The sequence below is a fragment of the Cygnus olor genome, chromosome 4, assembly GCF_009769625.2.
Source record: "Cygnus olor isolate bCygOlo1 chromosome 4, bCygOlo1.pri.v2, whole genome shotgun sequence".
Lineage (NCBI taxonomy): Eukaryota > Metazoa > Chordata > Aves > Anseriformes > Anatidae > Cygnus > Cygnus olor.
The window spans coordinates 11,955,832-12,202,966 of NC_049172.1; the positions used below are offsets into that span (position 1 = coordinate 11,955,832).

A 247,135-nucleotide genomic window follows, 5' to 3' on the forward strand; every position below is an offset into this window, starting at 1 on the left:
CATGCCAGTATGTCAAGGATACATATGGAGGGTCAGATCGGGACACGTTTTCCTTTGACATCAGCTTGCCCGAGGGAATTCAATCCCATGAAAGAGTCGAGTTTGCCATCTCCTTTGAGTGTAATGGAAAAGTGTACTGGGACAGCAACAGAGGCACAAACTACCGGATCATACGGTCGGAACTGAAGTCTGCCCAGGAAGCCATTTGCCCCCCGCGTGGCCCTGACTTTGGCAGTGCCTTTGACCAGTTTGGGAGCCCTCGCTGTTCCTATGGCCTGTTCCCTGAGTGGCCAAGCTATTCAGGCTACGAGAAGTTGGGGCCTTACTATTGACCTGAAGGCAAAGTTCTGACCGCTGCTGGCGTGTCTGCAGGCCTGGGAGCCCATCTGAATATGCGTTGAAAGGTGGAAGAAGTGAGGCTCCACGGAGCTCCGCGTAAGCCTCCCAGCAAAAGTGCAGTGCTCTGCTGGCGGCTGGCTTATAATCAGGGACACACCTCCGGTGTAATGGGCTGCCTTCCCTGCCTGAAGTCAGATAACTGGCTCTCCAGATGCTCAAAGGAACGGGAGACGTTGCTTGCCTGTCTGTTCAGTGCTGCTACTCCTTCCTCTTCTGTAAAGCTGCTACTCTCCAGGGAAACACTACAGTGCTTGTATTGTCTGCCTAAGCTACGTAGTGATGGCTGGCTTGTGTTGCTTGCTAGTTTTTTTTTTTCAGAATATGTTCTAGTATATATTTTTTTAAAGCGTGCTGTACTTCAGCTGCAGGGTTCTCCTTGCAAAGCTGGCCTGTGCCTGTCAGGAAATTAGGATGTGGTTGGCTTGTGGGGAACAGTCATCTTCTCATGCACTTCCTCATGCGAGGTCCTTTCTACTTGAGGCAAGAAGGGTATTTTTGGAAGTGAAAAGACAACTGATGGTAAGAGATGTAACTTGCAGCCTGCTGTATTAGGAGACATATGTGCCTGTGGGAGAGAATCTGATATGCTTAGTCACCGGTTTTATCAGCTGATCTTGAAAAGCTTTCCTCATATGCTCGATGTTACCAAAAATAGAGATTAGCTGTAGCTGTGTGGTGCTTGTAACACAGCAGTAGGTTGACAGTTTTGACTGCCTTCTTTAAAAACCTTCCCATCTTTCAATCACAAGTGACCAATGATGCTTTTTTTTCCCCTCGATGGACATCTGAAATCAGCTCCTGGCCTTGCTGGGCCCCGAGAATGCAAGTACTTCCTTCTGTGAACTGTATGGCAGAGTTTTGCTCAGCCTAGGATGGCTGGGGCCTGGGGGCTGTGCTCAGGTGCTGTGGGAGCTAAACACAGAGCGCAGCTACTCTGCCACATCCCGTTAAGAAAAAGTGACTGTAATGTGCCTACTGTGGTGGAAGTGCCTTGACTGAGAACGTGGTGGCACGCATGGTCTCAGCAAGGGTTTGAGATAAACAGGCTTTGGAGGTGATGTTGCCTCTTTTTATGATCCAGTGGTTTGTTACTCCGTGCCATGGACTACTTGGTAGCTAATGGAGTGATGGGGCTTACCCGCAAGGATGCTGTGGCTGTGCTGGAAGGACATTAACATGCTGTACTGCCCTCACTGCTCTAGTAGCTGCTGCCGTTTCAACCCATGAGTGCCCAAGCTTTGTGCTGTGCTCACCGTAAGAAGATGAGGTGGCCAGCTTGTGTGGTGCTAACAGCCTCACAAGGCTTCTTGCGTTACTAGTTGGGCAGAAAAACTTAATCCCTCATCTCAAGGGGAGGGTGCTGAATAGTTAGTAGACATAGAGGTCAAGGGAATCTTACTTTTCCTAGTGCATAAGCTTTATAAGACTTTGGGGTGTCTATAGTAGCCTCCGGATGGCTGGAGAGTGGGCTAGACTACTTGTTAACTTTCTAAACCTAGCTTTTAGTTCTGGAGACTGCTGCATAAATTACTTCAGCTGTTTTACCCTAACCTGGAAGGGATACAATGATCGCTGTCGGATGCTGGAAGGAACAAAAGAGCTTGCAGGAAGAATAGCTAGCTTTCAACTGCTGCCTTCTCAGAACCTGACATCAGTGCCTGTTATCACTCTGATCACTCATTCCAGGTGGTAAATCTGCTTGCTAGCCCAGAGCTCGTCAGGCTTGGTTCCTCTCTTCAAATAGCTTCCTGAGTCAGCTCTTCTAGCCTGTGTCTGGTGTCTCTTGGAGGGACTGTTGCCTAGCTTGGTTCGAACCTGTTTTTAAACTTAAGTCTGAGTGACACTTTTTTTTTTGACGTAGTGTACGATGTTAATGCTGTAAGACACTGTAGAGAAGTCGTGCTCTCCTGGCGTGCTCTCATGCCTACAGAGGGCAGTTTGTGGGCTGAAACAAGGCATGTATGTTTGGGTGCTGCGGATGGTGGTATCTCCTTTGGGGCCTGTGTGCTTTCAGGCTGTGGAAGCGGTGTGCTTAGGGAATAGAATGGAAGATAAGCTAGAAGAGCAATACCGTAAGTAAAAGCTAGGCTGGGAACTGACTATTTGACCAATAGTAGTTCAAAAATACTACTTGTGGCCTTTCCCCTCTTCCCTTTCTCCGTTGCCAATGTGAACATAGAGGTAAGGGGTTGCTCTCCTCACTCTATGCCTGGAAGTGCCTTGTGGGTTTTGTGCATGTTTGTTTTTAAAAGATATTTTTGTACACGACATTCAAGTGGAAAATGCACTTTATAATTGCAATGTAATGAGTCTTTTAAAACCGTGGTTCTGTTTTTATCTGATTGTTAAAATAAAGGTGAAACAATGTTAGCTGTGTGCTTTGCTGTCTTATTTAAATACCCGTGGGGCTAGGGAGGTGGTTTGGACACGAGACCAGCTTCCTGCAAGCAGCGTTGGCAGGGAGGAGCACACGTCCGCAATGGACTCAGCTGCCTGAAGCAGGACGGAGCTTGGTTATTCACACAGCCTTCCTGCCAACACAAATGCTTCCAGAGAATGCTCTGCAGCAGAGGAAAGGAGCCAAGCTTTTGTAGGGGCCGTGGCTGGAGCCCTGGCAGTGCAGTGAGTGACATGACGCTCCTTCCTGGCAGCAGTCTGCCTTGCTAGCTCAAGTGCAGGTTATGTCCCAGCTGCTAGAGGCTCGTTCCCTTCTGGAAGGGAAACTGCACTCCCAAATGTATCAGTTTAGGCTAACAGTAACAGAGATGTGAGGCTGTTTCAAGGTTCCCTCTGATCTTAGATATGCTGTGGAGTTTCCCCACTAACCAGGGTGTTCCTGAACTGCTCTTTACCCTGCTTGCAGTAGCAGGAACAGCCTTTTCAGGTTTTTCTGCATTTATTTCAGGTCAGTCTCTGCCGAAGTTCAGTCCTTCCCCCTCCACCTGTCCTGATCTGGGATTTCTCTGCCTGGCTACTGATGTGTGAGGGATGCTAGGATGTGTGTTGTGCTAGGAGGGTCGGGCTCTGTTCTTAAAGCAAGATCAGAAGGAATGTAGACCCTTCAACTCCAAACTAGTTCTGTCTGTTGTCACAGCAATGCGCTGTTATCCCGCACTGGCAGGCAATTTTCCCCCTGCAGAAAGGGAACAACTAGTGTAATGCCACACAGGGCCAGGTTTCACTCACCTGTCTTTGACCAGGTCTTGGTGACTTCCTTAAGTGTTGAATTTTAAGCAATCAACTCTGGAGCTCTGGGAGGCCTCTGCTGTTTATCTATAAGGTAAGAAAGAAAGCTGGGGGAAGGGAATAAAGCACAACACAACCTTTGTATGGGTTGGCAGATGGTATTTCCTGTCTTGTCACGAAGCCTTGCAGAGTGAGCTTAGCCCTTGCTCTGCACAGAAGTAGTCTGTGGCTATTTTGGAGCCTCCTGCTTTCACAAGAGGAACTCTCTTTCCTGGGTGCCTTGCTCTCTACAGCAGCTGGGTAAAGTAAAGCTTTCAGTTTCTCAGGTTCCTTCCCCAGTCTTGGCATCACAAAAACAACTTCTGACAAGGTGAGACGCAAGATGTTTGACCAATTTTTAAAGCTGCTCTCTGCTACAGGAGAATAAGAAACCTGCATGCACCCAGGAAGACGGGCGTAAGCCATTGGCTCAAATATCACCCTGATATTGCACACTATTTCCTGCTGGTCATGTTGCTTATTTCATCATCAAAGGTGCTTCAGGTTTTAAATATTTTTTTACTAGCACTGTCCTATTAATCAAGCACGCAGCACGGATCTCCCTTTCAAAAGACCATTTTTTTCCTGGTTTCGGGGTGGGGGGGGGGAAGCTCTTAAAAAGGTTTTTTTTTCCTGCCCCAGTGTGTCTGCAAGTGATTCAGGTCAGTGCTCCTTTCGCATTTGAACATGAACCCAGGCTTATGAGTGAGGTGACCACAGTCAGATGTTTCCTGTAAGTTTTGTGGCTGAAAACCCCATGTGACAGTTTCTGCTTGAGAGATAAGGAAGTCCGAGCTAACCCTGCTGACATCTGGGGGAGGTGAGGAGATCTTTAGCCAAAAAAGAGCTCTTGTCCAGGTGGTGTTTGCTAGAGAATGCAGACACGGGGACTGCTGCATTTATAAAGCCCTTGGTGGCAGGTGTGATTGTGCATTTGCTGTTAAAACATATGGAGAAAACATATGCAGATTTCTTAGAGTGCTTCTGGGCCTCGTCTCTCACACACACAGCCTGTCCTCTGAGGCTCCCAAACCCCTGCATCCTTGGGGTTTTCTGTGCCACCTCTTAACAGAGATAATTAAGTCATGTTGCTCTTGGCTGAGCTAGTGGCCTTGGGAAGGCCAGGTTTCCTGAATCTGTTCCCTGTGGACCAGTCTATAAAGGAGAGGTCCATATCCAGTTCCCTTTGCCAAGCACATTCTCCCCCGGCCCAGGGGAGTCCTGCTGTCCTACAGGGGAACAGCTCTGCTGAACTGCTGCCACCAGGGCAGCCCCATTTACAGGACATCAGATTGCAGCATCCAGATGTAGTTATATCAGCAGGATGTGGGATCTCTGCACCACATCCTGGCAGAATATGGTCAAAAATGTTTAAGAAGATTGTCAAAAGTAGGTCCAAGCAAAGGGCATGACTGCATTTGCTGCTCAGGGCTGGTGACAGGCTGAAAAAGCTCTTTTTGAGGCTGCTTGTGTACTGAAGAAGGTCCTTGAGTTCAGCTTTCAGCTTAGCCTGCGGACCCAGTTAATCAGAAGTTGAGGCTCTGCTGCTAACTGTGCACCAGGCATCAGTGCTGCTCTCCTCTGTTCTCCCTCACTTACTGTGGCACTCTTTCCAGAACAAGCATCCCACAGCAAGTACAAGGGTAACAGTGGTTTTACAGTGTCTTCCCCAAGCCCGAATGTGGTCTGGACTCAGGAAGGGCAATTGTGAGCAGTGAGAGGAGGTCACATTAAGGACCCAGCTCTCAGGAGCACCCTGCACCCCTGGGAATGGCGCTGAGCTTTCCCAGAAAGACAGCAGCTCAGGGCCGGGCTGTAGATCACCCAAACTGTCCCGTTGTTTCCACAGACGTGCTCTGACTGGGACATTTGGCTGGCTCTAATGCAGTAAAACCTATTTATGCCCACGTTGCTTTTTGATAGAGCTTCAGGCTGACTGCTCTGGCCAGCAAGGTTCTGCCACACTAGGAAGCTGCCCAGCCTGTCTTTGTCCTCCCCCTTGGAGGGGTAGCGTGCCAGACAGTTAGCTGTGTTTATAGACTTGTTATTGACATTTACACGACATCTAAAAAAAAGGAAAAGAGTGTCTTTGTTGGGAAATAATTGCAGCTGGCACGTTCCTTTGGTACAGTTAAGTCCGAGTACTCACCAAGGAGCAGTTAAATACTTAGACTCCTGGAACAGGGACACAGACAAGCCCTCCACTGATGCATTAGTCACAGATCTCTTTGCTCTGCTGCTGCTATGTAGTCTTTTACCTATAAAGAAAAGTACAGAGGAGGAAAGGCCCATGAGAAATATGCTCAAAAGAGCATAAGAAGACAGTGAAATATTCAGGGTATCTCTATAAATGTTTTCATAGCTCCCAGCTATTTCTGGTGTGGGGGTCTTTTTGAGACCACGGTGAAGTCTTTATGTTTAATGAATTCTGATGTGGAGAGATCTCGGGATGTCTCACAGATAGTTCAGGTTGCTGAAAGCCTCATCCATGTGGATGCTGATGACCCCAATGATGGAGATGCCACCAAATCTCTGTGCCCTGTCCCTGGCCTGCACTGCTCTCCTGGGAAAAATACACGGTCCTGACAAATCAAGGGGACTCTGGGCAACATTGCAGTCTTGTCAAAGTACCTGTTTGTTCCAGCCTCCCACCGGATTCAGGACATATGGATGTGAAAGGACAAGGCAAGTGGCCACAGAGCAAAAATATTTCAGAGCAGGAAAGTACTACCCCATAGTCTGCTCCAAGACAGAACATACAGCAAGGTCCTTACCATTTCCCAATGCATCCCGCAGCAAAGGTTAGAGCCCTGTTCCCCATACAACTGATAGAAAACCCTGCTGTCAAGCTGAAGACAATCCACCTTCCAAAGATACCCATCAGGGTCAACCTGAGCAAAGCAGAGCCCTTGGTTTCACAGGGCCGAAGCAGGATGAAGACAGCTGCCATGCACTGACCAACACCCCCCGACACCCCCTTCCCGGTGAGCACAATGTTCACAGCAATCCCCTTCGGCCCCGGTTTCCTTCCTAGCACTCAGTAACTATCAGTAGGGAGCTCATGATCTGCTGTGCTTGCCATCTTTATGGTCCCTGGCAGAACAAAGCAGTAGCATTACCAGCAGGAGTTTTATTCCTAGGTGTTTGTGCAGTGACACTCCAGTGCTATGGAGACAGCCCTTTTTGTACAAGAAGAAATATAACAGCCCTCTCCAGCCCCACTCAGGGTTTTATGACAATTCCCTTTTCCCACAGTGTTCCCGTGGACACCTGGCAGGTGTTGGTTCTGCATTTCTCTACTTGCTGTGATTAATTGGCTTCTGGGCGGCTGTCAGAAACGCAGAGTGTTTCTTCCTCCAGGAACTCAGCTGAACGTCTCCTCGATGGTATTGCAAGTACCATCAGCGTAGCTCTAGGTGATGTGGTGACAAGGACAACGAGTGGCACCTTCCATCCCTCGCTCAACAGCACACTCGGTCACTGAGGCAGGAGTTGGACAAGGTTGAAACTGGTGTCCCTCCTGGGCTGAGGACTGCCACAGGCCAGCACTGCTTTCTCCATGGAGCCATCTCCAAGCAGTTAACTCCCACCAGGAGGCAAGCTAAAAATAAATAAATCTGTTGAACCCTCCACTCCTCCGAGGTAGCTTCTGCAGGAGAACTTCGCTCCAGAGACCAAAACAATTCTCACTTGAATGCTTTATAGCCATGCAGGCAATTCAGCAGGCATGTACTAACTTTTAAGTCAACAAGATTTCTTAGACAACGAATGACTCTGCACACAAATCCTTCGGTGCTTCTAAATGTCCTGCTATAGCAGCCCAGCGCTGGTAAACAGTGAGCCACAAAGACAGCAGGGAGGCACTTGGTGGGGGTTGATACCAGGATGACTGAGCATTTTAATCGTTTTTTCCCTTTTTTAGTTCTGATAGTACTGAAAGGAAACACAGCTTTTGTTCAAGCAAGTTGTCTTCTGAGCATTATTTCTGCTTATAGGAAACTAGGAAGGAAAGCAGAGAAATGGCCCTCTGAAGACAGAGCGACATGTTAGCAAGGAAAGAAGGTCTCTGAGGGCCTCATCTTAGCCACAGTGATGCTGTAGGATGTGTTTGTGGTCTGGGTGAGGAGACCAGGAGCTTGCACTGGCCATCCTCCTGTGAGGTGGAGAAAGTGGTCTCACATTGAATGGTCTGGGGCAAGACCCTCGTGCTGTGTTACACAGCTGGGTGTCAGAAATGATATGTGAGCACTCACTCTTCTGTGCGCTCAAAGGGTTAAGTCCATAAAAACTGCAGCTGCGGTTTGTCAGCTTGAGAAAACCCTGCCTCTGGATGAAAGAGTGGCAGCCAGCCTGCACCCTGAGCCAAGCTGAGCCATGGTGGGCTCTCAGGTTCCCTCTATCTAAATGCAGCAAGGATCACACGGCATGAAAACACTGCTTGGCTGCCCAGACACTGCAGATGTACAGCCATGCTGCAGAAGGTGCAGATCCTGTGAGCATCCCTAAGCTAGCTCTCAGCTTGAGCCATGCTTTTTCTGGGGTTGGGGATGGGCTGCAGGTCAGCCCTGACTGATCCTTTGATCGGTGACTGCTGGGCTTCTCCATCTCAGTAGTCCCTTTGCTGAAATGGGGACACAAAGACCATCTGATGCAGATCATCTCGTGTCAGCCAGCTCCTTACAACAAAGCCCCACCAGAGATGACAGGCAGCTTCCCCCACCACAGGTAGGAAAAGCAAAGAGAAAGAAGGCCTCAGCTCAGCTTCCTAACAAAATGAGAGCTGCACCAGTCTGGGAAAAGCACCCATCTGGCAGGACCCCGAAGCTCCACCTTGAGGGGATTTGCATTTCTGACGCTCAGTCTGCCTGCCTAAGAGAATACCCTTGCAGGAGAGGCTGCAAGCAGAGAGACTTGTAACCCAGTCCCGTAACTTACTCTAAATAAGGCACCACCCAACTCCAGCTGTAGCCAAACCAAAGAAAGGCTCTTTTCTTCTGAAATGCACCGGAGGTCATAAGCTGGCTTGTCTGGTGTTTTTCAGCTCTTCTGCTTGTGTTCATGCTTGGCTGTGCCTCCCTTTGCAAATTCCACAAGTGGATCGCCTTTGTTTCCTTAACGATATGAAGAAGGAAGAAGTTGGGATATGGCCTTACAGGGAAAGAAAGGGAAAAAAAAGGAGATGTAATTTATTGTATCTTGCACCGACAGGGCACTGAGAACAACTGGGAGCTTCAAAACCATCCGAACCTCCATCAGCAGCTGGATTTTGCAAGGTACGGATGGCCCAGCAAGGGGAACGGTTGAAGAGTGACCAAAGAGGGTTCCCAGATGCAGTGCAGACCCCAAGATAAAGAAGACTGCTAAATCTGAAGCCCAGGGAGACACCAAGAACTCAAATATTCCCACCGATTGGAGGGAGTGATCACTTCACAGGTGGAGCCGCTCCGCGGCCTAGCAGATCAAGCTGTAACTGCAGCCCTGGGGAACCAGACTGCTCCAGACTGGTGCGGTTATTGAGTTGTGGGGATGAATAATCACCCAAACAGCTTTCTCCAGGAAATGCAGGGAAGAAATGTCACCAACCACGCGAAAATTGAGGCCATATGTTTCTAGAATGCCCTTTGAAAGGCATGTGCTTAATGAAGCTGGAGTGAGTTCAAGCACAGATCCCCAGCACAGCAGTTCCTTCTCTAGTCCGAGGGACTCTCCAAGCTCTCTTCTTCGGAAAAAGGAGAATGCTGGAAAGAACAGATGCTAGAGAACTGCCCACTCCATCTGTCTGCAAAAGCAGCTCCTCCGTGGCAGCAGCATCTCCTTCCACTTGGCAGGTGCTGACTGGACCAGAGCCATAAGACAGGCTCTATTTTCTATGGGTCAGAAGAAGCGGTCACCTGGAATTACCATGTAGCCCTTAACAGAAGACACTTTGCTATCCATTTTAGCTGCTGATCTGAGAGCACAGAGGTGCCAGCCCCTGTTCTCTGTGCTTCATTCCCCGAAGAAGCAGGGTGAGCATCACTTTTTCTTCCATGAGGCCAGATCTTCTTCCTCTGTGCAGTTTCTGGGAAATATGGGTTCTTTCACATCCCGAGAGCTAGCATTTCCCAGCCCTTGGGAGGCCTGTCCCTCGTTGTCTGTCTCTCTGTGTGCCATTAATGGAACTACATGCATTTGTGCCGGAGCCTCAGTGGTGCTTTGGCTGGTTACCCCATCCTGAACAGCCCTGGCTACAGCTCCCACTTCTCCCGAGGGCACGTACCAAAGGCTGGGAAACTGGGAGAAGGCAGAGTGAGCCCTAATCAAGCAAGACGGCTAGTTATTACCAAGCTGTTATTTCTACTGCAAGAAACCCTGGAGCTGCAAAACTGCTTGCCTCATGTATGTTCATTAGCAGCACGGATAAGAGCAGCATTGATTGCAGACTATAATTAGATCTCTGGGACCTTTCTGGGCTGCCTTTCTTTGGCATTGTGCTACTTGAAAGCACTTCCAATTTCTCATCTCATTCTTTTTTTTTTTCTTATTTTTTTTTTCTTTTTAAATTCTTTTCTGAATGATTGGGATGGCATTTCCCTATTCAGCAGACTTGCGGCAGTTTCTATTATTTTCTCCATTGTGGCTTGCAGAGCTCTCCCCAGCTTGGTGCCGCAAGACCCACACCACGGAGCAAGAAAAAGCTGCATTGTTTGACTGCCCCTGGTCCCTTGGGCTGTGGACTTGGCCAGGCTGCAGTTCTCTTCTTAGCACTGCATTGCTAACCTGCCACGCAAGCCTCCTTGCTTCAGTTAAGATGCCAGGACGCAGTTTTGTGGGCATCTTCCTCTGATGATGACTGTGATTTTCTTGGAATCGCTTTCTTAGCATATTCTGCTCAGCCAGCCTGGAGCAATCCCAGAAGAGCTGAGCGCAGTAAGCCAGCACGAAGCACATACTCTTGGCACGGTGGCCTACATGGAAATTATTACTCTTCCTTTGCAGTGCTGGAAAACAAACTCAGCATCATCTCCGTGAAAACAGGAGAGGAAGAACCAAGGGAAAGACCCGCAGCACAAAAGCCAGGTGTTCACATATCAGCACTGCTTGTGGCAAGGTGGACCCAGGGGCCTCCCTGCTTTTGGCCTCCCCTGCGCTGAAGGAGGGTATCTGAGGAAGTGTGTTTGTCCACCTGGTTTTGAACACAAGTCCAAACCGACTGAAGTTAAAGCATATTTTTTGAGAGGGGCTCTCTTTGAGGTCAGAAGCTCACTCAAGACAAAACATTTTGAGGAAGAACTATTTTTCGACTTCCTACATTCTCATCAGAATCACCGATCTCACGCTGATGTGTTACCTGAAATAGAGTTACTGAGTGCCTGCCTCTTTCCTATAACTTGAGGCAGCAATACAAACTCTAACCCCCACAGCGTAAGTAGATCAAGCTGTTTTCTGCAGTGTCAACATGTATATTATCCTGCTGTTTGTGCTTCAAAGCAACGTGAATTTTGAGAAGCAATTTTACTTCCATTCCGTAGCCTCCCTTTTGCTTCCCTTCCACTTCCCTAATCCTAGATTGCTTTTCTGCTGGTTGAAAGTTAAAGCAGTTTAAATTTAAAGCTCTGCGCTGAGAAATTACTTTGTGAAACTACACGTGCTTACACATGACATTTGTTCCCTGTGCAAGATCCAAGCCAGATCTTCAGAGGTCAGTGGCTCTCATATGGCTTTACTGGTTGTTACTCCTCTGAACACGAGAAGAACCAGTCTAGCAGAGGGAGCAGGTGTTTTATTCTGGGTGATTTTCTAATTACCTATCAGTTGTGCACATGCGAACCACAGTACCTGAAGATGCAGCAAAAGGATATCATTGGCAGCGCATGGCCTGGCTGAAGCTGGGAGGTTTGGTTATATAAGCAAGAGGTGAAAAAGAAATTACAAGCTTGAGCTTCAGAGCCCAGCACAGGTTCTGACCCACCTTGCACTGATTAGCAGACAAAAATTGGAGATCCAGATCTCCATCTGCACGTATAGCAGGAAGACCTTCTCTAAACTAAGCAATATGAGTTTAGTCTCCCCGCTGACTTTCAATATGTAGTTGATTTTTGACCCACAGTTGCCTTTTGGTACCCAACTCCTCACCTCCCTTGTAGGTCTTACACATTGTCTACAGCAGCTTGTAATAAACCAGGCATGGCAATGCCGGCAGAAGTACCTAAGCTGTAGGACGGTAACATTTCCAACTAGCACGGGTTAAAGACAGGGTCCCTCTCTCCCAAAACGACCATGGGTTTTCAGCAAATCCACTCGGAAGAAAGAAGAACCAGCCACAACCATTTCTGGCCCATGGCATTTGACAAGACACTGCACAGTTTGCACTGGAGTCAAAGTCCATTGGCGCAGCAACAAAAGCCAGCAGCTCCTGACTTTCTAATGTAACCTGATCCCACTATTTAATGTCCACGCTGTGAATTATTAACAGCGTTCCACCCAGTGCCTTATCACGGGGAGGCTGGAAACAATCACCTCCTTTCAAGGGCAAGTTCAGTTGCCTTTGTCTGACCTAGATTCTATAATTTCCCCCCTGCCCCCACCTGAGCATTATTTACATTTTCAAATCGACACGCTTAACACGTGGATTACCACCCTTCCATGAAAAGATGGACAAGGTAGTGAAGGTCACTGCTCCCTGTCTTTTGGAAAGGGACAAATTGAAAGGGAGGCAGAAAGGGTGTGCATTTTCTGTGTTGTTTTTTGATACGGTTTGGCACTGAAAATGCACATGCTGGAAAAGAAATTGAATGTTGAGAGGATACTAAGATGGAGACTAATTTGTGGGGTTGAGAAAGACAGGACATTTCAAGGGCCCCGTTGCCCTCCCAGCCTCCTGTCCACTGCCTCACTTTCCCTCTGGAAACCCACTGCTGGTAGAGGAACCCGTCACACCACCCTCACTTCTATCAGGGGCTGATCCATGCCCCAAATTTCTCCTGAGATTTCTCACGTCCAAGTGGTACCTGGGCAGCTGGATGCTCTTGCTGCTGGTGCAGGCTGAGCAGCAAGCCATGCCGTGACGTGAGAAACGTGACAGCTATGCTGCGCAAGGGCCTGGCTTCTTGCCTGACAATTGGCTCAAAGAAGAAAGAAAAAAAACGTTTGCAAGAGTATCGTGGAGAGACATCAAGACGGGGCTATTAATAACAGGCGAGACATAACCTGCAGGCCACACCAAGGACGTGTCATAGGGCCTCTTGGTGAGGCCAGCCTCTGGTATGTGCCTGAGTGGGGAGCTAAATGCAACCCTCACTCTTGTGGACCTGCAGCTACTCACCTTTACACTGAATATCGTGGCGCTTTGTGATGCTCTTGGGAAACACCCCAGGAGTGCTTCTCCCATTTACCAATGACATTCACTCTGTCCTGTGCCCATCCCTACCACTGTGAAGGATACCACAATAGGCAGGCATCACCCTTAAGCCTCACTCAGCTGAGCTGCCATACCTAGAAACAGTCTAAAATAGTCTTTAGCTCTCTCTTGGCCATTGCTAACCAAAACAACCCATTGGCAGCTCTCATGTGGCAGTGCTGAGGGTGCTACAGGAGCATACGGAGGCTCCGTGTCCAGCCAAAGTGGGCTGTAAATCCATCAGACAGCAAGCTGTGCTTGCCTCTGTGACATGTGAATCCTATCCCTGGTGATCACATACATTATGCTGGGAATGTGCCTGCCCAACCCCTGCAGCTGCTCAGTGCCATGGAAGTCCCTCCATCCACAGGACTGTCAATGCAGATATTTTTTCCCCTGAATATACTGCATTTATTTGTAGCACCTCAAGAATTTTCTTTCCTTTGTTTTCTGGCCACCTTCCTAGGTTTTTTTGCAAGGCAATTTGGGTTGTTATTTCATGCCAGGCTAAAAATCATGGAAAGTTATTGCTTGAGCTACAATGGGGTCTTCACTTGAGACAGATGTGCTGTCTAAAACTCCCCTTTATACAACCGTTATTTATATACAACCCTGTGGCATACAGACCACAGGTCATCTTTCTGAGGGATCCAATCTGCTATCACCTCACTGACCTCCAGTGATACTATACTGAGCACAAACCATTCCTCCACGGAGTCTGAGTGTCTCCCTTTCCTGCCAGCACCACGCAGAGACAATGGCGTGTTCCTACTCAGCAGTATTTTCTCTTCTATAAACCACAACTGGCTTCTAGTTTACAGCAACGAAAGCAGATCTCTTTATTTCACTGTTTTACTAGGAAATAAAATTATTTCATAGCATTTACCAAAAAAATCCTTCCCAGGTTTCTTTATGACCAGGAATGGGAGGAAGATGCTGCTCTAGTTTCACCTCCTTGAGGAACTGTTGGGAGTACAGTTAAAGAGCAGAGCCTGACACAGTTAAACGAGAACAGTGGTCAGGTTGCTTTCAAGACCAAATACATCAGCCTACAGAGCCTGCTGTGCCTCCTGGACACTAACCTCCCCAAGAATAGCTCTTGAAGCCAGCCTCTCACTTCCCATGGGGTAGCCTCCTGGGAAAGCCAAACTGCCTGCATGGGAACCATCTACTAGGCCAGTTCCCAGAGTAACTCCCTCCCCATGACCACCAGGCCTCTCAGACCAGTGGGCAGAGACCTGCAAAAGCCCCAGTCGCATGTGCAAACCAAATCCTCTCATCAGAGTGAAAGCAGGGATGGCCTCAGGTGTGAGACCACCAAATGTCACCCCAAATGCTCACTGCTGAGACAAGATGCTCCACACAGGGCAGACACCCAAGGGCACAGCTAAATACATCTCCCTTTATCGAAAGGAGATGGGAAGAGACAGGCCAATGATCTGGGAGGGCCTACAAGCCATGCAGAGTGTCAGGAAGGGCAGCCTGGGAGAGAAGGCTGACATGGAAAAGTAGATAAACCCAATCCTGTTCCTTGTCAGTGGCTTTGCTTGCCCCTCTTGCTGCTTCCAATACACAACCACCAGGCAAGTAGCTAGTCAGAGAGTGGGTCTGCCTTTGGGCTGGAGGTGGAGGAGAGAGGGATCTGGAGAAGGATGCAGAGCCCAAAGGCCAGAAATGCAGGTGATGATGTCCCAGCAACACTGAATGGGGATGATGGGAGACTGAGAGTTCCCAGCCTGAAGGAAGCCACAGTGGGGAGGCCTTTTCCATTTGTATTACATGCCCTCACAGGTCTGAGGACCTAACAGCAGGATCCTCCTGGACCACCATGGTCATCCTGCTCCACCATAGTGCTCCAAATTAGAGGAGAGCAAGGAACTAGTGAGAGCTTACTCCCCTGCCAAAGACAGGGGAGGAACCTCAAGTTGAGGCAGGATGCACATTTGTCGTCCACACAGCAAGCAGCTCTGCCCCACATGTTCCCCTGAGGAAAGGAGGAGAAAAATGTGTGTTACGCCCTGACCAGAAGCCGGCCAGCAGCTCCCAGCCAGATCGGTCATAAAACTGCAAAATAACCTTGTCATTTAGCCAAGCCATACTTTGTTCCTGTGGAAATAATTTAGTAAAGCGTATGCAACACCAATCAGAAGGCCCATGGGAAACACCCCTAAAGACAGGTATAATGTTCTGTCAAAGTTTCTTCCAGGATAGGTTAAGAACACCTTCTAAGATCATAGAACCATAGAATATCCTGAGTTGGAAGGGACCCACAAAAATCATTGAGTCCAGCTCCTGGCTCCACATAAGACCACTCAAAAATCAAACCGTATTTCTGAGAGCGTTATGATCACAAATGGCCAATCACTACAGTGAAATTTTGTAATGCAGCTATTTCTCCAGATGTCTGGATTCACTTTCACTTTTACTTTCCATACTGTTTTGAGGTAAGGAACAAATGAAAACTCTGTAGTTTTCTTGGCACAAGCAAATCGCTCCCAACACGGTATTTGAACTTACCTTGAAGGAGGTCTGAGTGCCTGCAGGGAATGTTGCCAGTAGAAGTCACAGCTATGGTTTTCACCCCACTGAAACCCAACCACTTGATTTATGCCTTCTGTTTGCTCTTCATGGAGGCTTTTAACAAAAAAGAAGGCTTGGTACAGAAAACAGCTCTACTGCACTGGAGTCAGAGGCTTCCTTGACTCACAGCATTGGCAGAGCTGGACTTCAGAGCTGGACGCAGGCCACGGAGACCTTAAAATCCCAGTGAGGTTTGAGCCATGCTGTCTGGAAAGGCTCTCCGCTGGGCTCTGAGCCTGCTGCTCATTGCTAACTCGGGACAGGGTTATTACCGTGTATTGGCTCTAAACATTTTCTCTGTTTAGAGCAGTCATATTTTCTCCAGTTGTTGCAAGAGCCTTTCCTCTGCTGTTAACCCTTCCAACAGGGACAGTCGAGAACGTGCAGGATATCTGTCCTCCCCATTGGTGTGAATCCCACATTTCCTTGGTTTCTCCCAGGAGGAGATGGAGAGAAGACAGCTCTCCTTCGTACTCGCTCTCTTGCATGGGCTAAGGAGTACACGTGCCTGTTATTCCTTCCTCTGAGATAACATGAACAGAGTCCATCAAAGATACAGGTTGCCTGCAGCAGCCACTCTGCCTTTGGCAATGTCAGGTTAGTGATGCTACTGAAGCACTGAAATCATTGCCTTGTGTGGAGGTAACTAACTCCAATCCACACCATGGCGAGGACAGATCCAAAGAAGTTATTCAGTGATCAGTGTTGAGACTGGGAGATGATAAACCTACAAGCTGGCAGTGACTCTAAGACAGAGAAGTACAGCGCCAAGTTAACACAACACCCCAGGGCTCTGCGTGTGGATGAGGAGCAGATAGGACTACATGTCCGCGGGCTCTGAAGAGACGCCAGGGACCATGGTGGCCCTCCTGGCCTCTGGCGTCGCACACACTCAGAACAGAGGCCCACCCTACAGAAGGGCCACACCAGGAGCCCTCGCACCAGGCAACCTCCACCCTGCTTTCCACCGAGCAGCCACCACCACATGTGCTGGCAGCCAGCCCCTCTGTGCTTCATTTGGATTAAACTGTTTCGGCTCATGCTCTGGGACAGCCCATGGCTATGCGTGGCCAGTACAGCAGAGAGAGGCCTCCTGGCCCCAGAGGTGAGGCAGGCCACTTACCCAAGCTGTAATGCACGGCCTACTAGGTACCACCAACATCCTGTCCGACTGACAGCTTTTACACAGCCTGGGATCGGTTATTTACTTTTGCATTTAGGGAGAAAACCTTTTAATTTCATGTCCCCACGTAACAATGAAGTACGAAGGCCCTGCTGAGAGAGAAAGCAGACCAAGGAGCTGAGGTGGTACCAGGGAAACCTAGAAAGGCAGGGGAAGTGACGTTTCCCACGAGGTGAGGAAGAAATGGCATCTCTCTTAAGCAAGGTCATGAGATTGAGAAAGCAGCCTCTGAAGGCATGAAAGGATATGTGCAGCTGGACCTTGGTGTAGAGGAGCCAATGCTCCTACAGACAGCAAAAGCCCAACACTGAAAGGAGTTGGCAAACTGGCAACCCTCTGAGGTTAGCAACCCCTATGAGCTATCCCAGAGGACCTCAAAGGATTTTGGAATGAAAAAAGTAGTTAGCAGATCAAGGGGTCTGGAAAGAGAAACAGGCAGTGCAGCCTTTTGTATGAATGGCTTCAGTGGCTGAATGCCAACAGAACAACAGAGAAACCAGTGACAGAGAAGAGGGAAATTTGGGCACCTGCCCAAGGCTACTGAGGAGCAGGTATGTGATAGAAAGATCAGTCCTACAAAGCTCTAAGGCCCAGCACTGCTTCTCTGCATTTGTTCTTTCAGTGAGGTGTATGCAGGATGGAGAAACCAGCACCTAGCCTAGCCCACACTGATGGGTCTGAATGTGACTGCAGAGGAATGTCGTAAAGCAAAAGCATGCACAAGATATTAAGGCCACGGTGGACATTTTGGTTATGATCACCAGGTTTTAAGCCTGTTGGCAAGGTTTCCAGACATTCAGTCTTCCCGTGAAGTCATCTGACAGACCAGGTCTGGAGCCAGAACCTCACCATCTTCCATATAGGGAATTAAACCTTGTGTGATTCCACTCCCCCCTCTCCCTACATTTCAAAATGCTGTTTAAAAATAGGATGTTTCTGAGTTCAGCCTAGTGAAAACCATAGGAACAGTTGCTACCCAAAACAGTGTTGCCACGAGTTGTGTATACCGAAAGACTGTAAAACGAATGCAGAAACCCAGTGACCTCAGGAGAGGTAAAAATGTCTGCAAAAGGAACCCTTTGCAATTCAAAGGATTCACTTCCTTAGCTGGTGCCTGCCAAAGGAGATGAACGCTTTATAATTATTCAGCCCCCCCCCAAAGTCATTAAGTATACTAGTAACAAGTTAGAAGAAGTCCTAACATCTTTTTTTTTTTTTTTTTTTTTTTTTTTTTTGATGCACGTACTACATTTCCTTTCAAAAATATCTTTGCCTTGCAAAAGAGCAAAAGCCAGCAGTGTTTGATTGGGTCTTCATATGTTTGGCTTATGTGCATTTTAGGAGAGAGAGAAGTATGCAAACATGGGAACAGAGCCAGCACTTGCAAAATTCTTGAGAAAAATTACAGTGTCTGCTTCTGTGGAAGCACTGGCTCTGATGCATTTATAATTACGCAACCAACCAACAGAAAATAGAAGTATGCAGGATGGCCACTTGCACATAGCTGTCTTTCCCTTCTCCCTCCAGAAGCACAGGGACATCAGGTCTGAGCAGTTTCTTGGCCTCTGATACTGTATGACCAGATCAAGACAGGTGAATAAGTCATCTGCAGTCTATCCATCAGTCAGAGCCAACTCAGTGAAAGAGAGCTCCTATGAAGGTCAGAAGTCTGCAGGACAGAGGAAACTGGTGCAGTAGGTGTTCAGTCTGCTGCAGCAGTTCAGTCTGCTGCAGCAGCAAACACCCATTGCAACTTCAACAAAGAAATTGAGGCTAAGCATGCCAATAGAGGGAGTCCTCCTCTCTGGACTTCACAGTCCACCTGATGGTGCAGGACCACTGATGATGAGAGCTTCCCTATCACTGATGGCCCCTGAGAGTGGACAAGCCAGGCAGAGAGATCTAGGACATTCATGTTGGTCCATGCCACGTGGCCAGGCAGTCCATCCCAGCAGTTTAGAGCTCATTTCCAGGACAGAGGCAGAGGAGGAAACAGGTTCTTCAGGTCCCAGTGCCAAGTCTGAGATGATGTGACCTACTGCCACAGCCCCACAGTGACTGTAGGTGAACACCAGGTAGCAACACCATATTCAAGCATACCAGTATGGGATATAGTGAGGCTGTTGTAGCCCTGCTTTGGTCCACTGTAAGGCACTAAGATCATACAACTCATCTCTTTCCCTTAGATTCTATCACGAGACCCTGCAGAATCAGCTACGCATGCAGATGATGGTATGCCCAAGGTATAAGGCCAGTGACTTGCCTCTGGTAGAACAGGCTCTCTCCACTCTCAACTCTTGACAAGTTAAGCAAAGTGGCCTTGCTGTCTTTTGTCTACCTAAAGACCTCTTCTATGTTGCTGTGAGGACAAGCAAAGTACAGATCATCTTCGAGTCAGCTACTTGGCTCCAGACAAGCCATGTAAAACTGAACCCATAACAAGAGCAACTCACCAGGAACTGGAAGACCTTCCCAAGAAGAAAAAAGGCTCTCAGAAGTGTTCAGAAATATATACAGCCTTAAAGCCTTGTGTTGTATGGCAACACAAAGAAAAGAATTTCTGTCCAGTACTAAGTTTCCTCTTCAAACACAGAAGAGCGACTGGCTCTGAATTTCTCAACAACATTGAAACTCAAAGCTTCCTTCTTGGTTGTTATTTTCTGTTAAGCACAAACCTTAAACTAGGTGTGCTTCCAGCAGTGCATGTATTAATTATTGCATCTGGCTTAAGTGATGGATAATCATTATGAAAATGCCTACAGTCATGTGAGTGTCCATTGGAACCTATTTTCTGAACATTACTGTGCTCAGCTGTGGAGGTATTAGCATTTTTCATCCTCCACTGCTAGCTGTGCTTGTCACTCCACATGAAGTTGTCTAAACTCACCTGGTCAACAGTTTGTTCCAATCCGAGCTGGAAAATAGGGCATCTGAAAATGTTCTCTGGATGATGGAGAGTTGCATCTTGAGAAAGGTCATTGTAAAATACAAACAGCAAAGAACAGGGGACTCTTGTTTGAGCATGCACAATGTGGAAATTTATCCTCAGCCAATACTTATAAAGTAAACAATTTAAAACACAATGTCTTTGCAAAACTAGTACATATCAGGGAACTGCAAATACCTGGAAATTGGAATAACATGTTGAGTAAACCCTACTTTGGTACCTTCTTATATTTTTCTGGCTAGAGAACAAAAAAACTTTCGATATAAGAATACATCAATAATTCACTGTCAGTAGTACCCAGACAGATTGAGAGTCTGTTACACCAAACATTGGCAAGTTTAGAAAAGAACCTAGGGCTAAAAAACAAACAAACAAACAAAAAAAACACTAACAACTTGGGGAAAACAACTATGGTGCTTTTTTGCTTTTTTTTAGGAGCCTCAGGAATAGCTGAAAGTTAAAACTGACATGAGCATCTCATAAGGTAGTACTTATGGCTGTGCACACCCTCCTGGGTCTATTTATTTATTTTGAGAACTGGCTTCCAGCTGGGTTTACTTGGGAAATATTTGTCCTCATCTCTGACTGCTTGTGTGGCCCTGGAAATGGAACTTGAGATCACCTTGCACCCCTAAAATGGGGTCTGGATACAGACACCAAGCAAAAGTGTTAAGTTCAGTGCTTTGCCTCGACCCTTTCCTCAGTTTTTGCTTCTCTCAGAGCATATTCAGACTCTGCCTGCCTGATGTGACATTTTCCCAGGTGTCAAGATCTCATAAGCACCTTGAGTAAAAATTTCCCCACACCCTTCCTCTCCCCTACAGTCATGGCTCAAGAGAAAGGTATGTCTCTGTCCATCATATGTACAGAAACCAACCAGTCCAAGGACTGTTCCAACCTTCCTGCTGAGGAGTGTTGGTTTTTTTGTTTGTTTGTTTGTTTGTTTTGACAATTTATTATTTTGGGGGCCTATTTGCATATAATATCTGCTCACTCCTCACTCCTGTTTTTTGACATCTTCCTTATGGAGGCCTCCAAAATGGACACAGTGCTCCTGATACAACCCTACAGACATCAAGCAGAGGGGAACCAATCATTTCCCTGCTCCCATAACCTGGGTGGAAGCTGAGAACTAAAGACACAAATCTCCATAATATCAAGGATAATTTTGGCTCATCCAAAAAATGGAGTGAAGCCAGATGAACACCATCTAGAATGTGCTTAGAGGTGAAGTTATTCTGAGAGGCCATGGACCCCTGGGATTGTGGCCTGTGCGCAGGGTTTAGTCAGTAGCAAAGGTGCATCTGGGTTTTTAGTTTTTGCTAGAATTATATTTGCATATTATCTATTCAGAAGTCCCTTGCTTTCCAATTTTGTGAAATCTTATTTTCTGAGTCCCTTCACTCCCTGGAGAGTCCCTTTCCTACTGAGACTGCCAGTGCTAGCTATTCTCCTGGGGAAACTGGATGCCTGTGGCCTGGACAGGTACACTCTTCTCTGGGTCAGGAACTGGCTGGAGGGCCGTGCCCAGCGGGTAGTGGTTAATGGAGTTAAGTTCAGCTGGCGTCCTGTTACAAGTGGTGTCCCCCAGGGGTCGGTACTGGGGTCTATCTTGTTTAATATCTTTACTGATGATTTGGATGAGGAAATTGAGTGTACCCTCAGTAAGTTTGCAGACGACACCAAGTTGGGAGGTAGTGTCGATCTGCCTGGGGGTAGGGTGGCCCTTCAGAGGGATCTGGATAGGCTGGACTGCTGGGCTGAGGCGAATAGGATGAGGTTTAACAAGGCCAAGTGCCGGGTCCTGCACTTTGGCCACAACAACCCCATGCAGCGCTATAGGCTTGGGGCAGAGTGGCTGGAAGACTGTGAAGAGGAAAGGGACCTGGGAGTGCTGGTCAATGAACATGAGCCGGCAGTGTGCCCAGATGGCCAAGAAGGCCAACGGCATCCTGGCTTGTGTCAGGAATAGTGCAGCCAGCAGGAGCAGGGAGGTGATCGTCCCCCTGTGCTCTGCTCTGGTGAGGCCGCACCTCTAGCACTGTGCTCAGCTTTGGGCCCCTCACTACAAGAAGGACATCGAGGCCCTGGAGCGTGTCCAGAGAAGGGCTACGAAGCTGGTGAAGGGCCTGAAGCACAAGTCCTGGGAGGAGCGGCTGAGGGAGCTGGTGGTGTTCAGTCTGGACGAGGCCCAGGGGACACCTTATTGCTCTCTGCAACTTCCTGAAGGGAGGTTGTGGTGAGGACAGGGTCGGCCTCTTCTCTCAAATAACTAATGATAAGACTTGAGGAAATGGCCACAAGTTGGGCCTGGGGAGATTTAGATTAGATATCAGGAAAAACTTTTTCTCTCAAAGAGTGGTCAGGCACTGGAACAGCCTGCCCAGGGAGGTGGTGGGGTCACCGTCCCTCACGGTGTTCAGGAAGCGCCTGGATGAGATGCTCCGAGATACGGTTTAGTAGCTTAGTGGGTAGTATTGGTGACAGGAGGACAGTTGGAGTAGGTGATCTTGTAGGTCCTTTCCAACCCCGTGTTTCTATGATTCTACTGTGGTTGAGATGAACTGGAATGAAACCTACAGCTCTGTGGAGAGAGGGTGTCGTACAGCCATCAGAAAAGGCAGAGGGGGAGACGTTACCCACAGAAACATCTACAGAATTCAGAGTCCAAGAACTGGCTGCCAGCCAAGCTCTCCAGGGACCCTGAATGAAAACTACTACCAATGGTAAGGTGCTGATGGGGAAAAAAAAGCGTGCTGTCATGCTGAACTTTGGGAAGGTGTCTCAGGTGGCAGCCTGAAGCCAGCACCCCACCACCAGCTCTATTTTCAGTCTCCTCTAGAATAATATTGGCTACTTTACAAGTTTGGTATTGACACAAAATTTGTTCCCGATATGCCAGGTAAATGGGGATCAGTTTGCCACGATGCTGTTACACAAGGTCAGAGTCACCTGTGAAACAGCGCAGGCCCCAGGCCAAACACAGAGACCAGGCCACAATAGCATTAGCTGCCTAACTCAGAAAGCCTTTGACTGCAGCATTATTACCTAAATTTAAGGGTAGCAGGACTGGTTGAATTATTCATTGCAAGTAAACGCTCTGGCAAACCTTAGCCTTAGTTGTGCTAGCTGTTAACAGACTGTGGGCAAACTGCCTTTTTGTTTACTGATCTGTTTGTTATGCAGAAACATACGAGCTGCTCATGCAAAACGTTTTTCATGCATAGCACAGTTCAGCCTAGGAGCTGTCTGCCAGTCCTCTACTTCCGCAGCTCCCTGCTCATGAGCTGTGCTGTGTCACAAAGACAACGTGTCCCTGCTGCCTGTAGTACCAGGACATCCCACCTGTGAGTAGAGAGTGGTGCAGCCCAGGGAGGAGGAGGATTCTGCCTGTGAATTGTGTGGGTAGATTTCACTGTCCTTTTTTTTGCAGATGCTTATGCATTTATTTCCTTGTACCCATTTTCCATGCTTGTTTGCCTCCAGAAGGTTATCCTGTTTCTCCAGTGCTTTATTTTATTATTATTTTTTTTCTTTGGCCTGTCTGGGGCAGCAGACTGTCTCCTGAGTTCACTGTTAGATGAAATTCACTGTCCTACTCACAGCCACTGCTCTGTTCCTTTCTGCCTTCAACAATCTCACAGCCAATTCCAACTCTCCTGGCTAAAAATCAAAACAAAGCACACCCAAAGCTTGTGGAGGAGGCTGATGCTGTGCTATCAGTGCTTCAGGTACATCCCTTTGGAGCCTTGTACTGCTATTTTCACAGGCAGAGCTCTGTTATCAGGGACAGCAGTTAGCACAGAAAAACTACTTGCTGGCAAGGAAAAGTAAGTCTTTTTTTTTTTTTTTTTTTTTTTTTTTATTTTTATTTTTTGAACAGAGGGACAGTTCTCTTACCAACCCCTTTCACCTACACTCAGCTGTAGCAGTGTCTTGCAAACTTGGTTCGGTATCCAGCACGCTAGCACCTACACTTGCGCATACACAGTTGGACAGAAAGCAGCTCTGTCCTGCTCTTGCAAGAAGTGCCTTTTCATATTCTACCACCAGAGGAAAGGAGACAACAGTCTCAGGCCTTGTAGCTTGTACAGAAAACCACAGAAATTTAGCAGGTTTAGCAGGTAAAAGTTGTCCTGAGGGACAACAGCACCTAACCCTGAAAGCACCAAGATGCAGAATCTGAAATTAAACATTTTGCTCTAAAAAGCTGAAGAGCTGTAACTCCTTCATTCCAGCTTCAATACTTGCACCACACCACTACAAAACAAAACCAAACCAAAAACAAACAAACAAAAAAATCACTCTTTTCTCACTTCATCAAGTGCTTCAGAGATTTTTTCCCAGCTCTGAAACTGTTCAAGACTAAACATCAAAGGCTAACCACCCTAATGTGCAATTATGTTCTTGGCAAGTAACTTATTTGCCACAAATATCAGCTCCTTCGCCACTCCTGTGCAAACAGGAAGCATAGCAGGAGGTGATCCCAACCTTAACAATGATACAGCAGCTGTCACCATTCATTTTCACTTAAGTGAATAAAAAAAGAAAGGAAAAAAAAATAGAAACACAACACAAATACAACGAGGTCTAGCTGTCTTCCTCCTGTGCTTTTTGGGAAGGCTAAGCAGCTCTGAGCGAGCAAAGCAAACTAATGTCATCATTGCTCAAAGCCTTTGGTGTTTGTGAGGTGATGCCTTGGCCTCACAATTCCAATCCTCCTCCTGGCTACTTAAAATACGCATCTCTCCAGCAAAGGGTGTTTGGAAGCTAGTATGCTGCGCTGGTGAGCAGCACAGCTTCTCCCTTGCAGCAAAGGCCAACAGGACAATTCATCCTCAGGAGGTACTTGCCTCTTCCTGTTCAGCTGATTGGACTTTGGGTTTTCTCTCAGGGCATCGTTCTAGTGCCCACACACATTTGAGCAACAGTGCTACTGGAGATATCTCGAGTCTCCAGTCTGGCCTCCAGGTGTTGGTTCAGGACACAGAAGGACTCCTGCAGGTCCCATACGGTATGTGCAGGCTTTGTGCAGACAGCTCACGTACTGTAAGGACCAGACAGCTATGTTTAGATAACTAAATCTTTCCCATAGCTGGCCCTACAGATCTCATACTTAAGGAGCATAAGATAGGGTGAATTGTATGTTGTTTGTGCTAACTTCTTCTGAGTAAGAAGAAATAAAGTGGAACTGGAGATAGGACTGGAGTGAAAACTAGATATCTACGGAAAACCCAGCAAGCAGGGAACATTTCTAATCAAAATGAATCCTTCTTTTTCTTTGACAAAACAACCTCCTACTTGATCCTCATTTGCCAACTAAGCTCTGCCCAAAAATACACAGTTCATCTTGCTTCCTTGAGAGATTCTGTAGAGTATGTCTAGAAGGAATCATGGACTCCTTTTCTATTTCAACACCTGTCATTTGAGGTTGCAGCCTGCAGAGTGGATCACCAAACCTGTTTTGTACCAGGACACCAGAGACCTCTGCAATCCTTTGAGCATGATGTTGTATTCGTAGAGCCTGGAAGGATGTCTCTTGCTGGATACTTTTCAGGCCATCTGTACATGACACTTGCCCACCAGACCTCCCTGCGATACTCACAAACCTTACCTGAGATCTAGTTTCTTCTGGATGTTCCTCAAGGAACTCTTCATTGATAGCTGAGTGCTTAAAGTTATTTGACTTCCCATAAGAGAATGACATTCTCTGAACAAAATTTAAGTTAGGCTTCTGCAAAGTCAGCTGTGCATTATGGAAAATACTCTTCTTGCTCTGCCTCTGCAAATAATCAGAAAGAGGCTTCTCTAATTCACAGCACCATCTGCCATAGGTGGTCTGGATCACCATCTCCATTCTCCATCTTAGGAATGCAGAGTTCCTTTGACTGGCATTTTCTTTAACAGCACAGAGGTTACACCAATTCATCAAAAGTGGTATCTCACAGTCCCAACAACTGGAGTTTGTCACTAGACAGGAAGCTTCCTGGCACTGAAGTGAGTCAGATCTGTTTTAAATGCATGTGAAAAAGAAAACCAGAAACGATGCTCTAGCAAGCGAGGAAATTCTCCCATCTGAGCAGGCAGGTACCTCTGTATCATCACCCTCAGCAAAGACAAGCAGTGAACTGAAAAGTGGAAGGGACATCCTGTTGTGAGCAAGAAAGGTAGGAGGGAAATAGGGAACAGCTGCAGCCCTTGAGAATCAGTGGTCAAAAAGATCATACACTGCACATACGTAATGTATCCCAGATTCCACATATCATCCTCATGGACAGGAGATGCACAGAAAAAAACAACACGTACTGGATCAGTTGCAAAGGGAGAAGCATCACTCAGTATTTATCTGAGACAGCTCACACTTCTTTAGTCTGTACAGCTTGTAGTGCTGTTTCCCTTTCCAATCTGCTCCCATCTCAGCCTTCTCTCACCTCCTCATTACCTCCAAGTCTTGACCTTTTCTGCTTGCTGCCACATCCTTGCATAAATATTTTCTATGGAAATGTTTCACAAGCAGACAGAATCAACCAAGCGCAGAGTTGTTCATTTACTCTCAGCCAAATTGCTCCATTAAACAATTAAAAAAAAATTCCCATGTCAGTGTCAATCAGTATCCACCAAAGTGGACAGGACTCTTAGTTAACAGACAGGAAGAAGGCATTTCTGTTTGCTGCCTGAAAGGGAGCTAAATCTTAAACTGTGACAATGATTCCATTTGCATCTTAAAAGAGCATCTTCTGAGGATCACTCATTTTGGAAGCCTTGATCCAACCAACACTTGGCAAGAACACCATCTCCCAGCCTAAACTATCTCAACCTGTGCCACCTTGTTCTGTGCTAATAACAGCACCATTGATGGGATTGCTCGACAAAAGCAGCTGGTGAGGCTGATATGGGTTCTCCAGAGTTCTGCTGTGCTCTCTCTGAAATACTGCAGTTACTTTGCTTTATACACGACTACCACGCCAACATCTTGCTCCTTACTCAGTCTGTCATTTATCACATGCTGCTGTACTCAGCAGCACAAAAGCACAAAAGCACACATACTCAGTACCTCAGTTTCTTCTACAGCATTTCCAGTTTTCAAATCCTCCTGAAATTATATGTGTACATCACTTCTTTCCCCAATCCTTCAAATAGCCAGCTTTCAAAATGTTTTTAAAAAGTTACAGACGATATTTTTCCCTCTTTCAAGGCCAAAGCAAGAACAGAAGTTTTCCACGCCTAAAGCCTAATGACAATCTGTCAGAAAAAAAAGGCACGTGAATGGGCTTACTCACTGAATCTTGTAAAGCATTCCTCTACTAGCCCCCACACAGCAGATCTGAAGAGCTTGAGGAGGGTCTGAAGGAGAAACATGCCAGTGTGGCCTTGGCAGATTAGCAGAGGAAACAAAGCAAATGCACAGGTGAAAGAAAATGTTTCCAATGTTCTCAGACATGCCAGCGGGCACCAAATCGATTCTCTAGGACAGAGCATAAGGTTGCTCGATTTCTTTTACAGCCACGCTCCACCCAGTATTCTCATCTCAAACAAATTCCCCTTATCTGCAGGGCTGCCTGTTTACTGAAGGCTGGCAAGTGTGGTGGGTGACCTGCGCTGGCGTTTTATTCTCAGCAGAACACAGGCTGACTTTCCAGACTAACGCATAGCAAGAAACTGTGTTAGTAGGAAAGAACAGCCCTCTATCAATATTCTCTGAAGAGTAAAGCTGGTCCAACAGCTCTGTCTGCGGCCAGAAATGCGTGGAAAATTGCTTTTAAACTAAGTTATAGTTAAGCTATAACACCCTCTTGTACGAGGCATTAGGCATCCCAAAAAGCCTGTTCTCAAAGTTCTCCCCTCTTTTTAGGTCTCTGTCATCTTCTTCCATGTCCGCATAAACGTAAATTAATACAGAATGTCCAGCAGTGTTTAAGTAAAGGTGGCTTTCTCAGTCTCAGAATGCTGGCTGCTGTGCCAGACCATAAATTCCATATAAAGTGTTTTTATCCTGATCAAAGCACGCACAGTTCAACTACTTGTCAATTTAAACTATGAAATAGTGTGAAATAAAAAAGGGACATTCCACAGCAGGGAGACTTCGAAACATACTGTTTGCAGCCATCAGTAAAAATAAGCAATGCCCAAGCACCATGTTTGCTAGACGTTTAGCTGCCTGTAAAGGTGTGTCACGCTTCTTGGCCAGGCTGCTGTCCAGAACCAGCACACCGTCCCAAAGCTGAATGTAAGCACTGATGAGGCAATCCCGGCTTATTGGGACATCTCTGGCTCTTTAAAAATCCACATAGTTGTAACAGGAAATGTAAAGGAGGTCAGAATCATCTACAAGTATTTTACCAGTGCAAGATTATTACTACCAAAATTTTTTCAAATGGAAAAAATAAAAATAATTAAAAAAATAGTAAGCACTTAGACAGGATAGTAGGCAAAAATCACTATTCATCTGTGCAACAACATTTATTCTGACAATGGGATTCCTAGGTACAGTCTGAACAAGTGCTTCCTTCTGCTAGGGTGTGCTGCGACAGGGATATTTCATTGCTGTTCAGCGACCCACACGCACAGGACAGCACAGCACAGATGGGTGCAAGGGAAGGACAAGACTGCGCAGAAGATGAAAGCCCAGTTTATGTGAACACAGGGGAGAACAGTTATCCACCCGCAGGAGTTAAGATAGCAGGAGCAGAGCAGTACTGCCCACAGGGCACCCCCGAACTAACTGGCTGCAGATTTGCTGCCTGGGCCGTGCAATCACATCTGAAACCAGAACACTCCCACAAGTCACCTCTGCCATAAAGAGGCTTCCAAGGCTCTTGTTACTCATTTGGAAAAGCCTTTCCTAAGTGCAATGCCATCACGCTCCTTTAATTTAAGGAGCACTTTCACAAAGCTAGTTCAGGCTTTTCTCCCCAAGCACAAATCCCTCGCTTAAAGAACTCCGGGGCAAAAGCAGTCAGTCAGCGTCAGAGGCTGTGAACACAGACCGAACTAGGAGGAGCCCAACAGAGAAGTAACATCTCATCCTCCAAAGTCCCGGCCATGTGTCTGTTTGCAGATCATTAACCCATGAAGCAGGAAGGTCTTCTAAAACGAAGCGCTAGCTGGCTCCCCATTACAACTCTTCAGCTAGGCCACAGCCAAGTCCAAGGCAGAGCAGAAGCAGACACTTACTGCAGCAGGATGGTGTTCTACACATCTAGCCCATTCCCAAAGGCTCCAGCTATTATCTGTGTGTCCTGACACCTGCCCCCCTCAGGTAAGACCTCCAGTTTCTTTTTAATGAGACTATTTTTCCTGTGAAACCTTTAAGCTGTGGTGAAAAAACACTGCCTCCGCACACACGCTGAACAGGCCAAGACTGCAAGGAAGTACCAGGAGTTCTTCGAGAGCACGAGAGCATCAGCTCGAGATAAGCTGAAGCTTTTACCTGTTTCCACTGCTGGGAACAGCCCTCCTCCTCACTGCTATGTTAATTTCTGACAAAATCCAGAAACAGCAATGGCTACCTTATTGTTAGACAAGCACAGACAGGAGCAGTTCCTATGGACAACTGACTTGCTGTGACTTGTCCCTGCAGCCATACCTTACCGGCAGGTTCATGGGAGATTACAAACTATTGTGACCCCTTCTTCTCCATGCAGCTAGTAATATTTACTCAGACAACGGTGATGAGACAGAGGTTATTACTCTTTAATCTTTCTGAGAAACCTTTTTTTCCCTCTAACACAACTCCAAGATTCTGTGAATCCCTCTCACATTCATACGTGTGTATTAAGAAATCTACTTAAAAGCACGTTCTTCTAGAAACGTCTGTAACAAGTTTGCCAGTCTGCAGTAGTAGTGGAGTCACTCAAGAACAGCTCCTGAAATGTGAAATTTAAACAACAACCAACCAACCAACCAACCAAACAACAAAAAAAGCCTCCTAATACCATCAGCAGGATAATGTCTGCATGCTTTGTTTTGTTTTGTTTTTCCTGCATATAAAGGAAATTGTTTCTTACAGTTGTCAATTAATTTTTCCAGCATGAGAAGACTCGTTGAAAGCAGCCCTGCAGAGAAGGACTTGGGAGTTCTGGTGGACGAAAAGCTCAACATGAGCCAGCAGCACACGCTTGCAGCCCAGAAGGCCAGCTGCATCCTGGGCTGCATCAGCAGAGAAGAGGCCAGCAGGTGGAGGGAGGGGATTGTCCTCTACTCTGTCTGCCCTTGTGAGGCCCCACCTCGAGTACTGCATCCAGGTCTGGGGCCCCCAGCACAAGAAAGATGTGGGGCTCCTAGAGTGGGTCCAGAGGAGGGCCACAAGAATAGCCAGAGGGCTGGAGCACCTCTCCTATGAAGAAAGGCTGAAAGAGCTGGGGATGTTCAGCCTGGAGAAGAGAAGGCTCCAGGGAGACCTTATAGCAGCCTTTCAATACTTAAAGGGGTCTTACAAAAAGGATAGTGAGGGACTCTTTACTCAGGTAGATAATGACAGGATACGAGAGAATGGTCTTAAACTAAAAGAGGATAGATTTAGACTAGACATTAGGAGGAAATTCCTCACTCAGAGGGTGATGAGGCACCAGCACAAGCTGCCCAGAGAAGCTGTGGATGCCCCATCCCTGGAGGTGTTCAAGGCCGGGCTGGATGGGCCTTGGGCAACCTGGCCTAGTGGGTGGCGTCCCTGCCCACGGCAGTGGGGTTGAAGTTAGATGATCTTTGGGGTCCCTTCCAACCCAAGCCATTCTGATTCTATAACTCCTCTAATAGATACAAATATTCACAACAGTAGAGATACGCTCAGCAAGGTTCTCCTCTGCACGAACAAGTGAAACCTGAAAAAGTGTTTGTCTGCAACACAAACATCACTACTAAAATCACCCTACCACTTTTTATAATTTATTTATTTATTATTATTATAATTATTTACTCAAATGTCTCCTTCACCTTTAGTATAAAAGCATCCAGGAAAACATATCCTCTGAAGTGTTGTGAACTAGGTGCATTCATGAAATTTGAGCCACCTAACCACGGTAATGTTGCTAGTACACCAGAGAAGGCTGATCACGGGCCATGCTGAGACCTCCAAGATGGTCAAAGTCATGTTTTATGGAATGAATTCAGTACCTTATGTTTTAAAATATACCAACTTATTTTAATAAAACTGTTTACATTTCAAATAAACAAACATTGATAAACTTCATTTTAAAAATCACAGAATCAAACATTCTGCAATTCTATGAAAATTTTTAATTAGTTTACAGTGAGACATTAATACAGTTTAGGTTTAAAAAATGTCTGGAATTATTCTACTGATTTCTGCAACTCTGTTAAAAAAAACTACTCCAGCAATAAATAGAAAGCAATCTAATATTTAACCCTTATTTCAAAATATCATTCTGAAGTTATTTAACAAAAATAAACAATTCTGGACTTGATGTAAAATTACAATAGCTCTTCGCTTATGAAAGCTGTAGTATAATCCGTAACAAATAATTCTTTCATTGGACTGTGAGCATGGTTACAGACCTGTAAATAAGACTAGTGATAAAGTCTGTGACACTGCCAGTCTCCTGAAGGGAGATTTGCTGAGCTAGACTCATTTTTATCATAAAAAACCTTTACCACGGAAATTCAGAGACAAAAGAAGTTACTATGTTTTTTCACAATTCCAGAAGAGAGAATATTATCTCTACAGTGAACAAATATATAATCAACAGTTTGTAGCGAATACAGGACTAGAATTAAGTGGTCAGAGTAAGCATATCAGAGATTTTATCTTTCTGAAAACACATCAAGTATTCCTACAGAAAGAGGAAAATGTGAAGTTCAACAAAAGGCTACAGGTAAAACAAATATTCACTTACAGAAAAAAAAATGAACGTCATTCTAAAGTAGCTGTCCCCAGGTGCCCACAACAGTGCCTGTAGCTATGAGTGGAAAGAAAACTGCTTTCCTCCTACAAATCATCGGAGAATTGACCAGTATTTGTCTCTCTTACATGAATTTATAACAACATTTTCAGGTTACCACTGAAACAGTTAACAGACAGAAGAACAAGGGGAACCAAGAGGAGTTTGACTGGACAAGCAGTATATGTCCTAAACAAACAAGGCTTTATTATGAATTATTAGTTCTGTTTCCTTAACATAAGCAGCAGGAAAAAAGAATGAATTATAATACAGGGATACCAAACAACCTTTTTTTTTTTTGACCAAGAGCAATCAAAATTCTGCTTTTCAGAGCAAGCCATTCTAATGCAAAGCTGATCACATTAAAGTTGTACTTTGTCATAGCCCACTTAGATAAAGTAAATGAACAGTTTGGCCACGTTTGAGTATCATGTTATCTGGGGCCTAGGAGGAAAGCAGAGGAAGTTGTTAATAATTAGATGTGACCTTCACTAATAAAACTATATATACACCTTCCAACGTTAGATTTCAGATAAAGGCATAGTTCCATGGTAGCAGAGGTAGGAGAAGGCACCAAAAATAGCTGAGCAAGTCTCTAACTATGAATTAGAAGCTTCTTGCTTTGCTTTAAATAACAACCATGTAACAGAATTTTGAACTTGGTTTGAACTTACTTTTATTTCACTTCATTTTTAAGTCAAAATAGATGACAAATGTTTAAACAGGCTGTCCTTCATTTGATTTAGCTTGAGTGTAGCAGGCATAGGAAATATGATCCTCAAAGTGAAGTCCCAAAGCAACTCCTCTTTTTAAATACGGGTTAAAAAAATTAATGCCATACTGCATGAATGAATTTTTTATTCAACACACAGCTCCTATAATTGATGTGGTCAAAAACAAGCATACCCTTAAATTAAAAAAAAAAAAAAAAAAAGAAAAAAAAAGAAAGAAACCCACACTACTTCTCTACTGCTTTAGAATTGATGAACATGCTCCCATTTCTCAAACTTTGTGACAAACAATTATCAGCAGGAATCCCAACGAGATTGCCTTATCAGCAGAGGCCAGCCCAGCCAATCTTTATTTCAGCTCTTCTAGCAACATCTTGTTTGGATGCAATGAATAGTGATATGCTAGACATCATTATAGTATGGAATAATGAATAAATACTACCCACAAGCTGGTGTGGAACAGTAGTACACAGGCCTAATCAATCTTTGCATGTGTTTAAATTCCATGTCCTTAAAAGCTTACCACTTTGCCTAGATTTTGCGTATCAGCCTTACTGCTAGAAAAGGTGCAAAAAGCAATAACAACAACAAAAAAATCATCAGTATAAAAAAAACGTAACACAGGCTTCAAAAAGCTTCCATACTCTTTTTTTGAGCAAAGACCATTAATTAAGGTGCCTTCAGGTTCTGAATTGCAGACAGATTTGCAGAGGCTGCCGCTTGATAAGCTATTAACAATCTGTAGTGGGTATCTGAGAGCAGTTCCTAATGCAGAATCCCTGAACTGTTAGTTTCTGTAACGGGGCATCTGTGGAGCAGGGGCTCCCTCTAAGGGGGCTGAAGAGGAGACTGTCATGAGCTGTCCTGCGTGCATTTTCTCATTCACTCGCAGTTCACAGCCATCCTGCAGCATCCTTATAGCTATCCTTGCAATGTTTTTAGAGTCGTCAAGTCCACTGTGAGGTCTCCCGTCATAGGTCATCCCCAGCTTTTCAAGCATGATTGTCAGCTTGGTCTGATTCCTAGGAACCTGATGGAGAAAGCGAACCACATTTAAGAATTAGGTTCTGTACCAAGTCTTTTTAATCTAACACGCTGCAAAATAAACAGATGCAGATGTTAAGTACCACACATTACTTTCATGTTGCCTGTTGTTGGATCACTAACGATTTCACTTCAAAGCACCTTGCTGAGACAGACACTCATTTTTATAGTGGAGACGTAGTCAACAGGAGCTTGTCTAGACTCAGAACCATTTCAAGAGCTTCTCGCCATGACAAGCACCAGCTCAAGATGTGCCAACACTGGCAATGGTGGAAGTCATGGTCCAGCAAGGTTTAACGAGACTTATAAAGAAGGAATTACCAAAGTGGTGTAGCAAAGGGAATCAGACTTGTTTTCTTTTGAATTCTAAGGGATTAAGAAGCATCAGGATCCTGATTCTTACTGACCCCAAATTTCTGAACAGATTGGCAACACCAATACTTGCCCGTGTCTACACAGATGAACTACATCTCTTATTAAATGCCAACCTCCTTTTTCCTGAGGTTATATTAAATATAACAAATCGCTTCAAGAGAAGATTGCCAGCCAGGTCCAAATCATATTCAGAGAAATGGTTTAGCTACACTGACTAGTAATTCACCAGAATCTCCAATAACCCACTTCATGGCAATCTGACAGTGACGGAAAGCAGCAAGAAGATCCAGCACTGAACCAGTGTTACTTTTCTCTTGACAATTTGATGCAACTGTAGATAGGTCCTAATCTCTTCCTGTCCCCATTACTCTGTGAAAAGTGGAGATATCCGTCCGTACTGATGCAACTTTGTTTTGCATTACATGAAAACAGGAAACGATAATTGCAAAATCAATACAGACTCTTTTCAGCTACTTTAAGATCCAAGAGTAGGACATTTTAGATAATCCTTCATGCAACAATGAACACATCTCCTGCTTCTTAAAAGCAAGATTAAAATTAAAATGCAGTAGATGATACCATTTTCAATTAGTAAAATGAGATGTGGGCATGAATGACATTAGAAAATTAGGCTCCAGGCAACTAGATTAAGTTACACTATTTTTATACCACACACGTAACAATCACAGGTATGACAAGACATTCAAGATAAACGAAAATTTCCTGCAGGAGAAAACAATTATCTGTACAAACCTTATAGAAGTTCCCATATGATTTGCGAATATTGATCCACTTTTTGGCAAATGAAGGGTATTTAATACGGCTAACACGGCACTGGATATTCAAAAATTTACTCATATCCCAAGATCTTAAAATATCGAAAGAAAAAAAAAAGAGAAAGACATTAATAATGAATAATTCATATACTCTCTATTCCACCTATTGCACATCTGAAACACAAAAAGATGTCTTTTCTTTGGTGTCAGTAGAAGGAAAACTGCTTAGATTAGGAAAAGCTGTCTGCAGTCATGGAAAGGAATCTTTCAGTATGAAATTCTTAGTGATAGGGAAAACAAATAGCAAAAGGAGCAACATTTTCACTAAATGGTTTCAGGCCCAGGATGGTTGAAACAAAAAATAGCATGCCAACTTCCTCAGCTACCACATTAACTCCAAGATAGCCAATATATCAGAGGCTTATACAGTCCTTGCAGAAGGAAATTACAACTTAAATTTCCCCGATCGCTCAGGTATGCATACATTTATGTCCGTAACTGATGATATTGAAACAAGACCGTAATTCATTTTAGAAGAACCAGACCTTTCTGGAAAGAAGATGAAGTTGTAACCCTACACACTTCTAGCTTTCCTTCCTGAAAGGAAGCACCCCAACAAGTTTGTAAGCTTCAATGTAGAGTAAAGCCATTTTTCCCCTCTCCTGAAGCCATCTACACAATCTCACTGCACCTATTTTCTCAAGGGGACTCCCCTTGAGAATTCCAGACACGTTCTAAACCCATTAATATAACTAGTCTTATACCAGTTTTGCCTTAATGTTGTCTTTTTAAAAATTTACTATTGCTTCCAAAGAAGCCAAAAGCGCCTGTGATTGATGGCCACTGTCCAAATCTTCAGGAATTCTGAAAAAAGAAGAGGGGCTGTGGCCAAAATAATTTTTTCACTTGGTAAATTGGATTTATTATAGGTTTTGCCATGTATCCATTCATCTCTTATGAAGACTTTTTCAAACCACTCATGTCATAGGCTAGAATATTTATCTTTGTTTTACTTGAGGAAAGTGTTACGGAGTCATAGTAAGATTCCCCATGCTCTTTTTTCATAAGCTCCAGTTTTCTTTCAGGGCTTCTCTCTCTTCAGTTCAACACAGTCATTACAGCAGTGTCTTGTTCATCCAGCCCAGCAGAAGACTTACTCCAGGCAAAGAACAGACATCTCAGTGTGAAACTGTATCATTCACCTCAACATGGCATATACACTTTGAAGCATAACCAACATCAAGCAAAGACCAACGAGGAAAAGTAGCTGTTCAAGGACTAGCCAACTCCTCACACACATAGGTTGTCAGAGCTGGAGCTGTCAGAGACACAGTCCTCTAGGTCAACACACAAAGCTTTCCGACTAGTCATTTCTCCCTGACTGATAAGCAGCATAATCCATTACTGCTCTCTGATGAAATATGCAGAACGTATTAACAGTAATACTAACGCACATAGGATACAAATCAACCACCACACCAACCTCAGCCTCTAGAGAGCATGGAAGCTGGTTAGAACCGAAATTGCAAAATGTTACTTCCAGGTATTATGCGCAATATGAAAACTAGGTGGAAACAGAGAATTGCAACAACAAGAAAGGATAAAAAGTCTACTCAATGTCATTTAGTTGCATACAGAAACCTGGAAAAGAAACAGTGCCATCTAGTGGACTTACGCTTCATTTCAAACTGCTCAGTTTAGCTTTCCTGACTTACTTGAAAGCTAAAATTGTAATATAAAAATGGCAAAAAGGCAGCATCACAATCCACTTTTAACAATAGTGTATACATAATTTTGCAGCTTTAGAGTGTGCTGAAGGTTACATAAGGACATACCCATCCGTCAACATGCAATAGCTGTACTTTGTTCCCAGTTCTCGCTGCCTCATCCACTCTATGACGTTCTGTAGAACTTGAGGAAATGCATCAGCTTTATCAATGACGTCCTAATAGAACAAAGAAAGCAAAAGCAAGGAACACTTAAAAAAAAAAACACCAACACAACAACAAAAACCCACAAAAAACAACCAACAAACCCTCACAACATGAAGAGTAAGAATTATACTGGTATATAGGCTGTATACCAGGATTATACTAAATAACTCACTAGAGTTGGCTTCACAATAATCTTAGAAACAGACTACACATTAAAATAAGTGGGTAAGGGGACAGATTCTTCTAAACTGGAAAAACAAAAGCACCACAAAAGCACCACTAAAGAGCCAGACCTCAAATGGCATCTATAAAAGTAAATATATGTCCTGATTTCAGCTAGGATAGAGTTAGTTTTCCTCCTAGCAGCTGGTATGGTGCTGTGTTTTGGATTTAGGATGAGAGTAATGCTGATAACACACTGATGTTTTAGTTGTTGCAGAGCAGTGCTTACGCTAAGCCAAGGACTTTTCAGCTTCTCACACTGCCCTGTGAGTGAGGAAGCTGGGGGTGCAACAGAAGCTGGAAGGGGACAGACCCAGGACGGCTGACCCCAACTGGCCAAAATGTATTACAAAATGAATGCTTTTCCCTACAGCTCCTAAAATGCATGAGTGACCAGCTAAGTGAAATCAATTCCAGGGTAACAGTTGGGAGAGGGCAAAAGAAACAAGGATTACGTAAATAATCTTCCAGAAAGATACAACACAAGTCTGAAAACATCAACGCACCTCTTTTTTTTCATTTCTCCCCCAAAGAAAAGAAAAAGTAGAAATTACCTGGGTGATTCCTGTCAGACCAATACAGAAATTTGAAAGTTTGGGATTGACCTCTGGCTTCACATACTGCTGAAACGTATCCTCCTGTTACAAGAGAGTCAAACGGTGAGCAGCAGCCCGCTAGGTAGCCCGCAATGCTTCTTTCCCGCAAAACTTCTTTGGCTTGCCCAGAGCTCAAAAGGCAATAGCAGCTACTTGCCCTGCTGGAGGCAAAAAGGACTGCACACCCCCCCAGCTAAAGTGAGCATCCTGACTGGCCATCGTGAGATTCCCAGTGGGATGGACGGATGGCTTGTCAACTGGGACAGCCAGTAGGCACCATTGAGCAGGGATGTGGATGCAAGAAGGGAAAAGGACAGACTTCAATAAAGAGGAGGATTTGATAAAAGGAGAGCATGAATTAAAAAAAAAAAAAAGAAAAGAAAAAAGCTGCTTCCCACTACTCTACAGGTAGCAAAACATTCTTGGTAATCTGCACATTCTTGGTAATCTGCACAATCCTCTTTCCGCAGTTAGAGTCATGCATGCAGCTACAATCTCATGTTGCATCACAATAATTACTGGAAACCCTCCTCCTCTTAAAACCTCCTGGTAAATGTACCATATATCAGAGGAATCTGCAGTTTCTCCATTTCATTGAGTCATAGTTACAGTTAAGATAGCAGGTTAGGTTTTTCCTAAAAGAAAGACGTACAGGAATAGAGCACTTATGAGGCTGCAAAATTTCTACAGAGTATTTTTAAATCTGGGTTAGGCAGCTGCCAATCTATAAGGTAGGCTGCAGGAACAGTCTAACTTGCTGAGAAGCTGAGCTCACTGAACCCTCCTTTCTAGAATTCTGCATTAGTCTCCTCATTACCCCAGAGGAGACCACAGACCGTCCTAATTCTTGTTTATGATGAATCTCCAAAGTCTTGAAAATAGCTTTGTGGATCTTAAAGAACAGAGAGGAGGAGACGAAAAAAAAAAAAAAGACACAAAAACAAAAAAAGACTGAGAAACTGAAAGTTCCCTCATATCAGTAGAGGGAACAGTAGAGGATTGATCTTTTCCAGCTTCTTTTAGAAAAGTTAGTTTTGCTTGTAAGAGGCTCAGAGGATAGGTCTTTAAGAAAAAAAGTGTTATTTTTAATGAAGCTCAAAATCTACCTAAAAACTACTCTAGACTTTCCGAAGCAAAGAAGTTACATCAAAGAACAGCATACTGACACAGTAATTAGATCACGTACTATTTCCAGGGTATGTGTGTTCAATAAGACAACAGGAAACTCAATTATTTCATGTACGAATTCAGGTGGGTTTCCTTCTTCACAGGTTGCTTCAAAGTCAACAACGCAGATATAGTCATAGTAGCTGTCTGAATTAAGAGCCTCCTTCTGCATCAGCTTCTGTTTCTTGTAATAATTCTTCAGTCTCTTCTTCAGCACATCTTTTACTCCTCTAAATAGAGGACGAGAGTAACTAAGATTAATTATGCTTTTGTTTAATCACTTATTTCACTGTTGTAGCACTGAAGCTATATTCAACATTCAAAAGCTTACTGTCTATAACTTGATTTTAAGCACCAGCGCCTATGAAGTCTGAATTCAACTTTGTCAGGCAGTTAGCACTCCGTTATCTGGGATACTGCAGATGCTGCGACATCCCAGACAACCAACAGGACTAGGTAACATCAGTATTTTGGAAGAGGCTCAGAAGCCCAGTGCAGAGACATGCAATAGCTCTGCAGAGCAACCTCCACTTCAGCAAGCCTCAGCAGTCCCTGCTTTTGCACAGCCCAGGCCTTCATAAATTGCTCAAAGATGACCTCTGACACTGGAAGCAGTGCTGCTTTCCCCATCTTTCCATTTGTCCCCTCCCTGAAGCAACTGGCACTTGAGGCATTCCGCATCAGTGGCACGGTTAATTTCAGAATCCAGCTAAAATGCCCACATTTTAAATTTGTGTCCATTTAAATTTTAAAATTGACCTTGATTGACTTGATTAAAATAAAGTACTCTAGAATCCAGTTGTCAGAAAAACTTGCTGGCTTCAAATTTGCCACTAACACTCACTGTGGCAAATGAATAAAGTTACTTACTGCTACTTTTTAACACAGACACTGCAATATACAAATACAGGTGCTAGAAATGCCACATACCAAACCAGAGCTGAACAAACCAGGTCCATTTACTCCTGAAAAAAGTTATTTTTGAAGTTTTACATTGCAAATGAAATGACAGCAGCAACATTGTAGCAAGTGATATTGTTAGAAAAGCAGTCCACTGATCCACACAGAAAAACTAGAATCAGACTATTAAACTTGAGTTTGAGAACATCAGCCTCTCCTGCAAGCACCGAACTCTGTTTTCCATTTTGGTTTGTTCTTCTAGTTTAATTCGGTAACAGTATGAAAGCTGACGGAAGTCAAAATTACTTTTTTTTCCCCATCTAACTTATAATAAAATAAGTTGAAAGAGGTGATGATCTACCAGCAAAATAACCTCAGAGGAAAGGATGATGCGTGGCCATCTGCTCAACTCTCTGCGTCAGGGGTGATGCTCCATTTGTTTACATGCAAGACGTATGCTGATCAACTTAGTTGAATGAATTGACTAAGAAACCACTAAGTCTAACTTAATAAAACAAAACAAAAAACACATTTAAATCTTCCCGCATTTACGACTGAATAAAAAACACAAATAGAAAATTAATAACCTACGAGGAAACCACAAACATGTCATTTGCTATTCAATTTCTGCTTGGTAATTTTAGATCAGAATAAATGCTGAATAGCCGTACAAATCCAGTCTGCTTCACTATAAATTTTATCACATAATGGTAAATAATTTCCTCCTGAGAAGCCAAATTCATTTAATCAAAGGAGGAATTAAAAAAAGCCATGCAGCCAGAACATTAGCAGACAGACGGGGTGGAGGTGGCAGGCTGCACTTCCCGTGCACAGCTCCTCCCCTGCCTTTTTCTTTCCAAATGAATCTCTGCTCCTTCTGTCTTTTTTGTCTGGACATTATTTCTCCTAGTTTTCATCTTCTTTGGAAAGCTCGACTTTTCCCTCCAGCCTTATTCCATTGCATCGTTTGTACTCCTCCTGCCTCTAGAGCATCCTAGCTCCAACTTCTGACTTTGCTGACTCCCCAATACCACCGCTACTCCCTTACTACCGTTGCCAACAGAAACAACACACTTTGTTTTTCCCAGCTGACTTCCTTATTTCCTATGCAGCAGGAACCACTCTCTATAAGCCTAGCCCCTTCCTCTTCCTCCTCCCTGAGCACAAGCTCAGCTTATCGTACATTCACCTACTCCCAGTATTCTCTCACACCCAGTCAGATTAACAAGCACCCCACCTAAGGCTAACTGTTCTCTGCATCGATGACATTCCCACACCTACCACGACAGAGGTTTTAGCCAATATCACAGCCGTACTGGTAAATAAGATTTTTTTTTGAAGTGGGCTTCTCACCGCTCCAGGTTTGCAGTGCCGTCCGAGAACCCATGCCGTTCTCCAGACCTGCCTTTCCCCCTTGTACAAACACGTGGCGAGGTGTGACTTAGTTACACATTCCTTCATGTCTGCATTACCAGTTGAGGCAGCGCACATTTGAGACCACGTTAAGCAGTATCACATCCACTAACCCTACAAGAAAAGCTCCATCGAGATGGCACATAGAACACCTAGGGGTTGATGGCGTGTCTCTTTTTCACTTTGTGGCGCGTGTTTAAACCTTAAAATAATCATGCTCAAGGGTAAATCAGAAGGGCTGTGACTCGGCCTGACCTGGTTTCAAGTTTGAACTCTGCAAGTTTACTTCTAAGCTCGTCTCGGGTCATTCTGTTGATGTAGCCATTGGTCATGGCGATTTCCTTGTACACTGGGTCGCTGAAGTCACTCTGACTGGAAGCTGGGCTTTTCCCCTTAGTTCCTTGATCGCTGACCCCGCTGTGCTGCTGCCGCTGTGCTTCAGCGCTGTGCCGCTGAAAGTCAAAACGGATGGTGGATTTTATGCATAGCTTTGGTATGTAAACACATTAAAACACCGCACCGTTCCACTCATGACCAAACCGAGTGCTTAACTAGCTTATAGAGAGGTAAAAAAAATATTAACATTGAGGCCTGCCTGCCGGCCAGGCGCCCGAATCACCACAACGGCAGCGCGGCGGGGCGGGCTCCGCGCACGCGCCATGTTGGGCGGCGGCAGCGGCCGCACCGCCCGCCCGCCCCCGTCCCCGTCCCCGTCCCCCCGGCCCGGGGCTCACCGGCGGGCGGGCGGCGGGCGGCGGCTGCGGGCGGGCGGGCTGCGGGCGGTTCTCCTTCTGCTCCTCCTGCTGCTCCTCCATGGCGGCGGCGGCGGCGGGGCCCGGGGAGGCGGGCGGAGCGGCGGGGCCGCCCCCGGGGCGGGGAGAGCGGGTGAGGCACGGCCCCGCTCCGGTCTGCCAGCCCCTGAGGGGAGCGGGGGCGGCCGCCGGCTGGGGGCGGCCTCAAATCCTGTCAGGCTGTGGGGTGCCGCCGGCCCTTCGCCTTGGTACTCCGAACAGTATCAACGCGGTAACAACGCGACCTGCTGGCCTCACAAACATGGCATGCCCTAAACCCGAGAGATAAAAAGCTTCCCCAGAAGTTTCTTCACAGGATTACCGAATGGTTGAGGTTAGAAGGAACCTCTGGGCGTCACCTAGCCCAACCTCCCTGCTCAAGCAGGCTCACCTCTATCAGGTTGCCCAGGACCACATCCAGGTGGCTTTTGAAGATCTCCACAGCTTCTCTGGGCAAGGTGTTGCAGTGCACCATCACCCACACGTCACAGAAATCCTTCCTGCTGTTCAGACAGAACCTCCTGTGTTCCAGTTCGTGCCCACCAGCTCTCGTCCTGGCACCACGCACCACTGAAAAGAGCCTCGCTCTGTCCTCTTTGCGCCCTCCCTTTGGGTATTTATGGTGACAAGATCCCCCCAGAGCCTCCTTTTCTCCAGGCTGAACAGCCCCAGCTCCTTCAGCCTTTCCCCACAGAAGACGTGCTCCAGTCCCTTCATCACCTTTGTGGCCCTACACCAGACTCTTTCCAGCAACCCCATATCTGTCCTGTACTGTGGGGCCCAAACTGGACTAAGCACCCCAGGTGCAGCCCCACCAACGCTCAGCAGAGTGGATACATCACCTCTCTTGACCTGCTGGCAACAGATTGCCTAATGCAGCCCAGCTTTACCATTAGCCACTTTAGTGGCACATTGCTGACTTAATGCCTTGTTTGAGTGGGCAATAGTACACAGATATTAAACCAAACAAGGGACTCCATGCTCATAGATTCATTGAAACAGGTCAGGTTGTCAGCCCAACTCCAAATCTCTTGATGATTTCATGAGTTATTTGCTAGCAATGCTTCTAAAAGCTCTGGCTCAATTCAGGAACAGGGATGTGGTGAAGAAACCCAGCAGCCCTGATGCAATGCCTGAACCTGCAGCCTGGTGCAGACAGGAGAAACTCACAAGGAGATCCAACCAGAACAGAAGCTAGGCATCAGTCTGACAGGGACTGATGTTGGCTAGACCCTGTGCATATGGCCACCCCGTAAGAGCCAACAATCCTGACGGCTACAAAAGGCTTGTCCAAACACTAGTTCACTGTCAGCTATAACGGGGAGTCCCAGAATCCTAGGGAGGGCATGTTGGCTGGCATCCCTCATCCACTCTGATCCTGGCCAGACCCTATGGGCACACAAATCTTGGTGATTACAAGAGCACGTGTGTGAGTGGAAACAACTGAAACCTGCAAAAGAATGCGAAAGAGAGTAAAATGCGCTTATCAGCCTACGGCTCTAAGGAAAGCCACCCAGATAGAAAGCCCACCCAAAAGGTTTTGCTGCATTAGCCACCAGCAGAAGTAACAAGCATCGTTTCCTGGTAGCATCAGCCAGGCCCCACCTCCAGGCAGGCCTGGGCACATTTACTGAGGAAGCCAAAAAACGTTTCTGAGCATTTGCAGTCAAACCTACTGCCAGAAGCCTGCAAGAGAGCGTAACAAAGGCTCCTGGGGGCTTGGCAGTGACACACATGCTCCAAAGTCCTTTTGAGATCCCTACTTTTTTTTTTCTTTTGGTTTTTAAAGACACTGCTTGTCTTGACCAACTAATATGTGCTTTCTGTACAACAAGGAAGAAAAGATATCCCTATTGCTCTGGTGCTTGCAACCAGCAAAGCAGGTTTGAAAGCCAGTGTTGGTGGCAGGGTGCAGGGACAACGGGACTCCACCTGGCCCCATGCCCTGGCTGCACAGGGAGCATCTCACATCAATACAGAGCTGCTCCCAGCACCACTCGCATACCCAGCGGGGATTACTGGACACCTAGGGGTGCAGGCCCAGGGCCCCACCACAGGGATCACGCAGATTCCTGTTGGCACTGCTGGCTTACCCAGTCATGCATTGTCTGGGGCATGGCTGCAGGAGAGGCACGGGAAATGTGGGCTCCTTCTGCAACGCAGTACCTCCATGCCTGATGCTGCACACATACGTGCTTGCTCTCCTCTAGATATCCCAAATCAAGCTGCCTGACCCACCAGGCACTAGGGCTCCTAATGCTTCTCATGGCTTATTCCAGCCAAGAAGCCACCTCACCTTCTATAGCCCCCAAACCTCCCTGCAGTCAGCCAGTGCTGTCAGCTCTGCCACAGAAGGGAAAGATGCTTATGGTTCTTTATTCACCACAGGGACCACAGACAATTCTGGACAGGAGTTTACAACAAATGGTTTTATGCTTCCCTCTCATTGGGCTGCAACCCTAAGACAATAATGAGAATAGCAGCTAGCTGACAGCTCCTTACTCCCTGTAAAGCCCACTCTAGCACCGATGAGTAGCTCCCTTCCACATTAAAAAATAAAAGCAAAACTACAATTAATCCCAGACCCTTCCAGAGGCAGGGCCCAACGAGGCACCGGAAGAGAAGAAAACAAATCAAACAGCTGACCTCTCCTTGCGATTTAGATCACTTTTATTTTCAGTCATTTTGGTGAGGATGTGTGGGCATGTGGGTGTGGTGCATGTACGTCTGGGCATGCATGTGTCTGTGTGCAGAGTCCTGCCCAGTTATATAAATCATATGAATACCTGCAATTATAGTTCATGAACTGAGCCATGAAGCATGTGATGAGTGCTACACTGAGGCCTGTTCGCTCGCCTCTTCTTGTGCTTATTGCAGTGCAGCATCTCCATCTCCCCCCCGTTGCCCTTCCAAGGATGGCAGCCCAAGATCCCAACCAAAGGCTGCTGGGGGAGGCGAGCTGAGCTCCAGGATTCCCTCACCTCACTTAGTGTGTCCAGAACATCATCAGTTCCCTTTAACAAAGCCAATTCTGTCCCTTTGCGGCGAGGGACCCCTACTACTCTGACAAACTTTAACCAGGTCAGAGGAACAAAGGGACGGGAACAGGACAGGGACCCCGTGTAGTGTCCAGTGCTACAGCACAGCTAAATGCTTCTCAGGATGCTGCAAGGGAGATGGCGTGTTTCCATAGCCCCCGGTCTCTTCAGTTTGATTTTAGAGACTGCAAGGTAGGTTAAATCCTGATTTGGTCTCTATTTCTGTTTTGCTTTAAAGCTGAATCCCCCAAAGTCAGAGCAGAGACAGGATGCAGAAAGGAAATTAGTCAAACCCGTCCTAGCCTTCTGGCAGGTTGGAACCAATCTTATGTCTACGACCTTTTTGCCTTTAGCACAGTTAAAGCAGAGGTAAGCCACCATCCAGGATCTTCTGCTGTTGTAAGAGGCCTCCAAGTACTCCTGCAAGCCCTAAGAAGAGCTAGATATGCAGCATCACCCTTTGGGCTCTACCTCAACGTATGTGTGCTGCTTAGGGACATGCAATTTCTCCTGTGTTACACAGACCCAGCAGAAGGCAAAGCTGCTGTTGTGGGAGTTTCACTTGGACGGATGCAGGTTTGAATCCCACATCTTGCTTCAAAAGTGTAACACGAGGCACTCCGGGACACGCTCCAGCTGCTGAAAGTCGTACAGCTCTGCTTCCAAACCTGTATGTACCAGTTTCAGTAGGAAATCAACTGGTCGGCAAGCAAGAGATCTGCAAACCAATGAGCAAAACCAGCAAGCAGTCCTCTCAAGTCAAGTGAGCATCTAGTACCAGGAGATTCCCCTCCTATTCCAAAGGGGTCAAAAGTCACTGTCAGCTCCACAGAGAGACAACTGATACCCCAAGTCCTTCCTACCCTCTTCATAATAAACTTTCAGTAAAGGCTGCAGGGTGCTCCACAACGGCCTTAGCCATTTCTAACAGTCCAGTATCTCTCCGAGCAGGGACAAGAACAGAGTAGGAATACGTGCTCTGAACTGCGTGTCTCTGCTCTTAGGGCAGCACCTTTAAGCCCTCTTTCCTTGTGGTTTGACTCATGAAAAATGACAGATCCTTCAAACATACAGGGCACTCATCCCTGGGGCTCAGGGATGTTACGTGGGGTCTAGGAGAGAGGAGCTCAGCAAAGGGACACTGTGTGCAAAGGATCCCAGGACGCATCCTTAAAAGAGAGCAAACAGCAAAACCCAAAGGGCTAGCAGCCACTTGGCACGGTTCTCCTGCACAGATCTCTTACCTGCCAGTTGCAAATGGGAGACATTTTTGAGCTGCATAGAAAATTAAATGGCTTTTGCATATTTAAAAAAATACAAACGAAAACACGGTCACACCAGTTACTGAACAGTGGGCGGATGAGCGATCACGATTTCACATTAAATAGACCCTACTAGACTGATCTCCATACTGCCGTACTCCCGGCGTCATGGCTTCAGCGCACAGCAGACCGAGTGCCTGCAAAGGCCAGGTAGTGCTGTGCTCCTGCTGAGGTGGCACTGCCCCAGCAGGAGGGCCGCAGTCCCAAGGAGTAGGCGCTACGACATCTGCTCTGTCCTCTTGCTCCTTCGACACTCGTGCACCCTGCACCAGATGGGTGCACTGGGAAACGGGCCTCCGGCTGGAAAAGGATTCCAGGTGGTGATTTCTTTGCAACGTGGATTCCATGCAACAGCACAGCAACAAATTACTATTTTCTTCCTACGGAGGACAGAAAGAGAGGTGAGTAGCGGCAAAGAGCAGAAGACGACCTCCCAGCACGGGAAGCGACAGCACAGAATGCTCTAACTGTACGGGGCTCTCCGTGTTTCACTGGCAGCAAAACAGGACCAGAGAGTTTCCTAGCATTATTCCGAGCACCGTTTGGAGAGATTTCACTCGTCTCCCATGCCATCTGGCCACCACAGGCAATTCCTAGAGGGTTTAGCTACGGCAATCAACCCATGCTTCTTGCTGACACAAAGGGTCGAATGCCCGTTGCCAGACGTGGCAGGTCAACACATCAAACCCGAGCCCAGGCTCTCTCCCTAGCTGGAACAATACCCAGAAAAGACACTAAGGTGACTGAGCTGCACACTTTTATTTGGCAGCTTTCCACCCTGAAGTTAGGAACAATGGCTTTCTTTTTTTTTTACCACCTGGCTCCTGCAGTCTCCCACTAGAACGGATTCTACCCTGCATTTCCCCATGCCCAAGGGGCTATTTGCAGCCTTGCACGCAATGCCAATATTTTAAGGACCAGAAGCCAGGGAAACGTCACCTGCGCAAGAGCAGCAGATCCCAAGGGGCTACCTGTCAGTGTCCCGCACTACTGCCAGGGACTGCCTGACGATCAGAATCAACCACCCTAGGTGTGGGAGAAAAGGCCTCTGGCCCCATACCTCCCATCACAACCCCAAGGGTGAAGAGTTGCACACTAACACAAGCATTTGTAGTTCCTCGTCTCTCAGACCTCCTCCAGCGTTTTACAGAGGGATTCTGTCTCTGGAAATGCCTGCAGGCAGCAGGACACACGCTGCGTCACTAGATCTCTGCACAAAGATGCCTGGGTGGCTTGGCTAGAAGGAGGACCTAGATCTAGGTTTCTGCTGCTCTAGCGGCCACAACGCACGGGAAGCGCCACGACTGCAACTCCAGAGCATCCAGCCACTGCAGGGCATGAACTTGAACTGCTGGGAGCTAGCGATCAGCGAAAAATGGCAGGTGACAGGAGCACGCTGCCTGCTCTTCCATCCCTGCGTCACACAGCACATCCTTACCACACCGTGGCACGGCATTTGTGAACACACACGGCAGGAAACATTTCCCAGGTTGCTTCTCCTCCCGCTCTCTGTAGGCCACTGCCCAAGCGTGCCATGTGGACGCAGCCAAGTGTTTTGCACTGAAGCAATTTTAAAGGCTTCGCCAAACCAACCCCCTCCCCCACAAAGCCTTGGCCAACTGCCACGGAACTCACTTGTCCAGGAACAAATCCAGGGAATCCTGCTACAGCTCATTTCAAGAGCCTTTCCTCCAAGCAGGTCTGAATTAAATGGTATCAAGAACATTTTTTACATTCATCATGAGATCCAAATGGGTTTTCAACACACAATCAGTGGGTCCACAGAATCCTATCCCCAGTGCTTTCCCTCGGGCCGGTGGCCCTGCCATCTGCAGCAATCCTTTTGCTTCATGTCTCATTGTCGTCCCCAGCTTCCAGGTGATTGTGTCCGCTCCAGCCACGAGGTCCCCAGCAGGGAGCTGCCCCAGCCCCGCAGCATCTCGGAGTCCAAAGTCCCATTGTTCCCCATCGGCATGCAACTCCACAACCGGAGAGATGGGAACACTGTAGAGCATCAGCCACGTTCTTCCCAGTGGAAAACCTTTGGCACCAGTACTGATGATTTATCTAGAGAAGTAAAGGACAGAGAAACAGTAATGAGGCAAGCGCAGCAGGGTTCATAATGCTTGTGACGAATAACTCGAGACACACAACTTTTTTTAGGCTTCTAAATACGGAGGGTGAGATCTTTAAAAGTAAGACGGGCCTTTTTGAGAACACGAGTTTCCTTGCCAGCAAACTGCGAAACTGGGACACAGCCGTTAGACACCGGGGAGGTCAGGATGGAGGACAGGAGGACAAGCCACAGACATGACGCTGACACGAGACTGAAACACTGCAACCTGGGGTCAGAAACATGCTGTGTCAAGCATACACACAGGAGGACCAGAAGCATAAGTGATTGCGGCCTGTGGCTTGGAAGCTGCCAGTCAAGGCAGTGACCTTCTCTCCTGACCCAAGTGGGCACTTCAGGGTCGCTGTAAGACAGAATTCAACAATCATTCCTCACCCAAGCTGCTCACAAGCACGACGAGCTTATTTTGGGGTGGGAGGGTACTGAGCAGAGAGAACAGCATCCAAAGCTACTTTCAGATACTAAAGTGAAAGTAACAGGCATCCACGTGCAGCACAGCAGCAGCAAGGTGTTCAGCTTGTTTCTTTAAGCTACCTGCCAAATTCCCTTGCGCCACTCCAAGGAGAGCAGGACTTAGCTGCAAGTCTGTTTTGCAAGAAAACCTTTGCATCAACAAGCCAGAGTACTGCCCAACTTATGAGTGTTGCTCCACATTTGTTCCCACCACAACACAGGTCTGTTTTCTGCTCTGTGAGGTGAAGGACATACCGGCTTTCTGGTACACGGGGGGACGGGGCCTCTGTCCAGAGAAACATCACAACGTTCTGAGACTGAGCCAAGAGCAGTGCTTGTTCAACAGGCAGTCTTGTTCAACAAGGACAAGTGCCTAGCCCTACATCTAGGACAGGACAACCCCACAGACCACCACGGGCTTAGGGCCGACTGGCTAGGGACCTAGTGGAGAACATGTTGAAGCTAGCAGTGCATCTTTGTGGTGGTGAAGGCCAACCTGAATTAAAGACAACTCAGACTGGACGTCAGTAAAAAAGCTCTTACCAAGGAGAACAGTTTAACTTTAGAGCCCAGAGAGGCGGGGCACTTCCATCCTTGGCAATCATCAACCCTCACCTACACAAGGTCCCAAGCAACTTGACCCAGCTGTGGGGTGGCCGTGCGTGGAGCGGGGACTGGATAGAGACCTCCAAATATTCCTTCCTACTTGTCCATGGCTGTTATCACCTCCTTATTTGTCCTGCCCACAGTGCATGTCTTGCATCTGCCACAGCACAGCTCAGGGAACACCTCAGCCCACTTTACTTTGACTGTGACCCTTTAAGCAAGCTGTCTACATCCACAAATAATTAAAACTGTCCCTGGGCTGTGGAGCTGTTACCGGAGCTGTTACCCTCCAAATAAACCCTTAGTGAGGACGTGTTTTAGGCTTTCCAGAGTGTACTGACAGGGGAATGGGGGTCTGCTTTCAAGGCTCACTTGGAACAAGGGCTGATCACAGTAGGAGTGGGGGGGTAAACCAAGGCAACATTAACTCGCTCGCTGCCGTTCTTGGGACAGATGATCTCCGTCAATCCCTCTGGTCTTGGCTGACTCAGCAGTTCTCCTGTGAACAAACGAAGAGAATGAAAACATTTAAGGACTGGCAAGGCAGTGTTTGCCAGACATCCTTTCTGCATGCCCTTCCCCTTCTCCCCACCAAATAAACGTCCGCGATCAATGCAAGTGAGCGCCGTATGAGAGTTAAGTGGTCCTGTAACCCAAGCAGGTCTCATCCACGTAACCGTGGGGAACATCCTGGTGATTACGGCCTGGAGACATGCTGCTCCACAAAAAAGGAACATCTGCCACCCTTCCTGTCTTTGCTTTGAATCGCCTCACGCAGACTGGAGAGCTCCTCGGGGATTCACAGCATCTAGACGGAGCCTAATGAGGTGGTGGTTTTTAGCAGTGGGTGTTTTAATTAGGCTTTAGGCAGATGGGATCCAGAAGCCTACCTTCAAGCTGCGTGCAAGAGAAGACACTGACCTGTAGCATCAGCAGGACAACTGGCAGGCAGATAAATCTACAGATACAAGTCTCATTGTTCAGGTCTGCGTACTACAGCCATCCACACCCACGAGGCTACCTAAAAACCAGCTGTCCTCCAGTTCGAGCAGAAGGTTGCTGCACAGACCCTGCCGCGACCACCTTTGGTACACGCCAGAAAGCACTGGCAGGTGTTATTTTTGCAACACTTTCAATGCTCTTCCTTTAAGGAAGTCTAGGGAGGACCTCAAACCAGCCACAGACAAGCATGCCTGACCTTTTAAAAACCCTCACGTTATCTCTTGTTTTAGCCCCAACCAACCCTAACCATCGTGGCTGTGTAGCTGCTGACTCCAGCGCTGCAATTTCTGAGCTGTCCCTCTTGGAGCTACTTAGGAGCTGGAGAGATCCTGCCGTCCTGCTCCAGCTGAGCAGCCGCAGCGTGTATCCTTCAGCTGCCAGAACAGTGTCTAAAAGCAGGTAAAAATATACAAGAGGATTCCCCTCTCCTCGGGCACACTTGTGACAGCTGCTGTGGGATTGCTGTTATTTCCTGTCGGGGCTCGGGGCCACCCTGTACTCTGCCGAGCGTGCAAACCCCAGCTCCCAGCCATCACCTGTAACGTTATCCCAGCTCTGAGAGTCCGTAGCAGCTGGGGGGCCCTCACAGCACACGGTCTTCCTCTGCCAACCGAGCTGCGTTGGCTGTTATTCGAGTGCCGAGTTGGCAGCTCCCCGCTGCTGGCACCCTTACAGCACGTAGCCCAGGTCGAGATGTGGGTCAGCACAGTGAGACGGGAAAGCCAGGTGCTGAGATGTACCCAGCTCCAAGAAATGCTCACATTTCCTTCCCACTTCTCGTCTGAACCGTAAGCAGGCTGCAGTCATAAGCCCACACAGGACTGTCTATACCCTTCAGCTGAGCGGCTACCACGAGCTGTCCCCACTACGGATGAAGCAGACCTGAACCTCCTTGCTTTTCAGAAAGCAGCACTTGGTATTGTCAAAGCAGAGAGGAGGGTTTGGCAGGAAACAAACACACGCACAGCTCCTCTTAAGAGAGGAGCCGCCTGGGAGGCTGACAGTTCTGGCTTACCCCCACGGTCTGCAGCCTGAATTCCCACTTGGTGTGCCTGCCTACCCTCATCTCACACCCACGCTCAAACCTGAAGCGGGAGAGCAGGTTTTAAGCCACCCAGACACGTCTCCCGAAACAGAAGAATCGTGACAGTATTTGCAATTCAAAATTAAATCTGCACGGCAGCGTCCTCAATTATGTGAGCTGTCATGCACCGTGAGCAGCGCTGGGTCCCGCCGAGCGCGGAAAGCACAGGGCTCCGTGTCCCAGTCACTGCCGGGCGTCCAACCCCAGGCTGATATCCCACATGCTGTATTACTGACATTACTAAAAACACGGGCTCCGAAAGGTGAGTCATGAAATCAGGCACCATTACATGCTTTAAAGGCAGGGCTAATACCCATTAGAGCTCACACCAGACGAGTGAAGTGAGACTGGTCTGGCTGCTTGAGCCTTCGCTCCCTTTTCCATCTCCCCATTTCAGGGATCCTTAGAGGGAGATTTCTCAAGCAGAAGAGATTACTTCAGGGTCAAACAGGTGCCTGATTTGCGGGCGAGCCCTTCCCCTCAGCTTTTCACTTAACTGTCCTTTCCTTCATGGCTTCAATTCCCCCTATAAGTAACAACTGAGGCTGCCGTGAACCTCCGTGTGCTTTGTGCTAACGCAAACTTCACCAGCCCAAGCTGTGAGGCCGAGAAACCCACCAGTGAGAAAATACAGACTCCGCTCCAAGGAGGTGGGTATGCCACGAACGCACAATTCCTTCCCCTTCCAATCCAAGGATTTTCCCTGTCCCACTGCCCACCCCCTACAGCATTCTCGTTCCCTTGTCTCGGCAGATTGTCATCTTTGCTGCGCTAGCTCATCACAGTGCTAAATCAGGCACGGCTATCTGAACTATGCTCCAGATCACTACTAAGCAAAAGTGCAGTACAAATCCCACCTCGACAGGTAATCAGCAGAGCTGCAACAAACTAGAACTGAGACTCTGCTTGGATGCAGCTCCCCAGGTCCAGAATCTTCTGGAGTTTTCAGAAATGTTCATTCCTATTCAGAAGTTACTTGAACCGGAGAAGATTAGAAATAGAAGTCTTCAGGGACGCAGCAGGGAGGAAAAGAACAAATTAAAGGAAGTACTGCACTGACACAAAAGAAAAAGCTAAGTCTTCCGCACGTGGTGCTGTTTGCTTGGTTTAACTGTAAGGTTAAGTGTAGCTGGAGCAGTCCGTGACTCCAGGGCTGCAGCACATTATGTATTTTGATTGCACATTCCTTATAAGCACGTCACTGATTTTACCGGACACCTCAGTTCTGCCTGCCCCCTCTGAAAGGCTGCCCTGCGATAGCACATTAACAAACCACGAAGCTTATTCTCATCTCACCGTGGTCTGTTTCAGTACTAATTTCCACAGAAGACGCTTCTTTGCTGCTTCTCGGTCTGCAGTGGCACATACGGCTCAGAGGAGCTGCATCTGTCCCACGGCCACCCTCCTGGTATTTTGGGACAGAAAGAGGTCTCCACAGCCGGTTGAAACATGCCGGGCAGCAAGTTAAGTGCGAGGCACAAACGTAACTTACTGTCCACACAGGACGCACGGGAGGCACTTCCGCTGTCTGTTGTCATACATGCTTTTCTGTGTTCTCGGGCATAGGCACAATTTTTGGTCAGACACAAAGTCAGGCCCATTATTCTTCCTGTCCTTGCTTGGCTGGGGTTTGGAGAGGGAAGCCTCCCTCAGAGCCCTTGCCAGCAATCAGGCCACGCATGCCGCAAAGCACACTTCGCTGGCCTTTAGGAAATACCCGTGAAATGCCAGATAGCCCTGACGAATCAGGGGGTTAGGAGGGAAGCTGACAGTAAGAAAAGCGAGTACTTGCAAGAGTGTTCAGTTACCCGGTGCTGGCAGCCAGACGAGCCAGGCTGTAAGACTACTTGGCTGCCTGACAGGCAGAAGGGTTTTGCGTACAGGGGAGGAAAATCCCACGAAGGCCATTTGCCTTCTGTTGCACTTTCCACACAGTTCCCAGTGCCACGGACACGCTAAGTGGCACAAGGTTCCCTATTCACGTGTCAGCCACCTACAGCAAGGGCACAGAGCTGAGGGAGTGCTCCAGCCTGCCAGGCCACATCCTTTCCCCCAGAGCTGCCAGAAGGACACGTTTGCACAGTACCAACCTGACGGTATTTCTCATTTTCATGGTGTCAGTCAGGATCTAGGCTCCACAGGGACAAGCCAGTAATGGATGAGCAGGATCCTGGCCCTCCCTGGCTGCGTGGTGCTGCTCACATCCTTCTTTCTCTCCAGCCTGCTTGGGACCTAGCTATATCAGCCGTGCCTCATGACAGGGGCACGAAACAGGCAAAACCAAGCTGTTCCTATATCCTGCCCTGCCTCGGCACTGTCCACCTCACTCCACTGCACGCCACAGAACTGCTACAGCCATATATCCACTCAGGGACTGCCCGATAAAAATTGCTGCTCTCTGTTGGTATGAATTTTTAACATGTGCCTCAAAGCGCCGTCTACATCTCAGGCACAAAAATATTCCCCAGACAGTCAGAACTCTACGCCGCCCTTCATTTATTGCCAGGGCCCTGAGCAGCCTCATCTACACGTCGAGTTGGCCCTGGGTTGGATGGAGACCTCCAAGAGAAGATTTCATTCTCTTCTCACTTCAGCCACGAACACAACAGGGGTTGAAAGCACAGAGATCACGGAAGGGAGAAGAGCAAAGTCCACAGTGTGAACAGAAGGCTCCACGAGCCTCACACTGCAGTCCTGTTTGTAGGAGCTTAAAACAAAACCAAAACCAATCCCAGCACGTGAAGGTGCCCCAGTAGAGATACCACTGTGGGAAAACCACGAGAGAAGAAAGCTCTGTTGTAAGCTCCGGTCACAACAGCTGGCTGGTGAGCAGAGCCACCCGTCAGGTGAAGCACACGCTCAGAAACAGTCAGCCTGGGATTAAATGTATTTAAAGGAAGAAAGGGAGGGCTGGAAAACAAAAAGCAAAGCTTGCTCTGCAAACACAGAGTAGGACAGCAGGCCTGTCACAAAGCAAAGGAGCAACACACAAAGACGTCCCCCAGCCCAGAGAAAAGGGAATGGGGAACAAGGAAGAAGGTCAAGCTTTAAAAAAATGTGCAACCATGGGCCTCTCAGCCAAAACTCTATCTCTAGACTTCACAGCTCTGGCTATGGACACATACACAGCTCACCTTGAACATTTACTGCAGCTGGCTGTGCAGGAAGGTACCTGACCAAGGCTCCTAATTCACCACCTCCGATTTTAGCCATTCAGAAAAGACAAGAGGTCAACAGACACCAGCTAGAGAGTTGGAGGCTTAAGAGGGGTAAATACCTTCCTCCTTCCCCAGCTAGTGACCGTCAGCCAGTGCTTAGCCCCCCGCTGCCACAGCAGCAGAGGATGCTGACACAACCCAGTGGTTGCAAAAGCTCTGGGGAAGCCTTTGGCACTGGACCGAGCGTCCCTTGGGTGGAGAGCTTGGGTGGAATGCGTTTCAGATGCTTCACTCAGCAGGTAAATGAAAGTCATTATTCAAAATGCCAGTTTGCATCTCATTTACATCGCAGTAGCTTCCCTGACATGAGTTATGTGAACTCATCCCCTGCTAATGCTTCCAAGCAAAGCGCAAAGTTTCCAAGTACAAAACTTAGAAAATATGTTTGTCCCAAAACATCATTTAGTAATCTTTTTCTCAGGCCCACAGAAATTAATTATAGTTAGAGCTGAAATTTAATAAAAAAATAAAACAAAAAAGAGTTCCAAACCCAGACTATTCAGTACTTCTTATCGCCATACTCTCAAACCAGAACGGAGACAGCAGCAGTAAATCATCAAAATAACTCCATCAAAATAGCCATCAGGGACAGGCAGGAAGGCATGAGCCCTTCCATCTCCTTCTGACAGTACGGAACAAGCAGCTCAGAGAAATGAAGGCTGGCTGGCACCTACCTAATTCCTGAGTCCACACGGGTAGCTGAGCTACCCGTCAGGCACAAGAAATCTCTCTGCTCTTTCTGCATCTCACAGAACACTGCACGCAGAGAGCATTTCTGCAAAGTCCCATTGTCGTCTCAGTAACAGATGGGCCGTGAGGAGAGGAGGCTGTGATTTTCGTTGTGAACATGACGTTTCTCTGCTCTGTCCCACCAATCTGTTTCAAACAGTATTTCAGCACGAGTAGCCTTCCTCGCCCAGCTTCATCCTCACCTGTCCTGTCAGGCACTCAATCCTTGCATTTGGACGCCTACCTGGGCAGCCTGCTCTAGGGAACCTGCTTTGGCAGGGGGGTTGGGCCCGATGATCTCTCGAGGTCCCTTCCAACCCCTACAATTCCGTGATTTCCCAGTGCAGTGGGGCCGGTGGTAGCCGCTAGGAAGTGGCCAGAGGTGACAAGTAAACAGGACAGCACCAAAAGCTCAGGAAAACAAGAGCAGGCACTGGGGAAAAGCTGAAACAGAAAATAAGGAATCCGCCGAATTTTGCTGCCCTTCTAATATCTGCCCTAAAAAGCATCTTGCAATCAGCAGGCTGCAACACAGCATTTTCAGATGACTGCAATATAAAGTCATGAAAAATTGATTTGCCTCATTAACATTTTAGGACCTTATTAGCTGGAACGAAATTGATTGTCAAGGCATTTTAAGGGCAAGTCACAGCACAATGAGCTCAGCATGAATTATCCTCAGCCCGGAATAGAAAGAGGTCTGTCACTGAGTAACCAAGTCCAGAATCTACCTTTTGGTTATTTTTAATTCCACCCGTCCAACCGTATCTGCCACAAACACTTCCTCGTTCTGCCAAGGCGAGGGACCGGCTGGAGAGCAAGCTGCAGACAGCCCCAGTCTGTCTGCTCTCACCCAGTAACAGCAAGGCTCTGCAGAGCATCCGCCTGGACACCAGACACCTTTTGAAATCAGTAATCCCAAAGCTATTACTCCCTATCACGGAGGAGATGCTGAACTTCCCCTCTCAACCAGACAACTAGCATGCCATAGGTACAACTCAAGGGGAAAAAAGGGGAAGAGGAAGGAGAGAAAAGAGCCTGAAAGAGCTCTCAAAGCCATTCCTATGATAAAAAATAGCTAACAGGCATGGTTCTCCAAGGTTGGTAGGGAGTTACCCACACCGGTCAGCGTTCTGCTAACTCTGGCTCTCTGTGTTTGGGTCACAAAACGTTAGAAGCTGACAATGTGAAAAGCCAGCTCCTGGAAGGGACCTGGGTGGTGGGAGGCTTACCAGGCCCAGCTCTGTGAACTGCCAGCAGCTGGTAAGGCAGAAGGAGGTCGCAGTCTGATCATCTGCTAAATTTAGAGGAGAATTAGGTGACGCCACAGGACATTTTTCCTTGCAATGCTTTGGAAATGGCACTGCACCCAGAAATGGCTGATCGTTTTTCTGCGTGCTCCAACACGAGGACTAGGAAACGTCAACTACTGTGAGGTGGACTCAGAGAAAACCAAAGGACGTGGTTCAACACCCACCGAAGCCTGCAGAGCTCCCTGCTGCGTTTTGCTGCAGATTTAGTAATCCGGGCTTACTAAAGAGGGCTCACAAGGAGAACACTTCAGACAAGTTTTCTACTCAGCTGGTTTGCTCCTTCCCCACAGGTTGCCCACACGTGCCACGGGTGAAGGTAGGATCCTGGCTGTGCAGTTTGTCTCCTGGAACAAGCGTTCAGCAAAGCCCAGCTGCTGAGTGAAACACCTACAGTTTTCCTTGGGGTAGGCTTTTACATGCCACCACAACGTGGTTTTTTCATCGTTATTACGATTTTAACATTTACCTGCCTTTTGCCAGACAAGAGCAAACCAAACACACGTGCAAGACGTGTGTAACTGTGTAGCCCAACAGTTTTTCCTGAGATTAAATAAACTTCCCCCCGATAAAAGTACTTGGCTCCATCAGTTAGCCTTGCCGTAGCGCCGTTCCAAGGCATCAGTCTGTTAGTAAGCTCAATTGGAGGGAGCTGAGTTTTCAAACCTGCGTGGCAAGTATCCTTTTCTAGATCATTTAAGGTGAGATGCATGCACGATATTCCTCTGTAAAGCTACTCTGGTCACTCTAGAGCTTTCCTTGCGTACCGTTCAGCAGGAAAATCACGGAGTCTGCTTAAGCAAAGGAATAAATTCCTTCGGCATCATTGACTGGTCTAAGGAAAAGTCTAATCACCTTAAATCCCTTTCAGGCTCAAATGTTAGATCATATACGTCTTTACTTGTTAATTGCACCAACGCAAACTCATCTTTAGATGAAGGAGGGAAGTCCCATTTTTAATCAATTAACTTGACTTTCTCTTGAAGCCACTCTACTGTGGAATTTGATCTATGGATGTACATCACAACGTTTACTCTAGACTTGTGCTCAGCTTGAACAAAATGCCTTCTTGCTGCTTCTTGTACAAAGTCACCCAATCTCTGCTAGTTATTAACTAATTAGTTATTAACTGTACGCTGACCACAGGTATGACTTAGCTGAGTAGGATCCTGCGGGATCACAGAAGCTTCCCTAATAATGAGGGCATCAGCTCTAACTTGCTTTTCTGCATATATATTTTCCCCTCTACACCAAAGTTTCTACAGTATGTCCTTAGGTCCAGTGTTTCTTCCTGGTGAGACAGACCATGGTGCAGATTTGACTGTACACTTAAAGCTACGTGGCTGAAATCAGAGCACCAAGACCAGCGGCCGGCTCTCCTTTTGGTCTTACAGGTTAGGGCTGGTGTTGGCTATAAAGCACTGCTGGCGCACGTGGCAATGCCCAAAGTAGCACTCTAAAGACATCAGAGCCTAGATTTCGCTAGGCCAATGGAAGTGGAGAATAGATCTATTAAAAAAAGTAATAAATCTTCCCCATCCATTTGATTCCAAGTATTTCTGTTATTACCAAAACTGCTGTCTTCGAAGTCTCAGTGAGCTGCTGGATTTGCACTGCTCAATGGTCAGGAACAAAGCGCTGTCTGTCTTTTTACTATTAAGAGCTTTACAAAACCTTTTTCTACTTGTCCCCTTTTCCAGAGAGAATGAGAACTGATCATTTACTTTTTTTTTTTTCCAGCTAAACCCCAGCATTTCCAATCACTTAACCACCTGAACCCTCTTGCTTCCTAACATTCAAACAGGTGACAACTAACAGTTATGTATCAAGGCAGTAACTAGCTTTTGCTTAAAAACAGATTTTCCCCATGTGAAATTGCTTATTTATGGACTTTTGCTTATTGCTTTTGCTTATTTATGGACTTAACATTACAGATTGTTTTACTACCTCTTGCTGAAAAGCAACTGCTGAAAGCAATTCTTGGTAGTTTTTATTCTGCCATTGGAACACCTTCCAAAAAGATAAATCATGCGAGTTCAGAAACACTGGCTTTGCTACTTCACTCCTGCCGCGTTCATTGCCTGCTAAATGCCGTCTGGTCTTGGGTTCTCAGTGCCCAAAAATAAACTGCAGCATCCTCCTTTGCTGCTTAAAAAATGTTTCTCCCATGGCAGTCACGTTTGCTACTGAAACAGGAAGGAGCTCTGGGGGCTGTGAAGAACTCATCGACCTCCCAGGGAAGCAACAGCATTGCCAGGAAAACATTTCACACCTCCAGAGACCTCAGAAGAAAGGACAAGCAGGACTGGAAAAGCAGAACACTTGCTCTGAAACGCCGTCCAGTGCTCAAGTTCAGGCTCTAAGCAGGCTCGCTCGGAGGGGAGGTGAAGCAGATAGAGCAGCTCAAGATAAGGCCTCTGCAGATAATCAGGCAAACCGCTGGCGCACAGGAGGAAGAGATGACAAGTTTCAGAGGTGCTCAGAAGCCATGTGTTGGCTTAGTCCACTTTCCACAGGGCAATGGCACAGCCACAGCCAAAGAAGTAAGAGCAACCACACACAAACTCACACAAAGCACTGTTATAAGAAAAGCAAAGACCACCCCTCCTTGGATTTTCTCGCAAAAGAGCGTTTAAAGGAGGGAGCACTAGCCTGACTAGGTTAGAGGCTTTCTTTCCCTCTACCACCAACGAAAGTTTGTTCCACAGGGGAAAAATGCATAGAAAAAACAGACACAGCAGCTGCTCCTATTTGCACACATGAGGATTTTTCAGGCTCGATGATAGTGGAAACATGTCCCACATTTCTGAGCTTTGCTACTACCTGTGGCAGCCAGAGGCACCCAGGACCCCTGTCAGTGACCTTGTTGTTCCCCCACATCTCTCAGCCTCCTGCATTTTTCTTAAACACACAAGCCAGGAGGACAGCCCTCCAAGCAAGGCGAAGCTTTATTAAAAATGACTGCTGATTCAAAATGAGTTTTAAATCCTTTTGTAACGATGACCGGATTAACTGCATCTCGCAGCGTTATGCAACTGGGGATAGAGCAGCACCCAGCAAGCAGCACAAAGTGGCATCCCCAACGGGGCCACAACTCTGCAGCCCCAGCATTCACCTGCAGCACTTGTAGGGACGGGGCTTGCTGCAGGCACCCCACAGGAGCAGAATCACCTGCAAGTCTTGTATGACGCAGAATAGAAGAATTTAATTCTTCTTGTATAGAAGAAGGTGTTCTTGTGACCTAGCTTTCAGCCAGGGGTGCTGTTTCAGTGTAATGCTTCAGCCACATACTATCAAAAACGCAGGTAAGGGTGACAAACTTCTGACCTGGACCCTGGCCACGGGCCTGGCAGGGAACACACAACACAGCATTGCGCCATTACCAGCAGCGAGCTGGAGGCTGGGCACGGACCAAACTCCAAGTGCCTCCACCCAAGCATCCAGCCTGCCCCCAGGGGAGGCTCACCTCCCTCCCACCAAGCACACCCAGCCACACTTGCAACTGTTGGCTTTTAAAAGGAAGCACGTTTCAGCACCTGAGAAGTGCAGTGCCAACAACCCACGTCACCTATGCAGAGCCAGACTACGTGTTACCCAAACCACAGCACCATCATGCCCACCTCAGCAAAAAGGTGGATTTTTATTTATTTTTTAAACCAGATCCCAATGCGAATCACTAACTTGAGCACTGTCTCACTTTGTTTGGCAACATTTTCCTAACATCGTGTTCTGCTTCATTGCAGGCACTCCAAAACATGCATATGTGTATGAACATCATGCGCTAGGCTCTCTGTTGCTGTAGATGAAAGATATGGTTTACTTTAAAGAAGCACAAGTAGCAAGTTAAAAATAAGAGGCAAAAAGCTTCGTAGTAGCTTTCTTGTTACAAAAAGAAGAGAAAGCTACTTTTTTCAGCTCCCAAAAGGAAGGTTCCCAAACTTCTCTTTCATCCAGAAAACTCTTTACTTTGACTAAGCCTTTGAGGGACAAAGTCACTGCTTGGGAAAAGACCCACATAAGGCTCCGTTCCTGACCATTTATTTCAGCATCTCACCCTAGGAGGTTCCAAGCTGACCACAGCAGGCATTTGCCGAGTTGAACTATTTGCCCACACAAGCATCAGTTAAGATCTTCGCCAAATCCAACAACAATCACACCAGGATCTGAAGGACTCCCTCTGGGCACACGCGTGTTCCTCTGGGAAATTACAGGCTTCTCGCTTACTGAGGTTGGCGTGAAAATGTCACCAGGGCAAGATCACAGGCTTCCCCTTCTCCAGTGCAAGTGAGACTCCCTGCCCCAAGCTCCTTGCAGCACAAATTCCAGTACAAAGACCTGACTGGACCTGTCGGTGAGGTCAAAGCACACACAGGTTTCATGCCCCATGTAGCCCTCTGGCACTGTCACAGAGTTGAGCAAAAGTATCCGGAGATGCCTGAAGTTCCAAAGTGAGGCTCCTATCAGCTCCACTTTCAGTCACATCTGTCCACTGAAAGCTTTAAAAAAAGTATGAAATAAATTCTTGCTCAGCTGAAGTCTGGGATACTGTAGCCAGAAAGTGACAGCATCTCTTACAGAATCATGGAATATCCCGAGTTGGAAGGGACCCACAAGGATCTTCGAGTCCAACTCCTGGCACCACACAGGTCTACCCAAAAATTCCAACCTATGACTAAGAGCACAGTCCAAACACTTCTTAAACTCCAACAGGCTTGGTGCCGTGACTACGTCCCTGGGGAGCCTGTTCCAGTGCGCGACAGCCCTCTCAGTGAAGAAGCTCTTCCTGATATCCAGCCTGAACCTCCCCTGTCACAGCTTGACACCGTTCCCTCGGGTCCTGTCACTGGTCACTAAAGAGAACAGATCGGCGCCTGCCCCTCCACTGCCCCTCGTGAGGAAGCTGTAGGCCGCCATGAGGTCTCCCCTCAGCCTCCTCTTTTCCAGGCTGAACAGGCCAAGTGACCTCAGCCACTCCTCGTACGTCTTCCCCTCTAGGCCCTTCACCATCTTAGTAGCCCTAGCCCTACGTTATTAGGCTTTGTGAAAGGAATTTGATTGGAGAGCTTGGAAAAGCTCAAAGGCCATAGTCTCTTCCCCACATCCCAGCCATCTGTCTTCACTCCCATCTCCACACGAAATCAGGCACGGGGTGTTCAGCAACAAGTCAGAAACCAGCTGAAGCAAAGCGGTCAGCTACACGAAAATACCAGTTTCATGTTCCACAGAGCCAGCTTTAAAAGAGAAGGAGCTGGCTTAAAAAAACAAAAGAGAGAGTTTAAAAGCTTGAATTCTTTAATCCTTATAACCTTCATGACACCGAGAGCTCCAGGTGCTCCAGCGGGGCACGATTCCAGCAGTGCATTGTCAAGCCTGGGGTGGCTCAGTCCTGTTCTGTCATGGGGGAAACTGGAAGGACATCTGTGGAGGAAACTGAGAAACCACAGGCATGCCTGAACTCCCATCGTGCATAGTCACGTCCCTGCCTTGGTGACAGGGAAACGCCATTTTCCCTATGCTGTCCTCCTAGAACGCGAGTGGGGTGGAGGAGGTGCCTTAAAATCCATCACACAGGCACCCACTAAAGCTCCAAGCTGCTGAAAAAAGTTAACTGCTATCGGAGGGAAGGGCTTTTTAGCAGAGCCCCAGAGCAAAGGGCAAGGTGGAGAGATGGGATGTGCGAGAGCTAAGCAGGACGACCACACAGCCCTGCACGGCGCTCGGTACAAGCTCAGCGTGAGCAGACCGCCCTCAGAGGCCCGGCACTGCAGCATACGTGCACCACTTTAGAGAAACCCACCCAAAATAGATTTAAGCTGTTCCGTGGTAAAAATAACGGCGACCAAGAAATGTTGTGTCAGCTGACAAGAAAGGGAAGCTCCTTTGGATAGATTTCCTAAATTTAGCCACTTTGATGGCTAAAAAACTCATTTGGACTTGAGTTTTCCATATCCAGCGTGCACATTGTTATCTTAAATAAGGACGTCAAAATCTCACTCAGACGAAGAAAGAGCCTGTTCAAAGGGAAGATGCAGAGAAACAGGGAGCTAAAAGTTCCTCCGGTTACGTAACGTGTCTATCCAGGCCTGGTGCTGGGTGCAGGCTGCCTGCTTTGGAAACCTGCCACCACACCCCCAGCAGTCCTGCTGGAAAAACCCAACTGCACCCAGCCAGAGGGCAAGAAGCACCGCTCAGACGGGAGAGGAAGCACACACACGACCCTCTGTCTCTTCCTCTCTTTGCTGCAGCACAACGTTATCTACAGGAAACTACTCCAGCGGGGATGCCCTGGCAGCCTGTTTGCTCCTCTGTGGGGACGGAGCACGCTGGCTTCCTGAAGATAAGGCCGAGAGGAGGCTTCCCCAGGAAAGCCAACCTGTCCAAAGGGCTTTTTGGGGACTACTTTGAGCCAGCACTGCCCATCCCAGTTTCGCTGCCTGCTCCTGGAGGCTGCTCGGCGATGTGGTGGTGCGGGATGTTGTCACCCATAAAGCTGAACAGCAGGATGGAGGCTTGCTGGCTCGCAGTTCACATTATTCACACCAGCATGCAGTGCTCTTCAAAACCACTTTGGGTCCGCTCCACTGAGTGATGGCTCCACGCAGCTTTTGCTCCAGTTTGGATTTACAATTCCCCATGCCCTTGGGCAACTGCTGGGTGAGTCTGCCGTCTGCAACATACCTTCCACCCTACAGACCTGCCGTGTGTTGAGCAGCTCAGCTGTCCCCTTAAAGTCTCTCCTGCTCCAGCTCCTTTGGGTACCATCATGACTAAAACTCCCTGCTAGGGAAGGGCATTGCAAAACAAATATATTGGGCATAAATACCCTGAAACATTCCCTATCATAGCCTGCAATAAGTACAGCTGCATCTCACCGTCAGTTGAGGACACAATCCTGAAGCGTGCCACGGTTAGGAATTCGACAGACAGCAAAGGCATTTTTCCCTGTAGTGTAGCAGAGAAGGAGGATGTGGATAGAGGCCAGCGAGTTCTACACACAGCATAAACACACAGGGAGAGCGTGGAGGGTGGAAAGACATCAACATCAGGATGGTCAACACAAGGTGCCTGCTTTTCAGAGTGGATCACAATTCGCAGCCATTATCCCACGTTTGGGTCCATCACTCCTGCTTGATCGTGGTTTATCTGAGAATTTTCACGACAGCAACGAAAACACAACCATTCGGATAAAGGCAACAGGAATGCTTACAGTAAAAGGCTGATGTCAGGCTGACACTCTCGGACAGAGCTCCCTGCTCCCATCCACCACGCTGCGCATTCTGTGTCTGTATATTTCAGCTCTGCACAGTGCTACCTCCTTGCTTTGTAACATCATTATTATTCAGGGAAAACTGCTTGCCGTCCATACCTGACCACTTCATCTCAATAACAGGCCACACTGAGAGGAGGAAGATATTAAATGCTCAGCAACAGGGCTCCACAACACCTCGAGATGCAACAGGATGCTGCACCATGCAACACTCACGGGCCGTTTTGAAGTCCTGCTGTGCCCACTGCACTGCTTCAGAAGCTACAAGACCGAGACGCTCGTTTCTCCTGTTGCAGGAAGCCTACTCGCCACTTGTTGACCATACTAGCTGTGAGGGTATTTGTTTTGGGGGAAGTCTGGGACAAATCAGCCTCTCCAGCAGACCTGCGCTGACAGCCTTGCACCGACACACGGGCAACAAAAGCACTGCACACGTCTTTCAATACCAAGACACAATCACTGTGCTCGCTTTCAGCGTTATTCCACCGTGTGGCTTCACACGGCAGAAACAGCAACTAGATAAATGGGAGGCAAATTAGTCAAACATCTCCGTCCCAAGCCAACCCCTGCAGATTTTGGTGCTGTAGAAACCACGCCGGATTCATTTTTCCAGGGAGCTCATCAACAACCCAACCCTCAGGGCAGAATGTGCCCCTTATCGTAGGGCACTGCTCACTCTGTAGTGCTGGACACTGTAGAGGAAAACGTGCAGAGGACACGCCCTGTGAGGAATTTAACACACAGAAATTGTACAGTCGCTACACATGGATCATTCAAGAGAGAAGTCTTGAGCAAAGTGGGCCAGGATCTTGCACTCCATTAGGACAAAACCCTACAATATTGATTTTATCATAAAAACGATTCTTCCTGGGCTATGCAAGCATCACCTCCAAGTCACCAGGCGGGAAAACCAGACAAATAGGGTCAGGGTTTGAGATCCAGCCTTGGCTTGTTCTGAAGGTTACCTGCCTTTACAATTCAGTTGAATCTGATCCTCTGATCTTCATACAGTGCTAAGTCTGACTTCCTCGCACAAGTGCCTAGCTCATCCCAAAGCTCTTGCCTGTTTCACACAGAACATGCCACGCTGAATGGTCAGTTCAAAGAAACCAACGTCACCTTGTGAAGCCTGGAGGTCCTAACCCAGTGTCATGCCCACCCCAAGGAGCCCAGGCTCCAGCTGACACTGCTAAATAGGCGCACTCCGTACGCCTTTGGGGGGGAGATGGGAGAAACACAGAGCTCTTGAAAACGATCACTGGTAGGAAGATGAAAAGGGGGGGCAAAACCAAAACCCACACGTGAAATTAGGGTTACGTACTAAACCACAAGCAGCACAAGCAGCTCAGAGCAATGATGAGCTCCATACACAGCCCACAGGCAGGCTGCCCCTAACCACAGCGCTGCGAGATGCCGCTGACCGCTCTGGCAACCCTATCAGCGCGCTCAGCACCACGCCTCAGCCAAGAAAATACCACAAGTACAACACGACTTCAGCCTGCTCGGGCACAGCCAGAAACCCTCAAAGACACTGCAGCTGAACACCTCGAGTGAAATTCAACTACTGCTTCTCCCGGGTTCTCCCAAAGCCAACCAGCCCGGGAGCACATCACGGGTCTTGCATCCGTGAAGAGCTGACCGCATCTGGCGCCAGCCAGCACTGCTCACTCCCACACCCGCCCACATCTGTAGGGCAAGTAAACGTGCCATGGCCAAGGAGAGGTAGGTTACGGGTCCAGCTCAGCTTTACCCTGATCACACAAGTGACAATGTCCAATGCCTACGCTGCAGGGAAGACTTGCCCCTCTGATTCAATTGTGCCACGCCACTCCACCGAAGCTGCACCTTCAGAGAAGCGTAACAGCCCAAATAGATGTAGCATCTACTTTGAAAATAAGGCAAAAAGAGACTCCACCCTCAAATGGGGACAAGGAAAGGCTGCCAAATGCTAACATCATGCTCTGTAACAAGGAGGTACTGCTCTACAGTTGTTGGTACAAAAGCCCAGCTGCTTATAATTTAATTAAAAGAACAATTCGACACCTGACATGAGCCTTTCATTGAGCACCTCAAATTCTGGAGCATCTTCCGAACCCTTCTGAGAAAACCAGTCCCACCTGCTCCCTCCTCGCTTTGCACAGGACTTGAGAGCATGACACATCATGCAGGCTCTGCCTTACCATCTCGTGACTCCAGCCCAGCCACCAAGGGAGCTCACGCTTGCTTTTGATCCTGCTGCAAGGACGTCAGGCATGGTTCACTCTGGGTCAACACCTGAAGGGATGGCGCAAAGAGGACAGAGCGAGGCTCTTTTCAGTGGTGCGTGGTGCCAGGACAAGAGCCGGTGGGCACGAACTGGAACACAGGAGGTTCTGTCTGAACAGCAGGAAGGATTTCTGTGACGTGTGGGTGACGGTGCACTGCAACACCTTGCCCAGAGAAGCTGTGGAGATCTTCAAAAGCCACCTGGATGTGGTCCTGGGCAACCTGATAGAGGTGAGCCTGCTTGAGCAGGGAGGTTGGGCTAGGTGACGCCCAGAGGTCCCTTCCAACCTCAACCATTCTGCAACTCTGATGTCCTCTCTGTATTGATAACTTACAACAGGGTCAGCAAGGCAGACGGCACTTCCCTCCCACAGGAGAGCTCCTGCTAAAACTCAGCTTGTCCTGCTCGTTACGGCATTTTGTCATTTTTCTGCAGCAGACACAGCCCTTGGCTTTCTTGTGCCTGTGTTCATGCAGGCAATTTCAGAGGCAGGAATAAAAAAAAGCCACTGGTCACACACGATTGCCCGCCCACCCCAAATGGACATCAGATATCAGACATGAGCACACCTTGTGCAGAACACAGCTCGGAAGAACCTGAAGCAGCCCTGACCAGCCCGGTGCAGAACAAGGTCCCCCCACCCATCTTTTTATCCAACATCACCCACCACCTCCTCACACACTCCTGGGGGACCTCTCGGAGAAGCAAATGGGCTTTTGCAAATCTCTGGCCCAACCAAGGTTAGCAGAATTCACCCCTCAACCCAAACCACCACACAGAAATTAGCTAGCTCCCTGGTAGCCAGTTGCTACGCTGCTCCTGGATCTCTTTCCACCCTGCAGTAAGCGTGCACGCGTGTTTTGTCTAACTTCACGGACAGGCTAGCTAGAAATCCACTGCTCTGCAGCCCCTTTAAAAACCTCTGCTGCAGCAGCAGCACAACAGTTAGCAGGCGCAAACAAGTCAAGCTTCGAAAGCCCACTCACGCTTTGTTCGCCCAAACAAAGCACACGTGTCTACTACTAGACAGGAGGAAACCCTCCGTCCCCACCCTAAGACACTTAATAGATTATGCGACATTAACCTAAAAACCCTTCAGTGCAGAAGCTAAAAGACCATCACATACAAAAACACAGCATTTCCCAGTTAAACCGAGGTCTCACTGTCTTGGAAACAATTCTCGTTGGTCACTCCACGCAGGGATGGGTCTTTCTTAGCCTGGAAGGCATCCTTTTATTTACATACAGTGCAAACAAAAAAAAAAAGGGCAAAAAAAGCAAAAACATTCAACACACCACTTACTGGACAAGCAGATGACTGCAGCCTCAAAGCACACAGATTCCAGCTCGGATGCCAATTCAGTTACTGATTCACTCAGCCACAAAACCGTTTCAAACAAGAAGACTTCCTTAAAAGGACCCTGTCAAGTCATTTTAAAACAAGCCTTATTTCGCATTTTTTTGCGATAAACACTCAGGAGACTGAATCCAGAATCTCAATTCTTATTCACCATCACTGTGCACACGCTACCTTGTTCTTAGAGAATTTCTGTGTGTTAAACAATGAAATCACAGAGTGTGCACACGCAGGCTCGAGAGGGCAGGGAGGCAGAGGAAAAGCAAGGATTACCCCACAACTCTTGAACACCCGAGTCCCCTCCTTGAAACGGATTCCAAGGAAAATTTTGGATGCCCAAATAACACGCCACCAGTTTCATGAAGGACGGCATGGATTGCACAACCAGACGCACAGCCAGGGTGAACTTCCATTTTTGAGCACAAATCTGGCAGCGTCTCCACAGAAATATTTCCCTTATTAAGGTCAACGGGCTGCAAAGCAGTTCCTTAACGCAGTCCTAAAAAAAGACCACGGCCCTATTTAAGAATTAGCAGCACTGCAACTACCAGGGATTTCCACTGGAAGAGCTCGGAAGGAAGCACAGGCATCTCCATCGCCACGCATTTTCATAACACGAGAACCACCCCTTTCCTACGCGCTGCCACAAGTGACACCGGCCGTGATTCACGCACAGAAGAGCAAGCTGTGCAGCACGACTTCAACTTACACACACCTTCTGTTCAACAAAACAAGGAGAAAAAACTCCTCAGCTTCACGATTCCCATTTAGAGCTCCTGGCCAGCCTTCTACTCACAGAGCAGACACAGGCACCATCGGCCAAGGGGTGTTTGGAGGCCTGGCGTGCTACCCCGCGCTCCCAGGCTGAGCGATGGACTCATCACCTGTGCCTCACCTTCCCAGCACACCAGTGCCGCCTCCCAGGGGGAAGGAGACCTTTCCCACCCCAAGGGAAGGCAGTATAACACAGCCAGATCGTCAGGAAAACACCTTTCAGTTCCAGCTCTCCCATCACACGTCCGGGCCTGCTCCGATTTTCATGGGTTGGCAAAGATGCCAACTGTCCTTGTGCACGGGCTGGCTCCCCTTCACATTCTGCTTTTAAACATCATCCATTCCATGTGGAGAGAAGCAAACAGCATCTCATTTTCACGACCCGGAGGAAAAAAAAAATAAAGAAACTCAAAACACACCCAGTTATTGACACTTGCCTACGAACCAATTTCAGCACCACTGCTTACTTGACTCAGATCACGCTCTGGTTCCCCCACAATTTCAGGATACCTGTAAATAAAGGGTGCTTCAACGTACTTCCAACGTGGGGTGGTAAGGGCTGCGTGTGTACAAAAAAATGCACGCTTGCAGAGCACTGCTTACAGCTCAGAGTAGCTGTTCATTTCACACAGCCATACACGCCAAAGCACCTTTCCCACAGCTCCAGCAAACTCCAGAGCAAACCCAGAGGGGCAGGAGGACCCAGGTTAGAAGGCATTTTTTGTTAGAAGAGAGAGGAAGGAGAAGAATTTTTAAGAAAACCAGCTGACAGATGCACAGTCCGCGAAACCTTTCTAGGTGAGGCACCGAAACCAAGATGGAGTATCCCTCTTTTCAGGGAGGAACGCCTCCTGCTAGAGTCGGGGGGCTCTCATCCAAGAGAGGGCTTTTTATCCAGGGCTATGAAGACCAACACAGCCATTGTCTACCAGCAGGAGCTTTCCTGCATTCACAGAGGCCGCACTGCAGGCCACGTTTTGGGGGTAGGAGGGAGGACACCAAGGGACTTTTAGGCATCTCTGTGTGTTTACAAATGGCTCCAAAGAAGGGGAAGCTGCAGGGTAAAGGGAGTTTGGAAAAAACGCCAAGCCACTCCAGGAAATCAAAATCAGGACAGGACAGGGCCTTCTCAACAGTGAGGTGGCCAATGCTCAGGGCCAGAACCCCAAAATCAGAGAGAAAAGACCTGGCCAAAGGGGGACGTAACACCCCCCTCATCTCAGAATAGGGTTATTTTAAGCCTGTCTCCTTGGAGCTACCCTAATATTTTCTCTTATGACTCAAGTCACCAGGAAAGGGAGCTAGAGAAGAGGAGGTTAAAAAAAAAATAAAATTAAAGCAAGCTCAGCTTAACAGCACGAAAATCCCTTGAAGAAGGTGCAAAGAACCAGAAGAGATGGCAGAAAAGAGGGGTTTCGCCTTACCTGGAAAAGTGTGTGGGTTTGGTGACCCTCTTTTAAGGCACTTTGAACAGAGGACGTGCACAGTGTAGTACAGGCCCGGCCACTCTTGGAGCAGGACATTCAGTTCTTCCACTAAGGGGGTAATAGCTTGCCAGGCCGTCCAGATATTTGGTAGGGACGCGTGGCTAGCAATAGACAGAGTATCTGGCTGTAGAGCCCCCCTGGCAGGCCGGTAGCTCACCACCACAGGCACCTTTCCCCGGTAGGCATAGATCTGGTACTTGCCATCCGACCGCTGAACCACGTGGCTGTTGATCTGAACGCTGTAGCGTGCGAACAAGCCGGGTGGGAAAATGAACGGAAAGCTGTACTCGATCTGCAGCTGCTCGACCACAAACGACTGCCCGCTCAGGTTGGCACCGTTGATCCACGCCTCTGCGTGGGGCACCTCGTTCTTCACGTAGCAGGGGAACTTGTACCAAGCAGCAGCACCGTTTAGGGGCTTGCATTTGGGTTTGTTGACACAGTAACAGAGCCCCATCTTCTCCAGCAGCTCCAGGATGAGCTGCAGATCCTCCCGGCTCTGGATGTGGGGCTTAAGGAGGAGGCGGATAACGTGGGCGGGGAGGAGGCCGTGCAGCAAGAAGCCCTCCACGTAGTGATGGAGCTGAGTGGCCCTCAGCTCATCGATGTGGGTGTCACTGAGCAGTTTCTGGAGCAGCACGGTGGCATCCTGCTGGCAGAAAACATTGAGGATGTCAATAAGCCGCGGCAGGTTGTGGAACACGTACTCCCGCAACGTGAGGTGCTCCTCAAAGTAGAGCAGCTTCCCGCTCTCGTGCAGGTAGGACAGGGCACTCTGGAGCCGATCCTCTGTCAGGCCCGCCTGCAAGCCCAACCGGGCAGAGTCCCACCAGCTAAGCCACAGCTGCTGAGCTTGCGGCTGGAAGTGCAGCTCCTCCAGCACTTGCCAGGATTTGGGCAAGACCCGGTGCAGGTTTGGGAAGATATCGCGGTGCTCGGCCACCGAGAGGAGCTTGTCCCGCAGGCGACGCACCTGGCAGCGGTCCCGGCAGCTGAAAGGCAGCACTGGGGAGAGGATCTGCGGGCGGTGGTTGAGAAGGTACTGGAACTGAGCTTTTTTTCGCCTCAAGTTCTTGTCCGAGACCCCATAAAAGGCAGTGTGAGGACTGGAGCAGCGCAGGTCAAAGTCCTGTCCCAGAGCCTCATCCACCTGCTGGACCAAGCTCTGGAGGCCCTCAGCATCCCTCTTCTCCTGCTGAGCGATCTGGTGATGGATGTCCAGGCACTTCTCCTCCAGCTCCCGCTCCGCACAGAGGTCAGCGTGGGTTCCCACCATACACACCACAGCATGGGGCACCTTGGAACCGAGCCAGTGCAAGAAATAGCCCACAGAGGGGTAGAAGCGCTGAGGGACATAGGCACTCAGATTCACCACCAGCACGTACAAGGCTCCAGGAGACAGGAAGAAAGACTGGATCACGTCATAGCTCGGGTCTCCCGCCAGCTCATACACAATGAACGTCAGGCCCCTCTCCGCATCCGCTGTCCAGTCCATCACCTCGATGCCCTTGCTGCCTGACAGTCCCAGTCCTGATGGTACTTGGGAGGCATCCAGCGACGCTGCAGGGCACGGTGTTTCTCCTTTCCCTCGGTGGGAGGGAACATGAGAAGGAACGTCCTGCTGCTCAACGGGGAAGTGCTCTGGCTGTTGCACAGCAGGCACTCGCACTGAGGAAGAGTCCTCCAGGAAGGGGCAGCACACAACTGGCACTCTCCCAACATCCTGCTGCTGCCCGGGGCAACCTCTGGGCTGGGTGTTGCCTGCATCCAGGCTCCCCAAGTCCTCCTTCTGCCCATCCTCCTCCATGAGGCATCGCCTCAGCAGGGTCTTGCCCGCATCCTTTGGGCCCATGAGGACCAGCTTGAGGCGGGGCTTGAGGGCGGGCTGGGAGTGGGCCAGCTCCTGCTGGTAGGCTGCAATGTAGGGGATGCCTTTCATACAGACCTCGTAGGGAGGCTGGATGAGGGGATTGTCTTTGATTTTCCACAGGGTGACACGGGAGAGCTGCCCAAAGCCCTCGGGCAGGATGGCAATCTGGTTGCCTTGCAGGACCAGCTCCTCCAGGCTGTGGAGGAGCACGATGGAGTCAGGCAGGTAGCGGATGCGGTTGTTGTCCAGCCAGAGGGTGCGCAGCTGGCGGAGCTGGCAGAGGTGAGAAGGCAGTACAGTGAGCTGGTTGCGGCTCAGGTAGAGCTCCTCCAGCCCCGGCAGCGCCAAGATGGCAGCAGGGAACTCCCCCAGCAGGTTGGAGGAAAGGTTCAGCATCTTGAGCCGCTGCAGGCCGCCGAAGCCAGCGGGCAGCGCCCGCAGCTGGTTGCCGTCCAGCATGAGGCTCTCGAGGGCGCCCAGCTGGCAGAGGCCCTCGGGCAGGGCCGCCAGCCCGGTGCCGCTCAGCCAGAGGATCTTGAGGCGGCGCAGGGCAGCGATGCCCTCGGGCAGGGCCCCGAGGTGGCGGTTGCCGGAGCAGTCGAGCTCCTCCAGGGCGGCGAGCTCCAGGAGCGGCGCGGGGAAGGAGGGCAGCTGGTTGTGGTCCACGTCGAGGGCGCGGAGGTGCCGCAGGCGCCCCAGGCCCTCGGGCAGGCGCCGCAGGCGGTTGAAGCTGAGGTCGAGCTCCTCGAGGCGGCCCAGCTCGGCGAGGCGGGCGGGCAGCCCGGTGCCCTCCGCTCCCAGCTCGTTGTGGCTGAGGCTGAGCTTGCGCAGGCCCCGCAGCCCCGCCAGCGCCCCGCCGTCGCCCAGGCCCCGCAGGCGGTTGTGGCTGAGGTCGAGCTCGGCCAGGCGGCCCAGGTGGCGCAGGGCGGCGGCGGGCAGGCGGCACAGCCGGTTGCGCCGCAGGCTCAGCACCCGCAGCCCGCTCAGGGCGGCGCCCACCTCCTCGGGCAGCTCCTCCAGCCCCCGCCCGCTCAGGTTCAGCGCCTCCAGCTCCCCCAGCGCGGAGGCCGGCGGCGGGCGGCGCGGCCCGGCGGCGGCGGCGGCGGCGGCGGGGGGCTGCGGGGGCCCCCCCGGCGGCCCCGCGTCCGGCTCGGGCTCGGGCTCGGGCTCGGGCTCGTCCCGCAGCTTCCGTGCGCGCAGGGCGGCCTCACGCCACAGCCGCGCCGCCTTCGGGGGCTCCGTCTGCGCCATGGCCGGGGCACCGGCACCGGGAGCGGGCCCCCGCCCGCCCTACCTGCCGCCGCCGCCGCTGCTGCTCGCCATGGGCGCGGCCCCCGCCGCCGCAGCGGGCTCGGGGCTCCTCGGGGCTCCCCGCGGCTCCGCGCCGGCACTGCCCCAGCGCCGCCCCTGCACGTAGCCGGGGCGGGGACACGGGCACGGACCGCCCCGCTGCCGGGCAGGGTGCGCTGGGGCCGGGCTGGGCCCGGAGGGGTGCGCGCCCTGGAGCCCCTGCAACGGAATCGCCGCGCCAGGGCTGCCCCGGTGTCCCTGTTGCGCTCCAGCAGTGTCGGCTCACAAAGCCTAGGTCATCCCTGGCGATTCCTTGGGGTAACAGCAAAACACCCGGTGCTGCTGGTGTCTACGTCGTTTCTGCACCAAGCGAAAGGTGTTTTTTTCATCCAGCCCTGCAAACAAACAACAACAACCAAAGTTAACCTTCCTTTTCCGTTAAAGCGTCTTTCTGTATTGGAAGCCTGTGACCCCGTAGTTATTCAGGGTAACTCTGCCATGCTCCCGTCAGGCTTTGTTTCCTTTGGTGCACGCATCTGGCCAGATCCTAAATGCTGCTCCCATATCCTCAGCTGAGCTTTGCTCCTACGGCCCAGAGAAATAGGCCCGGGAATTTCCACCATGGCTACGGGGGGAAAACAAAGGTGTTTTATAGCGGAGCAGACAGGCAGACTCGGAGGCTGTGAGCACTCAGGTCTCCTGAGCTGTGAGACCTTGCCCTTACAAGCGCCAGTGGTGCTCCATGCCCAAATGTTCCGAGGTTTTAAAACGATGCTGTCTTGGGAGGACTACAGGGATGCTGCTTGCCTTTGTAGGGACAAAATTCACTCAATTATGGCCAGCAGTGTGAGGGACAATAAAAAAGGCTTTTTAAAGTATATTAGCAGGAAAAGGAGGACCAGAGCAAACATTAGTCTGATACTTGATGAGGACCTCACAAACAGGGACACAGACAAAGCAGAGACGTGATTCTGTGATTCTGTTTAATGCGTTTTCCACCTCTGTCTTTAACACCAGTGATGGGCTCTGAGCAAGTTTGTGGACGGTACCAAACTGGGAGGAGCTGTTGACTCTGCTGAGGGTGGAAAGGCCTTGCAGAGAGATCTGGACAGACTGGAGAGCTGGGCGATCACCAACCGCGTGAAGTTTAACAGGAGCAAGTGCCGGGTCCTGCACCTGGGACGGGGCAACCCTGGCTACACGTACAGACTGGGTGACGAGACGCTGGAGAGCAGCCCCGCAGAGAGGGCTCTGGGGGCTGTGGTTGACAGCAAGCTGACCACGAGCCGGCTCTGCGCCACGGCAGCCCCCCTCGGACCACCCCCGACCCACGGCCCCGGCACCCGGCCCCGGCTCCCTTCCGCCACGGGCCCGGCGCAGGCGGAAGCCGCCGCCGTTGCCACGGTGAGGGGAGCCAGGGGCGGGGCGGAGGAGGCCGGGGCGGGGCGGAGGAGGCCGAAGATGGCGGCGCCGCCGCGGCGCTCGCAGCACCACCACCACCACCACCACCACCCGCCGCTGCCGCCGCCGCCCGGGCCGGCCTCCCCGCCGCCGCTCGCCGCCTCGCCGCCGCGCAGCCCCAGCCTGGCGCCGGCCGAGCTGGCGGCCGCCGTGCAGCGGCACAGCCTGGCGGGCCCCGAGGGCGAGGCACCGCTGGACGCCGAGCGGCCTCCGGCACCGGAGGGCCCCGAGGGAGCGGGTGTCGCCGCGCCGGGCCCGCCGGCCGGCTCGAGCAGCAGCTCGGCCTCCTCCTCCTCGTCCTCGGCCTCCTCCTCGTCCTCCTCCGTGGCGTCGAGCCCGGCGGCGGAGAGCCCCGAGGCGGCGAGCGGGGCCTTCCGCGAGCTGCTGGAGGCCTGCCGCAATGGGGACGTGACGCGCGTCAAGCGCCTGGTGGACACCGGCAACGTGAACGCCAAGGACATGGCCGGCCGCAAGTCCACGCCGCTCCACTTCGCCGCCGGTGGGTGCCCGGCGGGGCCGGGACAGCCGCTGGGGCGGGGCAGGGCAGGGCAGGGAGGGGGCCGCCGCCCGCACAGCCTCCCCGGGCACCTTCCCGGCCTCTCGGGGGGTGTGAGGGGGGTTGTGTGGGCTAAAAGCACTGATACATTCCTCTGTATTTGTCACACAGGCTCTAAACTATAGCATGTGCGCTCTGGGAGTGAGGAGCAAGCTCAGGGCACAGCTGGCTTGAAGTCAAGGATCCCATCTGTCTTCTCTGGAAAGTTAAGGACTGCTGCAATTCAGCTAGGTTTGTCAGGAATCGTAGTCCACACCTTGTAACTTCTAACTTTTCTTTTTGTTTGGGCGTCCCTGCTGGCTGATCTTGCCTGCTCTGAGCTGGGTGAGATGAAGTGGGACAGCTGAACTCGATGATAACGTTACAGATATATCCAAGGAGATACTGTGCTCCTCGGCATAGAGAAAAGGTGTCTTGTTAGAAATAGCATCGTAAAACAAGCCAGCAGTGAGGTTCAACAGTTCACCTCAACTGAAAGGAAACGTAACTTCCTAGCAAGTGTCCCTGTGATGGGTTAGTTTATAAAGAGAACATTTTGCGTAGGGACTGCTCTTCAGTGGGGGCACAGCGTGAGCTAAGTTCACGATAAAAATAAATCGGGGAAGATGTCTTAAATCATCAGTCATAACTCAGGACTTGCACAATAGCTGGGTCTGTGGTCAGACAGAAGGCTTTCTGACACGTGCCACGGTGCTACTGGACTGGAACTTACGTGGCAAGGGGCACAGAGCTTGTTTGAGGTTTTAAGTGGTGCTGTGTTATGTATGAATCAAAGTAATTAACGAGACTGTATTGAGGGGTCTGTACCTAAAAGGTGGTTTATGGCTTTAAAACACCATGTTAAAATTGTTAACAAAAATGAACGTTTTCATGCACAGCGTTACTTGGAACTCTGAATAGTGCTCTCTGAGATAATGCTCTCTGAGCTTTTGTAGGTTTCTTGTCACTTCAAAAGTACAGGTGGCATTTCATGATGCCCCTGAGGGAACTTCTGGTCCTGAGCTGTTTCCTTTTCGTTCTTCTCTAATCCCTGAGATCTACAAGTAAAGCATGACTTTATGCAAGCTGAGTTTAAAACGCAGTGATCTCCTCAAGTGTGGAAATTAATTAATTTTCATGAATGCTGGAATGTAATGCTGGTACAATGGCATGCGTGCAGATAAAGTGCCTAATGTTTTGAAGCCTCATCTTGAGTCTCTTCTCACTTTGGATTTAAGCTTAAAATTAGACGTTGATACTTCCCCTTAAACTCTGAGGTCGCAAGTTGTAGCCTCAGTGGAAGTACAGACTGTAGTGCTGGAGCTGCAGTGATAGCTTCTACTTTGAGTAGAGAAGTAGTGGACAAAACTTACTTGGGGTAATAAGGCTTTGAAAGGCGACAGTGTCCGTAAGATGTTAGTGTAGTAGTAGTAAAGATGCTTCGTTGTAACATGAGGAAAACAGTAGGTGAAGTTCTCATATCTGACAAATTTCTATTGTCTATTTATCTAGATTTAAAGACCTTCCTAAGCTGCCACACGTATTTGCTCTCAAATCACTGCATTCTGTTTGTCTACTCCAAATGGATTTGATATGTAATAGCATTCGGCTAATATCTAATTACAGAGATCCTGGGGCCCTGTAATTTGCAAAGGCATGCGAGGATGTTGTTGAATGCAGCTTGTTTCAGGCAGCGCGCATCTGCTAGCGATGTGGTGTGTTGATTTCATCTCCCTCCCTTGTGTTGGCAAAAGGAGAAACAAAATCCATTGTCTTATGAGTGCAGAGGTCTGTATGTTAAGCTATGTTGTAAATAATAGCTCCTGTTTTATGAGACATATCTAAATATGGATTTTATGGACTTCACAAGGGGAGTATGAGTAGGACAGTGCAATAAGCATTGTTTTAAATGGCTTCTTCCAAATTTCTTGAAACTAAACTCTTAAGGCAACAACAGAGAGTTCCAATTTTGTTTTATGGTTTATGGCAGAGGAATTATTTTAGTAGCTGGTAAACTTTCCTTCTTCCTATATTTGGGGCAGCTAGATTTTTTTTTTCCCGTGATCTTGACTTCTCCCTAGCTCGGTTTTGTTTTCTTGTTACTATTTTGGCAACAATTTCAGGCAGTTGTTACTTTCTCCATTTTAAGAGAAGGGCAACTTTAGTTCTAGTTTATTGTAAAAAGCATTGAGTTAAGGAAACCTGAAACTTTCTGAAGCTTCTAGTTTCAAAATTACGTTTATCTTGTTTCACATGGCGGAAGGAAGAGAAAAGAGTGACTTCTGAGAATATTCAGGATCCAGAGGATATGTATAAACTTGTGATAAGTTGAGAATTGAAATTTATGTAGCCAATTACTTTAAAAAAAAAAAAAAGGAAAGAAAAAAAGAAAAAAAAAAGCTAGTGATGGATCCAAATCTGTTTTGAGAAGTTGGAGTCATCTGTCCGTTACCTACTTGTGGATAAAATGTGCGTGGTGAAGTTGAAGCAATAGTGTTATCCAGATTTTCTTTATCTGGGATGTCTGGAGTTGTCAGTTACCCTGAATGAAGGGGAATGGGCTCTTGAACTCTGTTAAAATGCTTAGTAGCCTGCTGAATCAGTCTGACCTGCTTCGGACTTGATATGGAGGCCGTATCAGGGTGATGTACCTTCTCTTAACAGTCAGAAAGAGGTTGAAAAAAGGTTCCTTCTCCTTTCATTTTCCAATTGTCTGGAGCACAGCCTCTCCTGAGATTCCCAAATGTCCTTCAGGAGGTGTGGTGTTCTGCTTTACGTTTGCAAGCAGTTTGAGGGATTCTTCTGTAGAAGTACATGTGCTCGGAGGGAGGAAGACTCGATAATACTTGTCTGTGGTGTGGGATGCAAGGTATTTGGGTCTCTGGTGCCAGTGTGGGCTTTGGATATTGTCCACCTGCATTCAAGAGTCAGAATAATAATAAAAAATTATAAAGATTTGAAAGTGATTAAGTTACTTAAAAATATAAATAAGAAATTAAGTGGGGGTATAAATGTATTTGTGCTTCTTGCATTCTATGAAAACTACCTTGCTTATAACACTAAAAAAAATAAAAATTAAAATTAAAAAGCACCAGTGCTAGGCTAGAACAAAGCTGCATTTGGCTCAGGGTTTTATCTGTACTGGTGGCCAAAATCAGATGTCTAGGGAAGAGTTATAAGCTTGCCCTGTTTATATATGATACCTGTCTAAATGCTCGCGTGTTTATTTATATACAGCTGTAAAGTTGCTATGTTTGTGACTGTCTTTATTCGTTCGACGTGTAAGGGAAGGGGAGAAAGATTGGTTGACACCATGAGAGCAGCATACCCCTCTATTTCCAAGTTACCAAATTTGTACGATGATTCCAGTGATGTCCTTGTGATGACCTGCTCCCTTCTTCTCAGAAGTGAGGTGTATCGTGCATACGGAAACTCGTACGGAAGAATGGGGCTCACCTGCGTGGGGGCTGACGTTAAACTCGTGTAGGCTTAGTGTCGGAAGGAGAGGGTTGCTGTGGTCTGTCACCTGTCTGCCTGCATCTCTGAGTTGTAGAAGTTGGCTGAGAGCTCTGAGGCTCCCTTTATGAAAGGGAAACCTGCAAGTTACAGCTCTTCTTTTCCTTTCCTGCTTGGTAAAGAAATTGCTTCTTCCTGTTTGGAAGAAGGTTTAGCCTTCTAAGGTTGGAGCAATTCGCGCCTCTTGCCTGACCTGGTGGAGGGGAGGAGTGTAAGACTAGTGTTGTTTTTGCAAGTGTGGAATTGGGATCACAGTGTGAAGTGCTTTTTGTGACATGAGCCTGAACTCGGTTCAGAGAAACCTGTTTTAGGGAGGCCTAGATCACTTGATAAGGGGTATCATCGGTGATATTCCCTGTTTTCTTTCTGCTTCAGCCTATAGTAATGAGAAAAAGCTGTGGGGGGGGGAAAGAAGGTTTCTGTGAGCACGCTTTTGATCCCACTAGAAGAATAATAGAATAACAGAAGTCAAAGCTTTTAATGGAGGTTAACAGATGTAACTGTTCTTTGGAGAAATTCTGGAATAAACAACTAATACTGAGGATCTTATGTGGGCTGGAAACTAGTGGATGGAATTTAAGAAAGGAGGTGATCCATTTGATCTACTGAGTGTTGCTCGAGAGATGGAAAATGGCAAGAAATAGTAATTTATTAGACACCTCCACTCTATGCAGAGACACCCGAATTGCCTGCTGTACCTATGGCACAAGGTAAAAGGGAGTAGCTTAATTTGCCCTGGAAAGCCTTGATTTTGAGGTATCTTCCTAAACTCCTCTTGCTCATTTTGTTGCAGCTGCCTGGTATATACCTGCCATAGAAGAGATGTCTGACCTGACTCAAGCAGGTGTTTGTGAAGCTAAGTCACTGATTAGTTCTGCCCTGTGCAACTGAAAGTAGGGCTAATAACAGCTCTCAGCTGGATTCATACAGATAGTACTGAGCAGTAGGGATCCTGTAGCTGACTAAGAAATTTTCTGGCAGTCTTAGAGACTCGGAGCCTGCAAAATGAGGATTCATTCATTTAAAAAGATGAGTTCGTGAATTACCGGGCTTGTCTCTGGAATTCTTCCATGTTTTTGTTGCGCTTGTAGCGTGTGAACTGTGTTTGCTTATTACTTTCTAGGAAGTTTTTCTTTATGACTGGTAGCTTGTTCTCTTGAACAGTCTTACAAAACTAGAGAAATGTATTTTTTTCTCATTCCCATTTAAAATCCACTGAAAGAATTTACAAGAGGATATAAACGCAAAACGTCAGACTTCCAGTAACACTGAACCAAGTTCCCTTTTCCACAGCTTTAAGGCTCTTCGACCTACTTAGTTAAATCAGTCAGTTTAACTGTTGTCTACGTACTGAAACAAAAAGATATGAAATTGCTTAGCTTGCACTTCACTGCCCCCCCCCCCATCTGAAACTTCTGGACTGTGTGAAGCAGCCATATCATGGGCAAAGCTTGTACATTTTACCTGCATGAGATAGCCCAAACTAATAAGGGACCCTGCCCATGGGTGAATATCCAGTTTGGCAGTTAGTGCAACGCCAGTGTCAGTGTGGAGCTGAGGTAAATCTCGTCAAAACAGGCCTGCCCTCATGGGCCTTTAGATGTAATTCTCCTCCACAGCTACCTTTTTATTATGGATGTTTTCTGTAGGAACATTATATGTGATTGCCTTTTGGGGTCTCTGATTCATAGTCCTTCCTTGAGGACTTCCTTAGATTCTGTAAATCAAAATTGCACTGGAAATGCAAAAAAATTGAATTTTTGAAAACTGGATTTTTTAAAGTTATTTTCAGTGAATTACGTAGGTTTCTTCAGTTTAATCTGAATTGCTGCTTCACGTGTCACAAATGGCATGTCATGTATCTGTCTTTTTTTGTCTTAATTGCAGCTACATTGTCAGATTTGGTCACGCGATCATTTTAAAGACTTTCTGGCACTTTGTCAGTTCAAGTTTTTACAAGTTTGCTTGTGGTGTAGGTGGGGGGGGGAGCTAGTCCCATAACTGGCCACTCTTTCTTTCAAAGATGGTGTGTGGTCTGCAGAAACCTTAACCTTAGTCCTCCTTTCTTGAGGATTGAACGGAAGTTTCTCTTCACCAACAACTATAAGTGTTTGTTGCCGGCATTTTCAAAGATACCTTTGCGACAGACCCCGTGTCCAGCAATACCCTGAAGCACATGTGTGGTCCTGAAAATTGCAACACTGAACAATTTGATAAGGAATCTGGGTTTTCAGGCACTGTCGGGTTGTTTTTTCCTCTAGAGATAGAAGGAACACGTCAAACAGATGTGCGTGCCGTTTCAGCACTGTTAGTAGTCATTCAGTCTCTAAAAACTAAAGGCTGTTGTTTTGGCTGTTTAGCTGAAAGCATCCCTTTCTAATTCCCGTCTTGCTCAATTTTCTTTTGCCAGTTAGGTGAACAATAGAAATATGGGAACCTTGAGGGCTGAGGGCTTCTTGGCATTGATACCTCAGGTCTGTTAGCTTCGCTGTGGGATCAGATACCCTGTGTTTGCCACTGCATGCATGTAAGCTGTCATTTTCTATTTGAAAACTTACATGTGATGTTCCTCAACTGTTTTGTAACAGAAGCAAGCAAATAAAAGAAATTTGTGCAAGTGCTAGCACCTGCAGTGGTGTGGATGCAGTGAGTGCAGTGTGGATGGGGATCCACGGCTTCTGTGGGCAACCTGTGCCAGTGCCTCACCACCATCTATTGAAATACAGGTTCTGTCCACGGACTGCATCCTTGAGGTAACAAAAACATTCGGATTTGGAAACTTCCTACATGAGTTGTTAGCTGCACAGAGGATGCCGGCTTCTGGGAATCATGTCTGTCATTGTTTTAGCAGCATGTCACTGTAGCTGGGGGAGAACTGACGGCTTCTGTCTTGCATCTTGCAGCTTTGTGTGTTAATTTACCTTCCAGAAGATAAATCATGTCTTTGGTTATGTTTTCAATCTCTGGCCTGTGTGTGGAGTTAACACGATCTATAAGCTACCTCGTCAGGATGCAATTTCACTTGCTGCAGCATTTAATTCCCTTGCTTCATAAACTTACATGGGTTTCTTTCGACTTAAGCTGGTTGGTATCCTGTGAAGGTGTCCATGGTATCTACACTGGAAGAGACAGGAATTCTTACTGTGACAGTCTTCTAAAATCTTCTAAATACCACCCAACCTTTGAGGTGCAACCTAGTACAAAAACAAGCAGTTGTTTGAATTAATTGTCCCTTTTGAACCTGATACCTAATTTTTGTTCCTGTACTCTAAAGCAGTGGTCTCCAAAGTAGGTATGTGAGGCAATCCATTGGGGTTCAGGAAGAAAATATTTTTGTACCATTAATAATTAAAAAAAAAAAAATTTAAAAAGGTGTTTAATCTATTTTAGCTTCTTTTTAAATTTTTTTCTATAATATACATGTACTGCTGTACTAATGTATAGTTTATAAATATATGTCTATTGGGGGATGCTCAAAAAATTTCTTCCTCATAGGTGTGCCTGATCAAAGAATTTTGGAGACCACTCCTCTAAGGCATTTGGGGTGCTAGAAAGCACAGCTGGGTGCTAGGACCTTTCTGAGTTTGTCGTGGACAAACAAGCTAAAGGTTTCAGGGCCTGGCATGCTGCTGTAGGATTTTGTAGCCTGTAAGCCTAATGGTACTGCCTTTATGGAGTCTTTTCCCTGGCTATAACAGAGGCTTTGTCCCCAGGCTGGGACCTTCTTGAGGCATTATTTACCAACTGAGGTCTCAGTTCTGCACGTGTGTAACTTGCTAGCTTATCTGTCAGCTAAAAGTTTTCGGATTCTGTAGAAGAGAAGGAATGTAGTTTGATTTCAGGTAAGGTTGTTCTGCTTGAATACTAACAGTTTCTTTAAGTTTTATTAATGCGGGATCTTCTCCAAGATGGAAATGTATATTAAGAGGTAGTATGTAAGACACTTGCTTCTGGTACATACAGATTATGCTAAATTTGTAAAATTTATGAAAAGCTTACCTTGAAAAAGACTGGCAAGCCTATTGTAGAACTTGAGGTAGTGACACCAAGACTTTATTGTAATACATCAGTGTTCACCCTGTCTTAAATGTGAGTGGATCTTCCAACTGTTGCTTGAGTAGGCGAACCTAGTCTCTCCTTATGGCGAAATGAAGTAAAAGGTAGAGGAGGGACATCAGTAATATCATTTTGTGTCTGTGCACTGGAGTACGAGTGAGCAGCTAGTTTTAAATATTAAAACATATTTCTTTTTGCAAGGCAATTGAACAGAAATATGTTCTCTTACAGGATTTGGAAGGAAGGATGTCGTAGAGCACTTGCTACAGACGGGAGCCAGCGTTCATGCTCGTGATGATGGAGGGCTGATACCCCTTCACAACGCCTGCTCTTTTGGTCACGCTGAAGTGGTTAGTCTGTTGCTGTGTCAAGGGGCAGACCCAAATGCTAGAGACAATTGGAACTACACTCCTTTGCATGAAGCTGCTATCAAGGGGAAGATAGATGTGTGTATTGGTAAGTATCTGTCGCTTCTGATGTTGAAACTTCACCAGATGTGTTCTGTGCAGTTGTAATTGTTAATGTGTGGGACTCGAGAGGGAAGATACTGCTTGCTTTTAAAAGCTAGCTTAGTTTAAAGCACAAGGTGGGTATAGTGATAGTCATTTAAGATTAACTTTTTCATGATGTCTAATTCAACGTTTGTTGAACTTGTTGAAAACTTTACGTGAAGACAGTTGGTCAAGTCTCTTCATCTCCTAAGTTAGTCTTCAGAAAGCGAATGTGGAAGTCTCTCTCCCTCTCTTTCCTTACACAAGAAAACTAGCTTCACTGGGTAATGTCTTTGTTTTTCGAGCTGTTCTATGTGTCATCTTAGTGGCTAGAAAGATGGTTAATCTTTCATTCTGTACTGTATGGAGAAACAGTCCTTTGAAGCTTTCAAATACAAACTACAGGACATCATTGTTCACAGTGGTTATTTATCTTTGGTGTGTGCTGTACCCTGGAGCCAAAGCAATTTCAAATAAAATTGAATACTTCAATCATTTTAAATGTGTCTAGACCACATAAAGAGCTTTTCAGTCAGGATTTTGTTAACTTTTTGATTTTTTTCTCAGTGTAATTAATATTTTTTTTCTAAATATGAGCTTCTGTTATTTTTTTTACTCTCAGATCGGTTTCTTAAAATTATCAGTGCCGGTTCTTCTCATGCCTGCTAACATGAATACAATGGTCAGGTTGCCATGTTTGTTTTCTCAGTCATGAAAAGAAAACCTTGATTCTTAGTAATCACAGTTAAGATTATGAACATGAGATTTGTGCTACACGTTATCCAGATAACAAAATACAATTTTTAGCAATTCAGATAATGTGTATTTGCCTAAAGACTGTTTACATAAAATTCCTACAGAGAAAGCTACAAAACTTACGTGGCACGTTCTTGCATTAGTTTTATTGTAATACTTAGGTCATTACTTAAAAGGGAAAAGAAAAGGAAAAAAACAAACTGAGGAACACCAAAACAGGAACTTTCTTTTTTTTTTGAACTCTACAAGAGATGTACTGGAATTCATTCATTTGATCTTGTGTGTGAGGTATACAGTAAGATATATTCTGTGTTGAGAAATTACATGCAGAAGTTAATGAGAATAGTTGATAAGGCATCAGTAGCTCTTCTGCTGTCCACTGCAGTTGTAGGCTTCCTTTGAAGCACCGAGCAGAGCTGTGGGACTATTTGCAGCTCTCCTTACAGAGCTACATGCAGACAGATTGGAGTCGGTCGACTTCTTTTTTTACGTCCTCCTACTAAAAGCAAGCATGAAGCGGTGTTGTGCTCTGTTTAGTTACTGCTCTGTGTATGTTAGCACAGTCAGATGTTTGACCATCAGCATGAGAGTTGCTGCTGAAGGCAGTGTCACCTGTCACTAGATCTATTATTTACCGATGTTGCTTTGGAATTTAGTTGATGTCATGAAACTCGTAGGGCATGAGTATAGACAAAGAAGTCTACTATTTCTTGTTTGCAGGGGGTTTGTTTACAACTTATTTATAGCTGGCTAGATAGTTGGCATGATTCTGTTTCTCCTTAATGGCTTTATGTATAATTTTTATATTAAGATTTTCAGCCTTTGTCTTCAAAAGGCCCTGTAAAAGAACATAGTATATACAGGGATAACGGAACAAAGATTGCTTAGGGCATTCGTTCTGATTAGGAATACTCGAATAGCTTTCTGAAATATATTGTACAGTATTAGTATTTACATCTTAAGTGTAGACTGTTGCAGTAGATATGATGGATTTTAACAGGCCAATTTCTTCCCATTCTTAGCGTTCCTTTTTTCAACAAGTGAGGTATAATTTTTGAAACAATTAACTGAAGAATGGCTTCTGGAAATCCCAGCATAATGTGGAATTTACTGCTGAACTTAATCTACCTGAAAAGCAGCAGACTATGTAGGAATTATTCATCTACCCTCATTTTTGTGTCTCTCTGTTCTTAGCATCTTCCAAATGCTAAAAGTGTTACACTGTTAGTGGTCAGCTGTACAGCTGAGTTTACACTACTGCCTTCAAACACTGCCACTAGGAAGCTTATGTGAAAATAGGAACTGTCATAAATTGATGAAAACTCATCAGCGTATGTACAAACTTCTCCAAAATACGTCAAAGAGAGCAAATAACAGTGCTATGTGGTTTCTTATGCTTCTGTGACTGATTGCATATTTGAATTATAGAATCATTAAGATTGGAAAAGACTCTTAAGGTCATCAAGTCTAACCATCAAACTAATGCTGTCAAGTCCACCACTGAACCATGTCCCTAAGTGCCACGTCCGCAATCTCAGGATAGTGCAGAGACTTAAAGGGAGAGAATGCAAATATGCTGACTTTTGGAGGAATATAGGCTATCGCTGTGTGGTGGTTGCTTTTGTGTCCTGGCTCTGGAAGTATAGGATGTCTTGAAGGGTGGTAAGCAGCGCTCAGCTCATTTGCTGACAAGCACTGTATATATACGATATGTATCTAGTCAATGCAGTTTTAGTTACTGAGTACATTCTAAAACACTTTTTGCTAAATGTAATCAATTTTCAGAATAAATGTATTGAAACATTGGAAACAATTGTTAAGGTAGAAGCCATGAATACTGCAGAATGCTAGGGTTGCTTCATCTGTCAAGAATATGTATTCTCAGTGTCTGCGGACTCCTCCTAGAGCTAATGAAAAAGTGTTTTTGCTTTTCAGTGTCACATTTTCTCATGGAATAACGAATGAATGGCAAACTCTGCGAAGTACGCTTGGAGGAATACTGCAAAGTCAGGGTAGTGACTGTTCTGCAGATCAGGCTTGAGGAAGAAGGGGTCACGTATTTCTTTATCTAAAAGTCTGCTAGGAGTCAAACCACAGATTTGTGTAGCTCGCTTTCTTTGACAGTGATGTGCAGCAGATACTTAGGGAATCTGGCGTGAGTGTACACTTCTTTCTCATGGCAATTAGCAGTTTAGGAACTTAATAAAGAAGAGGCTGCATCCAGATGATGTTTGCAGACAAAATTCTGGAAAGGTGGATCTAATCTCTTCTTAAACACTGCTGTGCTTTTGGCTTGGAAGGTGTTCTGTCGCAATGGAGTTTTACAACTTAATTGTGTTGCAGAAAAAAATAAACACCTCCCTTTTCTTTGAAACATTGATTGATGTTCACTGCAAGCCATTCAAGACTTGCGAGAAATAAGGAACAGTCATTTCTATTTGCCCTCTGCATATCCTTCATGATTTTATAGGCCTTTATGTATTTTTCCCTCATGTCTCTTTTTCCAAGCTGAAAAATTTGGTCTCACTTTTTTTGGTATGGGTGGCACAGACTACAAAACTATGTGTAGTATACTTATAGGATAACTTAGTTCTTTAAGTTGGGTTTTCTGGTTGGTGCTACTTCCCATTCAGTGTTTTGCAATGCATTTCTTGAGTGGTAACAGCTCTTTTAAAACAGTGTGTGTTTGTGTAGTTAAAACAAAGTAGGCTAAAAATAACCTTAGGAAAACTGCCCGTGCAGTCTGACCAGGCTTGTCTTGCTGTCCACTGAGGTAGTTTCTGCAAGGCAGATCTCCAGTTAAATGTTGAGAACTACAGGACTGTTAGCCTAAAAGTGATCTGAAACATCATCCACCTACCTAGACTTAAAGTCATCCTTCACAAATATGCAACCCGCGAGCATCTTCTACGGTGATGCCATGATTTATGTCTCTGAACATACAGGGTACTTTGGTAATTTTAGGGGAATCAAAAATACTAGCTACTGAAAAGCTCCGTTTAACACTACAAAACTATAAAAGCTTCTTAAAATTACTTTAAGAATAGAGTAGTTCAGTTGGAGACTACCTGCAAAGATCATAGAGTCCAGCTGCCTCAGCACTTAGGGGCTAACCCAAAGTTAAAGCGTAGTATTGCGGTCATTATCCAAATGCCTCTTGAGCCTCTTCCTGTGTAAAGAAATTTTTCCTCCTGTCTGGTCTGAACCTCCCCATGTGCAGCTTTGTGCCATTCCCACACATCCCATCAATGATTATCAGGGCCGAGAGTTTTGACAGATGCGCTGTGAAGAAAATCTCCCAGCAGCATCAGGTACCCATATCTGCATGACAAAGGTCTTGGAGTATGAGGAGCCTCAAAACGAGTAGATCATGGGCAGCAAGACTGTAGTGCCCTACTACATTTTTGTGAGAGGGCCAAGCCTTCAGCTCGATTAAAGTCTAGATTAAATCCTCTTCAGAAATTTAAAATTGGCAGTATGCTTGCTAGTAGAGAGGATGACGCTTTTTTGCACAAATGAAGTGAAAGTGAGCCTTGCTTCTGATGAGGAAGACTCATTCATTATGCCAGAAAATGACTTCTTGCTTTCCTGTCTGGAACCAGTGGTGCTGAAGGCTGGTAAAACCTGTCATGTTAGTATGCTTAAGGCTATCATTTATATTATGCTGTTTGTATTACTAAAAATTATTTAAAATCAGCTTCGTGTAAACAGGTTGAGAAGGGTTGCCTGCTGTCTCGTACACTGTATATTTCGGAATGTGTCTGGCTTTCTGTTAAGTTTGAACTGTATTAGCAGCTAATGTGTTGCAACCTATCTCTTGCAACCTAACCTTACCCGTTTTTTTTTCTCTTTCCTAAAATTCATCTATCAAGCAAAATAGTCTCTTTGCCTCATTTGGCTCCTTGGTGCAGGACAAGCTACACGGAACAAGAAGAGTCTTCTATTTTGTGATGCTTCTTAACAAATGTTGATTGAATTGCAATCTGGTTACTTGCAGCAAAGGAGGCAGTACAATAATATGCAAAGCACTGCTGGAAAACTTTCTGTGACATATTTGTGGGAAGTAAGGTCTTCAAAAGTACTGATGCTAGCTATTAGCAGACAGGGAGAGTGGGAGGAAGGAAGAGGAAGCTTCATGGTATCCGGAACAGAGTACTGAAGCAGATAGTGCTCTTCCAGGCACTGAAACTGTTTGCTTTTAGGTATCTGATATCAGTTTATCGTGACTTTCTAAATGTTGTGCAGAAATACTTAGTTTTATGGGATTATCCTGCTGATTACTGTAGCAATGTCTGCTTTTAGCTTCTCGGAGGAACCACGTGTTCTTAATGCAGTTCATATGTCGTTTAAAAACAATCTATAGATAAATGTGTAGCTCTTAGGGCATAAAAATGGGGCCAATTCTAGCAGAACTCATGGCTATTTTCCTGTTTTTTCTAGTTGAAAGCATTGATCAAAGTATGACTATAGGACAGAAAAGGTTTTGCTCGTAAAATGTGCCGGCAGTTAAATACTTGTCATTTAATAAACAAAGGCAGGTGCCTCTAACGATTTCCTTTTACCACAAGATAAAGCAAGTGCAGAAAATGAACTGGGTGATTGAAGCCTACTGAAAATACGGAGTGCTTGCCTCTTGGTCTGTGTTCTTTGCATTTAGCCTTGCATGCAGCTAAGGCTCGTGATGAACGTATGATTTACTGGAGTACAGTGATCTTAATTTTCCATGCTTATACAAATGCACCATGTTTCTTGGAGAAACCTATCCCTTTGGTTGGGGCGATACAAGGATGGTGCAGGACACAGGTGCACCTGGAAGAGGATCCCACTCAGACTGGTCGATGTGCATGCTTCCATAGAGTGGGACCCACAACGGCAGCAATGCTTTAGGTGACAGATTGACAAGCAAAAGTTCCACAAAGAGCTAATGCTAAAAAGGATAACACTATTACTGTCCTGTGTCAATAGGGCAGGGTGGTAAGCAGCTCTGGGACTGGAAGACAAATGGGTATAGTTCCCTGTCCTTTAAGAATGGAAAGCAATGCAAGTTTTCTACTTAATGTGTTATAAGATAGCTGGAGGCACGAGTTTCTGAGACTGACAAGTGCAGTACTGCTAGCTAGTCACTTGCTCTGCATCAGTCTGAACTCGATGTATTCTTAGCTTCCTCAGGTTTACCTCAGAATTAGATTATGCTATTAGAAATAGTTTTTTCTGCCCTTGCTCCAACGTGGGGTCCCTCCCATGGGATGCCATCCTTCCTGAACTGATCCTGCGGGGGCTGCCCACAGGCAGCAGCTCTTCAAGGTCTGCTCCAGTATGGGTCCACCTGCTACCAAACCCTTGGCGCATAAGCCCAATGCAAGGTGCTATGATTTTACCTGGATTATGTTGCATCTGGCCAAAGTACCATCCAGTGCTGTACAAGATATTGTACTTTCTTCACTAGAAAACATACGTTGCTTAAAACCAACCATTTAAGACCATGTGTATTATAGGTATTTTAAAGCTGCAAATCTCTAGGAACTGACTTGTAGGATTACTTGGTGCTTTTTGCCTGTTGTCAGAACTGTTATTCCAGTCCATGCCCTGAGCAAGGGGAGTAGGGAAGGCAGAACGATGGGAAGTGCTTGGAGCCAGCATTGACTAACGAGGTCTTTGGCCGTTAACGTTTGATACACCGGTAACGAGAACTGTTGCCAACAGCAAAATGATTGCTGTCAGCTCCTGTCTCTGGCTTATGTCCATAGCTGCATGATGAACTGTCTGGGCAAGAGAACACTTCCTTAATCGTCCTTGTTGCCTGACCAAATGTTTGCGGCCATCCAAAGGAGGGTAGGCAGCACAGCGCTGGGGATGGCAGTTCTGCCAGCATAGGCTACGTGGAACTGTAGCCCGTGATTGTACTGTTTTGCAGAGGACTGTCTTATTATTCTACATAATCCTTCAGTAATTGGGGTGGGGATGCACACAGGAGGTGATTAAAGGCTCTCCTGCTCTCTGCCTCGGAGTGTTATCTGTTCTTATCCTACTAGAGATGTACCTTTATCCCCCTGGAGGTAAAGATATCCCCTTGACATGGGTGCCCTCCCTTTCCCCTCTCAAGCTGTTCTGCGCAGCCCCTTTGTCTCAGGGTTGTTGAGGTTAGCTGAACATCATTTCTCATCTTGGCATGGCAGAGCCCATTCCAGTCTGCCACCTGAGCACTGACACCCTTCAAAGCAGCTGTGCTCATACAGATCTTTGAAGTCTTCAGCAGTTAACTGTTTGCAAACTCCTCTGTTGCTGGAGATCCAGTCTTCTGCAGCTTTTTATTATTTCTCCTACCTGTACCCATATTGTCTATCGTATTTCTTTGTAAATTCCCTTGGAGGGTTAATTGCTCATTATATCTTTATTCTTCCTTTTTGCTTCTGCGTGCTCTGTTCTTATTAGATGAGGAAACTTTTTCTTGGTTGAAAAAAATTAATAGTTTGGATTCCAAAGTATTGTCTGCATGCCATTAGTATGTGGAGATAAATGAATCAATTTCTTGCATATAATTTGGAGACGTGTCCTGTATGGCACTAGTACTGAGATAGATCTGTGTGTTCCTGTGACCTAAGGTTAGTGAAAGGCTGACCAGCTTTGAAGATAGCTTTTTTTTTTTTTTTTTAGAGAGATGGGAGGTAGTGCATATGTTGTAAGACAAAAGGAGGACTCTTCCTTAAGCTGTTTTCTATGTACCTTGATACTTTGGGAGTAAGTAGATAAAACTACAGTAATTTGGTTTGGAAAGGACCTTTCAAGGTCTTCTACAGAAAGTGAAATTAAAAAGGAGGAAGAAAAGATACGTGTTAGAGCTGGGGTAGCTGGAAGGGACTGTGAGCACAACACAGTCTGACAAAGTGGTAAAGTAGCTGGTGGGGAGCAAAGGGACAATGTGAGCGGGAAGAAGGTTTTGTTTAGCAGTGCTATGAGGAGCTGAAGACTCTGGCAATGCAACTGAAAACACTAGGCAACTTTAAGTACAGACACTTCTGGAAGGTCTGCCTGGTTTGGGATTTTTCTACTTTCAACAGTCAAAGGTTTGGATGTCTTTTTTTACTTATGTGCATCTGATTAGAAACCAAATACGAACTTTTCCATCACCGTTTCTGTAAGTATGCTAAAGAAGCTTGTGGATGATGGCACTAAACAAACTGTAAGTCTGACCTTTGATCACGCCTGTCTTTGGATTTTTATTCCCATTCTACTCCTGTTGTGTTTGTCTCTCTACTTTCAATCAGAAATGTTTTCTTTTGGTGCACTTTTAACTGAGGCAGTATGAAGGAGGAAGGGCTAAGCACTTAGGTAATTAATGTCTTGTGTTTAGACAACCTCCCATTTCCCCTCCGCTCCCCCCCCTAAAACCCACTTCTTCCTTCTGGCTGTATAGCTATAGTGGAAGCTTTTCCCATACCTTCCTGATGAAAATAGGAGGGTTGAAACTGCCTAAAAGTAGAAATTCTTGTTGGTGGTGGTCTTATAATTTGAGAGCCAAACGAGATAGTGTTGGTTAGCTTCACAGTTCAAAATAACTCTGCCAGGAGGACTTGGGCCAAGAGTTTAATTTTAGGATTCATCCTGCTTTAGCAAGTTGGCAGTAATCTGAGGGGATTCGTGGCTGTAGTTCATGATCCATGCAATAATGTAGTTTTTTTCCCTTGGTGTGAAGACTGTCTGTTATCACTAGTACTGATCTAGTATAATAGTGTAATTAAATAAAGTATTTCAAATGGGATGGGAAGATGAGAAAATGTATTGTAGCAGTCGTAATGAGGATAAAAATAGATTGTACAAGAGCTTTGTACAGAACTGTATGTTTGTTCTATAGTTAAGCTTACAGGAATTGGTATCTGTGTACAACATGAAGATTCAGTTAAAAGAAGAGCTTCTTTACATTGTTTGTACGTGGTTTGTAGGAAATGCAAGGATAGCCAGGTACTGCTTCTAGATTATTAAGGGCTCTGCCTGCAATGCAGAGAAACAACAGCCCCAATGTCTTCACTGTCCAAAGCAAATAGATCAGCATTTCAAAATACGTTCATTAACAAGGTTCCAGGAATGAATTCGTGTGCTTGCAATCCTTATATTTGCCTGTTAACAGCAGGCTCTTGATTGAAGCTATTGCCACATCTCCTTTTAAGGCTACTCAGAAAACATCCTCTAAAATCAGCGTGCAGTGTTTGAAATCCAAAATAGATACAGTCAGCTAGAACGGCTTATTCTGTTGTGTTTCGTTATAAAGGGAATATTTTTCTCAAACAGGAGATCTGTTTTGATATTTTTATACATCCCTGGTGCACTGAAAAGGAAATTTCTAGACGCTGTCTAGATCTCGAATACCCTGTGGTTAGAAGAGACTTTGTGTGCTAAAGTGCTAAAGGTTTTGAACAAGCAGGAGAACATTCAATTAGAAGCCACCTGTGGTTTACCAGGTATTAAAGTACAGCTGCATTACACAACAGGCTAAACGTCAAATGCTGTATTTCTTTTGTTAGTTCATGTTGATGACAACATTGCTCGCTTGGATTTTTTTTGTGTGTGTGTAAGAGATTTTGGAGAAGTGTGGAAAGGATAAAATCAGCTAGTCGGTATAGGAAATGTACGAAACAAGATTGCCTTTGACCTGAATTCGCTTTCTGTATAAATAAGGGCTGAATCAGTATGCAGATTAATATAACTGATTTTTCATCTTGAGATGCCGCTTCGTACGTTTCACAGGGTAGATCTGTTGGTAGAACTGTACCCTTGGCTATTGGAGAGGTCGGAAGGGTTATGACCGCTGGGATCAGTGACCCCAGGAGAAAGAAGTCTCGTGGTTACTGCAAACGAGTTCTGACAGGTTCTTTTCTTGAACCCGGTGTGGCCACTTCAAGTGCTTGCTCCACAGGTAGTTGTTACTTCGGAGTTTCTGTAGGCATCCAGCTTAAGCACCTTTAGTCAATTTTTAATGTATTTGTCAAGGTTTTTAAAAACCTGATATGAAAATTATATGTTGTAAGCCATACCAACAATTCTGAGGGTGCTTCACCACCCTCAGAATAAAGAATTTCTTCCTTATATTTAATCTAAACCTACCTTCTTTCACTTTAAAGCCATTCCCCCTTGTCCTATCCCTACACCCCCTGACAGAGTCCCTCCCCAGCTTTCCTGTAGGCCCCCTTTAGGTACTGGCAGGCTGCTGTAAGGTCTCCCCGGAGCCTTCTCTTCTCCAGGCTGAACAACCCCAACTCCCTCAGGCTGTTTTCACAGGAAAGATGCTCTGGCCTTCCAATCATCTTTATGGCCCTCCTTTGGACTTACTCTGAGAGGTCCATGTCCTTGTTCTGGGGACCCCAGAGCCAAACATGGTACTCCAGATGTAGTCTCTATTGGGTGGAGATGATCTTCAGAGGTCCCTTCCAACCTCAGCCATTCCGTGATCCAGCCAAATCCTCACCCACCAAGTGGTCCATCCATCAAATCCATCTCTCTCCAACTTAGAGACAAGGATACCATGGGGAAACAGTGTCAGATGCTTAGCACAAGTCCAGGTAGATGATGTCGGTTGTTCTTCCCCTATCCACCAATGCTGTAATCCCATCGTAGAAGGCCACCAGATTTGTCAGGAATGATCTGCCCTTAGTGAAGCCATGTTGGCTGTCACCAGTCACCTCCTTATTTTCCATGTGCCTTAGCCTAGTTTCCAGGAGGATCTGCTCCATGATCTTGCCAGGCACAGAGGTGAGACCGACTGGCCTGTAGTTCTCCAGGTCTTGCTTTTTTCCCTTTTTAAAAATGGGGGTTATGTTTCCCTGTTTGCAGCCACTGAATTTCACTAGGCTGCCATGACTTCTCAAATGTGATGGATAGTGGCTTAGCAACACCTTGTTCGGTTCTTCTCTCGCATAACTTTTTGTCCCAGGCTCCTTTCCAAAAGAATCGTCCGCTGTTTTCTCATCCACGCTGTGTTGTTTTCATTTTTTTGTATTATTCACTCTATTAATAGACAGCTAGTTGCTGGTTTGCTCCCTTATGGTTTCACTCTTACCCTGATGCCTTTTGGGACGAATACTTTTCCTCACCTCATGATCCAAGAGAATAGAGGCAAAACATGCTGAGTATCTCTCCATACTTACTTTCTCTGTTTCACGCTGTTTAGAAAAAATCTGGAAAAGGGCCTGGTTACCACCTCCTGCTGGAGCGTGCCTGACTGGCTTGTGACACTGGCTCGGAGTCATACTTGCCTGTGAGTAAGATCTCTAAGGAGGTGGTTGCATGTATGACACAGATGGCATCTTCGAGAAGTATGGGTGCCAGGTTTTAACAATCCTCTTTAAACATGTGCTAGAACCTTTTATTTATTTATTTTTTTTATTTTTTTATTTTTGGTGCTTTCCTCTTGACATGGCAAACTTAAGAGGAAGAAAAATGAGGTAATACAAACAAACCACCATCAACAAACCACCGCTTATTTCCCTCCTTGGAAAAGCCCAATCTGCCTATTTGAATCTTCTTCCATGTTTTTGAAGGGATTGCAGCTTCTTGAGAAAGCATGAAAAAGTCAATTTAGTTCATTAAAGCACCAAACTTTTGCAAAAAATCAGCCTAAGGCAAGCATCTAGCATAAGACACATTAAACTGAAATACCTGAAATTTGGCAATGTTATAAGCATTTAAAGCCAGAATTGTATAAGAAGAGAGGTTTGACTGAAAACAATACTACTATCAGTTAAGACTTGAATTTAAGAATAAACTTACGAAAAGCCTTTTGCTGACTAAAGTGATGTATGTAACATAATTTTATTATTTACTTTTGTTCTGGATTTCTGTTGTTGTTGGAGAATCCCGTCAAGGAAGTGTTTTTGCACCCTGAGTTACAAGAAGTATTTACAAGTATTTCTTTGCCTTAATTTTTCAGTCCAGCTTTATCCAACAAACACGGTTGCACGAGCAACCATAAATGTCTGCTCATTTTTATTATTGGTGTCCTGGGCATTGAGTCTCTGCTTTTCTGCACACCGTATTGTTTACTTTGCACAAGCGTGAATAGCAAGTGTGTAACTGTCAGTCGGAACTGGTAATATGCTGTGTTTATTTTGCATGACATTTGGGGAAATAGAAAGTTGGTGCCTTGTTTGCCAGACTTCTCTTGTTGTTGTGGACTTTGTTATCAAATTCTGTAAAAAGAAGAAAAAAACCACCTTTATCTTGAGCGGCTAAATTGCGTTGTTGTTTCTGATCAGAAGAGTTTATAGTTGAAACTGTTGTTTCCATTTTTTTGGTTGAGCTTCCGTAGATGGTAATTCACTGTATTAATGCCTTCCTAGACGTATGGTTGCATACTTTTCTCCAAAAATTTTTAGGGGTTAATCAGTTTTGTGTGCGTGTGGGGAGAAACAGTGAGAATAATAGTCTCTGAACATATAGGCTGTAAGATACACATCTTAACCTTATTTGCTGTGTTTTTTGAAGGCAAGCTGTTATACCGTGGTTAAAATTCTTTTTATTAGTGGTGAGCCACTAAAAAACTGGAGCATTGCTGCTTTACAGTATGGCATGGATGGCTTTGGATATTCACCAGGAAGAGGAACAGGAGTGGTAACAAGCAGCAGTAGTGATAGTAAAAGACAGGAGCAGGTTCCATAGTTAGCAGATTTCCCAGTGTGAGTCAGTGAAGGCACAGCTTCCCAGCTAGCAGTCAGGAGGGGGACCCAAAACTGAGTATTGCAAGAGATTCAGGGTTCATGTTTATCAAGAGAAGTCATATGATCCTACTACATCTTAACTTGCCAACTTAGCTTTACTCTGGAGAAGATCCTTTGCTGCAGTGCTTAGGAGAAAAAAAAAGGGGGAAAAATAAAGAAAACTGTGCAATGTGTGTTTATGCCTACATCATGCCGAGGAAACACTTAACAGTAAATAATCTGTGTATCCCTGAGGTAAGATACTGTTTCTGCTTTCCCTGCACAGTACTGCTGCAGCACGGAGCTGATCCAAACATTCGGAACACCGATGGGAAATCTGCGCTGGATCTGGCAGACCCTTCAGCAAAAGCTGTACTCACAGGTAAGATGCATATGTCTTGCAGTGGTGTTCCCTGTACTTCATTTTGTGCGTGTAAGTTCAGCATCTTAAAAGCCTTCTGCCTTTTTGGATTTTCTTCTGTGTAAGAGAATTTAAAAACTGTGCCTTTTACCAGATTTCATTTTGTTGTAACTGTCATTAATCTTTTGATGTAACTGTCATTAATCTGCTGTGCTGCTGTAGGTTTGCTTATTCTACTTATGGCAAAGATGTAATTGTCATAACATCATTCATTATTCAATGTATTTCTGTGTTGTTGTTTTTTTAATTGCTAACCAATATGTGAATTGAATAAGAGTCCCCAGCCCTTACAAAAAAAAAAAAAAGAAAAAAAAATCAGGTCAGCTGTTTTAAGACCTTCAGTGTTGAACAAGCAAGGACGTTTGTATAACTATACAAGTACCTGTGATCTGAAAGACAACCTGCTCTACCGACTGCAGAGACTAACAGTTACCTTATATTTTGCATGCAGATCTGCGTGCTACCCTTTCCTTCTTCCTCTTCATGAGTCATTTTATGTAGAAGTCTTTGTCACCCACTGATTATTTTTTTTTCTTTTTAGGGACTACTAATTGCCAAATATTGCTTTTCATGAAAATATTCTACAGATACAACTCTGTTTTTACGCTGCTTTGTTTTTTTGTTGGTTTTGTTTGCTTGCTTGTTTTTACAAATTAACTGTTGTAGCATACCAGTAAGCATTAAAATTTTAATTTAGTAGCCTGTCAAATCAATATTGAGAAATATGTGCTCCTCTGTGCAGGTTTTGATATGTAGGAAATACTGTTTAGAACAAAGTAATCTTGGATTTTAAATCCAATACAGTTAGATTTATAGAAAGGAATTCAGCAGCTGAGCTTCATTTAAAGAAATAGCTGTTTCCCTATTCTTGTCTTTATTTCCCCTATTTTCTCTTTTTATTGACAGCCTAACTTATAGGTTACGTGCTTTACAACACCCATATTCCTTCTTCAGATGATGATCAATGCACACCAGCTCCTTTTACTTTGTCAAGAACACTTCCTCCTCTTCTCTTTCCAGTGCATTGACTGCTATACATAATTATCTACATCTCCGCAGTGATTTGAGAGTACATTTAGAACAATGCTTTTTAAATACATACGATTTAGTTTAATTACTCAGTGTCAAATTTAAACACATCTCTCCAGCGTTAACACTAACGTTAGGTGTGCTAAGCAGGTTAATACAATTTTTGGCTGATAATCTTTGCAGTTATACAGATGTTGAGGATGGAAAGGGCATAAGGGAGCCGAAGTAACCAAAGGTAAAAGGTGCTGAGGGGCAGTTAGTTGTGGGAACTTGGTATATGTACATTATGGAGGGTCCTGGCTCGGCTGTTCTCTTCAGACTGCGCTCGAAGTTTAAATTCAGGGCATAGCAAAAGACTTATGGTCTGTGGTGATGCTGTGTTGACGACTTTGCATGCCTTCCCCATTGACTTCTCTGGGCTCTGGATCAGTACCTTGTGCTTTAGGCAAAGGAGAGGGCAATGTGTCATCGCAAACCAGTGAGATGGCTTAGAAGCAGCCCTCTGGGAACGTCTGTTCGAATGCAGAAAGCACTTTGCCCCGGCCTCATCCCTAATGCCCCGTGCAAGAGCATTCACTGTCTAAGCTCCTGAAACGAATGGATGTTAACATATAAAATATAAAATGCGTGTACACAGGGACACTTACGCTATTTAGGTGTTTTATTGTTAACAAGAAGAGGTAATTTTGCGGTGTGTTTTATTCTCCCTAGCAAGAAAAATCAATTTTCAGTTTTATCAGCTTTGTCCTCAAGGTGGCTCTGGGCTACGCTGGGCTCTTTGTGCTGTGCACCCGAGCTCCAAGCTGTGTAAACAGGGTTTGAATCAGGCTTAAGCTGCAGGGTTTGAATCAGGCTTAAGCTGCTGCATGCTTCACAGTATACTGAAAAAGCTTAAATGGCACGCTGGATGCCGTTTAAATCAAAGCTTTTTTCCAGTTTAATTTTTCTGGATGCTGCCTTGCTTTCTAGTATCTCTGTTAGGCCGCTACTTTCTCATTCATTTTCCATATGCTATCATCCTCAGGTCTGCCCTCATCTCTTTGAAAGAAGGAGGCTTAGGGGATTTCTTAGGCTATATCTGGATTGTGATAATCTTTAGCTACAGCAATGCTTTTTAATTAGGCGCATCAAGACTTTAAAGGTATTACTGGATTGAGAACGAGTAGGAGATATTAACTTAATTTTCGGTATTTAGCGTTGAAAGCTGGGATTTTTAGAGCTTTTAAAAGTGAAGTACTTCTGAAAGTACAATCTGTAATTGTTACTGTCTTTAAGCAGCATATATGTCACTGCTGTTTTTTATGACGTTATTTTTGGTGCATTTTTCTATCAGGGTCCATGACAATAATACACTTTTTTCCACACTGCTGCTGTAGTGATTGTTGGACAGCAGAGTTCCTTTTATCACTATTTTTTTGGATCAAGTTCACGCATAGATGTTAATCATTTTGCAAATGGTCTATGTTAATATTCTCTCTTTGACTTACAGTTTAGAAAAAAGTGAACAGAAAACTTGCCGATAACTGATGCAGTCTTTTCAATTTGACAAAGAATTCTGCATAGGTTTTAGAAAGGATGCTCCCTCTGCATAAAGAACATTTCTAGGTGTTCTGGCAGCAAATGCTGAATCCACAATGATTTGTTCTTTTCTGTCTCCCGGTCTAGAATAATGTATAGTATCTTTTTCTCCTGAATTACAGACAGGATATGTAATGCAGTGGTTTCTGGGATGACTTCCAGCAATTTTCTTATAATGTTCTCTTCTAAAATGCGTGTTTTATAAATGTTATGCAATGCAAATGAAAGGCTAATATTTTGATGGAAATGAACTTAGAAAATTTCTTTCTAACCCGCAATGAATTTTATGGAAATCAGATGACAAGTTCCAGCTGCTAATAAAAGAAAGTTAAAAAAATAAAATAAATAAATTTATAGAAATGGAGAACCTGCATTTTACTGCTGAAATGGGAAAGCAGTCTTTTTCCCTTTCTGCAGGATAAACACCGTTTGTGTGAGCCAAGTACTTTGTGACTGAGAGGGCAATGATTTTTTTTTTTCCTCCTCTCCTAGCTCTCCTAGTATCCTTTACTGTTCTTAAATCAGGTTGTCAGAAAAGGATTATAATAATCTTTTTCTCTAAGCCAAAGTCTCCAAAAATATATCCCATCTGACAAACAGATGTGTTACATCAGATTAATATCCTAATTATTTTTTGTTAATTTAAATGTGTTTGGGATGTGTGGTTTCTGAGATGGGGACTCATCTTCGGTGCTGTACATAGCACTGTGGGACTCCCATCCAGAACAGAGCATTTGGGAGCTATTGCAGTGCAAGTCATATTCGTCTTCATTATTCTCTTGATCTGCTTATTGCCCCTTTAAACATTCATATCCCTTTGTCTTTCCTGTACAGTATATGAAGAACCAACAATGTTATTAATGTGAATGATTTATTTTTAATTTTCACACAATGATGCTTTTTGTCACTTCTGCATATTTTCTGCTATTTGGAAATGCTTTCTCTTTGTGGATGGTTTTTCTTGGTACTTGAGCAGTTTCCAAAGCTGTTAGCAGGAGCTAAGGTTGGGTAATGTATTCTAGACTGTTCCACATCACTATTTTGCGAGGTTGGTTTTTACTGGCTTCAAGCATTAAATCCTTGAGAGAGGTCAAAATGAAGGAAGTTTGGAAACTGCTGTCACTCCAGATTAAAGAAAGAATTTCTGGGGGGAGGAAATAATGTCTTTTTTGTTAAATAAAATAAAATAAAAAAATAAAATCTGAAGTTAAGACTCCGATCATCCTACTCACTGTGGAAATGTCTTTTATAAACAAATTACTTACGTCCTATTGAGCTTTCTTCACTTACGTTTTTTGGATGTGAAGGGCCGCTTGATGAGTTAAAGTACAGCTGGGCTAAGGTTATCAGAAGTGCTAATGAGGATTCGTGTTTTCATCTATTTGTCAACTTTCAAATTTAAATGGGGAGCATAGTCCATTTATTAAAGTATGTTCGCACAGATTTTTGAAGTGAACTGCCACTTACGTATGATTTGCCTGCCAGGAAGGGAAAAATCTGGTATTTCGCTACAAAGGTTTACTGATAATTTTTAGAATGGAAAATGGGCGCTAGGCACACCTAATCCATTTTAGAATTACCAGGATGAGAAGAGAGGATTTTAGCTTGGGTTAGTTTTATTTTTACTGTTTGACTGTCTTGAATCCCAAATTCCTTCCTTCGGGGTTGGTAGTATTTCCTTTCAGGTGTTCTTATGATTCTGAAAGTGTTCTGGATTGGATAGCAACTAGCACTTCCTTTTGGGTTCATGAAAGTATTTTTTCACCTGCAAACCTCCTCCACCTTTGCTTTTATTGATCTAATTCTTTTGTAGTGTACTCTGAGATCAAATCATTTAGACAACATGTAGCTTCTGTCTTTAAAAAATATCATAAGCAGCACTTACAGAAAGAGAAATGCTTGTTAAAGTAAGGAGGGCAGAAACTGCTAGAATAGTTTGGGCTCTCCATTTGCCTGGATCATCATCCTTTCTGATAGTGACCAGGGTCTGCAGCCTTAGAGAAAAGTGCAAGAAACCCATCAGCTGAGGAATGAATATCCTTGCCCTGCAGAAAACTTTCACTTTATTTTTATATAAGCTGTTGGCATACATCTTAGAAGCAAGAGGTATTAAACAAGTACTGGAAAAGGCCTTTGCTTTGAGTGTATCTTTTTGATTATATGTGTAGCCTTCAGGCAGGTCTGCTGTCTTCACTTTTACCAGGACAACCTTGGAATGAAAGATGCCATCTGCTCAAGTTCACTAGTACAGGTGTCATATCATGCTTTTATGTTTGGAGTCCTTGGTGATACTTTACATCTGCTTTCTGGAGATTTATGAGAACTATTAGCCTCCCTTCAGGAATGCAGGGGACATTGTTTATCCAGTCTTTGGAATGACCGAAGTAAAATGTAACGTAGACCTAACCTGAAGTCTATATGAGCAGCCCTCATTTAAAAGTTCTAACTGTATGGGTATATAAATCTTTGAATCAATGTGTAGTCTTCTGTTCTTAGAGATTTTTTTTTAAATTATATTTTTTATAAATATAACAAGATAGTCAAAATTAAAATAATCTCATTCAGCATATGGCTTAGTTCCCACTTTCCCCTTTGAAAGAAATACACAGGTTTTTGAGGAGGTCAGGAGGAAAATAGCTGCCTTTCTCAGTTCTGACATGGCCACATTTCAATTTCATTTTACATTTCTTTGTTTTCACCTTAAGAAGAGAGGAATGAACGTTTATCTTTCTGTTCTAGATGCCGTGCAGTACTTTGTGCACTTGTGTTTCTTCCTCCTCAAGAAGAGCTGTCCTTGTTCTTTACTGTCTACATGTAAAGTCTTATTTCAGTGGAGATAAGGTTTCACCTGTGTCAGTAACAATATCAGTGATTCTCTTAACACTTTCCAGCACTACATTATTCTTTCAAGCTAATATATCTAGATTTGAGCATTGTGTTCTGGTATAACATCCAGTTGACTTCCATAGCGATGATTTAATTCATGGAATCATAGAATATCCCGAGTTGGAAGGGACCCACAAGGATCAGCGAGCCCGATTCATGGATCCCCAAAGGACCGCCCAAAAAAGTCAAACCACGTGTCTGAGAGCATCCCTTCCCTCGACCGACTAGCAATGCTGTGCTTGATGCACCCAAGGGTATGGTTGGCCCTCCTGACCATCAAGGCACACTGCTGGCTCATGTTCAGCTTGCTGTTTCTTCTTCGTTTCTTCTAATTTCTTGTTTTATCTGGTAATTGAATAATTTAAATGTTTCCTTCAATGTGGTAGATTAACACCAATTCCAATGTGCTTTATCATAAAGCAAACAAGTTACTCCTGATTTTAATCATGCTTTGAAGTGTCTGGTTCTTGAAAGTTACTTGCTACCCGTTTCATAACTAATTTATTGAATTTCTTATTGAAGGACTTTGTGCAAGGATTTATGTGAGCCACTGTGTATATTCTGCTGCCTAAATTTTCTGTTTCCATGCCCTAATGTGCTTGGCTTTCTTTCTAGTGTATCTCTGCATGATAACTTTTATAGTACTTAGTTTTAGAATAATGACGGGTTCTCCCTTCTGTCTCTTTGTTCCCCATGTTAGAGGTGAGCACTTTCATCTTCATCTTCTGTTTAAATCTAGTTGTTTGTCTTGAAATGACTTCTTTGGAGTGTGGCTGGCTGACCGGATCAGACAACTTTTATTGTCTGTATCCTGAATTTAGATGATCAGTCGAAAGTCTGTAGAGTCTGTTGTGTAGGTGGTCAAATAAGATGCATTGCGGGATTCAGGATTTTATACTTCTATGAAAAGCATGGTTTTGATTTACACCGTTCCCTTTTCCAGACTTTTTACTCTTTCAGCTTTTTTTTCCCTTAATTTGGGATTATTTTAACAAGTGCTCTTTAAGTGGAGTTAAACTCTTCCCTTGTCAAATAAACAAATTATCCTTTCAAAGCTTTTATGAGGCACCTGAGTACAGCCTTTCAGTTAGTTACCTGATTCTTAGCTCTGCAGTTTGCATAGAGCTTTGGATGCTTTGAAAGCTTTCAGAAACCTGATGTACGCAAATGTACATGGTCCACAGTACATAGTAAATCTTAACAATATCAAACTCAAAAGAAGCTTTCCTTCCTGAAGTTTGTTGTTACTCAAATGGATAGAATGACAAATAAAATCTCTAAAACTTGTAAATAAAGAGCCCAAAATGTATTTTTCCATACCCTAGGGAAGATAATTGCAGAAATGTATAAGAAGCGTTTCTGTTTCTGTAGTGCATCAGAGCATTGTCTTGTTTTTCTTGTTTTGTTTTTGCCTTGAGCAATGACCAATCTTATACGTTAGAGAAGAAAGAAATTTCAGTAAATATTGATTGGATAATTTTGTTTGTTCAGTTTAGGTTCCTTTTTCTTCCTTCTGAGTCAGATGTTTGTTGTTTTTTAGCACAGTCAATGTTGTACATTTCTGCTTATTAGTAGTGCCTTCTAGCAATCCTGAAACCAAATAGTGCTGCTTTGTCTACTACACTTTTCCATTGTCCATGGATAACTCTTCTGGATTGTTGTACCAAAGCGGCCTTTTTACACTGTATAACATACTGTATGGGATAATATACCAGAGTGCAGTGTTAAAAAATGAATTGGTGAAGAAGGTTGTATGGTAGGACTTCTAAGTTGTCTAGTTCTGTTCATAAGCAGGATAGCCATACTGTAGTTCCAACTATTTTGATAGATTTTTTGTGTTGCCTTTGATTGCTTTAAGCAATCATGGAACTATCAGAGTGGTTTTTTTGAGCTAACTGTATTATTCCTATAAACAAATGCTCCCACTGCTTTTGTTTTTCATGCTGTAACTTCAACAGCAGTCTTGTATTTGTACTTTTTTTTCTCTGAAAGTAGAGCCACGTTAAAACTTTGAAAGTGCTGAGCATTCACAACTGCAGTCTTGGAGTCTGAATGTGTAAAACATTTAGACCATTTTTTTCTAGGCTGGACGGGTGAATCTGAAAGAATGCTAATGTTGTGTAAGGAAGATATCCTGACTAGGAAGTGGGAGAGGCAGACAATCTAATTTTACCTTTTATACACTTATTAGGACGCAGACTTTGCTTACAAGACTGCTTACTGTTCCCCGATGCCTCATTCTACAGGAAGGATAAGGATGGCTGTGCTCTGGGGAGGAATCAGGATTGCACAGAGAAGCAAAATGTTGTCCATATGGCTTCTGTTTCATTTGCTGCAGAAGTTGAAAGCAAGAGTGAATGGTGCAAGACAGAGGAAAAAATCTTGAATGTATGGTTAAAGCAGCTAAATATTTTCTTTGGAATTAAGGTTTTCTTTTTGATTGTGCTGTGAAGTTTCCTGTGTAATTTTGTGTCAGCATCGCTGACCAGTATTTCTTTGTGATCTGAAGCTTCATTCTGATGCGCTGAAGAACAAACTGTTTGCTGTTCTCATTCATCTCTTCTCAACAGATTTAAAGATTCATTTCGTCCTACTTTAAAGCATCTAAGTTTGAAGTGGATCATGTGTTGTTTAGCTGCCTTCCAGCCAAGGAGGTGCTGTTAGAAAAGGTAGAACATAGCAGTAGTGGTAGGCTTCTGCACGTTCTTTCTAAGCTTAGTGATATCTGCTTATGTGGCTGGTTCTCATAGTAGTCTTTATCTAGCTCTTTAGTCTTTATCCTATCCTAACCAACCTCTGGTACCAGTTCCAGGACCCATAGCTGTTCTCCTTAAGCTTCTTGTCTTGGTCCCCACTTCCTGCAAACACGTGCATCTCGTACTTGGGGTGTCCCTCCTTTACTATGCCTTTTACTAGGCCTGTTGTTTCTTTCCTGAATCTTCTTCTAATCCTGGTTGCCTTATACATTTTTCATGCAGAGTCTGTGTGATCTCTTCAGCTTCTCTGTCCAGCTAGCCTCCTGACTCTTTATCCCTTTCTCCTCTCTTTTCTACTCACCTACGTAGTCCCAGTTTTGGGTATGACTTCATTCTTTTCTTGAGCTAGCAAAATAACTCCTTTACAAGCATTGAATAAGTGGTGAGATACTAAAATGATTGAATACTGTATAGATATTGTTATGTTTCAGACCGCTTAGTTGTAGCTCTCCAACCTCCCTCTTCTATGCCAGTCACTTTTTAGCTTTCCATATTCCGCTTTAACAAGAGTTGTTTGAATTTGGAGGAGAATGCAAACTTAAATCCATTAAAATAGTTCCTTTCTCTTTTAATTAACCTATCTAGGCTGGCTGTGTCTTGAAAGGTCCTGTTAGAATAATCTCTGTAAGAAGCATTGTTCTGATGTCCTACTGCCAAGCCTGTAGTCAGCTGAGGTCTTCTGGTAAAAAACCTTTGTCAAACTCAAAAGTATACATTTAAGGAAGATTTGCTATGAATAGATACCTAATTTAATAATACCACTAAAAATAAATTCATAAATCGTTCTGGTTGGTAGGGATACGGTCAACCTAGACGAATGTGTTTCTTCCAGTTCTTTGAAAGTGAGAGATGAAAGTAAGTCTTTACAAAAGCTCTTGGTCCGGTCACATTGCTGCTCAGCGCTGTGGCTGTACTGGGCTCTTTTTGTACTGTTTTGGTTCTGACGAGTGTGCTTGTTCTTGCCAGCTGTGAAGTGCTCCGGCTGCCTGGCTCACAGAGCACGGGGCTGTGCTCCAGTTCCTGTCCATGGTGGGGCACCTGGCTTGCTTAGAATATTTTTTTTCTTTTAATTTTACTCTACGTATGGTAGACATGATTTAAATTCAAGGAGAAGATTTTCAAAAAGTAGTTAATGCTCCTGACATTTAAAGGGAATTGGGCTCCTGAGTTGTTTTTTTTAATGTAAAAGATCAAGTTTTTTTATTGCAAAGGAGAGAGAAAATTGCTTTTTGATTCCATTGTTTTCTTATGAGGTTTTAAATGTCTGAAATAACTTCTGTTCAAATTTATTTTAAAATGTCTTCACCTATTGCTTTTGTGACTCTTCTGTTTGCAAACTGTTGTGCTAACTCAAGTCGCCGTGGCTTCGTTAACCTAGGATTTAAGATTGCAGTTGCTCTCACATAGTAGGAAATCCATTTTTAACAATATGATTGAAAATTCTGCCTTAGATCAGACAATTTATACTTACGGCTGTGACAGTCTTCTTTAGGTTAATCTGCAGTTCTTTGAAACTTCAGTGCTCCTGCCCTTTTGCTGATGCTGCCGTTCTCCTTGCAGGGTTTGAAGCCCAGTATATACATCTGTCTCGGGTATCCCATTTCACCGTAGGGTGCTGGGTCATAAACTGAACAAGGATGTGCACTGGACTATGCTGAAGTGTTTGCTGCTTCCAACAGTTCTTATGTGCTTTCCTGTTTATACAATAAATAAAGCAGGTGTCCAGCAGTAAAATTTAGTTTGTTGCACATTTCCTCATTTGTATGCTGAACGCTGGCCATCCTTTGCAGAGTGAGTGAGTCAGGGATCTTGTAGGCAGGAAAGCGTGGTATGATCCTAGCAGAATGCATGTATGTGCAAGTTCAATTTAATGTGCACAAGAAGTCCTCCAGACATTGGAGGGGAACACGTTTTGATGTAAATAGACCCCAGCAAGTATTATCACACTTCAAACTTTGCTCAAAATTCTTCTTTAATCTTGACCATAATTTGTCTGGCTGTCTTCTCCCTTTCCCCTGACCTGCCAAATCCAATCTGCAGTTTTCAGCAGCGTACAGTTTAAACAAATGAGATTGGATTTCTCAAGTTGACCATGGTAGGCATTTCTTCTAACTTTGGATGACCCGAATGTTCTATCCTTTTTTAAGGTTCCTATTCTGAGATATCCAGATGTTAAAGTTCCTTTTCAAAGGGCTTTAAGGAAGTTCTGCATTTTGGTAAAATACAAAACGTGCATGAGTTGTGTGGACAGCACAAGCTTTCTTTGTCCTGTAGATGTGCTGCAATTCTTCTTGTGTAATTTTAAAATTTAGATTGAGATATGCAATTAGAATTTTAGCCTGAAGGTTTCAAACTTGGCAGAATTACAATGGAAACCAGTTCTTAAATCACAAATGTTAAGTAACCTTAAGTTTTCTGGCAGCTACCAGAATTGCTACAAGCTCTATCTACAATTAGTATATTGAAAAGAATCATATTTCTTGGATGCAGCTTGTTTTGCTTTCATGTGCTTCCTAGGTGAGACCACATACCTTGATATGTCTTTTTGGAATGAATGAATGAAGAGTGTAGGGGATTTTCATAACTAAAAATATCCGATGGAAATCATGTTGGTCTGATTTATTTGACGAGGTGATCTATGATACCACAGGCTCAGATGCAGATTACATTTCATGTGGCAAGGGGTTTGTTCTTGGTGTTCTACAGAACTTTCCAAAGATGACTGAGACACTGATGCTCAGTATCAGGTAACTTAAGGTATCACTTTGTCTGGCCTGTGTTAATAGACCAAAGGCAAGAGATCTGAGTGGGTCCGTCTGTGCTGCTGAGCAGAGTGCATCTTTCTTTCATGCCTTAACTCCAGCCCGGTGTGGTGTGGGGAGCATTTGAATTCTGAAGGACACACACACATTTTTATATTACATTTAAAAAAAATAATTCTTTTATGTGCTAAGTAACAACAGCATATTTTTTACGTAGCCAAGGTTTGTCAGAAGCATTTTTTTGTTAGTGTAAGAGGCGGCTTCCAGAAGGGATGCTTCTCAGCGAATGAACTTTTACTGTTTTAACTTACTGAAATAAACTAATCAAGTAGCCATTTCAGTGGTGACTAATTAGGTGTATTAAAACACTGTAGTAAGAACGTTTTAAAAGTCAACTTTGCAATACTATTCACATTGGATGCAATGTAATTAAATTGCTCAGCAATATAAGGTGTAATTGAAAGCCTCTTGTCATGTCACACAGTTGGAAGTAGTGGATTTATTGAATATTTTGTAATGGAACAATAATTTGCTTTAAAAAATGGATCGAGTAAGGAAAATTCATTTAAACTATCACAAATACCGTACCTATTTACTATGATTAACCAAGATTCAGAAGTTCTAGGTTTTAGTCTCATGAGCTTGTGTTTGTTTTGTCTTTACTTTTCCAGGGGGGAAAAAAAAAAATCTTGATATCAATTGTTTTTTTGTGTGATTTTAATTATTCATTTAAAAAAGTCATCCTTTTATCCTCCCAGAAGGCTGAAATAAAAAAGGAGAAAAACTACTCATGTAATGTTTGTCTTATTTCTTAATTTATCACTTGAAAGCAGGCTGATCTAAAGAACACCTGACGCACAAACTTGAATTTTGTAGAAAATGATATATTTTAGCTAGTCTAGGTAGAACTTAAACACCTTATTGAAGAACTCTGAAGTTACTAGGCATTTCAGTTTATTTTTCATTTGCCATGTGGTGCCAGTATGTTGATCTGTGATTGAAGAATACAGAAAATGTAGTTTAAGATGAAGAACAATTGGTCTGAACTCCTGTTTCTTTCTGAAGGTTTTTACTAGCCTGTGGAGACTGGAGAGTTGCTTACATTTTCAGTCTAAGTTGAGTTTTGTGCCTGGAAGTTGTTACTCAGTACTTGATACTCACTGGAAGATCTTTGTCTCAACTTGATGTGGCAGGATCCAATTTTTCATCGTGCAATGGTCCCATTACTCATCAAATTGTTCTGGTGACAGATAAACAAATGCTAAAATCATTTTCTGGCCTCTCAACCTCCTTTCATATCTCTTTGAAATTTTATTTAATTGTGATAGTACTCTTAAGTGCCTTTGCAATATCTAATTTGAAGTGTGTGCACGACAAGAACGTGGCAATGAAAATGGATATTTCTGCTCCGAGTACCTTTCTTTGTACTGCCATGGGTGTTCAATATGAGAGCACAAACATGGAGGAATTTTACAGAACTCACAGAATTTTGCAAGTGCTATTTGTATGTTGGTTTCGAAGCATGAGAGTTTGAAAGAAGTGGTGAATTTTATGTCAGCTGAGGGTATGAATGCCTTTCTGAGATTGTGATACACTTTCAGTTGACCATTATGGAAAAGCTTTCTTGTATTTGATTTGTGACCCAGTCAGTCTTCTAAAATCATCTGTTTTCTCAGATAGTTATGTATTCTGTGCCATTCTAACAGTGGAGGGACTACAAATTTAAGCAGTTTACTAAGGCCGTAAGTCCTCTAGGAACTTGAGGAGTTTGTCAGAGCTGCAGGTGGAGACATCTCAGCACTGGCTCAATGAAAACGAAAGGCTGATTTTTTTTTTTTTGTTGGCTTCTATTTACATTATTATGTATACTAATGTTTAGAAGTAGGCTTCTTTGGACAAAATATTCCTATGTAGTAGTGCTATGTAAACTGCTAGAGGCGTGTAGATGAAATTGCATGAATACAAGTGTCACGTTGCACTATGATTTTTTTCAAAAAAGTTTCAGAAAGTAGATCTCCTCCCTTCACCAAAGGAAAATGTTTTTGTTTTGTGTTAAGCTTTGGTACCATATTGCAGTTGTAATCATATGGCAGTACTCTGTAAACTTCAGTTAAAAATTTGTGATAACTGTCTCAGGTCCAAGAGACTCAAGTCTCAAAACCAAAGCAAGTGAGCAAGCCTTCTTGGTCTTTTAATAGCATAGAACAAAGCGTACTTCTATATGACTGAAATTCTTTACTCCAGAATTTTTCAAATCAATAAGATTATTAATTTAATAATCTTAAGCTAATAATTTTAGGGCTATGAAGTTAGCTTGTTGCTGTTCTTGTGGTTTTTTTTTTTTGTTTCTGTAATGGTCAATTATTTAAACATCTTGGTATTGTGATTCATCTTTAAGTCACTGTAAACTTCTAATTAATATAAAATTACCTGCTGCTTTCAGTCGTAATCTTCATTGGGTTAGTAAACCACTGCTTGTAGTCTTACTATTTATTAAGGGTACAGGTTCAATAAAGATGAGTACTACAGAGTAAGCCATGCAGTAGACATAACTGGCATTGTACAGATACTTTTTTCATGATAATAAGGTTTGCAGATCTCTTGTATTATGTTTGCATTGGGTTTCAAGGTTTTTTTCAGTGGAAAAAGTGTTCTTAATAGTTCTTAAATGTATGTCCATTTACTAATACGTAGTTTGTCAACTTGCTATCTTTTTCTTGAATTCCAGTGATTATAGCTTTTATTTAAATCCTGAATTAAATTAGAATAAAGAAAATCTTTTTAATTAAATAGATGTGAAATATGATATTTCGTATCTATGTAATTAATGAATATAAATATGAATTCACATAGATGTGAATCACATATGCTGTGAAAAGACCTCCTTATCATTACCTTTTCATTATGACTTTTATGTCTTGTCACCTAAAATTATCCAATATCTGAATGAATATGGTCAAGAACTCTTGTGAAAATGTCCTACTGAAGTCTGCCTTTTAAATCACAGAATCATCTAGGTTGGAAGAGACCTCCAAGATCACCGAGTCCAGCCTCTGACCTAACACTAACCAGTCCTCCACTAAACCATATCACTAAGCTCTACATCTAAACGTCTTTTAAAGACCTCCAGGGGTGGTGACTCAACCACTTCCCTGGGCAGCCCATTCCAATGCTTGACAACCCTTTCAGTAAAGAAGTTCTTCCTAATATTCTCTTTTGAGGTATGATAATTAAGCTGTATTTTCTTGAAAAATTTTAGAACATACTTTCCAAACTTAATTTAAAAATGCTAAAAAGCTCCCAAACTGATGTGTTGTATTACTCCGTAGAATAGTTTTAGTGCTTTCCACTGAGTGGAGAAAGTTCGATGTATTTTGATATAGTTCAACGTCCTTGAGTCAAGCAAATAAAGAAATTTGCAGAATATTTAAAGCTTTAAGATGAAGTAAGATTTATATTTGAGTTGGAGAGATGTTTAATGTGTCCTTTCTGGAGTAGCTGGTAAGGGCTACTGGATTGCAGACCTCTTAGGAGTCGGATGTGCAAATGAGGCTTCTAGTAGTTCTGGAAAACTTTGACTACTTGTATTTGTTGAAAATTTCAGGCTCAACAGATTTATTAGCTTCATTTCATGCTTTCTAGCTATTCGTTGTGATCATTAAATAACAATCAAGGCTGTTTCTGTGCAATGGGAAATCACTTGTTATACTTCAATTTTTCCTGTAAGAGCAAGTATTAGCATATAAATTGAAATTTCTAATTTCTCCTTGCGTATGTCCTTAGGGCTCCGTCCTGCCAGACGCTGAGCACTCCAGTTGTGGTCCAGGAAAGATCTGGGGTTGAATAGGGGTTTATTTAGGCAGTTCAAGGTTGTTTGTGGGAGCACTGCTACAGAGTTTGCCCTCTCTTGGGACAAAGCTGGGGTCATTACAATGAAGGTCTCGCGGGGTGCTGCTGTACTCTGGGGTGCTGCAGGTAACTTCTGAGGGCAGTGGCTGTCGTCTGCTTCTTGTGAGTAGACAAATAAAACCTTTTCCCAGATTTTATAAAATATGCTTTAAACACATAACTTGTTTTATGTTTATCTTGTGTTTTTTTCATAGTTCGACAGCTTTTTTCTTCTGATTTCATGGCTGCAGTTGGTTCTTCTAGGTGGTGGACTCTTTCTTCCCATGTTCTCTGTTCATCCAAAGCCCAGCTGGTGAGGCAAATTGCTGCTTGTTTTGGTCTGTTCTCTACTGCTCTTCTGAGGATAGGGGAGGAAAAGGATGCTGTGTATTAGGGCTGCTATCAAGCTCTTGTGCATTTACTGTGTTGAGACTCTTACAGAACTATGGTTCTCCCTGAAATTAGTTTGAATTTATAATTTGTACACTCCTTATCAAACTGTCATGAAAGCTCAATCTATAGTACAGCCAATATTAACTTCATATTAAGACTTAGGCTGTGTATTCATTTAGCAGGCAGTTTTAAAAGGTATGATTTCATTGGGAGGTAAGAAATCACCCATGCCTTTGAAAATGCGTTAGCTATGGTCTTTCTTTCATTACTTCTTTCATATATGAAGAAGAAGCTCCGGCAACACAGATTCATCCTTCTGTGTTTCACAGACCTGCTTGTTTTCAGTGTGCTGTAGAGATTATTTTTTGAAATTAAGGCTTACTATGTGATTTGTACCTAATGTGGTACAAATAAATAATTCTTTCTTGTAGTGCAATGGGGCTGTTACTATGCTTAAAAGAACTATATAATTAAGTGCCTTCCTTGGTGTGAGGTGTTGAACAGTTTCTAATTTTAATGTAATAGTTAATCTGTTGTTGGTCTTACAGTAGGGAAAAGAATTTTAAATTATCATATTATTAATGGAAAATTTTCATGCATCTGGCAAGACTTAAAAAATTAAGCAAAACATTTGGTACTTTGGAAATGCATTGATTAAATCATACTCAATTATGTTGCAACACTTAGAGAACTAGAATTAAAAAAAAAACCAGTAAACCATGACGTATGAATATGTTTATTTTGCTGTTGATTTCTTTGTATCAGAAACCTTTGTTTTCTGTGATGCTTTTTTATTCTTGCCCCACAAGGCTAGCTGTATTTTTGTTCAAATAGAAGAAGAGCTTTCAGTGGTAACTTAGAGCCTTGTATTTAGATGTGTAGATATAATGTGTAGTTGCTGCTGTTGTTTTAGTTTTCCCTGGAACTGCTTACAGACCCAAAATTTAGACAAAAGAGGATATATCCTCTGTGATTGACATAGTCTAATCATTTCTTTTTCTTGATAAAAGCAGGCTCTGTGCTGATAACATATTCATCTGAAATATCGTAAGAGTAGTCTCCTTTTTATGGATAATAAGCTTAGTTCTCTGCTGCTCTGCTCCAGACTCCACAGATCCTGCTACTTTGGGTAATAAAAGCACTTTCCTAATTTTAAGATCTTATTAGGGCCTATATGACTCATGTTCTTTTCATTGTTGTATGTGTTAGTCCTTTTAATTAACTTGGGGGAGGATTTGCTGCAGTGGAAATGCTGTGATAAGGTCAGCTAAGGTTGATCTTTGAGGGTTGATCACAAGAAGTTAGTTGTAGGGTGTAGATTAGCAGTGGAAAGCAAGCTATCTTAGTGGAAAAGAAAGACTGTTTCTGGTGGGTTTTGGTATTTTTTAAGATAAAACAAACCAACCAACAATCAAACAAATGATTAGACTGTTTTTAACTACCTCTTTTTAGCAGTTCACTGGGGAAATGTTTTCGTATTCCCAGGCTTATTTCTTTGGAAAAAAAAACAATTTTCTGTGTCAAAAGGCAAACTAGCTGTGGCTGAGAGATTTAGGATAATTTGGGTGCATAAAAAGGGATATCCTAAGCTTTCCAGAACATAGCACAACTAATTTGTATTAAGTCTAGACGAAGTCTTTAGAAGTAGAAATAAAATGCCATTGGGATTTAGTTAACCCATAGGTGTAATGGTCCACCTTAACAAATCAACTTATTTCCTCATTAAAACCTTAAGTCAGTTATCATCTATTATATTTTATTAATTCAATACAGTTATTTCAAACAAGTTTCTACAAAGCTCTCCTTTATCAGTAGTTACTAAAAGGTAACACCCATAGTAATTCAACTTGCCAGCATTTGTTCATAATAGCAAAGTTCAGACCTTAGAAGGCAGAGGTTGTTGGCTCTGTGTAAGTAGCAAAGCTCATGTCACCACATCTGCATCTTCCTCAGTTTCCTGCACGGCGCCTTTTATATTTTTTTTCCACAGACTTAAGTTTCTTAGAAATGGCAGGCTGTTCCCTACGTTTCTTCTTATTCCCTTTTGCATTTCTACTTGGTGCACCTCCTTTCCAGACAAGGTGCTTCCAAAAATTGGAGGCCTCACTTGCCTTCCACAGATCATTTTACTTAATAACATGTGGAGAAGGCAAGCAGATGTGGCTTTTTCTGGTGCAAGAAGAGAATCCCATTGCAGGAGACAGTGACCGGTGTATTTGCAGTTAAAATGGGAACAGTCCATGCAGTTAGCAGAGTACCACGTACCATCCTGACTGCAGAAGCAAGTTTTCCTCTGAAGTTCAGGTACGATCAAGACTATTGGACTACTGACTGCTGAAAAAGGATTCTTTTCCAGATCCAGGGTCTGAATGATGGCACAATCCATGTGGTTTATCAACCATTCCTCATGGTTTTGTATCATCTACAAACTTGCCCTTTGCCCTATTGCCCAGGTCATAAATGAAGATATTAAATAGTATTGATCCTGATACTGACTCCCAGGGTAATCCAATAGTGACTGACATGCATGTGGGTTTCAAGCTGATGATCACAGCTCTTTGAGCCCAGCATTTCATCCAATTTTCCGTCCATCTCACTGTCCACTTGTCCAGCCTGTACTTAATCGATTTGTGAGGATGTTATGGGAGACAGGGTCAGAAGCCTTACTGAAGTCAAGATAAACAGTATGCAATGCCTTCCTGTCATCCATAAAGCCAATCACCTTATTGTAAAAGGTTATCAGGTGCCTCAGGCATGATTCTCATAACTCCATGCTGACAACTCCTGACAACAACCTTCTCGTCCTTCACGTGTCTAGAAATTGCTTCCAGAGTTATTTGCTAAATACCTTTCCACAGGACGGGAGTGAGGGTCACTGGTCTACAGTTCCCTGGGTCTTCTTTCTTTCTGTTTTGAAGAGTGAGTTGATAATTGCTTTATCTACTTGACAGGAACCTCTCCCGATCACCATGACCTTTGAAAGATAATTGAGTATTCAGAGTTGTGTTCTGTAGGGTTAGTGCAGTGTCTTCACCTGCAGAGAGCTGCAGACCTGATGAGGTCTGAGCGCTGCTGCAGGGTCTGTGGTTACTGGGGTGGTAAGTACTCTGCTAGGGAGACGGCAGGAAAGAGACTGTGGCCTTCCAAAATGAGATGCTGTCCAATGGTGTCTTGTTGATGGATGCTTTGATTGTACCTTTTGTTTCTGAAGGGATTGTCCTGTTCTTAATGGCAGTCTCGTTACACAAATTAACGTTAGATCGCTGCAAAATCAAACAGTAAGAAGAAATCTGCATTTGGGGTGGAGGGGAGGTTTGTACAATGCAATTTTCTTCTGCTGATTGCGAGGTAAGGAACTCTGAAAAATGTGAAAAGATTGTTGAGGTGCACTAACATTTTTTTGAAGAAACTAAAGCAAACCTCCTGCTTGCTACAGCTTTGACGCTGTTAGCTTTAGCTCCCACTAAAATTCTCAGATTACATTCTGCTGCAGGGGGATTTTTTTCAATTTTCTTTTTTTCCCAAGTTGCAATGGAAAAGATGTAGTGAGGACAGGGTAAGAACAAGCTGTTTTCTCAGTGTCTGAAACCATGTATTTTTGTTGAATTGTTTTGGTATTATAGTTGTCACAGCAGACTGTTCAAATTTGGCACATGTTCATGCTGGATTCAGAGGTGTGCTTTCAGCTGTCCCTATGGTAGTCCACCCCAGTTGGACTAAATTGTATGTTTCTGAAAAATTTCCATTTGCAGAACCTTCAAATTGCTTCTGTTGGTTCTATTATCACTTTACTGCTGAAAATTGGCTGCTTCATTGCTGTAGGAAGTATTCGTTCCAGTGTGCTACCTTAAGGAAGCATTCTGGTTGTGCACCAGAATATGCTACCGGGCAGGGAAATAGCAGTAGATTGAGGACACCACACGAGCACATACCAACAAGCTTTAAGTCTAAATAGTATAAGTCTAAATAGTATTTAACAAAGTTTTGAAAGCAAGTTACGTTGGAATGCTTCAGCCTGGCCGTGAGTTGTTAAAGACCTGTTCAACACAAGCAGTTGCTCATTGAAAATACGGTATACAGAGTTAAGTAATCTTTAGTGAAGTGCTTTGACCAATAAAAGAATTAACAAGGGTGATTTTTAAAGAATTGCATTCAATCAAAATAAAGGAAGCAATTAACTTGAAATTACTGTTTCACGTTCTGTGTAGACTCGGGGTTTTAGTTGCATTTGCTTTGCATTTCTTTCCTCACATCAGCTAGCGGCTTTTCCCTTGAAATATTTGATCTGAGAAATTCTTGCCATTTCTTGATTTCTCCAGTCAACAAGAAAAACACCAGTTGTTGCAAATAACATTTGGTCAATCATAGGATTTAGTAACACTTATCCAAGACTGCTAGTTCTTGTTATACCTGTGCTCTGCAAAATATGTGAACAGCTAGTTAGAAAGGACGCGATTCACAATTTGCTTGTTTGCATGTACCTTTGGCTTAATTATATCAAACTGAAAATCTTAGGGAAGTGCATATGGGGATGGGGGTCATGAAATATCTGAAAGCTGAAAAGAAAGGCGTGAAAATGCTTAGAAAGGTCAGAATTGAAGCTGCCCAGGCAATGCTGTGGTTCTGTCTGTCCTAGCCAGTAACTGAGGCTCCTAATATGCCGATAGCTCCAGGTCTGAGTAGGGGTGGAACGAAGCAGGTCCAGAGTAGATCAGTGAGTGGTAAGTTGTAGGATTGATTTGCATTTTGATTTAAAATACAGCAGGAGTAGGAGGTAGGGCAGAGAGCACTAACTCTGTTTTTAAGTAACCAGGCTTTGTAAAGAAAGTATCATCAAAGGCTCTTGCAACGCTAAGACTCCTGTCTTTGTCCCAGGCTAATGCTGATTTCCAAATGTTAGTGCATTTGGAAGTATCGCTTTGTTAGTCGTTGCTCCAGGAAGCGTGTTGAACTGTATCAGAGTGGGTAGGGAAAGGCAGGTAAATATTGTCAGGCTTCTCATTCTGCTGTTCTGAGTTGGGGTGTACCATGGCAGAACTAGATGGATTAAAAATCTTTCTAAAAAACTAAGCTAACTCCAGTCTGGTCCAGTCCAGTGGACTCAACAGCCACTAGCAGCTGGAGTGTATTAAGTAAGGTGTGCAGCCTTTGAGGGGATTTTCTGAAAGAAATCCCTGTGGTGCACTCTGGGGCTGCTACAGTATATGCACAGAAGTGCCGTAAGTTAGGAGGATGAGATGACTTTGAAAGTACCCTCCAGATTTAGACTAAAATGCTTGTGTAAACACACCAAAACTTATTTGTTGATAAATATTAGCGGTATCTTTGTCAGCACCTCCTGTAAACTCTTCCACGTTGTTGAACTAACCTAGATTTTACAGTAGTTTTATGGTTGGCATTGCTTTTGACAGAGATAAGGAGAGGTTATTCTGTGCACGGTCAAAAGTGTTTTCTCAGAGGTTTAGCTTTTTTCAATTACATTCCTTTTTGTTATGTCAACATCTGATTTATTGCCTCTAATTCTTTTTATTCCCCCGTGCTATTTTTAATGTTACACTATGTTGCTGACGCAATCGAAGCTTTTTTAAGAGCTTGAGGAATTATATCAGTATTACATCAGTTCACCCATAACAATACATTTATCGGTGGCTGGTGGGTTAGTAGCATGGTACAGGGGAGTTGTAAGTGTTAGAGTGATTTGGATGTAAATTCAGTGTTTTTTAGTGTTTTGTTTTGTTTGTATCTATGATGATATTCAGTGAGATTTATTGCATACCAAAGAAATATTTGGACACCTTAATTCACCCACAGGGTTTTTAATGTCTCTCTCAATATTCAAATTATTCATTCCTGGCTGTAACCCTTCTTTCTCTTGTCCTGACTCCATCCCTGTCCTTCTCTAGCGGTCTCCAGCAGGTTGAAGCATACCTCTCCCTGGTTGGCAAACAAGGAGAGGTTAGAGGAGGTTCGAGAGGTTCAGAGTAGAACTGCCTGACAGAAGCGAATCTGCATCATGTGGAAGCTGAAAGAAGGGCTTGTCCCATCTTGCCTGACTTAAAAATGTTTTGGCACTCCAAGTAATGCAGATAGAGTACAGATTTTCATAATTCAGTATTCACGGTTGCTTGCTGTTCCTACAGAATATTGAGTGCTTTAGACAGACTAATAACTTTATTATTATTGATCTGCTTCACTGTTATACAATGCACGTGTAAACTATTTCAAGAAGGAAGATTGGCTATGATAATGGCACCAGGTAGGGCAATTGATTATGTGGCTGCAGAGGTGTGTTTTACTTGGGGTTTGTGCTGCTCGGTCAGCCTTGTTGAAGAGTCAAAATGGGCACGAGCTGAGCTTTAGATTCATGAAGCAGCACGCAGTGTTGGTTTCTGCATTCAGGAAATTGTGAATGAGTAATGCAAAAAGAGGTCTAGAGATAGATGGTACCCTCTTCCTTGAAAGCAACGATTATCTGACATTTATTGAAATAAGTGTATCTTTGCAGTGGAGCAGGGCAGCACAGTGAAGGGCAGCAGACAAGGATTCATTCCAGTGCAGTCTCGAGCTGCAGAGCCAAGAGTGTTGTTTTGCGATAAAGGAATGTGATAGCCCTTCTTCGTAGCTCTGGTTTAACAAAGCCCATTAGGTGTGAGAATATCAAGGTCAGTAGGGATGCTCGCGTGCGTGCCTAAAGTTGAGCATACTTTAGTGTTTTCTACCATACTATTCTGGGGACTCAGAATAGGTATTTTATAATCTACAGATTCTCAGTAGTAAAAGAAAAAAAAAAATTGGAAAAGTACAGGTGAAAAGGAAGAGAGCTGAATTAAGCTGTTTGGCAGCATAAAGGATCATCACACCTGACCTTCAGGATCCCTTTTATACTGCCAGAGCAAACAGATCTTTGTACATTTGAAGATCAGATCTATGAAAACCAAAGAAACGGGACAATTTTTAAAATTGACGTAGAGGAGGTTGAACCCCATAGAATCTTCGGTATCATCAGGTCTGAGACCTCTGTCATTACAGATGATCATAACATAAAATCCTTTATAATAAACTGTGTTGTACAGTGCATGTGTTTAGAGTACTGAAGATAAAAGATCTGCTGATAACCCTGTTCAGAAATCATTCTTGTGTTGGCTATGAACCTAATAATTTCCAACCTGAAGGTATGCATGGCCATTTTATAGCTATTAGTGCCAGTGCTAGAAGTGACGTTTAGCTTACAGAGATCTCCAAGTCCTCTGTTGCTCTGCATCAATTACAGGGAGTTTGAAACGTGACTGCAAAGAAAAGACAGAAAGATGGCCTTGCATCAAAGTAGAAGAGCATAGAAAACACCTCACCTTGTGGTCTAAGCTTGAATATTCGCTAAAAATCATTAAAACATATGAATGTTGCATTGTTTTTAAAGTGTGTGCAAATAACACAAAGTTAATGGCATAGTGCTGTAGCAGTGAGTTGAGCGGTTGATGTAAATTCAGTAAGGATAAAGGTAGCTCTTCAGTGTAAAAGATGTGCAAAAGATGTGAAGACTAATAAAGAAATGTGATGTGGAAAAGGCTTCTTGGCTCACTGCGCTGTTGGAAGAAAAATGAACATTAGAGTAGCAACCCCTAAAGCAGAATCCCCTAACCTGGTCTGGCCCGATTCTGTTGCCCCTACAGGGCAGACAACGTGGATGTCGATCACTCCAAATCATTTCTGCTCTGTCATATCACACTTTTGTTGTTTGGTTTCATGAGATTTTTTTTACTTCGCTATTTGCAAATCAGTGTAATGGTAGCCTTGGCACTACTATGGCTAAGGTAATCACTGTTTGAACTGAAGTTTATCCCACTGAACTGAAGGTATTAGGAATAAATCATTGAAGCCCAGAGTAAGTTGATTCCCTCCTTTGAGCCTTGTGGTTTGCCTTTCAAGGACAACTTGTTTTATTTTCCCTTCAGGCTCTTTAATGTTCCTACAACACCTGTACTGATCGCCATCTGAACTAATATTTCCCCATGTATCTCCATGGATATGGTGTTTTCCTTCTTTTAACCATCAGTAACTGCATCAAAGATTGGTTTGGGGGTAATTTACCTTTCTGATGTTGTCACCTAGTGTGTCTGTCATCTTTCCTTGAGAATTGTTTTCAACCTGCACTTGATGTTGAGGTTAAGCATGTGCATCTAAAGTCGCTTGAATCGATCTCCGCTTTCTTAAAAGGAAGTTATTTGTCTTTAGCAATGAAATGACTGCAGCACATCACAGATGAAGCATCTTTCAGAAGCAGAATTAACATTATGAGGTACCAATCTAGAGTAGATGAATGAGCCAAGGGAAGCTGAAAAAGATAACTGGTGTTTGATGACTTCCTTCTTTGGAGAAAGCTGCCATACTCCACAGAGAACAGCATTGTTTTTTCAGGTGTTGGGGGAAAAACAAGCATGGAATTTTACTTTGAGTACAAGCAGTGCTTCAAGGCTTTCTGGATGGTGGGGGGAAGAGGGACTGGTAACGGAGTGTCTCAATATTTAAGGACCATTTAAAAACATTTGCAAACCAAGGATACTCAAAAGATATGTCCAGGAGGTTGTTGTTCATAGGTACTGTTTCTTTTTGCTAGGTATCTATTCTTTGAATAGAAGTTACCTAAAACCCAGTACTGCACTGCAGTGAGAGGACAAGGTTGAAGCTATAGCAGTAGCATTTTCAAGCATACATTTTGAAATGTTTTCATCCTAATGTATTTTGAAATAGTGACCTATTCTATAAGGGCGGAGGTTTTTGAATGGCCAATTTCCTTTCTAAAGATCTGTATGTTCCTTTGGTCACTTAAGAAGTGAGCATTTACTCTTTTGAGGGCATTCCCTTCTGTTTTGAAATTAAACCTTTTTGTATTTTCTGCTGTTTCAGTAACATTTACAGCCTTTAAGTTCATTTGGGTATTTATTGGCCATAGAGCATCATGGTTCACCTCCTTCTGTGCTCTGCAAGTTTCTTTTTGCTTCTCTTTTAAGAATACAATGTTCTTACTATTTGAGCTTTATTTTGTGTAATTCCAAGAATATTTTGGCAGACATTCAGAATTCAGTTTATTTTTCTTTTCAATTTGGGCAGGGAAGCAGCTCTACCCTTACACAAGTAGCGGGCTCAGGGTGTTCTAGCATTACTAGTAGCTTTTAACTGACTGCTGTCTTCAACAAAATCATCACCTCTTTCCGTGCTTGTGTGTTTTACGTAAGCCAAGCCAGATGACATAAGTGGCTGATGAGGCTGCCAGCTGTTCTGTGAATGTGCATACTATGGCTGTAGATAGAGAAGCTTGTCAATATGACTGTTGTAAAGAGAGCAGTAAAAACCTATGATGCGTATCAGTACTTTTGAATGCCTCTTGGATCTTCATGTCTGCCACCGTCAGCCATAAAACAGCTGCTTCCATGACAAATGGCTGATTCTGTGCCAAATTCTCCAATTTCTGTGTACAGTCTGCTTTTGCTGATGGTACAGTAATGTGGGAGAGGGAATAAGTAACAAAATCCAAACATGGGATGGCATTAAATCTGGGGAAATCAGCCTATTTGCTTCTGAAAAGCTTTTTGGATGGATTTGTGCAGAGAGCTGGACTCGGTCAAACATGCACTTTGCTTTAGGAGTTCTGTTCTGCCAGCAGGAGAGAAGGGAGGCAGAGTCTTGAGACTTCCCCAGTGAACAGCTGAGAGCCGATTCTCTTTGAATCTATTATTTTTTAATAAATTCCAGCCTATAATAATATTTTTATAAAAGCTATTTCTTGATGGCCATATTACTCTTGCTACTTCATTGTAGTAATAACAGTAATTACTACTCTAATATCCTCTGCTTAGAGGATTAAGCACCATCACTCCTCCAGTTAAATATTACTTTCTTTTGCAGTCAATGACATCCCCAAAGTCATATGCAGATTGGTGTGCATTCTGCTCTTCTCCGAACTCCTCTTGCTAATTTTAGGATCTATGGTACTTTGTCCCAAATGTAAGACACTGTGTAGGCTGCACTGGTATCTCAGTTTGACATCTGCTGTTACACAGACCAGTTAGGAGCAGTCTCGTTTCAAAGCATGCCCATTTTGATTTGACCTCTTTGGGGAATGACTTCCTGCTGTGGCCAGGCTATTGCAGAAATGAGTGCAAGGAGTCAGGATTTCAACTTTCCTTTGCCTGAAGGATAAATTTCATCTGGTGAAGACAAGTCTGTGCTGAAATTGAACAGGTAATCTGGTGCTGAGAGACTGCTGCCGGTTAGCTGAACCATCCAAAAAATTGTGTGTCCATTTTGAAGTGGTAGAGAAACTTAGTTTTTCATAGTAGCTATGCATTCTGAATACTATGGCTCAAAGCAGCCCCACTGAGGAGATGGTATTTTCTCAGTGGTATACTATTTCGTATGGGCTTTACTGTTAGTCCCTTGTCATTAGAAATGAGGAGACATTTCAGAAAGAGCAGTCAGGCATTGGAACAGGCTGCCCAGGGAGGTGGTGGGGTCACCATCCCTGGGGGTGTTCAAGGAAAGATTGGACGTGGTGCTTAGGGACATGGTTTAGTGGGTGACAGTGCTAGGGGGATGGTTGGACCAGAAGGGAAAAAAAGGAAAAAACTGCTGAGCAACAGCAGTTGAGAGAGTAAGAAGTGGGAACCAGCCCTGCAGCCCCCAAGGCCAGTGCAGCAGGACGGCAGGCAGTGCTCCAGGCATGCAGCAGCAGTTCCCCTGCAGCCTGTGGAGAGGCCCCTGGTGGAGCAGGCTGTCCCCCTGCAGCCCATGGGTCCCACAGGGAGCAGATCTCCACGCTGCAGCCCGTGGAGGAGCCCCCGGTGGAGCAGGTGGATGTGGCCTGGAGGAGGCTGCGGCCCATGGAGAGCCCCGCAGGAGCAGGCCCCAGGCCGGAGCTGCAGCCCGTGGAGAGGAGCCCACGCAGGAGCAGGGGGTCTGGGGGGAGCTGCCGCCTGTGGGGGACCCGTGCTAGAGCAGTTTGCTCCTGGGGGATGGACCCTGTGGTACGGAGCCATGTGGGAGCAGTTCTTGAAGAGAACACAGCAGAAGAAATAAGCTGTTTTCATAGTAGTGATAGTAGTGCATCCTGTTCAAGAGCTAGCTCCCTCCCCTCTCCTTCCAAACAACCTCCTCAAACAGGGAAATTATTTGATCCCCCATAAGAGTCTGTAAAGAAAAATCATAGAAATGCCCGTTTACTATTGACACAAACCACGAGAGAAAACCAGCGAGAAAAATACATAACCTCAGAAAAACTATGTTGTATGAAAGCAAGCTCCAAAAATATATGTTCCACCATCCAGTCTTTCTCTGAGAAGAACGCGGCAGTGAACATGGACAGACTACATTTTGCAAACTCTCTGATTTTCCCATGGTAAATAAAACATGCCAGCAAGCTGGGGGTACAGTACCTGAAAATCTATAGATTGATTCAAAACTTGAACATTTATCTTAACAAAAAAAAATCTATGTACTCATATACAGAAAATATTATGAATTTTGTACCAACAATTTGCACAGATTTAAAGGTACTTTTTTTGCTAGTACGTTACTATGAGACATACGGCACATATGTGCCAACCTATGTTTTTATTAACTTTAAAGGTCTGAACAATACAATCATTCCTTTGTACATCTCATATCTAAACATATATGACGAGCTTGAGGAAACAAAAGCTGCCACCCCCTAAAAATGCACTTGTGTTGCCACGCTTGTCCTGTGGCATTTACTCTGGAGGGAATTTAATCCTAGTTAAATCATTTCTGTAGCTCCCAGAGAAAAACACAAAGCACTTCCAACATCTGTAGGCCACAGAGTAGCAAGCAGAAGGAAGGAAAAAGACAAGCGAGAGGAACTGTGCCACCTCTGCTGACAGCATCACCAAGGATAAGCAGCAGAGTGAATCAGCACAACCCACAACAAACCGATAACCACGATCACTCTGCTGCTTCTTCTGTGCCAGGTGCTTCTGTCAGAGACGCCTCAGCCTGGTCTCTCTCACGCATCTCTGCAGTCACCACCAAACACACTTGTGTATCTTTAACTCTCTAGAGAAATATTTCAGGGGCAACCTAGTCAAATTCTCGAAAGACAGTATTCTTCGTAAATAGAGGAAACACAAGGCAAGCCAGTCTCTCACACAGCAATGAACTCATTTATATTTTGGAAGCTAAAGAAAACTACAGCACAACGTTATCTTCATTACCAAAAGCACAGGTATCATTAAAAGGAAAAAAAAAAATTCAACTTACTTTTACGTTATACTTCAGCAAAGTACAGCAAGTAAATTCTTACCAAAAGAATGTCAAGACGGAAATAACAAGTTTGTTACAGAGAACAATTTTGTCATACCAAAACAGGAAAGTAACATGCCAACAGTTCATTTGAAATATTTTGAAAAATACGCATTTTCTCCACAATAAAAATTTTCCCTGTGTTAACACACTATTATTTCCTAATTAGAGCGAAAAGACAGTTGGAAAACAAGGGACAGACAGGTACGATTTGGAGGAGAGAGGAGAAAGCAGCACAAACACGAGAAACCTGTAATCACTGTCCAGCTGCAAAACTATGAGTTGATTGCCAATGCAGAAACTTGGTGGAATGAGTCACCCAACTGGAGCGCTGCAGCTAGTGGGTGCAAACTATTCTGGAGGGACCGGAATAGTTTTTGCAGAATAGGACCTAGTATATGGGATCGGTTGGGAAACTGCCCTCAGAGACAAAGGAGCAAATGAGAGCTAGGAGACAAAAAACATTTTTCTTAGGGCACAAGAGCTCTTAATCCTGACACACAAGAAGTTGGGCAGGGGAAGCAGAAGACCAGCTTGGCTAAGTCAAGACCTCTTAGGCAAACTAAGGCACAAAACCAAAATGCACAGGCAGTGGAGACAGGGATATTCCTCCTGAGAAGGTTATAGGGACATGGGCAATGACTGCAGGGAGGGGATCAGGAAGGCCAAGGAACAGCTGGAATTGAACTTGGCTTAAGATATATAAAAAAAAAAAAAAAGTTTTCTGTAAGTATGTAGGACGACAAAGGAACATAAAAGTACCTGTACTCCCCCAATGTATGAAAGAGGAGACCTGGCTACAACTGACATGGGAAAAGCTGAGGTACTCAGTGACTTTTTTTCCCTCAGTATTCACTAGCAAGTGCTCTAGCCATACCAGTGAAGTTGCAAAATCCGAAGGCAGGGACTAGGAGAATGAAGAACCATCCACTGTAGGAGAAGATCAGGTTTAAGACCATCTAATGAACCTGAAGGTGCACAAGTCCACAGGACATGATGAAATACATCCACAGGTCCTGAAGGAACTGGTGGATGAAGTTGCCAAGCCACCATCCATCATGTTTGAGAAGTCATGGCAGTCCAGTGAAATTTGCAGTGGCTGGAAAAGGGGAAACATAACCGCCTTTTTTAAAAGAGAAGAAGGAAGACCTAGGGAACTACAGGCCAGTCAGTCTCACCTGGCAGGATAACGGAGAAGACCCTCCTGGAAACTATGTTAAGGGACATGGAAAACAGGGAGGTGATTGGTGATGGCCAACGTTGCTTCACTTAGGGCAAATCGTGCCTCTCAAATTTGGCGGCCTTCTACGACACAGTTACAGCATGGGTGGATAGGGGAAGAGCAATCCACCAATTGCTCTTGGACTGTAAAATATATTAAAAAAAATAAAAAAACCCATGCAAGAGTTAACACAGGTTTTCTCTGTTGTGCCCTAGTGTATTTTTTCAGTATGAGCTAACTCAGCATTGCTACTCGTTCTAGAGAGCATATGCCATCAAGAAGAAATAATATTACATCTTCACCACCAACAACTTAGGTCTCTTGCTTATCTAGTAACTGAGAAATTTCCATTTTTTTCCTGTCCTCTGAGCATATCTCAGCAAAACAGAGCAAAGACAGGTTATAAAAGAACTCTGTCTATCTTCACAGGTTTCAGCAATGAAAACTGCCAGAGAAAGGTCATTGTCATTGGATCACAGCCCATGTTCAAACATAAAATCATGCCATTGCAACAGTTCTAGCATATGCTTCTAGCATAAGAGGCTTTACTATACTTGAAATGTTTCTGCATTTAGATAAAGGACACAAGGCTGAAATTGAACAGGCAAGGAAATATTCAAAGGGAGTGAGTACTAGAGGTTTTTGTTTTCCCTTCCTCTGCTTAACAGTCATTGATAGTTCTCAGCCCTGGCAGTGGACTATGTAGGAGTCATCAAACAGTGTAAAGGCAGTTTGACTTTGTTTTTGTTGATACAGTTCTTCCATTTGCCATTTTGGCCCAAATAGAAGACTATGCTTAGCTATGGAAGTACTCATCATCCCTGAATGCACACAGATGGTGCTTCACGATAAAATTCCCCTCTAAGTATCAGTGGTGTCATCTGACAACTTGAACCACACTTGAACATACGGTACTTCCAGGTTTTAGGGAGGGATGCCTGGCCAGCAGTTAAGTAGCAGGGGCTCAGCAAGTCATACCTGTCCTTTCATTCCCTTTTTTCTCACCTACAAGATACTGCTCCTAACCCTAGCAAAGAGAGAAAAAGCAAAGACAGAGTATGCTACGTGGTAAGGTAAGGCCACATATGGTAAGGAATGACAATGCGCATAATGCACATAAGCCAGAAATTATTTTTTTTCCCCGTGACCTGCTAGCTCTTCAAGAGGGAAACATTCATCTACCATCTTGCAGTTGTGGGGACAGACGAAAGTGGGAGAACTCTTGAGACGGAACTACCTTTTTCCTGCCAATGATCAGGAACAGGTTTTCCTGTAAAGCTCAACATGATTTCAAGAGAAAAAAAGATCCAGGAAAAGACAAGATTTACTGAGTAATTAGACCAACAATTTCCAGAACACTCATGAGAGTTCTCATCTAATTCCCTGAAGATACTACAACATTTGAAAACAAACTCTTAAAATAATTTTCTTTAGCATTTGCAGAGAAAACCTACAAGAAGTTGCAATGCTGTGGTGGTTTTACCCTGCTGGGCAGCTGAACTGCACCATAGCTGCTCTCTCACTCCCCCTCCTTAAAGGAAAAGAAGAAGGAAATATGATGCAAAAAGGGCTCAAGGGTTGAGTTAAGGACAGGGAGACACTTTGCCAGTACCATCACAGGCAAAACAGACTCAGCACAGGGAGATTAGTATAATTTATTGCCTATCACTAGCAGACTAGAACAGTGAGAAGCTAAAAGCAAATTAAAAACACCTTCCCCCCACCGACCCTCTTCTATATCTTCCAACCCAAGTGGCACAAGGGAACGGGGAATGGGGGCTGTGGTCAGTCTGTAGCACTTCGCCTCCACCGCTCCTTCACAGTCCCTCTCTGCCCCTGCTCCACGTGGTGTCCCTCCCACGGGATGCCATCCTTCCCAAACTGAGCCTGCGGGGGCTGCCCACAGGCAGCAGCTCTTCAAGAACTGCTCCCACACGGCTCTGTACCACGGGGTCCATCCCCCAGGAGCAAACTGCTCCAGCACGGGTCCCCCACGGGCGGCAGCTCCCCCCAGACCCCCTGCTCCTGCGTGGGCTCCTCTCCACGGGCTGCAGCTCCGGCCCGGGGCCTGCTCCTGCGGGGGCTCTCCATGGGCCGCAGCCTCCTCCAGGCCACATCCACCTGCTCCACCGGGGGCTCCTCCACGGGCTGCAGCATGGAGATCTGCTCCATGTGGGACCCATGGGCTGCAGGGGGACAGCCTGCTCCACCAGGGGCCTCTCCACAGGCCGCAGGGGAACTGCTGCTGCGTGCCTGGAGCACCTCCTGCCCTCCTGTTTCATTGAGCTTGGTGTCTGCCAGGCAGTTTCTCTCTCCTTATTCTTCCAGCTGTTGTTGTGCAGCAGTTTTTTTCTCTGTCTTAAGTATTTTCTCACAGAGGCGCAAACAACATCACTTACCGGCTCAGCTCTGGGCAGTGGCAGGTCCCTTTGGAGCCAGCTGAAACTGGCCCTTACCTAACTTGGGGCAGCTTCTGGACTCTTCTCACAGAAGCCACCCCTGCAGTCCCCTGCTACCAAAACCTTGCTAAGGAAACACAATACAGACAGTAACCCTAAACAAGTGAGAAGTAACAGAGGTTGACCAGAAGACCTCCAAAAGTCCCTTCCAATCTCAACCATTCTGTGATTCTGTAGTATTCACAAATCATCTTTATCCAGGCTGTGGCCAGTTGCACATTCATCTGTCCTAGGTCCTTTTGTCACAAGTCTCAAAGGCAGGGTGCCATTAGCTAGTGTTTTCACTGTTTATCAGTACACTGGGGATTTGTGTGCAATTGTGATTCTATATTGCATGCAAATTGTTTATCCTATCTAGTTTTTCAGTTTGATTAAAAATATTTTCATCAATTTCTCACTGTTTTTTTTGGTGTAATGTTGGATAACGATGGCTTTATTTAACGTGTGACATTAATTTTTAGGGAGTTGTCCTCACTGTGGAAAACACACAGTAGCATGATAAAGGAAAAACTGCTTTGTCCAGGTTGTTTCAGCTCCAGTTGGTTTCTGTGTTAGCTGACGTGTTGGAGGGAAGGAACAGAGAGAGCTCACTTACCTTGTTCCTTAGTGTAGATGCATTGTAAAAAACACTGTCAGTTCATGCCACTCGGATAGCTTTTTCAGTTTGCAGTAATCAGGTGAAATTGCAGCACTTCTGGCAGAGAGTTAAAGCAGAGTCTCTAGTCTGCTTCAGGACTGATTTGTTATGTTAGTCTTTTCCAGAATTTGGGATTTGCCTTTCTCAAACGCGCATATATGACTGTGATATTTCGGACTCATCTGGTAAGTTTAAAATGTAAAGGTTTCTAGTGAATTAAAGCTGGAAGTAGATTATTCCTTGTAACTCTTCAGCATTGAAGTTGTTCATGCTGTATTGAGATCGTCAGTGTGACCCAGCTGTAATGACAGCACATGATCCTGTGGCACCAGTTGCCACATGGGTAAGTAGGAAGATGTGATCTCTAAGATGGGAAGCAGGATGAGCAGGTTGGTAGTAGAGGAGAGCTCGTGGAGTCTAGCTGCAAAAGGCTGCTTGTGCTTTCCCGGCTGCAACTGTTATCATTAAGCCAAAAAACACAAAAGAAATACCTGAGGAAATATCTAAGGAGCCCATAAAGCTTTCAGCCTGTCACTGTTGATACATGCCTGTCTTTTATTCTCCTGAAAACAATGGTCTTGTATATGTGTGTTTATGTCTCCAGCCCAGTGCTGCACTCTTCCATCTTCCTTCAGTTACTTTCAGCTGCTCCCGTTGGATTCAGAGGGGCTGCTGATCAGCGTGCTGTCTCCTGTCTTCCACTGAGATCCCAGCTGAGCTTCCAGCTGCCGATCTGCTTACCCACTAAGTAGAAACAGCCCCTGATGAGTGCCTGCCATGTGGAGCAGTGGTCACTGTAGCTTGCAGCAGTTAATTGGAGGTCTTGTAGATAACTGTTTTTTCCCTCAGGAGGGAACAGAGAGCTAGTTAGCTGCATGGTGGTAGCTGCATTTTGAAAGACTTATGTATTGGGTTAATGTGGCAAGGTTTTGGTAGTAGGGGGCTGTGGGGGTGGCCTCTGTGAGAAGAGTCCAGAAGCTGCCCCATGTTAGGTAAGGGCCGGTTTCAGACTGCTCCAAAGGGATCTGCTACCGGACAGGGCTGAGCCAATAAGCAACATTGTTCTGTGAGAGTGTATTAAAGAAAGGGGAAAAAACCTGCTGTGCAACAGCAGCTGAGAGAGAGAGGAGTGGGAACCAGCCCTGCAGCCCCCAAGGTGAGTGCAGCAGGAGGGCAGGAGGTGCTCCAGGTGCCGCAGCAGCAGTTCCCCTGCGGCCTGTGGAGATGCCCCTGTTGGAGCAGGCTGTCACCCTGCAGCCCATGGTGTACCACGGTGGAGCAGACTCCAGGCCAGACCTGTAGCCTGTGGAGAGGAGCCCATGCAGGGGCAGGTGATCTGTTGGGAGCTGCCGCCCGTGGGGAACCCACATTGGAGCAGTTTGCCCCTGGGGGATGGATGGACCCCGTGGTACGGAGCCATGTGGGAGCAGTTCTTGAAGAGCTGCTGCCTGTGGGCAGCCCCCGCGGGCTCAGTTGGGGAAGGACGGCATCCCATGGCAGGAGTGAGAGAGCAGTTGTTGTGGAGCTCAGCTGCCCAGCAGAGTAAAACCACCACAACTAACTGGCTGTGGTTACCAGCGGTGGCCTCCTGGTTCCGGCATCAACAGAGCAGTGGTTTGATCTGGAGCTAGGAGCAAGCTGAAGACTTAAAGGTTTAAAGGATGCTGAGCAAGCTGTAAGTAATGAGCTTGATCAGGTGCTGTGAACACCAGACAGTGAATATTTACCAGCTTTTGCGTGACAAGATTGTTGCCCAGAGAGGTTGTGGAGTCTCCTTCTCTGGAGATATTCAAAAGCCACCTGGATGCCATCCTGAGCAATGTGGTAATCCTGCTCGGCAGGGGGGTTGGACTAGATGATCTTCACCTTCCAACCTCAGCCATTCTGTGATTCTGTGAAGATGATGAGCAGCTGTCTGCTCCCCATTTTACACCCCTTCAGAGACTGACAGACCGACCATCTGTGGGCTACCCAGCGAGAGGAGGTGAACAGGACCAGCACTGCTCTTGTGGGCTGCCAGGCTAAGAAGCCACAGCCATTCTGGCTTCTCCCGTATTGAGAGGGAAGGCAGGCCAGGCAACGTATCGCCTGCACAGCATGGCTTATTGAGTACCTGCTTGGCAGGATATGTCTGCTCTTGTGGCAGCCTGTCCTTTGGGCTTACCATGAAACAACACATAAAGGAAACACTGATTTGTGCTGTGGTAGAAGGGACAGATAGCAAATAGGTGAGAATTGTTTGCATTGTATTTGTTGAACTGCGGTTTTGGTCTTGTATGGCAGGGTCTAAACATTAACTTTCACACCTCTGGCAGACAATATTTGTGCCATCCCAAATACTGCTGCCAAAAATCCTCTGTATTAACACTGTGATTGCAGGGATGTTTTTCTTTCAATTACTCTCTCAATCAAGTTAGCAATTACTAAGAGATTTGGAAGAGGAGTTCAGGCTGTTACCTGTGCTTTGTTCTGAAGATGCCCTTTTACAAATCTACAAATCCTAACCTGCACAAAGGAGCTCAGTAAGTGATGTTATTACTTTGGTTCAAGTCAAGCAGTTTGACATTCTTTGAGCAGAAGTACTGCTTGAGGATGATAGTCTGTATTCTTGTACTTCAGCTCCAAATCTGAAATTCATCTAAGCCATAACCATGCATGGTTTGTTTTCAAATGCTTTGAAAATGAATGTTTTATTAGGTGGCTGTAGCCAAATGCTGCAGGATGGCCTTTGATAGGCTTCATCGCTGTGACTTTAGCCGTGTTGGCAGAGCCCTCTGGTGGGAGCACAGCCTGTGCCAGGAGAAGCTGGTTTTGCAGGCAGAGCCACCCACTTCTCCCAAATGCCATTAACCAGCCTTCTCTCTGCTTGGTGGCATCCCACCAACTGTTTGCAAAGTGGCCAGGGGCTTCCCCTTCATCCAGTTCCTAGCCAGGAGCTTCAGAAGAGCAGAGCCCTGTGGAGGATACTTGGGCTTTTTTATCAAATTGGTGGTACGAGCGGAGGTATGAGTGTCTGTATAATTTTAAGTATTGCTTTGCAAAATGTTGACAGCTCTTAGAGAGTTACAAAGTTAGCCAATTACAAGATAATGTTTTCCTAATCCGTATCACAATGTAGGAGAGCTGTGATGGATTTCAACATTAGTTTGTATGAATTTCAATAGTATCTGTAAATACTTTTTTCTACCTCTAAGTAAAAGTGACTGATGTACTTAGGCATGCAATGGGACGTTTTGAAGCCAAGAACCACAGCCTTCCATTTCTTTCGGTCAGTAATGCTTTCAACAAGCAGGGTCTTTGAGGAAAGAGCTTTTGTGTAACACCTTTTTGAGCAGGAAGGAAAAATGGTATTATACTTGTCTAATACAGTAGTATTCAAAAGCCTGGTTAGAACTGCTAAATGCACTGCCAAACCAGAATCTGTAAACAGGTCTTTTAATCCGATTAGGTCCCTGAAGTGTTGATATAATATAGGCCAATAACACTCCTGCAGGAAATCCAGCTGTTTAAGATTGTTGCACAAGTAATGCAGTAGTAATAAAACATCTTTTTTTTTCCCTTAGTCACATGCTGGCCAGAGCTTTTCATTCAGCTTTGATTCAAAACACTCACAACTGTGCCCAGTATTTTATCTTCATTAAAATAAAGAAGAGGAACACACATGGGGGCTCGAACAGGCAGTTACCTGTGGTGGGAAGGAACCCCCCTGAGGAAGCTGGAGAGAAGCACTAAGACTAACACCTAACACATTTTTGTGTAATTTTACCCCTTTCATCATCCAGTTTTCACTAAGAAATACATACAAATTCTTCCCAAAGCTAACCTAATCATCACGGCCTGCATTTGCAGTGCCAGTTCCAGTTTTTCACCTTCGTGATCAAGTGATGTGCTCCATTGTTGGGGTTCAGCAATATGTAACCGCTCGATTAAAAGAGTCCTCACACAAGAAGCATGGCGTGGTGGAACTCCTTGCTGCGTGTTGTCGTGAATTCCCAACGCTGAATTTGTTTCAGAAAGCAATTAAATTTTATAATTCATCGGTATTGTTGGATGCAGATACTTTGTCTGAGAATTCCTCAGGGGCAGCCAGGCAGAGGGGATGGGAGGTGCGTCACTGGGTGTACGCACCGTTTTTCCTTACCCTTGGGTGAAGGCAGGATGCTGAACGAAACGGGGGTCCTTGAGGCCCTGAGGAGGGCTGGTTTTGTTGTGGGTTTTCTCTCCTGCTGATAACTGGAGCTGTGATGGGAGGAGTCCAAGGGGGTAAGACTGGAGCTGTGATGGGGGGAGTCCCAATGAAGGAAGACTCTGACCCTCCTCCTGCACCCTACAAAGCTTCTTGATTGAGGCATATTTTATCTGCAGGGCTTTCCTGTTTACCTGGAGTCTGGTGTGGGGTCTCCCATGGCCCGACTGCCTTCCATGCCTGTAACGCATGTAACAATGGATTCTTATTACAAATACACATAAGAGATAACACAAAGGGGTTTTTTTGGTCTTTCTTACAGGGGACAGCCTTATCTTCCTGTTGTTCTTATAGCAATATGATTAGCAGCTTTAATTCTCTGGCAGGTGTTAATATGGTATATTTTTCAAGCCCTCCATGTTTTGGCTACTAGGATAGCCTCTGCTCTATGATTTTATGAAGCTACTTTTTAAGTAGCTGTTTTTCTAAATTCCAAATTTAAATTCTTAAATTTAAATTTTTATTGTGTGCCATCATATTTCAGCTTGGTAGAATACTGTATTATTTCCACAGGTTTATTTCCACATGCTCTTTTTAAACTATTTATGTTTAATAAATCTTTTTAAGATATTTAATTCTTGTTGTGGGAGCAACAACCTACCTGAGCTGTCTGTTGTAACTCAAAATTTCACACGCAAATGTTGCTTTAGTATTGCTCGTGGTTATCTCTCGTCTCAGAGTCACGTAGCAATCTCTTGGAGAGTTCATCCTCTTTTGTCTGTGCCTTTTATTTCAAATGCATATTTTCTTGGGAAGTGGCAGCTGATATGATGTTTGTGATTTTTCTGAATAATCGTTGCTCTTCTGAAGAACTTGGTGAAGTTGAATATTACCATTCGAATAGGAGGTTCGGAGATGGGTAATTTGTACCTTTTAAAAAGCCGCACTGCCTTGCTTTTGTCTCAGAATTTATTATGCTTCCCAAGTATAATGTGACATACTGAATAGGGCAGGGGGTGGGGACATTGTCTTCAGCTGACACACTGTTATCAGCGGGACTGTGTTCCTGGACGTAAGATTTTGCAGTCATTGGTTGTCCGAAGAAAGCCTTTCCATTTGAGGATTGGACAAGAAGATGCGTCAGTTTGCTGCCCGTCTCCAAGGTACTGGTGATGCTGCCTCCACAAGCTGGCTAACGTCACAGCTCCATCACCCAGCGGGGTGTGGGCTTTTTTTCTCCTCTCCTCTGTTTTAATTCTGTATTTGCTTCCTACTGCATTTCTTAATCTGTCTTCCGCCAAATGCTAACAGCATGATATTTTGCAATCATTTAGGTGAATACAAGAAGGACGAACTCCTGGAAGCTGCTAGGTGAGTGCTGCTTACAATATAGAGCATATTTTGGGGGTAGAAGCAGGAAAGGAAAAGAGATTTTTGAAACAGCGATGTTTTGTCATTGCTTTCCCATGGAATGGTGCAAATAAGCCACCTCATTAGCAGAAATCTCTTTGGACTTTATAGTCTGCTACAAATGGAAAAGCCCGTTTATGTAATTGAAATCCCCCCCCCCCCCCATGGTGGTTAAAAGGTTAATACTGAGTTTTTGCTGTAAGCTGTTTAAATACTCTTTATCATTTTGTGACTGTTCTTTTTAGGGGCAAATTAAATAAAATTAGCCATTATCTTTTCTTCTGTTTTTTTACTGCTACCTTAGGATATATTTTGAAAATATGCTTTACCAGAACAGAACATATGGAAGCCTATACAAAAGGTGTAAAGTTCAGTCTTATATTCCCAAGATGCTTTCAGGCTTCCTTCTGACAGCACAAGACCATATTTATAGGCTGTTTACCCTTCTAAAAAAAATCAGGATATTGGTTTATAGTTATTTGGAATGTTATGGGTCGCATACAATGAAAATGTATTTAATTCAGAACAAGCAGTTCAGCAAATGGCTTTCAGAGGATCTGTAAAATTAGATGTAGGAAATATAGGATGAGATTAAGGAAATAAAATGAGTTGGTTTTTTTTTTGCATCATCTATTACAATACTATTTCCTATAATTACGCTTGGTCTTGAAATGTTCAGAAAATCCATTTGACATTCTCCCTGGCAAAGTAAAGATTTCAGTATATGATACTTTGATGTCCAGATCTTTAGCAAATATTTTGCAGAACACTGTCTTTTTCACCCTTTTCTTAATTCCCTCCTCTCCATTTACAGGAGTGGTAATGAAGAAAAACTAATGGCTTTATTGACACCTTTAAATGTGAACTGCCATGCAAGTGATGGGCGCAAGGTAAGTTAATAGCTGTTTTTTATTTCAGTTTTTTGAGAAACACCAATTTAACCGTATTGGGAAACATAGATGTATAAACCCAGACTGTGTAGGTGGGTGAACCCTAAGTGATGTCTTTTCACCATGAAATTAAATGCTGTTGTACTAGACAGTGGCAGCTGCGACAAACCAACAGACAGCAGACATGGATTTTAAGTGTGTCTTTTCTTTTAAATGTCAGACCCCAGCTTACACGTAAAGTGAAACCATAGGTTCTTTTGTAACAAAACCAAAATCTACGGTTGCAGATGAATAAAATAACTAAAAGAGGGAAGTTATTTGTATTTGAATATTGTCTGGGTGAGGCGATTCTTGTTCAGCTTAGCACCTAATGTGCTGGCACATAGACTGGCAGTGTGTTGATATGATTAACACCTTCTGCATTTTCTTAAATTTTACATTATTGTTTTGACTTTCTCTGTCAGGGACATTTAAATGAGTTAAATTAAGGATTAGGCTGAAACTGGAGGAGGGAAGAACACATGCAGTATGAAGTAGATCCTATGATTTATGATGTTTGAGACATCAATATGCTGGACTGTCTAGACTGGTAAATTTACAGACGTTTTTATTTATTTATTTACTTATTTATTTCTAAGTGTGCCAGAATGTTCCTAATTGGTGTCTGTTAAAAAGGTCTCTCATGCATAACAATACATCTCACTCTTGGAGAGAAATGGCAGTGTTTTCCTGTATAGCTTTTTATTTTCTGTGAAGGGTGTTGGAGCATTGTATAAACCTCTGCCCATTTTGGAGCTGGAATAGCACAGTGCCACTGATGAGTGGAACTGAAACCAGTTGATGCTGCCTTTCCATTGAAAGACATGTTGCAGATTGTAAGGATGTATTTGTGAAAATAGTCTGACTTTTAATATGAAATGTTTTATCAAGTGTGATACCTGTAATACCTAGTATGTGGAAGAAAACCTAGTCAGTTTTTAACTTGTTTATATTTATGGCTGATCAAAAGTTTCTGAATCTTCCAGGTTTTTAAAGCAATTAATTTTATCATGTGGGGGACAATCAAATGAATAAGGGCTTTATTTAGTGTATCTGTGTTGGAGCTGATGGAATACTTCCAGTATTTTAAGGTTAAACATATTGCCTATAGTTCTTAGCTTCCTTTTTCTTTTTAAAAGAATTTTCTGTTCAAATGAGAATACATTTGGTTATTAATAGTGCACTGTACTAGAATAATTAAGCACTGTGGTATACAGCAATGCATTACTGTGTAATTGAGCCCCTATAATTTCTGATCTAAGGCCAAAGGCAGAGTTGTGATTTCTGTTGATAGGGAGAGGAAGCAGGCCTTGCAGTTATGTCATCAAGAATAATTCACTCTAAAAAGAAAACGAAAGGCCTTAAAATTCTTATTAAGCTAGGGGAAATTATTTATGTATTATTGTGGCCTCTGAATCAGTTTTAAAATTTATGCCCAAAGCTCAGCAAGCATACTGCTGTTGAAGTTAATCAATGTAGGCACTTCAATAATCTTTGTGTTTGGTTGTGCCGGTGATTTTACCCACCTGGGTAGCCAAACTCCATCACAACCACTTTCTTGCTCCCCCTCCTCAAAAGAATAGGGGGAGAAGAAAGTATGCTGGGAAGAAGAAGAAGAAGAAGAAGAAAAAAAAAACCTCATAGGTTGAGGTAAGGATAATTTAATTAAAGGGAAAAGAAAGGGGGGTGGGGGGGGGGGGGTGGCGAAACCAGCAAAGACTGCACAGAAGCACAGAGGAAAGAAAATTCTCTACTTCCCATCAATAAGTGATGTTTGGCCATGTCCTAAGAAGCAGGGCCCTTTTCAGCCTACAGCTCGACATTCTTGTCAATGAAGGTCTGCTGATGTAGCTGCCTCCAATTGACCCTGATTTGCACTTGCTGAGAATATGTCCATTTTTGGAAGCTGTTTTTTGTATTCCTTGACGTGTTTCAATATTGTTATATTTTAAACTCACATAACATGATTCTGATAGAGACACAGCCCTCCATTCCAAATGTGATTGTTTTTCTTAGTTATTTTTTGCAGATCCCTTGATTTTCAAGTCTCAGACTTACCACAGACTTAGCACAGTGTCAGGGTGAGGAAGTGCAGCCTCCATGAAGTGATCTGAGCATCTCTGCATCATGTTTACTATGCAGTGTAGACATACGCAGGAACTCCTGTTTGTTTCTTTTGCTTTTGCGTTCCTCAGGCTTGCACATATCTGAGACATCCAACACTATTTTGCTAAGGGATCACTTTAGTTTTGTAGGTGAGAAAATTAAGTTGAGTCCCAGTAGTGATTTTTTTCTGTATAACAGAATGTAGCAGCATTTTTCATACTTGAGGGCTTGAATTTCTAGAAGTTGTCATCTAACACCCATTGTGCTAAAACTCCTGACAAAATAGCAGAACAGTCAGTATATTGTTGGTCGTGGTATTGTTTACTTTATTGCTGTACACTTTTTACTTATTTTTTTTTCCTGAGGGTCTCTTCTGTGGAATTTTTAAAATGACTCATGCATGCTAATATCTGGAGTTCCTGAATTTCCTAAACACCACATCTGCTCGGATAGCGTGCTTCGTAGAACAGATAAAAGGAGTGGAAAACCAGGACTGTAGCTTGCTGGTCTGAAACCAGCTTGGGTTAAAAGTAACAAAGACTTACTGCATTGTGTGTGCTTCTTGCAGCCTTTTTGAAATGTATTGATAGGCAGAGTGATTCCTGGTGGACAGGAGTCCATGCTGCTAAAACAGTTACAGCTGGTGCTGATAGCCATTGATCCATCTGTTAATTTAGCATAGAGGTCAATACTGAATCAGGAGCGGAATCCAATGTTTCTTCTTCCCCTCCAAGGGAAAGTTTGGATGGATTACATGAGCACTGTGGAGATGTTCACATTACTGAAGCTCTTCATCTGTTGTCTGAAGAGAGAATTCACTCTGTTGCTACTCTTGCAATTATTTTCTGTAGAGAAAAATGAAGGAGGAGTGTGTGCAAAAGAAAGAACAATTTTTATGTGTCAGCTAAAACATTACTGCATATCAAGGATCTATGTAACTTATGGAGTTTTGTTTTGATTGGATGACCAAGAAAAGTGACCAATAATATCTCAAAGAAGCAATTATTTAATTGAGCTAGGAAACTGATTTTGAGTAAGTATTGGCTTGTGTACATGGTGAATGAGGGCACAAATAATGCTGCCCTATTTTGAGCTATACAGTGCAGTGTATACAAACAGAAGTGTTATGCAAGGGTGAAACGTCAAAAGAAATGTTTGTTTTCTTTCAACCAGTCCAATTTGTTTGCTTTTTAAAAAACAATGCTTGAGCTAAATTACAATAGTTATTTTAACACCATTTAGTGTTGTTTTGAGTTTTTCAAGAGGAGAGTGGAAAAAAAATGTTAGGATGTGGTGTTATGTTTAACGTAAAATTTGCATTTTACATCACTTCTATTTAGAGTGTTTTGCAAAGTATTTGCTCTGTCAAAATGGAACTTGTTTAGACAAAATTCTCATGAGCACATGCATATTCCTGATGGGTCTGAAATTTTTCTATGTCCCTCCTCTGAGCTCTGCCAAACTTTGTTTGTGTGGTATATAGATGTAAAGAATTGTAGAAGACAAACTGCAGTATTGAACTTAATGGAAAATACCTCCAAGATCATCTGGTCCAACCATCACTCCACCACCAACGTCACCCACTAAACCATGTCCCTAAGCACCACGTCCAACCTTTCCTTAAACACCCCCAGGGACGGTGACTCCACCACCTCCCTGGACAACCCGTCCCAATGCCTGACTGCTCTTTCTGAGAAGAAATTTCTCCTCATTCCCAATCTGAGCCTCCCCTGGCACAACTTGAGGCCATTCCCTCTACTCCTATCACTGGTTACCTGTGAGAAGAAGCCGACCCCCTGCTCCCCACACCTTCCTGTCAGGTAGTTGCAGAGAGCAATGAAGTCTCCCCTGAGCCTCCTCTTCTCCAGACTAAACACCCCCAGCTCCCTCAGCCGCTCCTCACAGGACTTGCGCTCCAGGCCCTTCACCAGCTTCGTTGCCCTTCTCTGGACACGCTCCAGGGCCTCGATGTCCTTCTTGTAGTGAGGGGCCCAAAGCTGAACACAGTGCTCGAGGTGCGGCCTCACCAGAGCAGAGCACAGGGGGACGATCACCTCCCTGCTCCTGCTGGCTGCACTGTTCCTGATACAAGCCAGGATGCCGTTGGCCTTCTTGGCTACCTGGGCACACTGCTGGCTCATGTTCAAGCAAGCATCGATCAACACTCCCAGGTCCCTTTCCTCTTCACAGTCTTCCAGCCACTCTGCCCCAAGCCTATAGCGCTGTATGGGGTTGTTGTGCCCAAAGTGCAGGATCAGGCACTTAGCCATGTTGAACCTCATCCCATTGGCCTCTGCCCATTGATCCAACCTTGTGGTGAATTTTCCAGAAATGTTAAATATTGAACATTTTAAAACAACAGGCTCCTACCTGCTACTGGAAGCTGAAGCTATGTTTTTTTGCCATGCAAGCAGTATTTCTTATAAGTTACAACAGTCGCAGCATACCTGAACTCATAGTTAGTGCCAAGAGAAAGGCTTAAAATGAAATGTATCGTGGTTGTTATGTTGAGTTAAGCTATCTCTCAGCCTGCTCATTTCCTTTGGGAAGCTGTTGTGAACACTTGAAAGATGTCTCATGAAGAAATTGATATTGCATCCTTCTTTTTTTTTTTTTAAATACAGAACTGTCTAAGCTAGTAAAGGCACGCTGGTTTTAGCAATTCAGATTAGAAATTTTCTCTACAATGCAGACTTCTCACATCATTTCTTAACAGCTTTCCAACATGAACTGTATCCAGCTGACATGGTAGCTATTAGTAGTGGAAGGATAGATTTATTTATTTTAAGTTGGATTTTTGCTGGAATTTAATGCCCTGCTCCTGTTCTCCATTATGCATACTGAGGTCACACTGGTACTAAAATACTTGTGTGTCAGTCACTAAGGCTTGTTTTTACAAATACGTCTGCAATTTGAATGTGTTTTTCCTGTGCCTTGGTACATTTGTGTTTTCCTCTAAGTATACTGTTGTAAGGTCAAGTAGAAAGTTTGCATGTAGAGTTTGAGGAATAAGTGCTAATGTTCCTCTCCTAGGTTTGATGTTAGTTTGTTGTGATGGTGGTTGTGATTCATGATCAAGTAGGAGCTGTCCACATGCCCTAGACGTTCTGCTTGGTTATCCATCCTCCTCCACATGGATCTGAGTATGCAGCTCTGACTAATGTTGCTTCATTGTGTATTGCTTCCTTCAGAACATGCCTCTTCATAACCTTATGCATGCTCATATAAACTCTGCCATATTTTGTAATCGAAGATGAATAAAAACTTCTTCACGTAGGGGAACCCAACTCATCTGCTCAGGAGTTGCTCTAAAAACAGTCAGTCTTGCCCTTTTTCTGAAGGCTCATCTGTTTTACAATCAGAGCATATATCTGAGATTTTATGCTCTTTTGAGCACAGGACAAATATTTTCCTGTAAAATAGGATATGTCCTTCATATTTTAAAAGTATTATTTGCATTGATCTCTGCAGCTACTTTTCGTGTTTACATTCTGTATGAACCACTTGAAAAAAAGAGACTACCATGGTGTTACGTGCAAACAGCTTGTCTCACAAACTTGTTGGGCGTGAGGCAGAAATCATTACCAAAAAGCAGCACAGAATGTAATTCCCCCCCACCTACATTGTTTTTCTTCCTGCAGCTTCTCTCTCTGACCAATTCCTTTGAAACTAGAATCTTAGAAATTTCTACAAGTGAGTAAGGGAGCCTGTGAACAACGCACTGCTATTCTTCACCAGTGCGGGCCCATCCTGCACTGCTGATGAGTCAATGATCCCATGGGGAAAAAACATCTGCATATATTTAATAGAAATTGTTTTTAAAGTGTATGTGTCCCTACTTGTTTCAGTATATTCTTCTGGCTCCTAGTGCCCTTTTCACTCTTCATTTGGTTTTCAGTCCTTACAGCTCCCAATACTAGTCTCTCAGTACTTACTATTATGCCTACCCAATACTCTTTTTTTTTTTTTTTTTTTTTTACTATGCCTTTCCAGCCCAGATGTAGGTCCAGAATGTATGGTCCAGTACACCAGTAGCAGGCCTTTGCATGAATGCTTTTCTTGCATAGAAAACGCCTTTTGCGTATGTTTGAGGCTTTAGCCCATTCCATCATGTCATAAAGGATTTCAGGTTTTGTGTGCGCTGCCTTGTCCATGTTTATGGATAAAGGGTAACAGATGTAAAAAATCCAACTGTAAGAAAGTCTGCAATGCAGGGCTGTGCACCAGCAGCCTTGGTCTGAAGCAACCCCTGCTCAAGACCTTGTGCGTGTGCATTTTAGTGGAGAGGATTGAGCACAATGCCCCCTCAGATCCTGCTGTGGGACCTCTCTAATAAGGGCTAACTTTCTGTTGGATGGAGTAACAGGTTCCTTCTCTTGCCTCCTCTGCTTCCTGCTCTGTATGTACAGTCAGCTTGATCAGCATGTAAACAAAGGACTGATTAAAAAACAGAAAATGAATTATATGAAAACTAGGTGAGTTACATCTCCTCTTACCAGAGAGTCTCCAATCTGCTGTTGGTAAGTGGATTTGCCAACCCATGTTTCAGAGGGAAACCATGTTTCAGAGAGAAACATGTTTCCTGTCCTCAACCATTTTCAGGAAAAAATCTGCAGTTCAAAAGCAAATTGGTTTGCTTTCCGATTCTGAGTCAGTCAATCTATGTTTTCTCATGCTTTTACTTTGTAGTTATTAAGCCGAGAAACTTTAACAGCAGTTGAGATTCTCTTGTAATGAAGTTGTCTCTAGGAGCCTGGGGGGTTGAAGAAAAATGCCATGTATGTCAGAAATACTGACATGCTCCTATACCCTCTTTTATGTGTGATCCCAGCTTACTTAATCAGTCAAGTATGGTCAAAGTGGATAGCACAAGAATCCCTCCCCTAAATTTGTAAAAGTATAAATGACTTGGCTTCATTTCTATCCCTGGTGCTGCTTAATACCCTGCTTAGCCTAAGATGATATCTTCTGCATAAAATGTAAAATTGATCTATCTACTCTAAGTTTCTGTTACAAGATCTTAAATATTTTCTTAGTTATTTTAAATATTTCAGTGAGTATCCCTTCCTGTGTTCTTCAGATATTATTAAAAGTATAGTCCATCATGTCCAGGAAGAGAACTTCTGCACTTGAAAACTGGAAGGAGAATACTTACTCTGTAGTCATTTTCCCTGTATTGGTCTCTGTAAACCAGGAAATTTCATTTGTTAGGTCTTAATCAATGTGCTTTTCAGGAAACCTCCAAATTTATTAAGTGTGCTCTTTCTTATTCCTGAACTATTTCCCCTTGATGATTAGCTTCCCACAAGGGACAGCTTCTTGCTTTATGCTATTATTCACCTACTGTTTAGAGAAAACAAGTCAGATAGGCAGATTTGGAAAGAGCCGTTTAATATTTTATGTACCTTAACTAAATGCTTCAATCTGGATTTGGCTCTGTCTGCTCACAAGCATCCAGAAATTGAATAGCAATCATGTTTCTTCTATTATGATTTTGAGAGTTGAGTCCTTCCCTTCCAAGAGCTTGCTGAAGTTAATGTTTGAGTTGAAATTTGGAGGTTCGGTCTGTGGACTGTATGCATTTGATTTCTGTATGTGGATGACTATAGTAAATGCTGTAGGTGCCATTTCTATTCTTGGTGTTAGTTCCCTCTCAAAGTCCTTGCATTGTGATCTTGAGAGTTACTGAGAAGTAAATGATTCTGCTTTCTCATTGTTTTTCTCTTTTGAACCTGATATTAGAATATGTTGTCTTCCTCTGTTGTCAGACTTACTACTTACTTTTATCCTCGTTTCCCATCTCTGCACGTTACCAGGCACCTGTCCCAGGACCTGTCACCATCTTCCTTAAAACCATCAGTGAGGATTGTGTTAAAAACCTGTTGAGTGCCCACGTAGGCTGTATCACTTTGTTTATCTGCATGCAGATGCTTACTGACCACTTCAGAAAACTCCAAAGAGGTTTGTCAGGTGGAACTTCCATTAACAGTATTTGTGTTGACTCTTTTTATCATGTCTATCCATCTGTCCACTAATTCTAGCTGTTACTATATTTTTTGTGGTACAGGTGCCAATGTTACAGGCTGTAGTTCCCCCAAAAAATCTTTTAATGACTGGAATCATTTTTGCAACTTTATGTACCAAGACAATCTTAAGTGAAGGTTGTGTACCACTAGTAATTCACCCATTTAATTCTTCAGTGCTCTCTTGGGTGAATGCAATCCCATCCTAGCAATTTGTTGATTTTTTTTTTCATCATGGGTATTGTTACCTCTTTTATGCTTAATTCAGTTTCACAGAAATCCTTTTCCAAGCTTCACTATGCTCCCAAATACGCACTTGCTTACTCACCAGGGCTCTGGTGTGACAATTACCTATGTTTCTTCTAAGATGTATGCCATGCAGAGTTCCTTTAGTTCCTCCACAATAACTTGCCTGTAGGATCTCTCATTTCTTACCCTAGTATCATCTTGCCCCCACCAGACTGTCTGGAGGTTTTTGTGCTTCTGGTGGGTCGGAAGAAGGTTTTTTTCGAAGAAGAATTCAAACTAATGATAGTTTGAATTCCTTTCACTAGTTGTTGCTCAAATCATCTTTGCCTGCCTAATTGTATTTTTACCTATAATCTGCTGGATTTTGTGATCCTTCTGATTTTTCTTTAGCTTCTGAATTCAGCTTTTTGAATAGTGCCTTCTTAATTCTAGTAATCGCTTTTGAGTTGCTGTTTAATCACACTGGCTTCTTTCACTTTGTCAAGCACTTCCCAACAGAAGGTGCATTAGCACTGGTTCTAGCGTGGTTTCTGTTAGTAGTCTTCTTGCTCTTTGTAAAGACTTAATTCTCTTAGTTACGGCTTTTAGTTTCTATTTACCAAACTTCCTAATTTTTCATAGCTTCCCTTTCTGAAGGTTAGTGTGGTCATGCTCCATTATTTTTATCAATCCTTTCCCCTGTAGGTGAGTTGAATGTAAGTGTGTTATAGTCAGTGTTACATAGCAACTTCTCTTGCAGGTTTTTGACCCAGCTCCTGTTCGTTAACTGGTACCAGCTCAGTGGTTGCATTTACTCAGATGGCTGTCCTAGCCATCTGAGTGAAACAGCCATCTTGGTAAAACAATCACTGATAACCTCCAAACATTTCATCTCTGTTGCGTATTTATGTGTGATACTGGCCTGGTCTATAGAATCAGAATCTCCATCCTTTACTGGATGCGGGGGGAAACTTAGTTACAAAAGATGAGGAAAAGGCTGAGGTGCTCAATGCTTTCTTTGCCTTAGTCTTTAGTGGCAAGACCGGTTGTTCTCTGGATACCTGGTACCCTGAGCTGGTGGAAGGGGATGGGGAGCAGGATGTGGCCCTCACTATCCACGAGGAAATGGTTGGCGACCTGCTACGACACTTGGATGTACGCAAGTCAATGGGGCCGGATGGGATCCACCCGAGGGTACTGAGCGAACTGGCGGAGGAGCTGGCCAAGCCGCTTTCCATTATCTATCGGCAGTCCTGGCTATCAGGGGAGGTTCCAGTTGACTGGCGGCTAGCAAACGTGACGTCCATCTACAAGAAGGGCCGGAGGCTAGACCCGGGGAACTATAGGCCTGTTAGTTTGACCTCGGTGCCAGGGAAGCTCATGGAGCAGATTATCTTGAGTGTCATCACGCGGCACTTACAGGGCAAGCAGGCGATCAGGCCCAGTCAGCATGGGTTTATGAAAGGCAGGTCCTGCTTGACGAACCTGATCTCCTTCTATGACCAAGTGACGCGCTTGGTGGATGAGGGGAAGGCTGTGGATGTGGTCTACCTTGACTTCAGTAAGGCTTTTGACACCGTTTCCCACAACATTCTCCTCGAGAAACTGGCTGCTCGTGGCTTGGACTGGCGTACGCTTTGTTGGGTTAAAAACTGGCTGGATGGCCGGGCCCAAAGAGTTGTGGTGAATGGAGCCAAATCCAGTTGGAGGCTGGTTACTAGTGGAGTCCCCCAGGGCTCAGTGCTGGGGCCGGTCCTCTTTAATATCTTTATCGATGACCTGGATGAGGGGATCGAGTGCACCCTCAGTAAGTTTGCAGATGACACCAAGTTAGGTGCGTGTGTCGATCTGCCCGAGGGAAAGAAGGCTCTGCAGGAAGATCTGGATAGGCTGGACCGATGGGCTGAGGTCAACTGTATGAAGTTCAACAAGGCCAAGTGCCGGGTCCTGCACCTGGGGCGCAACAACCCCAAGCAGCGCTACAGGCTGGGAGATGAGTGGCTGGAAAGCTGCCTGGCGGAGAAGGACCTGGGAGTATTGGTTGATAGTCGGCTGAATATGAGCCAGCAGTGTGCTCAGGTGGCCAAGAAGGCCAACAGCATCCTGGCTTGCATAAGAAGCAGTGTGGCCAGCAGGTCTAAGGAGGTGATTGTCCCCCTGTACTCGGCTCTGGTGAGGCCACACCTCGAGTACCGTGTTCAGTTTTGGGCCCCTCGCTACAAGAAGGACATGGAGGTGCTCGAGAGAGTCCAGAGAAGGGCAACGAAGCTGGTGAGGGGTCTGGAGAACAAGTCTTATGAGGAGCGGCTGAGGGAACTGGGGTTGTTTAGCCTGGAGAAGAGGAGGCTCAGGGGAGACCTCATCGCTCTCTACGGGTACCTTAAAGGAGGCTGTAGCGAGGTGGGGGTTGGTCTATTCTCCCACGTGCCTGGTGACAGGACGAGGGGGAATGGGCTAAAGTTGCGCCAGGGGAGGTTTAGGTTGGATATTAGGAAGAACTTCTTTACCGAAAGGGTTGTTAGGCATTGGAATGGGCTGCCCAGGGAGGTGGTTGAGTCGCCATCCCTGGAGGTCTTTAAAAGACGTTTAGATGTAGCCCTTAGTGATATGGTTTAGTGGAGGACTTGTTAGTGTTAGGTCAGAGGTTGGACTAGATGATCTTGGAGGTCTCTTCCAACCTAGACGATTCTGTGATTCTGTGATTCTGTGATATGGCAGTAATTGAAGTTACCCAAAGCCCTTGTGTTGCCTGCTCTTGCTGCCTCACTGTTTTCTCTCAGCACATCAGTTACCAGTTGCTAATGTAACCCCATCACTGACTTCACAGGTTATATGGATTTAGAGTGGTGGGTTCAATGCTAAATGAAAAGAACTTCAAACACGTATGTGCAAGGAGAGATGTATTTACACAATGGTTTTAGAAATGGTTATGTAAGTTGATGAAGCAGGTAGGAGATGAACAATAAAAGGGAAGAAATATGCCAAAATAAGGCATTGTAATTTATGATGAATGTGTCAGTGATAGACAAGAAAATTGAGGTTATTTGGTTAGTCTCCTCTAATTAATGTAATACACTTCTGCTTATAAAAGATACTTCTTACAGATGGAATTCTTTAGAATATTCTATTTCTAATAGCCATAACTTCTCAATTTCAAAGCGTATTAGGAAGTACAAGATATTCTCTTTTTCCTGTATTTTGGAAGGCTGTATTAGTTCTGCAAAGGAAAAATGAAATCTACTTGACTGGATTATAAATGCATTAAACTCTAAAACTTGTGAATAATCACTAATGCAAAAAAAGAACATTTTTTGTATCTAATTTTGTGAATTATTTTAGACTTCTTATTTTAATTTGATTCCAAAATGTGAGGTTTTTTTTAAACTCTGAGAAGTGGAAGTGAAATGCAATTAACTTACAAGTATTGTTCTTAACAGAGCTTGTTCTCACCCCACATTCAATAAAAATGAGCGAAGTGCTGGCTTGAATGTCATGTTAGCAGAGAGAGCAGTCAAGATAACATTCGGAGAATTTTTTCTTTCTTATTAATACGGAAAATATTCTAAACTTAAGGCTGAAATGTTTATAATCACAAGGTGGAAGAGGGTGGATGGGGGAAAGGTGTTTTTGGTTTCTTTCCTTTGTTTCTCACTTCTCTAGTTTGTTAGTAGTAGGCAATAAATTTCTCTAATCTCCCTACTCTGAGTCTGTTTTGCCCGTCACAACGATCTCCCCATCCTTATCTCACCCCTTGAGCCCTTTTCATCATATTTTCTCCCCCTTTCTCTTTGAGGAGGTGGAGCGAGAGGGCGGTTGTGGTGGAGCTTGGCTGCCCACCCAAGTAAAACCAGCGGAAGACTAAGGCTGTGAACTGTACTGACTGGCACTAAGGGACTTTCAAAAACTCTGCAGAAACTTGGCTATCCTTGCCCTGTAACGCAGGCCAGTAGTAATAGCACCTGTTCTTCCCAGTGCACTAAACTTAAATCACATCTTCCAGGGTGTGATTTACAAGAAAGTTCCAGCTGTTGACATGACAGAATTCTTCATGCCTGTGTGTTTGGTCCACCAGCCCGGATGAGTTTGTTCCCTAGCTGCTCGTTCGAGTACTAGATGTTTGAATAACCTCTAAAGACTCCAGTAAGTAACATTGCAGGGGCAGTTTCTTTTTATCTCTACCTTGGCAACAGCCAGTCATGCCTCAGCACATCACCTCAGAGTTGTCCCTTTTTGACTTACATTTCTAACAGATTCTATATGATGAAAAGAAGCAACAAAAATGGCCATCCTGGATACAATGATACTGTAAGTAATTCCCATGTAGAATTCTGCCATATCTTTTGGAGTTTACATCTCTCTTCAGAGTTAATTATCATTAGCAGTGTTCCTTTAGGAGAAGAGAGTGGTTCTTTACTGTTGTTTCATCCTTCTGTAGCTCAGCAAGCCACTATTCCCTCAGTTACCAGCATCTACCACAGAAGAAAAAAAATGTATGCTCCTCTACTTCTGTGATAATCCGTTTCAAAATCCTCTCTGCGTGTTTTGCTGTTTTTTGTCACTGGGTGCTGCCAGAGATATATTCTGAGCTTCTGAATCTGGGAAAACTGCAAATGCTGATTCACTGTAGATGCTTCTGAATTTCTTTTTCGTAATGCAGTTCCGTTCCCAGCTAAACGTTCATTTGCACGTAGAAATGGAACAGATTCACCTAAGGAACGGTTTTCTGAGAATACTGCGGGTTTATGAAGAATGTTGCTCAGCTTTTCGGACACATCCTGGTTTAGCAAATGCATGGTAGGTTCAGATACATGGAAATACAGGACAGTTTCAGGAGCTGCAGGCTTTTGCTTTTTAATTCTTATTTATGATGACATCATAAGGATCACTAGTGCACCTTTTATGGGACCTGCTGTTTGTGAAATCAGATGATCAGAGGTCGGGGTGGTAGATCCCATGCAAAGATTTAAGCGTTTTTCCCAGCCCTTTACCATCACCCTCTTGGTCTCTGCTTTTAGGTCAGATCTTTGAATGCTCACTCTGAAAGTAGTGGCACCAACTTAGTATGGAGGTGTTAGGGAAGACTCTTAATTAAACTTTGGGAAGCTGAGATCCATATCTTTATGTCTACTTTTTCTTGTGGATCTGAGTAAGCTTTTAAGTTCATTCTGAACATGATTGCTGACTTGTGTCTCATGCTATCTCATTTTCTTATGGCCTCTCATTTAGTCCTGGTATCTTTCTTGTAGGTAATGATGCTCTTTGAGGTTTGACTTTGATTCTTTTTCTCTGAAGTAATACCTTGCTTGCCTCAACTTCCAACCTTCTCTTTGGTGCTGTTTCAATGCTAGCTGGAGTTCCTTACCAGTGAAATGAAAGCATCCATTTCTTCCTTCTGTTGACCTCTAAGAGGCAGAGAAACTCGTTATTTCTTGTGTTTACCCCTGTGCAATATGACGCTTCTCATCTTTTCGGTTCTTCTCAACCCCAGGAATCTGTGATTGAAAAAGCTCTTATATATGCCCCTTACTTGTCGATACTTTTCCAAACCTGCAGTACAACAGTGCCTCCATGTTACTGCATAGAACTAATTCCAAGTCTTGTCACACAGCCACGAAGTTCAGAGATACGGACAGAACCTTGTTGTATTGTCCCTCAAAGGTCAGATCTACTACAGAAACATTTAGGAATCAGTAGTTTGGAGGTTACAGCCCTCTGAGAAGGAACATACTTAAATAGGAACATATTTAAATACTCACTAGAGATTAATAAAAAATATTTCTGTTTCACTTTGTTGTGTGTTGTTATTTCTTAATCTACTTTATCAATATTTATGCGGCCTGGAAGTCTCCAACACTAATTTGAAAATAACATTCCAGAGTATGTAGAGGAATGTTTTCTGAACCTGTGATCCACAAAGCAATGCTTTGTAGCTGATACGCATTCTAAAAGGCATGCCATTCATAATACCTGTCCTCCTCTGGGCTTTGTACCAGAGCCCAAGTGGTACATGCCTGAATACATTTCTGAAGATATTGTTTCAGAAAATAATCTCTTTATAATGTGGACGTCTTTCTTTGTTCTTCTTCTGTTGGCTCAAAACGGTGGATCACTGTTTTTCAAAGAGAAAATGATATGCCAGAAAGAGTGAGTTCTAAATCAAGATACTATGTGACTTGCAGATTCTGAACTGATGAGTCATTCAGTTCATTTTCGTGTGGTCATGTAAAATTTTCAACATAATGGTATTCTGAATTTTACTGTATTAAATCTGTTCTGTTCAACAGTCTAGTACTACTGTTTGTGTTCTGAAGATGAAGCAGTTAAATTACCACTGGAAACACAGCTGAGTGAGAAATGTCTTCCTTAATCCTTTTTTTTAAAAAACATAAAAGTAGTTTAAGTTCTTCATTTTTGTGCTTATTAATCTCCAGAGTTTAAACTTATTGTAGCTAGCTTATCTATAGTTAGCAGGCTGACATAACTTGTTTTCCTGGAGCAGCATCTATATGTATGTCCTTAAGAACTTAACTGTCAATCATGAAATTGAAGAACATGGTACCACTATAAAATGACCAGGGAAGTTGCACAATTTGACAGGTTGGATGGCTGAAGCTTACATGCCATGTGGCTGGTAAACAGAAGCACACCTCCTTCCTTGCTCAACAAGAGCATCGTTCTCTTGCTGAGGTTAAGGGCTTTTTTTCCCCATAGTACCTAGTGTGGAAGAGCATTTTAACATAAATATTAAATAATTATTTCAAAATATATGTTTCTATAAGGGAGGGACTTGTTTGTATGTGATAATAATTCCAGTTTTCATGCCACGCAAACAAATGTCAGTGAGATATTTTCCCAAGAAAGCTTACAACCAAGCCTAAAAATGAAGGTGTAAGATGGTGCATTGGGTTTATGTGGCACAATTTTGGTAGCAGGGGGGCTGCTGGGGTGGCCCCTGTGAGAAAAGCCCCGAAGCTGCCCCATGTTAGATAAGGGCCACTTTCAGCGGGCTCCAAAGGGACCCACCACTGCCCAGAGCCGAGCCAGTGAGTGGTGATGTTTGCGCCTCTGTGGGAGCAGATCTAAGAAAGAGGGGGAAAAAGCAGTTGTGGTGTAGTCCAGCTGCATAAAACTACCACAGATGGGCACGATGTTGCAATATTAAAATGGAAGACACACTTTGCAAGGGGGTATCTAAGCAGGGAAGGAAAACTCCGATCATTGCCATCCTGGAAAAGCTCAGGAATGTCTCTTCTAGACTATGATGTTGTTGCAACTTGTTTTCTCATCCCATTAATCAGATTATAAATTAGTGACAGGAGGTATTTCGCTTGCATCTGGAATATGTTCCTGATACACACTCATGATTGATGCAGTTCATTTTAGAGAAGTCTTTGAGATAGCACCATGAAGCAGATGCAGACTGTTGTGACTTTAAAGAAAGAATGCATCATAAATTCTAACCCAGTGAAGAGAGAGAGTTGTTTGCCTGCCATGAAGGTTTTTGCTTAGTATGCCTGATTCAGGTAGTCATCTTGACAGGCCTCAGGACATCTTTCAGAGCAGTCAGTTTTATGCAGACTGTGAAACAAAGGTGCATTCTGTGATTAGAAACCTTTCTACTTATCTCTCAGTTCAGAGGAGGTGAAGCACCATTTTGAGGGAGCTTGTAAGACAAACTGCAAAAGCTAAAAATGTTATTTTTATTGCTGCTGTTCTCTGCTGGCCATGCAGTCTGATTTGAATAAAGGTGTTCTGTTTGGTAGAAGTTAAATGGGGATTTGCTACATACCTGCGTTTTCCAAGTTACCAAACCTGAAGGTAGATTAGAGACAAGATAAGAAAGTCATATATAGTAAAGTGTATGGTGATCATTATTTGATTCCTCCTTCCCCCTCTTCTCTTTTTTTTTTGGATGCCTTTTGTCAAGAGTTGTCAGTAAACATATGGTTGTCCTTAGGTGTCTAATCAAAGGGTATATAATCAAAGTTGTACTTGTTTGTCTGTCAAGAACCACTCTTACTGGTGAACGTCCATTTGGGGACCTTCTGAACATGGGTATAGCCATTATATGTCAAGACCAGAGCTGGTCTTGGGGACGTCTGATAGATGGTATTGCCTTTTTATAGTGAAAATGCCTTTCTCATTGAAGATGAAATTAAGTGATGATAATTTTAAATCACTTCATCTTATTGTAAATTAGATGCAGGGCAAGACGTATATAAGAAGATTCTTGTTTGTTGATTTTAATAGCCTTCAGGATGACAACTTGTGAATGAGAGAAACACGCTAATTAAGATTGTTATCAGATAATGTAGAGATTCTAGTGGCGGAGAGCAAGAGCAGGCAAGAACAGGCGTTATTAGTTCTTACAGCAGCTCCGCTAGCTGTTATGGAACAAGCAGGTAATACATGATATAAGAACCTTACGTAAAATCCTTCAGCTTCAAGTTACCCATAAAATTGGCAATCCAAAATTACTCTGAATCTGAAAATGCATGTTTTGTTCTGAGGCTGTGGGCATGTTACCACCTCTAAGAGCTACTGAAGACTCTTTAGCATGATAGGTAGGGATATGGGTGGTGCTTAGAGCCAGCGCTCCCATGTTGCCTGCGGATGATTTGTTGAAACCAATGTTCTGATTTTAGTAGAAATAACTCAGCAGCCTGCAGATCTGACAATCCCTTGGTGCCCCTTTTGTTTGATACAGGGGGACAGCAAGTCCAAAGGTAGCTGACCTTGACCATAAGGTCCTTAAATCAGCTGTTGGTAATAAAACAGTGTGAAAACACCAAAGGCTCAATGAGAATATCAAACTATTGTATGTACGTTGCTTAAATCTAAAAATGCCTTTACAACACACGTTCAAAAAGGCTGCAGGAAAAAAAAAAAGCTTTAATATAAATTGTAGGTATACAGGCTGACTGTGTTTGCTATTTTGCGTACAGGGATCTTATTTGAAATGCACGGTACCTGCACTCAATTACAGATGCCATAAAAATTTCGAATAATGTGAGCATCTTACATGAGAGTCTTATTTTACTTACTAAAAGTAGATTTGCTCTCTTTTTAATTACAAGACAATGTGATTGGCTTGGTAATTGTGAATATGAGTCTTAGAAGGTAAATGCCCTCTAGGGATTCTTGTTAGGAAGTCTCTTGCCAAGTACTGCAAGACATGGGAGGAGGGGTTAATTGATAGCTCAATTAAATCTCTTTCCTTAATATTAAATGATTGTGTTGATATACCTTACAGGTGCAGTATACAGTAATACTGTTAGTGATAACTAGTTCCTACTTTTCTAGTGCTCTAGAAAAAGTGCACTGATTTTAAACAGCAGTCTCTTTATGAACATCATTCACTTCTGGGGTGGGGAGGACTAGTAATCCCCGTGTGATGACTAGTTCACATAGCATGACGTTATGTTTTAGGTACTTAATTCCTGTGGTTAGTGTGCAAGCTGGTAGCACTGGATTAGTATTTTAAATTAGTAAATCTATATTAAACATAATATATATTGAGTGTGATATCAATGAATGTTCTTTCTCATGAGAAAGGAAAAGTCCTTAAAAATGACTAAGGTAGGTACATCCTCCTTCCTGAAGCATATGGAAGTGCAACGTTTTTAAGAGCCTTTAAACCAACCTAAAGAGCAACTGTCGAGCAAGGCTTGTGGATTTTGATTCGCTAGACCTGACTACAGTGCTGACTTCAACAGTGTTTCATAAATTGACTGGAAGAGATTTCAGCCCCATCTCCAGTTAAGAGTGAAGAGAGGAGTGTTAGTTAGCTCTTTTTTGTAGAGGTGGCTGCAGCATGGCACACAGCTTCATTGCAGCTGCAGTGGATCAGAAGGCAAGCAAGCCAAACATCAGGTGTTTGGCTGCAGCTAAATAATTCCTGGTGTGTTGGGGGAGACATGGTTCATTCATGAGACTGTGGTGTCTGTGTGACCTTGCTCAAGGAGAAGGAAGTAGCTTGCATTTCCGAAAGGCAGGGATATAAGTTGTCAGAAGATTCGCGATGTCATTGCTTTGCTTTGCTTGCGTTGTTAGTCTTACAGCTACAAGCTAAAAATATTCTGGCTTTTTTCTCTAATGAAGTTATTTTGCAAAAGTAGGTTTAATAATCCTAGAAATACAAAATACACGGTTCCAGCTTGAGTCACGTTTTATCTTTAAATTTTAATCACTCAACAAGATTCCAGGGCTGACACATCCTTATTGAGAACATCCTTATTAATAATGCTCAATACGAGTAAAGCAGCGTCTTGTAAGTCTGCCAGCGTTGTTTTAGAAGTAGTATGCAGATCAGAATGGATGCAGCTACTTTAATCCTAGTGAGGTTAAAGGATCCTGCAGTGGTCTGCACCTCGTTCCAAGATTTAGCATTTTCTCCAGTTTCTTTTGGCGATCAGACCTTTCAAGAGACTGACTTTTCAGCAGTCCATTTCAGATCATTTTCAGATTTTCTGAGTTATTAATTCAGTTGACAAACTGGATTTAGTAGCCAAACCAAGGCAATTGTCAAAATAAATAGCACCTGAAGTATTTTTCTAATGTCAACAGTGGCGTAACCTTTATCCACATTTTCATTAGTATTTATGATGTGCAGGAGCCAGCTGTTTTATAATGGGGGCAGATTTGAAAGAACTTAATACCTTTTGGATCATCCCAAATTGTTAATTCAGTAATAGAAGCCTTTCTGGAACAGAATAATAGATCCTAACAAATACAAATTGACTTAAAGATTTGGCTAGTTTGGTTGGGGGTGGTTTTTTGAACTACGGAGACACTTTAAGGAGGTGAAGAATGTTAGAGCTGCTTATTTTGATGTCCATTTGTGGCAAACAGAGGGTGTGGGCAATTCTGAAGGTGAGTCTCATAGAAAATCGCAGAACTGCTTTCTCAAATAAGCTGCGTTACCTGGACATTTTTCTTGGAGACACCCTGTGCTGTCTTTACTGACAGTACAGTCTGTGTCATCGCTTTGCACACAGGTGCCCAAGTAGGTACTGTTTCTGAGACAAAGTAGCTCCAGACTGTAGTAATAAACTGTGTGTTGAGACTCTAGTGAAACATAATTCAGTCTATTCCTAGTTTTGGTCTTACTAAATGGGTATTAATTCCTGGAAATCTATTCCATTTATGAATATATAGCACTTGCTGCTGCTTACAGATGAGACTGTTTGTCTTGATTTTTTTTTTTAAACCTTAATAATAGCAAGAATGTGATGTCTCACCTGTAATACTGTATAATGATGTCTTAATGCCTGCAGTAAAGCTGTACTTGGCTTAATACTGTGAGATACATAAGTCTTGCTGTCTGTTCAAGTTTTTTTAGGTATGGGGTTTTACTGGGATAGAAGTGCATTGTTTGTTGTGTGTCACAAAATAAATAGCAACAAAGATCCCTTCAAACTCCTCTGCTTCTCAGCCTTGGGAGGGAGCAAACTGTCAGCCATTCGTGGAAGAAATAAGTTCCTTCAGAGTGAGACAGCACACAAAATTTGCTTCATTATAAAAAGCTTTTACAATAATTGAACTTTGAGGGGATTTTTTCTTGTCATTTTTATTACTGCTGCTAATACTAATTAGCTATGGAGAAAGGTGCTATTATTATTTTGTTACTAGGTATGCCATTAGGGCATTACTGCTGAGGATGTATTTTGCAGGAAACTGCAAACTGCATGCAGTTTGCTCTGTGTGTGTCTTATTATAGCATAGCACAGAACACCAACAAGGTACTTACACTTGTTTGGTGCAGAGCTGAAGACAAATGTTCCTGCTAGGGCATAAGTGCATTAGTTTTGTTCTGCAGTCTGATTCTTGTGCGCTTACTGCAACAAGACTTATATACAAGCAGTTTTGTAACCTGTGAGTATGCAGCCTGAACTGCATAAATTTGTTCATGAAACTGTTTGAAAAAATGTATAAATAAATTATAGCATTGAAAAATAATAAAAACCAGACACATAGGATTAAAGAAAAAAAAAAAGAGCAAGGTTGGGCTATCATTTTAAATAACTTCGTCTGATAAATTTTCTATTGCCTTAAGTGATACATAGATTCTTCCCCACCTCCAGGAAGGGGTTTGGTTTGACAACAGGAGGAGTGTGCGTGTGCTTTGTATTTCTTGACTTGGCTAATTGCAGAAGGAAAGTGTAACCTACCCTGATCAAATATGTAAGAGAAACAAAGAGTATGAAATGGTAGGAAGTGAAGTGCAGAAATATGTGTGTCTCCCATTCTTCATCTTGTTTTGTTTTCCTTTGCAGTCGACGCCTTTACACCTAGCAGCAGGCTATAACAGAGTACGAATAGTCCAACTTCTGCTTCAGCACGGTGCAGATGTTCATGCAAAGGACAAAGGGTATGTAAAATGAATTGATTTATTATCTGTTTGCAGCAGTGCTTTTCTGTTAATCAAGATGAGAAATTACTTCTTTGCTTGATGTTGCAGCATAATCTCAAATAGTTGGTTAAGAATGTGACATCTGCTTCAAAAATATGAATGTGTTTAATGATAAGTAAACTTTTGTTACAGTCCCAATAACAGATTAATCATGACTGCACTTGTTTTAAGTTTTCTTCTACACCTTTAATTTTTTCCAATCCTTATTCCTTGTGTCCATGTGTCTTCCCTGTGAAATCATGGAATTTCACCATTATTTTAGGAGAGGGGATAGGGAGAAGATGCTTGAGATTAATGAAAAAAATGTGCATTGTAAAATTTCTCTGTAATCTTGTTACCTTATTGCATGTGTATGGATGTAATTGCAAGTAACATCAGTGATACTCAGAGGCTCACAACTAGAGGCCCTTGGAGACCTGCCTTGGTTGACATAGCCAACAAAAACCAAGATATAGCAGAAGCTAAACTATTCCATTTTTTTTGCAGCCAGCACGCTAGTTAAGTAGATTACAACAAAAATTGTGCAGCATTCAGAAATCTTGAACTATGTGTTACACGTTGTTAGCTGTACATTTCTGTATTCTAAGGTGAATTCTTACAATGGTCTCATAGGAAAGCTTACTTCTAACATTATAGACATGGGGCTCCTGGTTAAAGACATGCATATCAGAGTTTATAGAGGTGAGATATTAATGAGAGTGCTCTCTAGCCATCAACATACTTGAGGCATTTCCTATACCCCTTCCTTCTCTAGTTTTAAAGGAGATTTTAAATTAAGATCTTTTTTTTTTTCTTTTTTTCCCCAAACCAGTCAGTCGTAAGCTTACTTAAACTCTGGAAGACTGAAATACTGATTGTAGCACTGTTGACTGTACATTCACCCTTAGTGACTTTTTTTGATCAGAATTGTAAAATACATCATAACACATTATGTAAGTCACAAAACCACAGCAAAGCTGCATGGAATACAATCCAAAATTGTTAAGCGAGTTTTAGGCATTTCACACGTTAAGAAATTTAAGTGTCACTTGGTAGAAAATTCCAGTGTAGATGTTTTAATGCGGTTGGAATGATCTACTTGGAAAGTATTGCTGTGTGAAAAGTAGTTAAGTAGACCTCAAGTAGGGGAGAAGAATAAAGGGAAAGAAAAGAAAAACTGTACATGTACTCTGTATTAAACATGTAAACAATTCAGACACTCTAAGGTATGTGTGACAGCTCAGTGAGCTCTCTCTTTCTCCTTTTTAGTGGCATCACATGATTTGGTGTTTTTTCTTTTTTTTGGTTGTTGGTTTGGTTTGGTTTTGCTCATTTTTTTGTTTTCAAAATTTGTAAGTAAGCAAACTAGTGTAGTACTCACTTTCCCAATGCTCTTTTTGCTAATTTTGCAATTCTGGGAAACATACACAACATTTTTCATAAATGGTGAAGGGTTAATTATTGTTTGCAGTGTATTATACATTCTGATTTGTTAAGCCGTAACTAGCCTAGCTTGTTTGGCTTAAATTAATATTATTTAGTTCTCTGTAATAATTGTCCCCTTCGCATCTCCGTTTTGAGTGTGTGGCTCTTTTATTACATATCTTGTGCTTGTAATGTCATCTTTGTCATTTTCTTCACTAGTATCATTTTTGAGTATGACCTCCTGTAGTGTAACTATAAAAAAAATACATAGATCATCTTATAATTTGACTGTAAAAAATGCAGTGAAATCAGGTCGTCCCACAGTTTGGAGCAGCAATTTGTCTGCTGTCTACGGATATTTGTACATTTTCATAATATACCCAGGAGTTAGGTTAGTACTATCTGAAGAGTTCTGACTTCCACACAGCATTTTATATAAACAGGAGCGCACATCTAGGCAGAAATAGAACACTGACTTCTACTAAGCAAATTGAATGTGGAATGGGAGTTTTTCCCCCCTTAGTGTTTTCAAGAAAGATCATTTCAAAGGCAATTAATGCTAATCTTATTGGTAGATTAAACATCTGTGGCTTGCTAGGAAAAAATGCTTTAATGTCACCCACAAATAATGTGTTGTTTGGGAATGCAAGGTTTTTCCAGTAGTTTTTGAATCTTAATTTTTAAAGATGTTAATGATTAGGTTTTATTTTGTTTTCTGTTCACCTCTCAGTAAAGAGAAAATAATACCTTCTTCAGCAATGCTGCTTGAATAAATTTGTCATTTGCCTTCTTTCATACAGTGGTCTTGTGCCTCTTCACAATGCATGTTCATATGGACACTATGAGGTTACAGAGCTGCTACTTAAGGTAAGCAGAAGGATGGAAAGTAATTACTGTAAATTTAGATGTGTTAGGTGGATTGTTCATGCCAGAGTTGAAAAGGAAGACTCTTTTTCTTTAGTATCAGATTTCAAACATCTTGTATGTAATTTCAGAAGCCTACGACTTCAGATCTATGTGTTTTTTCCCTACCTTATTTCTTTAGAGAGATAGTAGAGTTTCTTTTTTTTTTTTTTTCCCCACTCTGGAAAAATCTGCTGTACTTAAAAATTAGTTCATATAGAAATTCCCATTTTGTTGAGGATTCATGTTTTTTTTTATGTGTATAGGTATTTTTATAATTCACTTTTGTGTGTGTATTCATATATGAAAGAACAAAACTAGTTTTTGTAATGAAATGAAAATTCATGTGCTTTTTTTTTGTTGTTGAGGGTGATTTCCTACTAATAAAAGGCTTTTTTTCCTGTGCTAGCATGGTGCCTGTGTTAATGCTATGGACCTCTGGCAATTTACACCCTTGCATGAGGCTGCTTCCAAGAACCGTGTAGAAGTCTGTTCCCTCTTGCTGAGTCATGGTGCGGATCCCACATTAGTCAACTGCCATGGCAAGAGCGCAGTCGATATGGCTCCAACACCTGAACTGAGAGAGAGGCTGACCTGTAAGTGTTTTCAGACTTAAAACAGTTGTTGGTTAATATAAAGGGATGCTTTCCTTTCAAGGCAGCTTCTTCATAAAGCAAGGATAGATGCAGAGCAGCAGAAGAAATACAGACGTGCTCCTCACTTTAAGTAAGTAGATAACTCTGATAGGCCATTCATGATGATGTCTACTTTTTTTTTTCAGATTTAAAATGTGTAAGGCAAGGAGGCACTGCTGAATCAGTGACTGTGGGTGATTTTTATGCTAAAAGTCTAATCAAGTCACATAGGAGCCTCTACGTGAACAGGCTAGAGTGACTTCTAGAAGACATATAGCTTCGATGTGCAAGCTTGAAGAGATGGAAATTCCAGCACCTTTTTTTTTTTGTAGTGTTTGCAGTCCTAATGCTGTTTACAAAAAAAAAAAAAGCCTCAGCTCCAATTGAAATTTGTCTGCCTTTATTTGCCCTCTTTTGGGGGTTTGTTTTCTCGTTGTTATAAACTGTAAAGATAGTTAAATGAGACAAGTATAGAAACAAAACATAATGAAGTTGCAGAAAACATCTTCCCAAAGTATAAATTCTGAACTCGCTTATACATTGCCTCAATTGTAAGCTTTTGGTTTTGTCTGTTGAATATAGCAGAATCCCCTGGCAGACTAAGAATGTGATCTTGCACTGCTCAAAATCACAGGTTGTTGTTTGTCACTATTCTGTGAAGGTGATAACACAGAAATGAAAACATGTGCAGCAGAAAGCTTTCCTCTAGGACAAAAGAGGAGGGGGTTAATATTTTCCAGCTACTTCTCTACTCTGTTCCAGGCTGGCTTAGGACATTGTGCTTCTGGCTTTAAGCAAGTTAATTTACCATTTTTTAAACTAAAAAGCAAAAATATATTTAAACTTTGTTTTATTTCTGTATTTTTAGTTTCTGGATGGGGATGGGCTTATCCATCTTCTTGTTTCTCATTCCCAAGTTCAGACCTCATCCTTGATAGCCTATCTCACATTTGTACATTTTATGGTAAACACTTTTCATCTTTTTCAAGTTGAAAATACTTTTTAACTAAAATGGACTAGTTCCTGAAATGATCAAGGTGTGGCACAGAAAATAACAAAATTACCTCTCTGCATTTGCAAAGATATAACTACTATCAAAATCTTCGGAGCAGACTGGCTTCAAATGCTTAGCTGGCTAACTTTCTTTAACACCAATAGTTTAACGGTTGTGTTTAAACAATATGTTCAGTCTTTACCTTGAATTACTTGTAGTTGTAAATACAGTAGCATTTTGGAAAACCAACTGTAATGCTTTTTTTTTCTGCAGAAAAAAAACCTGCAGTAGCTGTGTGCTTGCTTGAACACATACATAGATAATTGAGAGGTCACATATGCATTTAATATGAAGTGGGTGGGGGATAAGACGGAGAAAAACTAAGAATTTTACTCAGGGAGTCACTGCACTGCTTCTTTGGAATACCCTTTTGGTTTCAGGAAACCATGTTCTTTTCATGTTACTATGCATACCAGGTAAGCCACTATCTGAAGATGTACAGAAATAACTCTTATTACCTCTTAACTGGTTATAGGTACCTTTCTCAAGTAACATCTGTAAAGGTAACTTGTTACTGAATATTCAATGCATCTCTTTCTCCAATAGATGAATTCAAAGGACATTCTTTACTGCAAGCAGCAAGAGAGGCAGATCTAGCCAAAGTGAAAAAGACACTTGCTTTGGAGATCATCAATTTTAAGCAGCCACAGTCACATGAGACTGCACTGGTGAGATTATAAAGTCAATCCTCGTCTTTTACAATAAATGTGATGGTAGTGCTAGTTCAGTGGGTTTATTTCTACATTATGAAAATGTATTCATCATCTGAGATAGAGGATTTGCTATCAAACACTTTATATATTAAAAATATTTCACCATTACAGAAATAACACCATATAATTTTTAGCACTTTTTTTTTCTTTTTTCCTCGTAGATCACAGAAACCTTCTGGCCAGAGCATACCTGTCCATATTTCACTTCTCTTCTGCTTTTTTCCCCCATTAGCCTATTTTATTGTTGACCAGTTAGGTTTTTGCTGGGGTTGAAAAGCTCTGTATGGAACATATTCTGATATGTTCCATATAGAGCCTTTTTTCCATATTCTTATATTCATTATATGGAACTATTCCAAGAGCTTTTTGCATATTTGTTACATAATTTGTAACTGGCTGCATAACAGACTTGCTGTTAGGTTAAGCATGTTCAGTACACACTGAAACAGAAGAAGAAACAATTTTCAAAGGCTTGATAAAATAAAGCAGTGGAATCTTAATGGAACCCTTTGGTATCCCTCTGAAGAAGGCTAAGATGTTTAAAGCCCTTTCCCTTAACCTCCTTTGGGTATTGCATGCTATACTTGTCCTGATATCTTGTTAATGCATTCGGGAATTTACTGCTTTTTCGGTGACAAATAGCAGTAAAATGAAAATTGTTTTTTTCTGATGAGAATAATTTAACATTATTCACTTGCTCGTATTTTGTTTGGTATGTTAAATGTTCAGGAAGAAATATGATATGTTTTGTTTGTAAATTCTGTAGTCTGATGTTTAGCAGAATAATTAAGAGATGAAGTCTTTGATCTCAAAGCTCTTTTTCATCTGTGTAGTTGAAATAGTACTTTATATTTACTTTTTTGCAGCACTGTGCTGTGGCTGCTGTGCATCCCAAGCGGAAGCAAGTTACAGAATTATTGCTCAGGAAAGGAGCGAATGTTAATGAGAAAAACAAAGAGTAGGTTTCTGAAATTTTCAACTTTTTTCAAAGGACTCAGTCATACCAGGAGCATAAAACTAATATCTTTTTTTTTTTTTTGTCTAGTTTCATGACACCTTTGCATGTTGCAGCTGAGAAAGCCCATAACGATGTCATGGAAGTTCTGCATAAACATGGAGCAAAGGTAAATATGCTTAAATGCATGTAATTTATGGCAGAAGGCAAGAGGGAATGTTATATTGGTTAAATACAGTTTTAGTTTTTGTGATAGTTGTTGCGTTTTCTTATGTATGTCTTGTGCTTCTCATGTTAACCATGAAGGGTGTTTATCCTAAATCATTACAGGATATTCAGGAACCCCATTTAAAAATTAAGTCTTCTCTCCAAGTAACTGAATATAGGCTTTAGGTGTTTAGATTACTCATTTTTAATGAATCTTCAAGTGCCATGACAGTATCTTTGAAGGTGGTGCTTTGTTTAAAAAAAAAAAAAAAAAATTAAGGTGGTGAACTAATGAAAAAGTGGCTTCCATCCTGTTTTGTTATATTGCTGGATGGTTGGATATATCTTACAGCCAGCTCCTTGCCTGAACTTACAGATACATGGGAAAATTAATATGTTCAGAAAGACATCGGGCTTTCTAGTGGTACAGAAAACAGGGATTAAAGTCTTCTAAACTGGAATGATTGTTGTAAAAATAAAAAATAATAAAAAAAAAGGACCTGCAAGAATGCAAGTTCACTAATATCTTGGGCAAATGTAGAAATGTCATGGATGCTATTTGGTTTATTGTATTTCTAAAAGTTACTGTTGAAACCATTCTTCTCCAAGAGAGAACAAGCTGCTTTAAAGTTATGTTTGCATGACAGAAGATAGAGTCTGTCTCTATGTTGGTAGCAGAAATGGCTTCATTCTGCTCTGCTAGAAGGATCTAGCTTTATGGATCTTTACATAATATAATTATTTCTGTGTGTTGGAGTAGCAAGTTTCAAGACCCTGACTCTGGAAATATTTGCCATCTACCTAGACCCATGCAACAGAATCAAATGTTTTTGAATAACCTCACTGTATAATATAATTGTGAACGTGCTGCTCAGGGACATAGTTTAGTGGTAGACTTGATAGTATTAATTTGATGGTTGGACCTGATGGTCTTAAGGGTCTCTTCCAACGTAAATTATTCCATGATTTCCTTCCAAGATTTCAAACTTGCTGAGGGTGCATTCAATCCCACTGTCTATGTCATTGATAAAAATATTAAACAGCACTGGTCCCAGGACAGACCTCTGATTCCCAGTCAGGGGGAAGGCCAACATGGCAGATGCCATGGTGGATGTCTGTTAGGGACTATCCAAGCAGGATGAAGAGGCAGATGAAATATTCTATAAGCAGCTGGAAGAAGTATCACAATTGCTAGATCTTGTTCTCGTGGGGGACTTCAACTTACCAGATGTCTGTTTGAAGTACAATATAGCAGAGAGGAAAATTTAGGAGGCTTCTGAAATGTGTGGAAGATAATTTCCTGACACAGCTGCTGAGTGAGCCAACTGGGGAAGGCACCTCTCTGGACCTTTTGCTTGCAAACATAGAAGGGCTTGTGTTAGATGTGAAGGTTGATGGTTGTCTTGGGCATAGTGATCACAAATTAATAAGAGTTTTTGATTCTTGGAAAAGCAAATAGGGGGGTTAGCAACAAAAGGAAAACTAAGGAAATCTCCATCCTGTATTGGATGTGAGGTGAAACATAGTGACAAAGGATGAAGAAAAGGTTGAGTTGCTTAATGCTTTCTTTGCTTCAGTCTTTAATAGTAAGACCAGTTGTTCTCTGAGCGCCCAGCCCCCTGACTTGGAATATAGGGGCAGGGAACAGAATGAAGACCCCATAATGTGAGAGGAAGTGGTTAGTGACCTGCTACACCACATAAATGAAGGCAAGTCTGTGGGACCAGATGCGATCCACACAAGGGTACAGAGGGTGCTCACCAAGACACTTTCCATCATTTACCAGCAGTCCTGGCTATATGGGGAGGTCCCAGTTGACTGGAAGCTAGCAAATGTGACACTCATCTACAAGAAGGGCCAGAAGGAGGACCCAGGGAACTAAAGGCCTGCCAGTCTGACTTTGGTGCCAGGGAAAGGTTATGGAGCAGATCATCTTGAGTGCCATCACAGGGCAGACACAGGACAACCAGGTGATCAGGCCTGGTCAGCATGGGTTTATGAAAGGCAGGTCCCGCTTAGCTAACCTGATCTCCTTATATGACAAGGTGACCCACTTAGTGGATGAGGGAGAGGCTGTGGATTTTGTCTACCTAGACTTTAGTAAAGCTTTTGACACCGTTTCCCACAGCATTCTCCTCAAGAAACTGGCTGCTCATGGCTTAGACAGACATGCGCTTTGCTGGGTGAAGAACTGTTTGAGTGGCTGGGCCCAAGGAGTTGTGGTGAACAGAGCTAAATCCAGATGGCAAACAGTCAAAAGTGGTATCCTCCAGGGCTCAGTACTGGCCCCAGTTCTATTCAGTATCTTTATTAATGATCTTGGATGAAGGGATCGAGCGCACCCTCAGTAAGTCTGCAGATGACACCAAGTTGGGTGGGAGTGCTGATCTGCTTGAGGGTAGGAAGGCTCTGCAGAGAGATCTGGATAGGTCGGATTGATGCGCCAAGGCCAACTGTATGAGGTTCAACAATGCTAATGCCAGGTCCTGCACTTGGGGCACAACAACCCAATGCAATACCACAGGCCGTGGGAAGAGTGGCTGGAAAGCTGACTAGCAGAAAAGGACCTGGGGTGTTGGTCAATAGCCAGCTGAATACGAGCCATTAGTGTGCTCAGGTGGCCAAGAAAGTCAAACAGCATCCTGGCTTGTATCAGAAATGGTGTGGCCAGCAGGACCAGGGAAGTGATTGTCCCCTTGTACTCAGCTCTGGTGAGGCCACACCTCGAGTACTGTATTCAGCTTTGGGCCCCTCACTACAAGAAGGACATCGAGGTGCTCGAGCGTGCGCAGAGAAGGGCAATGAAGCTGGTGCAGGGTCCAGAGAACAGGTCTTAGAGGAACAGCTGAGGGAACTGGGGTTGTTTAGCCTAGAGAAAAGGAGGCTTGGAGGAGACCTTTTTGTTACCTACAACTACCTCAAAGGAGGTCGTAGCAGGGTGGGGGATTGGTCTCCCGAGCACCAAGTGACAGGACAAGAGGAAATGGCCTCAAGTTGCACCAGGGAAGGTTTAGGTTTGAAATTAGAAAAAAAATAATTCTTCACTGCCAGGATTGTGAAGCATTGGAACAGGCTGCTCTGGGTTGAGTCACCATCCCTGGACGTTTTTAAAAAACGTGTAGCTGTGGTGCTTAGGGACGTGGTTTAGCGGTAGGCTTGGCAGCACTGGGTTAACGGTTGGACTTGATGATCTTAGATGTCTTCCAACCTAGCGACTGTGTGATTCTACTCTGTGAATATCGCTGTAGCTCTTTGAGACAGCAGCATTGCAGGGAGGAAAATTCTCTTCAGTGTCTCATGATACATGACCATTTTGATTTCTCGACTGAATATATATCCAGGATGAGGAAAATGAAGTAACAGAAGGGATTGTGCATGGGAAATGCCATATAGGGTGGTATCTGTCCATGAAAAGCCTTACTTTAACACACTTTTAATTTGAGAACTGTGTTCTGCTTTTATGTTTTAGTTTGAGTAATGGACTGACTGTTTATATACTAAAAGGTGAAGAAACCAGATACAGAGACGGTGTGATGTGGAATAAAAGCCGTCAAATCTGTTATTTTTAACTCCTTGCAGATTTGCCTGTAAAGTAATTAAGATCTACAACCTTTTCATTTCAGGCTGCTTATAAGGAGGACCAGTTGAATATTTCTCATTTGTTTACTTAGTGCAGCTTGAATGATTTGTCTTCTCAGCATGCAGTAAGGCAGTGCAGCTTGGATATTTGATATTTTGTCAGAATTTAAACTTTAACTTTGAATTTGAAAGGGTGTATGTTTTTAGACCTAGTATTGAACAGTTGTTAATCCAGACAGATGTCTTAACAGGTATGATTTTAAGGAGAGTTTAATCTCTATTTGTATTTCTTTCAGGAATTAGATTTATATTGGCATCTCCTGATTGTCAGGTTGTTTTAAATATTCAAATTGATTTTCATTGGAAATAAATCCTGCTGCATTCAGCCTTAGTGCAATACATTCTTGGGTTCATTTTAGACAAGTGCTGCATGATTGGTGAGAGCAGATCTGCATCAAAGTGGAGGTACTACCATTGAAATTGCCCTGCAAAGTCTAATTCTCTTTCCTGAGGGAAAGAACAACTTAGTTTGGTGTCTGCATTCCTCTTGGTCAGCTGCAGCCCTCTTTGTCCCAGAAGTGAACAGGCATGTCTTCAAGTGGCTGCAGTTTTTCTGCCCCAAGAGTTGATTGTTGGCAAAGATAGTTATTTGGAGGTGAAAGGAGACCTGCATAAGACAATATTAACATTTTCCCAGGTCACAGTTGGTATGGTGTGGGTGTCTTGCTAAGCAAAGAGTTTTTATTTAAAACAAAACTTTTAGGGGAATCCCATGAGAGTGTCATGAGCTGAGCATGGTCAGAGGAAAGCAGAACTGTTCTCCTAATCAATCTCACTGTGAGAGGGGTTTGTGATCTAAGAAATTCCTACCTCACCAGCCTGTGGAATTGTTCAGAGGTATAAAAGATTTTCAGACAATATCAAATCACAGACCACTTTATTTATGTGGTAGCTCTTTGTTATTTCCTATGGCTTGATATTGCTGTATTGCAGGTATTTATATATTTTTAACACTCTCAGGTAATAGATATTAGCTATGTAGTTGCCTCCCCCCAGATTTAATTTCATGGAAATACAGTCTTAACCAGAATGTTTTTTCACTGTCTTTCATGGAAAGGTAGTAGAATTTGCAGGCTGCATTTTAGGTGAGAAAACCTAGAAAAACCCTTGACTGCTGCCATCACAAAGATTTTGAGAAGGTAAAAGGTAAAAACGTTGTTTTTTACAGTGACAGAGTCTATTATGCATGCAGTTCACAGCCTGCAGTCTGTAAGCTTGGAAACAGATAACAGGTTCTCAGTTACTGCAGAGAATACAGAGTAGTTCTATACTTCATAGTGATTAAAAAAAAAAAAAGGAAAAAAAGCTGTTGGACATCTGCATTTAAGTTTGTCATGAATGGTTGCTAGGTACAAAGTATCTTCTTGAAAGGTTATTTTCTATATATTTTTTTCCTTCTTCTTAAAACTATTATTCTCTTCCTTTCTCTGATACTGAGCCCATGGCAATGCTGCCAGTTATTTAGATTCTCTGTTAGATCTTGATAGATAGGTTTCCATTATTATTACTCCATTTTGTCTGCTTATATACTCTTATATTGGATAGATTTCTATCCACTTTAACTTAATATTTCTGTAAAATTACAAACAACGGACTGTGTATACATCTTCTTTCACCACCCCTCTCCCCCACACCCTTAGAATTCTTAATCTGATATCTTTGTTTTAATTCTTGGTAGTGAGTGTTAATTCGTCTTCTGAGGATGACAGATGATAGTATCTTCAAAGGTGGATGATCTTTGAATTGTTTAGTTAATTATTTACCTCTTTCTCGTCTTCTGTGAGAGTTGTTTTTGCACAAGGTTAATCTTTGTCAAATTTGTCAAGAGCTTGATCGCTATTTCAAGTATGGTTTTGGGAATCCTGTGTTTTGTAATAGCCATGCAAACAAATAACCTGTTTTTTTAAAAGACAAGAAAGCATCTGCAGAAAATTATCTTTGCATTGGAGTATTTATGTTTGTCATTGTCAAATGTTTTGTAAAATGTTTTGTCATTTGGTTGCGTTTAGTTGCAGCACAGATAAACTTGTGTGCCAAGAAGTTCCTGTTACTGCTCTTCTTATTAAGGGCATGGACAGGTGCAGGCTTTTAATTCTAATAATGTTTTATATTGTTGCTGATTTTTCAGATGAATGCACTGGACACACTTGGTCAAACAGCATTGCACAGGGCTGCTTTAGCAGGTCACTTGCAAACCTGCCGGCTCCTGCTGAATTATGGCTCTGATCCCTCCATCATCTCTTTACAAGGCTTCACAGCAGCACAGATGGGAAACGAAGCAGTGCAACAGATACTAAGTGGTAGGTAAAAATTAAGGCTTGGATACTTGAACTTCAGCTTCTCCCTTTCTTTTAAAGCTGTGGATCTTATTTCTTTTTCCATGCAAGAGACTTAATATAGTTTGTTCATCCCTCCCTTCTGCCATTCTATGCACACATCTACGTTGTTCTGTGTGATGCTTTTTTAGGAAACAAACTCACAGCTGCTCAATTCAAAGATTTTGTGCAAAATGGGGATAAAATATTTTGTGGATTTATATCATGCTGTTGTATGGGAGTATTAAAGGAAGTCAGGTCATTTTTTTAATTTTTTTTAATAACAAGTTCCAAGGAAACTAAAATATTGACAAACATGAGAACCCTTTTTCCTCTCATCAGCTACCCTTTGGGTACTCCATACTTTAGCAGTCAAAAGCAGAATGTTACTTGTGTTTTCCAGAGTGGGAACAGGGTCCTGTGAGATAAAGGCACTTGCATCAGATATAAAAACAACCTAAGTATTTATGCGATCAGTAATTAGAGGGTATGATGTTTATAGTTCTCTTATAAAAGATCCCAGGGTTAACAGTTCGGGGATTTTTTCTAACAGCGTAACCACTTCCTAAAGAGAATTTCTGGTCTTTGGTTCCAGGCCCCTCACCAGCTTCGTAGCAAGTACAGAGTGCGAAGGTATTAATTCAGGTGCTGAAATGAGCACGTTTAATTCTGGGTGTGCAGTGGGGCCTCTTGCAGTTTGCTGAAGTAGATGAGAAGGTGCTTTTGAACTCCATCAAAACTTTGAATCCGTCCCAGTGAACACATCAGCTTTTTGAATGCAGAAATGTCATTCTTACCATACATGGGATTAGCAACACATTGAAATTCCATTTGACAGAATGATGTCAGCTTTAGAGCCTAAATCTGACTGGTTTACACTGAAACTAAGGCTCCTTATTCAGCTATTTAGGCAATATGAACTTGAACTTCACTACTCCTGTAGCATTTTTACAGATGCCAGCAGACGTCTTCCTAGCTTGAAAAAATTGAGCACAAGTTAATATAACTTAATAACCCTAAAACATCTTTTTCTGTATGTAGAAAGTACACCTGTGCGTACTTCTGACGTGGATTATCGGTTGTTAGAAGCATCCAAAGCTGGAGATTTGGAAACTGTGAAGGTAGGTTTGAGCAACTCCTATTAATTTTTCATTTTATTGTTGTGCAAGGCTCATGAAAGCCTCTGTGACAAGGGTTGTGGACGTCGTGCCCAGTGGATGATAAATCATAAAAAATGTGAAGGAAGATCTCTTAATATTTTTTCTGATAAGCTGGGCATTGAGATGTGCTGAGGTGTTTCTCTGAGTTGTGAATTCTCTGAGAATTATCACTCATGCAGCCATAATTCCTTGATAAGGACCCTGTGAGCCTGAGAATCACGATTTAGTAGAAACAAGCCTTAGGTGTGTGATTCAATCACAAGGCAAGCAAACAAGTTAGCAGGTAACAGACTTAATGTTTTAAGCCATCCTTATCTGAAGAAGATTAACAGTCATGCCATGGAATGCCAGCGTCACAGGAAGGTTTGATCTTATCTTTCATACTTGATCAATGGGCAAAATAGCCTGCAGATAGACCATTCTGCACACAGTCTCACCTTGAACTTCAATGCATCAATATTAATACACATTAATATCCAAACAGCACCTGTTTTGAGCACCAGCAGCTCTTTTGACTGTCAAATTCAATATTTCTAGTTTTATGAAGACAGCATGAGATGGAAATGGTGGCTTGTCTGGAGAAACTTACATGGGCTTACATGGCTTGTCTGGAGAAACTTATCTGGCACTTGATAATTCATTTTTACCCTTCTAATATGTTACGAATGTCTTCATACTGCTTCCATCATTTCAGACCTATTTGTTAGAAAAGTACTTTCAGCCATACATTTAGAGAAGCTCTATTTTTAGTTCTGTTTATATGGAAAGAAATTTCCTGAAACTTAACTTCTAAAAAATGGTATATACAGATAAATGGACCAAATTTTCTGTTAGGGTATTTGATGGGGGCTAGTTCTTTTTGTGTATTTTCTAGTTACTTTGGTTTTTTTGTGTGTTTTTTTTTGTGTTTTTGGTTTGGTGTTTTGCTTTGTTTTGTTTCTTTTTTAGTTCGGTAGTAGATGTTGGTTTCTTCTTTTGTCTTCCAGCAACTTTGCAGCCCTCAGAATGTGAATTGTAGAGATTTGGAAGGCCGTCATTCGACACCACTGCACTTTGCTGCAGGATATAACCGTGTATCAGTGGTGGAGTATCTGTTGCATCATGGGGCAGATGTGCATGCCAAAGATAAAGGGTACATTTTCATTCCATTATGTGCTCCAATGTTTTCAGTTAGTGTGAGATTTCTACCCCCTCTGTTCATTTGGGTTCAGATTTCAGCAACCATCATATTTTTTTCTCTTGAAAAGTTTTCTTTTTTTCTTCTTATTCCTCATTGTTCCTGAAGTTCGTTGTAGGGAGACTGTGGACTGTTAAAGTTACATTTAACTTTCTGGGAAAGCCACAGTCAAGCACATATCTGGCCGATGTAATCCTTGATCCTTCTCTTCCCCCTTTTGTCCATTTCAGAGACTTTTGCTGTGCTTAAAAGCATCCTCTCAGTTATTTCAGGTGATAAATTAGTTTTGAATTGCCTGAGATAAAATACCAGGGTCGTTTATCTAATTCTGTTAGTTAGCTTTTATTATTAACTAGTTATTTATTCAGTTAAACAAGATAAATCATCTACACTTTTTTCATTATTCACAAATTGATCATGTAGAATAGTGTGATTGTGTTTGATCTTTCATTCCAATATGTTGGGCTTCAGGGCAGGCTAAAACATTTCCAATACTGAATTTTTAGGCTCTCCCTTGAAAGTAATATTTGGGCATCTTTCTGTGATATCAGCTGTGCTAATATAGTACTAATAACTGTACTTCAAATCTGTTGTATAGCTGTATACTTCTTCTGAAATTTACACTCTAATATTCAAAATCAGAATGTAATGATTCTTGCAATTTAGTTTTTTTGCTGCTGTTAACAGCATTGAAGTTGCTTGTAGCGCTAGCAACATCGGTGCTTGTTAAGCATTTAGAAGTCTCCTGTATGGGATGTGAAGAAGGATGATTATGTTCATTTCATTGATATTTTAATAGCAAGGAAATAAAGCCATGAAAATTGGAGACTGAAAGATGCAGATTACTGTCCAGTGGGAGTGGGTATTTTATCTATTGAAATTTTGTATGATTGCATGTTGGATTTTATTGTCTGTAGCTATTAAAAAAACTTTCTCTTTGATTAGTGGCTTAGTACCCCTGCATAATGCCTGTTCTTATGGACACTACGAAGTGGCTGAACTCTTAGTGAGGCATGGTGCTTCTGTCAATGTAGCAGACCTGTGGAAATTCACTCCTCTACATGAAGCAGCTGCAAAAGGAAAATATGAAATCTGCAAACTGCTATTAAAAGTATGTGATCTGGAGTTCTCAAATATGTCTTTAAATGTGTGTATGTTTTGTTTTTTGCTGGAGATCAGAATCAAAGTTAATTGCATTCAGTGAGTTCTTTATGGTTCTTTCAGTATTTTCATTGTACAATTGTCAGATAGTTTGTGCAATGTCTGTTCACTTACAAAGAATCATCAGAATGGTTACTTTTTCTAGAAGGTTTATTAACTTGCTCTAGCATGGCTTGCTGCTACTATTAGCAAAGTATGACAAGACTCTCAAACTGGAAAAAAATGAATTTGTTTAAAAAAAATACACAAACCCTTACCCTATTTGTCCCTTTCTGGAACAGTTCATGCATTTAAGTGAAACTTTGTAAATAGTTATGCAAGAGTGTGTTACGTAGCAATAAATGAAGGTGGGTTTTACGTGGTGCTTGACATATAAAAGATTTTAAATTGTTAATGTATAATCTGTCAAGCTTCTGGAGGAAATGAAGATTAATGTACTGTGGATTCATTGTAATCAGCAGAAGCTGTAAAACACATGAGATAATGCGAACATGTTCCCATGAATTTGAGAGATTTTTTAACATAAGGTCGTAACCTATCTTGAGATGGTAAAAGAAGGTTCTAGAGGGGGTTTTCTTACCAATGCTCTTGCCTGGTTTAGCCCTGTGATTTCATTTCTCTCTGAAGTTCAGCATTTAAAATATGAATAAGAATATGGGTAGTCTTAAAAGGTTCTTCCCCTTGCACTGCTTTTTCTTTTACTGCTGCAGAGACCCACTATTTCTCACCCATCTCATCAATTAATTCATTTGATTACCCAAAAAACATTTGGAGGGAAAGCACATCAGTGTGAAACACATCTGCAGTGGAAACCAGAAGGTATTCAGAAATACCTATGGAGTAGGCACAGTGATGGCCCTGGTAGTACCACCTGAACACCAAAGTTAGCTCAAGCTATAGGAGCATTCATAATCTGTCAAGCATAGTGTTGCTTCATAGGCACTGGAGGTCTCTGGAGTTTTCATACCATTTCATTGGGAACATAGCCATCTTTTATGTTCACCTTGAAGGGTCTCGAATGAATGTACACAGGAAATAAAGAAATGGTGAAATACTGCTTTTAGAAATCACTCTTGCACGAGAGCTAATGTGCCCTTAAGATGACACAGTTTTGTAAAGGCTCTGGGTGTTCATGCTTACACTGCAGTTTACTCAGGGCTTTTATTGCTGTGTGTCTCATGCCAGCTGGCAGTGCTGTCGGTTCTGCTGAGCTGTGGATGTTCAGGTTGACTTCTCCTGACTTGTGCTCTTTCTGTCCTGTGTTGCTTAAAGAATGAAACAATAACATACAGACATTTCTGGACAGACTTTCTTTTTCAACACCTTGCTTTAAAATAACGCCTTCGTTTGCATCTTTGCCTTTGAAGGAGTCTGAGAAGATACTACGTCTTCACTTAGATATTTATTCTGGAAAGTATCTCAATAGTTCCATTTTTGATGTATTTAAAATTAAGGGATCTAAGCTTGAATCTGGGAGAAGTTATTGCAGTTTTTAAAAGGTTTTGTGGAAAAAAAAAGTTCTTTTCCCAAAAGCACTAGAAATGTGGAGTTCTGTGTAATCAATACTGTCCCTTTCTGTCCCTTGCTGCTTACCCTTTTCACCCTGAACATTGCTGTAATCCTTGTAAATACAAGGCAGTTGATTCCTTCTGCTCTCCTCATCCGCAGTCATTCTCTGTGGATCGTATTAGCACATCTTTGCCAGCATCACCAGTGAGAAATGGCAGGGTAGACTTGCTGCTGGTGGATAGACCACTGTGCTTGATTATTCTGAAGGAGCCAGACAGAGAACTACAACACCAGCCCCTGCCTTATCTGTATTTATTTTTCCCACTGCTGCTGGCAGTGAACAAGAACAGAGCTGTCCTCCCACAAAATTGTACATAGACATGACTCATGCCATATGCTGTACATGTTTTTTCCCCTCCTTGCCCCGTGACCCAGTACGGTGTTCTTATCAGTGACTGGTTGGCGTGTTCTACTAGTGCAGGTATACTCCAACAGTCTTCCAAATCCACTTTCTTCACTGTCCCCCCTAAATGTTCTCTTTACTGCTTTGCAGGACCTGTAAACTGCTTAAGATGGCGCTGTTACATAACAGAAAGTGTAGAAATGAGTATTTTTCTATTTACTATCTCAAACAAGTGCCTTTCGATAGCAATGTGTCACTAAATATAGTGACATGGCCTGACTTCACAAGGTGAGGATGGCATACTGAGGAAACACACGTGCAAACCAGTTTGAAGGAGTAGGGCAGGGCTGATACCAACAGGTAAAATACCAGCAGGTATTACCAGCAGGGCAAATACCAACAGGTATTTGCAGTGTGAAGCTTTTCTTTAGCATCTTTTGTGGCATTGGGATATGACTATATGCAGGGTGTGTTCTTGAAGCTACTTCAGTTGCAAGAAGGACATTGGCAGCTCTCACAGAGCACTCCCATTCCTGCCTGTGGACCTGAGATTCATACAGGTGTGCTGCAGACCAACACATTAGGCTTTAGCTCCTGAATTTATTGTATAGAACTGTATACATACGAACATAAGCAGTTGCTACTTCATAATGGCAGATTGGCAAAATCCCTCACTTCCTATCCAGTGCCACAAAATAATGATATGCTTACATGTGCTGCTCATGGTTGTGACAGTAGTATTCCACTTTGCTCTTTGCAGCATGGAGCTGATCCAACAAAAAAGAATCGAGACGGGAACACTCCTCTAGATTTGGTGAAAGAAGGAGACACAGATATCCAGGACTTACTGCGAGGAGATGCTGCTTTGCTTGACGCTGCCAAGAAAGGGTGCCTGGCACGAGTGCAGAAGCTGTGTACTCAAGAAAATATCAATTGCAGAGACACCCAGGGAAGAAATTCAACTCCGCTACATCTTGCAGGTGGGTGACTTACCAGCTTTCACAGAATCAGAGAATGATTAAGATTGGAAGGGACCTCTGGAAGTAATCTGCTCAAACCTCTCTGCTCAAGCAGGAACACCTAGAGCAGGTTGTCCAGGAGCATGTCCAGGTGGCTTTTGAAGATCTCCAAGGAGGGAGATTTTTGTTTGGTTTAGCTCTCCTAATACTCGGTTTCTTTTCTTGTGTCCTTTCTGCAGCTGGTTACAACAATTTGGAAGTCGCTGAATACCTTCTTGAGCATGGTGCTGATGTTAATGCCCAGGACAAAGGAGGATTAATACCCCTACATAATGCAGCATCCTATGGGGTAGGTACAGGTACTTTTGCTTGTGCGCAGACCAACAGAGAACTCATAAAAAAATATATTCAAAGCTGGTTATTTTGCAGTTGTCTTGCTGTGAACAAATTCAGCCTCTGATGGCATCAAATACTTGTTGGGCTAAGTTGCTATTGTGAATCCCGTTTGCAGTCCTATAGATCTAACTAGGTTACCTTCTAACAGTACAGATTCAGGTTTAGCAGTTTGGAAAGATCGCTAGAAGGTAACCTTTATGCAAACAAGCGGATGTAAAGCATTGAAAAGCGTTAAATTTGGGGTGACTGCTGAAACAGGTAAGATCTCAAGCTGGTGCTGAAAGGAAAGGGGATCATATCCAGGTGATGGCAGGGAAGTGAAAGTCTGTTACAGCTGGTCTCTGGCAGGGAGCTACTGCCAAGCAGGACAGGCTATGAGTCTACAGCATGGAAGCTGCTGTGTAGCACAACCCAGGGGTGCTATCAATCTATGATAGAAGGAGGGTCAGCTTCCAAAATAGACAATGCTGAACTGTTAAAAGGCTGCTACCAAGTTTGCAGTATGACTGTTGCCCTGGGGCACATATCTGCTACAGTGGGGCTGCAATAGGTGATTCAAACCATTATGGATGAGGCAGGCCCTCTTTCTCCATCTGTACCTGTACCACTTGCACAGGTGCCTGATAGATTGCTTGTAAACAGACGTTAACTGTGGATGAGGTGAGAAAGAAACGTCTTGCAAGCAGTTCTACAGAGATGGTGCATGAGAAGATCCCAGGAGCATGCTTATGGTTAGAGAGAGGACATGAAGCTCAAAAACCAGTGGTTTTGATGGTCTAATGATATGCTTTTCCATTTCTTCATGGCTGTGGCACAAGAAGAGCAAAATGTTGTAGAGGTGATCTTAATGGATCCACAATTCACTTTCTTTGGAGAGCCACGTGGAAAAAAGAAGTGCAGTGTTCACCTTGTTTCTAAGCAGAATGTATCGATAAAATACAGCCTGCATCATTTGCATTGATTCTCTATGTCAGTCTGGGCTTCCAGTGTCCTAAAAAGCAAAAAGTTCCAAATACTGGTTTAGAAATGCCATACAGAATGCTTTTATACTGCTGGGTCCTAATACCAAGCAATATTGTTCATCAGCATCTACCGTAAGTACTAAATGCCCAGGACATTGCTTAGATGTAGAGATATATTCTGATGTGAAGATTGTGCTCTTTTAGAGCCCAGCAAACCAAAGCACATGTTCTAAGTGAAGGTAAAATGTTCCTTACTGGCACATGGCAATATTAGATTGATTCAAGCTGACAGTCATAAAAAAAAATCATAATGCCAATCTCATTTGGTTGCCTTGCTTTTTGTAGGAGAAGTGAATGAGGCTGTTTTGATGCTCTTCTGTATGCTTTTCCTGTGGTGCCCCACACTTCTGAGCTGTCATCAGCCCACTCAGATCTCTCTAATGGGAGGTAGAGAGGAGAAGAGAACTGGTTTCAGATGTTCATTGCTGGCAGGTTTCACAGACCAAACCTTTTCCTCATAAAGTATTTTCTCTTCAGTTCTCCCACCTGGTGCTTCATTCAGCATGTCCTTCAGTAGGGTTTCATGTCATGTGGCAGAGAAGACACAGGAACAGCAATTGCTTTAAAAGTCTGGAAGACAGGAAAAATAACGTCGGCAGTCTTTTCAAACCACAGTTATTCAGAGAAGCAAGCTTTTTCCTAGAGCTGCTGAGAGGCACTTAATTGCTGTTGAGAGGGAGAATGAAATCCATTGGCAAAAGCATTTGTGCTTCTGCTTACAAGTTGCATGTTTCATGCTCCTACCTACTCACTCTGACTACCTGCTTTTTTATTTCTAAGCTATATTCCACAAGTAATTTTAGTGGTCAAAGAGAGAAAAAAAAAATATTCTCCAGTTTTCTATTTTCTTATTCCAACACAGGAAACTTCAGAGATGGATATTGATGGAAGCGTGAGGTTGTAAGATCATTACTTTTATAGCGCCTGTAAAATAGCTGTCCCCTTACAACATAGTGAGTTTTATCAATTACATTTCTCTCACAAAATATGATTGGAGAAAGAACAAGTTTGTGTTGCCTTGGATGGGTTCAAGGTCCTGCAAGAAAGACGGTTCAATAAAGCTCTGCATGCAAACATCTGCGTGGTGGCTCAGCAGTATAACACATTGGTGTTTAGAGCTTCTAGTGTTGTATCACAAATGTTGCAGCACCATAAATTTATGTTTCCAGTTCAAATCTCTACAAATGTTTTGAAAGCTAAGTCTACAGATGTTATGCTGGATAATGTATCAGGTCTGATCCTGCAGCTGGCATGTACTACTTAGCATGTACTTTGGGTGATTTGGCACAAATTTAATTCTGTGCCTTTGCTTGATCCCATATGTTTTATCAGTGTCATGTTGATTAAGGTGTTCTTGTGTTTTCTAGCATGTGGATATTGCAGCGTTATTGATCAAATACAATACATGTGTAAATGCAACAGATAAGTGGGCATTCACACCACTGCATGAAGCAGCACAAAAAGGAAGGACGCAGCTTTGTGCTCTGCTGTTAGCTCATGGAGCAGATCCAACCATGAAGAATCAAGAGGGTCAGACACCACTAGACCTGGCTACAGTAAGTTCTCGTTGGAGTGCTAGCTGCAGACTACTCTGGCAGATTTGCTCTGCATATTAAATGTATTTCTGTGCCTCCATGGCATCAGTGGTCCTCAGTTTTCACTGTGTTGAGGTAGAAGGGAATGAACATTTCCAGGATGTGTGTGTTTGTGATTTCTTTTACCCACAGGTCCAGTCTGTTTTCTTTAGCTGAGACTTTAACATGGTTTGAGATTTAAGGTTTCCCTCTGCTTTCAAATTCACTCCTGGGATCTGTCTTCTCATTGGCAGAAGTAAAGCTATCTGAAATGTCCCCAGTGATAGTCAGTCTGTGTACTGTTTGTAATTATTTCTTTGAACCCAGAAGGAAAATGAGATGAGGCAGAATGGGGTCATTTAGAGGATGGTTATGTTCAGTGCCTGCATATTACCTCAGTTCTCTTTTTTGAAGAAGTCCAAAACAACATCCTAAGATTAGTGGGTGGCTGTCAAACCTTTTCTAAAACTGGCACCTGAAAGTGGTGGCAGTGGCAGCTGGTTAGAAAGCCTAGTAAGGTTGTGTGAATATGTATGTCCCAGCTTAAACATGCTTAATGGAATTGATACTGCAACCAAACTGGATGCTGTGGCCAGTTCTGGTGCAAGAATCTTTTAAAGGATGTTGATTCACTTAGGCAGAGTTCAAGATAAATCCTCCAGAATAATCTGAGCTCTGGGAAACCTGCTTTGTGACGAGAGATACAGGAAACCTATTTGATTTCTCTGTGGGAAAGTGAAGGTATTCTTAATCATGTTCTATGAGAACCTGCAAAGAGGAAATTCTTGAAGAATGAGGGTCCAGCTTAATTTAGTCAACAAAGACATTTTGCAATCCAATTTTAGCCAGGTTTATACTTGTCCTGTAGCCCCTGTCTTTTGTTTGTTTGTTTGTTTGTTTAAACACTGTAAGAGGTTATTATAGCAAATAATGCATTGCTATAATATACTATGGGAATGGTGGAGTTTTTCCATTGAAATTTCAATCCAGTGCAAAATGCTCCACTAGTAATTGAGACCAGCAGAGAAATTGAGGTGGCATTGCATGGCCTAGGTTGCAGAGGATTTCCGATGAAGTTGCTGCATTGCTATTCCTGGCTTTAACACCTGTGAAGTCACTCTGTCAGAAGGGAAATTAGATGAACTTTCTTACAGAGATTTAGAAATGGAGAACTCAATTCACATGTCTGAGCAATGAATCAGAATGTTCTTGCAACCATGAATTCCCATGTTACAAAAATTGGCAATTTTATTTTTAACTGGGGGAACAGAGTGATCAATTTGAAAAAAAAAAAAAGAAGAAGAACAAACTCTTTGCAGAGGTCAGTGACCTGTGGTATAACAGCACCTCACGTTGAATGATTTTGTGTTTTTCAGGCTGATGATATCCGAGCTTTGCTGATAGATGCGATGCCTCCAGAAGCTTTGCCTACGTGCTTTAAGCCTCAAGCTACTGTTGTTAGTGCCTCCCTGATCTCACCGGCATCTACACCATCCTGCCTCTCTGCTGCCAGCAGTATAGATAACCTCACTGGGCCACTGGCAGAACTAGCAGTAGGAGGGACATCAAATGCTGGCGATGGAGCGGCAGGAACTGAAAGGAAGGAGGGAGAAGGTGCATTTGCTGCTGGACAACTTTGCATTGCCAGAAGTACAGTAGTTTAGATTCACAACAGCTCTTGCTCTATCTGAAAAGTATTTCTGATTGGCCAGAAAATACTTCACCGCCTGAACTGTTGTCCACGCTGTAAAATGTCTGATGCTTGTTCTGTTTTCGTGTGCTCCTTCAGGAACGTCATCTGTTTGCTGTTGGTGATTAGGTCTGAGTACAAAGGCAGATCTTATTAGGTCCCCAGATGTATGTTGTTGATTTTATCCAGAAAATCCAATGAAAATTAGTTTGATGACAGAATTACGATTGTGAAAGCTGGGGGATTTCATTAAGGCTTTTTTAAACCTTTTGATTAGTAATCTAGAATACATGATCTGGCTGATTACATATAGCAAAAATACACCCAGTCTTCCTTTCCTTCTCCTTGCAATATGTACCTCTGCCACAGATCATTTGTGCTTTTTAATATTTCATTCTGGTGGAGGGAATAGTGATGAGCTTTGCACAGAGGTTTCACACGATGGAAGTGATTTATTTCTTATTGACATAGAAAAGTTGATTGTACAAAAAATCAGACTGGAATTTTAAGAAAAAAGTGATGGTTTATTTGTTTGTTTATTTAAATTCAGACGCTTGGGCTAAAGTGACTTGTTTTTCTTATTACAGTTTCTGGTCTTGACATGAACATCACCCAGTTCCTGAAAAGCCTGGGTCTTGAACACCTTCGGGACATCTTTGAGACAGAACAGGTAAGTGGCAAGTGTTTTTTGTGTTTTAAAGATAGACTAAGCTGATAAACCTTGTCCCTAATTTAAAAAGAATGGGCAAATGCTTTTCAATGAAGTAGAGATGAAAATCTCTGAGGCTGTTTGATTCAGGTATCAGCAGTTTTCACTTTCTTAAAAAAGTGATGACTGCCAGTTTCTCAAGCTTACATTGCTTTAAGATATTTGAGGCCTATTCTTATGTACTGTTTCTTAGATTTAATGTGTTACAGTTCAGTAGATTTTTTGTGTGAACAAGATGGACGGACACTGGTGGAAGTGAAAGGTACAAGTGCAGGAGACTGGATTTGATGGTGTGTTTTTTCTCAGGCCTCTGCTGCTAATCTTTCGTGATGGGTCAGGAAACAAATATTTGAAATGTAATGTGTTACAGAAAAATCTCCAAATGTTTCCATGAAATCTTACAGAGGTATCTCCCCAAAGTGAACATGTTGTTATAATACTTTTTCTTACGTTTAAAGAAAAGGGCCTATGCTTCAGCTTGGAACTGGTTCTTTTCAGAAGCAAACCAACCTCAAAACAACCTGCATTCTGTTTGTTTTGTTATTTTTCACACCTTTCTCTTGCCATGCTGCTTTTGTCCTACTTTTGCTTCCTTTACTCCTAACCTGTTTTTAAGATCTTGCCCTGCTAATAAGATTTAACAATGTAAATCAGATTCATCATTTTGAAACTGTTTAGCTCCTCTTGTAGGTTTTTCTTTCTGGTGAAAGTAAGCTTATCATCCCAAGCACTGCACTACCTTCGTGTGCACCTCAACTTGGCTCTAGCCAAATATCCATATTGGGTCTGTGCTGGTACTGTCTAATACCTGTGTGTTTTCTGTATATTTTTTTTAATGTTGTGCATGTGATGAATGTCTTCAAAGGCTTTTCTACAGCAGTCTCATTAGAGGTGTTTCTGCTCAATTGGACAGATGCTCAGGGTAGCTGTAATTCCTTGCTTGAATTGCTTTCCTGTGGATTAGTGATACTCAGTTTGTAGTGTTGATGTCTGCAAGTCCAGTTGTGCTGACAATCTACCTGCTTTTGAACCAAGTTGTATGGGTTCCCATTATCTGCTGAGCTTCCAATCCCAGTTTAATGTGTAAATTTGGAAGCAGACTTTATACAGTTATCTCCTTCACGTTAAATCTTTGTGTTTCACAGAATCACCTTGGCACAGAATTGCTTTATAGCAATAAAAAACACGTATTACACCTAGTGATTATTTCCTGCTCTTTTTAACTTAAAAAAAAAAAGTTTATCTGACAACACATTTTATTACCTTTCTGCTTCCACCAGTAATCTCCATGACCTTGACATTTAACACCATGTGGATGTAGTTGTATATTACAACAGAATAGTCATGCCTGTCCTCACAACACTATTTCCCAGAGTAGTGGAATACTTGAGCATGACTTAGCATGGCAGACTCACTGGCTTAATGCACATGTGAATATATATACACACAGTAACAGTATACACCATAGCATACTGATGCGAAACACATTTAACATTTATTAGTAAACATATAGAATACTTGTTTCTGTATGTGTAGTGAAAATTTTGAACTACACAAGAAGGTGAGACCTTGAATGCTTCAGAAATATTCTCATGATTTGACTTGTCGTAGCACCTCCATGCATCCTGTTTCTACATAAGCAAAAATGTTTTTAACAAGCTCCTGTGAAAACCATCTCTTGTTAATTGCTGTAAGAGAAGTTAAAGTTCTACAAAAATTTGGGCTGTAGCTGCTGCGTATGGTCCTGTGATAGGGAGAGGCTTGCCAGAAGGTGGCAGCAATAAGGAGAGCAGTAAAACATAATATACATATATATATATATACATAATATATATACACTGTCTTGGTTGAAGCATGAATACACTCTGTTTTCTGAACTGATGTGTCTTTAGCCTTGGGAATCAGGCAGGTGATTTTTGTGGTCTTTCACCTTTCCAGATAACCCTGGATGTGTTGGCAGACATGGGACACGAGGAGCTTAAAGAAATAGGGATTAATGCCTATGGACACCGCCACAAATTGATAAAAGGTGTGGAGAGACTTCTAGGAGGCCAGCAAGGTAAATATGACGTTTTCACTTGTTAGTGTAATTGTAACATAGAACAGGCTTCCAGCAGTCATCTTCTGTAAATGTAGGCGTCAGTACCAGGAAGTGAAAGAATCTGGGTTTGGGAAAAATGTACTTGCTGATAAGCCTGATGGTTTGGTGGCTTGTGACAGATAAAGAGTGTATTGGGTTGATAAAGGATGGAGTGACTGCTTGCCTTCCCAGAGAATGGACACCCCTGAGGGAGCTGTGGAAGCTGTGACCATTTGCGGGGATCCTGTTTGACCGAGGAGGGAACTTTTGGGTTGAATTGCCCTACATACCTACCCCACAGGCTGGCTGTATCCTGAAGCGTGGGCTTGATGGAGTTCTTTGCTGCCCCACACTTCTCAGGTGCTTCTCTTGAAAGCACAGAGGAAAATCTAGTTATCAGACGTGCATTTTCCTTCTCTGTTTTAAGACTAGTTTTTTTTGCTGCTAGCAAAAGTGCTTTATCTTTTCAGGGTTATGTTTCTGCTTTATGCTTATTTTGCATTTCCTGCTATACTGGGGTTATATAAGCAGAAAAATGATGATGATGAATAGAAAGAAGTCTAGTATTGTTTTCTCCTGTTGATTTTTACTCTAATTTCTTCTCTTTGTAGGCACCAATCCTTATTTAACTTTCCACTGTGTGAGTCAGGGGACCATTCTCCTTGACCTTGCTCCTGACGACAAGGAGTATCAGTCCGTTGAAGAGGAGGTATTGCAAATATCTTTCTTGGTGGAATTTTTCTCTTCACCTAATCCTTAGAGCTAAAGCATGTTGAAAGTGATAAAATATGCTTTGGTGAATTGCATAGATCTGACTTGGAGTTTAGAGCATTTTTGTTTGTTTGTTTTAATTTATACTGATTATGGATTTTTTTTTGCTGTTTCTTGCCTTTTTTTTTTAATAAGCGGTGTGGTTGCTCACTTACTGCTATCATAATTTTGCTTTGTTCATGTTGTGTTTTGGGTGTCATCTCATAGCTAAGGTTTCCACAGTTTGCCAGAGAAAGGCAGGCCGTGAGTGAAGACTGTGGGAGATGAAGGCCTCACAAGCTTGTAGGAATTCTCTATGCTCAGGCTGTGTCTGCATCTGAATCAGCTTTTTTTCTCTTGTCTCAGTGGTTTACCTAATCTGTAACACAGATAAACATCTCTTGGATAATTGAGAGTTGACTATAATTTTATCTCCCCCCCCTCCCCCCCCCGCGCACTTTTATTTAAGTAAAAGCAGATACCATTTTGAAAGAAAAAGCATAACACAAAAGAGAATTTCTGAAGAGTTGTGTTTGAAGGAAACGTTTTATTGTGCATTCACTGTTTATGTGTACTGTTCCTACATTGTAGCACGGAAGAGTTTGGAGTTTTTTTAAAAAGTCTGGATACTCAGGGTTGCTGCCATCTTACCATGGAATATTTTTCATTAGTAACTCTGCAGTCTGGAGTCTGTGCAGATTTTTAGTGTAAACATGTCTGGCAGAAAGTGTCATGTGTTTACCAGAGTAAATTGGGATGTTTATTTGAGTTGTTACTAAAGGTTGTCACTGTAGCTATAAATACCTCTGGAAAAAAAAATTAAAACTGTTGAAATTCTCAGGAGCTGCTATTGACATAAGAAAATTTACACTGCAAGCCTTTTCCTACCACTAAGAAATACAGAATGTACACTAGAAACAATGTATATTAACACTAGAACATAAACAGTAGAACACTGTACAGTAGAAACATTTGGTATTACTTCAAAATGATCATCTTGTATGTGCATTACTTTTTAATTGTTTTCTAATCTAAAGGAGGTTTAGATTAGGTTTCCATTTGTATCTGATTTTGATAGGAAGTGCCAGTATTCTTCTCTTTCCTATCTAGATTACAATTATACAATCTTTTTAATAGAAACATCCAACTTCTCAGACAATATTGTGGAATTGTGTAGTGTGTTGACTGCCTGAGAAATAAGGGTGTATCTCAGTTTTAAATTGATGTCTTTTTTTGACACCTTTTAGCTCGTTTTCAACCAAGATAGTCTGTTGCTGCCAGTGACATATTAAGATACTGCATGACTATTTTGCCTTGCTAGCAAGTGTTGTGTGCCAAACATTCAGTTATGTTTATTTATGTAGATGCAAAGCACAATCCGGGAGCACAGGGATGGTGGAAATGCTGGCGGGATCTTCAACAGGTACAATGTCATCAGGGTAAGTTTCAAAGCCTCATAATTCTATTTAGTAAAATAAGTTGGAACTTATGCAGGCACACAGAATTGGGTCATCCTTTTATATTTGAAGTTCTTTGTTAATATAATATTCAGATAAAGAGTTGAAGCAAGCACCGAGTACTAAAATGACTGATTGTGTGCTTGGCACATGGAGTGAGGAAGAAGTGTCCTTGTGCTGTTAAAGGAGTCTGAGGAAATGATACTGAAGATAAAAATGCTGAAGAACCTGACTTATGTTTCACAGCCTGATTTAATTTTAGTCTATCACTTCTGTATTTGACTTTGCAGCACGGATCTTTTCCCAGGCTATCTTTTATTTCCTTTTTAAAGTATGTTTTGGGGTAGGGGGAAAGGATGAATGTGACTTTTTACTAAGAGTTCCTATCATCCTTGTGCTACTTTGGATCACAGCACATCCTTCCTTGCCCCTGCCAACTAGAAAAATACCTGTTTGCAAGCACTGATATGTCAGAAAATGGAGTGTAAGCTTTCGAAGGGGAAAGTACACTCTTGGATTCCGTTTTTCTTTTTTTTTTTTTTTTTTCTTTTTGCTGTGCTTTGGGGGGAAGTGAGGGGAAGTCAGAACAGAAAGCTCCCAAGTTCCAGGAAATCCTTGCTACATAGCTGTTTGAAAAGTGAGCTTGTACAGAGCTTTTGCAACTTAGCACAGGAGATCATACATCCTGACTTTGAAACAAGCTCTTTCCACCCTGCTCCCAGTCCTTTACAAAAACCACAGTGATATTAGAGCATGTGACTCAAACTATATTTCAAGATAAATTGAACATCTTGAAATATAGTTTCCAATATTCACACTTCTCTTTTCCTCAAGAGTTTTCATTTCATGAACATTAAACCTAAACCAGACAGCCAGCCTCAAAAAGCTATCTCAGTTCAACAGAGGCCAAAGCAGGGAGGGAAGAATCGCAGGCGTTCTGTAGTTCTTGGTGGTATTACATGCTCTGAGGGGTGAAGCCCAAAAGCCTTCCTTGAACCTGACAACTTAAGCTGCAATTCACAATAGATTGAACATCTAAGCATGCGTTGCTGACTTGGGTTTAAAATTTTAGCCTTATATGCAGAACAGATGTTGGGTTTTTTTCATACTGTTCATGTATCTTACTGAGAGTTTCCCTGTAGAATTTCTGCAAACTCTGTGAAACTGTATTTCGTTTCATTTAAATGGTATGCTTAGACCTGTTGTACCACTGCAGATCCAAAAAGTCGTGAATAAGAAGTTGCGGGAGAGATTCTGTCACAGACAGAAGGAGGTCTCAGAGGAGAATCACAACCATCACAACGAGCGCATGTTGTTTCATGGTAATGAAGTGATATCTATTTGTATGTGCTGGTATTAAAAGAAAAAAAAAAGGCAGAAACATACAAGAACCAACAGGCAATGTTAATGTGGCTGTTTACCATCCTGTACGGTAATTGTATTTCTACATTAATAATGCAAGGGTGAGGGGTGGTAGAGGTAGTCTGTGTGGTTACTGCAATCCCAAAAGGCACACTGCATACCAAAAAAAAAATATATATTTCAAAAGCAGTATCTCAGTCATTTCCATTAAAGCTGCTGGTAACTACTGGGAGGATGATACATTGCTGAGAGAAAGATGGTATCATCTAAAAGAGAGGAGCACCACACAGTAAAGAACATTTTACCCTGGCACTCCAGGCCGCTGTCTGGGAAAGGAATCAAAACCAACCATGAGTTTGAGCAACGTGTTCTCTAGAAGCATCTAGAAGTGCCTGCAAATGACAACTGCCTGAGAGTCCTCCTGCCCTAGACCCTTCTATAATTCTGTGCAGGAAACTGTTTTTGTGTATGATTGTCCTGATAAACTTGCCTCATCTTAGTGAGTACTGACTGATGGAGAAGATGTGCATTGACAAGATAAATTGTGCTAAAATTTGAAGTGGGGCGGGGAAGTCACTTAATGAGGTCTGTAAAATGAGTAAGACATGAGTCACATGTGGTATTTTGGTATATAACAGTAAATCCCACACATCACTGCATCCTGCTGGGTATCGCCTCCTTCCAGCTGACTGGGTACACCTTCCGGTATTTAATGGTCTGTTTGAGGCAGAAAAAGCTCCTCTTGACATAGAGTCCAGTATTACTACTTAACAAATATTGTGTGGTAACACATCCTTTTGTGTATTCTAGGGTCTCCTTTTATTAATGCAATAATTCATAAAGGATTTGATGAAAGACATGCATACATTGGAGGAATGTTTGGAGCTGGAATTTACTTTGCAGAGAACTCCTCAAAAAGCAACCAGTATGTGTACGGGATAGGGGGAGGCACAGGCTGTCCCACACACAAAGACAGGTCCTGTTACATCTGCCACAGGTATGTCTCCAGCAGGGTTCCCTATAGGTAACTCTGGCTGTCCGGTTTTTTATGATCCTGACACAGGATGAATTGCAGGGGAAGAATAGCCACTTGAGCTAGGTCATGGCAGGAAAAACGCAGCTTTCCATTTGTCAAGGCCGGGGAAAAAAAAAAAAAAAAAAAAAGGTGTAAATGCAGCAAGTCCCACAGAAAGGTCAAAGTGAGTGTAAATCAAAGTGAATTGCGGCTCAGGAAGGAGACTTGAAATACCAATTTTGGAAATGAAGACTCAGGCAAAAAGAGCAATTAAAGTCCAGGCACTCTCAGAAGAAAAAAGCAGTGCAAAGTGGATCAGATAATTTTGGAGGTGGTGAACAGGACTTAATCACAGCTTTGTTTTATTTTGTACTGAAGTAGGTCAATGTGCTCTTTGACACACCTGTCCTCATCCTACTGGTTTGAACACAGAATTTCAGCTTCTTGCAACAGCTATATAGAAAATGAACTAGAGCAAGCCTGCATACGACTAGACAAAGTGTGTGTTTTCCTTTCTACATGTCAAGAAATAGTTTTTATGATACAGCCTTAGAACTGGCTTCTAAAATAGTTTCTACAAAAACACTTGAGAAATTAATTGCAACAAAGTAAAAGTCTGAAATCACTCTGGAAGGATACATCTCCCAGTAAGATATTTTAATGCAGTGTTTTCTTGTTTCTTTTTAGACAAATGCTCTTCTGTAGAGTGACCCTTGGGAAATCCTTCCTTCAGTTCAGTACAATGAAAATGGCTCATGCCCCTCCAGGACACCATTCTGTTATTGGCAGGCCAAGTGTGAATGGACTTGCATATGCTGAATACGTTATCTATAGAGGAGAACAGGTAGGTGAGTTAGCAAGGACTGGGTTTGTGAAAGTGCAAAGATCTTCAAGTTGGAGAAGGGATGTGATTTATTTCTATGCTGGATGTGTTGCGTTACTTTGATTGATAGGATTTTTTCACTTAAATGCAAAAAGTAAGCAGTGAGCTGTATCAAAGCAGTTGCTACGCCTTTCCACTGAGCTGCTCTGATTTACATCAGGTAGAATGGCCTAATTCCTCCTCTGCAGCACTGATAGATTCTGCTAAGAGATATAATTTTCTCCAGTGGGCACTGAGTCTTCCATTGTATTAAACTGGCATTACTGCAGTAGCAAGAACACGTGCATTTCTGGGGCTCTTACAGATATTGAGTATTCTGGGCTTTTTACCTGTAGATCATAAGATCATAGAATCATAGAGTAGTTTGGGTTGGAAGCGACCTTAATGATCATCTAATTCCAACCCTCCTGCCATGGGCAGGGACACCTTCCACTAGATCAGGTTGCTCAAAGCCCCATCCAGCCTGACCTTAAACACTTGCAGCAATGGAGCATCCATAACTTCTCTGGGCAATCTCACCACCCTCAGAGTAAAGAATTTGTTCCTTACATCTAACCTAGATCTACCTTCTTTTAGTTTAAAGCCATTACCCCTTGTCCTATCACTCAGCTCCCTGACAAAGAGTCCCTCCCCAGCTTTCCTGTAGGTCCCCTTTAGGTACTGTCAGGCTGCTAAAAGGTCTCCCCAGAGCCTTCTCTTCTCCAGGCTGAACATCCCCAACTCCCTCAACCTGTCTTTGTAGGAGAGGTGCTCCAGACCCTTGATCATCGTAGGAGAGGTGCTCTAGCCCCTTAACCCTCCTCTGGACTCAACAGCTCCTAAAACAGCCAATCTTGCCAATACTTTTTATTTCAGAGTTTATTTCCAGCCTTTTGATCATCTTTGTGGCCCTCCTCTGGACTTGTTCTAAAGATCAATGCCATTTGTGTGCTGGGGGCCCCACAGCTGAATGCAGTACTCCAAACGGGGTGTCATGAGAACAGAGTAGAAAGGGAAAATCACCTTCCTTGACCTCCTGGTCACACTTCTGTTGATGCAGCCCAAAATGCAGTTGGCTTTCTGGGCTGCAAGCGCACATTGCTGGCTTCTTCTTTGTTGAGCTTCTCATCAACCGATACCCCCAGGTCCTTCTCCTGAGAGCTGCTCTCAATACATTCACAGCCCAGCCTGTATTTGTGCTTGGGATTGCTGTGACCCAGGTGCAGGACCTTGTATTTGGCCTTGTTGAACTTCATGAGGTTTGCATGGGCCCACCTCTCAAGCCTGTCCAGGTCCCTCTGGATGGCATCCCTTCCCTCCAGCTTGTTGACCACACCAAACAGCTTGGTGTCATCAGCAACTTGCTGAGGGTGCACTCAATCCCTCTGTCCATGTCTCCAACAAAGATATTAAACAATACCGATCCCAATACTGACCCCTGAGGAACACCACTCATCACTGATCTCTACCTGGACATTGAGCCGTTGACCTCAACTCTTTGAGTGCGACCATCCAGCCAATTCCTCACCCACGAAGTGGTCCATCCATCAAATATGTATCACTCCAATTTAGAGACAAGGATACCATGGGGGAACAGTGTCAGATGCTTTGTGCAAGTCCAGGTAGATGATGCCATTTGCTCTTCCCCTATCCACCAATGCTGTAACCCCATCATAGAAGGCCACCAGATTTGTCAGGCACGATTCACCCTTAGTGAAGCCATGTTGGCTGTCACCAGTCACCTCCTTATTTTCCATGTGCCTTAGCCTAGTTTCCAGGAGGATCTGCTCCATGATCTTGCCAGGCACAGAGGTGAGACCAACTGGCCTGTAGTTCCCCAGGTCTTCCTTTTTTCCCTTTTTAAAAAGGGGGTTATGTTTCCCCTTTTCCAGCCACTGTGAATTTCCCTGGACTGCCGTGACTTCTCAAATGTGATGAGTAGTGGCTTAGCAACTACATCTGCCAGTTCCCTCAGGACCACAGATGGATCTCACCATGTCCAATGGGCTTTATACCTTAGATGGTCTTGAACTAGATCTTCTCCTACAGTGGGTGGTTCGTCATTCTCCCAGAGCTCTTGCTAGTGAAGACTGAGGCAAAAAAAGTCATTGAGTACCTCAGCCTTCTCTTTATCCCAGGTATCCAGGTCTCCCATTTCCTTTCATAGAGGGCCCACAGTTTCCCTAGTTTTCCTTTTATCACTGATATACCTACAGAAGCCTTTCTTGTTGCCCTTGATGTGCGTGGCCAAATTTAATTCTAATAGGGCTTTAGCTTTCCTAATTTGATCCGCGGCTTCTCAGACAATGTCTCTGTATCCCTCCCAGGCTATCTGTCCTTGCTTCCACCCTCTGTAGGCCTCCTTTTTCTTCTCGAGTTTGGCCAGCAGCTCCATGTTCATCCACACAGGCCTCCTGGTATTTTTGCTTGACATCCTCTTTGTTGCAATGCATCACTCCTGAGCTTGTAGGAGGTGATCCTTGAATAGTAACCAGCTTTCTTGGGCCCCTCTTCCCTCCAGGGCTTTGTCCCATGGTACTCTACCAAGCAGATCCTTGAAGAGGCCAATGTCTGCTCTCCTGAAGTCCAGGGCAGTGAGCTGCTGTGCTCCTTCCTCACTGCCTTCAGGATCCTGCACCATTTCATAATCACTGCAGCCTTGGCTGTCTTTGAGCTTCACATTCCACACCAGCTCCTCCTTGTTGGTATGAATAAGGTCTAGCATTGCACCTCTCCTCATTGTCTCGTCTATCACTTGACGAAGGAAGTTATCATCAATTCATTCCAGGAACCTTCTGGATAGCCTATTCCCTGCTGTGCTGTCCCTCCAGCAGATACCAGGGTGGTTGAAATCCCCCATGAGGACCAGGGCTTGTGAACATGAGGCTGCTTCTAGCTGCCTATAGAGGGCCTCATCTGCATGGCCTTCTTGATCAGGTGGCCTGTAGCAGTCCTCCACAATCATAGAATTGTTAAGGTTGGAAAAGACCTCCAAGGGCATCTGGTCCAACCATAAAATGTCACATGTCCCTGCCCTCCCTGTAATCCCAACCCATAAGCTCTCTGTCAGCTCCTCATCCATCCCCAGGCAGAGCTCCATGCACTCCAGCTGCTCACTGACATAAAGGGCAATTTCCCCTCTTCTTCTCCCCTGCCTGTCCTCCCTAAGGAGCCTGTAGCCTTCCATTTCAACGCTCCAGTCATGTGAGCCATCCCACCATGTCTCTGTAATGCCAATGAGGTCATAGCCCTCAGGCTATGCACACATCTCTAACTCCTCTTGTTTATTCCCCATGCTACCTTCCAGAAAGGTTACATGGAATTAGTCGCAGAATCACAGAATCATCTAGGTTAGAAGAGACCTCCAAGATCACCTAGTTCAACCTCTGACCGAACACTAACAAGTCCTCCACTAAACCATATCACTAAGGGCTACATCTAAACATCTTTTAAAGGCCTCCAGGGATGGTTACTGAACCACTTCCCTGGGCAGCCTATTCCAATGCCTAACAACCCTTTCAGTAAAGAAGTTCTTCCTAATATCCAACCTAAACCTCCCCTGGTGCAATTTTAGCCCATTCCCCCTCGTCCTGTCACCAGGCACGTGGGAGAATAGACCAACCCCCACCTCTCTACAGCCTCCTTTAAGGTACCTATAGAGAGCGATGAGGTCTCCCCTGAGCCTCCTCTTCTCCAGGCTAAACAACCCCAGTTCCCTCAGCCGCTCCTCGTAAGACTTGTTCTCCAGACCCCTCACCAGCTTCGTTGCCCTTCTCTGGACTCTCTTGAGCACCTCCATGTCCTTCTTGTAGCGAGGGGCCCAAAGCTGAACACAGTACTCGAGGTGTGGCCTCACCAGAGCTGAGTACAGGGGGACAATCACTTCCCTAGTCCTAGTGGCCACACTGTTTCTTATGCAAGCCAGGATGCTGTTGGCCTTCTTGGCCACCTGAGCACACTGCTGGCTCATATTCAGCCGACTATCAACCAATACTCCCAGGTCCTTCTCTGCCAGGCAGCTTTCCAGCCACTCATCTCCCAGCCTGTAGCTCTGCTTGGGGTCGTTGTGCCCCAGGTACAGGACCCGGCACTTGGCCTTGTTGAACTTCATATAGTTGGCCTCAGCCCATCGGTCCAGCCTATCCAGATCCTCCTGCAGAGCCTTCCTACCCTCAAGCAGATTGACACACGCACCTAACTTGGTGTCATCTGCAAACTTACTGAGGGTGCACTCGATCCCCTCCTCCAGATCATCGATAAAGATATTAAAGAGGACTGGCCCCAGTACTGAGCCCTGGGGGACTCCACTAGTGACCAGCCTCCAACTGGATTTAACTCCATTCACCATGACTCTTTGGGCCCGGCTACCCAGCCAGTTTCTAACCCAACAAAGCGTACGCCAGTCCAAGCCACGAGCAGCCAGTTTCTTGAGGAGAATGCTGTGGAAAACAGTGTCGAAAGCCTTACTGAAGTCGAGGTAGATCACATCCACAGCCTTTCCCTCATCCACTAAGTGTGTCACTTTGTCATAGAAGGAGATCAGGTTCATCAAGCAGGACCTGCCTTTCATAAACCCATGCGGACTGGGCCTGATCGCCTGGTTGCCTTGTAAGTGCCGCGTGATGACACCCAAGATCATCTGCTCCATGAGCTTCCCTGGTACCAAAGTCAGACTGGCAGGCCTATGGTTTACCGGTTCTACCCTCTGGCCCCTCTTGTAGATGGGCGTCACATTTGCTAGCCACCAGTTGACTGGGACCTCCCCATATAGCCAGGACTGCTGATAAATGATGGAAAGGGGCTTGGTCAGCTCTTCTGCCAGTTCGCTCAGCACCCTCGGGTGGATCCCATCCGGCCCCATCGACTTGTATGCATCCAAGTGCTGTAGCAGGTCACCAACCATTTCCTCGTGGATTACAAGGGCCACATCCTGCTCCCCATCCCCTTCCACCAGCTCAGGGTACCGGGTATCTAGAGAAAAACTGGTCTTGCTGCTAAAGACTGAGGCAAAGAAGGCATTAAGCACCTCAGCCTTTTCCTCATCTCTCATCACTAAGTTTCCCGCCCGCATCCAGTAGAGGATGGAGATTCTCCTTAGTCCTCCTCCTGTTTGTGTTTATGTGTTTATAAAAACATTTTTTGTTATCTTTAACAGCAGTAAAAAAAAAAAAAAGAAAAAGTTCCGTAGTGCCGGTGGAGGGGCACGGGGCTGGCGGGGCGCGGTGAGGCGGTGGTGCTACGGCTCTGAGGGGACAGCGGGGAGGGGTGTCCTGCCGCCGGCACTGAGGTGGCGGGGAAGTGCCCTGTGAGGGGCATCCGGAGGTCCTCGGGCTCAGTTCAGCCCTCGAGCGGCTGCCATGAGGTGTGGTGCCATGCCTCAGTGACCTGCCGGTGCTCGGGGGCATGAGGAACGTCCTCCCGAGCACCCGCCAGAGGCACGGCAGCCAGGCTTCGCCTGTGCGCTTTGGCGAGGAGTGGCTGCTTGGCGGGAAAGCTGTCTGGGGGAAAAAAATAAAAACTGTTGGATCACCTAAGTGAAGAGGCAAAACAGCTGACACATCCATGTTGGCGCAGGGCAGTGGGACCCTATTCTCTTTAGTGACCAGTGACAGGACCCGAGGGAATGGTGTCAAGCTGTGACAGGGGAGGTTCAGGCTGTCTATAAGGAAGAGGTTCTCCACTGAGAGGGCTGTCGCGCACTGGAACAGGCTCCCCAGGGATACAGTCATGGCACCAAGCCTGTCGGAGTTTAAGAAGCGTTTGGACTGTGCTCTTAGTCATAGGTCTGAATTTTTGGGTAGACCTCTGTGGTGCCAGGAGTTGGACTCGATGATCCTTGTGGGTTCCTTCCAACTCGGGATATTCTATGATTCTATGACCCTCGCTGCTGCTCCATCGCTCTGAGGGGGGAAGGCGGCATGCTGGGATCACACGTGTCTTTTCATATTCATATTTCCATTTTGTCGTACACAAACCCAGTGTGGAAGGACAAGAAAATTCTCTCAGTAGGGAGAATCCTGAAGGACAAAGTTGAGGCAGTCCCAGCCCCCTCTCTGGGCTTGTGGTTTATTTTATTTGCAAGCAACTGAAGGTGCTCCCTGAGCTCAGTCCATCCCAGGTGCAAGACTTCACATTTGCCCTTGCTGCATTTCATGAAGGTTCTGAAATATTTAAATCTTTATTTCTAGTAGTACATTAACTAAGGTATTAACCGCATCAAGCAGTTCCCACTGTTCTCAGCACTAAGTGCTGTCTGGGTTTGAAATCACCTTTTTCTTTTTTGCTCTTTGAACATAGAGCTGATTCTTGCATCGTTCTTCCACGTAGGTCATTGTTTAATGAAATCCAGAATGTGAAGTTGCTGAGTGTACCCTTGCATAAACAATATTTTTTCTTGATTTATTTTCAGGCATACCCGGAATATCTTATTACGTACCAGATTGTGAAACCAGAAGCTCCCTCACAGACAGCAACAGCAGCAGAGCAAAAGACCTAGTAGCTACAGATCGGTGAAGAAGGATATGAGTTCAGTCTTGGACTGGGTGGATGTGTGTTTCACAATATCAGTATCATAAAATTCTTAACCTGCAGATAAGCTGTATGTCTTTTATAAAGCATTGCTGTCTTGATGAATATGGTATGAGTAACTCTTGCATACTCAACTGCTACTGTTCCTTTTGAGGAAGGTTTACAAGAGACTGCCTTTTAATAATATATCTCAGGCTCCTAGTCTCTGCAGTTACCATGTGTAAAATAATGTTGTTTTGATCTAGACTTTGGAAACATTGTGCAAACAGAAGTCTTTTTCACAGCCATCTCACATGTTAAAATTTCAGACACTACTGTTTTGGTTATTTTATTTGCAGATAAATTGCATTAAGCCCGTAATTTTCTTTTCAGCATGCAGCACTCATTTTATGTTTTCAAGAGATGTTAGTCAACTATTTATTTTCCTTTTGTATTCTGAAGTTGAGCCAGAACCTTCTTAAAGATATTTTGCACAAAGTCAAGTTGACTAAAACCATTAAAAATGTAATATGAATTTCATCTGAGAAGGGGCTAGGTCCAGTTCTTCAATATAGGGTTTTTTGCACATCTCTGAGCAAACAGTACTAATGAGTGAGTGGAACTTTGGAATGGAAACAAATTGTGTCAATTTGCTGCTTTGCGTAAATTTCCAGGGGTGACCCATAGGAAGTGTTTGGAAGTGTAAAAAAACAGCTCTTGTACTTGAAAGAACTTCATATAGCAGGTCAGTGCCCTCCCCTGATATCTCTAAAAGAACATTTCACAAGGCTGCTATTAAGTACGTGCGGTTCGTGAAATGTTCCCCAGTTACAGTGGCATATGGTTTTGCTGGAAGATGGGTGAAAAGTCAGAAGGTTGCATGTACAAGAATGTGTCTGGGTCTCATTCCTCTCTTTACTGAGACCTAGTAACTGGGTTTCAGACTAGTAAGGGAGAGCGTTACAGTAGTTTAGCGTCACATCTGTGTGACACCAGAGTTGAACAACTCGTGATTTACAATTTTTTTTAAAAACATGGCTTTTACATTTTGATGAGAACAAACTTGTAATAATAATCAGTTAGCAAGTGGATTTGTTTACAGGTTTATGAGAGAGCAAAGCTAGGATTTATTCATCCTAATCCCCTTCCATGCAAGTTCCCAGGTTTATTTTGTTGGGTAGGAGAAAGTTATTTTTAATCATTGCATAGCAGAGCACCAAACAACTTCATAAGTCTCCCTCATGAAGGATATGGATTTACCAAAAGTGGAGATCAATTTCTTTTTTTAAGTTGTTTTTACAACTTCAGAGAAGGTTGAAAATCAAGCCATGGTAGTTTGTTTTTTGGTTGTTTTGTTGTTGTTGTTTTAAACAACCAATGTCATGTGTTTCAGTGTTGGGCACATAATGACTGGAGATAAAATGTTCCTTTGAACAGGGTGTACATTTCCCTGTCAACCAGCACTGCTGAATAACTGATGATCCAGTTCATGCATTCAGGCTTTATCGCCCCTTAAGCAAGGAAATGACAGAATAGTGTGCTTTTAGTTTACAAAAACGTGCTCCCTGCAAGTGGGATTTGCTGATGTGTTTGGACAAAACAGACTTAAACCTGAAGAGCTTTTCACTTTCAGCTTTAAGACACAAAGTTTTCATTTTTAGCATTAAGACATTAATGTTGCAGCAGGTTATCCTCATAGAGGAATTTCACCCATTGTAAAATTAGTCATCTGATGCAGTTTGGCTACCTGCACATTGTCTGTTTGTAATATCTATAAAGAAAACCTTAGAAATAGCAATACACTAGCAGATCTTGAGCTTTGGATTTTATTTTTATTGAGCTGGCACTGGATTTATGGTTTCCACTTCATTTTGTGACCTGATGAAATATGTAGCTTTGAAGTCCAAGCCAGGCTCTAGCCTAGATGTCCTTTTAAATCAAATATCATTGATAAAATCGGATGCTTGTATTTTGGCTACTTGTTTAATAGTGTTAGGGTTGGAAAGATCACCACTAGGCTTTGAAGATTTGTATTCATCATTTAAGTTTGGGGTTTGTTTTTAATTTAGTTAATAATGGAGTGGGGGGATGTGCCTATCTACACTAGGGTTTCAGATAGTGGTGTGAGTGAGTGTTGCTCACCATCCCCATTAGACATAGTTTTAAATGGTAAAAAATTGTGCTGCTTAAGTGAGCAAAACGGTTAATGTGGGTGTGGAAGTTCAAAGCTTTACATCTTTGAAAAACAAGAACAAACCTAAAAACAAAAAACCCACCATGCTCATACCAGATTTTGTTCTTGTTTGTTGCTTCCCGTGTGCTAATTGAACTACATCTGGATTTCTTCAGGAGCCTTCAGCTTCTAGAGGATAAAAATATGTTGTTCAGTATTTTTGAACTGCCAGTGTTACGTATCTGGTGTTCTGTGCAGAGTAAAGGTGCTGCGTGAGGAAATCATTTTGCAGTGGCTTTTGTTTTGTAATGGCATGATCTCCTTTCTGTTTGTGGCCAGACACAGAGGAAAACCAGGTCTGATGAGACTGTGTGTCATAGAAGACTGCGCAGGAGCAGCGTGTGCCTCTGCTGGTGTACCTTGTTGTAGTTCCTTCTACAGTTTAAAACAAAGTGAGGATCTGCCTATTGGTATTAAAGTTCCCCATGAAAAACCTGATCGTGGTTTTGATGGTAGAGCTGCAGCTGGCAGACTTTTACAGCGCAGATGTTGCTGCTGCTGCTTTAGCCAAGGGAATTAACTTGAAGCCTCCTTCTTCTAGAGAATGGGGTGTGGCAGGTTGCCCCATCCCTTCCTGAAAAGGGCAGTCCACTGATATGGGGGTGCTCCTTTGCAGCATTGGGTCACCAGCGGAGAGTCACAGTAGGAACTGAGGATGCAAGAACACACTGGGCTGAGCCATCTCATAGGCTTGGGAGGCTGGGCACCTCCCACTGACTCCAGGAAAAGCTGTTACCCATGGGACATCATCTGGTGTATGCTGGGGAAGGAGACAGTTGCCTAGTTGATGTATCCGTGTCCTGTTGGGGAAATGCTTAGAAACATCTGTACAGTTTGTGACAGGACTTCTGTAGGCAAAACAGAAAAATACTTCACCATGTAGCGAGGACAGGAGGTTCTTGCTCTCCGTTGCTGAAACTGTTTCAATGAGGCAGAGGCATTAGGTACCTGGTGCAGTGACATTGCAGTCTGAATGCTGTCAATAAAAATGCTGTTGGAATTAAAAACAGAATACAGTCCCTTAGCAAATTGTATCTTATTTTCTCATCCTTCCATCCATAAGCCAATCTTATTGTGATCCCAGCTCCATGAAACTCCATTGTACTGGTTTCATAGTTTTGCAGCCACTATTGTTCTCTAGTCCAAGGAATGAGAATTGTTTTTTTTTTCTGACTTCTTGTGTTTTGAATGTTTGCATGTGATGTGATCAAATTCCACTCCATTATGCAGCAGGAATTTATGTTGCCTGCAAAATTCTATACTTTGATAATGGAATACCCCAAAGCAAAATTTTACACTGGAACAATAAGAAAGCCTCCCAAAATGTTCTGCGTTGCTGTCTTTGGTGGGCAGTGGGCACAGAATAGGTATTGTATATGAATCTGAATAGCTTCTTGAGAAGGGTGCTTTGGCTCTGGAAACCAGCCTGTTCTAACTGTTCGTTAAAGCCATAAGCAGAGGAGATACCTGCTCCCCATGAATGTGTGAAGTGCTGAGGGATGCTGACATGTTGTGCCACTGCACAGCCTGTCTGCTTAGATAGCACCAAATCTTCTCAGAAAGTCTCCTGCATCCCTTCTGTGAAGGAACACCTCCTGTATGCACATGCACCACCTAGAATTTCCATGAGGGACTATGAAGAGAAATTATCCAGGGACAGATTTTTCCATAAGGTGTGAAAAAAGGATGGGTCCCAACCTCAAAATAGGCCAATTAGGTTTAACATTGCTAATCATTCACAGAAGCTGAAGGTCAGGAAGCATGTGAATTTATTTTTAATGGGATTCTACGATTCTCCCTTTCCATGCTGCTCTGAAAATCTAGCTCAGATATCCAGAAGGATGTGTATCCCATGCACGTTTCGGTCATTTTAGGTTATGCTGCAACCCTCCTGGGTAAGACGTGGCAAAGCGTGGGTTCAGTTCACTCACAGGTAGCGAGTGACTTGGGAACCTTGGCAGACTTGAACCCACTGATGGTCAGAGGCGGTGCCTTTGGCATAGTTAGGAGCATGCTCTCCTGAGCTTTCAGAGCACAGAGACAGAGTGGCAGTGTCCCCACCAATCTGAACACATATTAGATACAAAACCTAGAGAATCAGAGGACAGCATATGCTGCTTGAAACTCCTGGAGGAAGGTAAATGAGCCCTTGAGTCGGTAGGAAACAAGAAACACATGCATTCCTGTTAGCGCATAAAACCTGATGGCATATTATTCGACTGGCTGTGATATATCTAGTTCTATCTTACTGAACCTCTTGGTGGCAATTTCTAGTGTTGGTTCCATTAAGTTGGTTACTAATGTAGCTTGATTAGAGATCTCTATTACAAGGTAATTTTGACACTGTTTCTTCTTAACATCTGCACTACTTGCTTCAGCTTTGGAAATTGAAGTATTTTCTTTGTTTTTCCCTTGCCACAGTCCTGTGAGCTTACGCATCTTCATCGCTCCTTCTGCCAACCCAAACAGCAGTGTACCTGGGGGTTGAGTTTTTAGACTTTTTTATATAGCTTGTCTTCATAACTAGCCTTTTTTATTTCCTCTCTTGGTTACCAATTACCTGGAGCTGGGATATCATTTATTTATTTCCTCCTTTACCCTCTCTCTAAAAAGAAGACAACGGGCAGGTTCTCAGCCTATCTACATGGTGGACCTTAGGTAACATCGTTGTAACAACTGAGTTTGAATTATAAATGTGCTTGGCTAAATGTCTGATCTGCAATACTTGTAATAGTTTAAAACTCAATAAATACATTTTTAACAGCTGCTCTGTAAAAGCTGAGTGTTTGCACAAACTGCTGTTCTGGGAAGAGGCGCTCCTAGTGGCCTTCGGACAAACCCGCTCCAGACACAACTGTTGAAAACTGTTTTATTATTATTTTCTCCAAACAATTTGTTTTCTCCCTTCCTCAGGCAATAAATAAAAAGTTGATTTCTAAAAAACAAAAATAATAATTATAAAATAAAAGGAACAAAACCATACATATGTACACCAGCCACACAGGCATCTTACGTTGGATTGGGCTGAGGGGGAAAGAGGTAAGGCTACATGTGGGTTGAAGACGAGGCATTTCCTGGGCTTGGGCCACAAGCAGAGGTGCACAGGTGACTGAGACCCTACAGTCCAGCTCAGGTGGATGAATGCTGTGCAAAGAGCCTGGCCTGTGGCATGCACTGGTCATGGAGTGGGGAAATCTTGAAAACAAGAGATGGAGGACAGCAATCAGAGTAATCAACAGCCTGGGTTGCTGCCCTTACCCCTTCTTTCTCTGCTTTAAACTACAGGAGGCTTGGCACAATTTGTATGGGAACCAGAGACCCACAGAGACACAGTGGCCAAAAAACCAAAACCAAAACAACAACAAAAACCACGCATCACTTAGCACTGCATCTCCCCTTCCATGCTCTCTTGGAAGACTCTGGACTCCTAGCCACAGAGACTGCTCTTCCCCCAGGAATGGGCTCAGACAGCGACTCGGTTTGCCTGCCAGCTCTTGCAGTGCCTCTTCCAGGCGCTGTCAGAGGTGAGGCTGACTGCAGGCACTCCTGTGTCACCGCTCGTGCTCACCCTGAAGCCCTGCCTGCAGCAGCAGCAGCGCTTGTTGCTCTAACTCAGGTAAGCAACACCTACCACATGCACCTGTGCCTCCGTGCAAGGAGAAGAGTCCTGTGCAATAGAAATAATGTATGCTCCCTTTTCAACCCAGATGGAAAACCCAAATAAGGTAGGGGTAGAAATGGGATGGAAAGGGAGGTGTGTTTTTCATACAGTAGAACAGGGATGGAAAGAGATGAAGACCAGGCACTTCAGGAAACCCAGTGTACTATTTTTTTCCTCCCCCAAAACTGCGCCTGGCCAATGTCAGGGTTTGTGGCTTTCACAACTTCCATGCTTTCAAGACATAAAAAGCAATAAAAGATGAGATGAGGTAAGAAATTTCTCTATGAAAAAGACATCGAGTCCGGGGTGAATGGCAGTGTCCAGCACTATTGCTTAACGTTGCAGGGCTCCCTGCTCGCCTGCCCTCCCCACGCCTCCCCGATCTGCCTGGCTGGCCTCGGACCCTGAGCTAACAGCTGGGTGACATCGTGATGGGGCTGTGCAGGTACGGGAGGCTGCTGGGGGTGGCGTGGACGCCGACAGAGACAGGGAAGCTGAAGACAAACTGGGAGTTGGGGGTGGAGGTGGCCTTGCCCCGCTCCCGCAATGTCCCCGAGGGGCTGGCAGCTTCCACTGCGCAGGAGGTGGCCAACACCTGTGACTCAAACTGCAGCAGCTGCCCCATGAAGCTGAAGTTGGGGGAGATGATGCTGCGGCGCTGCTTGACGAATTCGAAGGCCTCTTCCAGCTTGACGCGCTTCTTCATCATCAGGTAAGCCAAGCAGATGGTGGCCGAGCGGGAGATGCCGGCCTGGCAGTGGACGAGGACCCGGCCGCAGCACTCCTTCACCGAGTCTGCAGGGCAAGAGGGAGACGTCAGGCTGACACCCTTCGAACGAGCCCAGCCCCTGGCCAACATGCAGGTGACAGCAGACCTCCCACCGATGGAGCGACTGGCCTGGCCTCTGAGCCAAAAACTCCAGGTCCCTGAGGCAGAAACCCCACCGTGGCCTCTCCCTGCTGGGTGGAAAACCACACGGACACAGCTGCTCCGAGCAGGCACTCACCGATGTACTCGATGGCCTCCATGAACCACGAGCTGATGTCGGCTTTGTGGTTGTCCTCCACGGGGATGCACTTGTACTGGTAGTGCCCCTCGAAGTGGTTGGGGCAGTCGGAGGAGACGTTCAGCAGCGCCGTGATGCCCAGCGCGTCGAGCATGTCCCGCCGCGCAGCGTGGTAGGCGCTGCCAAGGTAGAGGAAGGGAAGGATTTCTACGGGGCCACCCTGTTGGCGAGGAAAACAACACGTGAGCACAGGACAGCGGTGGGCTGGACACAACACCGGATGGCTTTGTAGGCCCAGAGCAACGCAGGAAGCTGGCACCTGATCCAACGTCCTCAGCAGGGCCCAGTTTTCAGAAGCAGCACGTGCTGCCTTTTCAGAGCTGTTAAACCCACCTCAGCTCCACCCCGAGGATCAGTGGGGTCTGGACTTGTCTGCTCTCCAGGGAGCACAGAATGGCTGGCATCGGGAGCACCGCCACGTGTTCCCAGGGGAGGAGAGGCGAGCAGCTTGCTGCCACGAGTGGGTCTCGGCTGGGGAAGGGCAGGGAGGCTGAAGCAGGACCCGACTGCCATGAAGGAAGGCAACCAGGGAGCGGGCAAACCCACTGCACGTGGGGTTTCTGGACCTACCTGGTCGTGAAGGGGAGTCCCACAGGAACTGAAGCCCAAATCCAGGGGCTCGGCGCTGCTGAGGGGTGAAATACTGCTCAGGGTCTTGGTTTTGGCACAGAACTCAGGATACTCTGAGGCAAAACGCTCATAACCCCCTGCAAGAAGAGAGAGCAGAAGTGTTAAGGCCGCGTTCACAGCACCACCGAACGGTACAGCTGGAGCTGATGCACCTCAGCATGCCCTTCACCACTAGATGATGCTACAGTGATGCATCATGGCCTCCTGCCCCAGGGTGAGCAACCGGGCTCCTGGCAGGTAGGGGGGAATCCCTGGAGCCCAGCTGTTCCAGTGGGCCACGGCTCTTCAAGGCTCCTGGCTGCCCGAAGTCTACGCCCCAGGGTTTAGCCCCCCTACAGACAGGCATCCTAATCCTCAAACCAAGGACAATGCTCTCAAAGACAATGGAGAGACTTGCTGCCAGCATCCTGACCTCAGTGGCTTCCCACACTACAGACCGTTCAATTTTCTACTTTCTCAGAAGTGGTAGTTCTGCCACAAAACCCTCCCAAAATCAAGGTTTTCTGCTGTCCCAGCCAAACCCTCCGTCCCAGAGCCAGCAAAAAAACAGGCAAGGGAAGCTCTGGCACCATCTGGGTATGGCAATGCTAACACCACAGCACAGCTGCTCTCCAGAGAGAGATGTCCACTGCCTCCCGAGGAGTGCAAGTGAAAGAGCATCTTGCTGCTTTGACCCACTGCCAAGGAGATAAGCAGGGGTGACCTCTGATCTTCCTAATGGGCAGGCAAAACAGAGCTGCCACCTGTTGGCTTCCTGGGACAGGGAAACTGCGGTATTGGCTGCAGATAAACACCTCTGGGGAAATATCCTGCTGTCATTCAAATCAAATCAACAACCCTGACATCCTTGTAGAGTCTGATCTTGACCCTAAAAACCAAGAGAAATTGGGTATTGTACTATCACCGCAGGAATCTAGCTGGACAAAGCCCCGTGCTCCAGGATAGATGCTGAAGACACCCCCAACTGCGGGGTCTGTGCTTGCAGATTTGAGCTTGCCAGAGCACATGTAGAAGGACACATATTCCTTACCACACCTTAGCTGTAAGAGTGCACTGATCAAGGCTGGATCTTCGAAAGACCAACAGGAATGAGAATATTAGCTCCCAGCTAGATGCAAGCATATCCAGCAAAGCCACCCAGGAATCCTCTGGCAGCTAGAGACCAATCCGGCACCTCGATGTCCTTTATGGCCTCCTTCCCCTCCACAAGGAAGGATTTTGGTCCCTTAAAGCAGAAAAATGCATATACACCATTAAACGTGCACTGACCCACTCCTATGAGTGGGGCAGTTTGCAGTGGCTGCGTTTCCAGAAACTGACAGTGCTTTGCAGTCCTGTTGGTTAGACTTGGAGGAGCACCCAAAAAACAAGTGTCCATTACAGATACCCTCTCCTGGATCTATCAGATCCCACTCTCGTGGCCGTCACACCATCCGAAGATGGAGCAGCTGCCCAAGGTCACGTGGGAAAATGAGCTTCCTCCTTGGATAGGCAACGTGACCCCTTCAACACAACAAGTCAAGGGTTTCTCCTGAATGTTTCTCATCTCTTTCTAAAAGCCCAATCAGTGAAGCACCACGTTCAGCAGCTCCATCCAGTGCTGTGCAGTTCCCTTTGGGCTGTTCCCCATTATCACCTCTTACCACGAGATGCCCGGCTGTACGTGCAAAAGGGTCTGCAGGCCTCCGCAGGATCCCCTCCCCAGGGACCACACAGCACAGGTGCCCATCATCAAACAACACCTAGCTGGGCTGTTTATCAGGGAACCTAGCAGAAACCTGGCTTAAATACAACCGATCTGGGTTTTCTGTGCCCTGAACCCAATAAATTTGCATTTAGACACACACAATGCTAGGTTAACATGGGTATTACAAAATCAGAGCAAGCTGGATCATTCAAGTCGTTCCATGTGAGCAGGAGGTTTCAAGTGCTAGGACAGAGCTTCTAAGAGCCTGTTCCTCAAAGTGACGTTTTGTTGTTGTTATTTTGTTTGTTTTTCTTCTTAGAAATACAGGATCGCTAACCCCAAACAACCTCACTCAAGAACAATAGAGGCATCAGAAGCCTTCAACTGACCCAGGCCACCCGTGAAGAACGGCATTTCCTGCCACACGCACAGCTCCCAGTACTGTGACAGCTCATGGCAGAGCACCCAAAAGTGCGTTCCCCAGTGAGCACTCGCTGTGCAGGCACTCCCTCAGCAGCACATCGTATCACAGCCTTAGAACAGCTCCTGCCGTTTTTACTGTAGCTAGCACAACAGAAATGTTAGCTCCTCCATCTATCAACCCTCTTAATGGATCTGCTGCTCTGTGTATATGCGTTCTCACCCCTGCTGTAAGTAAACCAGGGAATAAAGTAACTCTAAGGTTGTAAAAAAGATAAATTTAAAATAAAATACAAAACAAAACACAGAGCTCATCCAGGAACCCAGCTGAGCACCCTCCTCCCCTAAATAATCTTATGGCAACCCTCAGGACCAGCAACTCCAACTGTTCACAGCACCTCATTTAATACATGCTGATGCTGAGAGCATTGAGGAAGAGGGGGAAGAAGCCCCCATTGTAGCTGCAGTAGCAAAAGGAGCACAGAGGCAACACCAGGGGTCTCCCCACTGCAAGGGGGCATTGGCATGACAGCGGGTTTTTGATTTTTGGTGGGTTTTTGTGTGTGTAGGAGCAAGTATCTTCTCTGTACCATCAAGCCGGGGGTGAACTCGCACAACGAGGGGGAGATCCTCCCTCTTCCATTTGCTGCACCTTGCGCCCATGGATTTTGCCCCTCGCCCCCAGGACTGAGAGCATCAGCCCCGGGCAGCAGCACGGGGCTCTCTCGGCCCTTGCCGCCTCACCCCGCGCCTCCCCCGAGCCGCCCACCCCAGCGGGCGGCGGCCGCGCCTCCAGCCGCCCCGGGACCCCACCGCCGGGCCGGCCGCGCCCTCCAGCCGCCACCCCCGCGGTCCTGGCAGCTCGGGGAGCGGGGGCTCGCCCCGGGGACGCTCGGGGACCCCCGGGCCAGGGGGGCGAGCGGCGGGGGGGCTGAGAAGCGGGGCCCCCCCCTTTTGACGCCCCTCCCCCGGTACCTGCGAGCAGGCGGATGTCGGCGCGCGCCGAGTCGCGACGGAGGGCGCGCACCACCAGCGCCACGGTGCTGTCGTCGCGCAGGGCCTCGGCGCGGGGGCTGCGCTCGTCGTACACCACCACGGCGGCGTACAGCCCGGCGCGCAGCCGCGCCCGCACCTCGCCCTCGGCCGGCAGGATCTGCTCCAGGCTCACGGCCCCCTTGGCCCGCCGCCGCACGATCGTGTTGCAGCGCACGTTGAGCGCCCCGCGGATGTGGCCGGCGCTGTGCGCCAGGAAGGGGCGGCAGTCCAGCACCAGGCACCGCCCGGGGCCGCCGGAGGGGCCGCCGGGGCCACCTCCACCGGGCCCGGGGCTCGCCTCGTCGCGGCCCACCAGGCGCCGCAGGGCGCTGCCCTCCATCTCCCGCAGCCCCTCGGTGGCCACCATGGCGGCGGCGGCGGCGGCGCTGTCCCCGCACCCCCCCCGGCACGGCGGCACCTTTACTACCCCCCCGCCCCGCCCCGCCCCGCCGTGCCGCGCCGGGCGCCTGAATGGACGGAACGCGCGTGAATGGGGTGGGCGCGGACGACGTCACCGCCTCCATTCATAAAAAAAAAAAAAAAAAAAAAAAAAAAAAAAGGAAAAAAAGGCCCCCCCCCCGCGCCGGCCATCTTCCCTCCCGGGGTTTTTTGTGAATGGGGAAGGGCGGCGGGCGGGAAGGGGGCCAGGGGGCAGCCCGCGGGAGCCCTGCTTGGACCCCCCCGCAGGGACCCCCGCCTGGTCTCCCACCCTCCTTTCTCCCCCCCCCCCCCTTTACACACACACACCGCGGGCACGTGCGCTCACACGTGCGCGCACACAGCCCGCTGGGCGCTCGTATGTGCACGCACACACACACACGCACACTCACACTCACACACCCACACCCACACCCACACACGCGCGCGCGCTTCTTTGTTCCGTGGCTCTCGTTCATGCCTGGCCGGCCGGCAATGCAGGGCGCATCAACCCTTCCGAAAGCTCCGCGGGGTCCCTCTGAGTAAATGTCTGCCGCCGCCACGCTTTCCTTTGTCAGAAAACGACGGCTCGTTAGCTGCGTAAAAATACTACAGCACTCAGTCCGCTGGAAGGCTCTCTGTTTTGATTCCTGACGTGGAGGAGACCTACACTAGGCTAAAATACAGGAGCAAATTCGCAGCCCTGAAGTGACGCCCGGAGGACCTTCCCATAACCACCACCCAAACACCGCCAGTCATTTAATCCAGAATTCCTCTTTTGGGCTGCTTTCAAACCAAAGCTTTGATGCAGAACCCCATGTCAGTAACTGTGACTGGGTCATTTCCTGAAAACAGGCACTACCAGTCCCTGATGAGTCTGTTTCAGAGAGCGCCAGAAGGTGCTCATCTGCCACTACATGGACCTGGAAATGGTGAGAGAAAGGTTAAGGGTTTATCCAAGCCCATCTGCCCCAGTCATTGCTTTCCACAGAGGGCAGCATTTGAACAGGCGGGTTGAATTCCCCTCCTCTGCATGCACATTAGCTCTTTATTTGGGTAAGGCAAGGTAACACCTTGCTGTGCGTGCCTTCCTGGGAGGGATCCGGCCTACCGTGCACGTTGAAGGCCTGAAGCTGGTGCCAGTCCTATGGCCTGGATCTGCCTCTCCCTTACAGTCTGTTCTCTGACCTCTGCCAGGTTCTCCCCTACATATGTGTCAGCCTGCTCGTTGCACTCGTGGCTTTCATGTGCTGCGCCAACCCTTCTCCAGGCGAGCCAAACCAAGCTGGCTGTGGGGCACGCATGGCTGCCCTTTATGTGATACACCCCCTTCTTGAACGTATTTGAACCTGTTACCTAACACAGTAGGGATGGAAGGTTAGTTTGCTCTACTCCAACGTAAATCAGACACAAGGAAAGAAGAAACCCGTTTCTGCTGAAGTAAGCCAGACACTGACTTGCCAGCAAGAGGCCAGGGACATGCTTTCTTCCTTCAAGTACTGCTATCAATGAGATCAAAATGAGAATGTGATTTCAACCTAATTCAAAATCACACTCTCATACCAATGTGACCCGAACTCAAGTTGGACTGGTGAAGATGTCTCAGGACCTTTTATTCGAGAGCTAATGCCAAGATATGCCTTTTTCTTCGCTCCTCTCGGGCAGATGTCAACCACTCCCATGCGATAAGCTAGACTGCTGTCTTCAATGCCTTCTGCACTATTAACTCCTGCTTTGATACTAAAATTACCCGACCAAGGGCACAGAGAATATGTCCTTGGAGCCAGGGCCTGACATCCTGGTTTTTCCTATGTGGACCAAACTGGTCTGAGGTGGGAGAGGAAGGGAACACTGACATCAGCAGAAGAAGGAAGAAATTCAGCTACCTGTCCCTGGCTGTTTTCATGAGCACTGATGGAAGATACTATTTCAGGATGGAGTATGGATATACATGCATGTGCCCATGCCTCTGATGACTTCCAAGTGCTTCCACGTGTTTTCATTCCACTCCCAGCTGTTCATCTCTTTATGTCTTTAAGGAGGTGGCAGGTTCCCAGCTCAGACTTACTGGAAGATAAAATGCACCCGGCCAGGCTGCTGGGAATGCCATCGTGCACCTACACCAGGCATCCTCACAGTCGTTCTCCTTGTTGGTCATGTATGGCAGTGATGCTGTGGTAGCGCACCCAAAGGTAGAGTGCCAAAACCATGCCAAGTCAATGCCACCCAGCCAGGATCCACCACTGCAGGGACCTCCCTTGCCACAATTAGCTCAGAAGGAAATCTAGTTAACTTTGTCCATGGAGGCACTACAACGGGACAACCAAGAGCCATCAGAAAAGCTTGCAAGGCAGAAACCACAAGGCAAAAGAAGCAATGTGATTACCTGAGGAAAGGGAGGTGTTGGGGGAGAGAGAGGTCTACACAGCTTCATTTCCTGACTTTGCAATCTTGGGGAAGTGTGAAAGCTAATGTTCCTGGCAAATGGCATCTCTATAATGCAAACTGAAATATATCCTGCTGGAAAACAAACAACAAGAGAGAAGGGGTGGGGTGGGGGAGGAGGGAGAGGGACAAGGAGGGAGCACAAGAGACATTCATTTCCTTCACAACGGATTCAAAGAATCATCTTTTATAGAGCCCTGGCCAGGAGAGGCAATTGTGGAAGGAGGCTGGAGGGAAATGAATTGTCAAAGAGGCACGTATTTGGATGATTAAATGTCAATGTGTACCTTGAATTAAGGAAAAGGAATTTACACCTCAGCTCACTGTGGAAGTGAAAACCAAATTAGAGCCAGGCTGTAAATTTGCCAGCCAATAGATACCAATTTGTTTGGCTATCTAAATGCCCAGAGAAACGTTGAAACACGATTCCCCCAGGTGGCCAAGGGCTGCTGGGGGCAGCTGGCAAGCTGCTGAGTCCAGTAAGCCCTCTGGGCTCCTCCCGGCTTTCCTGGCTCTCCTCCCCTGGCTCCTGGCTCCACTGCACACGTGTGGGGTGCTGGCATGCTGCTTTCCTCCCTGTGTCTCAGCTCCCCGGCAGATGTGCCTGCCTTGGTGCCACCTGGGCTTGAAGACAGGCTGGTATTTTGTCAAGATGCAGTTTTCCCGAGAGCCTGGTTCCCTCCTTCCTCCTGGTCAGACAAGCTGCCAGCTGTACGGAGAAAGCACCGATCTGTGCGCCTGCTTCCCTCAGCGCGTGGCAGAAGCTGCAGCGTAAGGAAGCTGCCATCACCCCTCAGCAGCTCCCAGCTGTTAGCTGAAGGGCTGAGTGATTTGCCCTGTTGTGCTCAGAAAGTCTGTGGTACAAAAGAAAGGAGGAATTGAGATCCTACAACTTGCAAGGCTGTGCTCACCCACAAAACCTAGCCTTGCTGGAATGCAGCAGGGACTTTGCTCCCTTTTGTCCCTACGCAGCACCTTGCTGTGCTCTTCTTGACATCTCCCTCACTATTTTTTCATCTGGGGAAAGCTTCCTCCCCTCAGTGAAGGGCAGTGCAGCAGTGAAAGAGTTAACAGAGTCACGTTAATACGTTCATGTTCTCTTTTTCTTTAGGGCATGCTTGCATATTAATGTAGGGGAATTGCAATGAACCTGTCTAGGGAGGCTAAAGGGAAAATTATGCAATGTCAGATGAGAAGGCGGAGGAGGGGATAATGTTCATTTCCACTGTTCTCCTCTCCCTCAGCTCCCTCTTGCCAAGCACGAGACAACCTGGAAGTGAGGGGAGTACCTGGATGCAGGTCATGACTTGGCCCCACCTGCATGCCTCCTGCACTGCCTTCCCATGGGCTTGCTAAGCCCGTGACATGCACCCTGGCCATGCTTTTATTTTAAACCCAGAGTCACAAAGCAGAAAGGTTGAGAGATCTGGGGCTGTTCAGCCTGAAGAAGAGAAGGCTCCAGGGTGACCCCACCGCAGCATTTCAGTACTTAAAGGAAGCTTATAAAATGGATGGAAAGCAACTTTTTGCTCGGGCAGATAATGACAGGACAAGGCGGAGTGGTTTTAAATTGAAAGAGGGGAGATTTAGGTTAGATGTTAGAAGGAAAACTTAAACTGCAAAGCCCTGAACAACAACCCAAAAGCCTCTGACAGCACGTGAAAAATGCAAGAAGTCCTGCCAAGTCTGCTTTCTCTGCTCTCTGACAAGGCCTATGTTCATAATCCAGTGAACCGCCCTACAGATTTTATCTCACGAAGTGTAAGTATTCTTGCTCTTGCCCTGCAGTAGGTGAAAGAGTGAGGGTTTATATTCGTGGAGAAATCAGCTGTAAATCAGCTAGGTAGGAGACTAATAACTGGGCTCCTAATCCGTATAGATGAGGGGATGGAAAAGGAAGGCTTTACCGCTGAAAGCAAAGGAGCCCTTTCTTAGAAGAGCCATGGGTGTTCCATATACTCACATGGCTGCAGCTGGTTTTTGCCTATGCAAATCTGATCGGGGCAGGACACACTCAAATTAGCCGGATGCAAAGTGGTCCAAACCATCTACTGCTTCTGGTTTGGTTCACTCTCTCTCTACCTTGTCTTTTGCCACCGCCGCCTCCCTTCCTGCAAAAGTCAAAGTGACTCAAACCACATCGGATGAAAAATAAGAGCTCTAATCCAGCAGAGTCAATGAACTGGAGCGGGATTTTCAGAGGATATAGCTCCTGCTAGATGATTAGCTGAGGCTCTTAATTCAGGCTGCTTGGGGGTGGGGAGGTCCACATCAGAACTAATTGCTGTTCGTGGGAACTGTAATTGCCTCCTCAAAATGCCCATGCCCTTTTTTTAGGGTCTGGTTGGTTTGGTGGAAAGGTGCAGGGGGGGACACACTGCAGTGTTTAGGGGTTGGCTGCTGGGGGCATTTCCAAGGACCAGATACTGGGTGAGGGCCAGCAGATCTAACATGTCACTCCAGCTCTGGTTGGGCTGGAAATGAAATATTCACTGCTGGAAATGAAATGTTCACTGCTGAACATTTCTACAGTCTTGGTGGACAAGGGCAATCCACACCAGTAAGCTACTTCCTGACACAGGAGTTGGCACGACCTGTCCTTGACTTTTAGTCATTTTTTGGTGCATCCGTCGTGCTGTGCCAGCTGTCAGAACCCATCAGTGCCCTGTGCCCACCTCCTTCTGCTCGCCTGCCTTCTCCAAAAGCCCCGACGCTGGTCACATTCCAGACATCAGGCTGCACACGGTCTGTATTCATGTTATGATGACCATGGATTATAAAACAGGTGTAGAAGCGAGGTGGATAAAACAAGCATAAGGGAAAATCCCAAAATTTCAAGGGCTTCCCTCAGGGATTAAGCTGATATCTTCGGCTGCAGAATTGGGCGTCGCAGCAGAGCCACAGAAGAGCAAGCTGATCCCCTCCTCTCAGTGTGCTGCAAGACAGATTCAGTGTAAGGGACCGGCTTTGGAAATTATTACGGTGGAAACCAGTAAGGCACGTGGTGGCATTTAATCTTTAACACAACCTGTGACTTTTTGCCTCTAACGCCCGTTGGATCGATCACATGTGGCGGTGAAGCCAGAGCTCACTCCTGAAAGCTCGCTGGCCCCAGTTCAGTATTTAATCACAGGCGTGCAGATCCCAGCAGATGCCTCCTTTAGGGACATCGCTGTTTGCAAATTGAAAGAGAAATGCCTCACTTAAATCTCCCGGTGTTTGGTTGAGCGTTGGGCCTCTACGGCAGGGCTGAAGCTGGGCTTTGAGTAGTGCTTGTTGCTGGGAAGAAGGAGTTAGGGAAGAGACATTTTTTCCCGTCGGCTTGGGATCAGAAATAAGACACTGTTATATAAGTGTGGCTGCAACCTATTTATACATCGTGTCAGTCTCATACAGTCAGACTATGAATGACAAATCTTGCACTAATTTCTACGAATATAACAGTGGTCCATAGCTGAGTTTTGAAGCAGCAGTGAAAATGCATGTCATTGTATGTCAGCAGTAAGCGGGACTCCCCTTCAAATTATACCGAGGGACAGGTGATTTTTGTGCCTGCTTGTCAGTGTTCCTCGTAGAGGCACACTGGGTGCACGTGGCTTATCCCTTACACCCATTTCGGATCCCAAAAGTGCCAGATCACGCGCGGTGTTCACCAGAGGAATGCCTAGCTGCAGGATCCTGTGTGTGCCTAGAGAGATTCAACACCAGTAGGATAAATGCCTCGAAGCAAAGCTGATTAAGAGTTATTAGACATAGGGAGACTGCCGAGCCAGAAATGTTCAGAGGATGCAAGAGCACCCGGAATCCAAATGGCGTGCACTGGCCCTGTTTCTGTATATTCCTCCCTAATATTAACGCTCAATTAATTGTCAAGTTGCTGTCAAGTTGTCTTGGGTCAAAATGGCCAAACTGAATCTAACATAGACATGTCTGTGTGGGTCTAACCTGGTGGGCATGGCCCGATCCTTGCCTGGGATCCCTCTCAAGATAATTACAGCCACATATAAAAAACAGTTTCAAACCCAGAAATGACTCCTGAAGCGCAAAGAAGCAGTCATTATAATTACGACCAGACAAAATCCCAAATCAGGTTCAAGTTTAAAGCTAGGTCGTTTTTTTTTTCTCCATCACCTTCCAGCCTCGGCTCTGCAAATAATTGGATACCACTGCTTCTGCCAAGATCCCTCTCAGGGCAACTCTGCTGGCACCCATGGAGACCTTGGAGACCTGAGCATCCCAGCCATTCATGGGAGGCCATGGCAAGAGGAGAAATTCTGTGGGCCTCCTTTGTGCCTCTGGCTAATCTCCCTTCCCTACCTCAGAGATGATTTCAGCTCCCACTGAGCTTTTCACAGAAATCTGGAGGGGACACGTGGCCCTGGCCTGTCACGCCCCGCTGTTCCTCACCAGAGGTGAAGCAGCCATAGGGTCAAGCATGGATGGCCCGGGGGCTCAGATGTGACTGCAGCTGCTGTCAAGATTTCCTCTGCGCCCCCAGCAGAGCCCTGTGGCTGATTCACCTCCTGTCGGAGCACATCAGGCATTGAGTCACCCACAAAATGCGTCAGATCCTTGTGTCTGTGGAGGGCTTCGTCGGCTTTGCCCCCAGCACCCCCACTGGACGTTGAAGTTGGGCCTTCTCCGGGAGGGGAGGTGGATGGGAAATCTTTGCTGGCAAGGGTCTGTCCCTGCAGAGGAATGTAAAACCAGGCTCGACAGCTCTCTCAGACTCCTGTGGTTTGCATCTCAGCGATTTCCTCTGCGATGATAATACCTTGTAAAAAAAGACCTGAGATGAGAAAGGCCTGACCCTGCTGCCTCTGCAGTCATGGCAAGTCCCTTGTAGCTTCAGAGGCACAGAGGGAAGAAGGCCTTGGGCTTTCACGCCACTGCCAGATGCTTTGTGGCCAAAATCAACTTCTGCAGCATTTGGCATGCACACAGATAGTCATGTGCCAAAGCGTGGCTGGCAAGAGCTTAAGACCCCGAAAATCTCCTTGAGGAGCATTCTCCTTCTGCCCCTTGTTTTGGAACAGGAACAGCAGATAGAGCAGGACTGTCTGCTAAACAGATGACTTCAGTACATGTCCTGGCCAACCCAACAGCACTGGGAGCCCTGAAGGGATGCTTGAGCTCCAACCATAATGTAGGGGTACAAAAAGTCCACCTACGCCAATGACCTGGTTGCAAATGCACTTAGCAGCAGACACCTTGGGAACAGCACAAACCAGGGCAAGCGAGCCAGCACTTCCCAGGTGACTCCTCCAGTCCCAGGCAATTTGTGCCCAGGGGACTTCCTGAGCCAGCACTGGGATCTCTGTCCCTAACAATCTGCCGTAGATGTTTCCTCCATGAATAGACCGAGGTGCTTTTTGAACTCATGCAAATGCTCAGCGTCCGCAGCATCCTGCAGCAAGGAGTTCCTCCGCTTCCTTGGGCAAGAGCCACTTCCTCGGGCTGGCTTTGAACTCACCACTTCCTTGCTTTGCTGCTCCTCCTTGCTTCTGTCCTGGAAGAGACGGGCATTTCATGCCTCTCTCCCTCCAGCCGTGGGAGCAGAAAACTAGCATTTCACGTGCTGCTTTCTTTGGGAAACTTGCCCTGAATTAACTGACCAGAACAAAGTTTAATTTTGCCAAACTGATTCAGAAAAATATTGCCCTTTTTTTGCAGCCTGTTTGGGTTATCACACAAAGGATGCACAGACAGGTCTCTACTCAGCTTCCAGAGAGTGCTGCTCACTAATTAATGTAAAATATCACCTAATAATTTTGTTGGCACATCATCTTCTGAGAAAGATGCTGGGTAGCACCACGCTCTTCTCAGGGGACGGAAGCAATTTCTGGAAGTCCTCCCGTGATGTGTGAGCGCTCTCCAGGTTGATAATTCTTCAAACCCTGTCATATTCTGAACTCCAGCGTGGTGAGCTCATGGCATGTAAGACCTAAGACATAACCTGTGCACGTTTGTGCTGGTGGCCTCTGCCAACACACATTCGCTGGCGGATGATGACAGTAAAGGGAGAAGTGAAAAATGGTCACCTCCAAATGGAAAAAGGAATGAATAGGAAGTCTCTAGCAAGCTTTACATATCGTTGCAAGCTTATATGAAGCAAAATATACGTGTGAGTGAAGCCACGTGCACACAGAGATGTGTATGCATTGCAAATGTTGGTCCTTGGGTCTGTTCTTGCCTATTTTCAGCATCACTGCCACACGTCCCTAGCGCACGGCTCCAGCGACACAGCCCCAGCCATCTGTTTTGCCAGGACAGCTGGCAGATAGCAGAGGCCAGCACGAACAGCCTGCCTCCCTTGGCACCAGGTACTGCCAGACTTACGAAGAAAGGCGATTTCAGCCATGCCAGATGAAAACCACTCACTGCCCCAGGCGGAGGCACTGTAAGGGTGGGCACCATGGCACCACGCTCCCCCAGCCCTACACCAAAACCCTTCTCTGCTGCGAGGCAGCATGGTCCCAGGGCAGGAGAAATCCACAGAAACATCCATTTTCACCCCGGCATTTCAGCAGGGGGAAGCTACAGGAGAGCTGTTCAACCTGGTCCTCCGGGGGGTACTTTCCCTGGGTAAGATCTTTTTTTTTTTTTTTTTCTTGTTTTATTTTAAAAAATGAAATATTTCCTCTAACTCTTTCAGCATCCTTGGTGCAACTACTACTCAATGGCTGAGGGAGAGCGCGGTGAGTAGTGATGCTGAGCACAAGGAAACCCTAACATAGGGAAATGCAAAGGGGAGGAGGAAGGGAGGCCAACAGCAGAGCCCGAGGGGCTCTCCAAAGGTCAGGGAAATGGTGGCAAAGTGCAGGAAAGAGGAAGGAAAAGAAAAAAAAGGAGGAACCACCAGCCCCCTGGGAAAGGTGTGGAAAACCACATCCTCAGTGCATTTGTCCTGGTGTTGGCTAAGATAGAGTTAGTTTTCCTCCTAGCAGCTGGCATGGTGCTGTGTTTTGGGTTTAGGATGAGAACAATGTTGATACCACGCTGATGTTTTAGTTGTTCCAGAGCAGTGCTTACACTAAGCCGAGGACTTTTCTGCCTTTCATACCACCCTGCCAGTGAGGAGGCTGCGGGTGCACAAGGAGCTGGGAGGGGACAGACCCAGGACAGGAATTTTTTCCCCAGTTCTCTCCCTCATCCAACGGGGAGGGGGGTGAGCTGAGTGAACGGCAGCGTGGTGCTGAGCTGCCTGCGGGGTTAAACCACAGCAGCACTGCTTTCAAATGGTGCCTTAAAACAACGGCCCGGCAGTTTCTCACAAAGGTAGCCCTGAGACCACCACAATGGAAACAGGGGCTCGCAGGATTCTTCTGGGTGAGGGGCAGGCCCATCTGCCAGCATCAGTGATGCCACCAGGCGGCTTCGTTTGAAGAAGGGAAACCAAAACAATTTACCCAGAAGCAAGGACCTCAGCTGAGTTACCTCCACACTAAGGGAACCTCATTAATCGGGATCAGTCCTTGGGATCCTCCACTGATGTCAAAGCCAGAGGGCCGATTGCAACCCACTGTGGTCCCTGCACCCTCCCTGTGTGGTGTGCTGGCTTCTGTCCAACTCAAGACTCCTCCCGGGGCTAGGAGCATAGTATATGATAAAAGAGAAAAGGGAAATTCCTGATGGAAGGGCTTTTCAGAGCTGTCCATCCCGGCAGAGGTGGCATTTGTTTGGGTTTGCAACAGGTCACTTCATCCCCAGGGAAGGTTTCTGTAAATGTGGCCATGCGACAGCTTTACAGAAAAATGTTGAGGTCCACATACACCTCCTGCAGACCTGCTGGGCCAAGGGACAACCTGCCTGCCCTTTATTTGGAGAGCAAATAATTGGCAAGGACATGTTTTTGCTTCCTGATGTGGGTGCTGGCTGCCCCGTTTCTGTGTGCTTGTGAAAAACTACACAGGTCTCAGGGAAAAGCTGAGTTTTCCAATTCCCATGAAATCTGCTGTGATAATTTTTCACCCTTCCCTGGGTGTTACACACGTCCCTGTCAGCTTTGCTGATGGACAGCTAAGGAAACCCACCCTGTGTCACTGAGTCGTCCTGCCTTATCCTGTCCTGTCCTGTCCATCACGAATGTGCAACGGAGGAAGAGTCCACTTAAAGCACAGTTTTTCTGAATTTCCTTCATAGAGCCTGTTGGGAAAAAAAAAAAAAAAAAGGAAAAAAAAAGCTACGACAAAGCACTAGGGACTGTGAGGAGCCTGGAAATAACAATACTATCAGGGAAGAGTATCCTTCCTCTCCGGGGAAGTGCAGCCAGGACATACAGCAAACACTGGTGAACGTGTGCCCATGGCTGTGTTCTCATGGGGAAAGGAACTGGTACTGCTGTTTTAGTTCTACACACGAATTTTTAGTTATATGTATGAATTGGTAATGCACATGATTTTTATTTATTTATTTATTTGTTTATTTATTTATTGTGACAGTCTCACTGATTTGTGGTGAGGGTGTTTTGGGGCACACACATCTCAGCATTGCTGGTGGCTGTTGCACGGTGAGCAAAGGCACACTTAGCCGGCACAGACGGGCTTCGTGTTAGCCCATTTCCCTTTCTCTGACACAGGAGAAATGCATCTTGCATTACTGCTAATTCCTACCCGCTTAGAAAGGAAGAAGTGGGTGGTGGCCACATCCCTTTCTCTGAAGGCCACCCCCCAGCAAAGGGGGGGCCCAGGGCTGATAGGGGGAAGCAGAGGAGGCCCACTACACCACTGCATCTGTTTGAAGCACATCAGACTTGTCTTTTAGCCATCATCACAAAGCCAAGGGGAAGTGCTGCCTGCGACAAACCCTCTTCAGCCTCATCTAAGCACCACAACATCTTCCTGCTTCTTCACTGCCCAGCAATGCTGGCTGCAGTCCTGCCTTCTGAGGGTATCCCTGCCTTAGTTTGAATCTTAGCAGGAAAATCTCCTTTGTCCTTTTTTTTTTTTTTTTTTTTTTTTCCCTAGAAGCCGTGCCACCTTGCATCACCCGTTACTCAGCAGGAAGTTTTGTGCTGCGATAACAGGTGCTGGTGGGGATGTTGGCTAGCTGCTGTGGTCACCGGCTGGGAGAAACAAAGCCCCGGCAGGGAAGGCTGCCCAGGCTCATGAATGGCCACTGCTTGCACAACGTAACGAGCAAATATCATTAACAAGAGGATGTAGTTTCTTGGCTTCGGGCCCTCCCCCTCTCCATGCACAGAGGCAGATGTCAGGGTGTCAGGGCAGCATCTCCCTCCAATGCCCTGCATGCCTGCAGCTCATGAAATGCTCTCCAGGGCAGTGCCAGCCCAGCGTGGCCCCTCTCTGCCTTCCGTTAGGCCTGCAACCTCCAGGACAAGCCATTTATTATCCCTGTTGCACTGTCTCTTCAATTCCCCAGTATCCCAAGCAGTGAGATGATGCAGACATGCATGCGCTTAAGCCCAGACACCCACTCATGCAGCCCGGTGTCAGCTCAAACAAATATTCAGCCGTGCTGGTTTATTTGGGCCCTCAGATGCTCGTAAGGGCTGCTGCTCTTTGACATTGAGGGGTGGATCTCTAGCATTACCATTTTGTTGGTGGAAGAGATGTTAAGGCTAGGGTCAGAGAAAAGAAAGGGCTGGAAATGTTCTCCGTTTCCTGGAGGCGTCCACATTTCCTAGAGGCGGAAAAATATTTTTCCCCCACAAATCGCTCAGTCAACCAAAAGATGAGTCACTGGTCTCCTGCATTTCCACCTGACCCACTTTTGTCTTGTCAGGGCTGACTGCAGAGCTTCTGATTCTAGGATACACGTATGCAGAGCCATGGAGCTGCAATGCTTTGGGTTCCACCTGCTTGGAATAACCTGGAAAGAGGGAAACAGCTTTTCAGCCCCGGGCTTCCCTTGAAGGCAGAAAACAACGTTAGTGCCTGGGCCACCATCGACATTGGCCCTCTCCAGGCTGCAGTGAGGAGGTCCGGGGGGGCCCTGCCTGATCTCCTCACTGCTGCAGGGAGGTTGGACACCCAGCAGCTCCGAGATAAGCCTGAGGTCAGAGTCTGTGAAACTGTTACTCCATGGTTAGGTTTCCCCCCTGGGAAGTCGAAAGGAATAAACAGCAGATGGGGCTGCCTCTTCTGCTCGCCTGCTAATGGGTTTCAGCAGGCTGCTCCTAATTTGCATCGCTCCTGTCTGTGGAAAGGTGCTGTCGTGAGTCAGGACATTTGTGCAGCCTGAAGGACAAGCATCTCTCAGAGATGCTCGGATGGCTGTGCCCACCAGCTGTCTGCTCACCTCCTCGCTGCTCTGTCCAGTACGGCCTTTCCTTTTCCAAACCAAGGAGCAGCACTGCCACAGCTAAAAAGGTTAGCTGAGAAACACAGGGTAGTGGCAGAAAGCAGAAATGGCATCCCAGGCACAGAAACAGCCCTGGGCAGCAGCATAAATAAACTTGTGCTCGCTCTGCTTTGTGCATGGTGATGTAGGGATTTTTTTCCACCACCCAAGAAAAATTCCTGACAGTTAACTGTCCATCCAAATTGCACTTTCCATGTCCAAGGCATTGTATTTCCTATTTTCCTAGCCATTACATCTCAAAAGGGGGATGTAAAAGCAGGGGACTTGCCTTGCAACCAGATCAGGACTTGCTTTCCCCTCTATTTTCAGGCCAGTGAGGCAGGGGTTGTTCTTCTACCTCCTGTTATAACTGTCTGACTCTCTTTGACTCTCTTTGATATGTGCAGTATCTCAGTTGCCGAAAAAGCCCAAGCCTTGGCTCTGCCAGCCGCAGCCAGTCCCTGGTTGAAGGCACAGAGAAATCCTTAGGAGAAACTCACTGAAGTGGGGCAGTTCCCACAAGGGCCAGTCTGAGGCTACAAGACCAGCTCTGTCTCAGGTGTTCGAGTCCCACAGGTCTTTTCAGCTCCTTCCTCAGGCTGGTCCTGACACAGGGTACGCCCAAGGGCCCTCTGCACTCCCGGCTGGGCCCAGCTATCTCAGCCTCCAGCCTTATTTTGCAGCTTCCTCTCAGGGCATCTTTCCCTGAGGGCAGAAACCGCAGCTAAAGGGGAAGGCTGGGCTTATTCGGATCCTAAGGGTACGAGGATTATTTAGAGCGCCAGCTCCATTTGTGCTGAATGGAGGCGATTTGGTGTTGTGCTTTAAAACCTCCCCTAATCGGGTGCTGATGGCTGCAGGAGATCCACGTGCACGCACAGCCGGCAGTGTACCCCAAATAGGCACACAGCCCCCTGCAGCAGGACAGTGACACTGCCTTTCTGCTTTCCGTAGTGCTTGACAAACACCGGGAGCGATCAGCACCAGCAAACAAGTCACGCAGTTCCTGCCCACAGGCTGCGAAATGTGGCAGAAGGAGGGCAGGCGCCTCAGTAAACAGCTTCCAGGGCATCTGACCGCGGCGCAGGCTGGGGGCTAGGTGCTGGAAGCTGATGAAATGGCCTGTTTATGTTCTCAGTGCACATGGCCCTAATTACTGGTGCCTGTGCGCTAATCCGTGCTCTGCAGGCAGGCCGGGAGGTGAGGCTGGCTGCCCAGCCCAGTGCTGGCAGGGGACGGCTGGAGGTTGAGGTGCCCGTGTCCCACACGTGACAGGCACCCAGCCTCTGCCGTGATCACTACCCCACACACCAGGGCTTCAGAGCAAGGAGCGGGGGAACCCTCCCAGAGCCAGCCCAAGGTTCACCTCCTGGTTTTTGGGCACGTTTTGGGTGCAGGAGCTTTACCTGGGAGGGCCTCACGCTGAGCAAGGGAGGGCCGAGGCCTATCCCTCCTGGCTGCGGCCATGCCAGGATCAGCCGCACCCTGGCTCCCATGCGAGGAGGTGATTCTCCCAACCAAGGTGCTCTCACTCCTCCACAAATGCTTACAATATTTGGCACTCGCCAGGGCCCTGGCCCTGCGCCACGATTTGGGGCGGCGTGACAGCTATTTGGTCCACCCTGGAAAAAGTGGGAGACTGTATTTGTTTGGAAGTCGGGGGGTTGTTTATTCAACTCTTCCCATGAGCTCTCCTGACAAATTGCAAGCTGTTTAGTGCAGTTTTTCTTCTTCCTTTTATTTATTTATTTTTTTAAATGGGAACTACAGCTTCAAACACCGTTTTTCTCATATACACCTGCATTTGGTCATCTCAGCACACATTGCAGCTACTTGTAGCCTAGTAAAATAAGCAGTGCCAGGTCTTTTCAGGTCCTTTTCTCTTCCCTGAGAGCAGTCTGTGGCAGAGTCAGGCCACAGCCATCCTATTAAGCTCCCTTGTGCTCCAGAGCAGGACATCTAAGCTGCTGACTGGGTCTCCCTTCCAGCTGCAGACTAACACCGTACCCTGCTGCTGAGGTTTGCATCTAGGAAACAAGTCTTGCAGTGTAGTCGTCAGGCAACCTGCAAAGATAAAACCCATTCCTCATTTCAGACCCTGAAAGTACATAACAAAATATTTGCAGGAGAGTGCAGGCATGTCCAGAGTCACTGACATACAGCATGCTACATTCAGCCAAGTCTAAGAGCATTAAAGAAGCTGGCCTGGATTTACATCAGCATAAAGGAGAACAAAATTCAGGCTTTAAAAAAAGAAAGGCGTCAAGGAAATCCTACACAAATGTAATAGGTGTTAAAAAAAGATCATGTTTTTTCAGTGGTGGAGAATAAAAATTTCTACCGAAAGTCAATTAAGTGAGCAAGCAGTACACTTTTCCCTGGTCTTCATTTTGGGAATCACATCAAGCCCCTGAATCTCCCTTTAGAGATGACTTCTAGCTCCACCATTAAATATCACTGCTGGAATTGCAATGAAAGGGAATCAGTGGATTCAGTGATATATGGCTCTGCCATGAGACAATAGGGTTCACCTGAAAATACGGTCATAATTTTTCTTTGTGCCTTATTTCCCTGCTTCCCACACTTCTGTGCCTCTCCCTTTATACTTTAGTATTTCAGGCTGAAACCCTCCACTCAATGTGTCCCTGTTTGTAGCAGGAGTAGGATGCGATCACAAAGACAAGCCAAAGGGAGACACAAGACTTTTTTAAGAGAGATTTAGCAGCCCCGAGTTGCTGGCAGTGCAGTGAGCATCCTGTGAGTGAGATGTGAATGGCGTGCCTGTATGCACGAGAACTGCCCCCCCCCCCCAGGAAACACGGTAACGAATATAAAAACCTGATCAAAACACAGCTGGAAACAGGCTGCTGGGGCTCAGAGAGAGAACTGCAAAGTCGCCATCTGCTTCCTTCCAGCAAAATCAAAAGAGAGGTAATGTTATCTGGGGAAGAAAGTTGTATTCGTGTGGAAGATGTCCAGGCCAGCAGAGGCACATGTGAATATACCTGTTTTTGCAGGAGCCTGCTAAACGCAAGCCTTCTCTCATATACAAACGAGCTCCAGCTCATGCTTCTCCACTACCTGCTGGGTCAGATCCCCAAGCTGGGAGGCTGTCAGTCACCGCTGCCCCTCCACAACCCAGCATCTCCAGTAGCACCAAGGCACTGCACCCCACTCCCCCCTGTTACCCACAGCCCATGCCACAACCTGAGCTTCACCACTCGTGTTCAGCAGGGGTGCTCTGGCTGCTTCCATCTCCCTGTGGATAGTCTGTGTTGGTGTTGAAATTCATATGCATTAGCTATTTTAAGTGCTAGCCTCCTTCTCCAAAAAGCCCTTGGGCTGGAAAGCTTTTTGGGTTACCTCATGCACCGCTCCCGTCTGGCTCATGCCAGTTCTTAATACTTTCTGCCTCTCCAGTAAAACAACAAGTTTTGCCTGCAGATCCCAGCTTATCCATTGCATGCCTTAATCAGGTTTGCATTGGTCTTGAATGTGGTATTCAGCCATGGAGAGCAGGGTAGTGAGCTTTCAGACTTATTCACTTGGGCCTAGCAATTAATAACTAGCATGGTCAATGGTTAAATGGCACTCAGCACCATACATAGGCACAATAATGGCACAATTAAGTCTCCTGAATAGACACTGAATTACTTCCTTAAGGTGGCTGCTAGAGCTCATACAGTTCAGAGAGTTTTTAATACTAGATGCTAATGGTCGATGCTCAAATGCAGGTCTGGGTTAATTAAATCATTCCACATCAACCGAGCTAGAACACAGCCTAATTGGCATTTCCAGTTTATTGCTAATATGCAACCCCCACTAGACCCAGAATTAATCAGTATCATTGATTATTCTGCCCCTACTTAAAACACTGGTTCATTCGACCCCCTCGAAACAGAACACTTGGCCAGTGCATGCAGTCTGACAGAGAAAAGCAGACAGTGTGTGGGTGACTGAGACCCTGCAGAGCTCTTTCTTAGCTCAGCCAAAGCCAAGTAAGAAAGACCTAGAGCATTCACTCCCCAGAGACAGCCAGTTTTGCAGTAGGAAGGTCCTGGAATGAGCGATCTCACCTGGAGAAGCAACAGCTGAGTAATGCGATTCAGAGAACACCGAAATTACAGGTGAACCCTGTGTTCTGCAACAGGCTTTGAAGCCACGTGTCTTTAGGCCTTTCTACATGCTTGTTTCCCCATCCATAATAAAATAAGTAAAATAGCTTTTAGTTGCCTCACAGGGTGTGTGAGGTGTACTTAATTGATACGTGCAAGCAATTTAAAGGTTCTGGGAAGAGGGGAGAATTGAGAAGATCTAAATGGCTCTCATACTCCTGCATGATGCTGTGGCCTTGTGTACTGCACTCTTCAAAGGATGAAGTATCCCATGTAAACTCCTCCCTTTAAAAGCAAACCCTAATTTGAAGCCTGACAGAACCATCCTGCCCTTTTTTAATCTCGATGCACAAGGTGTCTTTGTAACCTCAAAACCTTTCTCCTTGCCATGCAAGGGTCTGTTCTGACCTGAGGAGATAGATGTACTTTTTGCATGCAGAAAAACAGTGCAGGTCAAATTGTCCTTCCAAAGAATTCACCCTAAGGCAATGGAGCAGAGGTGAACCAAGGGAAAGTTGGAGGGAACCTGGGTTTACAGAAAGCTGCAGCGCCCTGCTCTGCACCACAATCAAGAGATGATACAAACACATCACCAGTCCTTGGATGTGGCTTCTAGTTTTCTTATTGCATTGGTTTGCTGGTAATGTTATTAAAGAGTCACCTAAGATATGAAATAAGCACTCTTTTCCGAGTGCCGTAACATTTAGTTTGTTTTCTATCAGCGATCTAGACTAGCACAAAGTGCAATACAAGACTCTCTTTTTCCTTGTGTTCCTTCTCCCTGTGCTGCTGACCCTCTGTATGATACCAAAGTTTAATTTTCCTTTGGCTTTGCCTCATCATGGCCTTCAGAAAGCACCGGAGATTTCAGCCACTCTGAGACATTGCAGCACGCATGGCTGTGGGTATATATCCACAACTCTCTTGAACACACCAGTGCCAGGCCTATATGCAGACTGCTGGGCTCTGGTGTGCCTGTATGCACGGAAATGAGGAAACCAACCTTTCAGAGGTCTTTGCTGCCAGATTTGTCCCTGCCCAAGGGAAAATAATCGAATGGTAGTGATAGATATATTTGGCATGCCAGTCACTGGAATATTGTTCATCAAAATGATGGGGCTGTTTCTCTTTAATCTGGTTGATGCTATAAAAGACCATAAAAGAACCTCATGATGAGATAGTGGGGCAAGTGGCTCAGCTCCTTGTTCCCTAAGCAGGCAGTGGCTCAACCTTGACATTAAATGTCAGCTGTTGCTAGACAATACCTATCACTGGCAAATAACCAGTATTTTGAGAAGGATATCCTTTGTTCAGAGAGCTCAGGACCCCTCCTGTTCCCCCAGTGAGGCACAGAAATCACTGGCATGTGATGGAGGGACAGCTAGCCTTGTCTAGAGATGTTCAGGCTCTGGTAAGGGTTCTAAAAGATAGAGACTCCATCTCATGAGCAGTTGATGTAGGGATCAGTTCCCCTCTGATTTTATCCTGCCTCCACTTCAAACCCTGGGATGAGCTATCCTATATTCTAAGATGGAAAACTCAGCAAGGTCAGAGATCTCCTCTAGGTAGCACTCGTAAATAAGTCAGGGCTGGGACCTGCAGGCTGCTGCTGTCTCCCAGGACAGCAAAGCACACAGTTCAGCCTCTGTCCCAGGAGACCAGTGAAGGTCCATCTGCAGGAACGGGTGACATTGTAGGTCCAGGCTGCCCTTGTCATCTCATGTGTCATAGGCAAGGGAGAGAGCCAGCCACTGCCAGACAGTGATTCCTCCTTTCTAAGACAGTTCAGATGAATCACCATCATCCCATCTGGTGGAGATATCTGCTCTCCTGTATCAGCCACAACAGGAGCCCAGCTGTCCTGCTTTGAGACACTGAATGTTTGGTATTACCCATCTGATGTGAGACCTTTAGCAAATCTGGACCTTTAGATCAGGTCGAGATTTACTGAGCATCTGTGGAGCCACTAGGACTTGATGTTTCCCGGAGAACTTCACATCGGTGTAAGGTATTTGAGCCTTTGGGGCTGGGACAAGGACTTTTGATGATAGAGGAGGACAGCCTTTAGCACATCACAATTAAGCACCACCACAGTGCAGTCAGAGTATATGGACACGACCCAGGCTGGAAGCATTACTCGAGTGACAAGCTACATTGACCTGCCAGGGAACACAAGCCAAGATGGCTAATTTAGCATTCTACAGACCAATAGAAAGCATTTATTTGATGGTTTCTTATTAATGCAATTAAATTGGCCTCCCTGGCTACAGCTGGGCTATCTTTACCACTGGCCTACGTTACTCTGGCTCAGACACCAATACAAATAACCAGGGCTGGATGAAATGAGAAGACTTGGCTTGTTTGAGGACAAGCTCTCTGGCTTGCTGGGTGATTTCAGGTAAGTCAGACTGTTTCTCTTCACCTGACTTTCCTCATCTCTCCAGTGAGAGTAACTGCTCCAACCTCAGGAAAAGTAGAGGCTGAGGGTTGTTCTCATGTGAGAATTTTCATTTGCTCTCACTCCGATGAGTGAGAGCACTTTCCAAAGCTCTGCTTTTAAACTTCTGTAAAAGATAAGTGGGAGTTCAGGACAAGATGAGCACACTGGCCTAGCCAGGGAACAGGAAGAGAAAATCCCAAAATTAAACATCTCCCATTCTCCTTTGCATAGCTCATCCCACCTGTGACACAGCTTAGTCAGCATGACATTTGCAAACCAACTGGATAAACAACTGAATCATTAAAACCAAAATGTAAAAACACCAAAACCCGAGCTACAAAATTCATTTATCCTTGCACTCCGGTAAAGTACCTTGGGTGTATCAGATTTAACAGGTAGGTCAGACCAGCCACGTGCAGCATGGAGAAAACACAGAGTAGCTGCTGCATACCTAATGCAGCTAGTTAGAAAACACCACAGAAGTTTCTTGCCACTGCAACGCGCAGATTTTGGGAGCTACCATAGATACATTCAGCAGTAATGGTCCATTCTTTCCTCCACAATGAAGAGAAATTAAAAAAAAAAAAGGTCAACAAGCAAGTCACTTGGACTTGTCCCCAGCAGGCCTCAGATGTTCATTTGATGGATAGATCACCTTTGGTGACATGGTAAATCCTCCTGAATTGCGCAAATGGATTAGGACTTAAATTTGCTGCAGCAGCTTATGAGATATTGAAAAGATGGAGAAACCAGCTGGAGACAAGGCAAGGGATACAGTGAACATCAATATATGTAATGAAGGCTACTGGTGGTCATAACAAGAAAGGAAGAAAGAGAGAAAGAGAGAAAGAGAGAGAGAAAGAGAGAGAGAAGGAAGGAAGGAAGGAAGGAAGAAAAAGAAAGAAAGAAAGAAAGAAAAAGAAAGAAAGAAAGAAAGAAAGAAAGAAAGAAAGAAAGAAAGAGAAAGAAAGAAAGAAAAGGAATCACAGAATCATCTAGGTTGGAAGAGACCTCCAAGATCACCTAGTCTAACCTCTGACCTAACACTAACAAGTCCTCCACTAAACCATACCACTAAGAGAGAGAGAGAGAACACCTTCAGCCAGGCTGATCTGAAAAAGATACACCAAAAAACCACCTTTCCAAGGTGGGTAGGCATTTAGTTGCATGGACAAACCTTCTTCTGAGGTAGGTCTTTCTTTACCTCATACTACTCATAACCTCATCAGGACAGGACGAAGTATTGCAGCAGCTCAGCCTTGCACTTAGTACATTAATACCGTGCAATGCATTGCAGTCACTGTCCAGGGTTTGTTTGTAGCTAGTGGCACCAATAAGGTGTGAGGTTTAGCCTTCAAAAAGATTTAGTAATAATCTTTGCCATTGATTTCAGACCACCTACCATGCATCTTTCAAGCTGCCATCAGAAAACATTGGATATGAGGGCTTTGACTGATGTTATGGCTATGGCTAAAGAGGCTGCAAGTGCAGTGGCCTGCTAAGATCCTCTGTATGGTCCCAGACATGTGGTCCAGCAGTCAGGCTTCCCTCCAAACGGATCACTCTTGATAAAGTGTTTCATAGTTATTTGATTGACTTCATGGCTCAAAGACTGTCCCCTCTTATATCTATAAATATTTTGGTGATCAAATCCTGGATACACTCATTCCACAAGCTAATTGCTGCTGCAAAATCTGACTTAGACAATAGGACCACAAAAGGAAGCATTTTAGAAATTGAGCTATGCACACGCATAGCATTTGTCTGAATCAGGCCCACAGGGTTGTTCAGCTCCAAACTGCCCAAACTGATCAATTGCCTCGAAAATATATTGTTCTTCCCAGACATACAAATGTAAGCTTGGATCCAGAACAGAATCAAGAAAAAAAAAAAAAAGGAAGAAAAAAACAAAAGAAGAAAAAAAAAAACACAAACAAACAAACAAAAAAACACTTTTCTTTTTATCTTGGGGCATATCTGTGAGCCCTATGGAAGAGTCCTCAGCAGCAAGATCTATTGCTAATGTGAGGAGGCAGACAAGAGATGTATGCCACTTTGCCTGAACTGCCCCTCTGATTTGAAGGCACCATCCCTGCCTCCTGTTGACATTTTCTCCCCAGAAGCTAAAATGCAAATGAATGACTAACAATTTTATAGAGCTGTGCATGTTATCATGGTTGTGTAATTAATCCTGAGCCAATCTGATCTGAGGAATTAATAATGCTGCTGTTGCTGGGGTGGAAATCCCTGTTACCTGCAGCAGGGCTGGATTTGCTGTTCATCTGCAGCTGCACACTTGCAGACACTTGTGATCACAGCAGCAGGATTTATATATAGGGTATACACATATAGGGCAAATATGCATAGAGCAGGGGACAAGGAAAAGACATGCATCAGGATCCAAAGTTTTAGTGGCTCTTGTCAAAAAAGAAGGCTCATCGTGGCCTCTGCACAAGACTTCAGGTATGGTATGACAAAATCTTTTGTCCATACATTGCTTCTAAGACCTGGAAAGGCACCTACAACACTTCGGCATTTCTACCTTTCAAGGGACCTCTTTACTTAGCTTCTTCTCTTAAACACCTTTTCCAAGAGATCCCTGTTGAGAGGAGCAGAAGGAACTAGCCAGGTTAAAGGGAAGCAACCTGCAGGCCCAGAAAGGAGAGAAGTGCACATTCCCCCATCCCCCTCCATTATCTATCTGCACTCTGTCACACAGAAGAATATTGATGAGACACTCAGGTTTTATCTCAGCAACAGAGCTTGGTTTGGTTTCAGAAGGAGGAGAAAGTTGTACCTGCTCTGGGCACTAAGTCACATGCAAGAACACCTTCAACATTTGGCATGTGATTCCTCCAATATCATTGCCTAGGTGAGCTGTCTGGGTTTGATCTTCCAGGCTCTCCTGCTGTTGGATGCAAAATCTATTTCTATTTGGAGGCATCAAAACCCACTTTACCATCTTCTCCTAGAGGGTAGTTTTGGTCTTTCCTGCTCAGTAGCTGATATGAGGGTCTTGATCCTGACAGTGATCTAGACAGAGCCTCTAAGAGGTCTAAATAAAATGCTGAGGATCTGGACTTGAAATGTTCAGTCCAATAGGATGCTTTTATCCCCATTAATCTCACACTCTGTGTTAGATGTCCATTGCTTTTACCAGTCTTCTCTTTGTTCTTTCTCCAGAGTCAACAGACACTCGTCCCACCCAGCCAACAAGCATGCCTGAGACTGATGTAGCTTTGATCCACTCCTCCAGAGAAGCTGCCTGGGAGCAGAGCCCATCTGGCTGGTGCTCTCTGCCCAGCTGGACAGCACCTCTGGGGTCCACGGCACCTTCTGCTGTGCCCAGAGTACAACATGAGCAGCATACACTCATTTCTGATGGCAGAGCAGATTCTCTCCATACAGAGGACACTGTGTTTTCACTGTCCCCAACTTCCTTTCCTGACATGAGTTTTGCAGGACTCCTTGGTTGCCATTTCCTCTGGTGTAAGTGCCAGATATGTCCTGGCCACTGGAACAGGCAGGCTTGAGTGTACAAAATTGTATGTGGCTTGAGATGCTCTCCTGTTTGTTTGTTCGTTCATTTGTTTGTTTGTTTGTTTTAATATCATTTGGTTTCTTCTACAGCCAAAAGTGAAACCCAGACTTGAAGTGTTGAAAAAAACAGAGCACTGTATAGTCGAGAGGTTACACAAAACCTGAGTGATGAATTTTCCATCAGCACTCACTCTGTTAAGTGATAGAAAAATTCCCATGCAGTACCTGCCCTGAGCAGCCTTCTGCTCACTTTCAAGAACGGGAAAAATGCTATTTGTCCTAAACACAGATGCGGTAAAAATAGAAATTGAATCTGAGGCCGTATTTAGCATTTCAATTAAATGACCTCATTTTTAATGAGCATGCCTAGATGATTCACGTATTAGAAAAATCAGCCTACATACAGAGCTGTCCAAATGGGAAAAATGCAGCATGCCCAGATACAAATGGAGGATTTAATGTGTCTGAGGTTCAGCTCTTCACGCTGCTGACCAGATTTCGGTGGTGATCTGCCTGCTTGCTTGCCTCTTCTTTTTCCAAAACAAAGTCAGCTGAGAACTGGGCAGAGGCAAGAAGTAAGGCACACGCTGATGGGATAGGAGGAAAAAAATCTGCCCCAGGAGAGCAGGGCAGCCCTGAATCAGGATCCAGAGATATGGTAGTATCTCCTTCCCCAAAGGATGGGGAAGCTTCCACTTGAATGGGACAGATGATTAACTCTAAGCAGCAAACCTCCAGCCCTAAAATTATCATGGAAATGAGCACTGGAAACAAAATCATTGTGTTAGCAAGCTGGTTTGAGCACTAAAATAAAAGCATAATTCTGTCAGAAAGGACAGATATTTCCTGCAGAGTTAATAGGGCTATAGGAAGTTGCTCTTAATAGTCATTTATTTTATTTTCCAGTGCTTAAATATGCCCCTGTGAATCTAAAATTGTGTCTCTCTGATGAATGCCCATTCACTATCTGTGTGCATGGGTGTGTTTGTGTGTGCTGATGACACCACAGGTATCTGCAGAGGACAACTCATTTTCTTTGAAAAATGTATATTCACTGAGAAGTCTGAAATATTTTTAGTTCACAGAATTTTCATCAAATCTCCAAAATGGGTTACCACGCGATCGTACTTCTTGGCAGTCACGGCCACATCTCTGCCTTTGGGTAACATACACGTTCTCTGGACGAAGCAGAGAGGTATCATGTCTGTGTGGCTATCACGCCTTGCCAGTGCAATATCCAGGACAGGTGACAGTATCCTTGTTCTGACTAGATTCAGGCACTGAAAGCCAGAAAATCAAAAAATGTGCCATTTATGTCCCTTGGATCTGCAGGCAAGCAGTAGTCAGTGTCACCATGCTGTTGGCAGGGCAGCACAGAGCCAGAAATTCGGCTCCTAAAAGTTGTCCAGTAAAATTTCCCCTGAACTCTTCATGCACATGGCAGGATTTTACAGATTCCCAGGACACCAGAAAGGTTCAACCTCTTCTGATCAGGGAGGCTGGATCCACAGGATCCCATCTTCTCAGACTTCATCCCTTGGTCTCCTAGCACTACAGACCCTGGTGGGTCCAGCCTGCCACCCAAAGACGCATAAATCGTATGGCATGGCTGGTATGGCACCATGCTGTGGCCTGCACTTCATTAGAAACCTCCTGAGTCAGTTAAACTTGATTTCCCCTTCAGAAATCCATGGCGACTACTTACAATCACCTTCCTGTCCATGTGTCTAAATACGATTTCCATTTTTAGTTTAGGATTAGTTGAGGTGAGGCTGCCCAGCCTGTCGTTCCCCATATCTTCCTTCTTGCTCTTCCTGAAGACAGGAGTGGCACTTGCTGTCCCTCAGCCTTCAGGAACCACTCCCAATTAACATGACAGCATGGCACTGGAAATGGGGGAAGCAGGAAAATTCCAAAGAATCAGAAGGTACTGAACAGGCAAAACTCAACTGATCCTAGTGTGAGGGAATGAGGAGTCAGGCGCCTGGCTTTCCCTGGATGAAAGACCCAGGAAATGCTCTTTCCAATCCTCTTCACACCCTCAGCTGTTCACTCTGCTGTTATCCTCCTCTATTCCTGCCTGTCACCTGTCAGACAAGCTTCCAAGGGTTGCTGTTAGCCAAGCTCTTGATGCAGCTGGGCCAGCAATATCCCCCATGCCAAGGAAGCCGAGAGCCCAGCACTACAGGAGCCCAAAAGACAAAGTCCTGTCCTACAATTTCCCACGCTGCCGGCCCACTAGCAACCAGCTCCTAAGCAGTAGGAGGGCCTAAGTTGGCCCTGCTGTGGCTAGGCCAATATCCTTGTGGTGGTCCCTGCTGTCACGGTGTCTGGCACCGTGGCAGTCCATTCAGACATGCCCAAACCCCTCGGGATGGAAATGAAGTGACGGGATGAAATGGAGACTTGCTTGCCCCCACACACACCTCCCCACCCCGGCCCTGAGGCTGGTGGTCTTGCTGGCAGGAACTGAGTAAGCAGAGAGGCCTGGAGAGGAGGAAAGAGATCCTCTAGGAGATCAGGCAAGTGTTGCTTGGTCCTAAGAGCCTGGCAGGTCTTGTCAGCCTTCTCAGCACGAAGGGTGACATGTGAGGAACCACAGGGCCCTGCTGGGGCTGGGCAAAAGGGAGGGTATGCGGTGTAGTCTCCGTGACCCATGTGGGTGGCTTTTTGCTCCCTTGTTTGGAAACGCTATCAGTGGTGGCAGACACTCCCTCTGAGTGCTGCAAGCCAGGCTCCCAAACCACCTTCAGGCGTTCAACACGTCTCCCTGTAACCTTCTGCCAGACAAAGTTTACCATGAAGAGAGCATTTACAGCAGGAGAGAGGAAACATAGGCAGCAATAGGGTCTTCAGCCAGTGCGTTGGTTCCAGCTTGTGGGGTAACAACCTACAAAAGTATGAACAAAGGAAAGTTTGGAACTACTTTTGCCTCACCCTTTTGGTGAATGAATCCCCACTGGATCTTGGAGGGACTGTGCACCTAAATGTATGTGAGAAGTACCCATGAACAGAAAGTCTCCAGGAAGTACTCCTGCACTCCTAACTGGACAAGCAGTATCCGGATGCACAATATTCAGAACAGCATCTGCCAGAATAAGTGATCCTAAGACCTGTTTGATTTCCCAGGTGGAGTCATCTTGGTGATAAAGCATATGCTGAATAGCCCCAGTAATACCACCTGTGGAAGACAGCAATGATCACCTGGGACAGGTGAACGCATCCATGTGTATTTGCTTTCTTTCTGAAACTAGTCATTAGAAAGGGTGTCACTTGCTTTCAGCTGACAGCAAGCAAGGCGTTGCTACAGGAGTCTTTGCATGTCAGAACTTTCTCACGGTCAGAAGTGCTCCTGGGCATGGGAAGGGTAGAGAAAGGAGTGGTGTCGCCCTCTGAATGCGTGTCTCATGCATTGAGGAAACACTTGCACAAGCCAGAAGGAACAGGAATTGTGCTGAAGTGATTGCATCAGGCCCTTTGTATCAGTATCTCACCATCCCAGCCATTTCAGTACATCTTTCTCTACCCCGACCTGCTTCTCTTAAAACGAGGAGAGCTTTCCTTTGGATTTGTCTGGCCCTGCTTCCTGTTCATGGGGGACCTTGTGCTCTCACTTCAAAAAAAAAAAAAAAAACCTGCCAGGCCCTATCCTACCATGGGAGCTGGTCTGCCTCTAGGTGTCTCTGACTGTTTCAGAGCAATGGCAGCACCTCACATCTGAACTGAAGAGGACAACTCGGAGGGGCAAGTTTTTGTACTGCTTGTTGCCTCCACAGCATGCAGCTATTCCAGTTAGGGTTACCCACGGACTCACATCCTCGTCTAGTAGCTATTCTCTTCCTCTGCTCTCAATCCTGTGAAGTTGTCCCTCCATGGCATCACTTCTTTGAAAATCCTGCTGCACTGCTCCTCAGCCCTCCTCCCACACCCCTTCAGCACAGCACACCTTTCTGGACAGAATCCATTCAGTATCATCATTAGAAGGTTTGTTGATCCCCAGAATAACACCTGCACATTCTTTAGCAAGCACTGAATTTAGTTCATGGCTGCTTCACCCTATGTATACTTACATTGAGTCACACTGCGTGCTGACTCACAGAAAGCATTCAATTGGAAAGTGGCAAGAACAGTATGATGCATTCTGGATAGCCTGTCTCCCACTGGGAGGTGGAGGAGTCTCTTCTGTTTACCTTAGAAAAAGACCTCATGCCTCTACCTGCATCCATATGGACACAAGGCTTCTGACAGAGTTTTCTAATTTATAGGCAAACACAAAACAGGATCTAGAGGTTGGTCATGGACACCAGAGAAATGTAGGCTATAAACAAAGTCAAACTTTTTCTAAACAAGGTAGTGGAATAGCTGGGAAGTATGGAGAGCCCTCCATCATTTAATATCTCAAGTAAGTACTTGTCAGAAGAAAAACACACGATACATGAAATCTTCTAAGGAGCAGCCCTGCCATGTGCTTCCAATGTATTCTCCATCCTTCCCCATGTTCTGGCCAATCCTTCCTTATGTTGTGGTCCGACATCACTGTATTCTGCTGATGGGTACCAGAGACATAGCACCTTTGCTCTGAACCACTCCCAGAAGGGATGAGCTACTTGGGGGAGAGAGGACACTAACCCTACAGCCCTGCCTCCATACAAGCATCACAAGTCTACCAGGATCTAATAAATCACTTCTATCTGTTCACATGAACAGAATGCACTGCCATAATTTTGTGGGGTACATCCAGGGCACTCTAACTGAGAAAGGTCAGTCTGGTGCTCCCAATCTTTCCAAAGTAGTTGGTCTCAGACTCTCACACTGTCATGTCTCATGCAAGCTCCTTTTTGACAGGGTTTGGCAAGACAGGGCAGCCTCCACCAGAACCACAGCTGCAGACAAGACCAGATAAAGCAGATAGAGTGATTTATTTCGTTGGAATAGCTATTTCATATTTTCTAGCTCGGCTGTTTTGCATAGCTTGCAGATATTGCCCCAGTAAATCTCTCTGGGTGTGTGTTAGAAAGTCCCCTGCACCTGCACAATATCTAAGCAGCATTAAGTAGGCCCTTAATCAAAATGTCACAAGCAAAGCAGATGCAATTTCTCTATCTGTGTTGGACCCTGAGGCCTCTGGAAAACTGTAGCAAGGTCCTCACAGCTTCCAGGATGAATGAGGGCCGTGTTAGAGGCACTGAAGGGATGACAGCCAGCTGTGTTTTGCTGGCTGCACGTGTGTTTACCTCATTCATTCATATCTCACATGTAGGGAGCTGTGGATTCAATTAGAAAATAATACCTGTTTGCAACTGATTGCCTGAGACATCAGCTATAATAGCAGCTGGAGAGAGTTAGATGTCTGAATTGGTTCTGTGTTGCACTTCCTAGTTATTATGCTTCTAATTATGGCAAACCTGCTATTTGTCAACAGTGTTTTATCAAAGGTGGGGAGACATGACACTCATGCTTTGGGAGGTGGCTCAGACTTTCTATTAGGTATTACACAAGACAGAGCCTGCTGTATGCCTGCTTGCCTTTCAGAGAAGCATCCATGCTTTTTCTGTGGCAGTGAGAATGTGTAGACAGCCTGGGAAAAGTTGGTCTCAGAGCTTGGTGGCATATCTGTTTCTGTTCCTGATGCACAGGGAACTTACACATGTGCCAGCATTTTATTTATTTATTTTTCCAACTGGATCAAATCTGTGAGAAAATCTGTTCTGACAGCCATTAATGTTTTCATTCCAGTCATCATGGCAGCAAACAGCCAGGAAACAGCCTAGAGCCTAAGACAAAACTTTGCTAACAGGTTATGTGTTTATAAAAAGAGGACAAACAGCACTTCTTGTTCCTATTACAGCTGTTCAGCAAGGACTGGTCAGTGGATCTTGGTACCTTGGTCTTGAGGACTCCCTAAGACACTTTTCCTGATGAAACTGTTCAGAAGAGCAGCACTCATCCATTACAGTTACATGTTCTGCTTGGTCGATGTATAACATGCAGCAGGAGCTCTCAGGTCGTCTAGTCCAGCCTCCTGCAGTCAGAGGCAGCCATCCAGTAGGCGTTCAGTCCTGATAGGGACACAAGCTGTGCACTCCATGGTCTATTGCACCAATGTTCTATAGCCAGCTTAATATAGCCAGCTCTACCAATAATAATTGGTATTATTGCAAAGCAACAAAAAATTTGCTCTAGGAAGACAGCAAGAGGGCTCGAGGTTGTTACCAATGTCCTTGGTGCCTGCAAAGGAAATGGATTCAGTGAGAGAAATTTCCATGTGTGCCTAGAAAAGAGATCATATTCCTACTATAGAAGGCAAAACAGCAACTAGCCCAACCTTGATTTTGTTAGCCAATTTGATTTGAAGTTCTTTCCTGACTCCAGATGTGATGGTCTAAATCTGGGCAAGACATACCAGTTAGGTACTTGGAGAGTTTGCTAACACCTATAAGTACAGCACCATCCTCCATACTTAGCTGCGGTCAATGCGACATTCAAGCAAGGTGTTTCACAAGTTCCTTTAAAGCACTAGTTCTGTTTACCTTTTTCATGTGTCAATCCTAATCACAGCCACTGCCTCAGCCACTGATAGCATATCTCAATACATGCAAAAGCGTTTCCTTTCAGATTGTCCTTGGTAGGGGCAATGAGGGGCATACATCTCACCGGCTACATGATGAGCCAACCTCTTGCTCTCGCAAGATATGAACACCTTATGGGATATGAACATGCCCATTTGGGGTATCAGCCTCCATTCAGGACAAAAGGAGACTGAAGATTCCAGACAACTGAAGCTTCAAAACAGCGCACTGACTTCCCAGAGAGCTCTTCTATGAAGAACAAAAAACAGACTGTCCTGTGAAAATTACAGGAACCAGTTCTGGGAAGGGCAGAGTCACAGTAAACAGCTTTCACCTTCCTGTAACCCTACTGCACATGCCTGTAGCCTATGCTCAATTTATTAGGGATATATAGTGATCCCACAAAGAACAAGTGACTACAAAGTTAAAAAACACCAAAAGGCATGTAGTTAAACCATAAGCCTAAGTATTAACATGTAATGAGGTCTCAAGGTATTCACTTTAACCTCTGAAACATTGAGGTCCCAGGATTCTGTGGCTCTGAGAAAAGCTATTATTTTATTTAAAATATCTCCAGAAGATAGAAATTTATTTCCTTCTATGTGGAAAACCTTGTCTGTTCTAAAGGCATTTATTAACTCTTCTAGATCTTGTGAAGGCTGGCAATATATGAGCCACATGGTTCATCAGCTGGGTTATGAGACAGAGCACATCCTCACCAATTTCATGGATTGCCCCAAACCGGGGGAAGCAGCTGATACACTGGCAGGCAGGGCTGTCATTCATAGGGGCTGCAGTGGGCTGGAGTGCTGTGCCAGAAGGAGTCTCAAGAAGTTTCACCAAGTGCAGACTCCTTGCAGCTGGGATGAAGCAATTCCACGTACCATGGCAGACTGATTGGAGGCTGACTGACTGGGAGCAGCTCTGGAGAAAAAGACGTGAGGGCCCTGGTAGACAAGTTGGACAGCAGTCAGCACTGTGCCTTCAAGACGATGAAGCCCAACCATATCATGGCTTGGATTAGCAAAAGCACAGCCAGCAGAATGAGAGAAATGATTATTCCTCTCTGCTTCACATTGAGGAGGGTGCATCAGGAGGGCTGTGTCCAGTTTTGAGATCCTCCAGTGCAGAGAGGTATCAGTAACCTGGAACAAGTCCATCAGAGGACACCAAGAAGGTCAAGGGCACATGGCATATGAGGATAGAGGCTGAAGGAACTATGCTTGTTCGTTGTGGAGGAGAGCAGGCTATCTTCACTGTAACTCCCCCATTTGGTAGAGGCAGACAGCAGCTGGATTCAACCCCTACACACGCTTTTCTCCTCCCCATGTTAAGCACACCCAAATCCCACAGCATCTCCTGCTACATTTTGTGCTTCTCCTCAGCTGACTGCGTGTGCTGTGCTTGGGAGATTTGCTAGCCCTGCATTTGTGCATGCCACCACAGAACAAAGAGCTGGGGTCTAGGAGAAGAGGGAAGGGAAACGAATCACCACCGAAGCACTGAAAGCAGTCTGCATCAGGATCTCTTCGCTTTGCAGAAGCTAAGGGTTATGACTGGAAGAGGCAGAGAATCCACAGTGCTTCTCCCTGTCCCATTGCTGACATTCACCCATATGAACTGCCACTCTGAGGAGGGTGAGGTCTTTTCACCTGTATTTCAGGCACACCATAAACTATGAGCAATCATTTGGACTGGATGGCTGTTCTGCAATCCACTGCCTACTCTGGGGGATTAGTGTACCTAATGAGTCTCCTGCCTCTTCTAATTGTTGTCCCTATACAATTAATGAAAAACCTGCCTCAACATGACCCAGTATTCTCTCCTCGCACTTGTTAATTGCCACTGGTCCTTACTCTTGTGCACGTGGCTGTACCTACTGGAAAATGTTCTCTTGCTCAGATAAAAATTGTAACACAGTCATTTAAACTGGGTGGCTTTGTTTATTCATTGAGCCAGAAAAAAAAATATCTGGAGAAGAGCCAGCTAAGCTTACAGAATGAGATGAGGAGGTGAGACAGTAACATTTGATTCAGGCCTATGCCATGCAGAAGAATCCAGAAGACATGTTACCAGTGAGGGAGCCCCAAAAGGAAGCACTCCCATCTCTGGTCTTAAGAAATGGACCATTTGGGGATACTGAACATGGGTAGACTCCAGAGAAAACAACAAAACCTGTAGGTATAAAGCTATTTTGAACGATCCTTGGAGATGACTGAAGGAGTCTGTTTATGGCTGACAGAACTGACGTGACTGAGGGAACCTGGAATAAGTCCCTGAGGTCCAATATAAGCATCCCAGCCATGGGTACCTGTATTAGGCAGTGTTGGTCACAACTCATTTTCATTCTCTTTTCTCTTTTGTTTACTAATCCCTCTCCCCAAATTTCTTATCTCCCATGACATATTTCTGGCTAGTTGCTCTCCACACATGAATGGTTGAATGAGAAACCTCCTGACAGTCTTCCTTTTTCAGATATCCTCTTCCAGAATCTTCAGATGTTGCTTCACCCCTAGTGCTCAGTTAGGGGATTGAAAAGGGAGTGAGGATCCTTGGTTTATATATTTAATTTTACCAAAGACCATGATGAGAAAGGACAAGGACTGTAAAGACCCTCCCCTTGATGGGGTCCCCTTGACCTCCCCTCCCTGGTTTGCCGTTGGGGTGAGGCAAGCCCTCAGACAGAGGGAATTAATTTTAGACACCACTTCCTACAATGCCCCCTTCTCACCATTAGTTATGTTGGTGACAAGCAACAACCTTAGACTGCAGACCTCTGAAGCCAGATAGAATGACTCCTATATCTGCATCATGGGGTTTATGTGAAACTGAAGCCACCTCTTTTCTTTCTCTCTCTCTCTCTTATTTTTATTTTTCCATCATTTTCTTTCAGGCTTTCAAAGAAAAGAAAAAAAAAGGGACTTTGTGGACTTAGGTGTAACACTGGGTACCACATGCAGCGCACTGTCCCAAAATCTTGCTCAGATTCATCTGAAAATTTCCTCTTGACCCCCTAACAATTTGGATACCAATCAGCTTTGGTAGTGCAGATGCACATATGTTTCAGATCCAAAGAGGAAGAAAAAAAAATGTGCCTGTAAGAGGAATCACCACATCTCCATTGCACATGTACCTTAGTCTGCATTCTTTCTACTTCAAAGAATTGACACTTTACACAACAGACTGTTTCCGTAGGCCAGGAGTTCACAAAGCACTCTACCTTGAAAGGGAGGGTGAAGAATATCCGTTTATAAACCACATGGATCAGATAGGAAACATTAATGCGTGTTGACCCCCCATGCATCTCAGCAATGACTGTTCAAATTACACCTTGAAGAGAAAGTAGAGCCACAGAATATGACTCTTACAATGAACAAGCTTCATCCAAACATAATAATTAAGCTATTGTGCAACCACTCTGCTACTTAAGTATCTGTAATAATTACGCCCCAGGAAAAGTAAGCCCAACACTTGTTCACGACCTTCCCTTAACATATGGGGTTTTAGAAGCTGAAGTTGCCATTCAGTATTCTTGTCAGCTTAGGAAAAGCATCTAAAAGTACGAGGCCATTGGTGGAATATCCCTCTGACAAAGTCATTCAATACAAAGGCTTTTGAAAATCATCCTTGAAAGGAAATTTGGTGGCAGGTTCATGGTTCAGACGTGAGCTTCTGTAGTTGTACAGTCAAATAACAGCCACCAACCCATGTGAACCAGTGTCACCAGCCCTTGCTGTTAAGTCTTGTGCTCATCTTCCCGTTGTGACCACCGCATTTGCATTCTCAAGCTAGAAGTCCTTCTGCCTTCATAGATGGGCTATTTCTTCTGGATTTCTTATGAATCTTTACCTTTCCTTTTTAAAACTGTTTTACATAGCTGGATTTACACAGTGGTATAAGCAGGGTTAGAAAGCAATTGCATATAACAGCCGGTACAGTTCAAGTAATCAGGGAGACATAGAATGGGGTTTGTTGAATTCTTTCTGGCATAATTTCACCAATTAACTGCTTGTAAATTACTTAGAAACCTTTGTGTCCAGCCCAGTATTTGCTACGTGTGTATCAGCCAGTGGACCCTCAGCTTCATCTGAATGTCGGTGCATTTCTTATTTAGGTTGTTTGACTGGTCACCGAAGTCACCCATCATTTCTTCCAGCTCACTGCATAATAACAAGCCACAAATAAGACCGGTTTCTGTTGAAACTACCTGTGCCTGCCGACAGACCCGAGGTTCTCCACATAAGACAACCTATCCCCAGGGGACACTTGGCAAGTTATGAACAAACCTCTGCAAGCCAAACACTGTTTTGAATTTCCACATTAGTAATGCCATGAGCCTGAACCAGAATAGTGTATAGAAGCAGGAAGAAACCCTTCTTGGAGAAGTGGGCTCAGAAGTGGACGCAGCCCCATGCCGTTCCCTCGGGTCCTGTCGCTGTCCCCAGAGAGCAGAGCTCAGCGCCTGCCCCTCCACTCCCCTCATGAGGGAGCTGCAGGCCGCCATGAGGCCTCCCCTCAGCCTGCTCTGCTCTGGGCTGAACAAACCAAGGGACCTCAGCTGCTCCTCATACGTCTTCCTCTTTCTGTGCATTGCTCCTCTCTACCTCATCAAGAGCAAATCAGAGGAAAGATATAGCAATATTGCATCCATTCATTGCATATGGAAACAACTCAAAGTCTCTGGGACTCTGTGATGGCTGTTACCACTCTCTTTGCTTACTGCATGCTCCATGCCATGCACTGCCTTGAAAGCAAAATAGACTATCCGTACAGAGAGGATGAAAAATATCCTGGACAAACCCAGCTAAGCTACCAAATTTGGGAATGCCTCATGGAGCCCAGCCCAAATTCCAGGCCTCGCTTAGTTGTGCTCCTCTTGACTCATAGAGCAGAGTTGACAAACTACCCACAAAGACCTCTGAATGCTCTCTGTAATTAATTAGCCACAGGAAAACCTCTGAAGAGAGAGAAGGGAGCAATTTAACACAGCTCCCAGAATGACACAGGATACTGAAATGCTGAAGACTCAAACCTGTCCCTTCTTCTCACCAACCTGCACCTTAACAAGGCATTCCAGAGGCCATCCTGCTGAAGAGGAAGGTCCCAGCTCCAGGATAGATGGTGTTTTTGTGGTTAGTTTTCTGAGTCATGAATCTGGCTCCCTTCCACCTTTCAAATTTTAATCAATAGGCAACAAAAACAAGCAGGGTTACTCAACGGAAAGCTTCCCATCAGCCTTCTGTGGCAACTAAAACAGGCTTCGTTCTGTTGCTGATCTTGTTGAGATGCCAGTCTTTCCTGAGACATGGTCTGTTGCTTCTCTGCTCCTCTTCTGCTCCAAACACCCTCTGATATCTGAAAACCCAGATCCAGACTATAGTATGTCTTATGTGCAAGACTTGTTCCTTTTTTTCCTCCTGCCACCCTCCCATAGCTTTACACATATGACATGACAGGAGAGCTTTTCTTATGCAACTCTGCATCCACATCCTATTTGATTGGTATTTCCCCCAAATACATCCGTTAAAAAGGTCTGAGAATAATTTAAGTCCGCAGAGCAAAGAGAAACTTTCACTGTGAGGGGAATTCCTCCTCTCCCCTCCAGCCTACATCAGTAGTGAGTCTGCCTCATTCTGGGCCCACGTTTGTAGCCATCTGTCACATTTAAGAAAATGCTGAATGAATTCATCACAACATGGTGTGCAGCAAAGAGCACGTAATTTCCCAGCCATTTACTTAAGTTCCCGGCTGTTCTGTGAAATCAGCTTCAAGCAGAAAATACATCAAAACACTCAAAGTCCAGCAGTGGCATTGCTGTCCAGGTTGTGAACATCAAGAAAATTCCCAATCCATGGCCAAGGTATGGAAGTGAGGATCTGCAGGGAAACTGCTGTAGCACAAATAGCATAAGGCCTAGAAAGGCAGTATTCATTCTGGGTGGTCTCTGCTAGGTTTTCTGTGCTTGCAGACACTAACACTGCTGTTGAACTCCCTGTCTGTCTCAGTTCTAATTCTACTCCTGTCTTAAAAACCAACATCTGTGTGGACATGTAGCAGGTTTAAAACTGGTGGGCTATTCCAGACCCTTAACAACATATTGGTCCTGGCCAACCTCGTCCCAGCTGCCTTTCTACAGGGTTTTGTGATTATGTAACTGAAAGGTCTGACTTAAAGGTCCAAACCGGAGGGCACGTCTAATTCTTGAGGGCAGCTGGGCTGCTCTCCCAGAGCCCTCTTGTGGCAATCAGGGAGAGCCACATAAAATGCCCTCACCTCCCTAAAATGCTAGAGGAAGACGGGAGGTGCCCTGTATGGGTTTTGCCATGCCACAATAGCACGCCAAGGACTGAATTTAGAGCTGGCCTGTGTAGTTCAGATATGAAACCAGCTATTTAAACTACACCAAAAATCAGGCAAAATTAATCTCAAGATAGTACCAGCACCAAAAGGGAAACTCCAAAGATGTAAGGGGATAAGTACATATGCATAAAGGCCTCCTCAGACCCTCAAAAGCATGCCTTAAATCAAGCCATGTGGCACTTGTTAAGACCTCTTTAGGATCACAGAATCACAGAGTGGTTGAAGTAAGAAATGACCTCTGGGGTCCTTCTTGTCCAAACCCCTGCTCAAGCAGCACTATTTAGAGCCACTTTCCCAGGACCTTGTCCAAAGGGCTTTTGAATATCAGGATACTCTGTGGGAATGGCTCAGTGGGAAGGAATTTACACCATCAAAGGAACTGGCTTCTATCAAACCACCAAAGAAACACAGGGATGGACTCCACTCTGCAGCATTTCTCTACACTTTCGAAAGGTGGTCTTGTTAGGACAATGCTGCAATGCTTTTGATGGCAAGACCTTCATGAAAAATGGTGGCATTTCAATATAGAGTTTCTAATTTAGACAAGACACCATTTCTTGAAAAATATCAATGTCACTAGCTCAAGACAAGCAATCACATCTTAGAACAGGCAAGGAGAGCCCTAAAGTAAGTAGATGGTTTCTTAGTCACTTGGCTTCTAGAAAAAGAAAAAAACTTTGAAAAAAACCTAATAATTAAAAAAAAAAAACAATGGGAGAGCTGATGTCACTAATCTCATCTTACTGCTCCCGCACTACCCCTAATGGCCTCTCAGATCTGATTCTCAAGGAAGGTGTCAGTTCATAGTGCTCGACCTCTGCAGAACATAAGTTTCCATTTTGCTCTTTTGCAGCTTATGCAAAGGAAGTTTGTGGAGCTTTATGTTGTTTTTATTTTATTTTATTTTTTTAAATGTTTATTGCTGCAATCAAAAAATGGCAAATTCTCCATGGCCAGGTAAATAAATCAGAAAGTAGCAGGCTTGTAATACATCTTTTGCACAAAATGCACAAATCAGGATGTTACAGCAATTCCTGATCCTTCTCATTGTTCTATCTGTGCAATGCCAACAGCTAATGGTGTTTGTTTGGAAACATTTTCTTTAGCACAGTGATACAGGAAAAGTCTGCATGATCAAAAAAACACCCTGGCAGCCGAAGTACCACAAAACTGCCCTTCTTCTCAACAGAAGAGTTTGGTGTGCCAAGAAAGGTGAATGCAGTTTTTACCCCTGCTCTAGGTTCTGATTAGAAGAGGGTGCACTTTAATTCAATTAGCATGAACTTTTTCATGGGACAGAAATTCCTCCAAGTGGGCTAGAATCTTGAGCTGGAACACTTCCTCTGATAAGGACTGCTTGGTCTTGACTCAAAAAGTCCACTGGAAAGACTCCTTCAGAATATACTGTCATGTAGTTCCTGTGAATAATTAATTATATGTGCTGTCAAAGATGCAGGTTTGCATTTATTTTCTAATAACTCATAGAAATATAGATTTACTTCATTGGATTTTATATGATTTTATTTCACGGGATTGGAGACATGATGACATCCTTATTATATTTAGTCCAACCCCTGTTAGCCAAAGAAACCCCATCATCCTCTAATCTCAGGAGGGAAAATTCTTCCTCCTGAATCACTGTTTCTTCTTCTTCTGCCTGTTCAGAAACACCAGCTATAAGACAGTCAGCAATGCTGTCAGTGCATTTCCAAGTCCTGCCTTGATTTTTATAAGATCACTCTGACAGCTTATATTTGGTCTTTTTTCCTCTTCAACCCACAGATGCTTTTCTGTAGTACTGTTCAGACAATTATTTTCCATTAAAAAAATCATAGACGGCACTCTCACAAGGTCTTTAAATCCATCCACCTAGCTTGGCATTGGGAATTTGACTTATTTTTCTGTAGTGAAAAGTGCTACACCTGTCTTTTATCAGATTTTATCCTGTTGATTTCAGACCTTCTCTCCAGTTTGTCGGATCATGCCGAACTTCTAATCCTTCCTGTCACAGCATTTGTGTTCTGCCACTGCAAATTAAATAGCATTCCTCCCAGTCCTTTTTTCAGATCATTAACAGAAATGTCAAACGGCAACTGTACTGGAATGCATTCCCTGCAGGTGTATCTGTAAAGCCCTTATCATTTGACAGCAAACCACTGATAACTACCCTCTTTCTTCTTCCTCTTCTTCTTTTTTTTTTTTTTTTTTTAATGACACATTTAGCTTTAACAAGAGTCTCATCTGTGCTATGATTCCTGCAACACTTAGAAGGGCATTCTAAAGGTAGCTCCCTGTGCATTACAGCTTCTTCCTTCTCTTTGAGACTTGGGCATCAGATTCAATCAAGTAGAAATTGCTTTCTTTTTAATTACCAGCATGCAACAGCTTCCTAGAGCTCCCTGAATCAAGCAGAAAAAGGAAAAGACTAACTCATAGAACAGGACTAGGAACAACTCTGTCCCCCTCCACTCTCTTTAGTTAATATTGTAAAAATGAAAGTACTCTTTAGTTTTTATTTTCTGAAAAGTGCCTCTCAGTGCAGTTGATGCCTCTGTGTTGGAATGGTTTTGTGCATTATCAAGGTGATATCACTCACTTACATGTGCGTCTCATGTGAGTGACAGAGTTTCTCTTAGTAACACGGAAGGAAATGAAGTATACCACGTGCACAGAATTAGGGGCAGCAGACAAGATTATATCTGGAAAGACTGAAAGCTGAGAACACAGTGTATTTAGAAGCATCTAAAACTATCTGTGTGACTCAATACTATTTTCCTAACACTGAGAGCAGCATGCGGTACCTCTTCCCCCTTAGAATGCTCTTTTTGTCCTCTTGAAACTTTTTACTTCTGGATGAGAAAGGGGAAGAAAAATGAAGGAGGGAGACTTTCTCTCCTGTTTAATTAAAAACAAAAAAACAAACAAAAAAAAACACTTTGCAGTTCTGCAGCAATTCAAAGTGTCTTGGAGATGAGTTTGGAGGCACTGGACTTGGACCTGGTTCACTATCAGCTCTTGTACACAAGAGTGAAGTTGTTTAAGTTGTTTATTATCACTAAGTGGTCCTGACTGAGCCGGAGGATTTGTCTGTCCTGGAACAAAGCCTTTTCTTTCTGTCAAAGACACTATTACACAATCAAAACCATGCCAATGTGTGGGCATGGCTATGAAAACTGGAATGCCTAATACAACAATTTGGAAAGCCAGAAGGGGACCAAACAGTAGCAGTACAAAGAAATGTTAAGGTCAAATGCTAGGGACTCCACCACAACAACTTATTCACCTTCGTATTACAGAGTATTACAGAGGTCCTTGGCCAGCCAGAACTACCAGGTGATAGTATTTTTTTCCCCATTTTTGCTAATTGTTCAAACCCCATTGTCTTCTCTCATAACAAAGTGCTCCTTCAGACAAATCTCATCAGATGGGATCATGTTGAAAGTGATGCCTGCTCTTGATGCATGGATTTTGGAGAATCTACTGAACAATCTGTCCCATAGTTTAACTTCCTTCCCAGGTAATAAAGTTTGGTATCTCCTGTCTTTTCTTAACCTGTCTCACATCCAGTTCCAGCCATTACTTTTACCTCCGTCTATTGGATCAACCAGAAATGCTAAGAGGGTTCACGGTGTTTGGAGATCATGACTGAGCTACCTCTTTGCCAGCACATTTGAGCCTAGAGCTTGCAGGGAAGCTTAAAGGAAAGACAGATTCATGTCACAGTGTGTCTCTGCAGATTCAAATGGACCTCATGCCAGGCAGATGAGTAAGCACGGATAAAGCTGCAGTCATGATAATAACATGTCAGTACCTGAGCCAGTACATTTGAGCCCTTCAATGATTCAATATTTCCTCTCTTATCACTCTCTCTGACCAATTTTGCTGACAAAATTAGCATCTACCTGCTGTATGCTTAGTGCTACCAATCACAGCACAGAAGGAAATGTTAATTCATCATAAATGGAAGCAAAGGGACCCCACATTAAGCACGAAGCAGCTTATACTTGTATCGTTGCATCAAAGTGAATGGTACGCTTTGACTCATCTAATAGAGGGCATCACAGAGAAGAGTCTGCTGGGTAGAATAGAGGAAACCCATGTCTAGATAAGAAAGCATCTAGTGACACCAGGAGCCACCTCTAAAGCTGTGCGAGTATCAACAATGGCACGTGTTTTCCTTTGAATCCCTTTGCACATCATGGGATCCACCCCTGCTTCCTTCCCCTAAATTGCTTTCCCCATGATTAGCATCCAAACAGAAGCACATTAAGGGGAGGTTAAGCAATGACTGGGTGAAACCTACAGCTTGCCAGAGGTGCTAGCTGTTGTCAGATGTTAAACCTCACAATGCTGCAGAGCCATCGCATGGCCGTGGCAGACAGGGTGTTTTCCTTCAACAGCTATCTGGGAGCAAAGTGCACCAAGCACCTTAGGCAAATGTTATTATCGACCCTGTTCATTCACCACTGTTTTTGCTACTACTCTATACCTAAGTGAGGGCACTATGACTCAGATCCCAGAAATACAGTTAAAAAATGCACAGACCATGGCATGAACAGGCATGAGCTCATGTCTCAAGCACGTGCAGCAAGACAGGTATAGTGCAAAGACTCCACATGTTGGCTGCAGGGCCTGCCTAGGGTATATGGCAGGGAAAAGCTGAATACTTTTATCTTTTTGCAGGTCCCCTCTTTTGTCACAGGTCTTTTTAGCTTTGAACATCCATCACAAGCCTCTCAGGAAGAGCGCTCTCCTTGGCAAAAAAATCATGTATATGCTCCAACCTTTATAGTAGTGCTTGTTAGCACCTTTTTAGCATCCCGTGTTTTTCTGCATTTACTGGATACGCAAAAGATCAGTAACGGGCTCTCTTTCAGATTTTCAAGCTGACTGGTTTGTTAATTCAGCAGTAAGGTCCAGTTGCCCAGGACCAGGACCGTGAGTCAGGTCTCCTGACTTTCAGGTGTCCTGAGTGCACACACACACACACCCAACAGCTCCACTGAAGTCCAGCTCCGGGCCTTCAGTTCCCATCCGAGCTGTGTTGTGGTTGTCCTGTGGTTCTGCTCTTGTGTGTGAGAAGTGGCGTCTCAGCTGCAGGTGGATTTCCTGAGGTGAATGATCTGGTCACCACGAACTTGCCATGAACCATAAGTTCACCAGGAACTTGCCTGATGGTCTCTATTCTTGGCTTAACCTGGCTGTCATCTCGGCCTGCCTTGCCTGAGTATTGTGAGTTGGGACACTGCTTTGCAAAGCCTCTGCCTTGCTGTCTGTGTAACCATGCCTGACTCCTGTTCTTTAGGGCAGACCTAAGGCTAGACTTCACTGTTTCTGGACACTAACTCTGCTACTGAGGTCTTCAGTCTCCTTAGGGAAATTGTTCCCACCCATGCTTGCTTTAGCTCTGGTGCTGGTGGAGTCCTCAAAATAAAAAGAAAACAGGAAAACCAAAGCCTAGACTGCTGTGCCAGCATGACAGCTATTATTCTGTAACACTATATTTACTTACAAACCCCCTACCACATGTCTGATAGATCATTTGGAATGTATGCATCCAAGCTGAGTGAGTTGATGTAGCTCTTTCCAGATGGGATTAATCTCAATGCAGGATGGATATATAAGCTGGGCAGATGATTCATTCTCTGCAAGGTATCAGTCTTTATGGTCTTCACAGTCGTATCAGAACCTTCAGAAATGGTACTTTGTTGTTGATTAGCTCCTGCTTAAAATAAGGAAGTATGAAAACAGTACCTCATTGCAATAAATCTCAACAAATTTGGAACTAAGCAACTAACAGCAGAGAGATATAGGTATGCTACACCACATTCCTTCTGCCACTCACAAAACAGAGGAACAAATGGAAGTTTAATGCTGTTGTAAATGGGGAAAAATCCCCTGTGTCAGGAAGGGGTTAAGTTCCATTGGAGTCACCCAAAAAGGAAGATCGGGGTAGATTTCCAAAGCTTACTTCTTTCATATTCTTTCCCCAAACCTTTCTCTGAGAGGTAATCTCTTTTTTTTTTATTTATTTTTTTTCATTCCCACAGAGAATAACAATCTTTTTGCTTGACCAAGGAAATAATAGGTGTCTACAAAAGAAAAGAACTACCTTAAACTGCCTGGGCAACTAATCACCTTAAATTTGCAGAAGCATCTGTTATGCTGTTTACATCCTGCAAGAAGCAAACTTTCATTAGGAACTGAGTAGAGAAGATGACTTTAAATCTGCATGGACTCACCAACAGACTCTAGCAAGCATGAACTTTTTAGCCTCATCCTATTGAAACCACCCTGCAAAATACATGTGCACATACAGAGAGAATTTTGGAGTAACACGGCTTTCAAGTGCTTACAGGAGCTTTGATCCTAAGAATGGCAGCAAATGGGGATGATGAAAAGAGTCTAAATATTATTATTGTGGATAGAGTTAGACTGTCTGACACTGGAAAGTGTTCTTGGACTTCATTCAGATGTGTGTCAGTAAGGTCACAAGGACCAGAGACAACATGGTGCAAAATGAACCACAGGCTGGACCTTTCATCTAAAATCGATGTCCATGTGAGCTCACTCAAAAACATGACCAGCATGGCACAGAGGGATTCACAGGGATTATTGCAAATGCTCTGTACACTTGAAGGAGGCAGAAGAAAATGCAGAAGCTACTAGAGAAGACAGTGAGAAAGCAGAGCCAGAGCCATGGATGAAACTGTAGCAAGACCTCTGAAAAAATAAATTGAATTTCTTGGGGCAAGTACTGGCCAAAAGAGGCTTTGTCTGTTTCCAGGTTTCTCCTACAGGAGACAGGATGCTATTGTCCTCCTCAGAAAAAAAACACTGTTCCTCATTAAAATGAAAGGGATAATTTGCAAAATGCAATATTGCTTCCCAAAGTCAGGACAGATTATCTGGCCTTGCATGCACTGTGGTGTGCATTTGGTGCTCCAAAATGCAAGGTAACTGGCAGGTGAAGGCCTTGGTCTCTTGCAAAGATAAGAAGCTCTGATAGGGAAGGTGAATGACTGGTTCAGACACCATTTCCAGACCCTCAGCACATGACCTGGCTCGCCTTTCCTGGAATGAGTTGTGAGACACATGTTCACCAAGGCACCATCTTCCAACACAGTAGGACCCAGGTGGACTGAGAAATCTTTCCCACATTTACGAAACACAAAGGGAAAGAGAGGGAGCAGATGTCAAAAAATAATCATGTAAATAATTAATTTAACAGTGGTGGGACCAATTCCTTGTTTTTCTCACTGCATCTGGCTGTGCTATTATCTGGAGCAGCCCACCAGCACAGAGCAAGCAGAGATGTGTAGAGTGGGTGGGTTGGTATGGCTCATCTCATACATCATCTGAAGCTAACTGCTGGGACTATGTGGAGCTTGTAGGCTGCAGGAGATTTAATTATGAGGGGAAATATTTTGCACAGGGGGACAGAGCTTTTACCTTGGCATGCTGCATTTCTATTGCATGCCTTTGATATTGAACATACGTGATTTCCTCCTTCCTTACGGCCCATTTTTTTTTGGATTTTAGCAAAGCATTCAATACTGTCTCTCACAGTATCCTTCTGAACAAATACATAGAATCATAGAATCATAAAATGGTTTGAGTTGAAAGGGACTTTAAAGATTATCTAATGACAGCCCCCCCTGACATGGGCAGGGACACCTCCCACCAGACCAG

The 247,135-nt window shown here is 44.5% G+C and overlaps 5 protein-coding genes and 1 long non-coding RNA gene across 7 annotated transcripts in view; 2 read left to right on the top strand and 4 right to left on the bottom strand.

The window, feature by feature from the left end:
- Positions 1 to 2,769, top strand: part of PPP1R3B (protein phosphatase 1 regulatory subunit 3B) — a 5,959-nt gene extending 3,190 nt beyond the window's left edge. The window contains exon 2 of the mRNA XM_040555224.1: positions 1 to 2,769. This exon is cut by the window's left edge and continues 560 nt beyond it. Within this exon, the coding sequence (XP_040411158.1) occupies positions 1 to 332 (332 nt within the window). The 3' untranslated portion in view covers positions 333 to 2,769.
- LOC121069247 overlaps positions 1 to 15,689 on the bottom strand; it is a 23,229-nt gene extending 7,540 nt beyond the window's left edge. The window contains exons 1-2 of the long non-coding RNA XR_005819355.1: positions 15,521 to 15,689; positions 5,774 to 5,882 (exon numbers count right to left, since the gene is read on the bottom strand). This is a non-coding gene — a long non-coding RNA (uncharacterized LOC121069247). The remainder of the gene's footprint in view (positions 1 to 5,773; positions 5,883 to 15,520) is intronic.
- Positions 15,690 to 31,793: 16,104 nt separating this feature from the next.
- Positions 31,794 to 41,552, bottom strand: ERI1 (exoribonuclease 1). 2 transcript variants are annotated; one of them, XM_040555163.1, is made up of 7 exons: positions 41,503 to 41,552; positions 41,024 to 41,199; positions 38,475 to 38,685; positions 37,247 to 37,330; positions 36,372 to 36,481; positions 34,514 to 34,628; positions 31,794 to 33,371 (listed from the first exon to the last, which is right to left on the bottom strand). In XM_040555163.1, exons 2-7 carry the CDS (start codon positions 41,098 to 41,100, stop codon positions 33,129 to 33,131), a joined length of 840 nt encoding a protein of 279 aa, XP_040411097.1. In that variant the 5' UTR covers positions 41,101 to 41,199; positions 41,503 to 41,552; the 3' UTR covers positions 31,794 to 33,128. The 2 variants fall into 2 exon arrangements, with proteins under 2 accessions (XP_040411097.1, XP_040411096.1); XM_040555162.1 differs by lacking the exon at positions 41,503 to 41,552 and adding an exon at positions 41,289 to 41,338.
- A 6,001-nt stretch (positions 41,553 to 47,553) lies between these two features.
- MFHAS1 (malignant fibrous histiocytoma amplified sequence 1) lies at positions 47,554 to 72,798 on the bottom strand. Its single transcript, XM_040555300.1, has 4 exons — positions 72,770 to 72,798; positions 69,543 to 72,580; positions 49,485 to 49,611; positions 47,554 to 47,986 (listed from the first exon to the last, which is right to left on the bottom strand). Exons 1-4 carry the CDS (start codon positions 72,796 to 72,798, stop codon positions 47,983 to 47,985), a joined length of 3,198 nt encoding a protein of 1,065 aa, XP_040411234.1. The 3' UTR covers positions 47,554 to 47,982.
- A 1,397-nt stretch (positions 72,799 to 74,195) lies between these two features.
- Positions 74,196 to 197,518, top strand: TNKS (tankyrase). The gene is made up of 27 exons (XM_040554823.1): positions 74,196 to 74,725; positions 82,565 to 82,789; positions 95,554 to 95,649; positions 133,131 to 133,167; positions 134,021 to 134,096; positions 154,768 to 154,862; positions 157,109 to 157,175; positions 157,621 to 157,807; positions 159,447 to 159,568; positions 160,480 to 160,571; positions 160,659 to 160,737; positions 166,543 to 166,714; positions 167,771 to 167,850; positions 168,876 to 169,021; positions 170,012 to 170,177; positions 172,900 to 173,119; positions 173,338 to 173,447; positions 175,884 to 176,072; positions 177,467 to 177,704; positions 178,368 to 178,450; positions 180,428 to 180,548; positions 181,181 to 181,278; positions 182,684 to 182,758; positions 183,993 to 184,098; positions 184,949 to 185,135; positions 185,841 to 185,997; positions 192,425 to 197,518. The coding sequence occupies exons 1-27, from the start codon at positions 74,227 to 74,229 to the stop codon at positions 192,509 to 192,511; spliced, it is 3,810 nt and encodes a 1,269-aa protein (XP_040410757.1). The 5' UTR covers positions 74,196 to 74,226; the 3' UTR covers positions 192,512 to 197,518.
- Positions 197,519 to 197,610: 92 nt separating this feature from the next.
- On the bottom strand, positions 197,611 to 203,672 carry DUSP4 (dual specificity phosphatase 4). Its single transcript, XM_040554824.1, has 4 exons — positions 203,196 to 203,672; positions 200,054 to 200,190; positions 199,424 to 199,643; positions 197,611 to 199,211 (listed from the first exon to the last, which is right to left on the bottom strand). The coding sequence occupies exons 1-4, from the start codon at positions 203,620 to 203,622 to the stop codon at positions 198,826 to 198,828; spliced, it is 1,170 nt and encodes a 389-aa protein (XP_040410758.1). The 5' UTR covers positions 203,623 to 203,672; the 3' UTR covers positions 197,611 to 198,825.
- Positions 203,673 to 247,135: the final 43,463 nt, after the last annotated feature.

Bases quoted from the DNA above. Each gene is read 5' to 3' on its own strand.
- TNKS (XM_040554823.1), top strand. From the start codon at position 74,227: ATGGCGGCGCCGCCGCGGCGCTCGCAGCACCACCACCACCACCACCAC. The intron at 167,851-168,875 runs GTAGGTTTGAGC...TTTGTCTTCCAG, and splicing joins GAGATTTGGAAACTGTGAAG to CAACTTTGCAGCCCTCAGAA. The intron at 180,549-181,180 runs GTAAATATGACG...TTCTCTTTGTAG, and splicing joins ACTTCTAGGAGGCCAGCAAG to GCACCAATCCTTATTTAACT.
- DUSP4 (XM_040554824.1), bottom strand. From the start codon at position 203,622: ATGGTGGCCACCGAGGGGCTGCGGGAGATGGAGGGCAGCGCCCTGCGG. The intron at 200,191-203,195 runs GTACCGGGGGAG...CTCTTCTTGCAG, and splicing joins CGACATCCGCCTGCTCGCAG to GGGGTTATGAGCGTTTTGCC. The intron at 199,212-199,423 runs GTGAGTGCCTGC...CTTGCCCTGCAG, and splicing joins GGAGGCCATCGAGTACATCG to ACTCGGTGAAGGAGTGCTGC.
- MFHAS1 (XM_040555300.1), bottom strand. From the start codon at position 72,798: ATGGCGAGCAGCAGCGGCGGCGGCGGCAG. The intron at 72,581-72,769 runs GTAGGGCGGGCG...GCCCCCCGCCGC, and splicing joins AGCAGCGGCGGCGGCGGCAG to CGCCGCCGCCGCCGCCGGGC. The intron at 49,612-69,542 runs GTAAGGCGAAAC...GTTTGTTCACAG, and splicing joins AAACCCACACACTTTTCCAG to GAGAACTGCTGAGTCAGCCA.
- ERI1 (XM_040555162.1), bottom strand. The intron at 34,629-36,371 runs GTATGTCCTTAT...CGATATTTTAAG, and splicing joins TATTGCATGTTGACGGATGG to ATCTTGGGATATGAGTAAAT. The intron at 33,372-34,513 runs GTTTGTACAGAT...TTTCTCCATCAG, and splicing joins CATATGGGAACTTCTATAAG to GTTCCTAGGAATCAGACCAA.